The sequence below is a fragment of the Lacerta agilis genome, chromosome 4 (assembly GCF_009819535.1).
Source record: "Lacerta agilis isolate rLacAgi1 chromosome 4, rLacAgi1.pri, whole genome shotgun sequence".
Taxonomy (NCBI): domain Eukaryota; kingdom Metazoa; phylum Chordata; class Lepidosauria; order Squamata; family Lacertidae; genus Lacerta; species Lacerta agilis.
The window spans coordinates 4,185,393-4,473,750 of NC_046315.1; the positions used below are offsets into that span (position 1 = coordinate 4,185,393).

Genomic DNA, 288,358 nt, shown 5'->3' on the forward strand with positions numbered 1-288,358 from the left:
CCTTAGGAGCAGAGGAAGAGGGGAAGGGGTCTCAGAGGGTCCTTGCCTGCCAGCTCCCTTAGGATGTCACGTTCAAAGAGTTTCGTGGGGTGCGTGCAGGGTGGTTTGTAAGCTTTGCCCGTTGGGATCGTGCAGACCACACAGAGCCCTGTAAAACGTCACTCTTTTATTTTCCAAGACCTCCCTTATCACTAGGTACCCGTGTTCTGGCTCTGTTTGTTCATTCAACCCACACACACAATCCGAAGCTGTGAATAAAACAGAGAGCCAGCATAGTGTAGTGGTTAAGAGCGGTAGACTCGTAATCCGGGGAACCGGGTTCGCGTCTCCGCTCCTCCACATGCACCTGCTGGGTGACCTTGGGCTAGTCACACTTCTCTGAAGTCTCTCAGCCCCACTCACCTCACAGAGTGTTTGTTGTGGGGGAGGGAGAGAAAGGAGAATGTGAGCCGCTTTGAGACTCCTTCGGGGAGTGATAAAGCGGGATATCAAAACCAGACTCCTCCTCCTCCTCTTCTTCTTCTTTCCCCCCGTTTTTTCGTCATTGAGGCAGGAATAAACCACCCTCTCCGTACTGTGTTTAGAGCAGCACTTCAGCCTTGAGAAATCTGGTCTGCCAGACTCGGTGAGGAGGGAGGGCGGAAACTTGATGCGTTTGGCACGCTGGGCAGCCAGTGTGGGGTAGTGGTTAGAGTGCCGGACAAGGACACGGGAGACACGGTTTCAAATCCTAACACAGCTATGAAGTTCCCTGGGTGGCGCTGGGCCAGTTGCTGCCTCTCAGCCTAATCTACCTCGCAGGGTTGTTATTCTGAGGACTAAATGGGGAGCGGTATGTACGCCCCCTTGACCTCCTGGGAGGAAAAGGTGGGAGGCATTAAAACGCAATAACAACAGCAACAAATTGGACTCCTAAAGGTAAACAGACCCCTGACCGTTAGGTCCAGTCGCGGACGACTGGGGTTGCGGCACTCATCTTGCGTTAATGGCCGAGGGAGCCGGCGTACAGCTTCCGGGTCATGTGGCCAGCATGACTGAGCCCTTTCTGGCAAAACCAGAGCAGCGCACAGAAACGCCGTTTACCTTCCCGCCGGAGCGGTACCTATTTATCTACTTGCACTTTTGACGTGCTTTCGAAGTGCTAGGTGGGCAGGAGCTGGGACCGAGCAACGGGAGCTCACCCCGTCATTGCGGGGATTCGAACCGCCGACCTTCTGGTCAGCAAGCCCTAGGCTCTGCGGTTTAACCCACAGCGCCACCCGCGTCCCGTGACTCTAGAGGGTGGCAATTGATGAGGAGATGTCACGTCGCAACAGAACAGACACCCATCAACTCAAGGTGCCAATCCAGGGCAGAAGACGTTTGCCGAGATGGATGTTTGAATTTGGGGCGCTCTGCCACAAATAACCATGAAGGGGGCAGTAGGAGAACTCAATGGAGGGAATGGGGTTTGGGGTGATAACACTGTGCTCCTATTGTTTCCTGTGGTGTGTGTGTGTACATGTAACCTGCAAGAAGTTTTGTTTTTTCCAAAACGCTGGCATCCTTTAGCTTTCAGAATCTATCCTTCCATGGACTGAGGTAAGCTTAGGAAAACATATAGCAAAAGGGAAGTGTGGACTTTGTAGCCAGTTGCTTTTCAGAAGTTTTGGACTACAAACTCCATCATTCAGCGCTGCCATACTGTGGATGATGGGGATTGTAGTCACAAATACCTGTAGTTTCGGTTTGCAGCTTTTATTTCACCCCGCCGCTCCGCATTGCTGTTTCCCATAGTTACTTTTCTCTCTTTTTTCCAGTGCTGACAATGCATGCAACAAAATATTTGATAGAAAGTTGAGGCAGGGGCGAAACATCTGGAAGACGGCAGGCCAGGGAGAGGTTGCGTTAACAAAATATATCCCCAGTGTCTTGTCGTGGGCATTTCTGGCAAAAACAACTCCGGTTCAAGCAAGAGAGACACAAAGGAAGCCAGGAACCCTTCGAGAGCGCTTTGTATTTTTCTAAGATTAATAAACTAGAATAATTTATTTGACAAAAACACAGAAAACGTCACGGATACAGTGGAGGGAGCCAAGGTGTTTTCCTAACCTCCCCTTAAAGAACAGTACAAAGGAACCACGTTACAAAACGGACCACGGTGCCGCCTGGTTTGCTTAGCTAGAGTTGGCAAAGGGCTCCCTCCTTCGCCCCGGATGCGTCCAGCCTTCCTCCCCTCTCTCCCTGGGAAGGGGCCGCCGTAACTGTGCTCTGCTTGCCTCTCAAACCCTCAAACGCGTGCTTATTACCGGGGCCCCGAGGCTAGAGATGTGAAGGCCCGGAAAAAAATCAGAGAAAAGAACGGGGTTTTCCCCATTTTTTTTGCTGAAGCCTCCCCCCCCCCTGCCGCCGAAAAATGGGAAAATTTGTTTCAGTCCGAGCAAACCTGCAGTTTTTAAAAGTCCATAATAACTGTGATAACGACAGACACGACAGAGTAGATGCAGAAGCAGAAACTGATACTGATCATTACAGCCCAGAAAATGATTCTGATTAAATTTCATGCCCATTTAATGAAATTTAGTCCCACTTCCTCCTTCAGTTCTTTTTATGAGAATGTTTTTTAAAAAAAATACTGTGGGGAGGAAATATGAATAATTGTTACTTCTGGACTTTTAAAAATTGTTTTGTGGAGTTGTTGTTTTTTGTTCCACATAAACTAGTAAACAGTTCAGGAGATTGTTGCTCCATTTGTTACAAATACAAATAAATATTATTTTAAAAGTAAATTCTGCTTGTAATAATTGTTGGGATACACTCTAATTTTAATATGCTAGTTGTGATCATTTTATGCCCATTAAAATTGTCCGTAGTTATATTTTATGTTTCTAAAGTAACAGAATTACTTTCAATCTGGAAAAGAAAAAAGAAGTGCTAATGTAGCATTTTTTTCAATTTTTCCGAAAACTTTTTTTCTGGGGGGGGGGGGGACGGGGACAGGGGTGGGTGGGTTTTCTTCTCGAGCTTCAAAATTTCCGGAAATTTTACATCTCTAACCGAGACCGATAACAGTTCTAGCAAATATGGAAGTTGCAAAAAGTCAACACAGGGAAATACAACCGCGGATGGGAACGAACACAAAAAACCGGGCAGGTGCGATTGTTGTTGCCTCTCCTGCTTTTGTAGAAGGCTTGGGAAGGGGAACCCAGATCTCATCTAGTCCAACCCCCTTGCTATGCAGGAATATTTATTGGGGGCATTTAATAGAGTGCTTTCCGCGAGAAGAGAAGAAAAAGCAGTTTTGTGAAAACTCCCCCTCTTCTTGAGATTGCCTCTCTTGCCTAAGCCGGACCCTAAAGGGAATTCCTTTAACCGGCAGCTTGATTAGATTTCAGTCCTTTGCCCGTGCAATAGGGGAAATATAGAGGACTTTATTCACTTTTTCTTTTACTGCTCTTTATATGCCTCAAGAAATGGAGGCAGTGAGAGATTTCACTTTCTTGGGCTCCATGATCACTGCAGATGGTGACAGCAGTCACGAAATTAGAAGACGCCTGCTTCTTGGGAGGAAAGCAATGACAAACCTAGACAGCATCTTAAAAAGCAAAGACATCACCCTGCCGACAAAGGTCGGTATAGTTAAAGCCATGGTTTTCCCAGTAGTGATGTATGGAAGTGAGAGCTGGACCATAAAGAAGGCTGATCGCCGAAGAATTGATGCTTTTGAATTATGGTGCTGGAGGAGACTCATGAGAGTCCCATGGACTGCAAGAAAATCAAACCTATCAATTCTTAAGGAAATCAGCCCTGAGTGCTCACTAGAAGGACAGATCCTGAAGTTGAGGCTCCAGTACTTTGGCCACCTCATGAGAAGAGAAGACTCCCTGGAAAAGACCCTGATGTTGGGAAAGATGGAGGGCACAAGGAGAAGGGGACGACAGAGGATGAGATGGTTGGACAGTGTTCTCGAAGCTACTAACATGAGTTTGGCCAAACTGCGGGAGGCAGTGAAGGATAGGCGTGCCTGGCGTGCTCTGGTCCATGGGGTCACGAAGAGTCGGACACGACTGAACGACTGAACAACAATATGACTCAATAAGACCTATTAATTCCCCCGTCCATCGTCATGGAAGACGACTGCATGAAATACTTATTGGTGGACGCCAACCCCATGGTTACCCGCGGTGTGGCCATCTATATTTTGCAGGCCCTGAAACTCAGGGCCACCTTGATAGGTTAACTTCCTTTAGCTCTGGACCTTTGTAAACATTCTGAAATACCCATAGCTACATGATTTATTACTGCTTTTACCATATCTTGTTTTATCTACCGTGGTTTTATATCTGTTGTTTTGCAAATGTATCAACATATTTTTGTATAATTGCGGCAGGTTTCTGCTTGGATTCGTTTCTATGCGCGATGGCCAAATGGCTAACGCCATAAACTCTTGTTAGGTTTAGATTTCAGTCCGCATTTCAGGGGCACGATTCTGCCTATCAAACTGTTTCTAAAAGCGCGGAAGCAGGAAGCATCTGATTTCCCCCCTCTTGGTCAGCAGGCAACCTCACAGAGCATTCAGCACCCGGGTGGTTCACCGGAGCAAGACGGTTTGAGCATACTGAATTCTAATAATTCTGTGCTGCATCAATAGGAGTATAGCGTCTAGATCAAGGGAAGTAATAGTACCACTGTATTCCGCTCTGGTCAGACCTCACCTGGAATACTGTGTCCAGTTCTGGGCACCACAGTTCAAGAAGGATACTGACAAGCTGGAACGTGTCCAGAGGAGGGCAACCAAAATGGTCCAAGGCCTGGAAACGATGCCTTATGAGGAACGGCTTAGGGAGCTGGGTATGTTTAGCCTGGAGAAGAGAAGGTTAAGGGGGGGGGGATACGAGTCTGCCGATAAACTCCATCACTGAGTTTATCACAGCCGCTCCTTGGACCTGGGAAAGCTCAGTGGGTGCAGGATAAGACTCTTGAACTCAGGGCCCCACATTGAGCAAAAGATTCCTGCATTGCAGGGGGTCTGGACTAGATCAGGGGTGGCCAACTTCCAAGAGACTGTGATCTACTCACAGAGTTAAAAACTGGCAGTGATCTACCCCCTTTTGGGGGGTTCACATAAAAGTTGTTGAGCTTCTTTAGGGAAGAGGAAAGCGATGCTGAGTTTTTTTTAGGGAGGAAAGCCCTATTTTTGGTGGTTCGGGTCATTTTAGGGGTGCAGGGCAAAGATGGCGAGATTTTTTTTAGGGAGCCAAAGTTTTTTAGCTTCTTTGGGGGGAGCCACTGATCTACTGGTGATCTACCACAAACGTCCAGTGATTTACCTGTTGGTCATGCCTGGACTAGATGACCGCCAGGGTCCCTTCCAGCTCTACAGTTCAATGATTCTTTGTGCATGGGGGAAAGGGCAAAGATGCACTCATGGACCAGCTAAACCAGCTTTCTTCTCCCTCTTCTGTGGGAAAGCTCAGTGGGTGCAGCGTGATGTGAGACTCTTGAACTCGGGGCCCCACATTGGGCAAAAGATTCCTGCACTGCAGGGGGGTTGGACTAGATGACCCGCAGGGTCCCTTCCAACTCTACAATTCGATTATTCTAAGCATCTCAAAAAAGGCCCCCAGGGCAAGAGATGGAAAACCTGGGAAGACAGCACAGCCCTCGACTGGATCCGACCCAAAGACCACGGCAGCCAGCTCTAGGCGCGTTGCCTCCTGGCTTAACAGCCGCCGACAGGCCTCCAAAATCGCCTTGGGAACTGTCAGGGCGAGAGGGTCCCGTTGCCGCATCTTGTGGCAGGGGGTTCCGCAGGTGAACGGAGCGAGGTGTGAAGCAGCAGGGCCCTCGAGCCGGTGGGGTGGGGACCCTGGGATGGAGCCCCGAGGGAGGGGAGCTTTGCTTCTCACACACACACCCCCCCCAGCAGAAAGCAGAGCACAGTTACCAAGCATGAGACTCTTGATCTCAAGGTCATGGGTTCGAGCCCCACGTCGGGCAAAAAGATTCCTGCATTGCAGGGGGTTGGACTAGATGACCCTCCGGGTCCCTCCTGATTCTATGATTCTTTCCATGGGTTCTGCTTCAAGCGGTGCTTGGGAGCAGGGTTTGTCCCTTTTCCGGTGGGTTGGGGACCCTGGGATGGAGCCCCGAGGGAGGGGACCTTTGCTTCTCACACACACACACACCCCCAGCAGAAAGCAGAGCACAGTTACCAAGCAAGGCCGCTGCTCCTTCCTGGGCAAACGACGACAACGACAGAAAACACACACACACAGGGCCCCCCCTCCAGCGTGGCTCACAGGTGGGTGGCCATTCGCCCTTCCTTGGAGGCCGCCAGAAAAATCTGTGTCTCGCAGAGCGGGTGGAAAAAGAACCCGGGGCTCTTGCAAGCCCCCCGACAGGCTCCTGGTCAGTGTTTTAAAAAACAAAGGATCTCGCCCCCACCCCCAGGAAAAAAAGTAACCTTTATACAAAAGATAAGAAGCCTAGTGCTCAGGTGTCAGGACTTGGAAGCGGAGAGAGAGAGACCCACGGGGGAGGAGATCCAGTTTATCTGTCGTTCAGCTGCGGGGAGCTCATCCCCTCGTCGTCCTCCTCCTTCTCGTCTTTCACCCCCTTCAGCCTCTGGCGGGCGAAGTCCTCGAAAACGATGTCATCGTCACTAGCGGGAGAGAGAAAGGGAGAAGGGGAATGGGCCAAGAGATGCAAAAAGATGGGGAGACACGGGAATCGGACCGGGCAGTTCCCTCTGGGGCGGCAGCTGAAGCGCAGAAACGTGGAGGTGGAAGCGATGCCCCGGCGATATCACTAGGCAAGAAGTGAAAACGGGCATATCCACTGCGCTCAGAAGTGGGGAGAATGGCAGCTCAGGACAGGGCCTTCTCTGGGGGTGGCCCCTAATAATTTTTTTTCCTCCTTTGCATTCTCTTTCATTCTGTGCTTTTGGCTTTAAACAGTTCACAAGTTGCCGGGCATTGTTGACATTTTTACGTCACATTAGAGACATATTTTGTAGAAACCAACGTGCAGTAAAAATAACGATAATCCTAATGAATTGCAAGCAAGCTGTCGGCAACAACAGATTTCCTCCAAAAAAGGCTAAATCAAGATGAACGGGGGGGGGGGAGAAATACAGGTGTTTGGTTGACAATATATCAAGTGCACTGCAGAGTGACCCATGAGTGCAGGAGGAGACCCCATCCCATAATAACACCCACCTGGAGGCACCCAGAGAGAGACTGGGAAATGTGACATTAAATTGTGGCCTTTCTCTCCTCCTTTCCCATTGAGAAACTTCCTTGGTTTCCTTATGAAACTTTCAGCAAACGTTTGTGCACCCCAATGAGAATTTGGCTGGGCTATTCTAGGATGTCTCCTGAAAATGGGGTCGGGGGGCAGATTATCTGCCCAAACCCCCAAATTTCTGTACTACCGGAAACCTGAGCGAGCGAAGTCGAGCTGCAAAATCTAACCGATGCTTCGCCTCTAATCAAACAGGTGCTGCATGTTTGGGGTTTGTTCCCGAAACCTGCAAAGCCTGTTTGACCAAAGGTGAAAAACAGAGGGGTGAAAGCGACTACGGTGTGTGGCCTGTGGCACCAGGCGCGGAGTTTCTCTCAGGCCGCTTTCCGCTCAGAAACAGCAAGCCTGGGCACAGCCCAAGAATCGTAGAGCTGGAAGGGGCTCCCCCCAGGTCATCTAGCCCAACCCCGTTGCAGTGCAGGAGTCACCCTGCCCAAGGGAACACAGACGCAACCGCTGAGCAAAGGCAGAGATGAGGAGAGCTCTTACTGTGTTTTTCCTGGTCCGTTGGGATCATGCAAAGGAGGGGAGGGGAAGAGAAGGGGGAAAAAATGCAGATTTAATGTTACATGCAAGAGGATTAAAAGGAAGCAGCCGCAGACCTTTCCATGGAGGATGGCAAGTTAGTTGGTTAGCGAGTGGCATGCGGAGGAATTGAGGTGACTGCCTATCGAGCTACATGCAGATGATGGAGAGACATGCAAAGGATGCGGGATTCCCCATGTGGATGTTCCCGCCTCCCCATCGTCCTCCCCCCACAGTGAGTCCGGCTTACTTCGTATCAAGCTCTATGAGATTTGTGTCAATCGGAGCTTCGTTTTCTGGAACTGAACAGACGGAATCGGGGCAAACGGTTAGTTTTCTCGAGCGCCGGGAGTCGGCCATTATTTTCCCATCATCCTCATAATTTTTTTTTTTTTTAAATTAAAAATTAAAACAAATCCTTCCAGTAGCACCTTAGAGACCAGCTAAGTTTGTTCTTGGTATGAGCTTTCGTGTGCATGCACACTGTATCTGTGCATGTATTGTGTGCATGTATCTAAAGAAGTGTGCATACACACGAAAGCACATACCAAGAACTTACCATATTTTTCGCTCCATAGGGCGCACCGGACCATAGGGCGCACCTTGTTTTTAGAGGAGGAAACAAGGGGAAAAAATATTTTTCTGGTTTTCCTCCTCTAAAAGCCCTGTTTTTTTGAGGATCAGCTAAAAGTTTTGCAGCTTTTTTTTTGCAAATGGAAAAGCCCTGTTTTTTGAGGATCAACTAAAAAATTTGCAGCTTTTTTGCAAAGGGAAAAACCCTGTTTTTTGAGGATCAGCTAAAAGTTTTGCAGTTTTTTTGCAAAGGGGGAAAAGCAAAGCTCCTTTTGCAAAGGGGGAAAAGCAAAGAGGAAAAGCCCCGGTTTTATGGGGTTCAACTCACATTTCTGCAGCATCTAAAGGAAAGGGAGCCTTTTCTACAGTTTCCAGACAGATAATCTAATCAGCCAGTCCCATGTCGCTGGGGAAACAAACAACCTCCCTCTGCAGCACATTCAACAAAGGAGGGCGGGGCTGAAAGGGAGCCGGGACTCTTATCTCTCTCCCGATCTCTTGCTGATCAGCTGCTGAGGGGGTGCTTTCAACACCCCCTTTTCTCTTTGTAAAATAAAAAGCATGATCCTCTTTTGGCCCCTGAGAAATTCAGCTCCAGGGACCACCATTTGCTCTGTAAGACACACAGATATCCCCCCTTAATTTTTAGGAGGGAAAAAGTGCGTCTTATGGAGCAAAAAATACGGTAGTTGGTCTATAAGGTGCTACTGGAAGGAATTTTTTTATTTTATTTTTTACTTTGTTCTGACTATGGCAGACCAACACGGCTACCTACCTGTAACTATAATTATTATTTATTATAATTTATGTACCGCCCTATATCCGAAGATCTCGGGGCGTTTCACATAAAAGGATCACAGTGCATGCCATATTTGTAACAAAGTCTGCCTTCAGGGATCCCACTGTGAACTGATGTGAGTAAACTTCTTTTATTGACTTTAAATAAGATTGCCGTGTCTTTATTCTTTTGAGAGGGATTAAAGGAACGCGGGTGGTGCTGTGGTCTAAACCACTGAGCCTCCTGGGCGGTTCGAATCCCTGCGATGGGGTGAGCTCCAGTTGCTCGGTCCCAGCTGCTGCCAACCTAGCAGTTCGAAAGCACACCCCAAAGTGCATGTAGATAAATAGATATGGCATTTCTGTGCGCTGCTCTGGTTTCAGTGTTCCGTTGCGCCAGAAGCGGCTCAGTCATGCTGGCCACCTGACCTGGGAAAACTGTCTGCGGACAAATGCCGGCTCCCTTGGCCTGTAAAGTGAGATGAGCGCCGCAACCCCAGAGTCGTCCGTGACTGGACTTAGCAGCCAGGGGTCCTTTACCTTAACCTTTTTAAAGGGAACTTACCAGGAACGCACAATTTGATCTTAGACACATCGATTTGTATAATAGTGAGAGGCTCACACGAGCCTGCAACCAGCTCTCTGCTGTGCATGTAAGAAAGGCCTGTAAAGTGAGATGAGCGCCGCAACCCCAGAGTTGTCCGTGACTGGACTTAACAGCCAGGGGTCCTTTACCTTAACCTTTTTAAAGGGAACTTACCAGGAACGCACAATTTGATCTTAGACAGATTGATTTGTATAGTAGTGAGAGGCTCACACGAGCCTGCAACCAGCTCTCTGCTGTGCATGTAAGAAAGGCCTGTAAAGTGAGATGAGCGCCGCAACCCCAGAGTTGTCCGTGACTGGACTTAACAGCCAGGGGTCCTTTACCTTAACCTTTTTAAAGGGAACTTACCAGGAACGCACAATTTGATCTTAGACAGATTGATTTGTATAGTAGTGAGAGGCTCACACAAGCCTGCAACCAGCTCTCTGCTGTGCATGTAAGAAAGGCCTGTAAAGTGAGATGAGCGCCGCAACCCCAGAGTCGTCCGTGACCGGACTTAACAGCCAGGGGTCCTTTACCTTAACCTTTTTAAAGGGAACTTACCAGGAACGCACAATTCGATCTTAGACAGATCGATTTGTATAATAGTGAGAGGCTCACACGAGCCTGCAACCAGCTCTCTGCTGTGCATGTAAGAAAGGGGAATGTGACTCTGCTACATAAAGGAAGGAAGGATATTAATAAACAATATATCCTCTCCTGCCACCCTGAACATTCCCACACCAACGAACCCCCCCTCCCACCAAGCAGAGCCCCCTTGCGGAGTGGGGTGGGGGCAGACACTCAACTCACCGTCCCGTTGCAGAGGCTCCTCCTTGGGCTTGGGGTGCATGAGGGTGAATGGCAGCTCCACAGCCACGTCGCTGGAAAGACAGACAAGAGATTCAGCCACCCCAAGGAGCGCCCCAAAACAGCCCGAGTTAGCTTGCTCAGGCTCCAGGGAAGCCTACTGCAGCCTGCCTGCAGCGCCCCCGAGATGTTTGAGACCATGACTGAATGGCTGTGAGAGGCTTGAACAAGGAGGGGGGAGCACTTGGCTGGGATTCGGGGGGGGGGGGTTGGGTTGCAGTTCCAAAAGTCAATACAGTGGCACCTTGGTTCTCAAACGCCTTGGTACTCAAACAACTTGGAACCCAAACACTGCAAACCAATGTTTGCGAACCTTTTTCGGAAGCCAAACGTGCTCCGTTTTGAGTGCTACGCTTCCGTTTCGGGTGTTACGCTTCCAATTTGGGTGCCAAACTTCCTTTTTGAGTGTTGCGCTGAGGTCTGTCTGTTTTTGCTATTTATTCTGGGTTTATGCGGCTTTTTCATTTTGTTTTTGCGACTGTGTGGAACCCAGTTCAGCTACTGATTGATTGGTTGATTGTGTGACTGCAGTACATTGATCACAGCTTTCGTTTTATGGATCAACGGTCTCGTTAGAGAGTAAAATCCATGTTAAATTGCTGCTTACGGGGTTGTTTTTAAAAGTCTGGAACGGGTTAATCTGTTTTGCATTACTTTCTATGGGAAAGCGCGCCTTGGTTTTGGAACGCTTTGGTTTTGGAACAGACTTCCGGAACGGATTAAGTTTCAGAACCAAGGTCCCACTGTAACTTGATCGTTTGGTATGGCGGCACCTGCACTTTGGAACTCCCTGCCTGTTGATGTTAGGAAGGCAAATTCGCGGTGCCCTTTTCAGCACCTGCTAAAAGCATTTCTGTTTGGACCAGCCTACCCAGATGTCTAGAACATTGAGCTTGAATGTGTTTTTCATCTATTGCTAACTTTTTGAAAGTCTTAAACTATTGCTGTCAATTTTTTTCTTTTACATGACTTTTCTCGCTGCGTCGTGTGAAGAAGTACTTTCTTTTATCCATCCTGAACCATCGAATTCTGAACCATACTGAATCATAGAATTGTAGAGTTGTAAGGGTCCCCCAATGGTCATCTTGTCTGACCCCCTGCAACACAGGGATATGCAGCTGTCCCATGCAGGGATCGAACCTGCAACCATGGCAATATCAGCACCATGCTCTAACCATCTGAGCTAAGCCTATCCGGACACATGGACACCACAGGCTTCTTATTTCTTTTTAGCTAGAGTTGATTTTTGAAATCACCTTTCAAAGGTTTTAAACACCGGTTTGTAACTGTGTGCGGGGTTATAACCCATGATTTAAATGTTTTATTCTGTGCTTTTGCCTTGAAGTCTTCTTACGGTCGAGGGATATGTTGTTGTTGTTTAGTCGTTCAGTCGTGTCCGACTCTTCGTGACCCCATGGACCAGAGCACGCCAGGCACGCCTATCCTTCGCTGCCTCTCGCAGTTTGGTCAGACTCATGTTGGTAGCTTCGAGAACACTGTCCAACCATCTCGTCCTCTGTCGTCCCCTTCTCCTTGTGCCCTCCATCTTTCCCAACATCAGGGTCTTTTCCGGGGAGTCTTCTCTTCTCATGAGGTGGCCAAAGTACTGGAGCCTCAACTTCAGGATCTGTCCTTCTAGTGAGTACTCAGGGCTGATTTCTTTGAGAATGGATAGGTTTGATCTTCTTGCAGTCCATGGGACTCTCAAGAGTCTCCTCCAGCACCAGAATTCAAAAGCATCAATTCTTCGGCGATCAGCCTTCTTGATGGTCCAGCTCTCACTTCCGTACATTACTACTGGGAAAACCATAGCTTTAACTATACGGACCTTTGTCGGTAAGGTGATGTCTCTGCTTTTTAAGATGCTGTCTAGGTTTGTCATTGCTTTCCTCCCAAGAAGCAGGCGTCTTCTAATTTCGTGACTGCTGTCACCATCTGCAGTGATCATGGAGCCCAAGAAAGTGAAATCTCTCACTGCCTCCATTTCTTCCCCTTCTGTTCCGCCAGGAGGTGATGGGACCAGTGGCCACGATCTTAGTTTTTTTGATGTTGAGCTTCAGACCATATTTTGCGCTCTCCTCTTTCACCCTCATTAAACGGTTCTTTAATTCCTCCTCACTTTCTGCCATCAAGGTTGTGTCACCAGCATATCTGAGGATGATATATCGAGGTATATATCAAAGTTGTTAATAAATAAATGATGCAATTGGTCCCGTCCAACTCTACAACTTCCATGATTCTGCAAATTCAGTTCCAATGGACTCCAAATGTAAAGTTACTGCCCAGGACAGGAAAATAATGGGCTGGCTCTTCTCCACCAGCAGGAGGCGGCATTGAGCTAAATCTCTCTTGCTGCATAGATCTGAGATCAAGATGCACCCAGCTGATCAGAGGGAGCTGCTTTGCTGATGCGTCTTCTTGAGACCGGGCAGCACTTCCTGAACTCGCTTCAGCGTCTCAGTTTGTTCTGGAGGAAAAGCAAGAGGTTTGGAGCGTTTGCACCCGGAGCGCTTCTGGATGGGGGGAGAAGACGCGGAAACTCATGGGCGTCCAACGAAGCTGAATGCTGGAAGATTGGGGACGGGTAAATGAAAGCGCTTCTGCACACAGATGATCTGCGGAACTCCCTGCCACAGGAAGCAGCGGTAGCTGGCAACCTAGATAGCTTTAAAAGAGGATCGGACCATTTCACGGAGGGGGGAAGGGGCTAGAAACCAATGCTTCCGAATACCATTTGCTGGAAACAGCAGGAGGGGAGTTTGATCCTGGGTTTGAATCTCGCTTACGGGTTTCCCAATGAAGCATCTGGCTGGCCCCCGGGAGAGCAGGATGGGCCACTGGCCTGATCCAGCGAGCCCTTTTTGTGTCCTGCTCAGTTCTGAAAGAGCTCAATGAATTTCCCTATTCCCCTTTATGTATCTATAGAGAGTCGTGCTGGATCAGACCCAGACCCCATCCTGTTTCCAATGGTGGATAACATTATTATTATTATTATTATTAATACCCCGTCCATCTGGCCGGGTTGCCCCAGCTACTCTGGTTGGCTTCCAACACATAAATCCTTCTGGAAGCCCACCAATGGCCTTGGTTGGAGATGGAAGAGAATTTTAAGCCGATTACAAGAAAGGAACCTTGGGAATAACTTTCTGGTGGGGAGGGCTGTTTGACCACGGAATGGACTCCCTTGGAAGATAGTGGGGTCTCCTTCCCTGGAGGTTTTTTTCCGGGGGGGGGGGGCTGGATGCCCATCTGCCATGGATGCTTTAGTTGTGATTCCTCCACCGAAGGGGGGTGGTCTACATGGCCCCTGGGGGTGCCTCCCAACTCTATGATTCTACGAGCTAGAGGACTGCATTACGAGCTTTGTTGTTGTTGTTCAGTCGATCAGTCGTGTCTGCCTCTTCGTGACCCCATGGACCAGAGCACGCCAGGCACGCCTATCCTTCACTGCCTCTCGCAGTTTGGCCAAACTCATGCTAGTCACTTCGAGAACACTGTCCAACCATCTCATCCTGTCGTCCCCTTCTCCTTGTGCCCTCCATCTTTCCCAACATCAGGGTCTTTTCCAGGGAGTCTTCTCTTCTCATGAGGTGGCCAAAGTACTGGAGCCTCAACTTCAGGATCTGTCCTTCTAGTGAGCACTCAGGGCTGATTTCCTTAAGAATGCATCGGTTTGATCTTCTTGCAGTCCATGGGACTCTCAAGAGTCTCCTCCAGCACCATAATTCAAGAGCATCAATTCTTCGGCGATCAGCCATTACGAGCTAGCATACAGCAACAGTGCAGCTGCAGGATTTGCAGAGATGCCTCCAGCAGAGCCACGCGGTGTGAGGTTTTTCCCCCGACAACGCAACCGACTCCCCTGAGAAGTGGTGGACTCTCCTTCCTTGGCGGTTTCTAAGTGCTCAGATGGCCACCTGTCACGTAGGGGCTACCAGATTCCTCCACTGAAGAGGGTTGGATTAGAGCAGGGGTCAGCAAACTAAGGCCTGCGGGCCGGATCAGGCCCAACTGCCTTCAGGATCCGGCCCATGGACTGTCCATGGATCGGCGTGGGGATTGTGTTTGTTCGGGCTGCGCCATTTCCCCCCTGCGCCATTCTATTCCCTCTCCTCTCCCTCTCACACACTGCAGCAGCGCCTCCTCCCTGCCTCCTCCCGGCTTCTCCCCGCCCTGCCTAGAGGAGGAAGGGGGCTGGGCTGAGCTGGCTGAGTGCCATTTTAAGCAACCCCTTTCGGGAGCCAGCCCTTTCACACCGCCGCCGCCCTGGTGCTCCTGTGGGCCAGAGAGCGGAGCGGATGAGCTTGCTCTGCCTACCCACGAGAAGCTGACGAGCAATTCAACGAAACCGTAGTCGTTATCCGGAGAAAAGGTTCAGAGTTGGACATCGGAATTGGACATTTGCTGATTATACAAAGCTTCACAGCTTGTTCTCCGCCGAGAAAAGTATGGCATCATGATTCATTTAAGACAAAATAAAATAAAAAATTCCTTCCAGTAGCACCTTAGAGACCAACTAAGTTTGTTCTGGGTATACCGAGAACAAACTTAGTTGGTCTCCAATACCGAGAACAGACATAGTTGGTCTCCAATACCGGGAACAGCCTGAGTTGGTCTCCAATACCGGGAACAGATTGAGTTGATCTCCCATACCGGGAACAGACTGAGTTGGTCTCCCATACCGGGAACAGACTGAGTTGGTCTCCCATACCGAGAACAGACTGAGTTGGTCTCCCATACCGGGAACAGACTGAGTTGGTCTCCCATACCGGGAACAGACTGAGTTGGTCTCCCATACCAGGAACAGACTGAGTTGGTCTCCAGTACCGGGAACAGACATAGTTGGTCTCCCATACCGGGAACAGACTGAGTTGGTCTCCCATACTGGGAACAGACATAGTTGGTCTCCCATACCGGGAACAGACTGAGTTGGTCTCCCATACCGGGAACAGACTGAGTTGGTCTCCCATACCGAGAACAGACTGAGTCGGTCTCCCATACCGGGAACAGACTGAGTCGGTCTCCCATACCGGGAACAGACTGAGTTGGTCTCCCATACCGGGAACAGACTGAGTTGGTCTCCAGTACCGGGAACAGACTGACTTGGTCTCCCATACCGGGAACAGACTGAGTCGGTCTCCCATACCGGGAACAGACTGAGTTGGTCTCCAATACTGAGAGCAAACTTAGTTGGTCTCTAAGGTGCTACTGGAAGGAATTTTTCATTTCATTTCATTTTGTTTTGACTATGGCAGACCAACACGGCTACCTACCTGTAACTGATTCATTTAAGGACTTTCAGAGACTTCAGGTTGTGAGTTTTGATGTTTTGAATCATTCCATAAAGCTTTTCATATTGCATTTGTTTCTGGTCATCGTGTCGCTTTTGATATTGCTTACCCACGAGAAGCAGCGGTGGCGGCGGCAGCCCCAGGGAAGGTAAGCGCAGCAGCGGGGGCTGGCGAGGACTACTCGCCCCCCCTCACCTCTTCTTCCAGCTCCCCACCCCCCGCCACAAGGTCTGGAGGACAGTGGACCGGCCGGCGGCTAAATTTTTTTGCCGGCCCCTGGAATAGAGAACCAGGATCTGGTGGGCACCGGGGGGGGGGAGGCTGGTCTGATGTGGCAGCTTGGGGGGGGGGATCCAAGTGCAAAAAGAAAACTTCTGATGGAGGAAGAGAAATGACGGAGATGGCACAGAAAGGAGAAAGAGATGGCGAGCGGAAGATGAGAAAAGGGGGGGGGGTTCCTGCTGCAGCGTTAGGACCAAGCATGCTGGGGTGGGGGTGGGGGTGGGCCCACGGGCAGCCGCAGCAGGCAGAGTCCGAGGGCGTTACCTGGAGGCAAGGTCTCCCAGCAGGCTGGTGTTATCAAAGGAGATGGAGAGAATTAGTTAGAGGTTGCAACAATCACAGTGGCACAGTCGGCGGGACTGGAATTTGCGTGCAAGCTCGACAACCCCGTGGAGGAGAGGAGGGCCACGCCGTTTCGGAGCCTCCGATTTGCGGAGATCTCCTGGTGCTGCCACCAAGATAGAGGGGGGGGTGTCACGGGGCGGGGCATGACGCAAGGGGAGGGTTATCCGACTGGCTTGGCGGCTCATGGGCCGGGCAGGAGCACATGGGAGCATGCGGAATTGCCCGGTCGGAATTCCCTGGTCCACCACGCAGCCGTTATTTAGATGCACACCCCTCAAGTTCAACGGGGCGTCCCTAGGTGGCTGTCTCTAGGGCTGCTGCCGGTGATTGTGGACTCCAGGGAAGAGGGACCTGGGGGAGCGATTCAGAGTGGATCGAAGGCATTATGACACTTTGCGGAACTGAGCAGCACTCACCCTCCCCGAGAGACCACCAGCTTCACTTTCACTTTGTAGGAAACAATGATGCCCAGGACCTCCTTGTTGGCGCCGTCTCTCAACCTGCAGGAGTGAGAGTGTGCAAAAGAGCGTGGAGCCAAAGCGATCGTGTGCCGTGTTCGAAACCCCTGTGTGAGCTCTGTACAACGTTCCTCCGGGGAAGCCTTTTCTAACGAGCGGTTCCCAGTGCCGGATTACCAAATAGGCAGAGCAGGCAAGCGACCTGTGGGCCCCGCACCTTTTAGGGGCCCCACGACGACAGGGCCGAAATAATATTGGATGTGATCTTGAAAGAAAATGGCAATCAAGCTTTCTTAGTTCAATTTGCAAGAGGGGAAAGGGCTCTTGTGTTCGGATCCTGCTTGCGGGTTTCCTGTAATGGGCACCTGACCATCTACTGTGAGAACAGGATGCCGGGCTAGATGGGCCACTGGCCTGATCCAGCACGCTCTTCCTCTTAACTGCTTAGCTCTGGGTGCTACATGAAAATGGAAAACACCAAATTCCACCCAGGGGCGAACGAAGGGGTTGTGACACCCGGGGCGGGGCATCACTACGTAGGGCGCATGTGCGGCGTTGCTACGTATGACGCATGCGGCGTACGTAGCGCCGGCGCACATGCGCTGTACATAGCGGTTTGCCGGCTACGCCGCTCCAGTGCCATACGGACAGTGCCGGGATCCCTCCGTCGCCACTACAGCCGCGAACAGAGGATCCTGTACATGTGGCTTTAGCGGCGACAGAGGGATCCCACCGCCGTTCGTGCGGCTCTCGAGCGGCACCGACGGCAAACCGCTATGTACAGCGCATGTGTGGCGTCGTTATGTACGGCGCATGTGTGCAATGCCGCACATGCGCTGTACATAGCGGTTTGCTGCAGCCGCGAACGGAGGATCCTCCGCATGCGGCGGCGTGATGGCTGCTTGTGTTGCTGCGAGCCCCCACAGGGTGCCTTCTTGTCACCCCCCGACATGGTGCCCAGGGTGAACCAGTAGCATAGCAAGAGAGGGGCGATGGGGGTGGGGCAACCCGGATTCCAGGGGAGGGGGGTGACACTCGGCGGCTCCTCCCCCGGCACCCCGTCCGTGCTTCTTTACGGACGGCCGGGACAGCCCCACGAGCCACTGCTCATTGGCTTGTGGGGCTGCCCCGTCCATAAAGCAGCACGCCCGGGGCAGCCCTATAAGCCGCTGCTCCGTTTGCCGGCTCGACGCAGGAGCAGCAGCGCCACCCTGGATGCACTAAGCATGCCCGGAAATGCGCAGTGCATCTGAGTCGGTGCTGCTGCTCCCGTGGCGGCAGAGCGAGCCGGCGAGCGAACGGTGGGTCGTGGGGCTGCCCCATCCATAAAGCTGCAGCGGCGGCCCGGATGCACTACGCATGCCCGGAAATCCCGGGTATGCGCAGTGTGTCCGACGTGCGCTGTGACGCCGCACCCCCAGGGGGGTGCCTCCGCACTGCCGCCCCGGGTGGCGAAGAGGCTTCTTCCACCCCTGGGGTGAACTGCCCCCCTGCCCCCATCGTGACGCCACTGACTCCACCCCCAGTATGCTCAGCGAGGGAACCCGGCTGCCTCCTCCTCCTCCTCCTCCTCCCCCAACTGCTGGTAGGTAGAAGAAAGCCTCACAGTGTGCTAGAGGCCAGGTTGGTGTCTTCGTGCTTGAGCTTCCCGTCCAAGGCGAGGCCGCGCTTCTCCCGGTTGTTGGCGAGGAACGGGGTCAACGTGTAGACTTTGCAGAAGGTCGAGCTTGGAGCCACCACGTCGCTGGAGACGGGGATGAGAGCACAGATCGGTGAAAGAGAGCAAGGCACATCGGGCTCAGACCCTCGACTGCACATCGCCGCGGCTGCCTGGCACCCACCTTTTTCCAGCAGGAAGCCCAGTCACAGTAGGAGGGAACTGCAACCAATTGTTGCAGCGTGCAGTGCCGTCTCCCAAATATCCCACTCCCTTTCGCTTCTCTTTCCTCAACCGTGAAGTAATCTGTTTCTCCCCCAAACGGTCAGTCGGCATTCTGCTACCACTGTGTGGTTAATTCGCCACTTGGCTGTGTTTTTTGGGGGGCGGGGCGAGAAGGGGGTCTCACTTCCAGGGTTTTTCCTAAAGTGTTTTTTTTTGGGGGGGGGGTGAGTTCTTTGATATTTCTACAAACCTCAGAGCCCTGAAATCTTGTACCTGGATGGTGTCGTTTGGCTATATAAGTCCTGCCACTCGGAGACCGAGTTTATATTAGCGCTGCAACAAAGCGTTGCAGTGTGAAGCGCTCCCTTTCAGGGCGGTCCTGCACTCAATCCTTCTTCCCAGGGGATTTTGGGAATTGTGGCTCTGTGAGGAGGACAGAGGCCCTCCAACAAGTCCCTGCACCCCCGGCCAACTGTAGCCCCCAGGATTCCTTGTGGGAAACCATGATGATTTAAAACCGTACAGTTATGCTTTGAATGCATGATGCAGATGTGGTCATTTAACTTTTTCCAAATTCCTAAATACTCAGAGGAGGCGGCATTACATCAACCCCCCCCCGCCCCCATTTCTCTCAGGCTCCAGGCCAACCTTCCCCAAGCTGGTGCCCTCGAGACGCTGCTAAATCACAACCCCTATCATTCCTGGACATGTTGGCTGGGTCTTCTTCAGACTGTAAGCCCCTTGCTACACGCTGCCCACATGGGCGGAGAGAGCCAAGCAACGACACTCACTCTGCTTCCTCCACTGCGACGGGGCATTTGTACTGGGCTGTGTTGAAGAGGCAGATGTCTGCGTATTGGCGAACTGCAAACGGAAGGAAGGAAGGAAGGAAGGAAAGAAAGAAAGAAAGAGGACATTAGCTCAGTGGTGGTTCCAAAAGTGGATGGCACCACTCTAGAGTAAATTGGAGTTCTTCTTATTAAATGCAACAAGAAAGAAACACACCAAGAACTCTGGCCAATACAGTGGTACCCCGCAAGACGAATGCCTCGCACAACGAAAAACTCGCAAAACGAAAGGGTTTTGCGAGTTTTTAGTTGACTCGCGAGACGAATTCGTCTATGGCTCTTTTTCGCAAGACGAATTCGTCTGGCGAGGTACCACTGTAAGCACCGGAGCCTCGCCCCGCCGTGTTTTAAAGCTGCAGGGAGTGCTGCTGTTCGCTCCTTGCAGCTTTAAAACACGGCGCGACGCGGATCCGGTGCGCGGGGGGGGGGGGCGGAGTGGGAACGCGCCGCCATTTTGGATGGCCGTGCGCGATCCGACGCCGCCTCTTCCCACCGGAGCCTCATCGCGCCACGTTTTAAAGCTGCAAGGAGCGAACAGCAGTGCTGCTGTTCGCTCCCTGTAGCTTTAAAACGCGGCGCGGCGAGGCTCCGGTGAAGGTTGGAAGGGGCCCCCGGACTTTTTTCCCCATAGGAACGCATTAATTAAATTTTAATGCGTTCCTATGGGAAACGGTGCCTCGCAAGACGAAATTTCCGCAAGACGAAAAGTCTTGCGGAACGAATTAATTTCGTCTTGCGAGGCACCACTGTATAAGTTTCAATAGTGCGAGTGGTCCCTACTCGCAAATCATTAGTAAATTATAACAAAAACTAATCCATTCAAATACATATATTCAGACAGAGATCACAAACTCAAACAGATACAGGTAGGTAGCCGCGTTGGTCTGCCATAGTCAAAACAAAATAAATTAAAAAATTCCTTCCAGTAGCACCTTAGAGACCAACTAAGTTTGTTCTTGGTATGAGCTTTCGTGTGCATGCACACTTCTTCAGAAACTCAAACAGAGATTACAAACTCAAACACACAGGGATATGTGCAACACAATAATCCGTTACAGTATTGGAAATGAGAGTCTTTGAATAGAGGCAAGTTTTGTTACAATTTACTATTGATTTGCGAGTAGGGACTACTCCCACTATTGAAACTTTTATTGGCCAGAGTTCTTGGCGTGTTTCTTTCTTGGTGCACCACTCTAAGAGTAGACAACTCAGTCTGATGAACGGGGTATACTGTTTGGACAAGCAAGAAAACTTCATTCATTCATTCATTCATTCATTCATTTAACTGTAAAAGTTGAGACGAAACAGCGAAGAGATAGACGGAAGTCAACAATTTTATAAGGGCCCCAATCCGGTACGAAGGATTTTTCTAAACAGAATATTTCAAGCATTGGTTTGAACTTCCTAAATAATGTTTGTATTTGAATAATGCTTTTGCTCTTTGGTTCCTACTAGATTTTGTAAAAAATAAATAAATATTGGTTTGCTCTTTATTTGTTTTGGTTTTTGTTTTGAATTTCTCTCCCCCCCCTTAGATCTTTACATATTTCTATCGCGTATTTTGTGATATCTATTTCCATCTTAGAATATGTAATCGAGGATCAATTATTCTTTTTATTCATTTTTTGGGTAAATTTTGAAAATGCAATAAAGTTATAAAACAACAACAACAGATGAATGGGGTATCGTCACCATCATCTAGGGGGTGTTCGAATCCCCACTCAGCCATGAAGTTCACTGGGAGACTTGGGCAAGTTGCCATCTCTAATAATAATAATAATAATAATAATAATAATAATAATAATAATAATAATAATTTATTTATTTATACCCCACCCTCCCCAGCCAGAACAGGGCTCAGGACGGCTAACACCAATAAAATTAAAATAAAACGTAAAAGAAAGAAGAAACAGTTAATTAAAATACGGGTTAAAATGCAATTTAAAATTTAAAATGCAGCCTCATTTTAGTAGTAAATCAAAACCGCAAGGGGAGGGAAACATAAGGGCCAGACTGAGTCCAACCCAAAGGCCAGGCGGAACAGCTCCGTCTTGCAGGCCCTGCGGAAAGATGTCAAATCCCTCAGGGCCCTGGTCTCTTGTGACAAGAGCGTTCCACCAAGTCGGGGCCAGCGCTGAAAAGGCCCTGGCCCTAGTTGAGACCAATCTAACCACCTTGCAGTTCAGGACCTCCAAACTGTTGTTATTTGTGGACATTTAAGGTCCTCTGCAGGTAGGGTTGCCAGGTCTGCTTCCAAAAAATAGCGGACAAGCGGGGGGTGGGGTGGGTTAAATTAAATTAAATTATGTATTTGACCACAGAGTCTAGGGCTAGCTGATCAGAAGGTCGGCGGTTCGAATCCCTGCCACGGGGTGAGCTCCCGTTGCTCGGTCCCAGGGACCGCTCCGGCGGGAAGGTAAACGGCGTTTCCGTGCGCTGCTCTGGTTCACTAGAAGCGGCTTTGTCATGTTGGCCACATGACCCAGAAGCTGTCTGCGGACAAACGCCGGCTCCCTCGGCCTATAGAGCGAGATGAGCGCCGCAACCCCAGAGTCGGACACGACTGGACCTGATGGTCAGGGGTCCCTTTACCTTTAATGTATTTTCTTACAAACATTTTAACACGTATTAAAATACCATTTCACCATAAAGCTTTTGAATTAAAAAATGTCCACTATTTTGTGGGGGGGGGGAATAGTGAACATAACGTGAAAAAAGTGGACTGTCCACTCAAATCATAGAATCCTAGAATCCTAGAGTTGGAAGAGACCCCAAGGGCCATCCAGTCCAACCCCCTGCCAAGCAGGAAACACCATCAAAGCATTCCTGACAGATGGCTGTCAAGCCTCCGCTTAAAGACCTCCAAAGAAGGAGACTCCACCACACTCCTTGGCAGCAAATTCCACTGTCCAACAGCTCTCACTGTCAGGAAGTTCTTCCTAATGTTTAGGTGAAATCTTCTTTCTTGTAGTTTGAATCCATTGCCCCGTGTCCGCTTCTCTGGAGCAGCAGAAAACAACCTTTCTCCCTCCTCTATATGACATCCTAGTATATATTTGAACATGGCTATCATATCCCCCCTTATACCTTATAATTTAATAATTATACCTTATAATTTATTATTATTATTATTATTATTATTATTATTATTATTATTATTATTATTACCCCACCCACTTTGGGAGGCTCCCAACAGAATATTAAAAACACAATAAAACATCAAACTTTAAAAGCTTCCCTAAACCGGGCTGCATTCAAATGTCTTCTAAAAGTCAGATAGTTGCTTATTTCCTTGACATCTGGTGGGAGGGCGTTCCATAGGGTGGGCGCCACCACCGAGAAGGCCCCCTGCCTGGTTCCCTGTAACCTCACTTCTCGCAGGGAGGGAACCGCCAGAAGGCCCTCGGAGCTGGACCTCAGTGTCCGGGCTGAACGATGGGGGTGGAGACACTCCTTCAGGTCTACTGGGCCTTTGAGGCCGTTTAGGGCTTCAAAGGTCAGCACCAACAGTTTGAATTGTGCTCGGAAACGTACTGGGTCTTTCAGGACCGGTGTTATATGGTCTTGGCAGCCGCTCCCAGTCACCAGTCTAGTTGTTTATTTCCTTGACATCTGGTGGGAGGGAGTTCCACAGGGCAGGCACCACCACCGAGAAGGCCCTGTAACCTCACTTCTCGCAGGTAGGCAACCGCCAGAAGGCCCTTGGAGCGGGACCTCAGTTGTTTATTTCCTTGACACCTGGTGGGAAGGAGTTCCACAGGGCAGGCACCACCACCAAGAGGGCCCTGTAACCTCACTTCTCGCAGGTAGGCAACCGCCAGAAGGCCCTTGGAGCGGGACCTCAGTTGTTTATTTCCTTGACACCTGGTGGGAGGGAGTTCCACAGGGCGGGCACCACCACCGAGAGGGCCCTGTAACCTCACTTCTCGCAGGTAGGCAACCGCCAGAAGGCCCTCAGAACGGGACCTCAGTTGTTTATTTCTTTGACACCTGGTGGGAGGGAGTTCCACAGGGCAGGCACCACCACCGAGAAGGCCCTGTAACCTCACTTCTCGCAGGTAGGGAACCGCCAGAAGGCCCTCAGAACAGGACCTCAGTTGTTTATTTCCTTGACACCTGGTGGGAGGGAGTTCCACAGGGCGGGCACCACCACCGAGAAGGCCCTGTAACCTCACTTCTCGCAGGTAGGCAACCGCCAGAAGGCCCTCGGAGCGGGACCTCAGCGTCTGGGCTGAACGACGGGGGTGGAGACGCTCCTTCAGGTCTACTGGGACTGGAACTGAGTCCCGGGGGGGGGGGAGCCCCAAAAACTCAAGCCACCTTTCCTTTTCCAGGGTGCTACTTTGACCCACCCACAAGCTAAGTGATGCCCGAGAGGCATCCAGGCTCACCTGAGATTTTGATCTTCTTCACCGTCTTGTTGGTGTTGTTTGTGACGTGAACGTTGACGCTGATGGGCTCCCCGTGATAGTAAATCTACAGAGATCACAAGCGACAAGTCCTCATGGAGGAGCTTTTAGGAAAGGGCGCCCGCAATCTGACAATCCCGGCAGATGCATCTATTGCAATTCACTCTTGGAAATAATCGCGTGGGGGGGGGGTGTTATTTTTTTTAAAAAAACACATTTATAAACCGCCTCACAGCCAGAAGTTAATCAAGTTTGCTTTACTCATTCGTTTCATTTCATAAAATTTATATACCGTTGGATTGCAAAAAAGCGTAGACAGACAGCCATCCAACCTCCTGATTAAAAACCTCTCTCATTTTAGAAATCTGCTAATTTATAAAAAAATTAACTTATATTAAAAAAATATTTGTATTCTTCTGTGTCACAAAAAATAGATCAAACAGCTATTAAACATAAAACCACACGTTATAAACAATTAGAAAGTTATAGAAATTCATCAGTTAAGCCCTGTGAATGATGTATTCTTTTTAAAAGAGAAATCGCTTTAATTTTTTTAAAAATTATATTTTTGCATTTTCGAAGCGAAATAAAAACGTAATCATAAAATCCCCTTTGACTCCCCCCCCCCATATTCTGGATCTTAATATAATGTAAAATTAATACCGTTCCAGAGGGCTGAAGCGGCAACACTAAAAGCCCCGTTTTGTGTACAAACTAAGCGCAGCTCCGAGGCACACAGTTCTCCATCAGCAGTGCCCCACCTGAGAAGCGCAATTGCGGGGCCAGGATCTATGGGGCGAGGCCGTCCCTGAGAGTCCCCTGTACAAGCAGGCAGCCCTGCGCTGAACTTACGTATAAGCTGAAAAAGCTCTAGCTTAGGGCCCCACTCTCTTGGGGGCCCCAAAAAAATTAAAAGGAAAAAAACTGGATATACATTTCCAAAATAGAAGATAAAAAACAAATAGAATAAAACCTACATCCAGCAACAGTGTTTTGTGTTGTGTAGGCTCCTAGGATGTAACTCATGGGCCCCGCCTGCTGGCCTGCTCCCTAAAATATCACTGCTTTGCTCCTTTCTATATAATGGGTGCCGACATTCTGCTATTTATCATTATTAGTAGTTTGCATCATATATTTACACCTATTCTTATTTCACGTTATAGCAAGTTTCTAGAGACTAGGCTATGAGTCTTTGTAAATTGTGTTTCGCAAGTAACTTTTGTTATTTTGCCAATGTGTTTGCATTATTAAGTTTGTTATGAATCAAAAATCATTTTAAGTTAAGAGCTTAATGATTTCACTATTAATATACTTCTTCTTGATTGTATTTCGGTTCAACAATTACTTTGATAAAATACATACTTTGCTATGTGCAAATGGCTTGACATACCTATTAGGTCCATAAATTACCATATTAAATTACTTAATTGGTGCCGGGTCGCTGTACGTAACCCAAAGTGCACGTAACCCGAAAAATTCGGTTTGCGCATGCACAAACCGGAAAAACCGCTTCTGTGCACACCGTGAAAACATGTCTGCGCATGTGCACACTGTGAAAACATGTCTGCGCATGTGCGCTTCGGGTTGCGCTTCTGGGTTAACGGAGTTCGTAACCCGAAAAGTACGCAACCCGAAGCGTACGTAACCCGCGGTACGACTGTATATTCAACACGCACAAAAAACAGCGGCCATATGTTGTTGGCAAAGGACAGCTGGACATATAAAGGGCCCCCTTACCTTCAGGAGCTTAGGGCCTTATCAAACCTAAATCCGGCCCTGGGCGAGGCTGTCCCCGAGAGTCCACCCGAAACAAGCAGGCAGCCTCAGAGTGGAGTCAGGATTTGGCCCAAACCACAACCCAATCCCGGAAGGGAAGACAGCAAGAGCCGCCCGGTGGATTCTAGAAAACGGGCACAAAAGGAGGGCCCTGCGAGATACCTCTTTGTCCAGCGAAGCTTCTAAGTGCAGGGGCTTGTCTGACATGAGGAACTGCCGGGTGGTCTCGGCCATCGGCTGCGGCCCCGGCCGCTCCGGCGCATACTGGACTTTGCGGATCACCAAGCGCACTGAGTTCCTGAAGGGGCACGGGAGAGCGGGCATCGAGGGGTTAGGGTGGCATCTGCGCCGCAGAACGGAACAGCTTCGCTACGGCTTAAATGCTACAACCGCCCACCCCAGGCCAGAAGGAACTGCGAGCTGTACTTTTGTCCCCGCGTGATTTTTACTTCCCCTTGATGGATCGCTGCTTTGTCGTGGCGAAGGGGCGTGAATAACTCCAAGAAGCTGTGAGCTATGCAGTGCAGGGCCACCCAAGACGGACAGGTCATAGCTGAGAGTTTAGACCAGGGGTCGGCATGCTTTACCGGTCATGGGCCGGATCAATCCCATGGAGACAGTCCGTGGTCCGGAGTGGCGCAGGGCAATGCCAGAAATTGCTTATGCGCATGCACAGACGACGAAAATCGCGCCTGCGCAGAACAAATTTGGGGCGTCTGGACATAGAATCCTAGAGTTGGAAGAGACCCCAAGGGCCATCCAGTCTAGCCCCCTGCCAAGCAGGAAACACCATGAAAGCATTCCTGACAGATGGCTGTCAAGCCTCTGCTTAAAGACCTCCAAAGAAGGAGACTCCACCACACTCCTGAGCCAGTGTGGTGTAGTGGTTAAGAGCGGTAGACTCGTAATCTGGGGAACCGGGTTCGCGTCTCCGCTCCTCCACATGCAGCTGCTGGGTGGCCTTGGGCTAGTCACACTTCTTTGAAGTCTCTCAGCCCCACTCACCTCACAGAGTGTTTGTTGTGGGGGAGGAAGGGAAAGGAGAATGTTAGCCGCTTTGAGACTCCTTCGGGTAGTGAAAAGCGGGATATCAAATCCAAACTACTCCAAATCCAAACTACTCCTTGGCAGCAAATTCAGCTACTGATTGATTGTGTGATAAATGGATAAAAGCCCCCCATCCAAACAATGACTATCATCAGTGCAGGGAAGAAAAATAAATAAATTTAATTTTTATCATCTACATTACTGTGTTACTGATTTTATAGTACGGTACATTGATTATTGCTTTCATTTTATGGATCAATGGTCTCGTTAGATAGTAAAAATCCATGTTAAATTGCTGTTTTAGGGGTTGTTTTTAAAAGTCTGGAACAGATTAATCCATTTAGCATGGCTTTTTCTCGGAAAGCGTGGCTTGGTTTTGGAACGCTCTGGTTTTGGAACGGCCTTCTGGAACGGAATAAGTTTGAGAAACAAGGTCCCACTGTAATTGGTGACGACTTTGTAAAACCTGGGGAGCCACAGCAACCCACCTTTTGTGGATCTTCTCCTCCAGACTCTCCGCACAGAAAGCTTTGACTTCATAGTCAACACCGCAAGCCTAGGAGGGAAGAGAAGGAAGCAGAAGCAGCGTCAAGAAAGGTGGCAGACAGACTCTTTGTGACCCCATGGACCTGCATTAAAGGGGGTTGGACTAGATGACCCTTGGGTCCCTTTCCAATGTTATGATTCTATGATTTGTTAGATTGCTGTTTATTCATTTTACCTTGTTTGTCACCTGAAGGCTATTTCTGCACAGGCAAATCATAAATCTAGCAAACATTTGTTATTGTTTAGTCATGTCTGCCTCTTCCACTGTGGCGTAGTGGTTAAGAGTGGTAGACTCGTAATCTGGTGAGCCGGGTTCGCGTCTCCGCTCCTCCACATGCAGCTGCTGGATGACCTTGGGCTAGTCACAATTCTCTGAATTCTCTCAGTCCCACTCACCTCACAGAGGAAGGGAAAGGAGAATGTTAGCCGCTTTGAGACTCCTTTGGGTAGTGAAAAGCAGGATATCAAATCCAAACTCTTTGTAACCCCATGGACCAGAGCACGCCAGGCACGCCTGTCTTCCACTGCCTCTCGCAGTTTGGCCAAACTCATGCCAGTCGCTTCGAGAACACTGTCCCACCATCCCATCCTCTGCCATCCCCTTCTCCTTGTGCCCTCCATCTTTCCCAACATCAGGGTCTTTTCCAGGGAGTCTTCTCTTCTCATGAGGTGGCCAAAGTATTGGAGCCTCAGCTTCAGGATCTGTCCTTCTAGTGAGCACTCAGGGCTGATTTCTTTGAGAATGGATAGGTTTGATCTTCTTGCAGTCCATGGGACTCTCAAGAGTCTCCTCCAGCACCATAATTCAAAAGCATCAATTCTTCGGCGATCAGTCTTATTTATGGTCCAGCTCTCACTTCCATACATCACTACTGGGAAAACCATAGCTTTAACTATACGGACCTTTGTCGGCAGGGTGATGTCTCTGCTTTTTAAGATGCTGGCTAGGTTTGTCATTGCTTTTCTTTGGAACAAAAGCAAGAACAGATTAAGCCAAAGAATCATTGAGACATAGAGTTGGAAGGGAACCCAAGGGGCATCTAGTCCAACCCCCCACCCCGCAATGCAGAAATAGCAACTAAAGCATCCTTGGCAGATGGCCAGGATTCGGGCCACACAAAATAAAAGGGCAGAAGCTTCACAAGGAAGGTGCCAGGCAAGCCTCAGTGGGGAGTGAGTTCCATAATTTGGGGGCCACCACAGAGAAAGCCCTCTCCCAGGCCACCTTTTGCCACACTTCTGAGGGCTGTGGAGAAATCAAGAGGACCATCTCTGCTCATCCTCACTTTGGAAATCCCTGCTTATTGATGTACTCTTTTCAGTGCCTGCCCAAAAAATTCTTTTTTTAGAGAAGACTACCCAGATGCTTTTGAATACTGGTGCTGGAGGAGACTCTTGAGAGTCCCCTGGACTGCAAAAAAGATCAAACTGATCCATTCTGAAGGAAATCAGCCCTGAGTGCTCACTGGAAGGACAGATCCTGAAGCTGAGGCTCCAAGACTTTGGCCACCTCATGAGAAGAGAAGACTCCCTGGAAAAGACCCTGATGTTGGGAAAGATGGAGGGCACAAGGAGAAGGGGACGACAGAGGATGAGATGGCTGGACAGTGTTCTCGAAGCGACTAGCATGCGTTTGGCCAAACTGCGAGAGGCAGTGAAGGATAGGGGTGCCTGGCGTGCTCTGGTCCATGGGGTCACGAAGAGTCGGACACGACTGAACGACTGAACAACAACATCAACCCAGATGCTGAGACATCTGGTGTGAATTTCAATTTGCTTCGGTATTTTAAATTCTGCTTTTTTTTAAAAAAAAGTGTGGTTTTAAATTCTTCTCGGTTTTACCACTTCATCTTTTCGTAAACTACTTTGAGGTTTGTGCCTGCAACCAAGCGGTGTATAAGTCGTATGAAACAAACAAATAATTAATCCTAAACCAGTTGGAAGTTCTGCTTCCCCTTATCCTGACCTGTTGGCCTTAGGAAAAGGCCTCAAAATGGAAAAATGCCTGGATGGTCCTTGGAGCCAACACACTATTATTATTATTATTATTAATCATTATTATTATTCCACCCTTTCTCCAAAGTTCACAGGGCAGTGTACAACATTAAAAACATACACAGCGTAATTAAATCATAGTAACACGCCCCCCTCCACATTTAATAGGTCATAGATTATTTTTAATGGCCGAAAGCCTGGGTAAAGGGGAATATTTTCACCCGGCGCCTAAAGACATGTAATGATGAACTGTACAACCCTTAAGTGGACTGAAGAACATTGCATGGCATTGAAATTAATGGCCAGCAGACGGCGCTGTTGTCAACTGTGGTCTTCTTAAAGGAACACACCAAAAGAAACACAAGCCTGCTGTCGAGAGCTCCCGAAATGACGCATTAAGGCAGCTTCCCCCAGTCTGGGGCACTGGACTACAACTCCCATGATCCCTGTTTGCCGAGCAGGTTTGCTGAGGCTGATGGGAGCTGAAGCCCAACACACCCGGAGGGCGCCAGGTTGGGGAAAAGGAGGGGCCTGTGCCTTCCACGCAGGAACATTACGGCGTCTTGAAACTGCCCCAATTTATCAGGGCTGTTGTCGGTACCCTTCCCCCCCCAAAAAATCCCTTTATTTCATTTTTAAATTTTTTACCTTTCCTGTGTCTTCGGGTCCCGGCTGCAACGTCACGGAGCAGGGAAGGTTGGGAAGGATCTGGAATGGGAAAAATCTATGCCAAAGTCTGCGCTGGTATTAACGTTTCATTATGGGCCCATCTAGCCAAGCAGCCCGTTCTCACCAGGTGGCTCAATGCGAAACCCACATGCAGGATTCGAACTCAAGAGCCCTCTCCGCTTCTATGGTTTCCAGCCATTGGCATTCAGAAGCATTGCTGCCTCCGATCGTCGAGGCAAAGCAGAGCCACCCTGGCTAGTAGCCATCAAAATATAGCGCTGTCCTCCTCCATGAATTTGTCCAATCCTAAAGTCCCCTAGGTGTCTGGCCATCGCTGCTTCCAGTGGCAGAGAGTTCCACAGTTTAACTCTACATACGTATTTTATTTATATGCTGCCTTTCTATATAGTTCCACGCATGCTGCTTACGTCATAGAAAAATACATCATTGCTGCATAGCATAAGTAGTCAAAAACAATAAATGACCCAGCTCTGAAACGTGAGAAACCATGGATCAGGGCTAAAATCCGGGGGGATGCTTTTCACTGCCTCCAGTGTCAGAGAGTTCCATAGGCTAACCATGCACCGCGTGCAGGAGGGCGCCCTTTTCACAGAATCCTAGAACTGTCAAGTTGGAAGGGGTCCCGAGGGTCATCTAGCCAAACCCCCTTTTACCGTCCTCCCCGGCGGGAAGTGTGGCCCTTGGGTGGCCAGAAATTTTCTCACATTTGCAATTTTCGGGACGAGGAAGGGGAGAAACCGGATGCTTTTTAATATCTATATGAAGCCGCTGGGAGAGATCATCAGGGGGTTTGGGCTGGGTGTTCTTCAGTATGCGGATGAAACCCAGCTCTACCTCTCTTTCAAATCAGAACCAGTGAAGGTCCTGTGTGAGTGCCTGGAGGCGGTTGGAGGATGGATGGCGGCTAACAGATTGAGGTTGAATCCTGACAAGACAGAAGTACTGTTTTGGGGGGACAGGAGGAGGGCAGGTGTGGGGGACTCCCTGGTCCTGAATGGGGTAACTGTGCCCCTGAAGGACCAGGTGCGCAGCCTGGGGGTCATTTTGGACTCACAGCTGTCCATGGAGGCGCAGGTCAATTCTGTGTCCAGGGCAGCTGTCTCCCAGCTCCATCTGGTACGCAGGATGAGACCCTACCTGCCTGCGGACTGTCTTGCCAGAGTGGTGCATGCTCTGGTTATCTCCCGCTTGGACTACTGCAATGCGCTCTATGTGGGGCTACCTTTGAAGGTGACCCGGAAACTGCAATTAATCCAGAATGCGGCAGCTAGACTGGTGACTGGGAGCGGCCGCCGGGACCACATAACACCGGTCCTGAGAGATCTGCATTGGCTCCCAGTACGTTTCCGAGCACAATTCAAAGTGTTGGTGCTGACCTTGAAAGCCCTAAACGGCCTCGGTCCTGTATACCTGAAGGAGCGTCTCCACCCCCATCATTCAGCCCGGACACTGAGGTCCAACGCCGAGGGCCTTCTGGCGGTTCCCTCACTGCGAGAAGCAAAGCTACAGGGAACCAGGCAGAGGGCCTTCTCGGTGGTGGCGCCCGCCCTGTGGAACGCCCTCCCATCAGGTGTCAGAGAGATAGACAACTACCAGACATTTAGAGGACATCTGAAGGCAGCCCTGTTTAGGGAAGATTTTAATGTGTGACTTTGTATTGTATTTTGGTATTTGTTGGAGGCCGCCCAGTATTATTATTATTATTATTATTATTATTATTATTTAGCCCAACCCTCTTTTACCCGTCCTCCCCGGCGGGAAGTGTGGCCCTTGGGTGGCCAGAAATATTCTCACGTGGGCAATTTTCGGGACGAGGAAGGGGAGAAACCGGATCACCTGCGGCGAAGCCGGAGCAGCTGCCCAACCATGGGATTTTTTTTGTCGGCGAGGTGCAAACGTCGCCTGGGGTGGGGCGATTGGTGAGGTAGGGCCGGGGGGGGGGGGGAGAGAGCTAAAGGTAGGGGGGAGAAAGAAGGATTCGTACCTCGAAGGTAAAAGGGTAGGCCTGCTCACCGAGCTTCTTAATCAGCCGTTCCTGCAGCCGCGTCAGAGGCTTCTTCTCATCGGTGACCGGGGGGAAGGCCTGGATGTTGGCGACAAAGAGGTCCTTCCGGAAAGTCAGGCCCAGGACGTCCAGATCCTCGCGGCCGTAGCGGAAGGCGCACGTGAGGGTCACGAAAACTGCAAGCGGGGCAGAGAGGACAGCGTGTGGCGCAGAGGACCATATGGAGGGCCGGAAAGTGGCCCCTGTTTCCCACCTGCGCCCAGGGGTTGCGTCGGACTCTTCGCCTTTCGGCGCCGCCCTCCGAACCCCAAGGCGGCTTTCGAGCAACGCAGCGCAACCGCAGAATTGCGAAACGGGGCAGCTGAGCTCTTGGAGCCATCGGGCATCGCCAAGGGGCAGCGTGGTGTAGCGGTTAGAGTGCCGGGGTTCGAATTCCCGTTTGGCCACGGAGCACGCTGGGTGTGACCTTGGGCGCCGCCTCTCAGCCTGCCCTACACCGCAGGGTTGTTGCGAGGATGGGAGGAGGAGGAGGATCATGTGCACAAGAAATGAACAGGAAAGCCCTTGCAAGTACAAGACAGCTTTCCGGGGGCCGCATGCTAGGTGTGAGCAAAGCCAGAGGCAAAAGTCAGGTGGCGTAGTGGTTAAAGGTCTGGACTAGGACCTGGGAGACCAGGGTTCAACTCCCAGCTTGGCCATGATGCTCACGAGGTGATCTTGCGCCAGTCACTCGGCCTAACCTACCTCGCAGGGCTGTTGTGAGGAGGAGAACCACGCACAGCACACTGAGCTCCTTGGAGGAAAATTTGGCAATAAGTAAATAATAAAAAGGGCAACTGGTGCAAAACTTACCTTTGCAGGATAGGCTACATTCCAGGTGCAGGTCAGAGTTTTCTACCCCTCCCCTCACCCGCCTTTCCATAGAGACAAGCAAAGAAGCATCACAAGGGACCATTCAAACCAGTCAAAAGCCTTTTCGGAGGGTGTAGGGCAGGGAACGCGAGGGGTGTGGCCCGAGGAGAGAAGGCGTGGCCTGGGGAGGGGTCCTGACCTGGGGAGGCTCCCAAGGGCCAGACAGAGAGGTCTGGAGGGCCGCACCCAGCCCCAAAGCCAGAGGTACCCCCCCTCAACACACACACAAACACCGGAGTTACCTTTCCTTTCCTTTAAGTATTCTGGATCCACCAGCACGACGCCATCTGCAAAAGGAACGAAAGGCAGGTATGAGGGCAATGCAACGCTGATACTTCTGCTAGTATAGCTTCCCAGTTCTGTCCACGGAAACATGGCAGGCGACACGTCTTGGCTGGACGCAGAGGAACAGTGAGAATACTGAGCTGGGGAACCCCCAAGGGAATAAGGCTCAGAACCCCGGATGTGGGGATGGAAAGGGCTGGGCAATATCCTATATATCCTTCTTATATAAGATAGGATATAAGAAGTAGATAGAAATATGTTATGTTTATTTTTTTATTAGGATTAAGATTAGATTAAAATGATGATTATTGTTCATAAAGATTAGGATTAGATGAGAATGACGATTTTATAATGTTATAAAATTACTAAAGATGATTAGAAATGAACGCAGAAGAGAGGATGTGAGGAGGTCCCAAAACAATGTTAGGAATAACCATAAGGATAGTTAAATAAGTAGAATCATAGAATCATAGAATCCTAGAGTTGGAAGAGACCCCAAGGGCCATCCAGTCCAACCCCCTGCCAAGCAGGAAACACCATCAAAGCATTCCTGACAGATGGCTGTCAAGCCTCCGCTTCAAGACCTCCAAAGAAGGAGACTCCACCACACTCCTTGGCAGCAAATTCCACTGTCCAACAGCTCTTACTGTCAGGAAGTTCTTCCTAATGTTTAGGTGGAATCTTCTTTCTTGTAGTTTGAATCCATTGCCCCGTGTCCGCTTCTCTGGAGCAGCAGAAAACAACCTTTCACCCTCCTCCATATGACATCCTTTGATATATTTGAACATGGCTATCATATCCCCCCTTAACCTTCTCTACTCCAGGCTAAACATACCCAGCTCCCTAAGTGTTTGTTTGTTAAGATTTTTGTATTTTTTGTGTTTTGATTTTTATGTTGTTGTTTTTTGTAGTTTTGTAGTATTTTGTAGTGTTTTGTTGTATTTTGTATTTTGTGTGTGTTTTATTGTTAAAATTTAATAAACTCTTATTTAAAAAAAAAGGAAAGGGCTGGGCAATATCTGGTTTCAAGTGCATACAAAAACATCTTGTTTGGGATTCAGGTAGGAAGCTGTGTTAGTCTGACTTCTGTTTCAGTGTATCTGAAGAAGTGTGCATGCACACGAAAGCTTATACCAGGAACAAACGTAGTTGGTCTCTAAGGTGCTACCGGAAAGAATTTTTTATTTTCTTTTGTTTCGACTATGGCAGACCAACACGGCTACCCACCTGTAACTGGAACTAATTTTACAATCATTTTCACATTTCAAAACTTCCTTCCCCCTCTTTCTGCGGTTCCTTAAATTAATTTTTAATATCTTCTGCATATCCAATCTGACTTAATTTGCTCATTTATTCATCTTCTTTCGATATAAACTCTTATGAGACTGCAGGTTGTTACAGTAGCCCTGCCAATGTTCTTATGTGCTCACAATTTATCTACTGGACATTTTTTTTAATTTTTGATCATGTTTTGGGTTCGGGGTGGGGTCAGTCTGGATGCTGCTGCCAATGTTTGGGGTCCTGTGCCCGGGGAATTTTGGAATCTAACAGAGGATGTTGCTGTGCTGCTCAGACATGTTTATTTGCAGGATAATGGCCTTCGCTGGCCACTAAGCCAGTATCCTCAACAGCATCCCCAAAGAATAAGCTGGGTTGCAAGAGCTGCCACTAGGCGAGAGTAACCTTCAGGTGAATGGGTGGGCCCTTCCTCCAGCGCCCTCCCCTATCTGCTGGGTAGGAGAACGAGAGTGTTGTGCTTGAGCTGAGCTGGAAGCAGGCTAGCAGCTGGAGACACCGAGACCTGCTTGCTCTGGGCTGGATCCACAACTGCGGCAAATGGAGAAGCAAGATCTGTTGGGGTGTCGATGCTCTGAGCCCCTGTGCCTTATGCTCAGGTTTATATAGGTGCAAATAAAACCAGATATCTTAAAGGCACCAGAGTCTCTGCTGACCTCCCAAGGAACCTGGGTAAGCGCCTGGAACCTTTCGCCGCTCAGAGATTGGGTGGATTGTGGCAGTAACTAAAGTAAGGGTTACTGTAGTGTTCATGCAGGATAAAATAAGGAATAATACATTGTCTAAAGACATTGTGCGGAGAGCGGGACATTCCGATACCCCTGAGGTTGTGATTGAGTGCAAAGCTCCCTGCTGGTCTGGTGGCAAAATATGATTTTCTTATGAATCCTACATGACCTGAATCTGGCTGTATTAATTGGCTGTGTCTTAAGCCTCCATCATTGGGAAGCACAGAGTCACGTCTCTTCTTTCAATTAAGTTTGCTGTTTAATTTACAACCACATAGCAAAGGATGTGTTCTTTGATAACCCCTGAGAACCCCGGAACATATGTTTCCTTTGATGTTAGTTCCTGGAGGCCTGAGCAAATGTCCTAATGGCAGGGATCTGCCAAGAAGATTTCTCTCTTATCTGTATCCTGTTTCTTTCTATCTACCTCATCTTTGGAATGCTGATTAGGATTGTAGCCTAGGAAGTAGGGTTAGATCAAACCGGTTTCTGCTAAGTTCAAAGATTCTTTGTTCTCCACATGGCCACATGGCCTTGGGGAGGTGACGCTGGACGCTGTTTTCATTGGATGATTTGAATTTGGAAGGCGGGTTTTTGTGTTCAATAAAAGTTCCTGGATGAGAGCAAGGGGAACTTCTTTTCTTTCCCCCATTCTCTCATACAGGTTGTTGCTGGTCAACTTCCTTTGTCTGTCCTTCTTTGAACTCATGCATCGTGGTTTAAATCATAAACACCACAGGTTACCAGACGTGCCTGTTGCCCGGAGACTGTCCCCGGTTTGCGGATAAGTCCCCGGACAAATTCCATCCCCGGAATGTCCCCAGATTTCATCTAATGTCCCCGGGAAACGCAGCAGCGGCAGTCTCAGCAGCCCGGAGAAGTTGGCTCTGGAGCTGCTTGGAAGTCCCCATATGATGATGGTGCAGGGGCTGTAAGATGCAGCTTCCGGGGCTGCCTCCACCTTCCCTGACCCCAGCAAGGAAGCTGTGAAGGGAGGGTTCATGCTGCCTATCAAGGAGCCCTCTGCAAGCAGGAATGGGATTGGGGCTGCTCCGATGGGAAGGGAGGCATTGCACTGCCTGAGAGATCCCTGCCCCCTCCTGCTTGCACGTAGGTATGTTTAGCCTGGAGAAGAGAAGGTTAAGGGGGGATAGGATAGCCATGTTCAAATATATCAAAGGATGTCATGTAGAGGAGGGAGAAAGGTTGTTTTTCTGCTGCTCCAGAGAAGCGGACACGGGGCAATGGATTCAAACTACAAGAAAGAAGATTCCACCTAAACATTAGGAAGAACTTCCTGACAGTAAGAGCTGTTCGGCAGTGGAATTTGCTGCCAGGGAGTTGGACTGGATGGCCCTTGTGGTCTCTTCCAACTCTATGATTCTATCATTCTAAGTAGGAATGAGATTGGGCAGGGGCATAGCAAGGGGGGGCGAGGGGGGCGGGCTGCCCCGTGTTCCATAATGGAGGGGGTGACAAATTATCAAGGAACAATTTTTTGTGGGGGAAAAAAATTTTGAAATATTTTTTTTGAATTTTTTTGGGGGGAAATACCTGCTCCGAAGGTCTTATCTTACTATACTAGGGATTATATAGCTATATATGAAATTTCATGCATATCGGTTAACATCTTGACCCTCCTCCACCAAAATAGCTGTTCACTTGGCTGTTTTCCTATGCCGTGAAGGCTGAATTTTCAGTTCAGTGGAGCACTGACTGTTCCCAACCCTAACCCTGTGGAAAGCCATCGAATTAGACTTTAATTTGATTTTGAGATGTTTTTAGGAGGTAATTTAATTATTGTTTGATTTTATACCAATGTTATGTATCTGATGTTAGCCACCCTGAGTCCGACTTTGGCCGGGGAGGGCGGGATATAAATAAAAGTTTATTATTATTATTATTACTTGTTATTATTCCTTTGTAAGAAAATATGAAATAACGTAAAACATTTTTTGCGGGGGGGGGAATCAATGGGGGGGGGTTGGCAAGAAATTTTCCACACTGGGTACCACCTGACCTTCCCATGCCTTGGGGGGGGGTGTGACAATTTATTTATTTTTGCCCCCGGGTACCAATTTACCTTGCTACGCCCCTGGGATTGGGGCTGCTCCGAAAGGCAGCGTGGAGCCTCCCTTCCCAGCTGAGGGATCCCTGTCCCCTCCTGCTTGCACGCAAGTAGGAATGGGATCGGGGCTGCTCTGATGGGGAGGGAGGCCTCGCTGCCGCCGCCGCTCTCGGCCCTCCGCCTTCCATGCACCGCTTCCCCACCGCCACCGAAGAACGAACTACTCAGGCTCATGCACAAAGGAGGTGGAAGCCTCAGAGAAAGGGGAAACGTGGCGGTTGAGGTCAAGGCAGCGGCCGCTCCTCTGCCACCGCCATCGCTGCAGCATCAACGTCCTGAACGTGTGCGGCATTTATTTATAGTGTCCCTGGATTCATTGGAAAAAAATAATCTGGTAACCTTAGTACTAACTAAAGCTGCCCTTAAAGCTGCCTGTTTAGGGAAGCTTTTGATATTTAATGCTGTATTGTTTTAACCGACAAAAGTCCGTATAGTTAAAGCTATGGTTTTCCCAGTAGTAATGTACGGAAGTGAGAGCTGGACCATAAAGAAGGCTGATCGCCGAAGAATTGATGCTTTTGAATTCTGGTGCTGGAAGAGACTCTTGAGAGTCCCATGGACTGCAAGAAGATCAAACCTATCCATTCTCAAGGAAATCGGCCCTGAGTGCTCACTAGAAGGACAGATCCTGAATTTGAGGCTCCAGTACTTTGTCCACCTCACGAGAAGAGAAGACTCCCTAGAAAAGACCCTGATGTTGGGAAAGATGGAGGGCACAAGGAGAAGGGGACGACAGAGGATGAGGTGGTTGGACAGTGTTCTCGAAGCTACTAACATGAGTTTGGCCAAACAGCGGGAGGCAGTGAAGGATAGGCGTGCCTGGCGTGCTCTGGTCCATGGGGTCACGAAGAGTCGGACACGACTGAACGACTGAACAACAACAACAAATTGTTTTAACACTCGATTGGGAGCTGCCCAGAGTGGCTGGGGAAACTCAGCCAGATGGGCGGGGTAGAAATAAATTATTATTATTATTATTATTATTATTATTATTATTATTATTATTATTATTAATGCAATGGTATCAGGATTTGCCCCATATATGGAAACCTCAGAGTTCTGAAGCACAGATGAGATGAAGAAGTTTGAGCCTTTCCCCCCTTCTAAATGCTGGAGCCAATTCAATTCTTTGGATGGGGAAGATAGCTCAGTTGGTTACAGCGTGGCGCTGATAACGCCAAGGTTGCAGGTTCGATCCCCGTATGGGACAGCTGCCAAATCCTGCATTGCATGGGGTCGGACTGGATGATCCTCGGGACCCCTTCCAACTCTACGGTTCTAGGAAGACAGGACAAGAACTGAGAGCCGCAGGGGGACGTTGAATTGGCAGGATCAGCTCCCGTCGGAGCAAAGGAAGTGTGCTGCAGGGATGAGTCAGGCTTTTGCAGATTTCCAGGGTGGAGAAATTAGCAGACAGGAAAAGGGCTTTGCTGCCGGTTCAATGTGCCACCGGAGGAAGGGCGGTAATTAAATTCTGGGTGGTGGCGTGGGGGGGGGCAGAGAACAAAGCAAAACACCCAACATCCGTAACAGGAATCCTCCGGATCAGAGGTGATGGAGCCTCAATGCAGCCCGCTGGCCTTAATAAATAACCCGAGGAAGCAGAAAGCCAACACACAAAAACCCAGAGCGAGAAACTGTTGGCATTGTTGCAGCACGCACAACAGGGCTACGGACTTCAGTAAGGGCTGTGGCACTTTTGGAGCTAATTGGTGCCAATCTGCTTTAAAATCTGGATCTGTCTGAATTGGCACGGCAGGGGAAAATGAGCATTGTGTGGCATCACCTCGCCTCCTACCTAGAGGCTTATATTTGGATGATCAACAAGGCAAGCTAAAATTTCCTGCAAGGGTACCGGGATTCTCCACTGAGACAAACAAACACAAGGATCCGGTTCAGCTAAACATGTGAGGCAACCGCCGTTCCATCCGGTTGCGTAGGAGAGGTGGGAACCCAGACCAACGGATTCAAATGACGAGAAAGGAGATTGTGACTAAACACCAGGAAGAACGTTTCTGACAGTAAGAGCTGTTCAACGGTGGAGCAGTCTCCCTCCAGAGGTTGTGGATTCTCCTTCCTTGGAGGTTTTTAAGCAGAGGTTGGATGGTCACCTATCAGGAATCATAGAATCCTAGAGTTGGAAGAGACCCCAAGGGCCATCCAGTCCAACCCCCTGCCAAGCAGGAAACACCATCAAAGCATTCCTGACAGATGGCTTAAAGACCTCCAAAGAAGGAGACTCCACCACACTCCTTGGCAGCAAATTCCACTGTCCAACAGCTCTCACTGTCAGGAAGTTCTTCCTAATGTTTTGGTGGAATCTTCTTTCTTGTAGTTTGAATCCATTGCTCCATGTCCGCTTCTCTGGAGCAGCAGAAAACAACCTTTCTCCCTCCTCTACATGACATCCTTTTATATATTTGAACATGGCTATCATATCATCCCTTAACCTTCTCTTCTCCAGGCTAAACATACCCAGCTCCCTAAGCCGTTCCTCATAAGGCATTGTTTCCAGGCCTTGGACCATTTTGGTTGCCCTCCTCTGGACACGTTCCAGCTTGTCAGTATCCTTCTTGAACTCTGGTGCCCAGAACACAGACACACTTTTTGTTCTTAATTGGGCTGAAGCGTGGGCATTATTCTGTGTACCGTATTTTTCGCTCCATAAGACACACCTTTTTCCTCCTAAAAAGTAAGGGGAAATACCTGTGCGTCTTATGGAGCGAATGGTGGTCCCTGGAGCTGAATTGCCCAGGGGCCAAAAGAGGATCATGCTTTTTATTTTACAAAGAGAAAAGGGGGTGTTGAAAGGACCCCGCTCAGCAGCTGATCAGCAAGAGATCGGGAGAGAGATAAGAGTCCTGGCTCCCTTTCGGCCCTGCCCTCTTGTCCAGGCCTCCATTGTTGAATGTGCTGCAGAGGGAGGTTGTTTGTTTCCCCTGTGACATGGGACTGGCTGATTAGATTATCTGTCTGGAAACTGTAGAAAAGGCTCCCTTTCCTTTAGAAGCTGCAGAAATGTGAGTTGAACCCCATAAAAACAGGGCTTTTTATCTTTGCTTTTCCCCCTTTGCAAAAAAGCTGCAAAACTTTTAGCTGATCCTCAAAAAAACAGGGCTTTTCCCTTTGCAAAAAAGCTGCAAAACTTTTAGCTGATCCTCAAAAAAACAGGGCTTTTTACGTAAATTAAACTCTAGTTTAGAAAAGCCTCTCTTTTTTAACTCCTGGTGCCTGCTTTCGCCAAGTCACTTTTTCTGTTGCGTTTAATCTTTAACTCTGCTGGAAGCGTACTTCAATGGGCCACTGTTAACTGGGGTGTAAGTTCTTCCTTTGCACCTTTTTGTTCAGTACCCGGTTATTTCCATTCAATAGGACCATCTCCTGGGGCCACTGGACGGATGTCTCAGGAGAGCAAAGCCCGAGGGCATGCCTCTCTGTGGCACGCCAGCGGGTGCCAAACCCAGCCCAGAGCTCACTTACCCACTGGATCGACGACATCTATGTGGTCGACGAAGTCCCTCTTGCCCAGGTAGACGGTGAGCTGCGGAGAGGAGACACAAAGGCACAAGGCAGACTGTCAGAACCCAGCTGATTCGACAATAAGGTTTTCTCACTGTGTTATCAACCGATGCGCGCATGCACACACAGCCACACAAGCTCCACCGGCCACTTAAAATGTGAGCAGGGGAGGTGGGCTGCAAGGGGCGCGGCGGCAGGATCGCATCTAGTGAAAACACGAGACGGGGCCTTTTCCGCGGTGGCTCCCCGCATGTGGGATGCTCTCCCCAGGGAGGCTCGCCTGGCACCTTTCAAAACATCCCCCTTCAACCAGGCCTTCAGCCGTTAAAACACATAGGGCCTTTTAGGTAATGAAAATTACCTTTAGTAAGAAACCAGAGGCATTTCTTTTGAGCATGACCAATGAAGAGATACCCAGTCAGGATAGAGTATTTTTTATGTATGCCACAACAGCTGCTAGAATTTTATTGGCAAGAAATTGGAAAGGTGAAGAGATCCCGACAGTGGAAGAATGGCAGATGAAGTTAATGGACTTTATGGAGCTCGCCGAACTGACCGCGAGAATCCGAGACCAGAGGGAGGAGAAGGTGTTGCAGGATTGGAAGAAATTCAAGGATTATTTATTTAAATGTGTAAAATTGAATATCTGAGCAGATTTAGTTAGAAGAATCGGCTTTAGTTTGTTAATGTTAGATAAAATTGTTTAGAAGAAGCTTTGTTGTGAATGATTTAACTGTTTAAGAGTATCTTAAGATATTGAGTTTAAGTGATGATTTATACTTGATTAAGTAAATCTAAAGAGTTATAAGAGATATGGTAAATGTTAATGGAAAAAGATATAAAGTTACCCAAAATATACATGATTTTGAATGCAGTGGAGGGAACGGGGGAAGTCCCCTAATAGAGAAGATAGAAACAAGAAAGGTACAAAGATAAGTGTATGTTAAGGTATGTATATGTTTTTCTCATGTTTATTGTTACTGTTATTATTGTTGATTTTGTTTATTGTTTATTTTGTATTGTGTTTTTATTGTGTTTATGTAGTGTTTTTTCTTTGTTTTATTGGAAAAAAAATAAAAAACTTTATAAAAAAAATAAAATAAAACACATATGGCCTTTTAACCTTCATCCATATGTGGTGGCTGTGCCCTAAAGTGAAAGACTTCTGGGAAAAGATATAAAATGAAATGAAAAGAGTGTTGAAAAACACATTTAAGAAGAAACCAGAGGCCTTTTTACTGGGCATCCTAGGTCAAGATATTGCAAAAAGTGAGAGGAATTGGTTTTTGTATGCCATGACAGCAGCCAGAATTTTGATAGCGAAGAACTGGAAGACAGAAGAATTATCAACAATTGATGAATGGCAGATGAAAATGATGGACTACATGGAACTCGCAGAAATGACCGGGAAAATCCGCGACCAGAGAGACGACACGGTGGATAAAGTGTGGGGAAAATTTAAACTGTATTTAAAAGATCATTGTAAGATTGAAAATTGGATATATTTTGAGAATAAGATAGGCTGTAGAGGGGAAATCAGAAGTTTTTGATATAAGATGATAATTTTTGATAAGATAAGAGATAGAAATAATTAATTAGATGAGGAAATAAGAGATAAAAGATAAGAGATATTAATGGTTAAGTAGTTGTAAGAAAATAGATTAGAATTAGTAAGATTAGGAAGTTACGAAAAAGGTGTTCACAAGGGACACAGAAGGAGGGGATAGGAAAATTGAATTATTTTTGTTAGAAGTAATAAGTTGTAATTTTTTGTTGTGTTTTTGTTAATGTTTGTTGTTATTGTTTGTTGTTTGCTTTTTTGTTATGTGAAAAAATTTAATAAATATTATTTTTAAAAAAAACACACACAGGGCCTTTTAAAGTGGGGTATGTGTGATTTTTAATATTATTTGTTTTTAATGTTGTAAACTGCTTTGTGGTCTCATGACGAAAGGCGGTATATAACTTTAATAAATAAATAAGTAAGTAAATAATCCCACAGGCAGCGATGCTTCTCAGTCCCAGTTGCTGGAAACTGCTGGAGAAGAGAGTTGCTCTTTGGCTCGGATCCTGCTTTGCGGGTTTCCCATAGTGGGCATCCGGTCAGCCACTGTGAGAAGAGGATGCTGGACTAAATGGGCCACTGGCCTGATCCAACAGGCTCTTACTTTCTTGTAAAACACCATACGCAGCAATTGCACACAACAGCAACCATTGCTACCACTTCGAAGGAGCATAGCAACCTGTCCCATACCAACCACTGAGCCAGCGTCATCCCTGAACTGAAATTTCAGCCTTCACGACATAGGAAAACAGCCAAGTGAACAGCTATTTTGGTGGGGGAGGGTCAATATATTAACCAATATGCATGAAATTTCATATATAGCTGTATAATCCCTAGTATAGTAAGGTAAGACCTTTGGAGCAAGCATTTTCAAAAGAAAAAATGTTTTTTATGAACCGCCCTAGTAGGGCAGTAATTGTTCCTTGATAATTTGTCATCCCTCCACTATGGAACATGGGGCGAACCGCCCCCTACGCCCCCCCCTTGCTACACGGCCTCGGTCCTGTATACCTGAAGGAGCGTCTCCACCCCCATCGTTCAGCCTGGACACTGAGATCCAGCTCCGAGGGCCTTCTGGCGGTTCCCTCCCTGCGAGAAGTGAGGTTACAGGGAACCAGGCAGAGGGCCTTCTCGGTAGTGGCTCCCGCCCTGTGGAACGCCCTCCCACCAGAGATCAAGGAGATAAATAACTGTCTGACATTCAGAAAATACCTGAAGGCAGCCCTCAAAAATTATGAAAGCAATATCACGATATGGACTTCAAACCCGCTTCTGACGATATATCGATATATCACCCAGGTCCCACCGGGGATTGAACATGGGATAAGGTTACCAGACGTCCCCGTTCCCCGGGGACAGTCCCCGGATTTACAAATCAGTCCTCCGACAAAATCCATCCATTTAGCAGGAAGTTGAAAGGCGTCCCCGGATTCATTGGAAAAAATCTGGTAACCTTAACCTGGGACCTTCTGCATGCGGAAAAAACTATTCCACCGTTTACCCAAATCTCCAGTTCTCACCTGGAGATGCCTCGGGTTGGATTCGGGGTCTCTTGTTGTATGCCCAGCCTGTGCTGTGCCGCTGACATTTGCTGGCAAGTTACTCCCAGAGTAAGGAGGGCTTTGCTAATAAAAGGGCAGGAGTGACCTCTGCTGTCTATAAGCTCTTCCTTGATCAACTTTGAATTAAAACGACAAAAACAGCAGCTTAGAAGCAAGGAGGGCAGTCTAACAAAGGGAACCTAAGCTGAGCTGTTCTTCGCACAGACTTGCTGCCGACAGATGGCTCCGAGAGGAGCTTACCGGAGAATTTGGATGCGCTTACCTACTGCTGCGCTGGACCATGTCTAGTTTACAGAGGCTGATCCATCTTAACGCAGCATTTAGAGAGAAAAAAGATTTACAAGGCTTGTGGCGGAAAACCAGGCAAGCTTTATTCATTTCCCGCTTTATAGCCGTCCGGCCCTAATCGCTCAGTAACCCGCCAGCAGCCAAAAGGGGCCTGTGTGCTCTTAGATCCTTAAGACTGCAGAACAGGAAGGGACCCAAAGGGTCATCCATCTCAACCCCATGGGATGACAGGAATCGGCAACGGAGGGGAAAGGTTTCCTGTAAACTTGGCAAAGATCAGCCTTCCTCAACCCGCTGCCCTCCAGGGCTCCAAAGCAGCTTTATCTGGGTTTTGCAAGCCTTTGTGGCCACCAAAAGACTTACGCTCCATGCCTGGAAGGATAAACACTGTTTATTACTCGGCGGTCTGAAGACTTTCAATGCCTACGGTTGAACACTCTTTCCAGAAACCTCAACTTCGCTCAGAGCCAGGGGACTGGTGGTCATGAGTGGTCAGAGGGAGCAGACAGGAAGGAGGAGGTGTCGGAAGCTGAAGAGGCAACAAGGTTTAGTGAGCTGGGAGAGTCTCTGGCAGAGAGCAGTCCAGAATCAGAGGCAGAATGGGGAAGCTGGAGAAGAGGGGGGCAGAGAGGCTGCAAGGAATCCGGCAGGTGAGGAAGTCAGGCTTCCCCCCACTCTTGCTGCGACCAGCTCCCATCCCTGCTGGTTTCCCAGAACCAGCAGAGGTATGAAGAGGGAGGAGCAGAGAGAGAAAGGATGGCAGAGACCTCACTGCCTCCTGCAGGAGAGAATTACGCAGTTCCAAATATGTGTAGACGTGTTCTAATCCAGTGGCATCAACCTCACGAAGCCTGGGCGATACGCGGTTTTCAGCATCGTGATATATCGCCAGCTAAGCATTGCGATATATTGATCTATCGCAACGTCTGAAACTCCCATCAGTCGCCGTTATTTTTTCTAAAAAAAATTGCCAGCAAAGCTGCTTGCTCAGACGCCCCTGGGATTATTTGGGCACTGGACTGCAGGTCATGGGTCACCTGCGTAGATCACTGGCACCTGTGCTGTAAGGTAAAGGTAAAGGGACCCCTTATCATTAGGTCCAGTCGTGTCTGACTCTGGGGTTGCGGCGCTCATCTCGCTTTACTGGCCGAGGGAGCCGGCGTACAGCTTCTGGGTCATGTGGCCAGCATGACTAAGCCGCTTCTGGCGAACCAGAGCAGCGCACGGAAACGCCGTTTACCTTCCCGCCGGAGCGGCACCTATTTATCTACTTGCACTTTGTGCTTTTGAACTGCTAGGTTGGCAGGAGCACGGACCGAGCAACGGGAGCTCACCCTGTCGCAGGGATTCGAACCGCCGACCTTCTGATCAGCAAGCCCTAGGCTCTGTTGTTTAACCCACAGCGTCATCCGCGTCCCATACCTGTGCTGTAGGGGCTTTTAAATTAATAAAGAAATAAAGAAATAATAACAAGCATTTGGCTCTGGAGAAGAGAAGGTTAAGGGGTGATATGATAGCCATGTTCCAATATATCAAAGGATGTCATCTAGAGGAGGGAGAAAGGTTGTTTTCTGCTGCTCCAGAGAAGCGGACATGGGGCAATGGATTCAAACTACAAGAAAGAAGATTCCACCTAAACATTAGGAAGAACTTCCTGACAGTAAGAGCTGTTCGACAGTGGAATTTGCTGCCAAGGAGTGTGGTGGAGTCTCCTTCTTTGGAGGTCTTGAAGCGGAGGCTTGACAGCCATCTGTCAGGAATGCTTTGATGGTGTTTCCTGCTTGGCAGGGGGTTGGACTGGATGGCCCTTGGGGTCTCTTCCAACTCTAGGATTCTAGGATTCTATGATTCTATGCTCCTACAAACCACTGTCTTAAAACTCTGGAGAGTTGCTGCCAGCCAGGGATGACGCTGGCTCAATGGTTGGTACGGGACAGATTGCTATGCTCCATTGAAGTGGTAGCAATGGTTGCTGTTGTGTGCAATTGCTGCGTATGCATCTGATGGTGGTGATTAAAATAATAATAATTGGTTCAGCAGTTTAGAAAGTTCAATGCCTTTTAACTCGATCACCCTTGCAACAGGCCCCCATGCTATATTTCGGTATCAAAGCAGTCAGCTAATATTAGAGCCCAGCGGTTATATTGCAAGAGTGATAAAACGTAAGGTGGATTACACGGAGCCAAGGGTTCCAGACCTGTCAAGTGTCACGCGCAGGAAATGTGTCACTCGCCGAGACTCTATCTTCTTAAACTGACAGTAACGGGTAGCATCACACCGCCCCCTGCGAGGTAGGCCAGTATCAGTACCTTCTGCAAGGGGGGGGGAGAGATGCTTGGAGGAAGATGCACAGGTGGTGAAATTGAGCGGAGGAGGAGGGATGTCCGGAATAGAGGCGTTACCAGTGGTGACAGTAGCACTGCCCTTGGCGAATGGTCATCAAATTGCAGAGCTGGAAGGGACCCCTAAGGGTCCTCTAGTCCAGCCCCCTGCAATGCAGGAATCTCAGCTCAAGCATCCAGGACAGGTGACCATCCAACCTCTGCTTCGAAACCTCCAAGGAAGGAGAGGCCACCACCTCCCAACGGTGACTGTTCCACTGCCGAACAGCTCTCAGTGTCAGAAAGCCCTTCCTGATGTCGAGCCGAAATCTCCTTTCTTGCAACTTGAAGCCATGAGTTCGAGTCCTACCCTCCAGAGCGGGAGGAAAGGAGCTGGCTCCATCTTCCGTGTGTTAGCCATTCAGATATCTGAAGATGGCTCTCCTATCCCACTCTTTCCCAGGCTAAACATGCCCAGCTCCTTCAACCGTTCCTCATCAGGCTTGGTTCCCGGAAACCCGATCACCCTCTGCAACATAGCCAGCGTGTGTAAGCAGCTGACCCTGCCACATCTCTCTCAGCTATTAAAGCTGCAGCCGTGACTCCTGCATTGCAGGGGGTTGGGATGGATGACCTCTGGGGGTACCCTTCCAATCCGACGATTCTACAATCAGCCATCGAGACGGGTTCTTTGCATTGCGCCTGCTCCCCTTATTCCCCCAGACTCTGTCTCCATCTCCCCCCGTAAAATAAAACAACAACTCTCCGGGCTTCGGCACCAGCCGTACGACACACAATAGCCTTGCTTGTGCCAAGCCACAGGAATCCCAGGCGCAGCCGATTAGCTCCCTGACCCTGCAGTTCATCCAATTAGGTTATTGAATAAGCCTCCATCTCAATCACATTTCGAGGGCTCGGGCTCGGGAGGTGGTTGCATGACTCACCGTCGCCGGCAGCCGACATCTGGGAAGAAAACAACTCCGGATCCACAAGGCCCCCCGGCGGCAGATGGGTCCTCGCGAAGGACACCAGAGACGGAACAAAATCTCTTTGAAGGCTGAGCTCCAGCCGTGAATGCGGCTCAACAGCAACCTTGGACCCAGCTCCGCCAAGAAGGTCTGTCTGCTCCTGGAGAGGCCTGGGTCTCCGGAGGTCAGCCCAGGTGGGCAGGCACCCACTTCTCTGTTCCAGGAGAGGCGCCCATGTGGGAATGGAAAAGTCAGCGTCACTCAGCCGAGCCTACCTCGCAGGGTGGTTGTGAGGGTGTCGCTATTTTGCAGGGCGGATTCGAGTGCATACCAAAACATCATGTTTTGGGTTGGGGTGGGGGCAGATCCTGAAGTTGAGGCTCCAGTACTTTGGCCACCTCATGAGAAGAGAAGACTCCTTGGAAAAGACCCCGATGTTGGGAAAGATGGAGGGCACAAGGAGAAGGGGACGACAGAGGATGAGGTGGTTGGACAGTGTTCTCGAAGCGACTGGCATGAGTTTGGCCAAACTGTGGGAGGCAGTGGAAGACAGGAGTGCCTGGTGTGCTCTGCTCCATGGGGTCACAAAGAGTTGGACACGACTGAACAAGAACAAAGGGGTCAGTCTGGATGATGCCCTGAGTCCCTTCCAGTGTTTGGGGTCCTGTGCCCAAGGAAGGCTGGAATCTAATGGAGGATGTTGCTCTGCTGGTCAGACATGTTTATTTGTAGGTCTTCTTCTTTCGCGATACCTCGTAGCCGAGTAAGATTGTCTTCCATAAACAGGGTTTAACAGTGAGTCCATAAGTGACTGTTGAGGCCAATTCTGGATCCACACATAGAATCCTAGAATCCTAGAGTTGGAAGAGACCACCAGGGCCATCCAGTCCAACCCCCTGCCAAGCAGGAAACACCATCAAAGCATTCCTGGCAGATGGCTGTCAAGCCTCTGCTTAAAGACCTCCAAAGAAGGAGACTCCACCACACTCCTTGGCAGCAAATTCCACTGTCCAACAGCTCTTACTGTCAGGAAGTTCTTCCTAATGTTTAGGTGGAATCTTCTTTCTTGTAGTTTGAATCCATTGCCCCGTGTCCGCTTCTTGGAGCAGCAGAAAACAACCTTTCTCACTCCTCTATATGACATCCTTTGATATATTTGAACATGGCAGGAGGCCTCATTAGGGAAAGCCCACCTCGGTTTAAGAACTGTGAAATACTGGCTCCATTTCTAAGCACTCTGTATTGGGAGCTGAAGTTAGCAAGGAAAATACAAGAAAATAAAATAGAAGGATTACACAAGAGTACCAAAGTAGTAAACTAGAAGAGATAGACTGACAACCTGGGATGAAGACAAGTGGAAGCCGTAAGGGAAGGGGAAGTAACAGATAGTAGAAATAGACAAGTAGGGACAGAAGAAAGGAAGAAAGAAGCATTACTAAAGGTTAATAGAATTGATTTATATGAAATTTGGAATTGGATGTTATGTTTTGCTTTGTATTATTTACAACTGAACTATTGGGAATATAGGAAGGCATTAATTGAATGCATTTTGTGGTTTTTTTATGAAGAATTTAACATGTAATCTTTTAACATTGCTATTCTTTGGTTATTGTTTTTTTTTATTCAATGTTCTTTTTTCTTTTGTATAGATGTAATAAAGTAATTTTTTTTAAAAAAGTAAATTTTGGTTTAAGAACGGACTTCCGTAACGGATTAATTTCGTAAACCGAGGTACCACTGTATTCTAAAGACACCACAGTCTCATCTGGCCTTCCTTCCAAGGAAACTGAAGCCAGGGAGCCTTGGACTCTCTCACCGCTCAGACACTGCGGTGTCGTGCAACAGCTAGCTTAACGCAACTGAAGTGGATCGAAGTGCTCTAAAGCGCGGCACAACAAATCTGCTTCAAAAAGCAAAACAGCCGGACGTTTTGCGGTTTGGAAAAGCCAGAGGCCAACCAATGACTCATGGGGAGATGTGTAAACATGCCACAAGCAAATCAAGATGGAGGGCAGCGGGGGGGGGGCACGCTCAGAGTTGTATAAGCACCCCACAAACAAATCGCAGCAAATGTCAACACCAGATGTAACGCAACATCCTGGAAAGTTCTGTGCCGGCAAATGAGGATGGATGCTCTCTATATAGGTCATCCAGAGAGCCCATCCAAAACTGCCTTTTCCTTGCCTGGAAGGGAGCTGGGGACCCAGGCATCCTGACACCTTCCCACTGCTGTTACACCCCATTACCACCCCCTGAGGCTGGATGCCCAAATTCCAGCCTGTACCTCTTGGTTCCATGCAGAAGAACTATTGTTTATCTGTGGGAATGTTCAGGGATGCAGGAGAGGATATCCTATTCCAACTTGTCAAAACAAAACAAAATAAAAAATTCCTTCCAGTAGCACCTTAGAGACCAACTAAGTTTGTTCTTGGTATGAGCTTTCGTGTGCATGCAAACCTCGTCAGGTACACTGAAACAGAAGTCACCAGACCCTTACATATAGTGAGGGAGTGGGGAGGGGTATGACTCAGAAGGGTGGTGGGAATGCGTGATTCAGTGTATCTGAAGAAGTGTGCATGCACACGAAAGCTCATACCAAGAACAAACTTAGTTGGTCTCTAAGGTGCTACTGGAAGGATTTTTTAAATTTTTATTTTGTTTTGACTATGGCAGACCAACACGGCTACCTACCTGTAACTGGAACTATTCCAACTTGTGTTTACAAGTTCAATAATATCAGCAGAGTTTACATTCCCCTTTTAAACACACACAGCGGATACGTTTGCTCAGGTTCGCTAAAACCCCTATAATAATATTGTCCTGGTATTTCCCCCTAAATCCCTCCTAAAAGATAAGACACGACCGACACAGTGTTCTTATAAAAGTGTAAGAAGTTTACTTACACATCTGTTCACAACAGGATCCCAGAAGGCAGACATTAGCTTAGTAAAAGTTACATGCTTGCTGGAGACTATTCCAAAGGGGAGATAGCTCCCTTTGTCCTCTCTTGGCTGCATCTTTAGCTAAGCAGATGTTGCTTCCATGAAGAGCGAGGTCAAAAGAGAGAGAGATGGCGGATAGCCTGTGCTTTCGTTTTACCTGCACAGGTGATGCCACACCCACCTCCTGTCACATGCAGAGGAAGTCTGTCCCAGCCCAGGAGAAACAGACACCCCCTTTCTATTCTCCACTCTAGGGATGTTGTACAGTACTTGACTGCTCCTGTGTTTCACATCCCATATTATCAAAAGAAAATATCCACAGAGCTCAAAGCTCTCTGAAACAATGTCCTCCTCACCACCAACACCTCGTCCTTGTGATGCTCCTGACATTAGAAATATGAGACCCGGGGCGGGCCACACCCCCCCTTCCTATGCCCCTGCCCACACTGACTGACAGCAGCTCTCCGGGGTCTTTCCCACCCTACCTGGGAGGACAGAACCTGGCAGCCTCTGAATGCTGCTCTACCACTGAGGTACGGTCCCATCCAATACTCAGAATCCCTTTTGAGAAAGCTCCGGGCATTTGCCCGTTTTATTCCTCTCGTTCTGAATTTGCCGAAACAGAGTTCCCTAGTTTGCAAAAGGTGTGGGTTTCAGCCCCGCTAGTCACCCACCCACAGCAAGCAAGAGTCCTGCTTCGGAGAAACTCGCGTCCCATGGAAAAGGGGGAGGGGGGGGATAGCATTCAAAACGCGACAGAGAAATTTTGGAGTCAAAACACACACACACACAGAGAAACCTCTTTCCCCCTTTTTCTTCCTAATGTCTCAACAAATTAAACTGATTTGCAAAAACGTTACTTGGAAAAAAATACGAGAGAGAGAGAGACATTGCACATATTTTTTGTGAATCAAGAAAAATCTTTAATAAAAAACACAATTAAAAAAAAAAAAAACCTCAGAGGCGAGTCCCCCAGCCGAGTCTTTCGTTCCCATTGCCCAAACTGAATAATGAAAACGTTAAAAGCCAACTCTCCCAGCATTGTGCAGTCAGTATAATGCAAGTCCTCCAGGCCTGGGGACTGTCTCCCCGCCCTCAGCCAATCCGATCCGGCATCCTTCCTCCCCTCTTATAAGAGCACCGAGTGATGAGCATCAGGGTCAGGCTGAGGCGGCACAGGTGAGCTCGCTGGCTTGCAGGAAGGTATTGTTGCCTTGGATGAAAAGCACTTAGCCTGCTGGCAAGGCGAAGGACGGCCCAAATGGTGAATGCTGGCATCATTATTATTATTATTATTATTATTATTATTATTATTATTATTATTATTTAAACCCATTAGTTGCTTTTTTTCTTGCCACAGCGAAGCAAAGAGTCTTAGAATCACAGAACTGTAGAGCTCCAAGGGACCCCTAAGGGTCATCCAGTCCAACCCCCCTGCAATGCAGAGATCGCAGCTAAAGCACTCATGACAGGTGGTGTGCTGGCCCCCAGGGGTTTGTCCGTGAAGCAAGGTCTAGTCCAATCCTAAGTCCAGGAGTCCAACGGGGTCAGTCCGGCAGGGAGCAGGGCAGCAGCAGGAACAGGGTTACAATCAGAAGCGTGTTAGCAACTGTGTTGCTCACGCGACTTGGGGCTGCGGCTGGCTGGCTTTTATCTGCCACCTGCCATCGGTTTGATCTTCTTGCAGTCCGTGGGACTCTCAAGAGTCTCCTCCAGCACTCCTCCCTCGCTTCCGTAAAGAAGACTGATCGCTGAAGAATTGATGCTTTTGAATTATGGTGCTGGAGGAGAGCCAAAGAAAAGCAACGACAAACCTAGACAGCATCTTAAAAAGCAGAGACATCACCTTGCCGACAAAGGTCCGTATAGTTAAAGCTCTGGTTTTCCCAGTAGTGATGTATGGAAGTGAGAGCTGGACCATAAAGAAGGCTGATCGCCGTAGAATTGATGCTTTTGAATTATGGTGCTGGAGGAGAGCCAAAGAAAAGCAATGACAAACCTAGACAGCATCTTAAAAAGCAGAGACATCACCTTGCCGACAAAGGTCCGTATAGTTAAAGCTATGGTTTTCCCAGTAGTGATGTATGGAAGTGAGAGCTGGACCATCAAGAAGGCTGATCGCCGAAGAATTGATGCTTTTGAATTATGGTGCTGGAGGAGACTCTTGAGAGTCCCATGGACTGCAAGAAGATCAAACCTATCCATTCTTAAAGAAATCAGCCCTGAGTGCTCACTGGAAGGACAGATCCTGAAGTTGAGGCTCCAGTACTTTGGCCACCTCATGAGAAGAGAAGACTCCCTGGAAAAGACCCTGATGTTGGGAAAGATGGAGGGCAGAAGGAGAAGGGGACGACAGAGGATGAGATGGTTGGACAGTGTTCTCGAAGCTACCAATATGAGTCTGGCCAAACTGCGGGAGGCAGTGGAAGACAGGAGTGACTGGCGTGCTCTGGTCCATGGGGTCACGAAGAGTCGGACACGACTAAACGACTAAACAAATACACAAGGCAGTTTGTAAGACGGAGAAACAGCAAAATATTATTCCTGCATTGCAGGGGGTTGAACCAGATGGGCAACTCTATGATTCTGCGATTCTATGAAATATACAACACAGATGGCACACCCCATAAGAATCCGATCCAATGCAGATAAGTCATAATAAAACTTGTATCAAATAAATAAATATTCAACAATCCATCTGGAATATGCAAAGCCTTACACCTGCTGTGTCTTGCCTTGCCTTGATGATGGGATGCACTCATTGATGCCTTGAAGCTTTTATTCCGAGTCTGAGTCCTGCATCCAGAGGGAGGGAGGATGCAAGTTCCCCATTCCCAGAAATAAATAATGAGAACAAAATCCCATTTCCCCACTCCGTCTTTTTCTCTCCCACTTCCCCAAACGAAAGAAACCCAGAGAATCGGTGAAGCAGTTCGGCTTACCTTCCCATTGGGACTGGCTTTCTTGAACACCCTGAAAAACAAGAGGGGAAGGAAAAGGTGAGTGAGAGAGACACAGGAACTAATGTGCAAAGCATAGAATCGTAGAGCTGGAAGGGACCCCAAGGGTCATCTAGTCCAACCCCCTACAATGCAGGAATCTCAACTATAGCAGCCATGGTGGATGGCCATCCAACCTCTGCTTGAAAACCTCCAGTGAAGGAGAGTCCACCCCGTTCCACTGTCAAACAGCTCTCACCATTCTTCTTGTTTAATTGGAATCCCTTTGCCTGTAACTTGAAGCCATGGGTTCGAGTCCTACCCTCCAGAGCAGAAGAAAACAAACTTGTTCCCTCTTCCATGTGACAGCCCTTGTGATATTTGAAGATGGCTCTCAGTCTCCTCTCAGTCTATCTTCTATGTTTAGCCTGGAGAAGAGAAGGTTAAGGGGTGATATGATAGCCATGTTCAAATATATTAAAGGATGTCATATAGAGGAGGGAGAAAGGTTGTTTTCTGCTGCTCCAGAGAAGCGGACACGGGGCAATGGATTCAAACTACAAGAAAGAAGATTCCACCTAAACATTAGCAAGAACTTCCTGACAGTGAGAGCTGTTGGACAGTGGGATTTGCTGCGTGTGGTGGAGTCTCCTTCTTTGGAGGTCTTGAAGCGGAGGCTTGACAGCCATCTGTCAGGAATGCTTTGATGGTGTTTCCTGCTTGGCAGGGGGTTGGACTGGGTGGCCCTTGGGGTCTCTTCCAACACTAGGATTCTAGGATTCTATTCTTTCTCGGGTTAAACATACCCAGCTCCTTCAACCATTCCTCATAAGGTTTGGATTCCGGCCCCTTGATAACCTTAGCTGCGCTCCTCTGCACATCTTGCAGCTTATCCACATACTTCCTAAATTGGGGTGCCCCGATTTGGACACAGTATTCCAGGTGTGGTCTGACCAACGCAGAATAGAACCAGCCCTGAGTGCTCACTGGAAGGACAGATCCTGAAGCTGAGGCTCCAATACTTTGGCCACCTCATGAGAAGAGAAGACTCCCTGGAAAAGACCCTGATGTTGGGAAAGATGGAGGGCACAAGGAGAAGGGGACGACAGAGGATGAGATGGTTGGACAGTGTTCTCGAAGCTGCTAACATGAGTTTGGCCAAACTGCGAGAGGCAGTGAAGGATAGGCGTGCCTGGCGTGCTCTGGTCCATGGGGTCACGAAGAGTCGGACACGACTGAACGACTGAACAACAACAACAACATACTGTATATAAAAAAGTTCAAGAGCCGTATAAATTTTCTGAAATAAATAGCTGATCAACTTTCTATTAACATATCTGAGTAGGCAGCCCATGTTGCCATTACGGCAGCAATTCTGAGAAAGGTTTGCATGGATGATAAGTGGAGCTCATTTTTATTGGACAGAAGAACGCCTGGTTTGAATAATCATTTCAACTTTTGCAGTGTGTTTTCTCTTGTTTTTGTGTATCTTGCTTTGCAGCCGCTTCAGCTACACAAATAAAGAAAAACGAATACTACAGAATCCCCTGACCTGCCACAGCCTCTCCATTCGGCTCAATGGAGGGACCCAATCCACCTCTCGCTTTGAGAGAAGTCGACCGGGACTGTGGCATGCGCACCGTCCCAGAGAGCTACAAACTGATTTCTTAAGTTGCACATTTAAAAAACAACAACGCCTGGCCCTACTTTGACTCCAATACAGATACAGAGAATCACTGTGTGATTTCTGCATCGCAGGGGGTTGGACTAGATGACCGCTGGGGGTCCCCTCCCAACTCTTCGATTCTATGACATCCCTGGCTGCAGTAATGAGAGTGGTAACGAGAGATTCAAACTGAGATTTCCATCGTTAAGCGACAAGCTTTGCCGAGCAGGCAAACGAACAAGCATCCCGCGCTGGTGGCAATCTGGTTTGTCCTCGTTACCGCTGCGCGGTAAATGACTGCCGGGGATTTCCCTCTGGAGTTTTCCACTCCTCCGTTGCCATCAGCAAATGCAAACCTCCTGCACAAGCCAGCCTCCGCCGCTGCCACCCACCCGCCCCGCTCAACCTAGTGCCTCCCAGGTGATTCAGTACCAAAGGGTGCTCATGAATGGCTCCTCTTCATCCTGGAGAGAAGTGACTGGTGGGGTGCCACATGGTTCTGTTTTGGGCCCAGTCTTATTCAACATCTTCATCAATGACTTGGATGATGGGCTTGAGGGTAACCTGATCAAGTTTGCAGATGACACCAAATTAGGAGGGGTGGCTAAGACCCCAGAGGACAGGATCACACTTCAGGATGACCTTAACAGATTAGACAACTGGGCCAAAGCAAACAAGATGAATTTTAACAGGGAGAAATGTAAAGTACTACACTTGGGCAAAAAAAATGAAAGACACAAATACAGGATGGGTGACACCTGGCTTGAGAGCAGTACATGGGAAAAGGATCTAGGAGTCTTGGTAGACCATCAACTTGACATGAGTCAACAGTGTGATGCAGCAGCTAAAAAAGCCAATGCAATTCTGGGCTGCATCAATAGGAGTATAGCATCTAGATCAAGGGAAGTAATAGTACCACTGTATTCCGCTGTGGTCAGACCTCACCTGGAGTACTGTGTCCAGTTCTGGGCACCACAGTTCAAGAAGGATACTGACAAGCTGGAACGTGTCCAGAGGAGGGCAACCAAAATGGTCCAAGGCCTGGAAACAATGCCTTATGAGGAACGGCTTAGGGAGCTGGGTATGTTTAGCCTGGAGAAGAGAAGGCTAAGGGGGGATATGATAGCCATGTTCAAATATATAAAAGGATGTCATAGAGAGGAGGGAGAAAGGTTGTTTTCTGCTGCTCCAGAGAAGCGGACACGGGGCAACGGATTCAAACTACAAGAAAGAAGATTCCACCTAAACATTAGGAAGAACCTCCTGACAGTGAGAGCTGTTCGGCAGTGGAATTTGCTGCCAAGGAGTGTGGTGGAGTCTCCTTCTTTGGAGGTCTTTAAGCAGAGGCTTGACAGCCATCTGTCAGGAATGCTTTGATGGTGTTTCCTGCTTGGCAGGGGGCTGGACTGGATGGCCCTTGGGGTCTCTTCCAACTCTATGATTCTATGATTCTATGATAACAGGAAGAAGAGAGCCAGTGTGGTGTAGTGGTTAAGAGTGGTAGACTCGTAATCTGGGGAACCGGGTTCGCGTCTCCGCTCCTCCACATGCAGCTGCTGGGTGACCTTGGGCTAGTCACACTTCTCTGAAGTCTCTCAGCCCCACTCACGTCACAGAGGAAGGGAAAGGAAAATGTGAGCCGCTTTGAGACTCCTTCGGGTAGTGATAAAGCGGGATATCAAATCCAAACTCTTCTTCTTCTCTTCTTCTTCGTTCAGCGCACAGACTATGGAACTCCCTGCCACAGGAAGTAGCGACGGCCACCAACATGGATGTTTTTGACAGAGGAGGAGACAAATCCATGGAAGAGAAGAGGGCTTTCAGGGGCTACTAGCCAGGATGGCTACGCTCCATCTCCACAGTAATAGGGAGAAACACTTCTAAATACCAGTTGCTGGAAACCGCAGGAAGGGAGAGTTGCTCTCGTGCCCTTGTGGGCATCTGGGCGGCCACTGTGAGGATGCCGGACTAGACTGGCCACTGGCCTGATCCAGCAGGCTGTTCTTTATGTTCCTCTTTGAACTCCCTTTCCTTTCAGCTCAGACCTGCCTCTGGAACAGTGGAGGCGGTCCGCCCCGGGTTCCAGGGGAGGGGGGGTGACACTTGGGCCAGCCCCGCTTCACCAACAGGCCCCAAGCAAGCCACGGAGCGAAGCTGCTCCGCCCCGCAGCCCGTCCGGGGTCCGTCCGCCGGCACCGCTATGGGGCTGCCCCGCGCGATCGGGGCGGGGAAGCCCCAGGAGCCGGGGCTAGCTCAGCAGGTCGCCACTGGAACAGCAGCGCCGGCGGGATGGACTGCGCATGCCCGGATTTCCGGGCATGCGCCGTCTGTCCTGGCGCATGCATCGTGACATCATGACGCATGCATCAGGTCGCCCCGCCCCCAGGGGCTGCCTCGGCACAGCAACGCTGCCTGATTTTATCCGCACTATCGGAATGAATTTCAGGAAGCAAATTGCTTTTTCTGTGCAGCCTGAGCGGGAGCAGTGAACAAAGCGGTAGTTCATTGTTGTAGCTCTTCTCAACTTACCCCACCCTGCTGCCCTGCTCACCGTTGTGAAGAGTACCGTATTTTTGGCTCCATAAGACGCACTTTTTTCCTCCTAAAAAGTAAGGGGAAATGTCTGTGCGTCTTATGGAGCGAATGGTGGTCCCTGGAGCTGAATTGCCCAGGGGCCAAAAGCAGATAGTGCTTTTTATTTTACAAAGAGAAAAGGGGGTGTTGAAAGGATCCTGCTCAGCAGCTGATCAGCAAGAGATCGGGAGAGAAATTAAGAGTCCTGGCTCCCTTTTGGCCCTGCCCCCTTTTGGCCCTGCCTCCATTGTTGAATGTGCTGCAGAGGGAGGTTGTTTGTTCCCCCAGCGACATGTGATTGGCTGATTAGATTATCTGTCTGGAAACTGTAGAAAAGGCTCCCTTTCCTTTCCTAAAGAAGCTGCAGAAATGTGAGTTGAACCCCATAAAAATGGGGCTTTTCCTCTTTGCTTTTCCCCCTTGCAAAAGAAGCTTTGCTTTTCCCCCTTTGCAAAAAGCTGCACAAATCTGAGCTGATCCTCAAAAAACAGGGCTTTTCCCTTTGCAAAAAAAGCTGCACAAATCTGAACTGATCCTCAAAAAACTACAACAACAACAACAGGGCTTTTAGAGGAAGAAAACCAGAAAAATATATTTTTTTCTTGTTTCCTCCTCTAAAAACGAGCTGAGCAAAAAATACGGTATTCTTGTGTTATGAATGGTCATTAAGAAAAAAAGGTCAGAATAGGCCAATATATACGTGGGCTGTCCCTGGATCAAGAGACTTTTCTTCTTTCACTTTTCAAAGCTCTTAACTGGTCATCTGAACAAGCCCGATATTTAACTGAGAATCTATCGCGGTCAGCCCATCATTTGAAAAATAAGACTTCAGAGCCGCCTTACTCCATAATGGTAACTCGTTATTCCGTTTTGCTGACCGCAACCTTGGTTTCAGAAGCCACTTGCCACCCGGCTTATATAGCTGAGTTTCTAACACTGCCCTGGAAACTCTGAACTACAATTCCCATCAGTTCTAGTGGGTTTACAGTGCACTGTGCTGACTGCTCCCTAGGGCATCAGCCCCTGCCAACCTGGTGCCCGCCAGAGGTTTTGTAGTCCAAAACATCTGGAGGACGCCAGGATGGAAAAGGAAGCGAAGACACAGCAAGGGACTGAAGAAACTGACCACACCAGAAAATTCTGACCCCCCCACCCCGACCAACCATTATTCATCGATCATTTTAATCTGCAGCTTGCCTTATCCCGAAGATGCACGCGAGCATTTTATATTTTTGTTGCTGTTTATTTATTTAGGACATGCATAAACCTTCATTTCCGTCCGTGCCCTGCGGGGTGATTTGCAACATAAAATAACAGCACAAATATATATATATATATATATATATATATATATATATATATATATATATATATATATATAATATTTTCTCGCTCTTGTTTACCCCCCAGCTTCCCTTTCCTCTTCCGTCCGGCCTGCGCCCAAACATTTAGAAGTAACCGTTTCACATTTTAAAACACGCACTTGAACGCAACGTTTGGGGAAACCGTTTGCAAGCTAATGCAAAAGCAGGACGGAAAACGTCAGGCGAACGCCTCATCACAAATGATCGAGGGGGTGGAGAAGTTTGCAAAATTATGCCTTGCGTGAAGAAAGCGGATAGAGAAATGTATCTCCCCCCGCCCTCGCATTACGCTGGAACTCACGAGCATCTAAATGAAGCTGAATGTTGGAAGATTTGGGACAGAGAGAAGGAAGGGGTTCCTTTACGCAGCACATAGTTAAACTGTGGAACTCCCCCCCACTGGAGGCAGGGATGGCCACCCACCTGGATGGCTTCACTCCCTCACTATATTTAAGGGTCTGGTGACTTCCGTTTCAGTGCTGTCAAGTATCCCGTTTTCCCCGGGATTCTCTCTTATTTCAAGCAGTTTCCCGCTGCTCTCCCTTATTTTTTATTTCCCTTAAATTTCCCGTTTTTAATGGAAGCAGCTCCTCCCCTGCTGGCCAGGGACTGGGTGGGAAGACCTCGCCTACTTGGAGAGAAAAGCCTCAGCCCTCAAAGCAAGTGGGAGCCGTTTCCCGTGCTTACAGGGGGGTGTATTCCTCCCCCTGCATCAGCCCCTATCCGTTGCCGCCGAGCCCCTCAGCCGGCCAATAGGGTTAGCTGGCGGGCGGAGCCTGGCTGCCTTTGAGCAGCTGCTGCTTCCTGTCCTGTTTTGATGGGATCAGACAAGAAGACGATGGGGCTCCATTGCGCGGAGCACATGGCTGCCCTCCTCTTTGCTCCGCTCCGAGCCCGAGCCCGCTTGGAGTTTACATTGCTGCTCCGCCCACTTTTGCTTCTGGCTCCGCCCACCACTGACATGTGACTGTCCCTGGGATAGGTGAGACTGCTGATCCCTTGTTTTCAAATCCAAAACTTGACAGCTATGCTTCCGTTTCAGTGTATCTGAAGAAGTGTGCATGCACACGAAAGCTCGTACCAAGAACAAACACAGTTGGTCTCTAAGGTGCTACTGGAAGGAATTTTCTATTTTATTTTGTTTTGTGTTCCTCTGTTATGTTGCACCCAAGCAAGGAGCTTACATCAGCAGAGAAGAGATGGAAATGCGATCAACTCCTGGACCAGGAGATCATTTTACCAAGAACGGCAGGTGCATTTCTAGAGAATGCTTTTATCGACTATTTAAAACACTTCTGCCCTGGAGGATAAGACGATTGGTGGCTCCTAGCCACAACGGCTATGCTCTCCTTTCGCTTTCGGAGGCAGCAATCTTTTTGATTTTTGATTTGCTGGAAATGGCAGGAGGGGAGAGGGGTCTACGCTCGGATCCTGCTTGCAGGCTTCCCAAATTATTTGGGAATTTGGTCGGCCACTGTGAGAACAGCATGCTGGATTAGAAGGGGCCACTGGCCTGATTCAGGTGCAGGCCTCTGCTTACGACTGTATCCAGCCTTTCAATCAATCAATCAATCAAAACCCACCAAGGCGGCAAACGCCTCCACGTGTCCAAAGTTCAAACCAATCCATTTGCAACTCACACAATTTGAAATGCACACACAATGACCGCTCCCCACCAGTGGCGGAGGAATGCTCCACGCTACGCTGGCACAACAGCCGCCTTTTCGCTCTGTGGCTCAAAAGGGTGCCGCAGAAGCGGCGGTCCGACGACGGAGTGCGCCTGCGTGAAATGGCGCACAGGCGCACTCTGCCGCTGGGCCGTGCGCTGCTGCTCCCGGGGTGACGGAGGGAGCGGCGGTGCGTGGGAATGGCGGGAGGGGCCGCCGCTTGTCACCCCACCCTCCCCTGTCACCCGGGGCGTAACGCCCCTACCGCCCCCCCCTAGCGACGCCCCTGCTCCCCACCTCAAACGGGGGGCGACGTTTGCATGGTACGCGGGCAGCCCCCTGGAATTCCTGGCCGACACCTGGTAGTTCGGCTGGCTGCGCCCTCCCCCAGAAGGGATACTTGGGTGTCTCCGCCTACCCAGTTAACTCTCCAATCCCGCCTGGGGGGAGGCGTTGCCAAGGGATTGGCCAGGTAAGGGGAGGGAATTCCCAGCCCACACAATAGAGAGTGTAGCTTCCTGAGAAGCAGCAGCGGCTCCAGAGCTTCTCCCACCTTCCACTCCCTAAATTAACTCTTAATTTTGCAGGTTAACCTCTCCTCCACAGGTACGCAGGCGCTGCTATGTCAAGGCCGCTGTTGAAGGGCCGGAAAGGACTTTCCCTGCATTGGCAGGTTTCGCCTTTCCAGTAGCAATTCGTCACAACTTTGGCGGTTTCAGGCCTTGGGCGGAATCCTTTAGTCATCTTCCTAAAGGGGGGGGGCGTGGGGCAGTGACTCCGCACCCCCAGTATGGCAGCGATAACAGGGTTCCTCGTTAAAGGGGTATTTGGGGGAGGCATTGTCCATATGCTGAGAGGTTGTCATTGCTCTCCCCCGCCAGTGGCGGCAAACCGGGGGGGGGGGCTCTCTGCTTGAACATAGGTTCTCCAGAGCTAACCCAATCCCCACACATTCTGGATAACCCTGCAGTTTCCCAGATCCCCGGCTGGGGGGCTGGGAAGGATCATAGAATCCTAGAATCCTAGAGTTGGAAGAGACCCCAAGGGCCATCCAGTCCAACCCTCTGCCAAGCAGGAAACACCATCAAAGCATTCCTGACAGATGGCTGTCAAGCCTCCGCTTCAAGACCTCCAAAGAAGGAGACTCCACCACACTCCTTGGCAGCAAATTCCACTGTCCAACAGCTCTTACTGTCAGGAAGTTCTTACTAATGTTCAGGTGGAATCTTCTTTCTTGCAGTTTGAATCCATTGCCCCGTGTCCGCTTCTCTGGAGCAGCAGAAAACAACCTTTCTCCCTCCTCTAGATGACATCCTTTGATATATTTGAACATGGCTATCATATCCCCCCTTAACCTTCTCTTCTCCAGGCTAAACATACCCAGCTCCCTAAGCCGTTCCTCATAAGGCATCGTTTCCAGGCCTTGGACCATTTTGGTTGCCCTCCTCTGGACCCGTTCCAGCTTGTCAGTATCCTTCTTGAACTGTGGTGCCCAGAACTGGACACAGTATTCCAGGTGAGGTCTGACCAGAGCAGAATATAGTGGTACTATTACTTCCCTTGATCTAGATGCTATACTCCTCTTGATGCAGCCCAGAATTGCATTGGCTTTTTTAGCTGCTGCATCACACTGTTGACTCATGTCAAGTTTATGGTCTACCAAGACTCCTAGATCCTTTTCGCATGTACTGCTCTCAAGCCAGGTGTCACCCATCCTGTATTTGTGCCTTTCATTTTTTTTGCCCAAGTGTAGTACTTTACATTTCTCCCTGTTAAAATTCATGTTGTCTGATAAACGCCCAATGCCTGAGCCAAGGTCTCCCTACATCTGAATCTTAATAAAGTTGTGGCAAATTTTAATCCCATAGCACGTTGTCTTGTGTCATTATTCGGCTCGGGGGTCGCCTGGGGGTTGGGGGACTCCGCCTGTCCACGCAAAAAAAAAAAAACCCAACAACAACCAGAAAAGGAGACTAACAGTAGCATTATGCAGTGGTATCTTGGTTCTCAAACGCCTTGGTACTCAAACAACTTGGAACCCAAACACTGCAAACCCGGAAGTAAGTGTTCCGGTTTGCGAACTTTTTTCGGAAGCCGAATTTGCTCCGTTTTGAGTGTTACGCTGAGATCTGTCTCTTTTTGCTATTTAATTTGCGTTTTTGTGTCTCTTTTTGTGTGCGTGACTGCAATACATTGTTGATTGCTTTCATTTTATGGATCAACGGTCTCTTTGGGAGAGTAAAATCCATGTTAAATTGCTGCTTATGGGGTTGTTTTTAAAAGTCTGGAACGGATTAATCCATTCTGCATTACTTTCTATGGGAAAGCGCGCCTTGGTTTTGGAACGGACTTCCGGAACGGATTAAATTTGAGAACCAAGTTACCACTGTATATACAAGACCAAACAAACAATATTCACCACAATATAGCTCAGTTGGTACAGCATGAGACTCTTAATCTCAGGATGGTGGGTTCGAGTCCCAAATCGGGCAAAAGATTCCTGCATTGCAAGGGGTTGGACTAGATGACCCTTGGGGTCCTTTCCAACTCTACACTTCTATGATTCTATTATTTTAAACACCACGGGAGATTAAAATCAGCTTCACCTTTCGCCTTAGCCCCAGTAAATTAGGCGGCAAGCAAGCCTCCCTGGGGAAAGCGCTCCTTAATTGGGGGTGCCACCACCGAGAAGGCCATGCTCCCCCGGTTGCTACCAGCCTGAGCCTGAAGGCGGAGGAGCCCACGGTGGGTCTGAGATGGGGGTCTTAATGAACAGTCCCGCTCATGTGAGATTTCATAAGCATTACCTCACAGGTGTGCATTTCCTAGTGCCTGTGCAATCCCAAAGATGAACATAGGTAAATTGCATTTCTGCTCTAAGGCAGCCTTTCCCAACCCAGTGCCCTCCAGATGTTGCCAGACTATAACTCACACACACACACACCCCAGCCAGCACAGCTGCTGGAAGTTGAAGTCCAGCAAGATGTGGGTGGGGACATCATGTTGGGAAAGTCTCCCTTAGGAAAAACACACACAGTTTGTTCTTTTCTTATGGAGGAGGAGGTGTTTTCTGTCCAATAAATCCCCCCTTTCTCTCTCCTCCCCCCCTTTCTCTTGCACTCTAGCTCAGAAAACTGGAGCGAAAATGCATTTTGAAGAAGAAGAAGAAGAAGAAGAAGAAGAAGAAGAAGAAGAAGAAGAGTTTGGATTTGATATCCCGCTTTTCACTACCCGAAGGAGTCTCAAAGTGGCTAACATTCTCCTTTCCCTTCCTCCCCCTAATTCTGTGAGGTGAGTGGAGCTGAGAGACTTCAGAGAAGTGTGACTAGCCCAAGGTCACCCAGCAGCTGCATGTGGAGGAGCGGAGACGCGAACCCGGTTCCCCAGATTACGAGTCTACTGCTCTTAACCACTACACCACACTGGCTCACTTTTGAAAAAGCAAAAGGACTCTCATGGAGGAAGGGTGTTGTTTTTGAAAACCCCCCCCTCCCGCATTTGAAGAGCTTGCTGGATAGCTCATCCACCCAAGTGAACAAGGATTTTACCAAAACGGAAAAGTACTGCTTTTTTAAAAAAGAAGAAGAGGAAGAAGAAGAAGAAGAAGAAGAGAAAGCTCTTTTCTAAGTTTCCAAAACTGCACAGCACGAGAGAGAGAGAGAGAGAGAGGACCACCCTGAGTGCCACCCAGCAGTGATGTCACAGGCACTGTCCAATAGCACCCTCACCTCCCCAATGAGGTAAGTAGCCCAATGACATCGTTAGGTACTTAAGACTTTGGGTGCCTCTCAAGGTGATACTGAGGACAGATCCTGAAGTTGAGGCTCCAGTACTTTGGCCACCTCATGAGAAGAGAAGACTCCCTAGAAAAGACCCTGATGTTGGGAAAGATGGAGGGCACAAGGAGAAGGGGACGACAGAGGATGAGATGGTTGGACAGTGTTCTCGAAGCGACTGGCTTGAGTTTGGCCAAACTGCGAGAGGCAGTGAAGGATAGGTGTGCCTGGCATGCTCTGGTCCATGGGGTCACGAAGAGTCGGACACGACTGAACGACTGAACAACAACAACAAGGTGATACTACCCTCCCCTACAAAAACAAAACAAAAACCCAACCTTCTTCATTCCCCGGGGCACAGCTGTGCGAGACGGGAAACAAACTGCAATTGATGCATCACAGCAAGTAAGAAAAAGAAGCCGCTGTTCTGGGAAAAATGAATCTGCTGAACCGGCACCGTGCCTCCCTTCTCGGGGAATGATTTTCTTTGACCACCGGGCTCTGGCTGCGGCATCCTCTGACCTCGTCCCCGCGCAATCCCTTACCGCTTCGTCAAGTCTTCTGCAGGCTTGTTAGCTGAATCTCCCTGTGCCCCCTTCATCTGGGCTCTCCGGCTTGCCAAGGGAGCAGCCAGCCGGCAGCAGTCACGACAGGGGGAGGGGGGGAGAGAGAAAGCTGTTTCTTGACTGGGTCTCAAGGGTGCCTCCCCAGATCCACGGAAAGCTCTCGGCTGGGACGCCAAGGGCGAGGTATACGGGAAGGGAGCGCCGCAGCGGGCCGGGATGCAAGCGAGCAGCCGTTTCTCAGCCTTCAAAGCTTTCTCTCGAGGCGGAGACGGTGCAAAGGAAATCCCACTATTATGCACAGCAAGCCAGCTGCTTCCAGAGAAACGCGAAAACAAACCACCCGGCCGCAGCCCAAGAGGCAGCCGGATGTTTCAGAAGCGAGAGAGGGCATTTCCATGTCTCTGCAGCCTCAGAGGGAAGCGGGGAATCTGCCTCCCGCAGAGTCAGGTCGCTGGTCCGCCAAGCTCCACACTGTCTACCCTGACTGGCAGCAGCAGCTCTGGGTTTCCTCCCAGCCCTACCTGGGACCTCCTGCATCGGAAACAGAGGCTTTGCCACTGAGCCACGGCCCTCCTCTCTGCCAGTTCTCTGGCTCAGATGCACGCCTCCTCCTCTCGCCCTGCCATCTTTTTAGCACCTTCTGTACCAGGCTCATAGAATCACAGAGTTGGAAGGGACCCCTAAGGGTCATCTAGTCCAACCCCCTGCAACGCAGGAGTCTCAGCTAGAGCATCCCAGACAGGTGGCCACCCAACCTCTGCTTAAAAGCCTCCAAGGAAGGAGAGTCTTCAACCTCTGGCAGGAGACCGTTCCACCAGGTCACTGGTCCATCAAGCTCCACACTGTCTACCCTGACTGGCAGCAGCTCTGGGTTTCCTCCCAGCCCTCCCAGTGGATACGCCCCGTGTTCCAGCCTGGAGGGGGGTGACACTCGGTGCCCCCCCCCACAACTCCCAAGCTGAGCCCCGCCACCCGGTAAAAAAGCCTCGCTCAGCGGCTCACAAGATCGCCGCGGGAGCAGCAGCGCCAGCACAGATGGACTGCGCATGTGCGGCATCCTCCACATGCGCCGTTCGACCTGGCGCATGCGCACTGCGGAGCGACACCCCTCCCCCGGGCGGCCAAACAGCTCCGTTCGCTACTGCGTTCCACCGCTGAACAGCTCTTACTGTCAGAAAGCTCTTCCTGGTGTTTATTCCGAATCTCTTTTCTTGCAACTTGAAGCCATTGGTGGCAGCCCTTGAGATGTCTGAAGGCAGCGATTGTGTCTTCTTACTATCATATCATAGAATCCTAGAATCCTAGAGTTGGAAGAGACCCCAAGGGCCATCCAGTCCAGCCCCCTGCCAAGCAGGAAACACCATCAAAGCATTCCTGACAGATGGCTGTCAAGCCTCCGCTTAAAGACCTCCAAAGAAGGAGACTCCACCACACTCCTTGGCAGCAAATTCCACTGTCCAACAGCTCTTACTGCCAGGAAGTTATTCCTAATGTTTAGGTGGAATCTTCTTTCTTGTAGTTTGAATCCACTGCCCTGTGTCCGCTTCTCTGGAGCAGCAGAAAACAACCTTTCTCCCTCCTCTAGATGACATCCTTTGATATATTTGAACATGGCTATCCTATCACCCCTTAACCTTCTCTTCTCCAGGCTAAACATACCCAGCTCCCTAAGCCGTTCCTCATAAGGCATCGTTTCCAGGCCTTGGATCATTTTGGTTGCCCTCTTCTGGACTGACCCTGCCACCCTCTGCTCTACCACTGAGCCATGCAGTTGGAAAATAGAGCTTCCTGATTATTTGCAATAAAGCACCGCTCCCCCCCCCCATTGGCATCATTTGTCCCCAGCAAAATTGCTCGCATGGAATGGATGGTTATTCCTGGCAGGGTGTCGTGTTTTAGTTATGGTCCCATGAATTTTTCATTGCCCTGGTCCCTCTCTCTCTTGCACGGCGCTCCCCCCCTCCCCAAATAAGAATCAGAGCGACTTTAGTAAATCATTAGCGCAACCTCCCAAGGAAATCAAAGACGCTAATGAGGCTGGGTGCCCATCAAGGCGAGGGGACTCCCTCTCCCCATCTGGAAGCCCCCCCCCAACAGAGACAGCCACACACACCCCATACCTGGCCGAAACGGGGAGATGGATGAATTGGGGGAGGAGAAGAGGCAGGGAGGGGGGATCCCCCCCCCAAGTACCTGCTGAGACTCCTCCCAGGGAGAGATGTCAAAGCCCTGTAGTTGCCATGGCAGCCGCAGCTGTTTCCCTACCAGGGAGCTCATTAAGGGAACCTCTTCGCCATGCAAATTAGCAGCGGAGACAAAGGCATCCGAGGGCAAGGATGGGGGATGGGGGAGAGACCCGGTTCCGTTTTGGCAGAGGGGCCAATTTGGGGAAAGGGTGTGGATCCAGTGCGTGGCATTTGGAGACTCACAGAATTGCAGAGTCGGAATGGTTATCTAGTCCAAACCCTTGCAAGGCAGGCAACTTTTGCCCAACGAGGGGATCGAACCCACGACCCAGACGGGAGATCAGAACATCCAAACTTAAGAAAAGCCAGCTGGATCAGGGCCAGGGAGGCTCGTCTTGCCCAGCATCCTGTTCTCAGAGTGGCCAACCAGGTGCCCATTACAGGGAACCCCTGCAAGCAGGATTCGAGCCCAACAACCCTCTCCTACTGTCAAACAGCTCTTATGGCCAGAAAGTTCTTCCTGGCGTTTAATCGGAATTTCCGTTCTTGTCACTTGATTCCATTGGTTTGGGTCATACCCTCCAGATCAGGAGAAAATGTGGGGTGTGAAACACAGGAGCAGTCAAGTACAACATCCCTAGAGTGGATATCGAAGGGGATGTCCGGTCCAGCCAGTCGGAACGTCCTGTTTCTCCTGGGCTGGGACAGACTTCCTCTGCATGTGACAGGAGGTGGGTGTGGCCTCACCTGTGCAGGTAAAACAAAAGCACAGGGGCTGGACGCCATCTTCCTCTTTTGACTTCGCTCTTCAAGCAAGCAACATCTGCTTAGCCAAAGATGCTCTCCAGCCAAGAGAGGACAAAAGGAGCTATCTCCTCTATAGAATAGTCTCCAACAAGTATGTTACTTTTTCTAAGATAAAGTCTGCCTTCTGGGATCCTATTGTGAACAGGATGTCTGTAAGTAAAGTTTTTATACCTTTATAGAAGACTGCGTCGTGTCTTATCTTTTAAGGGGGAATAAGGGGGAAATACCAGGACAGTATTATTTTAGAGGTTTTAGCGAACCTCAGCAACACATCCGCTGTGTGTGTGTTTAAAAAGGGGAACGTAAACTCTGATGATATTGTTGAACTTGTTAACACAACTCTCTCTATATTGGACAAACAGGCTCTATATTGGACATGAGGCTCTATATTGGACAAACAGGCCAAACCCTACGCCAAAGGATAAATGGACATAAATCTGATATCAGGAATCACAAGACAGAGAAACCAGTAGGAGAACACTTCAATCTCCCAGGACATTCTATAAAAAATCTCAAAGTAGCTGTCTTAATACAAAGAAATTTCAGAAATAGACTGGAAAGAGAAGTGGCTGAATTGCAACTAATCACCAAACTTAAAACCATGGAGAAACCTGGTCTGAACAAAGACATTGGATTCTTATCTCATTATACATAACAAAGCTATCTTTAGCCATCTCACCCCTTGCCTTTCCCTGCAAGACTAATTGCAGTCGTTAACAGTCGTCAACAGGTTTTCCACACCTATCAGCTGATCACCCATGCCCACCACCCTTTTGAGTAATACCCCTCCCCACTCCCTCACTATATTTAAGGATCTGGTGACTTCTGTTTCAGTGTATCTGAAGAAGTGTGCATGCACACGAAAGCTCAGACCAAGAACAAACTCAGTTGGTCTCTAAGGTGCTACTGGAAAGAATTTTTTATTTTGTTAACACAAGTTGGAATAGGATATAATAAACAATATATCCTCTCCTGCATCCCTGAACATTCCCACAGAAAAAACAACTTGTTCCATCTATGTGGCAAGCCTATAGATATTTGGAGATGGCTCTCCTATCTCCTCTCAGTCTCCTCTTTTCCAGGCTAAACATAAACAGCTCCTTCAACCACTCCTCACAAGGCTTGGTTTCCAGATCCTCGATCCTCTTGGTCTCCCTCCTCTGGCCACCTTCCAGCTTCTCAACATCCTTCTTAAACTGTGGTGTCCAGAACTGGACACAGTATTCCAGCTGTGGTCTGACCAAGGCAGAATACAGTGGGACTATGACTCCAGATTGATGTGGATGCAGCCGAGAATAGCATTAGCTTTCTTTGCTGCTGCATCACCCTGTTAAGGCGGCCAATAAGCCAGGTAATATTCCTGGGAATATAGCCTTTGTGCAGGCATTGCCCCTCTGCGCTCCCCTCTCTCGTCTTGTAGAAACTCATCTTTTAACACGCTGTCCATTTTCCAACAGCAGGACTTCAAAGCCTTCGCAGCCTGTGGGGCGGCTGGTCTGTGCATCCTTATCTCTGCTCCTTAAATCATTTCTCCACCTTCGCTAAAGCCTTGTTAATATCCACCAGAGGATGAACAGGCGCAGCTATAGTCTTAAGCAGCTCGTTACAAACCAGAAATCTATAAAAGAAGGTTGCAGATGCTTCACGGAGCCGCTTTTCACAGAACTAACAGCCAGACATCCATCATCGCTGAAGCACCAGAGTTTGTAAAAGAAGAGGCACCAGGTCAGAAGCTGAAAGTCCTTCACTTTCAATCCAATAGTTGGGAAGGGTATCTGGCTCCCCGGTGAAGGGGGGGTGGGAAGTCCTGCTGAACCACCCTGTGAAGATTTGCCTACCCATGGGCTAGAGACAATGTGAGGATCAGCACCTTGGAGAGGGGCCATGGTATAAGTTTCAGGACCATGGTTAGCACCACTACTGCTGAGGCAGGACATGCAAGTTGTCTCAGCGATGTCCTGGGCCAAGTGGCAGATCTTTAGTGCCTGGGCTACAGATTCATTGACAAGAGGCTCCACCCTCTGAATGCTACATGTGGCCCTGGGCTCCTTCTGGGCTCCAAGGTCTCAAGCTGATCCTTCAAGGAGTGCAGGGTCTGGTCATAAGAATCATAGAACATAAGAGCCTGCTCTGGATGATGATGATGATGATGATGATGATGATGATGATAACAATAATAATAATGATTTATTTATACCCTACCTATCTGGCTGGGTCTCCCCGGTCACTCTGGGTGGCTTCCAACAAAATATTAAAAACATTAAAAGCTTCCCTAAACAGGGCTGCCTTCAGATGTCTTCTAAAAGTCTGGTAGTTGTTTTTCTCTTTGACATCTGGTGGGAGGGCGTTCCACAGGGCAGGCGCCACCACCGAGAAGGCCCTCTGCCTGGTTCCCTGTAACTTGGCTTCTCGCAGGGAGGGAACCGCCAGAAGGCCCTCCGCACTGGACCTCAGTGTCCAGGCAGAACGATGGGGGTGAAGACGCTCCTTCAGGTATACAGGACCAAGGCCATTAAGAGCCAATGGATCAGGCCAATGGTCCATCTAGGCCAGCCATCCTGTTCTCCCAGTGGCCAAACAGGTGCCCTCATGGTAAACCCTCAAGCAGGATTCGAGCACAAGAGCAACTCTCCCCTCCTGTGGCTTTGAGCAACTGGGATTCAGAAGCATGGCTAACTCTAAAATATGCTGTGCATGAAGATGGCAGGCCAAGAACGTACAGAGTGGCTTTAAAAGATTGGACAAATTTATGGAGAGGTCTATCAATGGCTGCTAGCTAGGAAGGCAACGTTCTTCCCTCTGCAGGAAATCAGAGAAGGGGAGAGGGCTCTTGTGCTTGTGGGCTGTCCACAATGGGCATCTGGGTATCTACTGCGAGGACAGAATGCTGGGCTGGACAGGCCACTGGTCCGATCCAAAAGGCTTTTCTTATGTTCATATTTCCTAGTCCGTTTTACCGTATTTTTCGCTCCATAAGACACACTTTTTTCCTCCTAAAAAGTAAGGGGAAATATCTGTGCGTCTTATGGAGCGAATGGTGGTCCCTGGAGCTGAATTGCCCAGGGGCCAAAAGAGGATCATGCTTTTTATTTTACAAAGAGAAAAGGGGGTGTTGAAAGGACCCCGCTCAGCAGCTGATCAGCAAGAGATCGGGAGAGAGATAAGAGTCGCGGCTCCCTTTCAGCCCCGCCCTCCATTGTTGAATGTGCTGCAGAGGGAGGTTGTTTGTTTCCCCAGCGACATGTGACTGGCTGATTAGATTATCTGTCTGGAAAGTGTAGAAAAGGCTCCCTTTCCTTTAGAAGCTGCAGAAATGTGAGTTGAACCCGATAAAAACAGAGCTTTTCCTCTTTGCTTTTCCCCCTTTGCAAAAAAACTGCAAAACTTTTAGCTGATCCTCAAAAAACAGGGCTTTTTCCTTTGCAAAAAAGCTGCAAAACCTTTAGTTGATCCTCAAAAAAACCAGGGCTTTTCTCTTTGCAAAAAAAAAGCTGCAAAACTTTTAGCTGATCCTCAAAAAAGCAGGGCTTTTCCCTTTGCAAAAAAAGTTGCAAAACATTTAGCTGATCCTCAAAAAAACAGGGCTTTTAGAGGAAAACCAGAAAAAAAATTTTTTCTTGTTTCCTCCTCTAAAAACGAGGTGCACCCTATTTCCGGTGCGCCCCATGGAGTGAAAAATACGGTATCTTCTGAATCTGTGCCTCTGTGACCTACATCCTTCATCTTTCCGGTTCTGCTGAGGCAAAGGTGAAATGTTCTGGGAGGCCTACAGACGCCATCTTGGCAGTCAAGATAACCCCAAACTAATTGCCCGTTGTTGCACAAGTGAGCTCATACATGCTTATGTATCCACTTGCTTTGATGTATGCTAATTGGCACGCTTTGATGCTGCGCTTATCGGTAGGCCTTGGGATGTTGGGCTCCAGGCCCAGAGAGGGGAGATGTTTTGGATATCTGCCACCTATGGCCTCACCGGCCAGCTGGGAGGGGAGGTACTGGGCAAACTGACGCATGCTGCTTTGTGCATAAATGCATGTTAGCTTGGTTGCGGACATCTCATAGAATCATAGAATCATAGAGTTGGAAGAGACCCCAAGGGCCATCCAGTCCAACCCCCTGCCAAGCAGGTAACACCACCAAAGCATTCCTGACACATGGCTGTCAAGCCTCCGCTTAAAGACCTCCAAAGAAGGAGACTCCACCACACTCCTTGGCAGCAAATTCCACTGTCGAACAGCTCTCACTGTCAGGAAGTTCTTCCTCATGTTTAGGTGGAATCTTCTTTCTTGTAGTTTGAATCCATTGCCCCGTGTCCGCTTCTCTGGAGCAGCAGAAAACAACCTTTCTCCCTCCTCTAGATGACATCCTTTGATATATTTGAACATGGCTATCATATCCCCCCTTAACCTTCTCTTCTCCAGGCTAAACATACCCAGCTCCCTAAGCCGTTCCTCATAAGGCATCGTTTCCAGGCCTTGGACCATTTTGGTTGCCCTCTTCTGGACACGTTCCAGCTTGTCAGTATCCTTCTTGAACTGTGGTGCCCAGAACTGGACACAGTATTCCAGGTGAGGTCTGACCAGAGCGGAATACAGTGGTACTATTACTTCCCTTGATCTAGACGCTATACTCCTATTGATGCAGCCCAAAATTGCATTGGCTTTTTTAGCTGCTGCATCACACTGTTGACTCATGTCAAGTTTGTGGTCTACCAAGACTCCTAGATCCTTTTCACATGTACTGCTCTCAAGCCAGGTGTCACACATCTCCTTGCTGCGGTGTCCGTCCCATGTCTGCAAAGGCTGGGAGACCCAGCAGGCCGATTTGCTGTAAGTCTACACCTTCTTTTAATAAAGCTCTGCAACCGATCATTCTGGAGTTATGGACATTCTTCTTTGGTATTCCTGAACCCAACCCCTGCCATGAGCCCTCCTTTGGGCCGCTGGATCTAGGATTGAGCAATGTCCGGTTTTCACCAGCTAAACATTGCGATGTACTGAGATAACACGATGCCTGAAATAAGGATGTAACTATGTAGAGGCGAACGGGGTAATTTCCTGGCAACTTCTACTACTTAGGGGTTTAAAGCTGATGCATTTTACTTAGATTTAACATATTATTACAACTGTTATTTTATAGTCCTGTACACAGCAACAGGGGGCAGAAGGAATCGTGAGAGAAGGAATGGAAGAGTCTCCCTCGGGAGGTTGTGGACTCTCCTTCCTTGGAGGTTTTTAAGCAGAGGTTGGGCGGCCATCGGTCTTGGGTGCTTTAGCTGAGATTCCGGCATTGCAGGGGGTTGGACTAGATGACCCTTGGGGTCCCTTCCAACTCCACGATTCTATGTTGCTAAGCGATGACCAGTTTGACAGTTTTCCCCACACAGCAATATTTTTACATCACAAACACATACAAATTGTGATTCGGGTTCTGTCCTGGGCCCGTTGTTGTTCAACGTCTTTATCAATGACTTGGATGAAGAGTTTGGATTTGGATTTGATATCCCGCTTTATCACTACCCGAAGGAGTCTCAAAGCGGCTCACATTCTCCTTTCCCCTCCTCCCCCACAACAAACACTCTGTGAGGCGAGTGGGGCTGAGAGACTTCAGAGAAGTGTGACTAGCCCAAGGTCACCCAGCAGCTGCATGTGGAGGAGCGGAGACGCGAACCCGGTTCACCAGATTACAAGTCTACCGTTCTTAACCACTACACCACACTGGCTCTCACTGGATGAAGGAATTGAGAGGACGCTCATTAAATTTGCAGGTGACACCAAGCTGGGAAGGGTTGCTAATGTCACAGAAGACAGAATCAGAATTCGAAATGGCCTTAACAGATTGGAGAACCGGGCGCAAGCTAACAAACTGAATTTCAAGAGGGACAAAGTTAAAGTTCTGGACTTGGGCAAAAAAGTACCAGCTGCACAAATATAGGATGGGGGGGGCACCTGCCTTACTAGCAGTACATGTGAAAAGGACCTAGGGGTATTGGTGGACCACAAGCTGAACATGAGTCCACAGTGTGATGCAGCAGCAAAAAAGGCTAATGCAATTCTAGGCTGCATCAACAGTCCAGTGTCCAGGTCAAGGGAAGGAATGGTCTAACTCTATTCTGCCTTGGTCAGATCACACCTGGAATACTTCTGGGCACCACAATTTATTTATTTATTTTTTGTAAATAATTTTTATTGGTTTTTCCTCTGAATTTTAACAAAGATTATAGCAGAAATTTTTTAGAAACAAATAATACAAAAACTTATATTACGAAAGATTTATACCATTCTAATCTTTTACATTTAGAATTACGTTCCCTTCCCTTCTTTCTTCTTATGTCTTTAAATCATACATCTATGTTTTACACATCAACTGTTTTTCCACCAATTTAATTTTCTTTTTCTTTTCGGATTTCAATTGGTTTTACAATCCCATTTCAAAATTATATATCTTTCCTTATTTCTTAAGTGTTCTCTTATATAAAATAACTACATGCCATGTGTTTTATGTCATCCTTTACGTCTTACACGCCTTATCCAGATATTCCATAAACTTTCCCCATTCTTTTCTAAACGTTTCTTCCCCCTGTTGTCTGACTCTCATTGTAATTTTTGCAATTTCCATATATTCTGTGATTTTCTGTTGCCATTGCTGCACAGTTGGTATTGTTTTTTGTTTCCAGACCTGCGCTAGCAGAAGTCTCGACCCTGTGGTAGCATATAAGAAAAACTTTTGGTCACATTTCTTTATCTCTGCCCCTACCATTCCTAAAAGGAATGCCTCCGGTATTTTCTTAAAAGTATATTTAAATATTTTTTTAAGCTCGTATATATTTTCCCAATACTGTTTTACTAAATCACATGACCACCACAACTGAATAAACTCCCCGTCTTTCACCTCACATTTCCAACACCTTCTACTTCCTTGGGCACCACAATTTAAGAAGGATGTTGACAAGCTGGAATGTGGACACAGGAGGGTGACCAAGATTATCAAGGGTCTGGAAACCAGGCCCGATGAGGAGTGCTTGAAGGAGCTGGGTATGTTTAGCCTGGAATAGAGGAGACTTAAGAGGAGATATGATAGCCATCTTCAAATATCTCAAGAACAAGGAGCAAGCTTGTTTTCTGCTGCTCTGGAGGGTAGGACTCGAACCCGTGGCTTCAAGTTACAAGAAAGGAGATTCCAACTAAACATTAGAAAGAACTTTCTGACGCTAAGAGCTGTTCGGCAGTGAAACAGACTCCCCTGGGAGGTGGTGGACTCTCCTGCCTTGGAGGGTTTTAAGCAGGAGTTGGATGGTCACCTGTCATGGATGCTTTAGCTGAGATTCCGGCATCGCAAGGGGGTTGGACTGGATGACCCTTGGGGGTCCCTTCCAACTCTGCAGTTCCATGATATATCGCCACGTCTGATATTATGAAACCAATATCGTGATGCGGACTTCAGACCGGTTTTGGATAATGCATCTACACATCGGCCACAACCCTATAGAACTGTGCGCTGCTTTGTGATTTTAATAACAATTCACACCTCTGTGACGTTTTCTTGTTCAGTGACTCGTGGCTCCAGGACAAGGCAAAGGCTGCAAACTCTCAGAAGTCACAAGTCTCCAAAAACTGATGAGGTCAGCTCAAAAGCTGCAAGTTTCATTCAAACAGGCCCCCGCCCCCCAGGACCCTGCTTTCAAAAAAAAATGCCCCGCCCCAACTTCAGAAAACAGGAACCAACATGGACGTATCAGGCTGAAAACATCGCCAGAGAAAATCCCCCCTCCCCTTCGAAATAAACATTGTGGGGGCAATTTGGGTCTCAGGCTAAGCGAGTTGTTAGAAACGCATCATAAATTGCGGAACAGCGAATAAGATTCTCCATGTGGCTTGTACCGAGCTTCCTGAATTTTTTTTCCTGGGGGGGACGGGGACCTGTGCAAACAGACCGAAGTAGTTTATGGACTCCTGCGGCAGGTCGAGCTTGGCTGCTCCCCGGTTGCGGCTGAGAGCCCTGCGGTTTCCCTCTGTTTGTTTGGCGCTCGAGAGGAAATTAGCAAGGCTGCTTTCGAGGCTTGTTGACATCAGAGCCTTAATTAATTAGACAAATTGTGGTGTCAAGAGAGGATGGGAAGGATGGAGCACACCTTCGGAGCACCTGCCGAGACTTCTCTGCCCAAAGTCCGGGGGGGGGGGAGGAATCGGCTGAGGCTCAGGCATGGCCGCCCAGCACATGAATCCCAACTAACCACAGATCTGGGCCTTAGGGATGCAGTTGCAGCGACAGTGGGGAGCCTCTCCACCCCAGCTTAACATTGTCAGAAACTCAATGTCCTTCTGAACATTGTCAGAAACTCAGATACAGTGGTACCTTGGTTTTCGAACAGAATGCGTTCCAGGAGCCTGTTTGACTCCTGGAACTGTTTGAAAACCAAAGCGCAGCTTCCGATTGGCTGCAGGAGTGCCCTACAGCCAATCGGAAGCTGTGCCGGACGTTAGGCTTCCAAAAATCGTTTGAGAGCCAGAACATTCGCTTCTGGGTTTCAATCATTCAGGAGCCGATTTGTTCGGGAACCAAGGCGTCCAGCTTCCAAGGTACGACTGTACATAAGCTACCGTATTTTCCGCTCCATAGGGCGCACCGGACCATAGGACGCACCTCGTTTTTAGAGGAGGACACAAGAAAAAATATATATATTCCTGGTTTTCCTCTTCTAAAAGCCCTGTTTTTTTGAGGATCAGCTAAAAGTTTTGCAGCTTTTTTGCAAAGGGAAAAGCCCTGTTTTTTGAGGATCAGCTAAAAGTTTTGCAGCTTTTTTGCAAAGGGGGAAAAGCAAAGAGGAAAAGCCCCGTTTTTATGGGGTTCAACTCACATTTCTGCAGCTTCTAAAGGAAAGGGAGCCTTTTCTACAGTTTCCAGACAGATAATCTAATCAGCCAGTCACATGTCGCTGGGGAAACAAACAACCTCCCTCTGCAGCACATTCAACAAAGGAGGGCGGGGCTGAAAGGGAGCCGGGACTCTTATCTCTCTCCCCATCTCTTGCTGACCAGCTGCTGAGCGGGGTCCTTTCAACACCCCCTTTTCTCTTTGTAAAATAAAAAGCATGATCCTCTTTTGGCCCCTGGGCAATTCAGCTCCAGGGACCACCATTCGCTCCATAAGACGCACAGATATTTCCCCTTACTTTTCAGGAGGAAAAAAGTGCGTCTTATGGAGCGAAAAATACGGTGATCGCCAAAAAGCCCCTGAAACCTAGGGTGCGGCTGCCACATCAGAATGCCTAGGTGCCTTTTTTGACAATGGGAAACGGTTCATTTCATTCCTATTCCGCTTCATACTTCAGAAGAGAAGACCTCAAAGCGGTTTGAATCAAACAATCCAGAATGAAACAAATTCAAGCTTCGGGATCCTTCTCTAAGTGACGTTTGGCTTTCCCCCGTATTTATTTTCTTACCTAATTTATAGAGCGGCAGAGCAAGCCAATTGGCCGCCTGGGGGGGGGGGTGTGTGCCCTGCACCCAGAGGTGGGACCAGCCGGGGCAGGACGCTCCATGGGGCCTGCGAGGAGTCTGCCTGCCTCCTCCCACTCAGCCGCCGCACAACTGGGGGGGGGGAGGCAGTGGGCGGACCATTTGGCACAGCGCGGAGCCTGCGGGCGCCCAAGTCACCGCGTCACTCCCAGCAGAGACGCGTGGCTTGGGCACACTGCAGGCCCCGTGGTGAGTGCCGGCCGGCATTTAGTCACCCCCCTCAGTGGCGACACCCGGGGCGACCCGACCCCACCGCACCCCGTCTTCCTCCACGCCTGGGCCCAGTCTGCCCCTAACAGGTATGTATCTCATGGCACTGCCCCATGTGGCTGGCACCTTGTGTCTCTGCATATGCAGGCTGGCAAGGAGCCTCTGAAGAGCTTTGGCACATCCTGGGTTCCTGCGGCTTCTCCGACAGCCTGCTTTCCTTATCTCTGTGTGTTTCTCTTACCTCCTTTCTTGCTTGGGGCTGTGACGCAAGCCTTCAGCGGATGATAATGAGCAGTCTGGATTGATGCTCCTGCAGGCCTCTCGACGTGCCCCCTCCCTCCTCCTTCTGTCATCCGCCCCTCCCGTCCTTATGCAAATGAGGCACATCAAACACAGCACCCCGAACCTCGGGCAGCCAAAATCTCTTTAAAGCCAGCAAATCTGATAAGGAAGTCTCAAGCATCAGATTATTGCATTACAGGGAGAGTGGAGCAAGCTGGGGCATGTTAATGCGCGCAGGGAGAGATGAAAGCATTGGTGGCAGAAGCTCTCCGAGCGCAAACCACTCAGCCCGGCGCATGAAACGTGCAACATGCGTCTGCGCGCGCACAAAACGGAGCGTGCGGGAAACCGCTGCCCAGGTCTGAAGCTCCAACGCCGCCGGACGGACCAGGTGAACTCGGGTCGGCCGGCTTGCTTTGTACGCCAGGTGAATCGATCCCCGTTCACAACAGTTGTGCTATCTTTTTTCTGCTCTGCTCATTGAGCACTTAAATAAACCTGTGGGGGAAAGAGTGCTTGCGCAGTGACCGGATATCGACAGCGTGAACAAACACTCTTTTCTGCCGATGCACAAGAAGCAAATTCTCTCCTCACCTTCCCGAACGGATGGCGTTCCTTTCAGTCTCCTTCCCCAACTTTTTTATTTTATTTTGGGAAACTGCCCTGAGATCTTCTGAAGGGCAGTATGTAAATCGAATAAATAAAAATTAGAAAAATAGAAAAACCTGGGGCACTATGCTGTTTTTTAGCTGTTTTTTAAGTTGTTTTAATCATTGTCTTATATTCGTTGTTAGCCGCCCTGAGTCCGGTTTTTGGATTGGGAAGGGGGGGGTAGAAAAAATTATTATTATTATTATTATTATTATTATTATTCTCAAGCGTACACCTTTTTTCTGGAAGAAAAGCACCGGTCATAGTGCAAAACATGGAGGGAACCAGGTTGGGGAGGTCCGAAATGCAGTTTAGCAAAATCATGTGAATGTTTCATCAGAAATCGCCTTCAGATCTTTGCTCCATTTAGCTGCCCAAGGGCTCAGGAAATTTAGGCGAGAGCCTTTCAGGGTTTAAGCATTACAGAATGCCCAAGTTAAGACAAAATAGGAAACAAAATAGGAAATCTGAAGAAGCGTGCATGCACACGAAAGCTCATACCAAGAACAAACTCAGTTGGTCTCTAAGGTGCTACTGGAAAGAATTTCCTATTTTGTTTCCTATTTTGTTTCGACTATGGCAGACCAACACGGCTACCCACCTGTAACCCAAGTTAAGAGTTACACATTTTTCCAAATCTGCTTGCACAAGAACGAGGTGCCTCTGGGGGGCTAAAAAGGTAAAGGGTAAAGGGACCCCTGACCATCAGGTCCAGTCGTGTCCGACTCTGGGGTTGCGGCGCTCATCTCGCTCTATAGGCAGAGGGAGCCGGCGTTTGTCCACAGACAGCTTCCGGGTCATGTGGCCAACATGACTAAGCCGCTTCTGGCGAACCAGGGCAGCGCACGGAAACGCCGTTTACCTTCCCGCTGGAGCAGTCCCTATTTATCTGCTCGCACTTTGACATGCTTTCGAACTGCTAGGTGGGCAGGAGCTGGGACCGAGCAACGGGAGCTCACCCCGTGGCAGGGATTCGAACCGCCGACCTTCTGATCAGCTAGCCCTAGACTCTGTGGTTTAACCCACAGCGCCACCTGGGTCCCTTCTCTGGGGGGCTATAGAAACCTAAAAAGAGTCTGCTGGATCAGGCCATTGGCCCATCTAGTCCAGCATCCTGTTCTCACAGGGGACAACCAGATCAAAGGTAAAGGTAAAGGACCCCTGGACGGTTAAGTACAGTCAAAGGCGACTATGGGGTTGCGGCGCTCATCTCGCTTTCAGGCCGAGGGAGCCGGCATTTGTCCACAGACAGCTTTCCAGGTCATGTGGCCAGCAGGACTAAACCGCTTCTGGAGCAACGGGACACCGTGACGGAAACCAGACCGCAAGGAAACACCGTTTACCTTCCTGCCGCAGCGGTACCTATTTATCTGCTTGCACTGGTGTGCTTTCGAACTGCTAGGTTGACAGGAGCTGGGACAGAGCAACGGGAGCTCACTCCGTCGCGGGGATTCGAACCGCCGACCTTCTGATCGGCAAGCCCAAGAGGCTCGGTGGTTTAGACCACAGCGCCACCCGCGTCCCAGATACCCATTATGGGAAACCCACAAGCAGAATTCGAGCGCAACAGCAACTTCCCTGCACATCTGCACAAACTCTGCACACATATGTGATTATACGCTGCATATGGATTTAGCAAGCATTATACCGAATCCGACCACGGGTCCATCTGGCTCAGGACGGTCTATATTAAGTGGGACCAATTCTTCAGCATTTCAGGCAGACAATTGTACCTGGAGTTGCTAGAGGTTGAACCTGCCGGCAAAGCAGATGACCTCCCACTTAGTTTTACTGCTTCTCCTGCTTAGCAGGCAGGGATGCTGCTGGCGCTGTGGTCTAAACCACTGAGCCTCTTGGGCTTGCCGATCGGAAGGTCGGCGGTTCGAATCCCCACGACGGGGTGAGCTCCCGTTGTTCGGTCCCAGCTCCTGCCCACCTAGCAGCTCGAAAGCACAGCAAGGTGCAAGTAGATAAATAGGTACCGTTCTGGCGGGAAGGTAAACGGCGTTTCCGTGCGCTGCTCTGGTTCGCCAGAAGCGGCTCTGTCATGCTGGCCACATGACCCGGAAGCTGTACGCCGGCTCCCTCGGCCAGTAAAGTGAGATGAGCGCCGCAACCCCAGAGTCGTCTGCGACTGGAGCTAATGGTCAGGGGTCCCTTTACCTTTACCTTACAGCACAGGTGCCAGTGATCTACGCAGGTGACCCGTGACCCGCAGTCCGCAGTCCAAATAATCCCAGGGGCGTCTGAGCAAGCAGCTCTGCTGGCATTTTTAAAAAATAATTAACGGTGACTGATGGGAGTTATAGTACAAAAATGTCTGGAGGGCGCCAGGGTAGTGAAGCCTGGCTGAAACAACCAGGAACTTGGGTGGAATATACTCGGAGTCAAGTGTGAATTTCATGCTCTTTATTCAGCTCATAGTTGTGAGGAATGCAGTTCCCCCAAAACGTTTGCTTTATATACACTATTTACACAATGGGCCCCACGTGATTGGCTAATTCCGGGATACTCCTGTATGCCAATCGGAGTGCGGATTCACTTCCACCTGGAGCTGGATTGGGTGGCTCCTGCGGACCAATCAGACTGCTGCAATCTCAATCCTATTGTTCTGGGACCAATCAGACTGCTGCAATCTCAATCCTATTGTTCTGGGACCAATCAGACTGCTGCATTTTGGATCCTATTCAACTCAGTACGTAACATTGGGACTCCAGCTGATTGTGAACTACATCTCCCATCATCTCTGGCCACTGCTCCTGCTTGCTAGGGATGATGGGAGTTGTAGTCCCAAAACAGCTGGAGCCCCAACTTTGGAAACCCCTGTATGATACCCAGGTGTCAGTTGCACAATCCATTTCCCCCCCCCCCTGGGCACAGAATTGTATTCCAAATAATCGCCACCCACACTCAGGCATTGAGTGTATTAAGGGGAACGCTAAACAGCCACGCTGTGACCCAACGCCACTTTTTAGCCCTTGGCCCACCAACTGAGGCCGGCAGTATATCAAATCCAATTCAGGGCAGATGGCAGCTTACGCAGAGAACCATAAACGGAGGAAGGAAACGGCCCCACGTTCAATCCATTATTGATTAGCCATTATTCTTCCCCAGGCTTTTTATTTTTATTGATTCAATAAGCCGAGAAGTTTGGCACTGCAGCAGCAGCTTTTGGCTTCCGTCTGTAGCCACTGGAAGTCAGGGATGGAAGCCGGCCAAAAGAGATTAATAAAATAAAACCTTGCTTTTTAAAATAAAAAATAAAAAATGCTCAAATCCAGGAGTGACATTAATCGGAAGGAGGGAGGCACTTGCAACCCACAGGATCAGAGCTCTTTCTTGCTCTTTCCCTTCCCTGACTGTGACACTTTCAGACACATAAGTGTTGGAAGGGACACCGAGGGTCATCTAGTCCAACCCCCTTTGCAATGCAGGAATCACAGCCATTGGCCTGATCCAGGCTGCCTCTCGAGTCCGCAAGACCATCCCTTGCAGAGCAGAACCGCTAGGCCAGGGATGGAGACATTATTTTTAAGCCCTGGGGCCACTTTGTCTCCTGAGCAACCTTCTGGGAAGAACCACGTGTCATGGGGTGAATGTGGCCAAAGGGGGGAAGTGGGTGGGCCATAAATTCTACCTTTTTACAGTAGGTGTCATGGACTGGGAAGAAGACTTAGAGCCCGGGGAGCGGTGGTGGGACGGTGATGAGTGGTCAGAGGGAGAAGGAGGAGAAGACTGGGAGGAGGAGGCGTCGGAAGCTGAAGAAGCAACAGGGCTTAGTGAGCGGGGGGAGTCTGGGGCAGAGGGCAATCCAGACTCAGAAATGGAGGTTGGTGAAGAGTGGGGCCCAGAGGCAGAGATGAGGCAGACTAGTGAAGAAGCTGTGGTGTCTCCCTCTCTCGCTGCAACCAGCTCCCCTCTCCCCTGATTTCCCAGAACCAGAAAAGGTATGAAGAGGGAGGAGCAGAGAGAGAGGGGGGATGGGATGGCAGAACCTCAGATTGCTTGGAAAGGACCCAAGCGAGGAGGAGACGACTTAAGAGGTCCGTCAGAAGGCAAGGACCTTCAGTCCCCAAAACTGCCTCATCGGGGCAAGATCTACCAGCAAGAGTAGCTGCGCTCACTAGGCCTGGCCTCCTGAGTTGACTTTGTTTACTTGAATAAAGAGCCAACTTCAGCGACGCCGCGTGGTTTATTGCTGACCCACTCGTGACTCCCGCTCCTGACACCAGGCAAGCGAGAGGCACTGTCCAGAGTCCACAGATTTATCTGGGGGTGAAGCTGGGTAAGGGAGGGGTGCAGCCGGAGGTCCCCCACCCCGGCGCTAGACAACAGCAGAGCAAACCTCAAGGCAGCACAGGGCTATTTCTCCTTCCCTCCCTCCCTATCTCCATCCTTCCTCCGGCGGTAATTAATTTTCTCCTCCACAGCCTAAAACAAAAGAGGAAAATCAGGCGGCGATGAAAGGGAGAGGAACAGCAAAACAGATTAATTCCCTAATAGGCAGAGGAGCTATTCGGCAGAAACATTTAGCGCATACTTTCATCGGGGGGGGGGGCAGTAATTGCCAGCACAATGCCTGCTTCCTCAAAGAGATTGAGGACATCGCAAAGAGCGGTAGCGCCACCAGCGCCATCGAGGGGCACGCTCCAGTCGCTCTGGCGGCGCCAAATTGTCTCGGAGCAGCTCTGCTTTGCAGGAGGCCCTAGAGCTTTCATGCGCAGGAAGGTGGAAGGAGGGAGGGAGAGGGAGGGAGGCAGATCAGGAGAGGGAAACCGGGTGTGGGAGAAATCCACCAGCAGTCTCTTGCACCGAAGGCGAAAACTGAGGCCCTCTAGATGTTACAAAATGACCTGAACAGATTAGAGAACTGGGCCAAAGCAAACAAGGTGAATTTTAACAGGGAGAAATGTAAAGTACTACGCTTGGGGGGGAAAAAATGAAAGGCACAAATACAGGATGGGTGACACCTGGCTTGAGAGCAGTACATGTGAAAAGGATCTAGGAGTCTTGGTAGACCACAAACTTGACATGAGTCAACAGTGTGATGCAGCAGCTTAAAAAGCCAATGCAATTCTGGGCTGCATCAATAGGAGTATAGCGTCTAGATCAAGGGAAGTAATAGTACCACTGTATTCCGCTCTGGTCAGACCTCACCTGGGATACTGTGTCCAGTTCTGGGCACCACAGTTCAAGAAGGATACTGACAAGCTGGAACGTGTCCAGAGGAGGGCAACCAAAATGGTCAAAGGCCTGGAAACAATGCCTTATGAGGAACGGCTTAGGGAGCTGGGTATGTTTAGCCTGGAGAAGAGAAGGTTAAGGGGGGATATGACAGCCATGTTCAAATATATAAAAGGATGTCATATAGAGGAGGGTGAAAGGTTGTTTCCTGCTGCTCCAGAGAAGCGGACACAGAGCAGTGGATTCAAATTACAAGAAAGAAGATTCCACCTAAACATTAGGAAGAACTTCCTGAAAGTAAGAGCTGTTCGGCAGTGGAATTTGCTGCCAAGGAGTGTGGTGGAGTCTCCTTCTTTGGAGGTCTTGAAGCAGAGGCTTGACAGCCATCTGTCAGGAATGCTTTGATGGTGTTTCCTGCTTGGCAGGGGGTTGGACTGGATGGCCCTTGTCTTCTTGTCTGATCCCATCAAAACAGGACAGGAAGCTGCTCAAAGGCAGCCAGCAGCTGCTCAAAGGCAGCCAGGCTCCGCCCGCCAGCTAACCCTATTGGCCGGCTGAGGGGCTTGGCGGCAACGGATAGGGGCCGATTCAGGGGGAGGAATACACCCCCCTGTAAGCACGGGAAACGGCTCCCACTTGCTTTGAGGGCTGAGGCTTTTCTCTCCAAGTAAGTGAGGTCTTCCCACCCAGTCCCTGGCCAGCAGGGGAGGAGCTGCTTCCATTAAAAACGGGAAATTTAAGGGAAATAAAAAATAAGGGAGAGCAGCGGGAAACTGCTTAAAATAAGGGAGAATCCCGGGGGAAACGGGATACTTGACAGAAGAAGCAGGTTTGTCATTGCTTTTCTCCCAAGAAGCAGGCGTCTTCTAATTTCGTGACTGCTGTCACCATCTGCAGTGATCATGGAGCCCAAGAAAGTGAAATCTCTCACTGCCTCCATTTCTTCCCCTTCTATTTGCCAGGAGGTGGTGGGATCAGTGGCCATGATCTTAGTTTTTTTGATGTTGAGCTTCAGACCATATTTTGCGCTTTCCTCTTTCACCGCATGACTAGCAGCCATCAATAGCCATCCAAGTTGGTGGCCGTACCCACACAGAAAGACACACCCACGGCATGCCGGACCAAGGTGCAGATTTAGCAGAAAAGAGGATTTGCACCGAAAAGAGGATTCCCGCCTGCTCTCAGCGACTCTGCTACAGCAGCTCAACGTTATACATAGCTGTCAACCTTTCCCCCCTTTTTTTGCGGGAAATTCCCTTATTATAGCGCTGGGAAACAACAGGGAGGTTTGACAGCTACGCATATGACTGGTGGCAGGAGAAGGAAGGGTTGCGGCTCGCAGGGTAAGGCAGGGCTGGGGAACCTCAGACCCAGTGGGGGGGGGGTCAAATGTGGCCCTCCATACCTTCACACTTGGCCCTTTCCACTCTCCCCAGGGCACGGCAGCCTCGCTTCTCACCCTACCTGAGCACATGGCCCTTCAGAGGTTGGTCTGAAGGGAATCCGGCCCCGAGTGGAACAAGTCCCCACCCCCAGGGTAAAAGGTAGGTGGGGACCCAGGTGCCCGAGGGCCAGGAAGAAATGTCTTCTCCATGCCGCCCGGCCCTGTGTGCCAAACAGGGCCCCTCGTGCTTCACTACTCATCTCTTTCCGGGTTATCGATCCGCTAAGTGCTTGCAGCTCCTCCGAGACTCAGGGAGGATTAACTCTGGAGCAAGGAAACTCAGCAAGCAAGGCTCCCCACAGTAGTTTTCCAACTGAGTCATGTGGGAGAGAAAGCGCTCTCTTCCACCCCTGGGCGTCTCCTCCAAAAGGGAAAATAAAAAAACACCCGTAAATCCAGCAGGTTCAGGTATGGTAGGGGCTCTCTTTCGCTCTCCTGTCGCCATGGAAATGGGGGGGGGGCTGCAAGCAGAGCAGGGGCCGCTCCTGCCGCAGGCCTTCCTGCGCAAAGTGGCGTTTCTCTCCCCTGCGGCGGAAAAGCCGCACCTGTTGAACGCCCGCCTGGCATCCCGCGTCTCTTGTCAAAAGCACGTCGGTTTTGCCGGGCGGGCGGAGGAAGCCTCTTGCCAGGACCGCTCTTTGCAAGGATGTCTGGCCTCGAGAGGCAGCGGTGGTGTAGTGGTTAGAGCGTCGGGCTGGGACCCCGTAGAGCCGGGTTCGAATCCCCCACCCAGCCTAACCTGCCTCACAGGGTTGTTGTGAAGATGAAACGGGCGGTGGGACGAAAACTCTGCATTCCATTTTGAGCTCCTTCATTGGGGGGGAGATGGGATATAAATGCAGTAGCGTAAATCTCAGAAGGTGCCATTTGAGCCCAATCCGAACGCAGCCAAATCAGGGTGTTAAAGCTGCCTGCTGACTAAGGGAAGGAAACAACTTGGCGCGCTTCTGCGCTGAAATCAGTAAGCGAAGCTTTTTCACAGCACGGAGGGGAGTGCTGTGGGCTGCTCGTGCCAGCAAGCCAAGCCGCGGTTTATGGGCAGAGGAGGAGGAGGAAAGCACGGCTATATCCGCCCTGCCCTGTCCTTTGAGGACTGGCTCATGTGTGTCAAGAGACAGGGTGGTATAGTGGTTAGAGTGCTGCTGAACTAGGACCTGGGAGACCCAGGTTCAAATCCCCCACTCAGCCATTATGAAGCTCCCTGGGCGACCCCGAGAACCAGTCCTAACCTGCCTCTCTGCCTACCCTACCTCGCAGGGTTGTTGCGAGGGATTAAATGAGGGCCGGCAGAACCACCGCGCTCGCTGCCCTGGAACGAAGAAGTTGGGCTACAAATGCAACGAATAAATGAAACCGGTCTCCGAAGAACGAGTATATTTCCTGTGGATATTACGCTGGGTCTTTGAAATTAATTTCCTGTGGCTTTGATAAGCCAGATCGCGTTTCTTGGGAGAGGAAGGCAACTCGTCCTAGAGCTTGGCTGTTGCCGCTGTCGTTTCTCTTGCGGGTTAATTAAGGAAGACCATTTGCAAATCTCTGAGAGTGCAAACACATTTTCCAAGCCCCAAATTCCCCAGGCATGAAAGGCTGCCCAGCTCAACCGAGGCCCTTCCCCGAACGTGCAGCAGCTTTCAAACTACAAAGGAACTGTTTGGTTCCCACTCTCAACGCATACGCAAGTCCTTAACCGGTTACTGACCGAATCGATGCCACAGGCAGGGCCGTCTCATCCATAGGGGCTAGTGGCGCACCGCGCCGGAGCACCGGCCCCCCAGGGGCACCCCCGCGAGCCCGCCGGCATACCGGGCACCTCCTCCCCAACCCGCACCCGCCCCCACGGGCGGGCTGGTGGCCGGGCGCTCGCGCACCTCCCGGGCGGGCTGCGAGCCGACCGCCCTCGCCTCCCGTCCCGGGAGCACTGGAAGGGCGCACAGAGCCCTGCGCCGCTCCAGCGCCACGCCCCTCATCCCCCACTTGCCCACCCCCCTCCCGAGGGGCAGCAAGCGCAGCAGGGAGGTGGCGGAGAGGCGGCACGCCGGGGGCGCTGGAGGCATCGCCGCGCCACGGCGGCCGATCTCCCTAAGACGGCCCTGGCCACAGGCTTCCCCCCACCCAAATGAAAAGCACTGGGCTGGCAATGCTTCCCCAGTTGGATTTCTGCCTGCCACGCAGCTGATTAAAAAGTGGAAGGAGCTCTCCAAGAAAGGCTGGCATGGGGGAAACAGCTGGCAAATCTAGACGGTATCACCCCTTGAGGTCTACAGTCAAACCTCGGGTTGCGTTCGCTTTGGGTTGCGAACTCGGCAAACCCGGAAGTGTTTAGTTCCGGGTTTCACTGCGCGCGCATGCGCAAAAGCATTCCGCGGGATCTGCGCATGCGCAGAAATGTTCTGCGCAGTTCGCGCATGCGCGTCATTGCCACTCGGGTTACGGACTTTCCGGGGTGCAAAGAACACCCCGGAACGGATCAGGTACGTAAGCCGAGGTACCACTGTACTTGTTAAGAGATAGTGGGCGGGGGATCTTTTCTCTATCCATTTTCACCACGAGATGCAAAATTTTATACACGTTTATCATGTCGCCTCTTCCTCACCTTTCCTCTAAACTAAAAATAATAATAATAAAAAAAATCCCAGCTGTCATTCTGCCTTGCATACAGAGTAAACCAGCTGCTTCTGAGTCACTGCAAATCCATTGCACGCGAAAGCTGAAAATCAAGGGCCAGGCCAGGTCTGCAGCAGTACAAAAAAAAGGTAAGCTTCTCCTGATGTTAGGATCCCTGCAGCCCCAGATGCTTGAGACAAAGAAGTTTAGGGTCATAGAATCGTGGACTTGAAAGGGAACCCCAGGGGTCATCTAGGCCAACCCCCCGCAATGCAGGAATCTCAAAAGTTTTTCTCCGTCTCTCATAACGCTGGAATTCACGAACACCCAAGAAAGATTCAGGGTGGATAAAAGAAAGTCACAGGTGAAACTCGAAAAATTAGAATATCTTGGAAAGGTTCGTTTCTTTCAGTAATTCAACTTAAAAGGTGAAACTAATATATGAGATAGACTCATGACATGCAAAGCGAGATATATCAAGCCTTTATTTGTTATCATTGTGATGATTATGGCGTACAGCTGGTGAGAACCCCTAATTAACAATTTCAACTTTGGGGTTTTCATCAGCTGTGCGCCATAATCATTACAATTATAACAAACGAAGGCTTGACATATCTCGCTTTGCATGTCATGAGTCCATCTCATATATGAAACTCCAGTAGCTAATGAAAACAATTGCTTACATAAATGGACTTTTCCACAATATTCCGATTTTTCGAGTTTCACCTGTACTTCTTCATGCAGCGCATAGTTAAACTATGGAACTCTCTGCCGCAGGAGGAAGTGATGGCCACCAACCCGGATGGTTTTAAAAGAGGATTGGACAAATTTATTGAGAAGAGGGCTGTCCACAACTACTAGGAGGGGGGGTCCTATAATCTACGCCACCATAACGGCAGCATTAAAAATTAAGCTAGCCAAAATCAACCAGCAGATCTGATAAACGGCGGGGGTGGGGGTGTAGAGGAGGAACCAAAGAATCACGTGCAAACTCTACACACCTAAAATGCAGCACAGCGAAAAGGCGCCCATAATATAGATATTAAAGTGCATAAACTGGGGCTTGATGACAAGATAAAACTTTCCAGAGCCGCCACATCAACAAATAATCAGCTTCGGAATGTCTTGACATTTAACATTCAAAACAAGAGGACGTCAGTTCAAAACAGAGGGCAGCGCTCCTCCCCAGAGGAAGCCAAGCCAAGCTGCGCATAAGCTGGAATGTGGGGCCGGCAAGAGGTCTGCCTCCGTTGATATCCCTCTGCGCGCTCAAAAGCACATTGGGGCCTCTATCTGAGACAGGGCAGCCGTGTGTCCTACCTTACAGAGGACAGGCCTCTTATCAGCTGAACATTCAGGAAAGATAAAAGAGCACTTTTTAAGACAGCGCATAGTTAAAATAATAATAATAATAATAATAATAATAATAATAATAATAATAATAATAATTATTATTATTATTATTATTATTATTATTATTATTTGTACCCCGCCCATCTGGCTGGATTTCCCCAGCCACTCTGGGCGGCTTCCAACAGAAATCAAATACAAAAAAAATCACAGGTCAAAAACTTCCCTAAGCAGGGCTGTCTTCAGGTTTTTTCTGAATGTCAGGTAGTTGTTTATTTCCTTGACCTATGACGGGAGGGCGTTCCACAGGGCGGGTGCCACTACTGAGAAGGCCCTCTGCCTGGTTCCCTGTAGCTTTGCTTCTTGCAGCGAGGGAACTGCCAGAAGGCCATCGGAGCTGGACCTCATTGTCCGGGCTGAACGATGGGGGTGGAGACGCTCCTTCAGGTATGCAGGACCGAGGCCGTTTAGGGCTTTCAAGGCCAGCACCAACACTTTGAATTGTGCTCGGAAACGTACTGGGAGCCAATGTAGATCTCTCAGGGCCGGTGTAATGTGGTCCCGGCGGCCACTCCCAGTCACCAGTCTAGCTGCCGCATTCTGGATTAATTGCAGTTTCCGGGTCACCTTCATAGGTAGCCCCACGTAGAGTGCATTGCAGTAGTCCAAGCGGGAGATAACCAGAGCATGCACCACTTTGGTGAGACAGTCTGTGGAACTCTCTCCCGCAGGACGTGGTGACAGCAGCCAGCTTGGATGGGATTAAAATAAGATTGGGCATATTTCAAGGAGGAGAGGGCTATTGGCTCACCAGCAGGACATTAGTGAATTTCACATCTTCCTGTGGCACCCGTAACCGCAAGTCTTCCGCCGTCGTTTGCAGGCAGGAAAACCAAATGCCCCCACTTGGCACAGGCATTTTTCCTTCCTTGAAATTGCTTTGGGTAATCATCTCAGGAGGGGAAAAGGAATGGGGGGACACCTTGCACACTGAGGTCCTAAGCTTTTAAAATCCTTCCCCAGGCTAACGATTCCGGGCACGATCTCCGTAGACCTTTCTTTGCCGCGTACTGGGCTGGGGTCTTGTTCTCTCGCACACATTTCGAGACTACAGGTGCTGTTAGATCTCCTGACAAAGCCCGGCTCGTTTGACACCTACCCCCCTCGGAGAAAACCTCGCTTCCATTTCATCTCCATTAATGATACAGGGGTAGAACAAGCGGCAGCTCCCTTCCCCAGGGTCTCCTTCTACCAGGAGAGCTTTTGTGTTATTACGAAGCCTGGTTTTCAACAGGAAAAACGCAGAGGTGTTGGAGCACTTCTTTCTGTGACCCCCAGCTCCTTCGAACCAAGATGATCAAGGGCCGGAAAGGCAAGCCTTGGGAAGAACGGCTGAGGGAGTAGCTTCTGAATGAATGCCAGTCCAGCAGTTGCGCCTGAATTCTGCTGGTGGGTTTGTGTTGCATGTATTTGTTGTTGTTGTTGTTGTTGTTGTTGTTGTTGTTTAGTCAATTAGTCGTGTCCGACTCTTCGAGACGCCATGGACCAGAGCACGCCAGGCACCCCTGTCTTCCACTGCCTCCCGCAGTTTGGCCAAACTCATGCCAGTTGCTTCGAGAACACTGTCCATCCATCTTGTCCTCTGCTGTCCCCTTCTCCTTGTGCCCTCCATCTTTCCCAACATCAGGGTCTTTTCCAGGGAGTCTTCTCTTCTCATGAGGTGGGCAAAGTACTGGAGCCTCAACTTCAGGATCTGTCCTTCCAGTGAGCACTCAGGGCTGATTTCCTTCAGAATGGAGAGGTTTGATCTTCTTGCAGTCCATGGGACTCTCAAGAGTCTCCTCCAGCACCAGAATTCAAAAGCATCACTTCTTCGGCGATCAGATTAGACAACTGGGCCAAAGCAAACAAGATGAATTTTAACAGGGAGATATGTAAAGTACTACGCTTGGGCAAAAAAAAATGAAAGGCACAAATACAGGATGGGAGACACCTGGCTTGAGAGCAGTACATGTGAAAAGGATCTAGGAGTCTTGGTAGACCATCAACCTGACATGAGTCAACAGTGTGATGCAGCAGCTAAAAAAGCCAATGCAATTCTGGGCTGCATCAATAGGAGTATAGCGTCTAGATCAAGGGAAGTAATAGTACCACTGTATTCCGCTCTGGTCAGACCTCACCTGGAATACTGTGTCCAGTTCTGGGCACCACAGTTCAAGAAGGATACTGACAAGCTGGAACGGGTCCAAAGGTGGGCAACCAAAATGGCCAAAGGCCTGGAAACGATGCCTTAGGAGGAACGGCTTAGGGGAGCTGGGTATGTTTAGCCTGGAGAAGAGAAGGTTAAGGGGGGATATGATAGCCATGTTCAAATATATCAAAGGATGTCATCTAGAGGAGGGTGAAAGGTTGCTTTCTGCTGCTCCAGAGAAGCGGACACGGGGCAATGGATTCAAACTACAAGAAAGAAGATTCCACCTGAACATTAGGAAGAACTTCCTGACAGTAAGAGCTGTTCGGCAGTGGAATTTGCTGCCCAGGAGTGTGGTGGAGTCTCCTTCTTTGGAGGTCTTGAAGCGGAGGATTGACAGCCATCTGTCAGGAATGCTTTGATGGTATTTCCTGCTTGGCAGGGGGTTGGACTGGATGGCCCTGGGGGTCTCTTCCAACTCTAGGATTCTAGGATTCTATGAGACCGACGGATGCCAAGAACGACTGGGCTCTCTGGTTTCCCACCCGGCGACTCCGTGAGAACAGGATGCTGGAGGAGGTGGTCCCATCGGGCCTGATCCCACGGGGCTCTTTGCGTTTCCTTACGTCCGGCGCCATCAGGGCTGCTGGTGGATCCCGGGTGCTGCGCCTCTTGAGTCCTTCAGCTCCTTTCCGGAGGTGCTTGATGCTGCAAACCGCAAAACCCCCAGGTATCCACCCTCCTCCGCAGGCCGAGGTTGCTCAGAGCGTGCCCTGCAAGGCAGCCTGCCAAGGGAAACCAACTTCCTAGAAACACCAGGAACGGAGCCAGGGGAACTGGCAAGAGTTGGGACCAGCCGGGATGTAAACAGAGGGAAACGAGCGCCACAATACGATCCAGATGCTCAGCTGCAGGCAAAAGGGTGTGTGTTTGTGTTTTTTTGCGTGTGTGCGTGCGTGCGCCCAGAGACATTCTCGGAAAATAATAAAGGTAGCTAAGCTGTGGGTGGGCTTGTTTTCCTCACTCTTCCACCAACCCAGAAGACCGTAAGATGTGCGCAAGGAGTCAAGGCAGCTTACAGATAAAAGAAGAGCAGCTAAAAACTTTGGAAAAACCTACTATCTCTTTAAAAAAAAAAACCCACAAAATATCTACCGTATTTTTCAATGGGAAATGGGAGTGCCGGATCACCTCATTTGTCTCCTGAGAAATCTCTATGTGGGACAAGAAGCTACAGTTAGAACTGGATATGGAACAACTGATTGGTTCAAAATTGGGAAAGGAGGCTGTATATTGTCTCCCTGCTTATTTAACTTATATGCAGAATACATCATGCGAAAGGCTGGACTGGATGAATCCCCAACTGGAATTAAGATTGCCGGAAAAAATATCAACAACCTCAAATATGCTGATGATACTACCTTGATGGCAGAAAGTGAGGAAGAATTGAAGAACCTTTTAATGAGGGTGAAAGAAGAGAGCGCAAAATATGGTCTGAAGCTCAACATCAAAAAAACTAAGATCATGGCCACTGGTCCCATCACCTCCTGGCAAATAGAAGGGGAAGAAATGGAGGCAGTGAGAGATTTCACTTTCTTGGGTTCCATGATCACTGCAGATGGTGACAGCAGTCACGAAATTAGAAGACGCCTGCTTCTTGGGAGAAAAGCAATGACAAACCTAGACAGCATCTTAAAAAGCAAAGACATCACCTTGCCGACAAAAGTCCGTATAGTTAAAGCTATGGTTTTCCCAGTAGTAATGTACGGAAGTGAGAGCTGGACCATAAAGAAGGCTGATCGCCGTAGAATTGATGCTTTTGAATTATGGTGCTGGAGGAGACTCTTGAGAGTCCCGTGGACTGCAAGAAGATCAAACCTATCCATTCTCAAAGAAATCAGCCCTGAGTGCTCACTAGAAGGACAGATCCTGAAGTTGAGGCTCCAGTACTTTGGCCACCTCATGAGAAGAGAAGAATCCCTAGAAAAGACCCTGATGTTGGGAAAGATGGAGGGCACAAGGAGAAGGGGACGACAGAGGATGAGATGGTTGGACAGTGTTCTTGAAGCTACTAACATGAGTTTGGCCAAACTGCGAGAGGCAGTGAAGGATAGGCGTGCCTGGCGTACTCTGGTCCATGGGGTCACGAAGAGTCGGACACGACTGAACGACTGAACAACAACAATTTTTCACTCCATAGGGCGCACCTCATTTTTAGAGGAGGAAATGAGAAAAAAATTTTTTTTCTGGTTTTCCTCCTCTAAAAGCCCTGTTTTTTTGAGGATCAGCTAAAAGTTTTGCAGCTTATTTTGCAAAGGGAAAAGCCCTGTTTTTTTTGAGGATCAGCTAAAAGTTTTGCAGCTTTTTTGCAAAGGGAAAAGCCCTGTGTTTTTTGAGGATCAACTAAAAGTTTTGCAGCTGTTTTTTGCAAAGGGAAAAGCCCTGGTTTTTTGAGGATCAGCTAAAAGTTTTGCAGCTTTTTTTGCAAAGGGAAAAGCCCTGTGTGTTTTTTGAGGATCAGCCAAACGTTTTGCAGCTTTTTTTTTGCAATTTCCTCTTTGTAAAATAAAAAGCACGATCCTCTTTTGGACCCTGGGCAATTCAGCTCCAGGGACCACCATTCGCTCCATAAGACACACAGATATTCCCCCTTACTTTTTAGGAGGGAAAAAGTGCGTCTTATGGAGCGAAAAATACGGTATTTAAAATGCAGAGGACCCCCCCCAAAAAACAGCACAGTGCCAGCCCTTTCATTAAAAGCGGGGGGGGTCCCCCAAAGTCAGCTGGGAGGAGAAAGGTCTTCACCTGCCAGAGGAAGGGCGCTGAGGAGGGAGCCAGTCTTGCTTCTCCAGGAAGGGAGTCCCAAAGTCTGGGAGCAGCCGCCCAGAAGTCCCCCTCCCTGCATCCCCATCAAGCAGGCCTGTGAGGGTGGCAGGAGCAAGAGAAGGGCCTTCGCTGAAGATCTACGCCAGCATCCTGCTGCTCACAGTGGCCAACCAGATGCACTCTGGCAAGTCTGCAAGCCGCGCTTGAGCATAAGCAGCTGCTGTTCGCTCAGAAGAAATTTCTGGCAGTAAAAGCTGTTTGATAATGGAATGGAGGATGGGCAATGGATTTGGGGCACAATATTGAATATGATGCATGGACAAAATTATGGAATGAGACTTTGAAATTCACCGCATGTGTATCATTGAAAGAGAATATTTACAAGATGATGTATAGATGGTACCGTATTTTTCGCCCCATAAGACGCACTTTTTTCCTCCTAAAAAGTAAGGGGAAATACCTGTGCGTCTTATGGAGCGAATGGTGGTCCCTGGAGCTGAATTGCCCAGGGGCCAAAAGCAGATTGTGTTTTTTATTTTACAAAGAGAAAAGGGAGTGTTGAAAGGACCCCTCTCAGCAGCTGATCAGCAAGAGATCGGGAGAGAGATAAGAGTCCCGGCTCCCTTTCAGCCCCGCCCTCCATTGTTGAATGTGCTGCAGAGGGAGGCTGTTTGTTTCCCCAGGACATGTGACTGGCTGATTAGATTATCTGTCTGGAAACAGTAGAAATGGCTCCCTTTCCTTCAGAAGCTGCAGAAATGTGAGTTGAACCCCATAAAAAATGGGGCTTTTCCTCTTTGCTTTTCCCCCTTTGCAAAAAAAGCTGCAAAACCTTTAGCTGATCTTCAAAAAAAGGCCTTTTGCCTTTGCAAAAAAGCTGCAAAACTTTTAGCTGATCCTCAAAAAAGCCAGGGCTTTTCCCTTTGCAAAAAAGCTGCAAAACTTTTAGCTGATCCTCAAAAAAACAAAAAAACCAGGGCTTTTAGAGGAGGAAAACCAGAAAAATATTTTTTTTCTTGTTTCCTCCTCTAAAAATGAGGTGCGCCCTATGGTCCGGTGCGTCCTATGGAGCGAAAAATACGGTGCTTGGCTCCAGTAAAATTGTCAAAAATGTATAGAATGCATGATAAGTTGTGTTGGAAATGTAGACAAGAAGAAGGTAATTTTTATCACATGTGGTGGACTTGTAATAAGGTCAAGGGGTTTTGGGAGTCTATTTACAATGAACTTAAGAAGATCTTTAAATATACTTTCCCCACAAAACCTGAAGCCTTTTTGTTACGATTGATGGGAGAAGAAATTGATAAGAAGGACATAAGATTGTTCATGTAGGCGACAACGGCAGCGAGAATATTGCTTGCCGAAAAGTGGAAATTACAGGAGTTACCAACGATTGATGAGTGGCAGACAAAGATGGTGGAATATGCTGAATTGGCAAAACTGACCGGCAGGGTCAGAAACCAGGAGGACTCGAGGTTTCAAAGAGATTGGAGTAAATTTGTGGAGTATTTAAGATCGAACAGAGGAAGTTTAAAGACACTTGTAGGATTGGAATAAACCTTTGACATAGTTTAATATGGATGTAATGTGAACTGCGCAACAAGAATGGACTAGAAAACCTGCTGACGTGGGGGGGGGAGTAACAGCTCGGCAGAGCACTGATTAAATGTATTGTATACTTGATGTTGAATTGGCTGTAATTTGGTATATTTGGAAAATAATAAAAATTTATTTTTTTAAAAAAAGATAATGGAATGGAGGAGTCTGCAGGCAGGGGCGTAGCAAGGTAAATCGGTACCCGGGGGCAAAAAACATTTTGTCACACCCCCCCCCCCCAGGCATGGGAAGGTCAGGTGGTACCCGGTGCGGAAAATTTCTTGTCAAACCCCCCCCCCCATTGATTCCCCGCCCCGCAAAAATGCTTTTACGTTATTTCATATTTTCTTACAAAGGAATAATAACAAGTAATAATTAAAAAAAACCTTTTATTTATATCCCGCCCTCCCCGGCCGAAGTCAGGCTCAGGGTGGCTAGCATCAGATACATAACATTGGTATAAAATCAAACAATAATTAAATGACCTCCTAAAAACGTCTCAAAATCAAACTAAAGTCTAATTAGATGGCTTTCCACAGGGTGAGGGTTGGGAACAGTAAAGTGTACTCCGGACTGAAATTTCAGCCTTCACGACATAGGAAAACAGCCAAGTGAACAGCTATTTTGGTGGAGGAGGGTCAAGATATTAACCGATATGCATGAAATTTCATATATAGCTATATAATCTCTAGTACAGTAAGATAAGACCTTCGGAGCAGGCATTTTAAAAAAAAATCAAAAAATAATTTCCTTGATAATTTGTCACCCCCTCCATTATGGAACATAGGGCGGCCCGCCCCCCCTCGCCCCCCCCCTGCTACGCCCCTGTCTGCAGGATCAGGCCAATGGCTCATCTAGCCCAGCATCCTGTTCCCACAATGGCCGGGCAGATGCTGCAATGGGAAACCTGGAAGCAGGATCCGAGCCCAAGAGCGACTCTCCCCTTCTGTGGTTTCCAGCAACTGGCATTCAGAATCATCGCTGCCCTCTCCTCCTCCTCCATGAATTGATCTAATCCTCTTTTAAAACTCATCTAGGATGGCCATAACTCAGGCCCTCCAGATGTTTGGGACTACGACTCCCATCATCCCTAGCTAACAGGACCAGTGGTCAGGGACGATGGGAGTTGTAGTCCCAAAACATCTGGAAGGCCAGAGTTTGCCTATGCCTGCCCAAACTGCTTTGGGAGGATTCTTCCCCCTACTGCTCTTTATCCTTTATCCTTTTGCTTTGATTTTCATAGTTTTCTACAGTCTCTATAATTAATTTCCCTCTGAGGAAACAGACTCCTATCCAGCGAAACGAGAAAAGAGCCGGCATCTCGTTAGGGTTTTTGTTATGAGGGTTTTCATTTGAGTTGTACACATACTTGTCTAATTCCACTTAGTTGTTTAGGGGCACTCACCCCAATTTTTTTGGAGTTGGGTTTAGTTAAGTTTGGTTTATATCTTTACAACATCTCCATCTCGTTTCAGGGATTGTCATGGCTGAGTATTTTATACTTTTTTCCTTGGTTATCATATCCCGTGACTGTCTTTCTGTCAAACTGCTTCCTGGGGCATAGAGTTCCACAGGTCAGCTAAGTTCTGCGTGAATAAGTGTTTTCTTTTATCTATTCCAAATCTCTCAATGTTCAGCTTTGTGGCACATCTCATTCTGGCATGAGCGAGGGGGTGGGGGGTGGAGGATCTTTGCTGTTTCCAATTTCTCTGTGCCGTGCAGAATTTTATAAATTTGCAAAGCAGTATTGCGAAATGTACCGGTTGTCTAAATCAGGGGTCCGCAAACTTTTCCAGCAGGGGGCCGGTCCACTGTCCATTAGACCTTGTGGGGGGCCGGACTATATTTTGAAAAAAAATAAGAACGAATTCCTATGCCCCACAAATAACGCAGAGATGCGTTTTTAATAAAAGCACACATTCTACTCATGTAAAAACACCAGGCAGGCCCCACAAATAACCCAGAGATGCATTTGAAATAAAAGGACACATTCTACTCATGTAAAAACACGCTGATTCCCGGAGCATCCGCGGGCCGGATTTAGAAGGCGATTGGGCCTCATCCGGCCCCCAAGCCTTAGTTTGGGGACCCCTGGTCTAAACGCACGTATTGATGGCGAGAATGTGTCTTCACTTTGATCGCCAAATTTTGCCTCTCTCTGCTCTCCTCGGCCCCAGTGGTGCCATCGACCTCCCCCCCCCTCCCCGCCCCGCAAGCAGAGGACGCACCATGGGGGAGGGGTGTTATGCAACCCAGGACCCTATAAACTTCCATGGCGCCAATGTGATGACTTCAAATGGGCAAAAGTGCAGCATTCCACATGCAGAAAACTCAAGGGAGTAGGGAGTCAGGGCAAAAGAAGAAAGTACCTGTATTTGTAGGTTGGCGTCATGTCACGACTGCAAAGCAAGGCAGAAAGACAAGAGTGGTTGGTCAAAGCCAAAGCAGCTGGACAAGACTTTCTGGAAGCACAGCTTAGCCCTCCTGGCTAGCGGCCCTCAAGAGGCCTCTCCTCCTCCGTGAATCTCTTTTAAAATCCATCAAGGTCGGTGGCCATCACTGCCTCCAGTGGCAGGGAGTTCCACTGCTTAATTTTGAAGGCACACCAGCCGCCTGCCTGGCAACAGTATTTTTCAGCTATCTGAAGAAGTGTGCATGCACACGAGAGCTCATACCAAGAACAAACTTAGCTGGTCTCTAAGGTGCTACTGGAAGGAATTTTTTATTTTATTTTGTTTGGAATATTTCTAGTTGCAGGTAGGTAGCCGTGTTGGTCTGCCATAGTCATAGTTTCAGTGTATCTGAAGAAGTATGCATGCACACGAAAGCTCATACCAAGAACAAACTTAGTTGGTCTCTAAGGTGCTACTGGAAGGATTTTTTAATTTTGTTCTGTGTGTGTGTGTGTGTGTGTGTTAAACAGAAATTGGTTCTTGCAAAAAAGCAGGCAGGAAATAAATGAGAGGGGAAAGATGGCAGGCGCAGGAGAGAGCGTCTCCTCTGCTTTCCCAGAGGAAGGACAGGAGACAACCCAACACCTTGGAGATCAGCATGTCAGAAGCACGAAATCCTTTGCAAGCCTTTTACAGGCGGCTGGATGTTGCCCCATCCGCCTGGCACCAGCAAATGTAGACAGGATGGCACAGGGCACTGAGAAAAAAAGGCGAGGGGGGGGGGAGGAAGCAGCTCAGGGAAGGCAGGGGGAGGGGTGGAAACACTGAACTGTAGAGCTGGAAGGGACCCAAAGGGTCATCTAGTCCAACCCCCCCGGGACGAGGGGGAGTATTTGGCTTGCAAAGCGCTGGGTGGGTGGCCAGGAAGGAAAGTCAACACAGCGCACAGGCAGCTGTGGAAAAGGCAAATCCCACACTAGGGAGCTGAAAACAGAACTGCTGCCAATATTGTTATGTTGTTATGCAAATCTATGGCGAAACCCCGTGTAGGTCACCTCATCTCAAGAAGGATGGTGGAAGGAGTTGGGAAAGGCTTCAGAAATGGGCATCCAGAAGGATCAAGGAGAGGGAGTGACAGAACCCCCCACTGCTATGAGGAAAAGTTGCAGCATTTGGGACTTACTAGTTTAGAGAAACTTATTTAACTTATATGCAGAATTCATCATGCAAAAGGCTGGACAGGATGAATCCGAAACTGGAATTAAGATTGCTGGAAGAAATATCAACAACCTCAGATGTGCTGGTGACACAACCTTGATGGCAAAAAGTGAGGAGGAGAGCGCAAAATATGGTCAACATCAAAAAAAACTAAGATCATGGCCACTGGTCCCATCACCTCCTGGCAAATAGAAGGGGAAGAAATGGAGGCAGTGAGAGATTTTACTTTCATGGGTTCCATGATCACTGCAGATGGTGACAGCAGTCACGAAATTAGAAGACACCTGCTTCTTGGGAGAAAAGCAATGACAAACCTAGACAGCATCTTAAAAAGCAGAGACATCACCTTGCCGACAAAGGTCCGTATAGTTAAAGCGATGGTTTTCCCAGTAGTGGTGTATGGAAGTGAGAGCTGGACCATAAAGAAGACTGATCACCGAAGAATTGATGCTTTTGAATTATGGTGCTGGAGGAGACTTGAGAGTCCCATGGACTGCAAGAAGATCAAAGCTATCCATTCTCAAAGAAATCAGCCCTGAGTGCTCACTAGAAGGACAGATCCTGAAGTTGAGGCTCCAGTACTTTGGCCACCTCATGAGAAGAGAAGAATCCCTAGAAAAGACCCTGATGTTGGGAAAGATGGAGGGCACAAGGAGAAGGGGACGACAGAGGACGAGATGGTTGGACAGTGTTCTCGAAGCTACTAACATGAGTTTGGCCAAACTGCGAGAGGCAGTGAAAGATAGGCGTGCCTGGCGTGCTCTGGTCCATGGGGTCACGAAGAGTCGGACACGACTGAATGACTGAACAACAACAACAACAAAGTTTAGAGATAAGGCGAGGAAAGGGCAATATGAAATCCTCAGATCCCAAACGCCTCCGTTTTGGAACATTTCGGCTCCCAAATGATAAAAACCCGGAAGCAAATGCTCCGGTTTTTGAACGTTTTCCAGAATCCGAATGTCCGACGCAGCTTCTGTTTGAGTGCAGGAAGCTCCTGTCAGCCGGTCAGAAGCCACTCCTCGGTTGTCGAACATTTCGGAAGCCGAACGGGCATCCGGAACGGACTAAGTTCGAGAACCGAGGTTTGACTGTAGCGGCAAACAGGCTATAAAGGGGCGAGGCAGAAATGAAAATAAAATCCCCACGTTTTCCCCATGGGGTGCTCCAAATGCCTGTTTTCAAGGAATCATAGAATCATAGAATCTAGTTTAGCTCTCAGGAAGCCTGTGGTATTCCTCTTGGGCTCACCCCAGGTGTGTAGCGCAGTCAAGAAAACAGAGCTGCAAAAGAATATCCGCCCCCCCCCCTTCCAATGTCCTTGACATGAGCACCAAAATACCCCACCCCAACTTTGGACAGACCCTGTTTTCCAAGCCCTGATCGCCGGCCTAATGAAACCAGTGACAGATGAACATCGATCTGCCATCAGAACGATCCCAGGGAGCTTCGCAGAGAGAGAGAAACAGCTTGTTTCGAGGAAAGCACACGCTCCGCTCATGCCACAGAACAGAGCATGCACAAATGCGGGGGGCAAGAAGGTGGCGTGCAGTGGCAGAAGACCAACAGAACCTGAGCCCAAGAGCAACTCTCCCCTCCTTCAATTTCCAAGAACTTGGTTTCAGAAGGATTGCTGCCTCCGACTGGGGAGGGAAATGCAGAGCCCTCTCCTCCATCGTGAATGTGTCCCATCTTCTTTTAAAGCCATCCAAGATGGTGGCCAGCCCTGCGTCATGTGGCAGGGAGTTCCATAGCTCAACTCTGTGCAGCATGAAGAAGCCCTTCCTTTTCTCTGTCCCGATTCCTGCAACGCTTCCTTCAAGGTAAAGGGACCCCTGACCATTAGGGCCAGTCACGGACAACTCTGGGGTTGCGGCGCTCATCTTGCTTTATTGTATTTTAATATTTGTTGGAAGCCACCCAGAGTGGCTGGGGAGACCCAGCCAGATGAGCGGGGTACAAATAATAAATAATAATAATAATTATTATTATTATTATTATTGTTAGCCGAGGGAGCCGGCGTACAGCTTCCGGGTCATGCGGCCAGTCGTGTCCAACTTTGGGCTTGCGGCGCTCATCTCGCTCTATAGGCCGAGGGAGCCGGTGTTTGTCCGCAGACAGCTTCCGGGTCATGTGGCCAGCATGACAAAGCCGCTTCTGGCGAACCAGAGCAGCGCACGGAAACGCCGTTTACCTTCCCACCGGAGCGGTCCCTATTTATCTACTTGCACTGTGTGCTTTCAAACTGCTAGGTGGGCAGGAGCTGGGACCGAGCAACGGGAGCTCACCCCGTCGCGGGGATTCGAACCGCCGACCTTGTGATAGGCAAGCCCTAGGCTCTGTGGTTTAGACCACAGCACCACCCGCGTCCCTCCACTTTTCCTTAGACGCCCACAAATTCAGGTGTTGTGCCACACGTAATTTTATAAACTTCTAGCACTTTCTCGTCTTTCCTCTAAACCTGGGGTGGCCAATTCCCAAGAGACTGCAATCTACTCACAGAGTTAAAAACTGGCAGTGATCTACCCCTTTTTTGGGGGGGGTTCACGTCAAAGTCGTTGATCTATTTTTAGGAAGGAGGAAGGCCCATTTTGGGGGAGGGGTTCGGGTCAAGGTTGTTGAGTTTTTTCAGGGAGGAGGTAAAACGTTGAGCTTTTTTAAGGGGAGCCACAGTTGTTCAGCTTCTTTGGGGGGAGCCAATGATCTACCAGTGATCTACCGCAGACATCCAGTGATCTACCAGTGGATTACGATCTACCTGTTGGAAATGCTGCGACCATTCTTCATACGGGAGTCGCTCCCATCCTCTTAACCTTGCACACGTGAGAGAAAGCGGGCCGGGGGGGGGGGAGACTGGGGAAAGTGAGAAGGTGGCTGTGCAGGGATGGGCGGCAGCAAGGAGCTTAATCTGCTTTATTTGTAATCCACTTTGAAGTAAACCAGCATTAATACATTCCCTGGGAACAAACAGCCCTGTTTGGCCAACTCTATTTTAATCCTTCTCGGGATTTTTGAGGCAAAAAACAAAGCGATAACTTGGGCCTTGCCCCCAATTTCCCAAGTCCGTGTTCTTAGGTTAGCGATTTTCAAGCTTCCTTCTACCTCCGCATTTGCTGGGAATCACATGCATTATAATTATTGTATTTATCTATTTATAACCTGCCGTTTTTCCCCCTGACCGGGCTTACACAAACTAAAACAACACGGATGAAATGCAAAATAGCTAAAAGCGTATGAAAGGTTGTCATTAAAAGAAAACTGAACTTGGCATCATTTCCAGGCCTAAACATTAGGAAGAACTTCCTGACAGAGAGAGCTGACACCCCTCCAAACCCACTACTGTCCCATAAGCTCCCTTGCAGTGGGTGGGTGCAGCAGCTCTTGGGAGTTGGTGGGTGCAGCAGTTCAGGGTCTCATTTCCCACTCTGGCTGCTACCTGAGGATCCTGGCTTCTGTTTTTGGAGCAAGCCAACCTCACCCTCCCCACGATCCCTGTCTTGGTCTTTTCTCCGCGCCTGAACCGCCGTTCATAATCTTCAGAGATAGCATTAACAGAATCCAAGCGTGAGTACGGCTCATCCACGGAGACACCATTATTTGTGGCTTAAAGCCCGGGAAGCGGCTTTAATAGAGCCGAGAGATCAAAAGGCTCCTTTTGTCCCAACGCCGGCCGTCTGCGTGTGTTGCTCTTTTGCCGTCAAACCAGCAGCCAAAACTCCAGGACTAGACAAAAACCCACATTTCTGCAAGCGCACACCACAAGGGCGATAAATGATGCATGGGCCATTTGATTTGTGGGCAAAAAATGCCGCCTCACAGCAGCAGAGAGAGCAGCCACTGGTTCGAGGAAGTGGCACCTGGGTTTGGTGTGGGAATCTCTGTGTGTGTGTGTGCGCAATGGCTTTCCAGATGTTAACTTTGCCTTTCTGGCAGCTGAAGGAAGGTAAGGCAGCAAACCGGCCTTCTGAGCAACAGCAGGATTTGGCCAAGCAGAAGGACGGAAGTGGGTGTCTGTAACATGCAATAACAACAACAACAACAACAACAACAACAACAACAATAATTTTGCACATCATTTGGGAAGACAGGCCAACTAATGCCAGTGTACTGGAAGAAATAGTAGAAAAAAGCAGGATTTGGCCAAGCAGAAAGACAGAAGTGGGTGTCTGAAACATGTAATAATAATAATAATAATAATAATAATAATAATAATAGTTATTATTTTACACATCATTTGGGAAGACAGGCAAACTAATGCCAGCGTACTGGAAGAAGCAAAGATCACCAGTGTCAAAGCAATGATTCTTCAACAGCTTTCCATGGAGGCGCAGGTTAATTCTGTGTCCAGGGCGGCTGTCTACCAGCTCCATCTGGTACGCAGGATGAGACCCTCCCTGCCCGCAGACTGTCTTGTCAGAGTGCTGCATGCTCTGGTTATCTCCCGCTTGGACTACTGCAATGCGCTCTACGTGGGGCTACCTTTGAAGGTGACCCGGAAACTGCAATTAATCCAAAATGCGGCAGCTAGACTGGGGACTGGGAGCGGCCGCCGGGACCACATAACACCGGTCTTGAAAGACCTACATTGGCTCCCAGTACGTTTCCGAGCACAATTCAAAGTGTTGGTGCTGACTTTTAAAGCCCTAAATGGCCTCGGTCCTGTATACCTGAAGTAGCGTCTCCACCCCCATCATTCAGCCCGGACACTGAGATCCAGCGCCGAGGGCCTTCTGGCGGTTCCCTCACTGCGAGAAGCAAAACTACAGGGAACAAGACAGAGGGCCTTCTCGGTAGTGGCACCCGCCCTGTGGAACGCCCTCCCATCAGAGGTCAAGGAGATAAATAACTACCTGACATTCAGAAAATACCTGAAGGCAGCCCTGTTTAGGGAAGTTTTTTAACCTGTGATATTTTAATGTTTTTTAATATCTGTTGGAGGCCGCCCAGAGTGTCTGGGAGGACCCAGCCAGATGGGCGGGGTACAAATAATATATTATTATTATTATTATTATTATTATTATTATTATTATTATTAACATCAGCTTTGTTGGACTGGTCATGTTGTGCGGATGCCTGGTTATCGTCTTCCAAAGCAACTACTCTATTCCGAACTTAAAAATGGAAAGCGTAATGCAGTATAAACACACCAACAATTGGGAAACACTGGCCTGCGAGCGCTCCAATTGGAGAACAGCCTTTACCAAAGCTGTCATGGGCTTGGAAGACACTCGAACTCAGGACGCAAGGGAGAAACGTGCCAAGAGGAAGGAACGCTTGGCAAATCCATACCGTGATCAACTCCTGTCCGGGAACCAATGTCCCCACTGCGGAAGGACGTGTGGATCCAGAATTGGCTTTATGGACTCACTGTTAAAACCGTGTTTATGGAAGACAACCTTACTCGGCTACGAGGGATCGCCCAATAAGAAGATTCTTGTTTCTTGGTGGCTTTCAAAGATGGTGAAACAAATTGTGCTCGGATCCCGCTGGCAGGTTTCCCACCGGCCCCCGGTTTCCCACTGCACATGGATGGATGCTGGACAGGCCTCGTCCCTTGTTGCTCTCCCTACCACCGGTGACTGTGAAGCCTCGACAACCTTTTCCTGGGACCTGCCATCTTCCTTTCCGGGAGCAAATGCGTTCCGGGAGCAAAATTAGCAGCGATCCTTCTAATTACGTTTCCAGCAATAAGTGGATTAAGGAGGTGACAGGCAGTCCAGAGGAAACAGATGGAGTCTCTGTGAGATGGCGCAAGTCTTTCGAGGTGGCAGAAGGCTGCTTGTGAGCACAGCTGCTGCTGCTTCAGCCTCCTTCCCAGGAGAGTCAAGACTCCTGGATGCTCGTCTGGTCTTCCCTGGTGCAGGGCTTCTCTGAATGCTAATAAGAAAGGGCTGCTGGGGATGGGCTGCGGAGGCCAGCTTTACAGCCTCCCCCCACCCCCCGGGCAATGGCCTTTGTTGGGGGGAAATCTCCTCTTAAAGCATAGTCAACTGCTGTTTGGTTTTGTAGTCTTCATAGAATCCTAGAATCCTAGAGTTGGAAGAGACCCCAAGGGTCATCCAGTCCAACCCCCTGCTAAGCAGGAAACACCATCAAAGTATTCCTGACGGATGGCTGTCAAGCCTCCGCTTAAAGACCTCCAAAGAAGGAGACTCCACCACACTCCTTGGCAGCAAATTCCACTGTCCAACAGCTCTTACTGTCAGGAAGTTCTTCCTAATGTTTAGGTGGAATCTTCTTTCTTGTAGTTTGAATCCATTGCCCCGTGTCCGCTTCTCTGGAGCAGCAGAAAACAACCTTTCTCCCTCCTCTAGATGACATCCTTTGATATATTTGAACATGGCTATCATGTCACCCCTTAACCTTCTCTTCTCCAGGCTAAACATACCCAGCTCCCTAAGCCGTTCCTCATAAGGCATCGTTTCCAGGCCTTGGACCATTTTGGTTGCCCTCCTCTGGACACCTTCCAGCTTGTCAGTATCCTTCTTGAACTGTGGTGCCCAGAACTGGACACAGTATTCCAGGTGAGGTCTGACCAGAGCGGAATACAGTGGTACTATTACCTCCCTTGATCTAGATGCTATACTCCTATTGATGCAGCCCAGAATTGCATTGGCTTTTTTAGCTGCTGCATCACACTGTTGACTCATGTCAAGTTTATGGTCTACCAAGACTCCTAGATCCTTTTCGCATATTGTGAGGGATAGAAGTATTGCTCGGGGGGAGCGGGGGAAGAGCAGAGATGAAACTGCAGAGAGGAGAGAAGATTGTGATTCAGCCAGTAAGGGGGAGGGGCTGAGATATCGAGAGCAAATACCTATAATAAGTACAGATACTTCCAGCTGTCCCAGCCCTCATCAGCAAACGTCTCCGGAAGAGGGAGAAAGTTCACAAACTGTCAGTAGCAGACAACGGGGGGAGCAGAGGGGGAGACGTAACCGTCGACGTCATCTTAGGGGGACGAGAGGCTTCCTGTGTTGGCGAAGGCGGGAAGATTCCAGTCCGGAAAACTGATAGCAAGGGAGTAGACATGATTTCAACACTCTGTAACTCTTAATGCTTAATAAACAGCTTTTAAGCTCACCGCTGGAGCTGGCCGTTACTCATGAGCAACATGTGAAGCCGTGACACATATACTGCTCTCAAGCCAGGTGTCACCCATCCTGTATTTGTGCCTTTCATTTTTTTTTTGCCCACGTGTAGTACTTTGCATTTCTCCCTGTTAAAATTCATCTTGTTTGCTCTGGCCCAGTTCTCTAATCTGTTAAGGTCATTTTGAAGTGTGGCCCTGTCCTCTGGGGTATTAGCCACCCCTCCCAATTTGGTGTCATCTGCAAACTTGATCAGGATGCCCTCAAGCCCATCATCCAAGTCATTGATGAAGTTGTTGAATAAGACTGGGCCCAAGACAGAACCCTGTGGCGCCCCACTAGTCACTTCTCTCCAGGATGAAGAGGAGCCATTCATGAGCACCCTTTGGGTTCCGTCAGCCAGCCAGTTACAAATCCACTGAATGGTAGCATTGTCTAGTCCACATTTTACCAGCTTCTTTACAAGAATATCATGGGGCACCTTGTCAAAGGCCTTGCTGAAATCAAGATAGGCTACATCAACAGCGTTCCCTTCATCTACCAGGCTTGTAATTCTGTCAAAAAATGAGATCAGATTGGTCTGACATGACTTATTTTTCAGAAACCCATGCTGACTTTTAGTGATCACAGCGTTCCTTTCTAGGTGCTCACAGACCGTTTGCTTAATGATCTGCTCTAGAATCTTTCCTGGTATTGATGTCAGGCTGACTGGGCGGTAATTGTTTGGGTCTTCTCTTTTCCCCTTTTTGAAAATAGGGACAACATTTGCCCTCCTCCAGTCTGCTGGAGACCAGGGGTCAGCAACGTTTTTCAGCCGTGGGCCGGTCCACCGTCCCACAGACCATGTGGTGGGCTGGACTATATTCTGAAAGGGGGGGGGGAGAGAACGAATTCCTACGCCCCACAAATAACCCAGAGATTCATTTTAAATAAAAGGACACATTCTAGTCATGTAAAAACACCAGGCAGGCCCCACAAATAACCCAGAGATTCATTTTAAATAAAAGGACACATTCTCCCGTTGCTCAGTCCCAGCTCCTGCCAGCCTAGCAGTTTGAAAGCACGTCAAAGTGCAAGTAGATAAATAGGTACCGCTCCGGTGGGAAGGTAAACGGCGTTTCTGTACGCTGCTCTGGTTCACCAGAAGCGGCTTAGTCATGCTGGCCACATGACTCGGAAGCTGTACGCCGGCTCCCTCGGCCAGTAAAGCGAGATGAGTGCCAAAATCTTTTGCCCAACATGGGGCTCGAACCCATGACCATGAGATTGAGAGCCTCCTGCTCTCCCCACTGAGCCATCCCAGCTGTTGCACTCAGGTCCTGCACTTCTGGGCTTCCCACCGACATCTGGTCAGTCACCATGAGAGCAGGACGCTAGGTGGGCCACTGGCCCGATACAGTAGCCAGCCCTTCTTACGCTCTTAGTAATTCAGGTGATCCTTCCAGTTTCACAAACCACGGTTTACAGGGCCAGGAGCGCTCTTCCATCCCTAAACCATGTTGCGGTTTAGAGTGGCGCTCCAGGTTTGCGTTCAGCCATTACGGTACGTCTGAGCCGGGAGCTGTCTTGAGACAGGTCATCGTGTTTGCTTCAAGGTCAGCGTGTGACAGGACGGGAGGAAGGGTGAGAGGTGAGAAAAGCCCGTAAAATAACAACAACAACAAAACAAACCCACGGTTTACAAATCCTAGAAGAAGCGTACCACCTGGGCCGTTATTTGCAATCAACAGCTGCTTCTGAAATTTCCCAGTGCCTCTCAAACACAAATGGACTTCCTTGGGGAAAAGCTATTCAATGTATACATTGCAAAATCAATATTCCAGCCGAATATGAGCTCTGCCAGCTCACTGCATAGAAAGAAAGCCACTTGGGAGCTGCAAAGGCCATTCAAGTACCACGGCGAAAAGCAAGATTCTCTCTCCTCTCGCAACGTCCGGGAAATCTGGGAAACAGGCTCTCCGATTTTGCTTGCCTTAAGATCATTGGATGTAGAGTTGGAAGGGGCCCCCAAGGGTCATTTAGTCCAACCCCCCCCCAAATGCAGGAATCGCGACTTATTATTATTGTTATTAATATTCATTTCATTTCTCTAACGCTTTATATTTTAAAGGGGGGGGTCTCAAAGTGGTTTATAACACATTCAAACATCAAATGAAACAATCCAGAGTCACGCTTCCAGGAAAATATTTCAGATCCGTCTCTAAGGCAGTGTTTTTCAACCACTGTTCCGTGGCACACTAGTGTGCCGCGGGATGTTGCCTGGTGTGCCGTGGGGAAAAATTGTGTTTATTTGATTCCTATTCAAGAGAATTACTTTATATATAGTCAATATAGGCACAGAGTTAAATTTTTTAACATTTTCTAATGGTGGTGTGCCTCGTGATTTTTTTCATAAAACAAGTGTGCCCTTGCCCAAAAAAGGCTAAAAAACACTGCTCTAAGGGACATTTTGCTTTCCCCATATTAATTACCTACTTCCCCATGGTGGAAGGACTCTAGGGAGACAGTGGGGTGTAGTGGTTAGCGTGCCGGACCAGGATCTGGGAGATCAGGGTTCAAATCTTCTGTTACTTAAGAAAGCTGGAGGGTCCAGCCAGGTGGAGGTGCCAGTCACCCACCTGGCACCCAGAGCTCTCCGCGCGGCTGTAATTGGACCCACGCCAGTCGCAAAACGCGCTTGGGAAATTTCAAACACTGAATGTGAGAACAGGAGGCTGCACCAGATGGGCCACTGGCCTGATCCAACATCTGGCTCTTAGGAGCTTCTCAAAACACTCATTTAACTGGACTTGAGCTCTTCGCTGAGCCTCTCCCATCCTGGCCGGATTCAGCACCCGCTTCAAACAGGTGGCCCCCTAAGCCCCACCAATCCCTTACATCAAACCAGACATTAAGAGTGTTGCAATTAGTTGTGTAATAGGCAGCGGTGGTGGTTTAGAGGCACAGCTAGGAGGAGCAGGATGCAACCCTCCACCCGCCCGGAGCCGGCTTTTAATAAACCGGAGAGCGCTTCCCGCCCGACCTCTCGCAAATGGCCTGGGAACGAGCGCAATTGCTAAGAAGCCCTGGCCGGCTGTATAAACAGTTTGATCGCAACTTCCGAGAGACTCGGCCAAGGCCCGGAACGCGCTCCTCAAGATGGCAGGCCTCCTCTTCCGAGCACAATGCGGGGAAGGGAACATGCCTTTGCCAACCACATAGAGGCGTTTGTTTGTTTGTTTGTTTGTTTGTTGCAATCAAGCAGTGAATAAATTTCATTAAAGAAATATACGGGCATAGCTGAGAGAGCAAAGCACCGCGAAGGGTGTTGCAAGAAGCGTTCAAAATCCACCAGGCACATTTCGAAGCTACTAACATGAGTTTGGCCAAACTGCGAGAGGCAGTGAAGGATAGGCGTGCCTGGCGTGCTCTGGTCCATGGGGTCACGAAGAGTCGGACACGACTGAACGACTGAACAACAACAACAACAACAATTGGTCACTTAGGGACGCGGGTGGCGCTGTGGTCTAAACCACAGAGCCTAGGGCTTGCCGATCAGAAGGTCGGTGGTTCGAATCCCTGTGACGGGGTGAGCTCCCGTTGCTCAGTCTCTGCTCCTGCCAACCTAGCAGTTCAAAAGCACGCCAAAAAATGCAAGTAGGTAAGTAGGTACCGCTCCGGCGGGAAGGTAAACGGCATTTCCGTGCGCTGCTCTGGTTCGCCAGAAAGCGGCTTTGTCATGCTGGCCATAGAATCATAGAATCCTAGAATCCTAGAGTTGGAAGAGACCCCAAGGGCCATCCAGTCCAACCCCCTGCCAAGCAGGAAACACCATCAAAGCATTCCTGACAGATGGCTGTCAAGCCTCCGCTTAAAGACCTTCAAAGAAGGAGACTCCACCACACTCCTTGGTAGCAAATTCTACTGCCGAACAGCTCTCACTGTCAGGAAGTTCTTCCTAATGTTTAGGTGGAATCTTCTTTCTTGTAGTTTGAATCCATTGCCCCTGTCCGCTTCTCTGGAGCAGCAGAAAACAACCTTTCTCCCTCCTCTAGATGACATCCTTTGATATATTTGAACATGACTATCACATCCCCCCTTAACCTTCTCTTCTCCAGGCTAAACATACCCAGCTCCCTAAGCCGTTCCTCATAAGGCATCGTTTCCAGGCCTTGGACCATTTTGGTTGCCCTCCTCTGGACACCTTCCAGCTTGTCAGTATCCTTCTTGAACTGTGGTGCCCAGAACTGGACACAGTATTCCAGGTGAGGTCTGACCAGAGCGGAATACAGTGGTACTATTACTTCCCTTGATCTAGACGCTATACTCCTATTGATGCAGCCCAGAATTGCATTGGCTTTTTTAGCTGCTGCATCACACTGTTGACTCATGTCAAGTTTATGGTCTACCAAGACTCCTAGATCCTTTTCACATGTACTGCTCTCATGTACATCTGTCACATGACCCAGAAGCTGTACGCCGGCTCCCTCGGCCAGTAAAGCGAGATGAGCGCCGCAACCCCAGAGTCGTCCACGACTGGACCCAACAGTCAGGGTTCCCTTTACCTGTATTGGCCACTTGCAACCAAGAGAAGATGCCTGGGCACCAGGATGGTCCCTGATGTCTCCACCATCTGAAGATGCATGCCTGGGGATCCTCGGATCAGGGCTGTTTTGACACACGAGCAACACACCCTGTAGAATTCTTCTATTTTTTATCTGCACAATCTGAATGAATTTCAGGAACCAAACAGCCGTATTGAAAAAATACAGTGGTACCTCGGTTTGCAAACTTAATCCGTTCCGGAAGTCCGTTCTTAAACCGAAACCGTTCTTAAACCGAGGCGCGCTTTCCCTAATGAGGTCTCCCCCCACCGGTCGGTGCCCTTCCACCGTTCGACTTCCGTTCTCAGACCGAGGTAAAGTTTGCAAACCGGGACGCTACTTCCGGTTTTGCGGAGTTTGTAAACCGAATAGTTCGTAAACAGGGCTGTTCTTAAACCGAGGTGCCACTGTAAGACTTCTGAACCATCTGGCCCGAAAATGGCAACCAGGCATTCTGTTTTGGCGCCTAGCTAAAACACCGGAGTTTCTAACACTGGTTCCAAGGCCCAGGTAGAAAGTCCAGGAAGGATAGCCAAATTTGGGGCCCTGGACCCCAGCTTCCCAGACCCTGGAATATGCAACTGAACTAAATACCCACTTAAAAAAATTTAAATTAGAATTTCTAGAGTCCAAAAAGAACGATGGGGAATAAAAGCAGGACATTAAAAAAAAAAGCCACAGTAAGAGCTGCTTTAGAAGATGGTGGACTTTCATTTGCTAGAGAGTTTTACGCAGACGCTGGGTTGCGACGGATCCAGCACGCTGGAGCCGTGAGCTCCCTGAGTCGGCAGCCGGGGTAAGTGGCGTATGGAGTCACTTTGCCGCTTGGAGTCACAACGCATGCGTGCCAATGAGCACGGTCCGTCCGGGCTTCCACACATGCGCAGTCTGTCCGGGTTGCCAGGTGTGAGCTGCCACACGGAAGGGGTGCCGGGTGGTGGCTTGGGGTCGCGGGGTGGCGGCGGCGCCGAGTGCCACCCCCTCCAGGGTGGAACCCGGGGCGCTCCGCCCCTAACGCCCCCTCCTTGCTCCGCCCCTGGCCGGGGCTGGACTAGATGACCTGTTGGGGTCCCTTCCCAATTTTAAAGTGCCAGTTCAAAACAGCACACAGCTTGTTCTGCAGGCCTGAGCACAAGGCCAAAGGGTGGGAGGCGTCAAGGCCCTGCAAAACCAAATCTCTCCCCGCACGAGCGACACAGATGCAGGATGAATTATGCATGGGCTAGGAAAATATATATGCGAGCAAACCACTTTGCTTGGCGCAGCGTTTGGGTCCCCTGGCGCAGACCCTCAGCTTTACGATTCGGCTGGTGCCTTGCAAAGGCAGGCAGGCAGGCAGGGCACATAACATTTTGCATTTCTAGATCTGACCTGGCAACGCGAGGCGGGAACGTGATGAGCAGAGGGTGTTAAGGAAAGGAGGTGCACCAGACCCCCGGGAGCGAAAGGCCCGTCCTGATTTATGCCGTGAACAGAGGCAGCTCTGCAAAGCAGCCAACGCTCCCTCGGGGACAAACGAAGCGGGCCGAGTCCTGCACAATCCGACCGGCGAGAGAGAAACGCCAGGAGTCTCGGCAGATAAGGAAGCAAGTAGTTTCTGAGCATAAATGCAGGGGGGAAAGGCCGGTGTAGCCCAAGAGCGGGACACGCTAACCCAGCAAATCCTCGGAGCTGTCAACGCCCTGATCGGAACGTTTTTCTGCTCAGAAACGTCTCGGGTAAATAGCAACCCTCGAGGCTCAGAAGAAGGTTTTTAATGTCAAAGTGCTTTTTCTCCAGGGTCCAAGAGAAAGAAAGAAAGAAAGAAAGAAAGAAAGAAAGAAAGAAAGGGTGGTGTGGAGCCAAGGGCAATGTCAGCCAGGAAACCTAAATATTCAGCAGATTCATTTGTTTTTTGGGGGGAGGGGGGGAGCAGATGGTGTCGCAGAGAAAACGAGAAACAGCAAAACAGGGTGACGCCTGCCAGTTCTCGGATTAGTCAGCAACCAAAACGCTGGGAGCTTTTGAGTGACTTTCAGCTCTTCACGATGCAGCACAAAGAGTGACAAAAACATTATTATTATTACTATTATTATTATTATTATTATTATTATTATTATTATTATTTTATTTTATTATTTTATTGGGGGGCTGGTGCTATTTTCAGGTAGGATTCAGTCACATACAGTGGTCCCTTGGTTCTCAAGCTCAATCCGTTCCGGAAATTCCGTTCCAAAACCAAAGCATTCCAAAACCAAGGCGCGCTTTCCCATAGAAAAGGAATGCAAAACGGATTAATCCGTTCCAGGCGTTTAAAGACAACCCCTAAAACGGCCATTTAACATGAATTTTACTATCTAACGAGACCACTGACCCATTAAATGAAAGTGATAACCAGAGGATGTCGAGAAAAAGGATGTGACGGTGTTTTTGTACGCAACTACAGGTGCTAGAACAAGTCTGGAAACAGCAACGGACCCCAACTATAGAAGAAAATGGCGGCAAAAAATGGTGGGATATATGGAAATAGCAAAACTGACAGCTAGAATTCGGCAATCAGGAAGCGAAGCATTTGAAAAAGAATGGGGGAAATTCTTGTCATATTTGAATAGGATGTGTGGAATATGAATTGTGAAACAAAATTCATGGCTTAACATATAATTCATTATTGGAAGTTTAAAACATATAATGCAAAAAAGAAAATACGTAGATTACAGATTAAGGAAATAATTTAGAATGTAAGATAAAAACAATAAAGAAGTGTAAAACCGCGAGAATTAATTAAGAGGAAGAATAAAACAGAGGAAGAAGGGGGAAGCAGGGGGGAATGAAGGGAGAGGGTAGGGTGGGTTGGTTTGTATTGTAAGAAGGCTGGGGCATATAAAATTTAAGGTGAAGTATAAAATGTAATGTAATCCAACGTAATGTAACGTAAATGTAATGTATAAGATATAAAAAAATTATGAATAAAAAAATTAAAAATAAATAAATGAAAGTAATAACCAATGTACTGTACTATAAAATAAATAAGACAGTTTTCTGGATGATAAAAATTTAAATTAAATGATAGTCATTGCTTGGAATGGGGGGCTTTCACCCATTTCCTCCGTCGCACAATCAATCAATCAATCAGTAGCTGAACTGGGTTCCACACAGTCACAAAAACAAATTAATTGAAAAAGCTTCAAAAACAAAAACGCCCCCCCCCCCAAAAGTGCCAAACTTAATCCGTTCCGGAAGTCTGTTTGACTTCCGAAATGTTTGAAAACCAAGCCGCAGCTTCTGATTGGTGCAGGCGCCCCGGAAACAATAGCCGACAGCCGCGTCGGATGTTCAGCTTCCAAAAATCATTCGAAAACTAGGACACTTACTTCCGGGTTTTTGGAGTTTGAGAAGCAAGGTACTGGCAAATTCAGGTTGTTCAACTGAAGTCCATTTGGCCCTATTGCATAGCAAACCCGCTTCCCCAAAAACTCGAACTCCTTGCAGTAAGTAAAGCAATGGGAAACACCACTTTAAAAGGTGCAATAACAACTGTTTGGTGCAACAGCGTCTAACCTCCCTGCAAACATATAAGAATAAACAGCGGACATTGTCTAACCTCCTGAAACCTTAGCAAAAACAGATCAGGATAAATGCTCAAAAAATTAGTCATCGATATGGTTTTTTTTTATTTTTTAAAAAAAGTCTCACTAGGGAAGTTTAAAAAATGAATTTTCTTCTAAAAACAAAAACAAAAAAACTTTTAACCAAGGAAACAGGAACTTTTCCAGCAAAAGCGCCACAGAAACGAAAGGGAGACGCACAGGAACATGATTTCTTTATTTCCGAAAATTTATATACATCTTGATTGTAAAAAAAAAAAAAAAAAAAACTCAAAGCGGTTTACAACCAACATTTGTCGGGTTTACAAAAAGAGTAAAACAATACAATTATTAGTTCAAATTTTTTTTGAAACATTCAAAAAGTGAATGTTTAGGTCAGGGGTCCCCAAACTAAGGTCCGCGGGCCAGATAAGGCCCGGGGGACTTGTTTATCTGGTCCGCGGCGCCCCCCGCCCCCCGCTCTTGCCGGCGCTGCGCTGTGTGGCTGCCCACTTCCTGGTCAGAGGAGCACCAGAAATAGCTTGAGCACATGCGCAAGCGTTATTTCCGGTGCACATCCGGGTCGGAGGAGGCCCGTACAGATGCGCACAAGCTATTTCTGGTGCTCCTCCGACCAGGGTGGATTTGATGTAATCAAACCTGATTTAAATCATGATTTAAATCACTAGTCAGTAAGGCTCAGGGTGGATTTAAATAAAAGAAAAAATCAGATTTTTTTTAAAAAAAATAAATCGGATTTTTTTTTTTTATCTAGATAGGATTTTTTCGGACTTTTTAATATTTAAATCCACCCTGAGCCTTACTGACTAGTGATTTAAATTGTGATTTAAATCCTGATTTAAATCAGTTTGATTTAAATCAAATCCACCCTGCCTCCGACCAGAAAGTGCGCCGGAAATAGCATGTGCGCACGCATATGGGTGTGCACTCCCCCGACCTCCAGCCCGTCGCGCAATCGGCACTGGAGACACCGGCCCGAGGCACGGTAAGTTTGCTGACCCCTGGTTTAGGTTAACTACAATAACAATCATGTAAAGTTTTGTTTGTTTGTTTGTTTGTTTGTTTACCTGGGTGTTTAATTATGTTTAATTATTGTTTGCACTTCCCATTTTACCTTGTGCACTTACAATTTCATACTTACTTTACAATAAAGAATATTTAAAAATTCAAAAACTTAAAAGCAACAGTAACCTAAAAAACCACATCAGCATTCCAGATATCTGGGTAGCCATGTCTAAACAGAAATGACTCCACGTCCTTGCACCTTCTCCCATTATTTTCAGCGTGTGGAAGAACTTCCCACTCAACATTTTAAAGCACAAACTATTAGGACGGCCCATTGTTAGTAGATATTAGTGACACGGTGGCAGATTGCGCACAGGGGTCTGCCTTTCTTTCAATGTTAGCCTTCAAAGGGCCTTCAGAAATGTTTGGAGTCTCTGGTTCGGTCTTACAAACAAGCAGCAAAAGAGCAAATTGCTTTTCCCAGAAAGCTGCAGCTTCCTTCTCGGAAACAAGCCAAACTCCCAGCAAAGCCAATTCCCCCAGGCATTCTGGGTTTGCAAGGATCCAGCCTAAGGGAAGCTTTTGAAAAGTTCACCCCGGTCCCAAACAGCAGGGTCATCTCTGCAACGCTCTGAGCTGCCTTCCTCTTCACATTCCCTGGACGGCAGCCAACTCTTGGGACGGTTGCACTGGGCCAGGGGTCATCATAGAAACCTAGAGTTGGAAGAGACCCCAAGGGCCATCCAGTCCAACCCCCTGCCAACCAGGAAACACCATCAAAGCATTCCTGACAGATGGCTGTCAAGCCTCCGCTTAAAGACCTCCAAAGAAGGAGACTCCACCACACTCCTTGGCAGCAAATTCCACTGTCCAACAGCTCTCACTGTCAGGAAGTTCTTCCTAATGTTCAGGTGGAATCTTCTTTCTTGTAGTTTGAATCCATTGCCCCGTGTCCGCTTCTCTGGAGCAGCAGAAAACAACCTTTCTCCCTCCTCTAGATGACATCCTTTGATATATTTGAACATGGCTATCAGATCACCCCTTAACCTTCTCTTCTCCAGGCTAAACATACCCAGCTCCCTAAGCCGTTCCTCATATGGCATCGTTTCCAGGCCTTTGACCATTTCGGTTGCCCTCCTCTGGACACGTTCCAGCTTGTCAGTATCCTTCTTGAACTGTGGTGCCCAGAACTGGACACAGTATTCCAGGTGAGGTCTGACCAGAGCAGAATATAATGGTACTATTACCTCGCCTGGGCCGCTTCACTCCAGTGGAGATCCCTCCGTGGGCTGGATTCTGGCGCATGCGCAGACGCGATTTCCGGCGCCGCAGAAGCGAGTGTTTGGCTCAAAGCAGTTGCTTAGGCTCCACATAGAAGCTCCCCTTCGCCGTCCAACAATTGCACTACCATTCTGGCTGCCTTGTCAAGGAGCCCTGCTGGGAAAGAGCCAGGAGCCACCAAGCCCTAAAGTCAGGTATCTCGATGGCTTGCTTGCCTTTGGGTTTCCCAGCCCCCTGCCCTCAATATTGACATTACGAAGAATTGTCCGTGCCATCATTAAAAAACAAAAAAAACACGCCCAGAATAAGCCACTAGATGTGTGGACTTCCCCTGGATCGAGGGACTTTTCTTCTTTAAGTTCTCAAAGTTTTTAACCTAGGTTGTCACCTGAACGAGCCAGATGTTTAACTGTGAATCAATCTTGTCCCAAAATAGCAATTAGGCATTCTGTTTTGGCGACTGTTGTTGTTGTTCAGTCGTTCAGTCGTGTCCGACTCTTCGTGACCCCATGGACCAGAGCACGCCAGGCACGCCTATCCTCCACTGCCTCTCGCAGTTTGGCCAAACTCATGTTCGTAGCTTCGAGAACACTGTCCAACCATCTCATCCTCTGTCGTCCCCTTCTCCTTGTGCCCTCCATCTTTCCCAACATCAGGGTCTTTTCTAGGGAGTCTTCTCTTCTCGTGAGGTGGCCAAAGTACTGGAGCCTCAACTTCAGGATCTGTCAGTACTTTGGCCACCTCATGAGAAGAGAAGACTCCGTGGAAAAGACCCTGATGTTGGGAAAGATGGAGGGCACAAGGAGAAGGGGATGACAGAGGATGAGATGGTTGGACAGTGTTCTCGAAGTGACTGGCATGAGTTTGGCCAAACTGCGAGAGGCAGTGGAGGATAGGCGTGCCTGGCGTGCTCTGGTCCATGGGGTCACGAAGAGTCGGACACGACTGAACGACTGAACAACAACAGCTTCTACATCTGAGTTTCTAACACTGCTTGCCTGAAGTCACAAAGACGACACCTCTCAACCCTGCCTCACAGCAAGCTGGATTACTCAGAGGCTTTGAAAACAGGAGGAGAAATGCCTTGGCAAACGGGAAAAAGTAAAGAACGTGTAAAATTTTGCATGCCAGCAATGAGATGCTCCTACACACACACACAGGTAGTGTGCAGCTCAGAGTTAGTTAACTGAGGAAGTGCATTGGGGGAAATCAATTCGCTCCGCTCTCCTCTCTGAAGAAGAGAGCTTTCGACATTTCTGAACTTTCCTAGCGAAGCTGAACATCATGTTTTGTTCCCAGCATGCAAGTGGATTATGGGAAGCAGGCAGCAATCTTCCCCCTCCCTCTCTGTGCAGAAAGAGAACCTTTACCTCTGAAGACCTGTCTAAAATTTGACGCAAATGCTGAGAAGCTTAGAAGTGGACTTGGCACAGTCGGCCTGCAAATATATTGCGCAGCTCCAGGGAGGGAGCGTCCAGCTCAGCGCCTGCCTTGCATGCAGAAGGTACCGGGTTCAATTCCCGGTGTGTCCAGGTAGGGCTGGCAAAAAGTTATTGCCTGTAACCCTGGAGAGCCACTGCCAGTCAGAGTAGATAAAACTGAGCCAGTAAAAAGCAGCTCCTTATGTTCTTATATATTTTTAAGCAGCGGTTGTGGTTCAAGACAGCTGGAGGGCACCAGGTTGGGGAAGACTGCATGGCAGGAAATCTAGATAGCTATGCGTAAACAGGGGGGGGGGGAATGGATACCTGTTCTGTCGTGGTCACAAGAACAGCTCCGTTAACGAAGTAAGCAATGCAGAAGGAAGGATTTTGGAGAAAATCTCTTTAAAGGGGAACAGGCACACGCGGTCACATTTTTTTTTTTTTAGGATTATTGTTAACATTTATCTACATATTGCCATCAATGCACAGGGCTGTGTGCACAATTCAAATAATAAATTCTGCCACCTCCTTTCCATAGCTCTGGATTATTATTCGGTTTCGGCATTTCATGTCTCGTGCTACTTATTAACTTCAGTAACCGTTTTGGGATCTGTTTCTCCCATGCGTACAGCTGACATGGAGAAATGAATAAATGCTTAAGCCAAGAAAGAACTTAGCATATGAAGTTGAAAGTGTGCAAATGTACCAAATCTTTGAGAAAGAATATTTTGATGAAGAAGAAGACTAGATGTTCTAGTTTAGATGAGATGTAACATGTAAATTTGTATGTATGAATATACAGTAAATCCTGGGAAAGAATTTACTGAAGAATTTACAAAATTGTCCATGGGCGAAACAGGGGACAAACGCCGGCACCCTGTCTAATTGTTGTGCGTCACATCGTCAATATTCCATCTGATTGGACTTGCTTTCATCTATTAACATCTGTGCGTATCATCTGACTGGACCTATTTTCATCAATATCTACAGGAGCCTGGCTAAAGACATTTAAAGACTGAAATTGTCCTGTTGTACTAACTTGAATGAGTTTTCTGTTTGTGGCTTCTTTGTTTGACTTTTTGCATTGCTATCTCTTTGGTTGGACTACCAATATAGAATTCAGAACGTGGAATGGTTTGGTAGATTTGTGTGCGCCGTTTTTGTGCTGCTTATTGTATACTTCCAGCCATTGTCACATGCAACCTGCATGATATGCTATCCACACAATGAAAATATTTGGGTGGGGAGGGGGAGAAATCCTGCCCCAAAGGGCATTCAATCCGAAACAACAAATACAAAAACGATGTGATCTTTTTTTAAAAAAAAGCCATAGATTGAAACGCAATCTTCACAAACCATTACCTGCAGGCGCGGTGAAACAGCTGCACCTTATTTTGTGACCTCGTCTTAACGCATCAGGAGAGGTCCCTAAGTTGTGTACTCAAGACAACGCAAGTCAGGCATTGAGCCTCTCGACCATCCTTTCATACCACTCATACTTTGAGCTGAAAAGGCAACACTATTCATGCCAGCGATGGTTACATGCACAAGCGGCCTTGCATAATTCCATGGGCGTACCCAGGGGCGTACCCAGGGGGGCAGCTGCCCCCCCGAAGCAATAATAATAATAAAATTAAATGGTTATCGGCAGCCTAAAAGGGAAAAAAGCTCTCCTCCTAAATAAGCTCAACTACTGGTCTTTCTCCCCCTCCCAAAATCTCAATAACAATTGAGCTCTTGCGCTGACACTGTGTGTGTGTGTATGCTGCGCCGGCTGATCGGCTGACCGTTGCAAGGGAGCTTTGGAAACTGAGTCCTCTTGCATGGTGAGTACCGTATTTTTCGCTCCATAAGACGCACTTTTTCCCTCCTGAAAAGTAAGGGGAAATATCTGTGCATCCTATGGAGCGAATGGTGGTCCCTGGAGCTGAATTGCCCAGGGGCCAAAAGAGGATCATGCTTTTTATTTTACAAAGAGAAAAGGGGGTGTTGAAAGGACCCCGCTCAGCAGCTGATCAGCAAGAGATCGGGAGAGAGATAAGAGTCCTGGCTCCCTTTCAGCCCCGCCCTCCTTTGTTGAAAGTGCTGCAGAGGGAGGTTGTTTGTTTCCCCAGACATGTGACTGGCTGATTAGATTATCTTTCTGGAAACTGTAGAAAAGGCTCCCTTTCCTTCAGAAGCTGCAGAAATGTGAGTTAAACCCCATAAAAATGGGGCTTTTCCTCTTTGCTTTTCCCCCTTTGCAAAAGGAGCTTTGCTTTTCCCCCTTTGCAAAACTTTTAGCTGATCCTCAAAAAAACAGGGCTTTTAGAAGAGGAAAACCAGAAAAATATGTTTCCTCCTCTAAGAACAAGGTGCGCCCTATGGAGCGAAAAATATGGTAGTTCCTTTGCGAGGGCTGAGGATCCTGGGAAACTGAGTTTTTCAGCCATTTGGGGCTTTCTGTTGGGGGGGGGGATTTTCAGTTTTTTGAAGCTGTTTTTGTTTGCTGTTTACATAATGTGGTCAGTAATCAAATAATCCAGGATTTAGTGTGCTCTTGCTAAAGTTTCTACTCCTTAGAAAATTAATTAAAAGGAATAAATATATTTTTAAAAAATAATCATTGTGCATTTTATGTTATCAAAGAGGGTAGTTGAGCCATTGGTGCTTCAGCTTGTCCCAGGTTCCTTTTGTGGGGCAGGTTCCAGCCTCCATTGGGGGTGGCATTGTTTTGCAGCAAGGTTTGAGTTCTAGGTGGTTTGCCTGTGCAGTTGCCGGGGAATACAGCTTTTGTTTTAAGTTCAGTTCTGAGGTTTGCTACTGCATTTACTTTTAGCCTTTTCTTCTCCAGGCTAAACATACCCAGCTCCCTAAGCCGTTCCTCATAAGGCATTGTTTCCAGGCCTTGGACCATTTTGGTTGCCCTCCTCTGGACACGTTCCAGCTTGTCAGTATCCTTCTTGAACTGGGGTGCCCAGAACTGGACACAGTATTCCAGGTGAGGTCTGACCAGAGCGGAATACAGTGGTACTATTACCTCCCTTGATCTAGATGTTATACTCCTATTGATGCAGCCCAGAATTGCATTGGCTTTTTTAGCTGCTGCATCACACTGTTGACTCATGTCAAGTTTGTGGTCTACCAAGACTCCTAGATCCTTTTCACATGTACTGCTCTCAAGCCAGGTGTCACCCATCCTGTATTTGTGCTTTTTAATGTTCCATTACAGGCATAGGCAAAGTCGGCCCCTCCAGGTGTTTTGGGACAACAGCTCCCATGATCCCTAGCTAACAGGCCCAGTGGTCAGGGATGATGGGAGTTGTAGTCCCAAAACATCTGGAGGGCCGAGTTTGCCTATGCCTGTTCTATTATGTTTTTATATGTGTTGGAAGCCACCCAGAGAGGCTGGGGCAATGCAGTTACAGAGGCACAGTATAAATAATAAAATTATGATGTTGATGATGATCACTATTGGCGGGGGAAGAGGTCACAATGAACCCAGATTCGCAGCCGCAAAAGCTTATTCGGCCGACGACTCTCATCCTCACCTGCCCTGCCATGGTAGTTTGCCACTGCCAGACACTCTGGTTATGCTCAGGAACTAACGAGCTCGTTAGGCACTCGCCTGGCATGCTCCATCGCTAAGGATCACTCTATTTAGTCGCCGGTAATTGAGTGGTGTTTGTTTGATCTCCGTTTCGAAGATTTATGGTTTTTTTTATTTCTTTCCATGTGGCAAGAGCAGAATATTAAAGCAATTTCATCGATTTCCTTTGAACAACGCGCTGAATGGAGGAGGAAACCCAACCCGCTCAACATTTTAGCGCAATGCTCGGGCCACGTTGCAGCAGCTGGCATTGCTGGCAGTGCAAAGGGCCAAAAGGAGGAGGAAGGAGCATGTGAGGGCAGTAGCTCGGGGGAAGGAGATCTCGGGTTCAAATCCTGACCCTGCAGCCTCTCCTTCTGTTCTTAGGCCCAGCTCCTCCATGGCGACCCTCCTTTTTCTTGCAGCAACCCACACTCACCAGTGCTTGAGAAAGACTCAACAGGGTCGCCCCTTTCAAGGAGGAGAGAGAGAGAGAGAGAGCTTTTCCACAAGTGTCAGTGTGGTGTAGTGGTTAAGAGTGGTAGACTCGTTATCTGGGGAACCGGGTTCGCGTCTCCGCTCCTCCACATGCAGCTGCTGGGTGACCTTGGGCTAGTCACACTTCTCTGAAGTCTCTCAGCCCCACTCACCTCACAGAGTGTTTGTTGTGGGGGAGGAAGGGAAAGGAGAATGTTAGCCGCTTTGAGACTCCTTCGGGTAGTGAAAAGCGGGATATCAAATCCAAACTCCTCCTCCTCCTCCTCAGCTTACAACACTTGAAGAAGTGTGCATGCACACGAAAGCTCATACCAAGAACAAACTCAGTTGGTCTCTAAGGTGCTACTGGAAAGAATTTCCTATTTTGTTTCGACTATGGCAGACCAGCACGGCTACCCACCTGTAGCTTACAACAGAATAGTGTTTGGCCTGAATATCATACAGAAATAAAAAGAGAATGCTAGATCAAGCCAATGGCCTAATCCGGGATCCTGTTCTCATAGTGGCCAACAAGATACCCATTTTTGTTGTTGTTGTCATTCAGTCGTTCACTCGTGTCCGACTCTTCGTGACCCCATGGACCAGAGCACGCCAGGCACCCCTATCCTCCACTGCCTCTCGCAGTTTGGCCAAACTCATGCCAGTAGCTTCAAGAACACTGTCCAGCCATCTCATCCTCTGTCGTCCCCTTCTCCTTGTGCCCTCCATCTTTCCCAACATCAGGGTCTTTTCCAGGGAGTCTTCTCTTCTCACGAGGTGGCCAAAGTACTGGAGCCTCAACTTCAGGATCTGTGCATCTAATCGACTCTTGGCCCAGTATACCTGAAGGAGCGTGTCCACACCCATCGTTCTGCCCGGACACTGAGGGCCTTCTGGTGGTTCCCTCACTGTGATAAGTGAGACTACAGGGAACCAGGCAGAGGGCCTTCTCGGTGGTGGCGCCCGCCCTGTGGAACGCCCTCCCACCAGACGTCAAGGGAATAAACAACTATCTGACTTTTAGAAGACATCTGAAGGCAGCCCTGTTTAGGGAAGTTTCTAATGTTTGATGTTTTATCAAGTTTTTAAGATTCTGTTGGGAGCTGCCCAGAGTGGCTGGGGAAACCCAGCCAGATGTGCAGGTTATAAATATATTATTATTATTATTATTATTATTATTATTATTATTATTATTAGAAACCAGCAAGCAAGATCCAAACACGAGAGCAATTTTCCCCTGCTGTGGTTTCCAGAAACTGGAATTATATGAAGAAGAGGGTCCAGAGGAGGGCAACCAAAATGGTCAAAGGCCTGGAAACAATGCCTTATGAGGAACGGCTTAGGGAGCTGGGTATGTTTAGCCTGGAGAAGAGAAGGTTGAGGGGTGATATGATAGCCATGTTCAAATATATAAAAGGATGTCATCTAGAGGAGGGTGAAAGGTTGTTTTCTGCTGCTCCAGAGAAGTGGACACGGAGCAATGGATTCAAACTACAAGAAAGAAGATTCCACCTAAACATTAGGAAGAACTTCCTGACAGTGAGAGCTGTTGGACAGTGGAATTTGCTGCCAAGGAGTGTGGTGGAGTCTCCTTCTTTGGAGGTCTTTAAGCGGAGGCTTGACAGCCATCTGTCAGGAATGCTTTGATGGTGTTTCCTGCATGGCAGGGGGTTGGACTGGATGGCCCTTGGGGTCTCTTCCAACTCTATGATTCTATCATTCTGTGAAGTTTGCATGCACACGAAAGCTCATACCAAGAACAAACTTAGTTGGTCTCTAAGGTGCTACTGGAAGGATTTTTTTATGTTTTTTTAATTTTGTTTTGACTATGGCAGACCAACACGGCTACCTACCTGTACCTGTCCATGGAGGCAGAGCATAGCCATTCTGGCTAGTAGCCACTGACAGCCCCCTTTTTCTCTTTCAAAGTCTTCCAAGTTGTTGGCCGCCGCTGCTTCCTGCAGAAGCGAGTTCCACAGTTTAACTGTGAGCTGCGTGAAGAAGGGGCAGGGGCTCGATCCAGCAGCCAGGCTCTCCATAACTTCTTCTGGTTCTCAGGGTTCGCCATGCTGCTCCGCTCTGCCGGGAAACGTAGGGAACACACAGCCTGTGTGGCAACAGAATGCGCAGGCCGCGCGACCTCCCTCGGCCCCCCTCATGTTTGGGGAACGCTGCTAGGGAGCCGGAAGACAAACATGGCTCAGCGGCGGAGAGATCAAGGCGGAGTGTTTACAAAGGCCGTAAGTAATGAGAAAGAGCCCTGGGCGGCCACAGCAGAGCAGCATGTGTGTTGACGGCTGCGCTGCAAAGGGATGTTGGCAACGCCTTCGAGAGGCTCTCGAGTCTTCCAGTTGCACAGGGAACAGCCCTCCCCGGCAAAGCCAACACTCGGTGGGTTTAATTTTGGAGAGGCTTAATTTTTGTGTTACTGGTATTATATTTTTGAATTGTTATTGCCAAGCCTGGTTATGAGTTAGGTGGAGGTGGTTCAATTTTACTGCACAGTTACTGAGATGTTTTAAAACAAAATAAAAAATTCTTTCCAGTAGCACCATAGAGACCAATATTTACAGTCCTCTCATGGACTGTAAATATTAATATGGCCGTGAGGAAGGTGCAGGGGAGGTTGTATTTCCTGAGAATGCTCAGGGGATTGAATCTATCTCAGCACCTACTCCTGTCCTATTATCACAGTACCATTGAGAGTGTCTTAACCTATAGTATACTATTGTGGTATGGGAGCAGCTCTGTAACGGATAAAAAAGCTTTACAGAGAATAATTAAAATTGCCCAGAATGTTATTGGGCTCCAACTACCAACCCTGGACGAGATCTTCACGTCTCGCTGTTTGAAGAAGTCACACAACATCCTGAGAGATCCCACCCATCCTGCTCACAACCTTTTTGAACTGTTGCCTTCGGGCAGAAGATACAGGATAATGAAAACTCGAACCACACGCCTTCTGAATAGTTTCTATCCAAGAGCTTTGATTGCACTTAATAATGATCTCAGGGTCAGTAGTAAGTAATAGTAAGCAGTGAGTAGTAAGGAATGAGACAGGCTTTTAGGTTATGCTATGCTTTTAATAGGTTATGTTATACTCTGGATTATGTTATGTTTTAATAGATTATGTTTTAATAAGGATGAGAGTGTTGGAGATATGTGCAAATGTGTATGGTAAATCCTGTCTTTGGGTGTTTGATTTTCGTTGTTGTGTATACTGTGTATATACGGACAATGACAATAAATAAATCTATCTATCTATCTAACTAAGTTTGTTCTTGGTATGAGCTTTCGTATGCATGCACACTTCTTCAGATTTAGTTACAGGTACACTTCTTCAGATTTTAGTTACAGGTAAGTAGCCGTGTTGGGCTCCATGATGACTGCAGATGGTGACAGCAGTCACGAAATTAGAAGATGCCTGCTTCTTGGGAGGAAAGCAATGACAAACCTAGACAGCATCTTAAAAAGCAAAGACATCACCTTGCCGACAAAGGTCCGTATAGTTAAAGCTATGGTTTTCCCAGTAGTAATGTACAGAAGTGAGAGCTGGACCATCAAGAAGGCTGATCGCCGAAGAATTGATGCTTTTGAATTATGGTGCTGGAGGAGACTCTTGAGAGTCCCATGGACTGCAAGAAGATCAAACCTATCCATTCTTAAAGAAATCAGCCCTGAGTGCTCACTGGAGGGACAGATCCTGAAGTTGAGACTCCGGTACTTTGGCCACCTCATGAGAAGAGAAGACTCCCTGGAAAAGACCCTGATGTTGGGAAAGATGGAGGGCACAAGGAGAAGGGGACGACAGAGGATGAGATGGTTGGACAGTGTTCTCGAAGCGACTAGCATGAGTTTGGCAAAACTGCGTGAGGCAGTGGAGGATAGGCGTGCCTGGCGTGCTCTGGTTCATGGGGTCACGAAGAGTCGGACATGACTGAACGACTGAACAACAGCCGTGTTGGACTGCCATAGTCAAAACAAAACAAAATAAAAAATTCCTTCCAGTAGCACCTTAGAGACCAACTAAGTTTGTTCTTGGTATGAGCTTTCGTGTGCATGCACACTTCTTCAGATACACTGAATCCCCCATTCCCACCACCCTTCTGAGTCATACCCCTCCCCACTCCCTCACTATATGTAAGGGTCTGGTGACTTCTGTTTCAGTGTATCTGAAGAAGTGTGCATGCACACGAAAGCTCATACCAAGAACAAACTCAGTTGGTCTCTAAGGTGCTACTGGAAGGAATTTCTTATTTCATTTTGTTTTGAGATGTTTTAATTTATTGCTGATGGCTAGGGCTGGGCGATATCTGGTTTTCAACACTGCGATATACAGTATCACCAGCTAAACGTTGCAGAATTTCAGACATCATGGTATATCGGTACAGTGGTACCTCGGGTTACGGACGCTTCAGGTTACATACTCCGCTAACCCAGAAACAATGCTTCAGGTTAAGAACTTTGCTTCAGGATAAGAACAGAAGTTGTGCTCTGCCGGCAGCGGGAGGCCCCATTAGCTAAAGTGGTACCTCAGGTTAAGAACAGTTTCAGGTTAAGAACGGACCTCTGTATAAGGATGGAGCTACACAGAGGTACTGGCTAGCTGGAAAGGTTTTCCCATATTATGATTTTTGCACAGCACCCATACACACACACACACATCATGATTCATGATACGTTGCCAGGACAAAAATTACGAAACCGACATCGCGATACGGACTTTAAACCTGTTTTGCATGACATATCGCCCAGCCCTACTGATGACTACTTTTGTTATATTTTTGCAATTATGCAAATCTTTTCTCCGTTGTGAGCAGCCTCGAGCCTGCTTTAACTATGGAATGGCAACATACAAATAAATGACGCTGGCGATGAAAGCTGAAGTTCCCTGAGCTGGTTTTTCACAAGGGCTTGTTTCATATTCACCGGTTCCTCGCAAATCCCAGGCTCCTGGCTTGAAGCAGTTTTAGGATTTGTTATAGTAAGATCAGACACTACAAGAGGCAAATATAAAGGCCTCTGATCTTAGAATCCTAGAATCCTAGAGTTGGAAGAGACCCCAAGGGCCATCCAGTCCAACCCCCTGCCAAGCAGGAAACACCATCAAAGCATTCCTGACAGATGGCTGTCAAGCCTCCGCTTCAAGACCTCCAAAGAAGGAGACTCCACCACACTCCTTGGCAGCAAATTCCATTGCCAAACAGCTCTCACTGTCAGGAAGTTCTTCTTAATGTTTAGGTGGAATCTTCTTTCTTGTAGTTTGAATCCATTGCCCCGTGTCCGCTTCTCTGGAACAGCAGAAAACAACCTTTCACCCTCCTCTATATGACATCCTTTTCTATATTTGAACATGGCTATCATATCACCCCTTAACCTTCTCTTCTCCAGGCTAAACATACCCAGCTCCCTAAGCCGTTCCTCATAAGGCATCGTTTCCAGGCCTTTGAACATTTTGGTTGCCCTCCTTTGGACACGTTCCAGCTTGTCAGTATCCTTCTTGAACTGTGGTGCCCAGAACTGGACACAGTATTCCAGGTGAGGTCTGACCAGAGCGGAATACAGTGGTACTATTACTTCCCTTGATCTAGATGCTATACTCCTATTGATGCAGCCCAGAATTGCATTGGCTTTTTTAGCTGCTGCATCACACTGTTGACTCATGTCAAGTTTGTGGTCTACCAAGACTCCTAGATCCTTTTCACATGTACTGCTCTCAAGCCAGGTGTCACCCATCCTGTATTTGTGCCTTTCACTTTTTTTGCCCAAGTGTAGTACTTTGCATTTCTCCCTGTTAAAATTTCTCCCTGTTAAAATTACACTTCTCCCTGTTGAAATTCATCTTGTTTGCTTTCGCCCAGTTCTCTAATCTGTCAAGGTCATTTTGAATTGTGATCCTGTCCTCAGGGGTATTAGCCACCCCTCCCAATTTGGTGTCATCTGCAAACTTGATCAGGATGCCCTCAAACTTGATCAGGATGCAAACTTGATCAGGATGCTGAAGGTTTTAGAAGCAGGAGGAGCTAGACAGGAGGAAGATGGCTGGAGACGACATCGTGTGTTGATGGAACCCCCCTCGGTCTATGAATTCTGCCAGGTGAATCACATAACTGATATGGAGCATCTATCGGTATTTCTCTTGCGCGCTCTCTCTCTCTCTCTCTCTCTCTCACACACACACACAATGCAATTCAGCACAATCTGGTCCAACTGCAAAAGCAACCCCAAAACAATCAATATCTGGACTAGACAGACTTTTGGTCCGATCCAGCAAAGTTTTTCTCATGGTGTTAGGGTGCCAACCAAGCAGTCTGTGTACCCCGGAATCAACGCTGGGTTGCAACACCGGCACGACAGGCTACAGTCAAGGACCCCGATGCTGGAAGACACAGGACCCGGCAAAAGGATAAGCGCCACGGAATTTGGTACCATCAGTTAAGAGCAGGGGTAGGCAACCTAAGGCCCGTGGGCCGCATCTGGCCCAATCGCCTTCTCAATCCGGCCCACGGACGGTCCGGGAATCAGCATGTTTTTACATGAGTAAAACGTGTCCTTTTATTTAAAAATGCATCTCTGGGTTATTTGTGGGGCGTGGGAATTCGTTCATTTCCCCCCCCCCCAAAAAAAATATAGTCCGCCCCCCCACATGGTCTGAGGGACGGTGGACCGGCCCACGGCTGAAAAAGGTTGCTGACCCCTGGTTAAGAGCATCAGAAGAGCATGCCGGATCAGGCCCATCGAGTCCAGCATCCTGTTTTCCCAGTAGCCCAGGGAGGAACTTCCTCCTAGTGATGCCTCTCACAAACATCGGCATCCTCCTCTCAACAATTGAAAACGCCCTCGTTTATTCCAGTGGGGTAGGAGAGCTGAAAATAATGCTTTGGTTTTAGATAGTACCTGAGTAGGTGACTCTAAAAAGCCCCAGACAGAAATGTTTGTGGCCCTCTAGCAGCTATGGTGGCTCACTGACCAGAAGTAAAGTCTTTAGCGTTAACTCTGGAAGAGAGGCGTGGAAAATGTTTCTGGCTGTATATCCACAACAATTTATTTTGATACTACCTATACTATACTATACTATACTATACTATACTATACTATACTATAGTTAAAGCTATGGTTTTCCCAGTAGTGATGTATGGAAGTGAGAGCTGGACCATCAAGAAGGCTGATCGCCGAAGAATTGATGCTTTTGAATTATGGTGCTGGAGGAGACTCTTGAGAGTCCCATGGACTGCAAGAAGATCAAACATATCCATTCTCAAAGAAATCAGCCCTGAGTGCTCACTAGAAGGACAGATCCTGAAGCTGAGGCTCCAGTACTTTGGCCACCTCATGAGAAGAGAAGACTCCTTGGAAAAGACCCTGATGTTGGGAAAGATGGAGGGCACAAGGAGAAGGGGACGACAGAGGATGAGATGGTTGGACAGTGCTCTCGAAGCGACTGGCATGAGTTTGGCCAAACTGCGAGAGGCAGTGAAGGATAGGCGTGCCTGGCGTGCTCTGGTCCATGGGGTCACGAAGAGTCAGACACGACTGAACAACAACAACAATACTATACTACTGCGCTGAAATATTTAATTGGTTCTTTGATTGTCCTTGAATCTTCCCGCTACACTTGCCATCCTCCCCTGCCACACCCTTTGAGGACCACTGCTCTAACCACTACGCCACACAGCCTCTCATATATCCAAGGCAAGGAGGGGGAGAGAAAGGGGAGCGGCTGGGGAGTCAAATTGGATTGAGTGTTTATACTGTATTTTGAATCGGGTTCGGTATTTCAACGTTTACATGAAAGCGTCCAGAGAATCTGGTCAGCCATCGACCAAGTGCCATGAAGATTAAAAACAATACCATATTGACCCGGATATGAGCCGCACCCGAATATAAGCCACACCTTTAAAATTCAAGGAGGGGGGAGAGAAAAGACAATACCCGAATATAAGCCGCTCCCTTAAAATTCCACAGGCGCTCACACCCGTTCCGTTTTACCGCATGTCTGTTTCAGCAGCGATATCGCAAAAGAGCCAATTTTTGTCAGGTTGCGGATTTAAGCCGCACTTGTAACTTTTCACGGTCGGAAATTTGGAAAAAAAGAAAAAGCGAGGCTTATATTCGGGACAATTCGCCGGTTATCCATTTTGTCCTCTTCCAAAGAAGAAAAACTGCAAGCAATGAGGCAGGAACCCCCAAACTCGGCCCTCCAAATGTTTTGAGACTACAATTCCCATCATCCCTGACCACTGGTCCTGTTAGCTAGGGGTGATGGGAGTTGTAGTCCCAAAACATCTGGAGGGCCGAGTTCGAGGGCTGCCTGCACCAAGGAGATAAATGAGCAGGGGCCTCTTAGCCATAGAGACTAGTGGCGCGGGGAACTACGGCGCCACGTTCTGGAGGGCGCCAGGGAAGAGGCGGAGGCTAGGCGCAGCCGCCCTCGCCCGCCTCCGCCATGCCGCGCCGCAGAGGGAAACGTGGGGGTGGGGATGGGGGGGGAGCTGGAGGGATCCTTGCACCACGGCGCCAGATAAGCCCTGTAAATGAGCTGTCCCTGGAAACTGAGGATGCACCAGGCTAGGAAGCAGCCGAGTCAGACTGGTGTGCCTAGCTCATTATTGTCCGCACTGACCGGCAGCTCTGTCTCTCCAGGGTTCCAGACAGAGAGTGTCCGAAAGGAAAAGAAGACGACAGAGCCATTCGGCTCATGTCCTTCTTTACTCTCTAGCGAACTAAGCAGGAATTAGTTCGGAGCAGACATGGTAAATCCATACACAAACAACATCTCTCTTTACAAATCCCGAATATGCCGCGTGAACATGGCCACCGTTTTATTTACTAGGGTTTGGGGGGAAAGGGGCCCCCACAATGAACCTGTCGGCAAAGGCAACTATCATTTTAAGCGGCTCTCCTCCCCGCCACGGCCCCGGTGCCGAACAACGCGTAATCTGTCACCAGCTCAGCCGTTACGCAAGGAAGAGGTGCAGCACGCCAGAGGCACTCGAGAATGTGCTGGAGAAACGGCTGCATTTATACACACACACACACACGGACGGACGGACGGACGCCAGAAAGAGCCTTGCTAAACGTCTTGTCCAGCACTCAGGCCCCAAACGCAGGCAGGCAGCCGGCGTGCATCTGATAAGCGGCAACCCCCCCGCCCTACGTTGCATCTCATAGAATCACAGAACTGGAGAGTTGGGTGGGACCCCCAAAGGCCATCTAGCCCAACCCGCTGCAATTCAGCCGAAGAATCCCTGGGAGATGGGTGTCCAACCTCAGCTTAAAAACCTCCACCGTTCCACCGCCAAACAGCTCTTCGCATCAGAAAGTTCTTCCTGATGTTTACTCGGAATCTCCTTTCTCGTAACTTGAAGCCATGGGTTCGAGTCCTACCCTCCGGAGCAGAAGAAAAACAAGCTTGCTCCCTCTTCCATGTGACAGATTTTTTTAAAAAATATATATTTTTATTAAATATTTTCTTGATTTACAAAGGTAATGCAATGTCTCTCTCGTATTTTTCCATATACCGTAACATTTTTACAAGTCGGTTGTTTTGTTGTTGTTGTTGAGACATTAGGAAGAGAGGTGGGTGGGATGGGGAGATGGGTGGGGTAGGGTGACGATGTTTCTGTTTTACTTAATATGTGTAGGGTTTGGTGTCAGCGTTGTGACAGATATTTGAAGATGGCTCTCCTACCTCTTCTCAGTCTCCTCTTTCCCAGGCTAAACAGACCCAGGTCCTTCAACTGTTCCTCATCAGGCTTGGTTTCCAGACCCTGGATCATCTTCGTCGCCCACCTTCCTTCTTAAACTGAGGTCCCCAAAAGTGGTCACGGGACTCCAGGTGGGCTCTGACCACGGCAGAATAGAGTGGGACTAGTACTTCCCTGCCCCCAACTCCCAGCGGTACACTACCCCTGAACATGGAGGTTCTGTTTTACTAACATGACCAAGGTCCGCAAAAATAAAAACGTAAATGATTGAGAGGGACATAAAAGCCATCATCAGCCTTCAACCTGCCTGACCCTGTTGGGCCAATGCAGCCCCAATTAGTTACGACGTCATTTCGCCCCTTGGGGGGGGGGGAACTAACTGGCAGCCAACAAGTCATGGAAGGTTTCCGGGCGAGGCCTTAATACCACCAGCAGGTCGTGGGCAATTTAAAAAATAAAGAAAAATTATTAGCTTTTCAACAGAAAATCTGAATCCCGGTTAAAGGAATAAAGGCTGGCATATCTGTGCCAGTGATGTTGTGCGGCTGCTGTGAATAACCCATGAGTAGCATTGATCCCGCCACAGACTCCTGACCTTACGGCAGACAAGCCACAGCTCAACCTTAGAGCGTCTGTCTTGCAAGCCAAAGGGGGCAGGTTTGATCTCTAGGCAGGGCTGAGGATGCTCAGGAGAGACATTGCTGCCAGTCAGTGCTGGCAATACTAAGCTAGGCTGGACAAGGGTCTGACTCAACAGAAGGCAGCTACTTCCTATGTTCTGAATACCGGCCTGGAGGACCCCCTCCAACCTTCTTTTCTGGCTCTCCCGAGAATTTGTGTTGTTGTTTAAATTTGCTTAAAAGCAGGAATTCCCCACCTCTTTGGTGCTACTCATCCGAGGCTGCAAAGCAGATACACACTCACTCAGGAATAACCTACGCCAAAACCAGCGCGATTTACTTTGGAATACACCTGCAGAGCTGTCTGCAACTTTCACACCATTCCCGAGCTGTCTCTCAACGCCCCCCCCCCACCCGCTTTTCAAACAGGCGCCACCCGCGCCACCGCTTCACACGTTACATTTTGCGCGCGTGTATCGAGTGCCAACGCAGCCGCCAAACACGTGCAGCACACACTGCATCAACGTGACCGGATCCGTCGTGCAGCAGCAGCGCACGGGTGCCTCCGGGAACCGCGCTCCGCGGTGGGAAATCACCGCGTCTTGCTGCTGGGTCCACCACGTCGCCCATATGGAGGCGCCTTTCTCGGTCCGAATCTCCCGCGGCAGGACCAACGGCTGACGCTCGTCAGAACGCGCCCGAGACGCGCGTCCCAAGCGCGGCTGCCCCGTACCCGCCGCATCTCTCTCCCTCCCTCCAGGCGCGGCCCTGCCCAGGAAAGACCCCCCAGCCGAGCCAGCCAACCTCCCTCTCCGCGCACTCACCGGGTGCCTTTGTCGCCCATGGCCTCCGCTGGCTGCTCTCCTGCCGGGCGCGGGGAAAGCGAGAGACGGGGGCGCGCTCCTTCGTCGTCCGGCGGCGGGCGATCGGGCTCGGCTTCTCCCGGCCTGCGCAGCCCGGGCACGGTAGGGACGGAGCTCCGCCCGGCGGCGGCGGATGCTGCGCGTCGGGAACCACCAGCTGCAGCCAGAGCGCAGCGCAGGGACGGAGCGAGCGAGGAAGCCAGCGGCGCTCGCCTCGCAGCAGGAGTCCGCGCGGGGGCGGAGAAGGGAGCTGCCTAAGCTTAGAGACGCCCTGACATGCCTCCCCCGCGCCGCCGCCGCCGCCGCCGCGTAGGGACCGGCCGCTCGCGAGCAGGAGGAGGAGGAAGAGGAGGAGGAGGCGCCACCAAGCCCAAGCAGCAGCCCAGGCGCGCGCCCCGGATTCCCCTCCTCCGTGCGCGCGTCACGAGCGGCAGGCAGACCGCCGAGCCGGCGAAAAAAAAAAAAAAACCCACAACCCCAAGGATGGCTCGCCCCCCCCCCGCCCTGCTCGCCTGATCTCGACACGCGGCGCGCCTTCGGGACGCGTTCACACGATTCCCCGGCGCGGAAAAGGGCGGGCGCGTGGAGCGAGGCTTGTGGAAAGGCTGGCAGGCTGCTCGGATTTTCGCTTTTGAGGAAGGAAGGTGGGGCGGGGGTGGGGAGATGCGTAGTAGGATTGTAGAGCTGAGAGGGACCCGAGAGAGTAGGGTTGCCGACTGGGTTCTGGCAAAATGAAGGACTGGGAGGGGTGGTTGGGGGGGGCGGAGGTATATATTCCCTTCTATTTGGTGCTGGCGACTTCAAAGCAATCCATTACAGCTGCCTAACCCTCAGGAATTTGTCACACACATGCCGGCACACACACACACACACACACACACACACACGTGAATGTGTAAATCTGTCTATGCTTGGCAACCCAGAGTTTAAATGCTGTACGTGGCCTTTCGCACACCCTCTCAAACACATACATTTGGAGAGGACCCCTAACTTGGGGGAGAGAGAGAGAGAGAGGGCCTGAAACAGTGCTGTCAAGTATCCCGTTTTCCCCGGGATTCTCCCTTATTTTAAGCAGTTTCCCGCTGCTCTCCCTTATTTTTTATTTCCCTTAAATTTCCCATTTTTAATGGAAGCAGCTCCTCCCCTGCTGACCAGGGACTGGGTGGGAAGACCTCGCCTACTTGGAGAGAAAAGCCTCAGCCCTCAAAGCAAGTGGGAGCCGTTTCCCGTGCTTACAGGGGGGTGTATTCCTCCCCCTGCATCGGCCCCTATCCGTTGCCGTCGAGCCCCTCAGCCGGCCAATCGGGTTAGCTGGTGGGCGGAGCCTGGCTGCCTTTGAGCAGCTGCTGCTTCCTGTCCTGTTTTGATGGGATCAGACAAGAAGACGATGGGGCTCCATTGCGCGGAGCACATGGCTGCCCTCCTCTTTGCTGGCTGCCCTCCTCTTTGCTCCGCTCCGAGCCCGAGCCCGATTGGAGTTTACATTAATGATCCGCCCACTTTTGCTTCTGGCTCCGCCCACCACTGACATGTGACTGTCATAGGTGAGACTGCTGATCCCCTATTTTCAAATCCGAAACTTGACAGCTATGGCCTGAAATAAAGGACAAAACTCTTATCAATACAGGACCTAGCATTTGAAATATGGGACAATCTTGTATTAAAAAGAACAGGTGGCAACCCTCCCCGGGGGTCATCTAAATCCAACCTGCTGCAATGCAGGGATCTCTCGCCCAAGGTGGGGCTTGAACCCACAACCCTGAGAGTAAGAGACTCGGCTGGTAATGGTTGGCACCTGTCTGTTCATGCCTCAGGATTCGAGGTGCCTGCTGCGGCTGCCCCTCTGATATTGTCTGAAATCCAGACACCTGGCCAGGAACTTCCCCAGTGGAGTCTGCGAGGAACACTTTCATTCCGGAAATGAAGCTTCCTTCTTTTTGCACTTTCACAAAAACCAAGCAATGAGGATGCGATCGAAGACCCTGAACGAACACAGGGCAGGCCAGACTCCAGCCCTTTCACAAGCGCAAAAAACCACCCGAAAGTGCATAACTCAAGCCAGTGAGCCCAGCTGCAAATAACATGTCGTGGGGGTTTTAGAAAGAGTGTGCGTGTGCTTACGAATATGCAGGATAGGAACAAAGGGTGCAGCCACATACCTCCGCCCTGGAAACTCCCTGCCCATTGATATTAAGGCAGGGCCCTTCACCGTATTGTTTTTGGCACCTGCTAAAAATATTTTCTGTTCAGGCTGCCTTACCCAGGCATGGAATTTTGACATGTATTTTATTTTTTTAAGCTGCCAGGTTTGATGATTAAGCAGTATATAAACCCAATTAAATAAAATGAATAGGAAACTGCGGTATGAGATCATAGGGTCCATTCAGCTCAGCAATGCCTGCTCTGACCGGCAGTGGCTCTCTAGGGTTTCCCCCTAGCTCTTCTTAGAGATTCAGAGTTTGAACCTGAGACCTTCTGCATGCAAAGCAGATGCAAATATTGCTAAGGAATTACACGTTCGGAATTCTAAACCCACTCGGAAGCCGCTGGTGTGGGGCAGGTGATATTATATCAGGGGGTGGGGGAGCTTTTTCATCCCCCCCCCCAGGGCCGCATTCCTTAATGGGCGGCCTTGTGGGGGCCACATGCCAGAGGTGGGCGGGGCCAGAGCCAAAAGAGGGTGGAGCAAGGGATCTGACCCCTTATCTTTGCACAGCAGGCTACACCCCAGCTGCATGATGTATTGCGTTTGCTTGCAAAAATATGTTGATTAGGCAAAACTGCATACAGAAACCTGTATATTAAGAGAAAAATACACACGTTTGGGTTATTCTCTTTTTTAATTGCAAACTGATCCAGAAATGCGCTGAACTATGGGAAAATGAGAAACGGAATTGACCGATTCGAGCTGGCAGGAAATGCAGTGTTTGGACGCTTGAGTCATGACGCTTTGCCCATCTAACCCAGTCTTGCACGCTCTGGCTGGCAGCAGATCCAAAGCCTAGGGCAAGCACTCTTTCCTTGCCCTACTGCCCAAGATCCGATTTTCATTTAGAGACGATGGGACTTGACGTGGGGCCTTCTGCACTCAAAGCATGTGTTCTGCGTAGACACGGGCCTAGGACCTTGTGGTCTCTCGTGGAGAGAGTCAGGCCAGCCAGCCCAAGACTGCCTTTCTTGATGGAGGCAGCTCTCCCAGGCCTGCAGCAGAGACGCCATGCGCTTTGAACAGAGATGCCACGGCCTTCTACCAGCTTCTAGTTGCAGCTCTGTTGACCAGCCTAGTTCTGTTCCATGTCAATTTTTGCATGTGCTCAGTCTTTATTCTGTCCCATTGCCTGTGGATTTAAAAAACAAAAAAAGCTACATGCTTTCTCAGCTCCCTTAAAAAAATATATATGAAAAACTGCATTTCAAAATTTGGAAAAATGTGTAGTCTGTTACAGTACTCTGTTTGTCTGCAGTTACCTTCCCTTAGGACAAAGTGCTCCATCATCTGTCGCTCCGTCTATCATCATCCAATATAAAAGCCATGCGGTTGCTCTCCAACTCTCACAGGCTTCTCCCCCCTGTCTTGTGGCAGGGAGTTCCAAAGGCATCAGTTTCTTCAAGGAGTGTTTTCCCCAAGCATACGAGCCTGGGATTGGCCCAGGTGGCCCGAGAAGTGAATCAATGGTTCCCAGCCAGCTGGGAAGCTGGACGTCAGAACTGCCTCGGGGGATAGGACCTGGGTTCACCTGGCATGCCATCGCAGCTGCCACTAATCACAGAATTGCAGGGTAGGAAGGGACCACTAAAGGTCATCGAGCCCAACCTCTGCATCTAACTTCCTGGAACAGCTGCTTATAGTTGAAAGGAAGACACACAAGGCAGGTGTGGCTGTTCTCAGACATTTACACCTGCCTCTGGCTTGCTGGCTCCGATCTCGAACTGTATCCCATTTCCAAAAGCGGCTGTCCGGATGCAAAGCAGGACGTTGGTCACCTTCCTCACTTCCTCGTCCTCAGCACCTACAATTCAGAGGTACACTGCCTCTGGAGATGGATGCTCGTTTGCTTGTTTTATTGCTAACCATATTTATTTCCTGCCCGGCAACAAAGTTCTCCTGGCAGCTTGCAACAAACTTTTTAAGCACAGTGGTCCCTTGGTTCTCAAACGCCTTGGAACTCAAACAACTTGGAACCCAAACACTGCAAACCCGGAAGTGTTCTGGTTTGCGAACTTCTTTCAGAAGCCGAACGGGCTCCGTTTTGAGTGCCACACTTCCCTTTTGAGTGTCACGCTGAGGTCTGTCTGTTTTTGCTATTACCGTATTTTTCGCTCCATAGGGCGAACCAGACCATAGGGCGCACCTCATTTTTAGAGGAGGAAACAAGAAAAAAAAATATTTTTCTGGTTTTCCTCCTCTAAAAGCCCTGTATTTTTGAGGATCAGCTAAAAGTTTTGCAGCTTTTTTTGCAAAGGGAAAAGCCCTGGTTTTTTGAGGATCAACTAAAAGTTTTGCAGCTTTTTTGCAAAGGGAAAAGCCCTGGTTTTTTGAGGATCAGCTAAAAGTTTTGCAGCTTTTTTGCAAAGGGAGAAAAGCAAAGCTCCTTTTGCAAAGGGGGAAAAGCAAAGAGGAAAAGCCCCATTTTTATGGGGTTCAACTCACATTTCTGCAGCTTCTAAAGGAAAGGGAGCCTTTTCTACAGTTTCCAGACAGATAATCTTATCAGCTGGGGAAACAAAGAACCTCCCTCTGCAGCACATTCAACAAAGGAGGGCGGGGCTGAAAGGGAGCCAGGACTCTTATCTCTCTCCCGATCTCTTGCTGATCAGCTGCTGAGCGGGGTCCTTTCAACACCCCCTTTTCTCTTTGTAAAATAAAAAGCATGATCCGCTTTTGGCCCCTGGGCAATTCAGCTCCAGGGACCACCATTCGCTCCATAAGACTTATTTTTAGGAGGAAAAAAGTACGTCTTATGGGGTGAAAAATACGGTATGTGTTTTTGTTTCTGCGGCTCTTTTTGTTTTGTTTTTGTGACTATGAGGATCCCAGTTCAGATACTGATTGATTGTGTGACTGCAGTACAATGTTGATTGCTTTCATTTTATGGATGAACAGACTTCTCGTTAGATAAGTCAAATCCATGTTAAATTGCTGTTTTAGGGGTTGTTTTTAAAAGTCTGGGACGGATTAATCCATTTTGCATCACTTTCTATGGGAAATAGCGTCTTGGTTTTGGAACGATTTGGTTTTTGAATGGACTTCCAGAACGGATTAAATTTGAGAACCAAGGTACCACTGTATAGCTATTATTTCCAGCAACGATGAGGTTCCACTGATTCCTCTCGAATTTGTCCAGTTCTCTTGCGAAGCCGTCTCAGCTACCAAAAGTCTGCAGGCAAAAGCTTCCCTTTTGCAGACCCTCCGTAATGTCCGGAGCCTCTTCTCTTGGACCTGAAGGTGTCATGTGCCAGGCCCACCTTTCCCTTGCCTGTCTTGGCTACTTGAAGACACAGGTCTTCGCTTGGATAGCGAGCTCACATACTTATGACGTCCCTGGACATTCTCTTCAGCCCATAGACCACCAACAGCAGCAGCAGCAGACACAGGGAGGCTCAGAGAGAGACAGGAGCCTGGCATCATCCTCATCTCCACGTGGCCACAGAGCTCAGCTCCAGAGGACCACCTTCCTGCCTCGGTCCACACTCCCAATATAGGCTCCAGAGGGGCTCCAAGCCACAGCGTTCACAGGTGAGCTGCAGGCACAAGGAAGGAAAACAGGGAGGCACCACGATGACAGATCACATCCACTCCTTGGACCGTATTAAGAGTGGCGCTGTGGGTTAAACCACAGAGCCTATGGCTTGCTGATCAGAAGGTCGGCGGTTCAAATCCCCGCAATGACGGGGTGAGCTCCCGTTGCTCGGTCCCAGCTCCTGCCAACCTAGCAGTTCGAAAACACCTCAAAGTGCAAGTAGATATATAGGTACCGCTCCGGCGGGAAGGTAAACGGCGTTTCCGTGTGCTGCTCTGGTTCGCCAGAAGCGGCTTAGTCATGCTGGCCACATGACCCGGAAGCTGTACGCCGGCTCCCTCGGCCAGTAACGCGAGATGAGCGCCGCAACCCCAGAGTCGGACACAACTGGACCTAATGGTCAGGGGTCCCTTTACCCTTTACCTTTGTTGTTGTTGTTGTTATTTGTTGTTGCTGTTATTATTATTATTTGAATTTATATACCGCTCTATACCAAAAATGTCCACAAATTCTAGGTAAAAAAAAGGTAAAGGACCCCTGGACGGTTAAGTCCAGTAAAGGCGACTATCAGTTGCGGCGCTCATCTCGCTTTCAGGCCAAGGGAGCCAGCATTTGTCCACAGACAGCTTTCCGGATCCTGTGGCCAGCAGGACTAAACAGCCTCTGGCACAACAAAACACTGTGATGGAAACCAGAGCACACGGAAACGCCGTTTACCTTCCCACCACAGTGGTACCTATCTATCTACTTGCACTGGCATGCTTTTGAACTGCTAGGTTGGCAGGAGCTGGGACAGAGCAACAGGAGCTCACCCCATTGCAGGGATTCAAACAGCCGACCTTCCGATCGGCCAGCCCTAGGCTCTGTGGTTTAGACCACAGCGCCACCCGTGTACCTATACCTGGGGGTCTCAGGGCAGTTCACAGAATAAAATCAAGATATAAAACCACAAAATACATAATAATAATAAAAACAACAAACCAATAGCCCCCCACCAAAAAGAAAAACCACATTTCAAAAGGGTATAGAATGTCAATCAGATCAACCAAAGGCCTGGTTAAAAAGGAACGTTTTTGCCTGGTGCATAAAGGTGTATAATGAAGGTGCCAGGTGAACTTCCCTGGGACCAGGTTACCTATGAGAATGCCTCCCCCCGCATGTGGCGACTCAAACACTTCAACCGGCGGAACAGGCACTGCTACAGGTGCTGCCAAACACCCGTTCTGCCGTGTGGCCATGGAACTCCCTGCCTCTTGATGTCAGCCAGGCGCCTTTGCTGTACAGGTGAAACTCAAAAAGTTAAAATTTTGTGGAAAAGTTCATTTATGTAAGCAATTGTTTTCATTAGCTACTGGAGTGTAATATATGAGATAGACTCATGACATGCAAAGCGAGATATGTATGTCAAGCCTTTGCTTGTTATAATTGTGATGATTATGGCGTACAGCTGATGAGAACCCCAAATTAACAATTTCAACTTTGGGGTTCTCATCAGCTGTACGCCACAACTGTAACAAATAAAGGCTTGACATATCTCGCTTTGCATGTCATGAGTCTATCTCATATATTAGTTTCACCTTTTAAGTTGAATTATTGAAAGAAACGAACCTTTCCACGATATTCTAATTTTTCGAGTTTCACCTGTAGATGATTCTCAGATGATCCCTTCCAACTTTGTGATTCTGTGACCTTTCAAGCTCTTAGCCTTGCTTGGATAATTTGACTGGCACAGGTTCAACCAGCCTGCCTCCTACAGCACAGCCGGAATCGCGCAAGTTAAATGCACGTAAGCGGAGATTGTACTGTACTTTCGGTAGACGACACAGTTCATAGAATCATAGAATCATGGAGTTGGAAGAGACCCCAAGGGCCATCCAGTCCAACCCCCTGCCAAGCAGGAAACACCATCAAAGCATTCCTGACAGATGGCTGTCAAGCCTCAGCTTCAAGACCTCCAAAGAAGGAGACTCCACCACACTCCTTGGCAGCAAATTCCACTGTCCAACAGCTCTTACTGTCAGGAAGTTCTTCCTAATGTTTAGGTGGAATCTTCTTTCTTGTAGTTTGAATCCATTGCCCCGTGTCCGCTTCCCTGGAGCAGCAGAAAACAACCTTTCACCCTCCTCTACATCAGTGTTTTTCAACCACTGTTCCGCGGCACACTAGTGTGCCGCGAGATGTTGCCTGGTGTTCCGAAGGGATCTTTGCGCGCATTCCCCCCCCCCCCGCCCCTCTCCGAACTGATTCTCGGTGCAGGGCTGTAAATTCCTCCTGTCAAGCCACAGATGCAGCAGCAGCAGCGAAACCTTGCCGCTCTCGCCGGGCTGCGCCGCTGCGCCCTGGCTTGCAGCCTTCGTGACATGCGGCAGCTCGTACTGCCACTGCGACTGTTTCACCCCGGACTGCTTCGGATCCGGTGCGGGGTTTCCCGCTCTGCGCGCTGCTCTGGGGCGCCGCAGGGTGAGGCCGCCGGCGGAGCGCCTGTCCTGCAAGTCCCAGCCTCGACGGCCCGCCCGCCGGAGGTCACCTTGTGTCCCAGGAGGGGAAGGGAGAGAGGTGGAAACTGCGTCCGTCCCGCCTATGCCCCAGCCAAGACGGGCGACGAAGCCTCGGGGAGGACGGACGCCTCTCCCTCCTCCCCGCGGTTCCGAAGTGGTGCAGCACTGCGGGGAAGGACCCTCGGGACTTGGGGGGGGACACACCCCAGCTCTTGGGACCTTTGGCGGCGGGGAAAGACCCTCGACGAAAAGGTCCCAAGAGCTGCCCGCAGTAGCGAAGGTTGAGTTGCCTTCTCGGGCGTTGGGTCCAACCAACGACGGTGACACGAAGTCGACGGCAGCCGCTTCTCCACGTCGCCAGCCCCGATCTTTCGGGCATGCGAGGCATGTGCGCGCCCTCGCCCCCCGCCTCCGCCCGCGTGATTTCGCTAGCCTGGGGGTGGGTGAGTAATCGAGTGGAGCTGAGGCGCCCCCGAACTCGCGTCTTCTCCTTTCGCAAATGCGCCGCTTCGCTTGCCGAGAGTCGCGGCGGCGCTTGGGGCATTTCTGCTCTTTGCGCGCGGAGACTGCGCTGGAGAACTGTCGGGGTCCTTGCACCCTGGGAGACTCTGAGGGAAGGGGTCCCTTGGTAGAAATCCACTCAGGGGTAATTCCTCACCTATGAATATGGGCTTTGGGCGAGCTGCAGTCACAGAATGGTAGAGTTGGAAGGGACTCCCAGGGGTCATCAATAAAGTATTTTATAATTTTTCATATTTCTGTTTACTTACTATTTCATAATAAAGTAATTATAAAATACTTTCTTTGTGTTTATTTGATTCCTATTCAAGAGAATTACTTTATATATAGTCAATATAGGCACAGAGTTAATTTTTTTAAACATTTTCTAATGGTGGTGTGCCTCGTGATTTTTTTCATGAAACAAGTGTGCCTTTGCCCAAAAAAGGTTGAAAAACACTGCTCTACATGACATCCTTTTATATATTTGAACATGGCTACGCTATCCCCCCTTAACCTTCTCTTCTCCAGGCTAAACATACCCAGCTCCCTAAGCCGTTCCTCCTAAGGCATCGTTTCCAGGCCTTTCTTTCCAGTTCTGTACTCTCGTTAAAGGTAAGTGTGTTGGGGGGATGACAGCCTGAGAAAAAAGGGTGAGGCTCTTTTTTTAAGAAAAAAATAATCTGGATTTTGGTGTGCTGCAAGCCCTAGAAGGTTCTCACCTGTGCACTCCAGGCAGGCTGGTCTCTAGCTTCCCCGTCTCCATGTTCCATAGGTAGAGAGCGCCGTCTGCGGAGCCAACCAGGGCATAGCTTTTATCGGGGCTGGAGAAAGAGGGAAGGAACGCCTGTCAATCAGCGGGATGAAGGAGAAGAGGGATACCAGGTTCAGGGGCCGAAATTAGGTTTGATGAGGCCCTAAGCTACTGAAGGTAATGGGGCTGAGTCACTTCCTCCTGGAGGCGGATTGGGTGGCTCCTGCAGACCAATCAGGTTGCTGACCAGCTGTCCTTTGTCAACAACAAATTGTCACTGTTTTTTGTGTTGAATATAATAATAATAATAATAATAATAATATTTATTATTTGTACCCCGCCCATCTGGCTGGATTTCCCCAGCCACTCTGGGCGGCTTCCAACAGAAATCAAATACAAAAATATCAAACATTAAAAACTCCCCCAAAAAGGGCTGCCTTCAGGTTTTTTCTGAATGTCAGGTAGTTGTTTATTTCCCTGACCTGTGATGGGAGGGCGTTCCACAGGGCGGGCGCCACTACCGAGAAGGCCCTCTGCCTGGTTCCCTGTAGTTTTGCTTCTCGCAGTGAGGGAACCGACAGAAGGCCCTCGGCGCTGGATCTCAGTGTCCGGGCTGAATGATGGGGGTGGAGACGCTCCTTCAGGTATACAGGACCGAGGCCGTTTAGGGCTTTAAAGGTCAGCACCAACACTTTGAATTGTGCTCGGAAACGTGTTGAATATATGCTATATGGTAATTTATGGACCTCATAGGTATCTCAAGCCGTTTGCGCATGTTCCCATGCAACCAGTCCATGCAGAATGTAGGCACCCTATATATAGAAAGGAGCAAACCAGTGATATTTTAGGGAGCAGGCCAGCAAGCGGGGCCCATGACTTACATCATAGGAGCCTACACAACACAAAACACTGTTGCTGTGTGTAGGTTTTATTTTATTTGTTTTTTATCTTATATTTTGGAAATGTACATCCAGTGTTTTTTTTTCCTTTAGCTTTTTGGGGGGGTCCCCAAGAGAGTGGGGCCCAAAGCCAGAGCTTGTTTTCGCTGATACGTAAATCCGGCACTGGTTGTAGTGAAAATCTTCTGAAAGTTACCAGGCTGGCTGGGGAAAGCTGGATGATCTCCTTACCTGTTGACTCCAAAAATGCCAGAGACTCACCTGAAAACTGCTTTGGTCCCATCGGAACCGCACTTGAATCCCTCAGCCCTATGGAAACAAAAAGGTGGCCGTGAACCCTCGCCAACTCCGTGCAAACAGAAAGGGAGACATCTCATCCAGTTTCACATGTTTCAATGACTTACATACTGTTCAGATTTTCCTGTGATACCCAATAACTTAAGGATCTTAAAAATCCATCCCTGTTAGGAACAGAAATGAGAAACCTGCCTCTGGGTTCAATTCGGAAACAGGCCGAGGAGTTTCCTCAAACCAAGGAGAAGCCAGAAATTCTTTTCCGGCTTCAACTGCAACCTGAGCTAAAGAATATTTTGGGTGATTCTAGCCTCTTCTTTTAAAATTGGGAAAGGAGTACGACAAGGCTGTATATTGTCTCCCTGCTTATTTAACTTATATGCAGAATTCATCATGCAAAAGGCTGGACTGGATGAATCCCAAAACGGAATAAAGATTGCCGGAAAACTAAGATCATGGCCACTGGTCCCATCACCTCCTGAAGGGGAAGAAATGGATTCAGCTCTGGTAAATGTATGGATGCAGCCCTCATCACATTCCACCTCAAAAGAGGCCTATGTAGGTGGGTCACAATGTTCCCATTTTACAGATGGAAACTGAGGCTGGAATCGAGGTCTTGGGCATCTGGCAAAGTCAAGCCTAATGTAAGGTTACCAGATTTTTGTCAATGAATCCGGGGACACTTTTCAAATTCCATGGATTTTGTATGGGGACTGATTTGTAAATCCAGGGACTGTCCCCGGGACATCTGGTAACCTTAGACTAATGGGTTCTGTACTGGAAGAAGCAAAGATCACCAGTGTCGAAGCAATGATTCTTCAACATCAACTTCGTTGGACTGGTCATGTCGTGCGGATGCCCGATCCTCGTCTTCCAAAGCAACTACTCTGTTCCGAATTTAAAAATGGAAAGCGTAATGCTGGTGGTCAACGAAAGAGGTTCAAAGCAGGCATCCCCAAACTTCGGCCCTCCAGATGTTTTGGACTACAATTCCCATCATCCCTGACCACTGGTCCTGTTAGCTAGGGAATCATGGGAGTCGTAGGCCAAAACATCTGGAGGGCCGCAGTTTGGGGATGCCTGGTTTAAAGACTCTCTCAAGGCAAATCTAAAAAAAATGTAGTATAGACACCAACAATTGAGAAACACTGGCCTGCGAGCGCTCCAATTGGAGAACAGCCTTTACCAAAGCTGACACAGGCTTGGAAGACACTCGAACTCAGGACACAAGGGAGAAAAGTGCTAGGAGGAAGGCACGCTTGGCAAATCCACACCGTGATCAACTTCCCACATGTCCCCACCAGGGCCATCTTAGGCAGATCGGCCAATCCCTCCGGCGCCCCTGATGTGCCACCTCTCCGCCTCTGGGGCCACCTCCCTCCCGCGCTAGCCGCCCCTCGGGAGGGGGGGTGGGCGAGCGGGGGATGAGGGGCGTGGCGCTGGAGCGGCGCAGGGCTCTGCACGCCCTTCCAGCGCTCCAGCTGGGGCTCCCTGCGCGGGATGGGAGGCGAGGGCGGCCGGCTCGCAGCCCGCCCGGGAGCGGCATGGGTGGCAGCAGCTGCGCAGGTGGTGCACGAGCACCCGCCCGCCTGTGGGGGCGGGGGCGGGTTGGGGAGGGGGCGCACGGTATACCGGCGGGCTCGCGGGGGCGCCCCTGGGGGGCGCAGCGCCAGTAGCCCCTATGGATAAGACGGCCCTGGTCCCCACTGTGGAAGGACATGTGGGTCCAGAATTGGCCTCCACAGTCACTTGCGGACTCTTTGTTAAAACCGTATTCATGGAAGACAATCTTACTCGGCTGCGAGGGATCGCCAAAGAGAGAGAGCCCTCCCATGACCAAGCCTGGCCTCCTGTTGATTTGGCTGGGTGCTGCCCAGGTGCCGCTGCCCCCCCCCCCCCGGGTCCCTGGCTCCTAACCTGAAGACCTGCCGGATGTTGTGCATTCGAAGGTCGATGACTTTGAGGGCGTTGTCCCTGGAGCAGCTCAGTAGATGCATCTGATCGGGACTGATGCTCAAGGAAGTCACCTTGCCTTCCACAGGGATCACCTGTGTGCAGCGGGGATCTCTGGAGGAAGAAGGTGGCAGGGTGCATTGTGCAGTTACTATGTCGCCATTAAACATCTTGCTGAAATATGAGAGCCCCACCTGGAGCGGCATTCTGCCGGTTTCCAGAGGTGTACCTATTGGTGCAAGTGTTGTTGTTGTTCAGTCGTGTCCGACTCTTCGTGACCCCATGGACCAGAGCATGCCAGGCACGCCTATCCTTCACTGCCTCTCGCAGTTTGGCCAAACTCATGTTAGTAGCTTCGAGAACACTGTCCAACCATCTCATCCTCTGTCATCCCCTTCTCCTTGTGCCCCTCTGTCGTCCCCTTCTCCTTGCTGTGTTGTTTTTCACAGGGTTGTTTTATTGCATACTGTATTTTAAATTACAGATACTTAGAAGCAATTGCATGAAAGCATTAAAATATATCTGTGCGTTTTTTAATTGCAGGTTTTTACTTTAACATTTGCGGAACTGGTTTTTTATAAACCGCTTAAACACCTATTTTGTCATCAAGTGGTATCTAAATGAATGAATGAATTCAGGAATGATGCATAATAATGATTTTTTAAAAAAAAAAAAACACCAGGCAGTTTATTTAACACGGAGGATTACATAGTACAAACATATTAAGAGCCAGACAGCTGCAAGCAATTAGTGAACTTAATTTGCATGTCATTAACATAATCTGCATACGGGTAGGTAGCCGTGTTGGTCTGCTGTAGTCGAAACAAAATAATTTTCCTTTCTTCCAGTAGCACCTTAGAGACCAACTAAGTTTGTACTTGGTAGGAGCTTTGGTGTGCATGCACACTTCTTCAGATAATTTGCATAGTAATTCTGGGCATCCCAAAGCTGGTAGACATGAGGAATCTGCTTTCCTCCCTCCCAGCACCCTGGGTTTTGCGCTGAGACATGTTGGAGGGTTCTTGTGGCACCATTCACGGAACAAAAACTACTGCAGAGATATCCACATCTTCAAAAGTAGAGAGTCCATAGCTTGGCTTTTGGAAAACGGGGGATCTGCAGTACTCAGCTAATTGGGAGTCACTGAATTACAGTCTCCAGGAAGCATATCCCTTTGCGGCAATGAAATTCAGTCCTCTAGCAGCTCCATGAGACAGTGAGAGATTTTACTTTCTTGGGCTCCTTGATCACTGCAGATGGTGACAGCAGTCATGAAATTAAAAGACGCCTGCTTCTTGGGAAGAAAGCAATGACAAACCTAGACAGCATCTTAAAAAGCAGAGACATCACCTTGCCGACAAGGTCCGTATAGTTAAAGCTATGGTTTTCCCAGTAGTAATGTACGGAAGTGAGAGCTGGACCATAAAGAAGGCCGATCGCCGAAGAATTGATGCTTTTGAATTCTGGTGCTGGAGGAGACTCTTGAGAGTCCCATGGACTGCAAGAAGATCAAACCTATCCATTTTGAAGGAAATCAGCCCTGAGTGCTCACTGGAAGGACAGATCCTGAAGTTGAGGCTCCAATACTTTGGCCACCTCATGAGAAGAGAAGACTCCCTGGAAAAGACCCTGATGTTGGGAAAGATGGAGGGCACAAGGAGAAGGGGGCGACAGAGGATGAGATGGTTGGACAGTGTTCTCGAAGTGACTGGCATGAGTTTGGCCAAACTGCGAGAGGCAGTGAAGGATAGGCGTGCCTGGCGTGCTCTGGTCCATGGGGTCACGAAGAGGCGGACACGACTGAACGACTGAACAACAACAAGCATCTCCCTGGCTCAGAGGCCGCCACACAGAGACCTTTTCTTTTCAGTTACAGCTCATACCAAAAACAAACTTAGTTGGTCTCTAAGGTGCTAATGGAAGGAATTTTTTTTTATTTTTTTGTCTTTTCTTTTCAGTTAAGGATCTCTCCTCTTTGAGAATGGCACTCTGAGCACATAGGGATGCAGGCAAAACAGCAGGACATCCATTAGCATCTTGACCTTCCAGATCCACAGAACAACAACTCCTTAACAAAGGAGAGGCGGTTGGGGGGGGGGGTCACTCTCAGTACAAGCCCGTCAAAGGACAGCAGCTATAAATAGAGAAGGTGAGGCATGGAAATAGCAGCAGCAGTAGAAGCTTGTTGCTTGTCTGTTAAGAGGCTGGTGGGGAAGGGAAGAGATTTTGCAGCCCGCAGAGACTTGTAGAGTTGGAAGGGAACCCCCGGTGGTCATCTAGTCCAACCCCCTGCAATACAGGAATTCCAAGTTAGGGGTACTGCTTAGGGAGGGGTCAGATTTTAATTTCAGAGGTTTTGATTTTGCTGTTACCGCTAGTAGTGTTTTTATATCTTATTATGACTTAGGTGGGGATTGTTTAATTTTTGATTTTATTCATTACTGATAACTACTTTGCACAAGGAGAAGGGGACGACAGAGGATGAGATGGTTGGACAGTGTTCTCGAAGTGACTGGCATGAGTTTGGCCAAATTGCGGGAGGCAGTGAAGGATAGGGGTGCCTGGCGTGCTCTGGTCCATAGGGTCACGAAGAGTCGGACACGACTGAACAACTGAACAACAACACTTTGCTTATAGTTTTGTAATTATGCTCATGCTTCCTTGTTGTAAGCTGCCCAGAGCATAGTTTTAACTATGGAAATGCAGCGGACAAATAAACGACGATGGTGAAAAACAGTAACAGCACCAAGCCACCCATCGGCCCAGCCAAGAACAAAGACAGCAGCAACAATAAATAAGAGGCAGGGTGTGAACAGAGGGAGGCGCTGTGGTCTAAACCACTGAGCCTCTTGGACTTGTCAATCAGAAGGTCAACGGTTCGAATCCCCGAGGTGGAGTGAGCTTCCGTTGCTCTGTCCCAGCTCCTGTCAACCTAGCAGTTCGAAAGCACACCAGTGCAAGTAGATAAATAGGTACCACTGTGGAGGGAATCATAGAGTTGGAAGAGACCCCAAGGGCCACCCAGTCCAACCCCCTGCCAAGCAGGAAACACCATCAAAGCATTCCTGACAGATGGCTGTCAAGCCTCCGCTTCAAGACCTCCAAAGAAGGAGACTCCACCACACTCCTGGGCAGCAAATCCCACTGTCCAACAGCTCTCACTGTCAGGAAGTTCTTCCTAATGTTTAGGTGGAATCTTCATTCTTGTAGTTTGAATCCATTGCTCCGTGTCTGCTTCTCTGGAGCAGCAGAAAACAACCCTTCTCCCTCCTCTATATGACATCCTTCTATATATTTGAACATGGCTATCATATCCCCCCTTAACCTTCTCTTCTCCAGGCTAAACATACCCAGCTCCCTAAGCCGTTCCTCATAAGGCATCGTTTCCAGGCCTTTGACCATTTTGGTTGCCCTCCTCTGGACACGTTCCAGCTTGTCAGTATCCTTCTTGAACTGTGGTGCCCAGAACTGGACACAGTATTCCAGGTGAGGTCTGACCAGAGCGGAATACAGTGGTACTATTACTTCCCTTGATCTAGATGCTATACTCCTCTTGATGCAGCCCAGAATTCCCAGATGTGGGAAGGTAAACAGCGTTTCCGTGCGCTGCTCTGGTTTCCGTCACGGTGTTCCGTTGTGCCACATGACCCAGAAAGCTGTCTGTGGACAAACGGCGGCTCCCTTGGCCTGAAAACAAGATGAGCACCACAACCCCATAGTCTCCTTTGACTGTACTTAACCATCCAGCAGCTCATCTTCCAGCGTCATAACTTTTATATGCCTGTTGTCTTTGTCCATGGAGTTTTCTTGGCAGGGATACTGGAGTGGCTTGCCGGTTCCTTCTCCAGGTGGATCACATTTAGTTTAAACTCTCCGCTATGACCTGTCCATCTCGGGTGGCCCTGCATGGCAAAGCTCATAGCTTCCCTGAGTTATTCAAGCCCCTTCGCCACGACAAGGCAGTGGTCCATGAAGGAGAATAATGGTGCTGGAGAAACATGGAAACGGAGAGGGGGACTCAGTCCCCATCAGAGCAGATGGGGGGGGGGAAAGCCCAGCAGCCCTCATTCCGACAAGCCGGAAGAAAGAGCAGGAAGATGGAGCCTAGATCTTCATTGGGAAGACATTGGACAAGATGTAGAAACCCAGCAGCGCTACGGGCACCAAATAACACCAGTTCTGCATTTATAGGAAATCAGTCTTTCGGTATGACACTCTGGGACTCCCTGCCTATTGGCATCACCGTTCTCTTTTTGGCAATTGCTTAAAACATTTTTAAAACATAGTGGAAGTCACTGCATAGACTATTTGTATGGAATTGCATAGATTATTTGTATGGAACTGCAGCAATGCAGGGAGGAATATAGGAAAGATAAAAAAAAAAGTTGGATAATGTGTAACTAGAATTAATTACTGCTTTTGGTTTCCTTTGTTTGTATCTCTCTTGCATTAGAAGAAGTTACCTACGTGACTATACACTTAGTCTTACTTTTTCTTTTTCTTCTTTTTTCCTTCCCCCTTTTCTACTTTTTGTGGTTTTAATTTTTGTTGTTTTTGTTTTTTGTTTGTTTGTTTGTTTTTTACCTTTTGTGATTGTTGCTATTCTTTTGTATTTGCATCTGTGAAAGGTTTTTAAACTCGTTGTGAAATTGTTGAATCTAAATCTAAATAATGTTGATATTATTATTTTTTTAAAAAACATTTTTGACCCACCCAGACATGTAGACTGCTTGCTTTTACCAAGCATTTATTGATTTATTCTCTTTGTCAACCATTTTGATGTATTTTTTTTTAAAAAGCAATCAGCTAGTGTGCAGGTTTTTACAAAGTAAAAATATATATAATGAAAAAAATATTGGTGCCACAACTGAAAAGGCCCCGGAAAAGGACAAGGCCAACCCTGGTTGCATCCTCATCTGGCTGCCTGGTGGCCTCACCTGCTGTCCCAGAAACGGATGGTCTTGTCATGATGTCCACTGATGATGAAGGTGTCGCAACACACAATATCATTGCAATAGGAGAAGACGCCAATGGTTCTGTAGCCTGCCAGAAAAGCCATAGAGAGTTGTGTCAGGGCGGAGAAAGAATAATATAGAATCATAGAGTTGGAAGACACAGTATTCCAGGTGAGGTCTGACCAGAGCGGAATACAGTGGTACTATTACTTCCCTTGATCTAGACGCTATACTCCTATTGATGCAGCCCAGAATTGCATTGGCTTTTTTAGCTGCTGCATCACACTGTTGACTCATGTCAAGTTGATGGTCTACCAAGACTCCTAGATCCTTTTCACATGTAAAGAGATAGCAGGGATGTTATATAAATTGATGATAAGCGACAAAGGAAGAATGGTAAGGATAATCCAGATTAAATGGGAGAAGGAAGGTATGATCCATCAAAAAAGGGTCCAAGAACTGATGAAGAATATAAATAATATAATAAATAGAAAAATATAAAGAGTTAAGTAGAATTTTTTTTATTAAAGTGATATAGAACTCCAGCACAAATGGCGTATATGGCGAAAGGGTTTAGTCCCAAATGCTGGCATTGTGGTCAGGAAAAAGGATTATATGCCCACATGTGGTGGGAATGCAATCTGGTCAAGGAATACTGGCAAAAGATTATAAAGATAATTTCTGGATTATTTCAAATGAACATAGAAGTTAATCGGGATTTGCTCTTTTCCGGAATACTGGGAAATAATGAAGTAAGAAGTAATATGCAAGAGCTGTATAAGATCATGATTCTAGCCGGAATGGCAGTTATTGCACTGGGGTGGAAAGAAAAGGCTAAATGGAACTTGGAAAAATGGAACGATTATGGTATGTTTTCGAATATGCACAAGCAGAAATATTTGCACAGATTGGGGCAGAGGGTAGATGGGGGGGGGAAATGTCAAAGAATCACAAAAATGGGCATTTTACAGGAATTGGATAGAAAGGGCAGAAGCCAACCCAAACATACAAGCTAGAATGAATAGACTGTGTACATGGGAAAAGTTTCGAAGAAGGAAGGCCTGACCGGGGGGGGGGGGGGAGAGGGTTGGAGGGGGGGAGAGATGGTAAACCGGATGACACTTTGAACTGATTTTGTTATGGAATCTCCCCCCCCCCCACAAGAAACCATATATATTAATGTTATGTAGTTATGCATTGTAGTATCAATGAATTTTGTTTTGTATTCTTTGTTTCCTAGTATATAATAATGTTAGGTTACCAAGCAAATTTAATTAAAGTTATTGGGGGGGAAATTAATATGAAAAAAACAAAAAGACAGTCGAGTCAGGGTAAGGAGATGGGCCTCTTGATAGGGCTCGCCCCCCTGTAACTACACAGCCGTGAGGCCCGTCTAGTGTGCTGCTGGATCAGGGCCCTGCATCCTAGAGTGGCTGGGGAGACCCAGCCAGATGGGCGAGGTACAAATAATAAATTATTATTATTATCATCATCATCATCATCATCATCATCATCATCTCCACAGGAAGAATTGGCCGTCACTTACACGCCCCTTTGGTCAAATCCCACTCCTTCACCGTCCTGTCCCGGCTGCCCGTCACAGCTTGGTGCCGGGTGGCTCTGAACCTTGCAGCTGTCACTTTGTCTGTGTGCCCCGTCAGAACCTCCTAGTCAAGAGAAGAGTTGGAGGCGTCAAGGGATTTGTTGCTTTTCAGTGCTCCTCCTATTACACACGAAAAATGGAAGCTCTGAGAACGTAAGAACCTAAGGGGAGCCTCCTGGATCAAGCCAATGGTCCACCTAGTCCTGTGACCAACCAGAGGCCCATTACGTATCTGAAGTGTATCTGAAGAAGTGTGCATGCACACGAAAGCTCATACCAAGAACAAACTTAGTTGGTCCCTAAGGTGCTACTGGAAGGATTATTTTTTTTTGACCATTACAGAAGGACAGCCTCTTTCCATATGAACCTACCCAGACCCTGAGATCATCTTCTGAGGGGCTCCTTTGTGTGCCTCCTCCTCGAGAGGTCCGGAGGGTGGCAACACGAGGACGGGGCCTTCTCTGCAGTGGCTCCCCATAAAAACGTTCCTTTTCAACCAGGCATTTGATTGACCTGATATGCCCTTTTAAAATGTGGTTCTTTTTTTTTAAGGGGGGTTGTTATTAGGTTGCTATTTTTATTTTGATTGTAGATACAGGTGAAACTCGAAATATCAGAATATCGTGGGGAAGTCCATTTATGTAAGCAATTGTCTTCATTAGCTACTGGAGTTTAATATATGAGATAGACTCATGACATGCAAAGCGAGATATGCCAAGCCTTTGCTTGTTATAATTGTGATGATTATGGAGTACAGCTGATGAAAACCCCAAAGTTGAGATTGTTAATTTGGGGTTCTCATCAGCTGTACGCCATAACCATCACAGTTATAACAAATAAAGGATTGACATACCTCGCTTTGCATGTCATATATTAGTTTCACCTTTTAAGTTGAATTACTGAAAGAAATGAACCTTTCCACGATATTCTAATTTTTCGAGTTTTACCTGTATATTGTGGTTTTATATTTTGATTTTGTTCTGTGAACCGCCCTGAGACCTCTGGTATATAAATTAAATAAAAACACAAGCAGGATTCGAACACAAGGCCCCTCTCCCCTCCCGTGGTTTCCAGCAACTGGGATTCAGAATCCCTGCCGCTTCCAGGTGTGAAAGGCAGAGCCTAGCCCTCCTGGCTAGTGGCCATCGAGAGCCCTCTCCTCCACCCATGAATTTGTCTAATCCTCTTTTCCAGCCATCCATGTTGGTGGCCATCACCGCCTCCTGTGGCAGGGAGTTCCATGGTTTAACCGTGCACTGCGTTAAGTACTGTCTTTCCCCCCCCCCCAACATTCAGCTTCACTGGGTGCCCATGAGTTCTAGCGATACGAGGAAGTGAGGAAAACCTTTCTCCATCTTTTTTCTCGAGGCCAGGCACAATTTTGTAAACTTCTATCCTGTCACATGTTAGGGCTGGCGTCCCCACCCCCCTTGCTGCTTTCCCCATGAAAAACCGATCTCCGCAGCTGAATTGGAGCAAATGGCAATTCAGCTTTGCCATAGACTGCCATTTGCTCCGATTCCACAATAAAGAGTGGGCTCAGATTCCTTCCTCGGCCCTGAAGCCTGGCTTAATAGTTTCCCATCGCACAAACGCACTCCTCTGCCGCAAGCAAAAGGATCTCACCTTGAAATGGCAGTCGTCAACCTTCCATAGCTGAGCAGCATTGTTGTATGTACCGGCCAAGACGTGAAATCCCTGCTGGGGACAGAGAGAAAGAGAGTTTGGAGAGGAATCAGACCAGCCACCTCTGTTCTGCCCTGGCTGTGGGACTTGGCTTGGCACTGGGAATGTTTCAAGATCTATAAGGCGGGCAAGGGGAGCTGAACCGAAACGACTCACAAAAAAGTTTCCCCTGTTGTTCAGTCATTCAGTCGTGTCCGACTCTTCGTGACCCCATGGACCAGAGCACGCCAGGCACCCATATCCTCCACTGCCTCCCGCAGTTTGGCCAAACTCAAGCCAGTCACTTCGAGAACACTGTCCAACCACCTCGTCCTCTGTCGTCCCCTTCTCCTTGTGCCCTCTATCTTTCCCAACATCAGGGTCTTTTCTAGGGAGTCTTCTCTTCTCATGAGGTGGCCAAAGTACTGGAGCCTCAACTTCAGGATCTGTCCTTCTAGTGAGCACTCAGGGCTGATTTCCTTCAGAATGGATAGGTTTGATCTTCTTGCAGTCCATGGGACTCTCAAGAGTCTCCTCCTGCACCATAATTCAAAAGCATCAATTCTTCGGCGATCAGCCTTCTTTATGGTCCAGCTCTCACTTCCGTACATCACTACTGGGAAAACCATAGCTTTAACTACACGCACCTTTGTCGGCAAGGTGATGTCTCTGCTTTTTAAGACGCTGTCTAGGTTTGTCATTGCTTTCCTCCCAAGAAGCAGGCGTCTTCTAATTTTGTGACTGCTGTCACCATCTGCAGTGATCATGGAGCCCAAGAAAGTAAAATCTCTCACTGCCTCCATTTCTTCCCCTTCTATTTGCCAGGAGGTGATGGGACCAGTGGCCATGATCTTAGTTTTTTGATGTTGAGCTTCAGACCATATTTTGCGCTCTCCTCTTTCACCCTCATTAAGAGGTTCTTTAATTCCTCCTCACTTTCTGCCATCAAGGTAGTATCATCAGCGTATCTGAGGTTGTTGATATTTCTTCCGGCAATCTAGTAGTCCGCTATTAAAAGTGGCGATGGACAGAATTGCACAGCCTCATTAATATTTTTTTTTTAACAAGTCTGTTTCAGTCCCTTTCCTTTGACGAGATATTTAACACCATAAAATAGAAAAATAAACTGCTGGCTAAAAACTCTGCAGAAGTGTGTGGGTCTCTGTATATATTCAGCTGCCCCCCACTATCATGGTAGCTGCCAGTGAGCAGCAAACATTTTGAATTCCCCAAAATTCAGAAAGCACCTTGGAACAACAGGGACTTTTGGGGGGGAAACAAAATGGCAATCGCCACTGTTTTTTATTTTTATTTTGTTCTGCGAACCTTCCTGAGACCTCCGGGTATAGGGCAGTATATAAATTCTAATAATAATAATAATAATAATAATAATAATAATATCAAATTGCAATGGATTCTATAAGTTAAACTGGGTAATGAGGCCCTTCTGCATGTCTGTCCCCCTGAAGCTTTTGCCATTCCATGGAAATTGATATTTCCCCACGTTCTTGGAGTACGAGAGAGGCCGACTTCTCTCCATCTGCTTAGTCCACCCTTCCTGCTCTCATGTCGGACCGCGTTTCAGGGGGCTGGACTAGATGACCCTCGAGGTCCCCCTCCAACTCTATGATTCTACGAGCAGAACACATTGTGGGGAGCAGAGCCCCCGTTTGGAGGAAGGCCGCCCAAAGGGCTTCCTTCTGTAGTTCTCCCTGCTTCTTTCCAACCACCTAGCATTTCGCTTGACTTTTGGGGCGGCCATTCGTCCCGCTAATGAACTCGGAAAAGTTCGTCCTTCAGTCCCTTTGGCCAGGTGGCTGCAGCTGTGGGGAGCCCCACATCCTCCCTGCCTTTGGTTCGTATCGTAGGAGGAGGAGACATCTCTTTTGGGGGGGGATGATGATTGCCAGGGGCGTAGCAAGGGGGGGCGGTCCACCCCATGTTCCATAATGGAGGGGGTGACAAATTATCAAGGAACAATTCCTGCCCTACTAGGGCAGTTCATTTTTTTAAAAAACTTTTTTTAAATGCCTTCTCCAAAGGTCTTATCTTACTATGCTTGGCAGAGGGTTGGACTGGATGGCCCTTGGGGTCTCTTCCAACTCTAGGATTCTATACTAGGGATTATATAGCTATATATGAAATTTCATGCATATCTGTTAATATCTTGACCCTCCTCCACCAAAATAGCTGTTCACTTGGCTGTTTTCCTATGTCGTGAGGGCTGGAATTTAAGTTCAGAATACACTTTACTGTTCCCAACCCTAACCCTGTGGAAAGCCATCTAATTAGACTTTAATTTGATACTGAGATGTTTTTAGGAGGTAATTTAATTATTGTTTGATTTTATACCAATGTTATGTATCTGATGTTAGCCACCCTGAGCCCGACTTCGGCCGGGGAGGGCGGGATATAAATAAAAGTTTTATTATTATTATTACTTGTTGTTATTCCTTTGTAAGAAAATCTGAAATAATGTAAAACCATTTTTTTTGCACGGTGGGGGGAAATCAATGGGGGGGGTGGTGACAAGAAATTTTCTGCACCGGGTACCACCTGACCTTCCTACGCCTCTGGGGAGGTGACAAAAAAAAATTGCCCCCCCCCCGGGAACCAATTTCCCTTGCTACGCCCCTGATGATTGCAAAGGACCGCGTTGGCATGGCAACAGCCTCCGCAGGAAGCCCCGTGCTGCCCCCTGGTGGACATGGGCAAGAAACGCCCCTTTCCAAAGAGCCCTCACTGGAAACTGTCTCACATCAGGAGTTCAGCCCTTCCATAATATTTGGGCACTGCCTGCTCCGAATACCAGGGGCTCCTTTCCTTCTCCTGTTACCCAATCTGTCAAAATGGCAATGCTAACGGAGTGCGGCTCGATCCCTGTAAGTCGGAGGTACAGTTGGCAGGCAGTTCATAGGATCGTAGAATCACAGGTTTGTAGAGTTGGAAGGAACCATGGTGGTCTTTTCATCCAACCCCCTGCAACGCAGGAATCTTTTGTCAAACGTGGGGATCCAATCCACGACCCTGAGGTTAAGAGCCTCACGATTCACCATGTTGTTGTTCAGTCGTTCAGTCGTGTCCGACTCTTCGTGACCCCATGGACCAGAGCACGCCAGGCACACCTATCCTTCACTGCCTCTCGCAGTTTGGCCAAACTCATGTTAGTAGCTTCAAGAACACTGTCCAACCATCTCATCCTCTGTCGTCCCCTTCTCCTTGTGCCCTCCATCTTTCCCAACATCAGGGTCTTTTCCGGGGAGTCTTCTCTTCTCATGAGGTGGCCAAAGTACTGGAGCCTCAGCTTCAGGATCTGTCCTTCCAGTGAGCACTCAGGGCTGATTTCTTTGAGAATGGATAGGTTTGATCTTCTTGCAGTCCATGGGACTCTCAAGAGTCTCCTCCAGCACCATAACTCAAAAGCATCAATTCTACGGCGATCAGCCTTCTTTATGGTCCAGCTCTCACTTCCGTACATCACTACTGGGAAAACCAGAGCTTTAACTAGACGGACCTTTGTCGGCAAGGTGATGTCTCTGCTTTTTAAGATGCTGTCTAGGTTTGTCATTGTGTGACTGACAGGATAAGGTAAAGGTAAAGGGACTCCTGACCATTAGGTCCAGTCGTGTCCGACTCTGGGGTTGTGGAGCTCATCTCGCTCTATAGGCCGAGGGAGCCGGTGTTTGTCCGCAGACAGCTTCCAGGTCATGTGGCCAGCATAACAAGCCACTTCTGGTGAACTGGAGCAGTGCACGGAAACACCGTTTACCTTCCCGCCGGAGTGGTACCATTTATCTACTTGCACTTTGAAGTGCTTTCGAACTGCTAGGTTGGCAGGAGCTGGGACCGAGCAACGGGAGCTCACCCCGTTGCAGGGATTCGAACCGCCGACCTTCTGATCAGCAAGCCCTAGGCTCTGTGGTTTAACCCACAGCACCACCTGGGTCCCTGACAGACAGGTTGGCCGTCTTCAAGTATCTCAAGGACTGTCACATGGAAGAGAGAACAAGCTTGTTTTCTCCTGCTCTAGAGGGTAGGACACTCACCGATGGGTCAAACTCAACGCTGGTGATCCCTCCGTTCGCCCCTTCCAGTGTCTTCACTTTCTCCATTCGCCCTGCAGGCAGGCAAAACAGAACAGGCAAGGTGATCCAGAGCGGCAATGGTTAGAACCCACACTTCCCCCGAATATTTACAAAAAGAACCAGGAAACTCTGCAAGAAGCAGACAGTGCACTTTCCAGAGAGAGAGAGAGAGAGAGAGAGAGATCCCACCCCACCCGGGATCTGAGATCTTTCCCCCTTGTTCCACGACTCTGCCTTGCGAAAATCTTATCTCGCCTGCAGAACTGAAGCTCAGCTAAGCAAAATCACTCGCACACCTGGCAAGATCCAATTCAACAGGTAATATCGGATTCTACTTCCATGCAATGGCAAGACTGTTCGTTTTGTTTTGTTTCTTAAAGGAATGAACGAGCCTCAAGAAAAGATTGATGCAGAAGCCAAACCCAGAGCCAAGAAATCTCTTATAAAGGCAGAGGCATATCGAGGAAAGGTTCATTTCTTTCAGTAATTCAACTTAAAAGGTGAAACTAATATATGAGAGAGAGTCGTGACATGCAAAGCGAGATAGGTCAAGCCTTTATTTGTTACAGTTGTGATGATTATGGCGTACGGCTGATGAAAACTCCAAATTAACAATTTCAGCTTTGGGGTTTTCATCAGCTGCACGCCATAATCATCACAATTATAACAAACAAAGGCTTGACATATCTCGCTTTGCATGTCATGAGTCTATCTCATATAGGCCTATTAAACTCCAGTAGCTAATAAAAACAATTGCTTACATAAATGGACTTTTCCACGATATTCTAATTTTTCGAGTTTCAGCTGTATATATGGTTTACAAAGGTAGTGCAATGTCTCACTCATATTTTTCCCATGTAACATTTTTACAAGTCATTTTCGTTTGCTGAGACATTAGGAAGAGAAGGGGGAGAGAGGTGGGCGGGATGGGGAGATGGGTGGGGTGGGGTGACGATATTTCTATTTTACTTAATATATGTAGGGTTTGGTGTCAGCGTTGTTTGTGCATGTTCTCTGTTGTTCACTTGTGCTCCTTTGGTGGTGAGAGAGGTCGGGGTTGGCGTAGGGTGTGATTGTTCATTTGTAGTTGGCTATGGTGATCTTTGGTTTCCTGTGTGAGTGGGGTGGGTGGGTGTTTTGGGTCAGGTTAGCCATATTGATTTGTATGCTGCCGGTAGATTTTTGTCATTGTCTTGTTGGGCTGTGTGCGTGATGAAGGGGGACCATACCGGGGTGAAGGCGTCTTCTTCTGTTTGTCCCCGTGTCAGTTTGTTTGAGTCGGACAGTTGCCAGCCCTAGGAGGCAGCTGGCAGAGATCTCTAATACTTTTACACAGGGGGAAAAATTACTGTATATTCTGGCGTATAAGGCTACTTTTTAATCCAGGAAAATATTCTCAAAAGTCGGGGGTCGTCTTATACGCCGGGTGGAGAATCTGCGGTCGAGTACATCTCAAAATCTATATTTTAACTGGAAAAGTTGGGGGTCGTTTTATACGCCGGAAAATACGGTAAATAGTGTGCAATAGGTAAAATGGTAAAGTTAAAGGACCCCTGGACGGTTAAGCACAGTCAAAGGCGACTCTGGGGTTGCGGCGCTCATCTCGCTTTCAGGCCGAGGGAGCCGGCGTTTGTCCGCAGGCAGCTTTCCAGGTCATGTGGCCAGCAGGATTAAACCGCTTCTGGCGCAACGGGACACAGTGATAAAAGCCGGAGTGCACAGAAATGCCATTTATCTTCCTACCTATTTATCTACTTGCATCGGCGCGCTTTCGAACTGCTAGGTTGGCAGGAGCTGCCTGGGACAGAGAGGTAGGAGCTCACTCTGCTGCGCGGATTCGAACCGCCGACCTTCTGATCGGCAAGCCTGAGAGGCGCGGTGGCTGAGACCCCAGCGCCACCCGCCGTGTGCAATCGTCAACTAATGTCCCGCTGCGCATCCGCTCACCTCCTGCCACATCCCAGAGCCTGATCAGCTTGTCGGCCCCGCCAGTGGCCAGGACGGATGAATTGGGACTGAACCTGGCAGCGTTGATTTCGGAGGCATGGCCTTCCTGGAGAAAGGGGAAAGGACAAAACAAGGAGACCAGGCAAGGGTGCGATGGAAGTCCAACAAGTTCCTCTTCTGGAGTAGATATGGGAACTCTGTTGGTGGCGACAATTGCAACCCAAACCCTTTCTGTCAGGGCCAGACGCACAAATTATCAAGAAGAATTATTAAAAAGAGCTGGATCCGGCCAATGGCCCATCTAGTCCAGCATCCTAGAATCATAGAATCCTAGAGTTGGAAGAGACCACAAGGGCCATCCAGTCCAACCCCCTGCCAAGCAGGAAACACCACCAAAGCATTCCTGACAGATGGGTCATTTTGAAGTGTGACCCTGTCCTCTGGGGTATTAGCCACCCCTCCCAATTTGGTGTCATCTGCAAACTTCATCAGGATGCCCTCAAGCCCATCATCCAAGTCATTGATGAAGATGTTGAATAAGACTGGGCCCAAGACAGAACCCTGTGGCACCCCACTAGTCACTTCTCTCCAGGAGGAAGAGGAGCCATTGATGAGCACCCTTTGGGTTCGGTCAGTCAGCCAGTTACAAATCCACTGAATGGTCTAGCCCACATTTTACCAGCTTCTTTACAAGAATATCATGGGGCACCTTGTCAAAGGCCTTGCTGAAATCAAGATAGGCTACATCCACAGCATTCCCTTCATCTACCAGGCTTGTAATTCTGTCAAAAAATGAGATCAGATTGGTCTGACGTGACTTATTTTTCAGAAACCCATGCTGACTTTTAGTGATCACAGCGTTCCTTTCTAGGTGCTCACAGACCGTTTGCTTAATGATCTGCTCTAGAATTTTTCCTGGTATTGATGTCAGGCTGACTGGGCGGTAATTGTTTGGGTCTTCTCTTTCCCCCTGTTTTCACGGTGGCCACCCAGGTGCCCCCATGGGAAGCCCACCGGCAGGATTCGAACACAAGAGTCCTCTCCCCACCCACGATTCCCAGCAACTGGCATCCAGACAGCGCTGTCTCCGACACTGGTAGAACCAGGGTGGTGTACTTAGCGGTTAGAGTGTTGGACTAGAACCTGGGAGACCAGGGTTCAAATCCCTGCTAAGCCATGAAGCTCACTGAAGCGCACTCTCAATCTAACCGACCTCACAGGGTTGTTGTGAGGACAGAATGGGCAAGGAGAACTTTGCACACCACCTTGGAGGAAAAGGTGGGGTGCAGAGGCAAAAATAAATAACAGCAATAGTTATTTTCCCCAGTTCATCCATAAAAATGCAGCGAATGGCTAGAAGACACACACAAATTTGCAACACACGAGTGTATAAACGTAGACTTGCCATGGACAAATTTAATGATGTTTGGGATTAATTACTATATTAGGCTAAAACAAAATAAACATTTAAAAAATTCCTTCCAACAGCACCTTAGAGACCAAGTAAGTTTGTTCTTGGTATGAGCTTTGGTGTGCATGTGTTTCAGTGTATCTGAAGAAGTGTGCATGGACACGAAAGCTCATAGCAAGAACAAACTTAGTTGGTCTCTAAGGTGCTGTTGGAAGGAATTTTTTCTTTTATTTTGTTTTGACTATGGCAGACCAACATGGCTACCTACCTGTAACTGGAATCATGTAATGTTTATAAGTTCTGCTTTTGTCTTGTGTTATATATGGGTGTTTTTTCTTTCTTTCTTTCTCCTCTTCCTTTTTCTCACCCCCCCCTTTTCCCAAGTCTTATTTTACCTTGTGCACTTACAATTATATGCACATTAAAGGTAAAGGTAAAGGTAAAGGGACCCCTGACCATTAGGTCCAGTCGTGTCCGACTCTGGGGTTGCGGCGCTCATCTCGCATTACTGGCTGAGGGAGCCGGCGTACAGCTTCCGGGCCATGTGGCCAGCATGACTAAGCCGCTTCTGGAGAACCAGAGCAGTGCACGGAAACGCCGTTTACCTTCCTGGTGGAGCGGTACCTATTTATCTACTTGCACTTTGACATGCTTTTGAACTGCTAGGTGGGCAGCAGCTGAGACCGAGCAACGGGAGCTCACCCCATCACAGGGATTCGAACCACCGACCTTCCAATCAGCAAGCCCTAGGCTCTGTGGTTTAACCCACAGCGCCACCTGCGTCCCTATATGCACATTGCTACTGCTACTACTACTACTACTACTACTACTAATAATAATAATACTAATAATTTATTATTTATACCCCACCCATCTGGCTGGGTTTCCCCAGCCACTCTGGGCAGCTTCCAACAGAATGTTAAAATGCAATAATCTATTAAACATTAAAAGCTTCCCTAAGCATGGCTGCTTTCAGATGTCTCCTAAAAGTCTGGTAGTTGGTTTCCTCTTTGACCTCTGATGGGAGGGTGTTCCACAGGGCAGGTGCCACTACCGAGAAGGCCCTCTGCCTGGTTCCCTGTAGCTTTGCTTCTCGCAGTGAGGGAACCGCCAGAAGGCCCTCGGAGCTGGATCTCAGTGTCCGGGCTGAACGATGGGGATGGAGACGCTCCTTCAGGTCTACAGGACCGAGGCCGTTTAGGGCTTTAAAAGTCAGCACCAACACTTTGAATTGTGCTCGGAAATGTACTGGGAGCCAATGTAGGCCTTTCAAGACCGGTGTTATGTGGTCCCGGCTCACTAGTCTAGCTGCTGCATTCTGGATTAATTGCAGTTTCCGGGTCACCTTCAAAGGTAGCCCCACATAGAGCGCATTGCAGTAGTCCAAGCGGGAGATAACCAGAACATGCACTACTCTGGCAAGACAGACTGCGGGCAGGTAGGGTCTCAGCCTGCATACCAGATGGAGCTGGGAGACAGCCGCCCTGGACACAGAATTAACCTGCATCTCCATGGACAGCTGTGAGTCCAAAATGACTCCCAGGCTGCACACCTGGTCCTTTGGGGGCACAGTTGCCCCATTCAGGACCAGGGAGTCCCCCACACTTTTTAAACATCCAGCCGGCTCTTCTCATGCAGCAGCCAGGCGACAGGAGGTGGCACCTGGTGCTTGGGGATTTCAAATTTACCTGTTCGTCCCTCACTCTTGACGGAAGGCAGGCGGCCGCACAGGAGGGGATGTAATAGGACCGTTCCTCCGACGGGCTGCTGAAGGAGCTGCCACGTTTCATCCTGAAACTAACAAGAGCAGGTGAAAGGTGTGCTCCGTCTTGGATGCAGACATTATCTCCTAGCATTTCTTGCTCTCCCCCTCCCTCCAACTTCCCCACCATAATAAATAATAACAACAATAATAGATATGGAGCAACTAACTTACTCAAACAAACCTTTGAAAACACCCACGTATCTGGTGAGGGTCATGGAAGTAGCAGAAGCAGATCTAAAACAAGGAACCAAGTGGGGAAAGGTGATGAACGCAGAAATTATTATTATTATATTATTACTATTATTATTATTATTATTACTACTACCAGTGCTTTTTTCTAAAAAAAATGTTTAGGGGTACTCTCATTTTGACTCCAGAAAACCACCATTTTCTAATTCCAATTGGGAAAGATAAATACAGTAAAAGGACAGAAGTACAAAGATTCACAAAATGTTTAGGGGTATTCGTGCCCCTGCATCCCCCCAGAAAAAAAGCACTGACTGCTACTATCATTTCCACTACTAAATTTATTAGCTGCACTTTTCCAGCAGGTCCCCAGGGTGCTTTACAACCATTTAAAAATTCAGAATTAAAAACATTTGAAACATTATTAGGCTACACGAACCATTTCCACCCCAGCTGGCTGTAATAAGCACCACAATTTTTAAGAACCTGTGCTTTCGTATTTGTTTTTCTTTTCCCTCCCCATCCCGTTTTCCTTTTGTGTCGTGTATTTTGGGGACTGTCTGGCTGCTGACCTTTGGAAGTCGCTCTGGGCAATGGGAAAATGTGAGGCAGGGGTGAGCCAGCCAATGATGGAAGCTGAGGATGCGCGGCTACGAAGGTCTGTTCTGCGCATAATGCTAAGCCGTGATTTGCTCAACAAGCCGCAAGTTAACCACCAATTGTTCCACGGATGATCAAACAAACCACGCCGTGTTTCTCCAAAGTATAGCTTGTTTTGCACATGGCCTTGGGTCTTTGCAACCTGACGATCGTCTGGCATAAGCATCTAGTTCTGTATTGTTGGCACAGTATAACAGCAGGGGCGAACAGTTTTTTTTAAAAAAATTAAGTCGGATTTTTAAAATAAAATGCTTTCGGAGGAAACATCTTTCTAAAGATAGTTTTCTATTTAGGTTACATTATAGTCCAAAGGCTATTTATCAGGAAATAAGGATTTGTTTTAGAATCTGAGAGTTGGAAGAGACCCCAAGGGCCATCCAGTCCAACCCCCTGCCAAGCAGGAAACACCATCAAAGCATTCCTGACAGATGGCTATCAAGCCTCTGCTTCAAGACCTCCAAAGAAGGAGACTCCAACACACTCCTTGGCAGCAAATTCCAAGTTTTAAGTTTTTCATGTGTGCTAAAACTCAGTCTGTTTTTTTTAAAAAAGAAGTTTAACCACATCAGTTAACAAACATGGATACATATGCTCTAATGTTATCGCTGTACTTAAATAAATTGTTTTTAAGGAAATAATTATTTTTCTCCTTCCAATAAAGCACAGCAGTTGTCCAAATATAAACTTATTAACCCTCACAATAATTTCATAATTATCCGTCTATGTATTTCTAAGCATAAAACCAAATTAGCAATTAACTGTAAAAACTACTCTGAAAATTTATTACTCCAAAAATGAAACTTTCATCTGGTTGTAAATATTAAGATTATACCAGCAAGAATGAGCCTTTCTGAAAGAAAGAAAAAATGATTTAAATCAAGACTTACTGACTAGTGATTTAAATCAAGTCTTACTGACTAGTGATTTCAATCATGATTTCAGTCGTGATCGCCTGTTTTCCAAAAGGCAAGATGTGGACTCTTTTGAAGATGTGGGTATCTCTGCGGTAGTTTTTGTTCCGTGAATAGTGCCACAAAAACCCTCCAACATGTCTCAGCGCAAATCCCAGGGCGCTGGGAGGGAGGAAAGCAGATTCCTCATGTCTACCAGCTTTGGGATGCCCAGAATTACTATGCAAATTATCTGAAGAAGTGTGCATGCACACCAAAGCTCCTACCAAGTACAAACTTAGTTGGTCTCTAAGGTGCTACTGGAAGAAAGGAAAATTATTTTGTTTCGACTACAGCAGACCAACACGGCTACCTACCCGTATGCAGATTATGTTAATGACATGCAAATTAAGTTCACTAATTGCTTGCAGCTGTCTGGCTCTTAATATGTTTGTACTATGTAATCCTCCGTGTTAAATAAACTGCCTGGTGTTTTTTTTTTTTTTAAATCATTATTATGCATCATTCCTGTTTTCCAAAAGGCAAGATGTGGACTCTTTTGAAGATGTGGGTATCTCTGCGGTAGTTTTTGTTCCGTGAATAGTGCCACAAAAACCCTCCAACATGTCTCAGCGCAAATCCCAGGGCGCTGGGAGGGGGGAAAGCACATTCCTTATCAGGCGCGGAGGAAGCCTCCTGGCTACCCGGGGCGGTGAACGGAGGCACCCCCTGGGGGCGGGGCGTCGCGACGTTGCGTCATGATATCATGACGCAACGTCAGGACCGAGTGCGCATGCGCAAAATCTGGCCCATGCGCTCTCCGCCGCCGGGCCCCCGCTGCTGCTTCCACAGCGACCTTGCGAGCCCGCCGATCGCTCAGTGGCATGCAGGGTCGCTGCGGCAGCTTTGGGGGTGCCCCGAATTACTATGCAAATTATCTGAAGAAGTGTGCATGCACACGAAAGCTCATACCAGTAACAAACTTACTTGGTCTCTAAGGTGCTACTGGAAGGAATTTTTTATTTTGTTTTGTTTTGACTATGGCAGACCAACACGGCTGTTGTTGTTGTTCAGTCGTTCAGTCGTGTCCGACTCTTCGTGACCCCATGGACCAGAGCACGCCAGGCACCCCTATCCTCCACTGCCTCTCGCAGTTTGGCCAAACTCATGCCAGTCGCTTCGAGAACACTGTCCAACCATCTCATCCTCTGTCGCCCCCTTCTCCTTGTGCCCTCCATCTTTCCCAACACCAGGGTCTTTTCTAGGGACTCTTCTCTTCTCATGAGGTGGACACGACTGAACAACAACCATGAGCACTACAGTTAATGCCTCACCGAAAGGGCCTTTTCAACATCTTCTCGCCAGACTCCTCCTGGGCATCTCTGCGTGGCATCTTTTGCTCATCAGCCTTCCCATCTTCTGGCTCTCTGACGAACAGGAAAAGTGCAGAAAATTAGGGAGCACAAGATCAAGATCTTCTACAATATTTTAATGTATTTCTTGCATTTATAGATCACCTTCTTTCTCCAAGGGCCTCAAGGAGGAGCACACGGTTCTCCCTATTTAATTCAACAGCAGTGACAACCCTGTCTGAAGAAGTGTGCAAGCACACGAAAGCTCATACCAGGAACAAACTCAGTTGGTCTCTAAGGTGCTACTGGAAAGAATTTTCGATTTTGTTTTAACCCTGTAAGGTTTCAGTGTATCTGAAGAAGTGTGCATGCACACAAAAGCTCATACCAAAAACAAACTTAGTTGGTCTCTAAGGTGCTACTGGAAGGAATTTTTTTATTTTTTATTTTGTTTTGACTATGGCAGACCAGCACAGCTACCTACCTGTACCTGTAAGGTAGGTTAGGCTGAGAGGCAGCAACTGACCCAAGCCACCCGGTGGCAGAGTGGTGATTTGAACCTGGGTCTCTCAGATCCTAGTCTGACACTGTTATTATTATTATTATTATTATTAGAAAGGTTAAAAACTGTGTCGGTGAATTCAGGAAGTGTATCCACTGGTCGATAGCCAAGTTCCAAATCTGGAAATATAATGACATTTGCATTGCATTTATAAATATAAATATACATACAGTGGAACCTAGGGTTGCGGACATAACCCGTGATGGAGGCACGTCCGCAACCCACAGCGCTCGTAACCTGCAGCGCCGCGTCTGCACATGCATGAGCAGCAAAACCCGCAAGTAACCCTTTCCGGTACTTCCGGGTTTCCCATGGTCCGCAACCTGAAAACACGTAACCCAAAGCGTTTGTAGCCCTAGGTACCCCTGTACCGTACTTTTCCGTGTATAAGACTAGGGTTTCTTTATTATTTAAAAATTCTGTTAAGAAAAATGGGGTAGTCTTATACATGGGGTATTCCCCCCCCCATTTTTTTCTTTTTTTTTTTTTAATAAGAATTTATTGGTATTTTCATAACAAACATACACCCACACCCACACCTACATATATAAATCAAATACAAACACAAATACAATTCTTCTTGTTTATACACTTAAGAAAATATCCTAGTTCCAAATCTTGACAATTGACTTCCCCCACCCTCTCTCCTTCGGTTTTATATCCATATTCTGCTTTAATAACTTCCTTTCTCTAAAAATTTTATTCACTTAATAAAATTCAAACCTTAAACAACAATCTTAATAACAATTCTTTGGATCTTAACAAATTAATCTTATATTAAATCTAAACTATTCTTCTTCCCTTGAACTGCTGCTAATATCAAAAAGTTTCAAAATATCCCTTTTCTTATTAAAGATTAAAATAAAACTTAATGTCTTAACCCTCCGATTTCAGATTACCATAACAAAGCATTTATATTTTATACTTAATATAGTTCACCCTATCCCCCCTCTGTCCCATGTCCTTCTCCATCTTTCACCGGAACCGCTCCTCAGATTGTCCTCTTTTCTTATACATCCACAGGACCAGACACAAAACCAGACACCTTCCCCAACCATCCTTGCATCGAGCATCAGGATACACTGTTCGTCTCTCGGCTTCTCCCATTCAATGCTGCATTCTTCTATTTGTAGATATCTTAATTTCTTGACCATCGCTCCCGAGCTCACACCTCGGGGGCTGGATATAATATTCCTTGCCGTCCTCGGACTGCCACCACCGAGGAACGCTTCTTTTTCCGGGGATCGCCATGCCAGCTCGCTCAATTTTTCAATCAGCTCCATCAGCTCTTTGCCCAAATTTTCTTCCATAGTATCGAGTGTCTGGAAGGTCTCCTCTGTGGGAAATAAATTTTCCTTCAAATCCCCACTCAAAACCTTCAATTTCCGATTAATCAGTTCCAGTTTCAGTATAATAATCCTTTCTTCATCAGTTAGTTCAAAGTCCAAAACAGTTTCAAGAACAAAGCCCAACATGGTGAGGACGGGCATAGGTATCAGATTTCAGTTTCTATTTCAGTGTTGTTCATCATATAGCAGTAATTTTCCACTTCGATTCAGAGTCTTCGCAGCCATTTTTCTCTGAAACCGGAGCGCAAAGACCAAAACTTTCAACCGGGATATTTTCCATCCTCTTCCTCCCCCAAGGGAGATCTATAAAGTCTCATTCCTCAAAAAGTCTTAACAATATATCCATCCGATAGCAACAGTATCACAATCTGTTATTTTTCTCGCCTCCGAAGGGAGACAGGCAGACTCCTTTATCTAAAGCCTCCAGGGTCGTTAAGTCGTTAAGTCTTTAAACTCAGCAGTAAATCCAATCAAGTACTTACGACCTCCAGCTTCTTTTTCTTTCATCTCTCAGGGAGAACGTCTCGCTCACCACGGCCAGTTCTCGCCGCTTTTCCGCCCGGTTGGGGCATTTCCCCTAATGGCCCGGCTCCGCATTCCCTTCACCCCCACTCCCCCTTTACAGGAGGAGCGAGGGAAGGGTGCGTAGCCTAGCGGGCCCGCCGGGGAGCCCGAGGCACGGGACGCTCTTCCCGGCCTCACCGGAGCCCCGCGTAGCGGTGGCGGGGCTCCAACCCCCGGGCTAGACTGGGTGGCCTCGCAGCCGAGGCAACCCAGCAACCGCCCGCGATGGCGACCTCGCCGGAAGTCCCCATTTTTTTCATTTGGAGTCCCCAAATGGGGGCATGTTATACAAAGAAAAATATGGTTCATATATGGGTGTGTGTGTGTGTGTACGCACAAAGGACCGGCACTAGGGCTTCTTGCGCCCTAGACAAACCACCTTCTGCCCCCCCCAAAGCCTGCTTTAGCGGGAGGTGGGACAGGCAAGCAGCAGTTTCTCCACTGTAGCGGAGAATCTGCTGCTTGCCCGTCCCACCACCTGCCCCGCAAGCACCCGGCCGACTGTGGGGGCGGGGGGAGGCTGCCGGCGGGGCTCCCTCCGCTTGCTGCGCTCGAAGACGGGGCTGGACGGGTGGCTCGCAGCTCGCCCGGGAGCAGCATGGGCCGCAGCGGCTGTGCCGCCGGCACGCGAGCGCCCGTCCGTGGGGGCGGTTTGGGGAGGGGGCGCTCGGTATGCCGGCGGGCTCACGGGGGTGCCCCTGGGGGGCCGGCGCCCTGGCGCGCCGCGTCACCAGCCCCAATGGGCGAGATGGGGCTAGCTAGCCCGCCCCGCCCAAGCCTGGCCAGCGCCCCCTCCATTTTGGCGCCCTAGGCAATTGCCTAGTTCGCCTAAATGGACGCGCCGGCCCTGCGCGCGCACACACACATATGTATGTATGTAAGCATAAGATAGCTTGCAAATCAATGTCTATGTTCCAGATCTGCACACGTAATCTGGGAGGTGCAGATCAAGCCAGAGCAGATTCCCCACGACTTCCTAATGACAGGAAAAGATCTCTTCGTCCCAGAGGCCACCCGGAGGGACACTGACAAACCGGCTGTCTTGCGGAGACAGCGAAGTGCCATTTAGCAGCCTCGGATCATTTTAGGTCTGGGCAGAATGGTGTTGCGCACAGCATGAGGAGCATGAGGCCAATATTGCGCATTTCAGCAGCAGTCTTGCTGTCTCCCTTCCCCCCCTGGGTATTCAATTAGCCAGCAGCCCTGGGGACACAACGATCAACGTACCAATTAACTCAGGCTTTTTGCAGCTCCCTCTGCATTGTCACCAGGAGAATCTGGTTTATATACAAACATTTTGGTGGCCAGCCTGACAATTTGTTTTAGCTCAACCAAGAGGAGAGGGGGGCAGGGAAGATGAGGCTAGATAGATGATAGATAGATAGATAGAGAGGTAGGTAGGTAGGTAGGTAGGTAGATAGATAGATAGATAGATAGATAGATATAGATGATGATAGATAGATATAGATAGATGGTAGATAGATAGATAGATAGATAAATAGATAGAGAGAGAGAGAGAGAGAGAGAGAGAGAGAGAGAGAGAGAGAGATAGAAAGATAGATAGAGAGAGAGATAGATAGAGAGAGAGAGAGATAGAGAGAGAGATAGAGAGATAGAGAGATAGAGAGATAGAGAGATAGAGAGATAGATAGAGAGATAGAGAGATAGAGAGATAGAGAGATAGATAGAGAGATAGAGTGATAGATAGAGAGATAGAGAGAGAGAGATAGAGATAGATAGATAGATAGATAGATAGATAGATAGATAGATAGATATAGATGATGATAGATAGATATAGATAGATAGATGGTAGATAGATAGATAGATAGATAGATAGATAGATAGATAGATAGATAGATAGATGATATAGAGCAGGGGTCAGCAACCTTTTCCAGCCATGGGCTGGTCTACAGTCCCTCACACCATGTGGTGGGCTGGACTATATTTTGGGGGAGGAAATGAACAAATTCCTATGCCCCACAAATAACCCAGAGATGCATCTTAAAAAAAAAACACATTCTACTCATGTCAAAACACCAGGCAGGCCCCACAAATAACCCAGAGATGCATCTTAAATAAAAACACACATTCTACTCATGTCAAAACACCAGGCAGGCCCCACAAATAACCCAGAGATGCACTTTAAATAAAAGCACACATTCTACTCATGTAAAAACATGCTGATTGAGCCGACCCACAGGCCTTAGGTTGCCTACCCCTGATATAGAAATATATATAGATATATATTCCGCCTTTCAACCAGGCAGAGGGCCTTCTTGGTGGTGGCATCCACCTTGTGGAACAGCCTCCCATCAGATGTCAAGGACATAAACAACTGACTTTTTACGTTTTAGAAGACATCTGAAGGCCCCCCTGTTTAGGGATGTTTTTCATGTTTGATGTTTTGTTGATTATTATTAATATTCTGTTGGGAGTCGCCCAAAGTGGCTGGGGAAACCCAGCCAGATGGGCAGGGTCTAAATAATAAAATAAATTCATCATTATTATCCTTATGCTTATTATCCGAAGATCTTTGAGGACCCGCAAGCATGACTTACACCTTAATGCCAACCGGGGTCCTTACTGCCTTCTTCAGCTCCTTGGCCAGCCGGTCTTGCTTTGCCCTGCAAGGAGAGGAAGGGCATCAGGGGGTGTGCAAAACATTCTCCTTCCATCTGTCCCGCTTGCAAGATTTTCCAGGTCCTCTGGGGAGACAGGGCTGTGCTCCTGTCAAGGATGGGGTGAGGTCACGGGTTGTGTACTGAGCTTGGATCCTAGAACAATAGGCAGGTAGGATCCTAGAAGTCAGCAACCTGATTGGTCTGCAGGAGCCGCCCAATCCGGCTCCAGGAGGAAGTGACTCAGCCCCATTACCTTCAGTAGCTTAGGGCCTCAACAAACCTAAATTCGTCCCTGGAACCAGGTATCCCTCTTCTCCTTCATCCAGGGGCATAGCAAGGGGGGCGGGGGGCAGGACGCCCCGGGTTCCATAATGGAGGGGGTGACAAATTATCAAGGAAGAATTTTTTTTGGGAAAAAAATTCTTTTTTTTGAATATATTTTTTTTTGAAAATGCCTGCTCCAAAGGTCTTATCTTACTATACTAGGGATTATATAGCTACGGTATATATGAAATTTCATGCATATTGGTTAATATCTTGACCCTCCTCCACCAAAATAGCTGTTTACTTGGCTGTTTTCCTATGTCATGAAGGCTGAATTTTCAGTTCAGTGGAGCACTGACTGTTCTCAACCCTAACCCTGTGGAAAGCCATCTAATTAGACTTTGATTTGATTTTGAGATGTTTTTAGGAGGTAATTTAATTATTGTTTGATTTTATACCAATGTTATGTATCTGATGTTAGCCACCCTGAGCCCGACTTCGGCCGGGGAGGGCGGGATATAAATAAAAGTTTATTATTATTATTACTTGTTATTATTGCTTTGTAAGAAAATATGAAATAACGTAAAACCATTTTTGCGGGGGGGGGGGAATCAATGGGGCGGGGTGACAAGAAATTTTCCGCACCGGGTACCACCTGACCTTCCGACGCCTCTGGGGGGGAGGGTGACAAAAATTTTTTTGCCCCCAGCTACCAATTTACCTAGCTACGCCCCTGCCTTCATCCCTCATCAAACCTAAATTGGGCCCTGTTCATGCTGTGAGCCCCTTCCTCCTGTGCTCAGGTTGTAAAGTAAAAGGTAAAGGGACCCCTGACCATTAGGTCCAGCCGTGTCCGACTCTGGGGTTGCGGCGCTCATCTCGCATTACTGGCCGAGGGAGCCGGCGTACAGCTTCCGGGTCATGTAGCCAGCATGACTAAGCGGCTTCTGGCGAACCAGGGCAGCGCACGGAAACGCCGTTTACCTTCCCGCCGGAGCGGTACCTATTTATCTACTTGCACTTTGACGCGCTTTCGAACTGCTAGGTGGGCAGGAGCTGGGACCGAGCAACGGGAGCTCACCCCGTTGCAGGGATTCGAACCGCCGACATTCTGATTGGCAAGCCCTAGGCTCAGTGGTTTAACTCACAGCGTTGTACATATGTACAAATAAAGCCATATTCAGTTGAACCTTGGTTTTCGAACGGCTTAGTTCTCGAACCTTTTGGCTCCCGAATGCTGCAAACCCAGAAGTGACTGTTCCGGTTTGTGAACTATTTATGAAAGCCGAACATCTGACGGGGCTTCCTACAGCCGACTGGAAGCCACGCTTTGGTTTCGGAACATTTTGGAAGTCCAATGGACTCCCGGAACGGATTCCGTTCGACTTCCCAGGTACAAGTGTATCCTAAAGACTCCGCCGTCTTCATTCCAAGGAAACCAAACTTGGGGAAAGTACCTGAGTTAAACCCTGGAGTTTCTCACTGCTCAAAGACCGGGGTAACTGCATTTCAACCCCCTGATGAAAATTGGGACGTGTCTGTTTTGGTGCCGAGAGAGTCAGCATGTGACATCTCCCCAGTCTTACCCCGTTTTTGGCACAAAGGTTATTGCCGCAAACAGCCAGCAGGGGGCACTTCAGCCCACAGTTTCCCCCGTTCCAGACTCTCCGGATCTGAACTGCTGCTGCCCACACCAGGGCTAGATTTAGGTGTGATGAGGCCATGAGCTACTGAAAGTAAGGGGGCCCTTTATATGTCCAGCTGTCCTTTCTCAACAATGAATTGTCGCTATTTTCAGTGTTGAATATATGCTAGATGGTAATTTATGGACCTCATAGGTATCTCAAGCCATTTGCACATGTTGCCATATAACCAGTCCATGCAGAATGTAGGCACCCTATATATAGAAAGGAGCAAACCAGTGATATTTGAGGGAGCAGGCTAGCAGGTGGGGCCCATGGCTTACATCATAGGAGCCTACACAACACAAAACACTGGCTGTATGTACCATATTTTTTGCTCCATAGGGCACACCGGACCATAGGGCACACCTCGTTTTTAGAGGAGGAAACAAGAAAAAAAATTTTCTGGTTTTCCTCCTCTAAAAGCCCTGTTTTTTTGAGGTTCAACTAAAGGTTTTGCAGCTTTTTTGCAAAGGGAAAAGCCCTAGTTTTTTTTGAGGGTCAGCTAAAAGTTTTGCAGCCTTTTTTGCAAATGGAAAAGCCCTGGTTTTTTGAAGATCAGCTAAAAGTTTTGCAGCTTTTTTGCAAATGGAAAAACCTTGTTTTTGGGGGGATCAGCTAAATGTTTTGCAGCTTTTTTGCAAAGTGGGAAAGCAAAGAGGAAAAGCCCTGTTTTTATGGGGTTCAACTCACATTTCTGCAGCTTCTAAAGGAAAGGGAGCCTTTTCTACAGTTTCCAGACAGATAATCTAATCAGCCAGTCACATGTAGCTGGGGAAACAAATAACCTCCCTCTGCAGCACATTCAACAAAGGAGGGCGGGGCTGAAAGGGAGCCGAGACTCTTATCTCTCTCCCGATCTCTTGCTGATCAGCTGCTGGGCGGGGTCCTTTCAACACCCCCTTTTCTCTTTGTAAAATAAAAAGCACTATCTGCTTTTGGCCCCTGGGCAATTCGGCTCCAGGGACCACTATTTGCTCCATAAGATGCACAGATATTTCCCCTTACTTTTTAGGAGGGAAAAAGTGCATCTTTTGGAGAGAAAAATACGGCAGGTTTCATTTGTTTTTTTGTTACGTATTGAAGTTCTCACCCTGGGCCACTTGGGGTGGTGTGTATATAGTTTCGCTCTGCCCGCCATGACTGCAGTTCTCACTGAGGTCCACAACATGCAAATGAAGGATTGAGAGTAACGTTCACAGATTGGGTAGCTAGAGAGAGAGTTGTTACTGTTGCATGTTACTGAGTACTATATAAACAGGCTGGCTGAACCCTTCAGCTCAGTTCTGTTCCAGCCTGAAAATAAAGAGAGCTGCTTGGAGAATCACTGTGTCGTCTGCTATGTCCACCCACTATTTAATATTTTTCATCTTATATTTTGGAAATGTACATCCAGGTTTTTTCCCCTTTAGATTTTTGGAGGCTTCCAAGAGAGTGGGGCCCTAAGCTTGTTTAGCTTATATGTAAATCCGGCACTTGTATAAGCTTGTTTAGCTTATACGTATATCCGTAAATCCGGGAAGAAATGGAGGCAGAGAGAGATTTTACTTTCCTGGGCTCCATGATCACTGCAGATGGTGACAGCAGTCACGAAATTAAAAGATGCCTGCTTCTTGGGAGAAAAGCAATGACAAACCTAGACAGCATCTTAAAAAGCAGAGACATCACCTTTCCAACAAAGGTCCATATAGTTAAAGCTATGGTTTTCCCAGTAGTAATGTACGGAAGTGAGAGCTGGACCATAAAGAAGGCTGATCGCCGAAGAATTGATGCTTTTGAATGATGGTGCTGGAGGAGACTCTTGAGAGTCCCATGGACTGCAAGAAGATCAAACTTATCCATCCTTAAAGAAATCAGCCCTGAGTGCTCACTGGAAGGACAGATCCTGAAGTTGAGGCTCCAGTACTCTGGCCACCTCATGAGAAGAGAAGACTCCCTGGAAAAGACCCTGATGTTGAGAAAGATGGAGGGCACAAGGAGAAGGGGACGACAGAGGATGAGATGGTTGGACAGTGTTCTCGAAGAGACTGGCATGAGTTTGGCCAAACTGCAGGAGGCAGTGAAGGATAGGGGTGCCTGGCGTGCTCTGGTCCATGGGGTCACGAAGAGTCGGACACGACTGAACGACTGAACAACAACAACAGCAAATCCAGCACTGGCCCCCGCGCCCTGACCGCCCTCCCCGTCGCCCACCTCTCGAGGGCCTTGTTCCTGTGTTCGGCAGCCTCCGCTTTCTTCTGCATGAGGCACGTAAGCAGCTCCAGGCCTCTCTCGACCGCCTGGCGGAAGTCCGCGTCCTGCTGCCGGTAGCGCTGGTGCAGAGAGCCGTAGTCGTCCTTCATGGCCGCGGTCCTGCGGCTCAGCTCCTCCACCTGCTCCCGCAGCAGGCGGTGCTCGGCCTCCAGCTCAGAGACCTGTCCGCTCAGGCCGGCTAGCCTGGAGAAGACCAAAGCAAAGGGTGATTGCAAAACACCGGGAGAACCTGCTGGATGAGGCCAGTGGCCCCTCCAGTCCAGCATCCGGTTCTCACAGGGGCCAACCATTATGGGAAACCCGCAAGCAGGATTCGAACACAAGGCCCCTCTCCCCTCCTGTGGTTTCCAGCAACTGAGATTCAGAAGCATCGCTGCCATCAACTGGAGGAAGGTAAGAGGGTTTTGTTTTGTTTTTGGAGCAGGAATTTGGGGAGGGGGACTGAGTCTCCTTACCTTTTCAAAATTAAATCATTACTGTGTTTTGTCTATGTGAACCATGACTGAACCGAAAAACCACCTACATCTGTAATCAATAAAGTTGTGGCCATTTCTAATCCTGATCATTGCCTGCTGGAGTTTATTAATCACACCTTACATTTAGTTACAGGTGGGTAGCCGTGTTGGTCTGCCATAGTCGAAATAAAATAGAAAATTATTTCCAGTAGCACCTTAGAGACCAACTGAGTTTGTTCTTGGTATGAGCTTTCGTGTGCATGCACACTTCTTCAGATACACTGAAACAGAAGTCACCAGATCCTTAAATATAGTGAGGCTGAATTGCAACTAATCACCAAACTTAAAACCATGGAGAAACCTGGTCTGAAGAAAGACATTGGATTCTTATCTCATGATACATAACAAAGCTATCTTTAGCCATCTCACCCCTTGCCTTTCCCTGCAAGACTAATTGCAGCCGTTCAGAGTCGTCAACAGGTTTCCCACACCTATCAGCCTATCACCCATTCCCACCACCCTTCTGAGTCATACCCCTCCCCACTCCCTCACTATATTTAAGGGTCTGGTGACTTCTGTTTCAGTGTATCTGAAGAAGTGTGCATGCACACGAAAGCTCATACCAAGAACAAACTCAGTTGGTCTCTAAGGTGCTACCGGAAAGAATTTTCTATTTTGTTTTACATTTAGCCACTGCCCCAGGGGGGGGGGGTTGGCACTGCATCGGGGAACACGATAAACAAACAAACAAACACCTCCCCCCCCCCGAACAAAACACTGTGTGAAGGGTAAAGCATACCCATTATGGCTAGAAGATATTGATACCCCCTCCTCCTCTAATCCACCAATACAGGTTGGTGGCCCTCGCTGCCTCCTGTGGCAGGGAGTTCCACAGTTTAACTATGCGCTGCATGAAGAAGGGCTTCCTCTTATGTGTCCTGAATCTTTGAACGACACCCGGAGGGCACCAAGTTGGATTGGTAACACGCTGCTGCAGCACAAGTTAAGCTCCCCGACACAAGACTGATCTCAGGTAACTCGCGTCGGAGCCAACTTCTGTCTAACTATCTATATAACTATTACATTTTATTTAAAATCCCTCCCCCAGAACTATGATACATAAAATTAATTATCACCTCCTTCCCAAAAGATAGGCGCTTCTCCTCCATCCCTCTGTGGCTTCTCTGTCTCTCCTTGTCCTGCTGCATTTTATCCTTAACAACCCTTTAAAAGATAAAGGGACCCCTGACCATTAGGTCCAGTCGTGTCCGACTCTGGGGTTGGGGCGATCATCTCGCTTTAACTGGCCGAGGGAGCCGGCGTACAGCTTCCGGGTCATGTGGCCAGCAGGAATAAGCCGCTTCTTGCAAACCAGAGTAGCGCACGGAAACACCATTTACCTTCCCGCCGGAGTGGTACCTATTTATCTACTTGTACTTTTTGGCATGCTTTTGAACTGCTAGGTGGGCAGGAGCTGGGACCGAGCAACGGGAGCTCACCCCGTCACAGGGATTCGAACCGCCGACCTTCTGATCGGCAAGCCCTAGGCTCTGTGGTTTAACCCACAGCGCCACCCGCGTCCCAACGACCCTTTAAATTACACTAAATATCTGAATTATTTTCCGCTGCTATTCAGAATTCAAATTGTATGGATCTCACCCGCCCCAATAAAATATTTGAGGGGGGCAGGCCCCCCAAAGTTGATGGGCGGCATTGCCATTCAAATGGTCTGTGTGCGCCACATCTTGTGAACAATTATACAGGGTGGGGCTTACCTGCCCCCCCTCCAAATATTTATTTCAAGTTGGCACCCCTGGTAAATCGCAGTCATCACCCAGCCTTGTATACCTGGCTCCTAAGGGATTATGTCCGCCCTGGACCTGAAGGGTAGAACTTCTCCCACCGATGCCCCCCACTGAAAAAGAGAGAGAATCGAGAAGAGGCATTGCGCTATAGAAGCAGCCGGACGGAGGAACGTTACCTGCCCCTCTGCTCCTCCAGTTCGGCATCTTTCGCTTTGAGCTGCAAGTTCCATTCATAGATGCTGTAGGCAAGCTGAAAAAGAAGAGAGAGGGGATCCCCTGCTCAGTTGGCCTGCCAGCTTATCCTTCAATGAAAGACTGGATCATGACCCTTGTGGTCTCTTGTGGTCTCTTCCAACTCTATGATTCTATGACTTGGAGCAGGGGGCTGGTCTACTGTCCCCCAGACCTTGTGGGGGGCCGGAGTACCGTATTTTTCGTTCCATAAGACACACTTTTTTCCTCCTGAAAAGTAAGGGGAAATAGTGTGGTGTAGTGGTTAAGAGTGGTAGACTCGTAATCTGAGGAACCGGGTTCGCGTCTCCGCTCCTCCACATGCAGCTGCTGGGTGACCTTGGGCTAGTCACACTTCTCTGAAGTCTCTCAGCCCCACTCACCTCACAGAGTGTTTGTTGTGGGGGGAGGAAGGGAAAGGAGAATGTGAGCCGCTTTGAGACTCCTTCGGGTAGTGAAAAGCGGGATATCAAATCCAAACTCTTCTTCTTCATCATCATCTGTGCGTCTTATGGAGCGAATGGTGGTCCCTGGAGCCGAATTGCCCATGGGGCCAAAAGCAGATAGTGCTTTTTATTTTACAAAGAGAAAAGGGGGTGTTGAAAGGACCCCGCTCAGCAGCTGATCAGCAAAAGATCGGGAGAGAGATAAGAGTCCCGGCTCCCTTTCAGCCCCGCCCTCTTGCCCATGCTTCCATTGTTGAATGTGCCACAGAGGGATGTTGTTTGTTTCCCCAGCGACATGTGACTGGCTGATTAGATTATCTGTCCGGAAACTGTAGAAAAGTCTCCCTTTCCTTTAGAAGCTGCAGAAATGTGAGTTGAACCCCATAAAAATGGGGCTTTTCCTCTTTGCTTTTCCCCCTTTGCAAAAAAGCTGCAAAACTTTTAGTTGATCCTCAAAAAAACAGGGCTTTTCTCTTTGCAAAAAAGCTGCAAAACTTTTAGTTGATCCTCAAAAAAACAGGGCTTTTCCCTTTGCAAAAAAGCTGCAAAACGTTTAGCTGATCCTAAAAGAAAACAGGGTTTTTAGAGGAGGAAAACCAGAAAAAATATTTTTTTTTCTAGTTTCCTCCTCTAAAAATGAGGTGCGCCCTATGGTCCGGTGTGCCCTATGGAGCGAAAAATGCGGTATATTTTTTTTTGGGGGGGGGGAATTGAACGAATTCCTATGACCCACAAATAACCCAGAGATGCATTTTAAATAAAAACACATTCTACTCATAACAAAATAAAGTAAAAAATTCCTTCCAGTAGCACATTAGAGACCAACTATGTTTGTTCTTGCATATGCTATAATGTTATTGTTTTAGTTAAATAAATTGTTTAAACTGTTACTAATGATTATATTGCTCCTTCCAATAAAGTACAGCAGAAAAGTTGTCCAAATGTAAACAGTTAACTTATTAAACCTCACAATAATTTCATAATTATCTGTCTATGTATTTCTAAGTGTATAACCAAATGAGTAATTTTTGATGTAACTGCAAAAACTACTCTGAAAATTTATTATTCCAAAAATGAAACCTTCATCTGGTTGTAAATATTAAGATTATACCAGCAAGAATGAGTCTTTCTGGGGGGGGAAATGATTTAAATCAAGTCTTACTGACTAGTGATTTAAATCGATTTGATTTAAATCGAATCCACCCCACTCTGGACCAATGAATAATTCTGCCTAGCCCTTTCTGTCCCATTTCCCTGGCCTCTCCTGTTCCTTGGATGTGGGAGAGGTGTGTCGCCCAGATCCGAAGGCCCAATCCTGTGCCAGCTTACCTGCCCATTGATGCTTTCCACCTCCGCCAAATGTCTCTCATGAATCCCCTTCAGGCTCTCCGTCGTTTCTGCAGAGCCCAAGACTGCCCCCAAGAAACAGTCAGGGGTCTCCTGGGTGGGTCTGCAAAAACACAAGCAAATTCAGGTGAGAAAATCAGAGTAGCCACCGGTCATCAACAGCCCTCTGGGAATCCGCCCTATCCTCTTTAAAAAGGCATCCAGGTTGGTTGCCATCACGGCCTCCTGTGGCAGTCAGTTCCACAGTTTAACCACGCACCGCATGAAGAAGCCCGCAAGCAGGGCTGAAAGCAACAAACCATCCCCATCAGGGTGGATATGATTTAAATCAAACTGATTTGAATCACAATTTAAATCACTAGTCAGTAAAGCTCAGGGTGGATTTAAATTTTTTTAAAAAATCCGATTTCAATCAAAAAAATCTGATTTCAATTTTAAAAAAAATCTGATTTAAATCCACCCTGAGCCTTACTGACTAGTAATTTAAATCGTGGTTTAAATCGTGATTTAAATCAGTTTGATTTAAATCAGTCCCATCCTGATCCCCATCATATTCCCTGGCAATAATAATAATAATAATAATAATAATAATAATAATAATAATTTATTTGTACCCGCCCATCTGGCTGGGTCCCCCCAGCCACTCTGAGTGGCCTCCAACAGATATTAAAATACATTTAAAATCACAGGTTACAAACTTCCCTAAACAGGGCTGCCTTCAGGTATTTTCTGAATGTCAGATAGTTGTTTGTCTCTTTGACCTCTGGTGGGAGGGAGTTCCACAGGGAGGGAGCCACCACCGAGAAGGCCCTCTGCCTTTGTTCCCTGTAACCCCTGCTTCTCGCAGTGAGGGAACCGCCAGAAGGCCCTCAGAGCTGGATCTCAGTGTCCGGGCAGAACGATGGGGGTGGAGACTCTCTTTCAGGTATACAGGACCGAGGCCGTTTAGGGCTTTCAAGGTCAGCACCAACACTTTGAATTGTGCTCGGAAACGTACTGGGAGCCAATGTAGCTCCTTCAGGACCGGTGTTATATGGTCCTGGTGGCCACTCCCAGTCACCAGTCTAGCTGCCACATTCTGGATTAATTGCAGTTTCCGGGTCACCTTCAAAGGTAGCCCCACATAGAGCGCATTGCAGTAGTCCAAGAGGGAAATAACTAGATAGCAAGGCTACCAGGCCCGCACTCCACGAATTAATCTGCGCAACCACAGTCTGTGTGAACCCCACAGTTCTTGCAGTCAAGGGAATTAATATTGGGGCATGGAAAATCAACTTCTGGAGAATGCCTTTTTGTGTCTAATTCAAAGCCGCTAACCAGTGAATTCCGTGCATCCGCTACGTGCCGTTTGAAGACAGGCTTCCCTTTGTTTGTGCAAAATCTGTTGCCAATCAATTTAATTGACTCAGTTCCAGCGTTGTAAAAGAGAGAGATTTCTATTAATCCACTTTTCTCCACACACACACAAACACATTGGGTGTGGGTGTCCTGGGTGAACAAAAAACCTCGGACACCCAGATTTCCTTTTAAAAAGGGAAAGTTTCTAGCAGTGGTTAGGCCTGAGGATGGAGGAAAATGTACAAGCACTATACTTCTTCTGTGTGTGAGAAACCTGCATGCTCCCCCTTTCTGGTTGGACACTGTGAGGCAAGGATGCTGGACTAGATGGGCCACTGGCCAGATCCAGAAAACTCATAATATAATACTAATAATTAATTATTTAAACCTCGCCCATCTAGCTGAGTTTCCCCAGCATAGCTGTCAACTCCCCCCCCCCTTTTAAGGGAAATTGCCTTATTCCAAATAGGATTCCTCAGTGAGACAGTGAGAGCTGTTGGACAGTGGAATTTGCTGCCAAGGAGTGTGGTGGAGTCTCCTTCTTTGGAGGTCTTTAATCGGAGGCTTCACAGCCATCTGTCAGGAATGCTTTGATGGTGTTTCCTGCTTGGCAGGGGGTTGGACTGGATGGCCCTTGGGGTCTCTTCCAACTCTAGGATTCTATGATTCCTCGCAAGAAAAGGGAAAAGTTGGCAACTATGTTCCCCAGCCACTCTGGGCAGCTCCCAACCAAATATTAAAAGCACAATAAGACATCAAACATACCATCTCAGGACTATTTAATTGCTCATCTTCCAACATTGTGTATGCCATCAAATGCCAACAGTGCCCTTCAGCTCTCTATATTGGACAAACAGGCCAAACCCTACGCCAAAGGATAAATGGACACAAATCTGATATCAGGAATCACAAGACAGAGAAACCAGTAGGAGAACACTTCAATCTCCCAGTATATTCTATAAAAGATCTCAAAGTAGCTGTCTTAATACAAAGGAATTTGAGAAATAGACTGGAAAGAGAAGTTGCTGAATTGCAACTCATTACCAAACTTAAGTTAAAGCTATGGTTTTCCCAGTAGTGATGTACAAAATTGAGAGCTGGACCATCAAGAAGGCTGATCGCCGAAGAATTGATGCTTTTGAATTATGGTGCTGGAGGAGACTCTTGAGAGTCCCATGGACTGCAAAAAGATCAAACTTATCCGTCCTTAAAGAAATCAGCCCTGAGTGATCACTGGAAGGGCAGATCCTGAAGTTGAGGCTGCAGTACTTTGGCCACTTCATGAGAAGAGAAGACTCCCTGGAAAAGACCCTGATGTTGGGAAAGATGGAGGGCACAAGGAGAAGGGGACGACAGAGGATGAGATGGTTGGACAGTGTTCTCGAAGCTACTAACATGAGTTTGGCCAAACTGCGAGAGGCAGTGAAGGATAGGCGTGCCTGGCGTGCTCTGATCCATGGGGTCACGAAGAGTCGGACACGACTGAACGACTGAACAACAACAAAATCTGCAGCCAGCAGAATTTGAACGCACACCCTCCCAAGGCGACCCTGGTACTGCCAAGGTCCCTGACTCAGCACAGTTTCAGCCAAGAGTGCCCTTTATTTAACTTCTGCCCAGGAGGGAGGCAGAGCTGAATTAGCCTTGCAAAACCTGCGCTTATGGGGAAAAAGCTCCCATTGTAAATGTGCCAAGGCACAGCCGCTGCTATTCTGAGTTACTTTGCGGTTGCCTGTGTGTTTACTTCCACAACCAAGTAAAATTCCTGCACAGTCATCATGAGGGGGGAAGGAGAAGAGGCCCGTGAGCCGGCCAACCATCAGCCAGCGCAGGTGTCTGGAAGGCTTACACAGGAAGCAAGAAAAAGGAAATTCTCGCATCAACAAAAAAAGAGCAGAACAGAAACAGGAAACTCCTGGCTCCTACCCACAAAGCCGGGACTGCCCGGTGGCTAAACTACATATTGACAGTAGCACCTTAGAGACCAACTAAGTTTGTTATTGGTATGAGTTTTTGTGTACCAATAACAAACTCAGTTGGCCTCTACAGGACCTACAGGAGTCCTGGTAGACCACAAACTTGACATGAGTCAACAGTGTGATGCAGCAGCTAAAAAGGCCAATGCAATTCTGGGCTGCATCAATAGGAGTATAGCATCTAGATCAAGGGAAGTAATAGTACCATTGTATTCTGCTCTGGTCAGACCTCACCTGGAATACTGTATCCAGTTCTGGGCACCCCAGTTCAAGAAGGATACTGACAAGCTGGAACGTGTCCAGAGGAGGGCAACCAAAATGGTCAAAGGCCTGGAAACGATGCCTTATGAGGAACGGCTTAGGGAGCTGGGTATGTTTAGCCTGGAGAAGAGAAGGTTGAGGGGGGATATGATAGCCATGTTCAAATATATAAAAGGATGTCATCTAGAGGAGGGAGAAAGGTTGTTTTCTGCTGCTCCAGAGAAGCGGACACAGAGCAATGGAGTCAAACTACAAGAAGGAAGATTCCACCTAAACATGAGGAAGAACTTCCTGACAGTAAGAGCTGTTGGACAGTGGAATTTGCTGCCAAGGAGTGTGGTGGAGTCTCCTTCTTTGGAGGTCTTTAAGCGGAGGCTTGACAGCCATCCGTCAGGAATGCATTGATGGTGTTTCCTGCTTGGCAGCGGGTTGGACTGGATGGCCCTTGGGGTCTCTTCCAACTCTAGGATTGTAGGATTCTAGGATTCTACAGGGGCGTAACTAGGTAAATTGGTACCCGGGGGCAAAAAAAAATTGTCCCCCCCCCAGAGGTGTAAGAAGGTCAGGTGGTACCCGGTGCAGAAAATTTCTTGTCACTCCCCCCCCCATTGATCCCCCCCCCCGCAAAAATGGTTTTACGTTATTTCATATTTTCTTACAAAGGAATAATAACAAGTAATAATAATAATAATAATAAACTTTTATTTATATCCCGCCCTCCCCGGCCAAAGTCGGACTCAGGGTGGCTAACATCAGATACATAACATTGGTATAAAACCAAACAATAATTAAATTACCTCCTAAAAACATCTCAAAATCAAATTAAAGTCTAATTAGATGGCTTTCCACAGGGCGAGGGTTGGGAACAGTAAGTGCTCCACGGAACTGGAATTTCAGCCTTCACGACATAGGAAAATAGCCAAGTGAACAGCTATTTTGGTGGAGGAGGGTCAAGATATTAACCGATATGCATGAAATTTCATATACAGCTATATAATCCCTGGTATAGTAAGATAAGACCTTCGGAGCAGGCATTTTCAAAAAATAAAAGCTTTTTATGAACCGCCCTAGTAGGGCAGTAATTGTTCCTTGATCATTTGTCACCCCTCCATTATGGAACATGGGGCAGCCCACCCACCTACGCCCCCCTTGCTACGCCCCTGGGTCTCTAAGGTGCTACTGGAAGGAATTTTTTTATTTTTTATTTTGTTTCGACTACGGCAGACCAACACGGCTACCTACCTGTAACAGGAACTATGGAAGGCACCACATTGAGCCGCGTGAAATGGAAGTCCATCATTCTCACCAAGAAACTTGCACAGGTACATACTGACATCATCTTTCTGACCAAATGCAAGAACCTGGACATTATACCTAAAAGTCTGTGATGTATGTAAGGCAACCCAGGCATGTGACCTCATATGGCAGGTGTGTGTATATGCCTCAAAGATATATGTTATGACCTTGGTTTTAATATGTGTGTTTATTATTGTAATTTTGACTTTTCCTTAACTTCAGTGTAAGAAGGAGATGTGATGTATGTTTCTTTAAGTGTGGAATCTCATTGTGTACACCTGAATCCTATTAGCTGGGATACAGGTATTTTAGTTGTAATCTGTTCCCCTCCCATTCATTCATTTAGTTGTTTTCCTCCCTCCTCGGGAGGGATGTCGTCGCTGTGTATGATTCTTTAATAAATAATGGCTGCAGTTTAGTAAGGACTGTTTTGGCAGCGTTGTTTCCTCATTGCCGAGGTCCAGGGTTTTCTCAGAGACATCACAGGGTCTTAGAATTAAGAGCCCTCTACAATCCACTTATCTGACTGAATGTGCAAGGAAACAATGCCACACTTTCTCCAAGAAGCTGCTCAAACATCTGCAAACATCTGTACTCTAAACAGAGGCTAATAAAGGAGGAACTCTCTGTACTGGACAACTCTATTGGGAATCACCCAGCTTGGCAACAGTTCCACAAGGAAAAGCAAACCATTCACTGTATTTTTCGCTCCATAAGACGCACCTGAACATAAGACGCACCTAGTTTTTAGAGGAGGAAAGGGGGGAAAGCCCTGTTTTTTTGAGGATCAGCTGAAAGTGGGGCAGCTTTTTTGCAAAGGGAAAAGCCCTGCTTTTTTGAGGATCAGCTGAAAGAGGTGCGGCTTTTTTGCAAAGGGAAAAGCCCTGTTTTTTTGAGGATCAGCTGAAAGTGGTGCAGCTTTTGTTTGCAAAGGGGAAAGCCCTGCTTTTTTGAGGATCAGCTGAAAGTGGTGCAGCTTTTTTTGCAAAGAGGAAAAGTTCTGCAGCTTCTAGTCCTATAGCCATTTCTACAGTTTCCAGACAGATAATCTAATCAGCCAGTCACATGTTGCTGGGGAAACAAACAGCCTCCCTCTACATTCAACAATGGAGAGGGGGCGGGGCTGGAAAGGGAGCCTTATCTCTCTCCCGATCACTTGCTGAACAGCTGTTCAGCGGCTTCCTTTCAACACCCCCTTCTCTCTTTGCAAAAAAAAAAAAAAGAGCACAATCTGCTTTTGGCCCCTAGGCAATTCTGCTCCAGGGACCATGCATTCGCTCCATAAGACGCACAGACATTTCCACTTACTTTTTAGGAGAAAAAAAAGTGCATCCTATGGAGTGAAAAATATGGTACCACTCTCAACTGGAGTTACTGAAAAAACAGGGGGAAAACGGTATCTGAAGAAGTGTGCATGCACACGAAAGCTCATATCAATAACAAACTTAGTTGGTCTCTCAGGTGCTACTGGAAGGATTTTTTTTTAAAAAAAAAAATATTTTGTTTCAGCATACGGCAGACCAACACGGCTACCTACCTGTAACTACATATTGACACAAAGACAGAGGGAGAGCTGAGGTTTTGATACCTGGGAGGGAATCCACGCAAGTTATCCAGAGATTTAGCTTGCAGCTTTGCAGTGAGGTTTTCCAGGTTGGATTTTTCCAAGAGCTTGTTATCTGCAAGAAAATAAAGAAGATGGATGCTATGAAAGGGAAGACCAAGATAATAAGATCCCTAGAGAATTCATGGCAACACATCTACCACTAGGCAGCGATGTGGGGCGGAAGACTTTCCCATCGTATTTTTTTCTGCCAGAAATATTCTACTTTTAGAAATGCATTGTTTCACGTGCTGGGTTTACGTATAAGCTAAACAAGCTATCGCTTGGGGCCCCACTCTCTTGGGGACCCCCAAAAAATGTAAACGAAAAAAACACCACTGGATGTACATTTCCAAAATATAAGATAAAAAACAAATAAAATAAAACCTACATACAGCAACAGTGTTTTGTGTTGTGTAGGCTCCTATGATGTAAGCAATGGGCCCCGCCTGCTAAATAAAGGGCCCCATCACCTTCAGTAGCTGTAAGGGTGTTCAGTGGTTGCTCATGAGAAATCAGCCAAACGCAGAACTTCTAAAAACTAAGTTCTTTATTGTGCAGGTATTTACAGTGGAGCAAAAGTACGAACGTCCATCTCATCCCTCTGCAGAGTCCGGGAATGAACCCTTCCGGTTCTTTGTCCAGCAAAAGAGGCGCGGGATCCTGAACCCCCGCCTCCCCCTTCCACGTCTTTCCTGTCTGCGAACTCGGGGCGCGGGAAACTGTCCCTGCTCCCCGCTTCCCCCTTGGTGCTCAGGCTCTGCGATCTCTTCACAGCCCCTGCGCCGACTTCCTGCCTCTAACTCCCCCTCCTCACTGGAGGAATGGTCGCTTCCTGCAGAGGAGGGGGATGACAAACTGGCGAACAAAGGGGGTGGTTCCCTGTACTGCAAGCGCTCCCGGGATACTACCTGTCGTGGGGAGGGGGGTTTCTGACAGTAGCTTAGGGCTTCATCAAACCTAAATCCGGCCCTGATTGCTTCATAAATTAACAGGTTGCATGGTGAATAGAACACAGGTCAAAAAGAGGAGTCAAATCTAAATCAAATTGATGATTAACTTTTTCCAGATGCCTATTTCTAGGAAGCAAATATAATTGTGTGCACAGCTCTTCAGGAAGTGCAAAATTGGTGCGTTAACAGTTTTCAATCCTCTCCCCCCCCCCCGAAATCTAACATAGGAAAACGCTTCAAGTAGCTGCAAGAATTCTAATTTTTAAAAGCCAAGCAAAATTTTGAATTTGTTCAAACATAACACTGAAACCCCACCAAAGCTGCAATCCTATATCCATCTACCAGCACGTAAGCCGATTTATCTCAATGGAACTTACTCCTGAGGAGACATATTTGCAAGTGCGCTTTATTGATCGCCCTTACCCCCACCCGCAATCTAATATTTTAGTGCAACTCCTTTTCCAAATGGGAAACGTTTTTCACCACTGTATTTCAAATCAATATACAGAATTATCAAGACATGACTCTCCTTTACTGAAGTCTCATTAACACACTTCATCAGATCTATGCTGATATAGGGCAATAGAAAATCCATATATAGAGAGATATATCTTCATGCCTGTCCATGGAGTTTTCTTGGCAGGGATACTGGAGTGGCTTGCCAGTTCCTTCTCCAGGTGGATCACATTTAGTCTAAACTCTCCGCTATGACCTGTCCATCTTGGGTGGCCCTGCATGGCACAGCTCATAGCTTCCCTGAGTTATTCAAGCCCCTTCGCCACGATAAGTCAGTGATCTATGAAGGATGACAAACCTAGACAGCATCTTAAAAAGCAGAGACATCACCTTGCCGACAAAGGTCCGTCTAGTTAAAGCTATGGTTTTCCCAGTAGTGATGTATGGAAGTGAGAGCTGGACCATAAAGAAAGCCGATCGCCGAAGAATTGATGCTTTTGAATTATGGTGCTGGAGGAGACTCTTGAGAGTCCCATGGACTGCAAGAAGATCAAACCTATCCATTCTCAAGGAAATCAGCCCTGAGTGCTCACTAGAAGGACAGATCCTGAAGCTGAGGCTCCAGTACTTTGGCCACCTCATAAGAGAAGACTCACTGGAAAAGATCCTGATGTTGGGAGAGATGGAGGGCACAAGGAGAAGGGGACGACAGAGGATGAGATGGTTGGACAGTGTTCTCGAAGCTACTAGCATGAGTTTGGCCAAACTGCGGGAGGCAGCGAAGGATAGGGGTGCCTGGCGTGCTCTGGTCCATGGGGTCACGAAGAGTCGGACACGACTGAATGACTGAACAACAACAAATCTTCATGCCAGCTCAGCTTTTAACAGCCATGGTTGCTCTTAAGTTCTTAGTATCAAAGAATTATAGGTACTGTAGGTACCCCAAGGGTCATCTAGTCCAACCCTCTGCAATGCAGCTTCTTATTTCATACAATGCAAAATTACTTACTTTGCCGGCCCAAAGCAAGAGGCTATTTATTGTTGAACAGGCCAAAACAACAACAAACAAACAACAACAACAACAACAACGGGAGATGTAAGGAGCCAAAACAATGAGCTAAGGATGGAATCAAAGCTGCAACCCGTAATAACTGGAGACAGTATTTCACTTTCCAATTGTGCATTACTACAATTGCCATGACACGTGTGCCTTTTTTTCTGCAATAAGGACTTTTTATTCTCCCAGACTTAACAACGGCCATATTTGTCTGCTGCCTTTGAAAATTTCTTCCACCAACTTCTCTCCCCTTGCTATTAAAGCTGGTTTTATGCTGCTGCGATTATTCTGTTTTCTACGTGGCCTTCCCTCCTGCTGTTGTTTTGTGTAGCTTATAACTGGTTTTATTGTCGGAAAACATCGGCCTGCATTTTGTCATTTCATAAGCCGTAAAAAAGGGCGCAGAGGACGAGAAGGAACACAAAGTCACTCGCTGAATAAAAGAACCTCTCCCCAGTCTAGCAGAGGACTGAATCCTGCCGATTCGGACAGGTTGCTATGGTTACGAAGCCGCACAGAGCACTGAATGCTTGCACGTAGCACGAATGGGGGAAACTTCCTTGCAGCAAAAAATACGACAAGTGACATTAGCTGTATCTGGACTAGTGCAAGTTTTAGAGGTGGAGGAAGAATTTAGCAGAGGTTGCACAGCCACCTGTCAGGGATCCTTTACCCGCGATTCCTGCATTGCAAGGGGTTGGGCTAGATGACCTTTGGGGATCCCTTCCCGCGCTACAGTTCTAGGATTCTAACAACGTTCTTTTGCTGCAGTGCAGAGTCATCTTATTGCAGCATGGAATCATAGAATCCTAGAGTTGGAAGAGACCCCAAGGGCCATCCAGTCCAACCCCCTGCTAAGCAGGAAACACCATTCAAGCATTCCTGACAGATGGCCGTCAAGCCTCCGCTTAAAGACCTCCAAAGAAGGAGACTCCACCACACTCCTTGGCAGCAAATTCCACTGTCCAACAGCTCTTACTGTCAGGAAGTTCTTCCTAATGTTTAGGTGGAATCTTCTTTCTTGTAGTTTGAATCCATTGCCCCGTGTCCGCTTCTCTGGAGCAGCAGAAAACAACCTTTCACCCTCCTCTACATGACATCCTTTGATATATTTGAACATGGCTATCATATCACCCCTTAACCTTCTCTTCTCCAGGCTAAACATACCCAGCTCCCTAAGCCGTTCCTCATAAGGCATCGTTTCCAGGCCTTGGACCATTTTGGTTGCCCTCCTCTGCACACGTTCCAGCTTGTCAGTATCCTTCTTGAACTGGGGTGCCCAGAACTGGACACAGTATTCCAGGTGAGGTCTGACCAGAGTGGAATACAGTGGTACTATTACTTCCCTTGATCTAGATGCTATACTCCTCTTGATGCAGCCCAGAATTGCATTGGCTTTTTTAGCTGCTGCATCACACTGTTGACTCATGTCAAGTTTATGGTCTACCAAAACTCCTAGATCCTTTTCACATGTACTGCTCTCAAGCCAGGTGTCACCCATCCTGTATTTGTGCCTTTCATTTTTTTTTTTGCCCAAGTGTAGTACTTTACATTTCTCCCTGTTAAAATTCATCTTGTTTGCTTTGGCCGAGTTCTCTAATCTGTTAAGGTCATTTTGAAGTGTGATCCTGTCCTCTGGGGTATTAGCCACCCCTCCCAATTTGGTGTCATCTGCAAACATGATCAGGATGCCCTCAAGCCCATCATCCAAGTCATTGATGAAGATGTTGAATAAGACTGGGCCCAAGACAGAACCCTGTGGCACCCCACTAGTCACTTCTCTCCAGGATGAAGAGGAGCCATTGATGAGCACCCTTTGGGTTCGGTCAGCCAGCCAGTTACAAATCCACTGAATGGTAGCATTGTCTAGCCCGCATTTTACCAGCTTCTTTACAAGAATATAATGGTACTTTTATAGGAGAAAACAAAGCATACATACCTAAATCAACATTCCCCCAATCCGCTCCCAGGAGACCCTTAAATGGGTAGCAAGGACACACAAACAGACTCACGGCACCCTCACCCTGGGTCCGTGACGAGGCATGCCTGCCTTTTATAGGGAGCTTGATCTTAATTAGCAACATCTGTGGTCAAACATCCAAGCTCTCTTTCCTTAAAGAAACATCCACACAGAAGCTAAGTTTGGGGCGCGGCTCGGATATGGGGAGAACTCCAGGACATGCCACTGTATCTCCTCGTGACAATATCTTCCGGGTTGTTTCCCATTCAGGACCTGGGAGCAGTGGCAGAGCCGCATGCTCCGGCACCGGGGGCGGAGGACAGGCGGGGGTGTGGCTGGCGTGTGTCCCGTGGGTGTGGCACACTGCCCGGGGGGGCGTGGTGCCTGGCGCAGGGTGGTGTGCGGCGCGTGTGCGCCTGGGGGGCGGCCACAATGGCACCCCCCTCCCGGGATGGTGTAGTGGAAACTCGCGGAAGATCTTTGTAATCACGAGGAGTCAGGTTACATGTCCTATTCCCTTTTCCTCCTCTAATTAGCAAAGTAAGGTTGCTTGTGAGGAGGATGCAATTAGTCGAGAACACCTTCAGCTGCCAATGACCTTGGCCAAGCCACACTCAGGTGCCTGATTCCCTGACCATTCGGGAATGGTGCATGATGGCCAGGTGAAAACAATCAAACTTAAGTCAGCTATATAAGCAAGGGAATGGAGGGGACAGATTGGGGCTTCGCCACAGACTAGGTCTTGGGTGCTGTGGGGTTTCTGGTGTGAGGGATCTCTCCCGCTGCTCTCTTGAAGCCCCGGGCGGCAGAAGAGGAGGAGATTTGTGTTTGGGCGTTGGTCAGGTACGCTACGTTTGTCTGATTGTATCTAGAAAATTAAAGCATACTTTTTTTGTGTTCTTCTTCCATCTGTGTGTTTTATTGGATCCAGATTCAAAAAAAAGAGAACCCTGCCCCTTGGCAGAACATTTGGCGCTGTGAGCAGGATCTGGAGACAATGCCCTGGTGGAAGAAGAAAAGCCCTAGGCAGGAGGATGGCCAGAGCCATATCCCTGGTTGGCCCAGCACTAGTGCTTGGGCACCAGTGGCTCAAATTTTGAACCAGTTGACCCCACCAGTGTCATGGGATGCTGAGATGGCTGGGTTTGGAGGTGCTACCCCTATGGCTGTGTCTAAGTGTTTGCAGCTAATGGGGATAGAGAAAGGTGCGGGGCAGAAGACAGTGGGGGGGCTTGGATGGGTCCTACTCACTGCGCTCCGGAGTGTTTGGGAGCAATTAGAAGCCTCTCAGAGGAAGGTACAGCAGCAATTAGAGGACATCGCTGCTTTAAAGGACCAGCAGGCAATTCTTAAGGAGGTGCTAGAAAGCGCTCGGGGGAGGGAAGAACTGGCTAAGGAGCGGGCTGCCACTATGGCTATTCGCTTCGCTAAAATGAAACACCCAAAGCGGGTAAGAAAGAAGTGTATCCCTAACCCTCGGAAGGTTAGAGCCCTCATTGCTTCCCGGGAATGGGACCCCAAGACATGGAGTGGGGACATTTGGGATTCTAGTGATGAGGAGTCAGAATGGACAGAGGGAGAAGATGAGGGGAATGAAGAGGAATGGGTTGCTGAGGCACGTCCTCTAGTGACCAACAAGAGTAAGGGACCGCCAGGTAACCCACAAGCGGCCCAGGCCACCCGGATAGTACGGGATTACACTCAGCAGGAGTTGGCGGAAATGGCAAAGACAAACAGGCAAAAACCCGGGGAGGGGTTGAGCCAATGGCTGGTTAGGTTGTGGGACCAGGGAACTACCAGTCTTTACTTGACGGGGGAGGAGTTGGTAAAATTGGGGACCCTATCTCGTGATACATTGGTTAATCAGTTTTTGCGCATGCCTAATTTGGGTGCAACAGGTTCCCTATTTCAGTGGTGTGTAGAGGCTGTATACGCCAGATACCCCGCCCCAATGGATTGGGAAGAACAGCCAGGCCCCTGGCAAACCATTGAGGAAGCCATAGAACAGCTGCGTGGCATGGCTTTGCAGGCTGGGATCTATCAGCAAGGGTTCCAGGGACCAGAGAGTCAGCGTCTCACTGCCGGCATGAGGGCGCGGCTGTTAAAGGGCGCACCTTCACATATGCGTGGCCCATTGTTAGCGCTGCTGGGCCCCGCCCAAGGGAGACCTGTTGGTGAAGTTGCTCTCTTGATAGGACAATTAGGGGAGGCAGAGAGAGAAAATGTCGCTAAACCCCGCGCCCGAATAGCACAGGAGAAGGGAAAGTCAGGGACTGATAAGAAGTCCTTCACCAGGACAGATAAAACATCCTCCACCCCTAAGGTGACGAGGAAGCAGATGTTTTTGGAATTATTGGAAGCAGGGGTTCGCAAGGAAGATATAGATGGCATTCCCACTGCAGAAATGTACAACTTGTGGAAGCAAAAATGTGCAGGGAAAATTAAAAAGGAGGGGACTGGCCCCCGGGTCAGGGGCACGGTTACGCCGACTGCCCCACCCCCGGAGTCACTGTACCCCTCTTTGTCAGAACATAGGTGGGAAATACCCCAACCTACTGGATAGGGGTGTGGCAGGGCTCCAGCGGTGAGGCCAATAAAGACGGCTATCCCTGGGGACCCGCGCCCACACATTCCCTTAACCATTCATTGGTCCAAAGCAAATGTGCAGCGAGTGTTAGCTCTCATGGATACTGGAGCTGAGGTCACTCTGATATATGGTAATCCAGCAAAACATAAGGGAGAGATTGTATATATTAACGCGTATGGGGATGGGGAAGAACTCACCACCCGAGTAAGACTGCGTGTGGCTTTGGGGGATTCGCTCCCCTTTTGGGCAAGAGTCTACATATCCCATGTACCAGAGTACATCATTGGGATAGACCTGTTGCAAGGTCGGGAGTTTTATACCCCGCTAGGAAGATACGTTTTTGGGGTCAGAGCAATCACAGTAGGTAGGGCCAAGTGGACCCCACTCAAGATACCACCACCTGCCAAGCCTGTAAATGTTAAACAATATCGGCTTCCAGGTGGCCATGAAGAAATATCTCGTACAATCCAAGGGCTCCTTGAGGTGGGGATATTAAGGCCGGCTGCATCTCCCTTTAACGCCCCCGTGTGGCCAGTGAAAAAGCCTGACGGTACATGGAGGATGACGGTAGATTATCGTCAACTGAACAAACATGCCCCGCCCCTGGCCGTAGCTGTACCTGATATGGTAACTTTGTTAGAACATATTGAGAAGAACGCCGGGGTGTGGCATGCGGTAATTGACTTAGCAAATGCCTTCTTCTCTATCCCAATTGATGCAGAATCGCAAGATCAGTTTGCTTTTACATGGGAGGGAAGACAGTATACTTTCCAAGTCTTACCGCAAGGGTATCTGCATAGTCCCACCTTATGTCATGGGCTAGTGGCTAGGGACCTGCAGCAGATTACACTGAGCCTAGCCCTGTTTTTAGCCCACTACATTGATGATGTCTTTATCTCGGGACCCACGGAAGAAGATGTGCAGCAAGGGTTAATAACAGTGATTGACCATATGCGGTCCCGAGGGTGGGAGATCAACCCCAAGAAAATTCAGGGCCCTGCTCAGCAGGTACAATTCCTAGGGGTGGTGTGGGCTGGACCAGTGAGGCATATCCCTGAAAAAGTTCTGAATGTAATCGCTACCCTCCAGGCTCCTACGTCCAAAACCGAAGCCCAGCGGCTGGTAGGACTGATGGGGTACTGGAGACAGCATATACCACATCTAGCCCAGATACTAAGACCCGTGTATAACGTGACACGAAAGAAGGCTCAGTTTGAATGGGGGGAGCTGCAGGAGAAAGCTCTGTCTGATGCCAAAGCGGCCGTGGCAGCTGCTATGCCTTTAGGTCCTTACCTTAAAGGGCAACCATTTGAGTTACAAGTCTCTGCAAATAAGGAAGTTGCAGTCTGGAGCTTGTGGCAGAAAAGCCTGCAGGGGAAGCGCGTCCCCCTAGGATTTTGGTCTCGTAAATTGCCCACGGTTCAGTACACCCCTTTTGAAAAGCAGCTTTTAGCATGCTATTGGGCCTTGGTTGAAACTGCTAGGCTAACTGGATCCGACCCTGTTGTATTACGACCAGCCATTCCTATCATGGCTTGGGTGAATGATGATTCTACCAGTCCCAGGGTAGGGAGAGCTCAACAATCTTCCCTTATAAAGTGGAAGTGGTATATTGCAGAAAGAGCTAGACCTGGTTCTCATGGGGTGAGCGCACTGCAGGAGCAAGTGTTGGCTGTGACTCCTACAGGGGAAGAAATCCAAGAAATTCCTAGCTTAGAACTTAAAGATCCCCCAGCACAGGAAGCTCCCCCGTATGAGCAGGTTACTCATGACGAAGTCTGGTTCACCGATGGCTCCGCCCGTTACCAGGGAAATGAGCGAGTCTGGCGTGCCGCCGCTTTAAATCCTCGAAAACAAATTACTCTGACCAGAGGAGGAAAAGGGAAGTCCAGCCAATATGCTGAGTTAATGGCTGTATTAATGGTCATGGAACATGCAATTGAGCAAGGAGGGGATGTTGTATATATCTATACTGATTCTTGGGCTGTGTTTAAAGGGCTGACTGTATGGTTTCCAAAGTGGAAACAGGATGGCTTTTGCATCCACAACCGACCATTGTGGGGGCAGGACCTCTGGATAAAACTGGATCAAATGCTCTCAAAAGTACAAATGCACATTGGACATGTAGATGGACATACAACAGGGACACCTGTTGCCCTGTACAATCAGGCTGCTGATCGGTTAGCAAGAGTACGGACAGCTACTCCAGAAGACGAAGACGAAGAGTTATTGGTATTAGCACGCTGGGCGCATGTCAAGGCAGGGCATCTGGGGGCCAAAGCCACCAAAGAATGGGCCATCAAGAGAGGCATTCCATGTTCAGTGAGTGCCGCTGCCACAGTGGTTGCTAATTGTCAAGTGTGCTCCCAGGTGAGACAGATGCCTCTGTCTAAGACACCCATGGGAAAATTACATCGGGGAAGTGGTCCTGGGCAAATATGGCAGATTGATTATATAGGACCCTTACCCAAATGTGGACGTTGGCAGTATGCATTAACCATGGTAGACACCTTTTCAGGGTATCTTTTGACTTACCCCTGCGCACGAGCGAACCAGCAGAACACCATAAAGGGGTTGGAGATGTTAATACGGAGGTATGGAGCGCCCCTTCAGGTACAGAGTGACAATGGGAGTCATTTTGCAGGGGGAGAGGTAAAAGATTGGGCAAATGAATGGAATATCCAGTGGATATATCATATTCCTCACCACCCACAGGCTTCTGGGTTGGTAGAACGGCTAAATGGGTTACTAAAGCAAAAGCTTAAACAGTTGACCCCCACCCATACCCTGAAGGGGTGGGGTAAAGTTCTAGATCAGGCGGAATTTGAACTAAATAGCCGTCCACTATGCGCTGGCCAAACACCATTGCAACGAATGATAAGTTTGCCAGCGCCAGCACCAGTGGAGTACCTAAAGGTCTGGAAACTCCAACCTTATGGCCAGCCACCCCTCCGAGCGACGCCCGATAGTGCTGGGGCTGACCTCATAACCCCTAAGGATGTGGTGGTACCAGCCGGAGGGCAGGTACTAGTACCCTTGGGGATTGGGGTCACCGTTCCCCATGGAACCTATGGGCGCATCACACCTCGATCCAGCCTAGCCTTAAAAGGCTTGCAGGTTTTAGGAGGGGTGGTGGACGCCGACTACCAAGGAGAAGTAAAGGTGCTCCTCCATAATGTCAGCACTCAAGATGCATCTCTGCTAACAGGACGACGAATAGCGCAACTCATTTGCGAGCGTATCAGTGTACCCGATATTCAGGAAGCACCAGGTCCACCTCCATCTACTGTCAGGAGGAGAGGAGAGTTTGGATCTACAGATACCACTCTCACCTCTGGACAGAAGGTATGGGTGGTATACCCCGATCAGCCAAACAGACCTGGAGAGATTGTTAGTAAGGGACCTGGGGCTACCTACTGGGTGCTTTTGGCAAATGCTACTGCACCCATATGTTTAGATGCAGCCAAGCTGAAGCGGCGAGAATAATGACTCTCCTATTTCTTTGTAATACGCCATAATAATTTTCTTATTATATGCTTCTAGGACACCATGAATTGGTGGTGGTGGGTAATAGTCTGCCTCTGTGCGCACATCTATGATCAATCGAATCCTCCTGAGTTGAACACGACTACGCTGCTGCTGTGTGAACAACCAGCTCTGTCTCAAAGGCGATGGCTCCCCGGCATCCATGGCAGATGTATGAATGTGACTGGACAGGGGACATGGATGATGTCTGGCAAACGACTGTACTTCTCCATCCCATGGACGTATGATAATTTTACGCTGTCATGGTCCATCACATGGAATGTCACTTTCCAATATTTTAATGGCCAACGATGGATAACGCAGGGGAGTTGGCAGGATATCACTAGGTGGAAAGATTCCAGAGAGGGCAGATTGAGGGGGGATCATATAGATAGTCATGAGTATAGTTTTTTCTTTGTAAATTTGATTAGAGGAATGATGTTAAAAATTAGACATGAGGGAGCAGAGTTAGTGCAAGTGATGCGAGATATTAGGGATCTCACTGTGCATCATTGGTGGGACATATTCTCCGGATGGAGTCCCACCATGACCAATATTTTAAACCTGGCCTTGCATCCGGTTATCATTGTTTTGGTGATTATATGTATTTCCATGATCTTCACTTGTTTTTTGTTTGTTAAAATTAAGCAGCTGTATGCAAAGGTGCAACCTATGTGGGCTATACTCAATCAAATGACACCGAGGATGAAAAGGAAATAGGATATGTTAAGGGGTGGAGTGTAGTGGAAACTCGCGGAAGATCTTTGTAATCACGAGGAGTCAGGTTACATGTCCTATTCCCTTTTCCTCCTCTAATTAGCAAAGTAAGGTTGCTTGTGAGGAGGATGCAATTAGTCGAGAACACCTTCAGCTGCCAATGACCTTGGCCAAGCCACACTCAGGTGCCTGATTCCCTGACCATTCGGGAATGGTGCATGATGGCCAGGTGAAAACAATCAAACTTAAGTCAGCTATATAAGCAAGGGAATGGAGGGGACAGATTGGGGCTTCGCCACAGACTAGGTCTTGGGTGCTGTGGGGTTTCTGGTGTGAGGGATCTCTCCCGCTGCTCTCTTGAAGCCCCGGGCGGCAGAAGAGGAGGAGATTTGTGTTTGGGCGTTGGTCAGGTACGCTACGTTTGTCTGATTGTATCTAGAAAATTAAAGCATACTTTTTTGTGTTCTTCTTCCATCTGTGTGTTTTATTGGATCCAGATTCAAAAAAAAGAGAACCCTGCCCCTTGGCAGAACAGATGGTACCCGGAGAGAACCGCTCCCCCCGCCCCCTTCCTCCGCCAGTGCCTGGGAGAGCAGAGTTCGAATCCCCACTCAGCCATGGAGCCCAGTGGGTGACCTTGGTCTATGCACCATCTCTCGACACACCTAGTCTCCCTCACAGGGTTGTTGTGAGGCTCAAAGACCAGGCGGGGAAGCCTTCACACCATCTTGAGCTCCTTAGAGGAAAGGTAGTGTGAGGTTTGAAGCTTACAGGGTTAATAAGCTCAACAGGTCCGCCCTGCCCCACAGGGAATACGTTTCACACGTCCGGGACATTATTGCTGTAAACGGAAGCCTGTGTGAAATGTGACACTTTTGATTTTCTGCCTGTACATTCTGACTTTCGGTTTTGACCGGAGACCGGACAAGCTGTGTTCTGTCTCCCCAGGAATGTTCTGTGATTTATGCATGTAAATAAAGCTTCTAGATTAGGAACAAGCTTGAATCCGCGGACTTTATATTGCTGGCAAGAATCTTTGCTGCACAAAGAAGAAAACCTGCTCTGCTGATTTAACCGCTGTTTGCTGGTAAGCACAGACGGAAACCTGCTGGACTCCATTGTTTTGCTTCGACTTCTTGAGGTTTCCCAGCCCCAAATGCTCAGAGGTAGGGGGCAGATGTATCAATAACAGCAACACTGGTCATACTCAGAGTATACCAACTGGAATCAATGGACGGAAACAGTGAAGAAGAAGAAGAGGAAGAGTTTGGATTTGATATCCCGCTTTTTCACTACCGAAGGAGTCTCAACGCGGCTCACATTCTCCTTTCCCTTCCTCCCCCACAACAAACACTCTGTGAGGTGAGTGGGGCTGAGAGACTTCAGAGAAGTGTGACTAGCCCAAGGTCACCCAGCAGCTGCATGTGGAGGAGCGGAGACGCGAACCCGGTTCCCCAGATTACGAGTCTACCACTTTTAACCACTACACCACACTGGCTCCACTACACCACAGTGGTTTAGATCGGGATGCAGAAGCTGCTTCTCGACTCCAACTCACGTCAAGCCCCAAATACCTGTGAGACCAGCTCTTTCCCTACAGACCCTCTCGGCTGTTAAGGAGGCAGTGGCGGCCCCTAACCTGAAAGGATTTTAAAGAGGTTGGGACAAGTTCACAGGCTATCAAAGGCTACTAGGTTATGCTGAGAGGCACTGACAGGGCTCCCTAGGTCACCCAGTGAGCTTCACATCCACAAGTGGGGATTTGAACCCAGGTCTCCCAGGTCTTAGTCTGACACCCTAACCGCTAGACCACCCCAGCTCCTATCCATACCTGGTAAGCAGCCAGGGCCGTTTTAGAGGGATCGGCCACCGTGGCGCGGCGATCCCTCGGCGCCCCTGGCGTACCGCCTCTCCGCCCGCCTCCCTCCTGTGCTGGCCGCCCCCTCAGGAGGGGGGGGCGAGCAGGGGATGAGGGGTGTGGTGCTGGAGTGGAACGGGGCTTTGCGCGCCCTTCCCAGCGCTCCAGCTGGGGCTCCGGAGGGCGGCCGGTTTGCAGCCCACCCGCCGGCACACGAGCGCCCGCCCGCCCGCCCGTGTGGGCGGGTGTGGGTTGGGGAGGGGGCAGCCGGTATGCCGGCGGGCTCGTGGGGTGCCCCTGGGGGGCCCGGCGCCCTGGCGCGCCGCGCCTCCCAGCCCCTATGGCGAGATGGCCCTGTCAGGAGCAGGTCTTGCTGAGCTCAATGGGACTTTCTGAACTCTCAGGTGCACGCATACAAGATTGCAACCTCCTTGCACAATCTTTGCAACGTCTTTACGAAAACAGAAACTGAGCAGTGCCGGCTTTTGAAACTGCACCGGTTCCTCCAAGGAACGGCGGCTGTTCCTACTTCCCGGGAGGCTGGCTTACGTTGCACTACATCGTTTCCCTACTGCTCTTTCGAACGTTGCGACATTCTGCAGAAAAGATGCTAAAACGATTTCCCCTTCCGCATTTTGGTGTGTGTGGTCTCACCCCAAAATGGAACCTGCACGCCCGTTTGTCTGCGGTTCGCCAGAATTTGTCATGCCTCCCTGTGTCCATCTGCCTTGGTGGCGCTGCAGCACATTGAGAGGGGCTGGTGATGGCCGGCATCTGGCTGCCAGAGCCCTGGGGGTTCAAATTCACAGAATCATAGAATCCTAGAGTTGGAAGAGATCCCAAGGGCCATCCAGTCCAACCCCCTGCTAAGCAGGAAACACCATCAAAGCATTCCTGACAGATGGCTGTCAAGCCTCCGCTTCAAGACCTCCAAAGAAGGAGACTCCACCACACTCCTTGGCAGCAAATCCCACTGTCCAACACCTCTTAATTCCCGGCAATGAAGATCATAGGGTGACCACGGGTCCATCACTCTCTCTTACAAGGTGCTTGCGAAACCCTCATATACTGCACTGAGCTCCTCAGAGAAAGGATGAGGAACATATTGGCATCTGTCTGCCTCAAGAGGCAATGGAGTATGCCTCTAGGGGTGAAGTCAAACCACAGTGACCTCCCAGGAGATCCTGGGCTGCCTCGCTGATGTGGTCCAAAGAGCAAGACGTTTGGCACCAGCTTGGCTGCAGGAGTTGCTAGAAGGAGGCATACAAGGCACCATCCAACTGCCTTAGGGACTCCGCTCCAGATTTGTGTAGGGTTTACCCCTTAGCCTTTTCTTCTCCCACTAGGCAACAGAGGTTTAGGATCAGAGTTTTCCTTCTCCTAGGTGGGCTCTCCTCCCATGTGGACGAGCCCCACCCGCCCCTCACTTCCCTCTACAGCAGGCGTCGGCAAAGGTTTACCTCGCCTGGGCCGGTTCACTCCAGCGGAGATCCCTCCGTGGGCTGGATTGCGTGCACAGCCGCGATTTTCTTTTTTTTTTCTTTTTTCTTTTATTAACTTTATTGTATTAATACGGAAGAAAAAAAACCAATAAAATATAAACGTCCACTCCAAAAAAAAGAAATTAAAATTAAAAGTACCAAATTAAATTATTCCTTAGATAAAACCTCACTATATATACAAATAGCACAAACCATACATCTGCGATGAAAATAATATAAAACCCACATAATAACATCCTATTCAATATTCAATAATCATATATATCAGTTTCTACTAACCTTTAGCAATACCTCTTTATTGCTTCTTCTGTCCATTCTTATCTATTCCTTTTCTATGTTATCTCCTCCTCATTCAAAGCTTCCACTTGTCATCGTCCCAGGGCATCAATCTAACACTTCTTTTTTACTACTCTGATATTCTTTATAATCCCTCTATTCTTTTTCCTTCTATTTTTCCTTTTTCACTTTTGTTCACAATACAGAATGCCTAGAAATGGAGCCATTTCACAGTGGGGCATTGCTTTTTAAGGTATTCTCCAAATTTTCCCCAGTCTTGTTGGAATTTTTGGTCGCTACTTCCTCTAATTTTATCAGTTAGTTTAGCCAGATCAATATAATTAAATAATTTTTCTTGCCATTCTTTAATTCCTGGCATTTCTTTCTTTTTCCAATATTGGGCTATCAAAGTTCTGGCCGCAGCAGTAGCATAATGGAAAAGTTTTTCATCTTGCTTGTTTATTTCTCCATCTAAAATTCCCAATAGGAACAATTCCGGGTTTTTCTTTATATTATATTTCATCATTTTTTAAATGACTTTCTTACACATGTGGTGGCATTGCGGGGTGATTCAAAAATTTTGGACCCAGGTTTTAGAAGAAATTTAAAAAAACACAGCCGCGATTTACAGCGGGTGCGTAGACACGATTTCCAGGTGCGATTTTCAGCATCTGAGCATGCGCAGACAGGATTTCCAGCACCATGGAAGTGAGTCCCCGCGCACAGGGGCGAACGGTGCATCTCGGGTGCCCAGGGCAGCAAAAAGGAGGCAACCCCAGGGGCGGAACATCGCCCTGCAGCACGCTCCTCCCCTCCGCTGCTGCATCCACCCAGCAGCACAAAGGGAGAGCGCGCGCAGGCCGGCCGAGTGAGGCTACTCTGCCCCGTGGCCCATCCGGGCCCGTCGGCGGGGTGGGGTGGGGCCAGCCCAAGTGTCACCCCCTCCCCTGGAACCCGGGCCGGCCCGCCCCTCCACCCCCTTGCTCTGCCCCTGCCCACGCCACGTTGCACCAGTTTAGCGCAGCGCACGGGGACTTTCCTAGTGGGCGGCTCGGTTCGGGGGCGGCTCGTGGGCATGTTAAATTACCCCATGGGCCATTTGTGGCCCATGGGCCTTAGGTTGCCTATCCCTGCTCTACAGCATGTGGAGAAGCCGCTTTCTTGACCGTTGGACCCACTCTTAGTCTTGTCCGCTCCATGTTCAAAAGCCATGTTCAAAAGCCATGTTCAAATATATAAAGGATGCCATATAGAGGAGGGAGAAAGGTTGTTTTCTGCTGCTCCAGAGAAGCGGACATGGAGCAATGGATTCAAACTACAAGAAAGAAGATTCCACCTAAACATTAGGAAGAACTTCCTGACAGTAAGAGCTGTTGGACAGTGGAATTTGCTGCCAAGGAGTGTGGTGGAGTCTCCTTCTTTGGAGGTCTTTAAGCGGAGGAGGCTTGACAGCCATCTGTCAGGAATGCTTTGATGGTGTTTCCTGCTTGGCAGGGGGTTGGACTGGATGGCCCTTGGGGTCTCTTCCAACTCTAGGATTCTAGGATTCTATGATTCTATGATCCACCGGAGCCTGTCTCCGCATGCAGGGGAGGGCCCTCACTTCCTCCATTTCAGGGTATTAGGTGACTATCAGGGTCCCTTCCAACTCTACAGCTCTATGATTCTATGCCCACCACCACAGATTTAAGACCTCCTTTCCCTGGACCATCTTTATTTATCCAACTTGTTCCTCATCCCCGTCGATAGGTCTCAAATCCTCAGGCTCCGGCAGATGCTCCAAGATATGAAGCACAGGACTTTGATCAAAGAATCCAGGCAACTGTATTTCCCAGGGTTCGTTGCGTGAAGTCAGATGCATAGACAGACTCATTTGAAGAGACCACTGCATGCAAAATGCATTGCCAGCATCTTGAGGAAGGGCTGGGAACGGACCCTGTTTGTACAGACGTTGCCAGCCTGTGTAAACGAAAAGGAAAAGGACCCCTGGATGGTTAAGTCTAGTCAAAGGTGACTCTGGGGTTGTGGCACTCATCTCGCTTGAGGCCGAGGGAGCCGGCGTTTGTGGCCAGCATGTGGCCAGCATGAGTAAACCGCTTCTGGTGCAACGGAACACCGTGATGGAAACCAGAGCAGCGCACGGAAACGCCGTTTACCTTCCCACCACAGCAGAACCTATTTATCTACTTGCGCTGGTGTGCTTTCGAACTGCTAGTCTCAGGGATTGCCCGGCTCCTCGCGAGGAGAGGGAGAGGGGAGGACCTACTCGGGAGGAGAGCCGGGGCAAGGGTATTCCTTGGGAGGAGCGAGGGGAGAGAGGTCCTCCTCTCGAGGAGGAGAGGGACAGGAGGACTACTCGAGGGGAAGGGCTGGTTGGAGGTCCTGCTCACGAGGAGGAATGGGAGAGCAGGTCTTCGCAAGAGGAGGGCTCTCTACGTTACAGGGAACCCAAGCCGCTTCTGTCGACGGACTCCTCCTCCTCTAGCAGTTCCCCTGAGCTCTCTCCAAGGGAGGAGGAGGTTTCAGGGGCTTGGAGACTCTGGGCAAAGACCCAGCACCGCCAGCCAGAGAGGATCTGAGGAAGAGCTGCCGCTTCCAGCGCCAGGACAGCGGGGGGTCAGGAGGCACCACAGACGTTGTTTTAGGGTGCCGAGACTTTGGTGCTGGGCGGGAAACTGGAGAGGGGCACTTCCGGATTCTGCAAGTGACTGAGCGGTCATGTTTTGAACAAGCTCCACACTGTAAATAGCAATGTACAATAAATAGCCTTAGCTACTGAAGGCTCTGTCGTTACTCGTGAGCAACACTTGGGAAGATCCTGACAGCTAGGTTGGCAAAAGCAACGGGAGCTCACCCCGTCACGGGGATTCGAACCACCGACCTTCCGATCGTGTAAGAAAATATACAGCTAGATGGATCAAGGGACTGGCTGGGTAGCTCCCGATGTTTCTGGGCCGACTGTCCAAGACCAAAACGAAAGCATAGCTATTAGGAAAAGCCATGCTTGGCTTGAGCCCGCTCAGAGGAAGAGGGGCGTTCCCCAACATTTCCAAGAGTTGTTTGCCGTTGTTCTGCCTTTTCAAAGAATGTCCTTTTACACAGATTATTATTATTATTAAAAGGAATGTTCCCTTCATTGGTCTACTAATCCGCAAACAGTACAAATTAGCAATGCTTTTAGCAGGCAGGAAAACAAAGATGATCTCATTGCCCTTTTCGTAAGCGGGGGAGGGGGTGATTTTGATGGAGCTACAGCAGGCATTTCCTGCCTTAGTTTAATTGCAACCATCAATATTTTAAATGATGCAGGATAGCTCAGGAGAAATCATGCTAAGCCTGTGAAGAGAGATAGCAAGATGCCTTTCAGGCAGGACTGAGTTCTTCAGCTTGTAGAAGAAACACAAACTTGACATGAGTCAACAGTGTGATGCAGCAGCTAAAAAAGCCAATGCAATTCTGGGCTGCATCAAGAGGAGTATAGCGTCTAGATCAAGGGAAGTAATAGTACCACTGTATTCCGCTCTGGTCAGACCTCACCTGGAATACTGTGTCCAGTTCTGGGCACCACAGGTCAAGAAGGATACTGACAAGCTGGAACGTGTCCAGAAGAGGGCAACCAAAATGGTCAAAGGCCTGGAAACGATGCCTTATGAGGAACGGCTTAGGGAGCTGGGTATGTTTAGCCTGGAGAAGAGAAGGGGGAGGGAGGAAGGTTGTTTTCTGCTGCTCCAGAGAAGCGGACATGGGGCAATGGATTCAAACTACAAGAAAGAAGATTCCGCCTAAACATTAGGAAGAACTTCCTGACAGTGAGAGCTGTTCAACAGTGGAATTTGCTACCAAGGAGTGTGGTGGAGTCTCCTTCTTTGGAGGTCTTGAAGCGGAGGCTTGACAGCCATCTGTCAGGAATGCTTGGATGGTGTTTCCTGCTTGGCAGGGGGTTGGACTGGATGGCCCTTGGGGTCTCTTCCAACTCTAGGATTCTATGATTCTAAGATGAGACGGAGCAGACCCTTCCCAGGGAGCGAATATTGCAAAATATTGCTTCAGACACGGGCAGGTACTTTTGTCGAGGATCTTTGCACATGGGCAGGATCACATGGGTGGAGGGGAGGGTCCTTCCAGCTAGCAGGACATACACCCATTTGTGGTCACAGAGCAGCGAGGCCAAACGAATGCCAACTGCTCACTTCTCCTTTCTCTAGCGATGTCGAAACCAGGGGATAAAAGCGTTTTTAAATCACACCGGGAAATGAATTAATGGGCCATTCCCCTTGTGACAACTCTTCTTTGTTAGCCAGAGTCTCTATTTACTTTGGCGAATGTTATTTCTTAATCGCACAAGAGAGAAAGTGAAGATTGGATCAGTGCACTAATTGAAGAAGTGATAAGGTAATTGATGGGGTTTTCCACTCGCGTCATCTTTTATATAGCTGTAGATAAAACAAAGAGACCTTTGAATATGTGGATTACCCGGAACCAGAATCAAGGCCTGGATAGAAACCAAGAGATCTTAATCACAGGCTTCCTGCAGTTTTTGCTTTGCTAATTAGCAAACATGTAGGGCTGAGAAACAGCGGCCTGGTGGGAATATTCAGCAACCCATCCCTCAACAAAAACTCCTTGACTTGCATGAATGAATTAAGTGGATGCTAGTCAAATTTTACTTTCTTGGGCTCCATGATCACTGCAGATGGTGACAGCAGTCACGAAATTAGAAGACGCCTGCTTCTTGGGAGGAAAGCAATGACAAACCTAGACAGCATCTTAAAAAGCAGAGACATCACCTTGCCGACAAAGGTCCGTATAGTTAAAGCTATGGTTTTCCCAGTAGTGATGTATGGAAGTGAGACCTGAACCATAAAGAAGACTGATCGCCGAAGAATTGATGCTTTTGAATTATGGTGCTGGAGGAGACTCTTGAGAGCCCCATGGACTGCAAGAAGATCAAACTAATCCATCCTTAAAGAAATCAGCCCTGAGTGCTCACTGGAAGGGCAGATCCTGAAGTTGAGGATCCAGTACTTTGGCCACCTCATGAGAAGAGAAGACTCCCTGGAAAAGACCCTGATGTTGGGAAAGATGGAGGGCACAAGGAGAAGGGGACGACAGAGGATGAGATGGTTGGACAGTGTTCTCGAAGCGACTGGCATGAGTCTGGCCAAACTGCGGGAGGCAGTGGAGGATATGGGTGCCTGGCGTGCTCTGGTCCATGGGGTCACGAAGAGTCGGCCACGACTGAACGACTGAACAACAAAGTCAAATTTGCAGACGACACAAAAACTGGGAGTGGTAGATAATCAGGTGACAGCATTAGGGTTCAAGATGCTCTTAACAGGTTGAAGAGCTGGACCCAAACCAAGAAAATGAATGTCAGTAGGGACAAATGTCAGGTTCTGTACTTAGGCAGGAAGAACCAGATGCACAAACAATGGGGGCCCACACCTTGCTTGCCAGTAGTACATGTGGAAAGGATCAAGGGGTCTTAGTAGACTACAAGCTTAACTCAAGCCAACAGTGTGATGCAGCAGCAAAAGAAGAAATGCCATTCTAGGCTGAATCAACAAAAGTCAAGGGTCCAGATCAAGGGAAGTGATAGTCCAACTCTACAGAGCCTAGGGCTTGCTGATCAGAAGGTCGGCGGTTCGAATCCCCGCGACGGGGTGAGCTCCCGTTGCTCGGTCCCAGCTCCTGCCCACCTAGCAGTTCGAAAGCACATCAAAAGTGCAAGTAGATAAATAGGTACCACTCCAGCGGGAAGGTAAACGCCGTTTCCTTGCACTGCCGTGGTTCGCCAGAAGCGGCTTAGTCCTGCTGGCCACATCACCCGGAAGCTGTATGCTGGCTCCCTCGGCCAGTAATGCAAGATGAGCGCCACAACCCCAGAGTCGGATACGACTGGACCTAATGGTCAGGGGTCGCTTTACCTTTACCTATTCGGATCACACCTGGAGTCCCGTGTCCAATTCTGGGCACCACAATTTAAGATGGTTGTTTACGGGCAAAAGATGTGGGTCATAATATTATGATGGATGACTGGGAGAGATTGTGGCAGAAAGGTATCAATTTTACTGCATGCAATAGTTTAAGAGAAAATGTAATGAAAATGATATATAGATGGTATCTGACACCAGTTAAGATAGCTAGAATGAATTCCAAAATGTCGGATGTGTGTTGGAAATGTAAATCGTCGAAAGGTACCTTTTATCATATGTGGTGGTCGTGTTCAGGGGTAAAGGCCTTCTGGGACAAGATTTATAATGAGCTTAAAAAGGTAATGAAAATTACCTTTTGTAAGAAACCAGAGGCATTTCTTTTGAGCATGACCAACGAAGAGATACCCAGTCAGGATAGAGTGTTTTTTATGTATGCCACGACAGCGGCTAGAATCTTATTGGCAAGAGCCTGGAAGGGCGAAGAGATACCAACAATTGAAGAATGGCAGATGAAGTTGATGGAGTTTATGGAACTCGCAGACCTGACCGCCAGAATCCGAGACCAGAGGGAGGAGAAGGTGTCGCAAGATTGGAAGAAATTTAAGGACTATTTAGTTAAGCACGTGAAATTGAATGTCTGAATATTTGAGCAGAAATATATATAAGAATCGGCTTTAGAAGTATAAGGTTAGTTATAATGGTTATAAAAGAAATTTTGATGTGATGGATTTATTGGTATAAGAAAGTGTTAAGATATAGAATATAAGTTAAGAAATATATTGGTTTAGATAAATTTAAAGAACATTAGGATATTGAGTATAAGATAATGGAAAAAAGAAAGGAAGCTACCTTAAAAAGTATATATGTTTTTGAAGACAGAGGAGGGACCAGGGGAAGTCCCCTTAAGAAGTATAAATAAGTAGAGTAACAAAGATAAGAATTTGATAAGGTTTGTATAAGTTCTCTTTTTTCTTTGGTATGTTAATGTTGTGTTTTTTATCGTTGAATTGTTTATTATGTTTTTCTATGTTTATGTTTATGTATGTTTAATGTTGTTTCTTTTTTGTTATATGATAAAATAATAAAATCTCTTAAAAAAAAAAATAAGATGGTTGTTTACAAGCTGGAAGGTGTGCAGAGGAGGGTGACCAAGAATGATCAAGGGTCTAGAAACCAAGCCTGATGAGGAACGGTTGAAGGAGCTGGGTATGTTTAGCCTGGAAAAAAGGAGACTGAGAGGAGATATATCTAAAGAGCTGTCACATGAAAGATGGAGCCATCTTGTTTTCTCCTGCTCTGGATGGTAGGAGTCAAATTAGTGGAATCAAATGGCAAGAAAGGAGATTCTGACTAAACATTCAGAAGAGCTGTTCACAGTGGAACAGACCTGCAACACGAAAGAATCTTTCCCAGGTGCTGGTGACTTGCAGGGGCGTAGCAGGGGGGGGGCCTAGGGGGGGCGGGCCGCCCCATGTTCCATAATGGAGAGGGTGACAAATTATCAAGGAACAATTACTGCCCTACTAGGGCGGTTCATAAAAAAAACATTTTTTTAAAAAAAATGCCTGCTCCAAAGGTCTTATCTTACTATACTAGGAATTATATAGCTATATATGAAATTTCATGCATATCGGTTAATATCTTGACCCTCCTCCACCAAAACAGCTGTTTACTTGGCTGTTTTCCTATGTTGTGACGGAGCACTTACTGTTCCCAACCCTAACCCTGTGGAAAACCATCTAATTAGACTTTGATTTGATTTTGAGATGTTTTTAGGAGGTAATTTAATTATTGTTTGATTTTATACCAATGTTGTGTATCTGATGTTAGCCACCCTGAGCCCGACTTTGGCTGGGGAGGGCGGGATATAAATAAAAGTTTATTATTATTATTATTACTTGTTATTATTCCTTTGTAAGAAAATATGAAATAACGTAAAACCATTTTTGCAGGGGGGGGTCATTGGGGGGTGAGAAGAAATTTTCCGCACCGGGTACCACCTGACCTTCCTATGCCTCTGGTGACTTGGTCTTACAAACAAACTCTTCCCATGTATAAATCGCCAACAAGCTAGTCCTCAGGGCTCTGCAACCGCCCCCCCCCCCCATCCTCAATAGAGGAACCGAAAAGAGTCACACTAGGATGAATCAGGAGCACAAACTTAGCTACTCCCACAGAGCCAGCGGCAAACAACATCCTTTAGCCTAAGGTTACCAAACATCCCCGTTTCCAAGAGACAGTCCCTGGATTTACAAATCAGTCCCCATACAGAATCCATTGAAGTTGAAAAGTGTCCCCGGATTCATTGAAAAAAATCTGGTAACCTTACTTTAGCCATGAGGCCACCCGCTCTCTGAACTGTGCAGATCCTCATTTCTCTGGCAATTATTTATCCAGCAGCCGTGACTAGGGGACACTTCCATCAGTGAAAGCAAACAGCAGGCTAAAAAGGAGAGATTGAAATCCCTTCTTTGCCGTTCACCTTCCCAATTTCTTTTTCCTAACGACTGATGAGAGGGACAAAGTGAGTGCAAGCGTTGCACTCGGACAGGATTCAAATAGTCGTTCAGCCAAGCACCTAGTTCTCATTGAGGTGGCAAACTTGTCTCCGGGCTGTACCATTTCAGACTGTGAGGGAAGAGCATACTTTGTGGAATGTTCCTACATTTAAAAAAAAAACACCTTGCAGACGGAAAGCTAGCATGCAAGCAGAGGTGCCAAGTTGAATAACATATTGGGTGGGTAGGGGGACAGATAAGCCCTGCCCCGCATAATCAATCACATATTAGGTTAGAGTCTGAGGGTGGGTTGCTGCAATGGACCAGCCTCTGGGGGAGCCATATGATTTCTGCAAACAAAGTAGCTGTGTGTGTGTGTGTGTGTGCCATGACTCTGCTGGCCGCAACAAGGCACCAACTTAAAACCAAAATGCCTGTTTAGTTCTGGGAAATCTTCTGGGTTTTGTTTGGTTTCCTCAAAAAACAAAACAAAACTATATTGATTTTTAAAAATAAAATTAAAAAGCTACCAAGCACACAGTATTGTCTTCCAGGACAAATGCACGCACAGATGTTAAAGTCTTGCAGGCACTCATGTTCCCAAAACAAACTTGGAAAATCTTTTTACATAAAGCTCGCATCCAGAGGGTAACCACTTCAATCTAGTGTCAAGGTAATTTCTCCTTAGCAGCAGCTGTGACTGAGACGGACAGCAAATCACTGTGCTGCTATTAAAAAGGGGGTACTGTACTGTGCTTCTTGTTAATAAAGGAGATCCTATGGAGTCAAACCCAACTTTCTTTGTTATGACACTTCCCAATGGGGAATTAAACATTCCAGTGCCACAAATCACATGGTCATTGTCAATCCAGGCAGCAAGCAGGTGTCAATCTGGAGGGAAAGGGGAGATGGAGGGGTCCAAAAATTGGACAAGGATTCAGGAGTTGCATCCTCTGCAATATGATGAGGAATCCTAGGATCCTGGGGGGGGGGGGGTGGTCCTTTTGGATCTTGCTAAAAATAAAAACTGAAAGATATTCCCTGTTACAAGGGATGAGGAAGTGGGGAAGAGAAGCACGCAGAAGACAGCAAGTATAGAAATGTTTTCTTTTAATTCCACCCTCTCTCCTTTTCCTTATTCCTCCCATCCTTTTAAACACCTCAATTGGTGGCGTTGTCTTCCCGTATGGCTGCAATAAAAACGTTGCCTTGTTAAGAAGAGCGCAGAAAATGTGACGTTTACCTTTCTGGGTGGTGGTTGTGGCTCACGGCGCTTTGAACAAAACACACGCACACACAAAAAAAATATTAAAAAAATATATGCCGGAAGCAAAATAACTCTGCATTATTAAGGGTTTGGGCAGCAAATGTCCGTCTGTGCAAGCGGCGCTGCTCCCTCTCCCTGCTGCCTTTTCTCGGACTAACTTTCTCTGCACTCTGCACATGCTCGCGCGCCTCCCGGGGCTTGGTCCCTAAGCACGGGAGCCGGCTGGGCACCTGCGGAGATCAGCGGCGCAAACCTGCACGCCCACACCTCGGGACCCCTGGCTCCCTCCGCAGCCGCCGCTCCCCGGAAGCGCAGGGGGAGTGGCTGGCAAGAGTGCCTCTGGGCACGTGCAGAAGGCCCCGCCGGCCCTGCCCTCCCTCCGGGCCCCGGCTGCGCCCCGCCGACTCACAGGCCTGCACCAGGTCGAGGAAGCGCGCCTTCTGCGCCCGATCCCGCTGCTGCAGCTGCCGGACGATGTGGCGCTTCCAGCAGCGGCGACACAGCCGGGCGCTGCCGCCGCCGCTCTCGGCCATGGCGCCCCGCCGCAGTCCCGGATGACAAAAGGCGACGCGCGGCCAAAGGGGGAGGGAACTCCCAGTGACGTCGACGCCTGGAGGAGGGGCCAGAGCGGGGGAATCCCCCCGGAGTCGCCGCCCCGAGGAAGAGTCGGCGAGGCTTAGAGCGCTGGAAGTGGAGGATTTACGTATAAACTAAACAAGCTATAGCTTAGGGCCCCACTCTCTTGGAGGCCCCCCAAAATTAAAGGAAGAAAAACTAGGTGTACATTTCCAAAATATAAGATAAACAGAACTTCCTCTTAATTGTATTTCAGTTCAACAATTACTTTGATAAAATACGTATTTTGTTATGTGCAAATGGCTTTAGAGACCTATTAGGTCCATAAATTACCATATACCGGTAGCATATATTCAACACAAAAAACAGAGAACATTTGTTGTTGACAAAGGACAGCTGGACATATAAAGGGCCCCATTATCTACAGTATCTTAGGGCCTCATCAAACCTAAATCCGGCCCTGAAGACATCGCAGAAAGCAGAATGAGGAAAGCATTCAGAGGGAGACCGTTCCCCTGTCAATCAGCTCTGCCAGAAAGCTTTTTCTGTACTTTTAGTCAGAATTTACATTTGGTAACTTGAAGCCATTGGTTCGAGTCCTACGAGACTCAGCTAGATTGGTAAAGAAAAAGCGTTTTATAGGCGTTGTATATGCGATACAGGGACACGGGTGGCGCTGTGGGTTAAACCACTGAGCCTAGGGCTTGTCAATCGTTGGCAGTTCGAATCCCTCTGCGACAGGGTGAGCTCCCGTTGTTCGGTCCCTGCTCCTGCCCACCTAGCAGTTCGAAAGCACATCAAAGTGCAAGTAGATAAATAGGTACCACTCAGACGGGAAGGTAAACGGCATTTCTGTGCACTGCTCTGGGTCACCAGAAGCGGCTTAGTCATGCTGGCCACATGACCCGGAAGCCGGCTCCCTCGGCCAGTAAAGCGAGATGAGCGCTGCAACCCCAGAGTCTTTTTATATGCAATATAACCCTTTTTATATGCAATATAACACTGTGGCACCAGATAGCGCTTTGGAGTCCTGCCTTTCCCTACCGGATTTCACTGTATGAGTTTGCAAGGCGTTTAACTGAATTGCTTCTTTGACGTGTCTACATCCAGCCCTACCCTCTAGAGCAGGAGAAAACAAGCTTGTTCTCTCTTCCATGTGACAGTCCTTGAGATATTTGAAGACAGCTATCCTGTCAGTCATGCAATGTCAAACCTAGACAGCAATCACAAACCTAGACAACGTCTAAAAAGCAGAGACATCACCTTGCCGACAAAGCTCCGTATAGTTAAAGCTATGGTTTCCCCAGTAGTAATGTACGGAAGTGAGAGCTGGACCATAAAGAAGGCTGATCGCCGAAGAATTGATGCTTTTGAATTATGGTGCTGGAGGAGACTCTTGAGAGTCCCATGGACTGCAAGAAGATCAAACCGATCCATTCTGAAGGAAATCAGCCCTGAGTGCTCACTGGAAGGACAGATCCTGAAGTTGAGACTCCAGTACTCTGGCCACCTCATGAGAAGTGAAGACTCCCTAGAAAAGACCCTGATGTTAGGAAAGATGGAGGGCACAAGGAGAAGGGGATGACAGAGGACGAGATGGCTGGACAGTGTTCTCGAAGCTACCAATATGAGTCTGACCAAACTGTGTGAGGCAGTGGAACACAAGAGTGCCTGGCGTGCTCTGGTCCATGGGGTCACGAAGAGGCAGACACGACTGAATGACTAAACAACAACATCCTGTCAGTCCCCTTTTTTCGAGGCTAAACATACCCAGTTCCTTCAACCGTTCCTCCTAAGGCTTGGTTTCCAATATTTTCCTCACACAGAGATCATGCTGGTGAGAGTTGACCTGCTGATTTTCTTTTTGTCACATGACTGGGATACATACAAGATTCCTGCAAAGGGGGGGGGGAGGAGAGAAGGCAGCCCAGCTTATTTCCCACTCCTGCCTTACAATCCTAGAACTGTAGAGTTCGAAGGGACTCCAACAGTCATCCAATTTAGTTGTCTCATAAGCTCTCCAGGGAGAGATTGTGTCATTTCTTGATGTTCTGTACAGAATACCAGTGATAGTAAGAGATGTGGCATTTTTGAAGGAAATTGGGGGCTCATTACATACAGCCACGCCTCCATGTTTTCATCTCTGAAAAATGCTCTCAGATGGTCAATATAAGGCAACTGTGACACCTGGTGGCCGGATAGATGAATGCACTTGGAGTATTTCCCCACGCTAGTAACATACTGTACTACAGTATTTTAAAACCAGGAGATTGAAACATTGGAGCAGATGCATTGCCCGTGCCTTTTCTTCAGAAGTAAGGAAAACACTGGACGGCTTTAAAGCAGTGGCCAAACTTGCCCTCCAGATGTTTTGGGACTACAACTCCCATCATCCCTAGTTAACAGGACCAGTGCTCAGGGATGATGGGAATTGTAGTCCCAAAACAGCTGGAGGGCAAGTTTGGCCATCACTGCTTTAAAGGATCACATACATTTTTCCTGTGGCATTAAAAGTCGGTGGCTTAGAACCTGCTTCTTTAGATGTTTGTGGAAGTAAATCAGACATCTTCAGCCAGATTTGGAAGGGTGGGGTGGGGTGGGGTGGGGGTTATTTTGAAACAAATCCCTTGGAACAGAAGAATGCAACATGTTGTTTTCTCCAAGTCACTGTGGCAGCTCATGCCTGACATACAGTGGTACCTCAGGTTAAGAACTTAATTCGTTCTGGAGGTCCGTTCTTAACCTGAAGTACCACTTTAGTTAATAGGGCCTCCGGCTGCCGCGCAATTTTTGTTCTCATCCTGAAGCAAAGGTCTTAACACGAGGTACTATTTCTGGGTTAGCGGAGTTTGTAACCTGAAGCGTCTGTAACCTGAAGCATCTGTAACCCGAGGTGCCACTGTACACACATGCAGAACAAACCACATAAATGGCACATAATGTGCAATGTTCAAAAGAGGGAGCTCATTTTATTTGAAGTGTGGGAAGGCAAAAAAACAAAGATTCAACAACAGAAAAGCTTCAAGCAGACCAAACAACACTGAGGAAATTGATGAGACACAATACATCTCTCTTGGGAGCACCTGTTATTTTCTTCTGTCTAGCAGCACACTCTAGTTTCAGTTGTTATGTCAAAGCCCGACTCTTGGCTTTTCAGTGACATGCTACATTCTGACCCGAGGCTTGCTTGTGATCCCTAAAAGATAAGAAACAAGGGTTAGTATATCCCATTTGGCTCACAAAATGTCTCAGCTGGGACAGTGATGAGGTAAATTTATAGGGCATTTTCCAGAGAAGGTGGGTGGAGAATTTCTTCCACTTTTACAGAACTCTCACAAAGGTTGTAAAAAGTTTGGGGTGTGAGGGTACTCACTATTAGACATGTGATGGTGAGGGGATGTGAGGGGACTCACTAATAACTGGCTGTTATTGAGTTAAAAATCTCTTTTAAGGATGGTGCAAGAATGTTACTAGTCCCTGCAACATTGTACAAACATCTTTTGTTGTTTGTTTCCTATTTGAAGGAGCAGTTGACTGCTGCTGAGTTCAGAGCCTTTCCTAGTTTAACTATTTTTCAATCATAAAGAAAGCATAAATCTGCAAGATAAGGTACAGGAAGCCCAGTGAAGCCACACTTTATGGTACCTGGCTCAGGACTTTTTTTTATTATTCCAAAGATTAAAGTCTGGCAAAGGTAAGTGGAACAGATATAGAATGTTTAAAAGAGAACAGATTTGACCTTAAGATCTATGTTTTGCAGGACAATGTTCTAAAGGAAATATTTGAAATTTTGGTGGATCATCGACATTCACAGACTTCCTCCTCTGTGGTCAGTAATAAGAATCTGGATTTGTAGGTCTTTTGGACTAGCACCTCCCAGAAAAGAGCTTTCGGTAACTTACTGTATCTCCTGATCCTATTCTTTTCCAGATCACTCTAGCAAACCTATTGATGAAAACCACAGAGAAGTTAGTAGCCCTTCAATATGGTTCCAGTGTTGCAGCAAAACAATGAACAGCTGTCTTTTCTTGTCTTGAGATATAACCACACAGTTATATCACAGTCAGCCTTATCCTGAAGGAAACATTTACTTACCAAGCCCCCAATTGCATTCTCTTAAGTGTGGCAACAAAACCCAGAGCAAGGAGAAGCAACCCAGCCAGGGTGCCCGTCACAGTGACAAGACTGGTAGCCACTGCAGGCAAAAATGAGAAAGAACAAAGTATTTTATATGTTCAGACCTGCAAGCAGTCACGACTTCCAGCTTTTGTAGGGCTGGGGGATCTGTAGCTGAAGCACAGGCAAGAATGTCCTTTAGTGACTGGATCTGGCAAATCCCCTTGAAAGCAAAGAGCCAAAGTACCAAACCCAATGGATACTTACTCACATTACTCGGAGGCGGCCCACTGTCAATGCTCCCACCGAACCCTCTGCCAGAGCAGAAGGGAGGGGCCCATCCATAAGAACAATGGCAGTTTCTCTTGCTGTTGCACACCTGGAAAACATAAAGGGTGTTGTTATGGACTGAGTTGAATAGGATCCAGAATGCAGCAGTCTGATTGGTCATAGAACAATAGGATTCAGAATGCAGCAGTCTGATTGGTCCTAGAACAATAGGATCCAGAATGCAGCAGTCTGATTGGTCCTAGAACAATACGATTCAGAATGCAGCAGCCTGATTGGTCCTAGAACAATACGATTCAGAATGCAGCAGTCTGATTGGTCCTAGAATAGGATCCAGAATGCAGCAGCCTGATTGGTCCTAGAACAATACGATTCATAATGCAGCAGTCTGATTGGTCCTAGAACAATAGGACCCAGAATGCAGCAGTCTGATTGGTCCACAGGAGCCACCCAATCTAGCTCCAGGTGGAAGTGAATCCACAACCTGATTGGCATACAGGAGTATCCCGGAATTAGGCAATTATGTGGGGCCCAATGTTTAAATAATGTATATAATGCAGATGTTTTGGAGGTGTCAGGCAGCAAGTGGCACATATAACGTTTCCTGCTTGGCAGGGGGTTGGACTGGATGGCCCTTGTGGTCTCTTCCAACTCTATGATTCTATGATAACCTACTTGGCCAATACTGCATTCAAACAAGAACTTCCACAAGGATGGAAAGTGCAGGTTTGCCACTGGGAAAGGCAGCAGATGTAAAACAAACAAACAAACAAACAAACAAAAAAGCCTGTTGTAAAAGGAATGTTCTTGTCAACGTGTTTTTGTTTTGCAAATCATCATCATTTTTAATTTGTATACAGGTACCGTCTTTCTATCTTACAATGCTCAAGGCGGTTTACAAGCTGAAGAAACAAAAAATGTACATCTTATAACAATTTAATACAATACAAAATGTGATAATAAAACAAAACTTTAAAATAAGCAACCTACATCAAAAAGTAACATTCAACAATCATTAGAACAGTATAAAATAACAATAATATCAACATATAAAAGTTAAACAGAAATCCACTCAACAATTGCAATAAATAATTTCTAAACTATAATCAATAAAACAACAGGAAGCCACATACAATACAAATTGAGAAGCAGAGACTAGAGGATGGAGCTAGGCAGGTGGAAGGAGGCCTTGCCCCTCACACTTCTTCCTCCAAATGCTTCATAGGAAGTTGCTACAGGCTCCCCCTTGCTGTCCTGGGTTCCAGAATGCAACAACCCCTCTACCACCAACAACTCTGCCTGCAACAGTACTGAAAACAACTCCTTTGTTACCCTCATCACAACGCAATAGGCTTTAAAATGGGCTCTAACCCATAGTCTGGTGCCTTTCCCCACCATCACTCTAGCCACCTACCTAAGCACTTCACAGCAAGGAGCCCATGTTCTGCATCACAACGCAATAGTCAAACACTGAGGTTATCTCCTCTTTCCACAGATAAATTGGGGGTTCAACATTAACCTGAGCAGGTCTCAAGGGATGGCATATTTTCTTCTTTTTTACTACTTACCCCTCTGTTGCTACATTTTGAAAAATCACAGTCATAATTCAAAACGGCCCGGTCAACACAAGATCTGTTCATGCATATCTGGAAAGGGATGTATGATATGTTAATTTTATATAGTGCACTGGCAGCCAAAAACCTTTGATTCTGACAGTTTGGAAGCCAAGACTCCTGGTAAATACTCCTAGGCCGTGCATAAGCAGACCTTCAAACGGGAGGTGTGGGTTCTCCTGCTGTGCTTCCCCTAGTATTTCCTTCAGTAATGACACAGATAAAGGCTCCAGATCCAGCATCGCCCCACAACCTTGTTTCAGGTGGCCTATCCACTTTTGTGGATTTCTTTTTTTTAAAGCTCCTTGCATGGCCAACTGCTTGAACATTTGTTCTGTGCTTTATTTTTTATTATTGCTTTTAGACCGTTCATTTTCATATTTTGATAACTGCTCTGAGAAGCAGAGAGGAAGCTGCCTGATTGACCTAAGGACCAGCCAGTCAGCAAAGTGGTCTGAAGACTAAAATGAACGGTAGCCAATCAGCGCAGAAGGACAGGTTTTCCCTGTCCTAAGTCTGGCAGAGAAGAATGTATACATGCCTAAAACGTGGGGACTTGCACTTCCATAGTGGGCTCACTGCTCAAATTGTGCATGCTGCTCTGTACACGCTCTTAACTAAGTGTTATTAAGTAGATACTGCTGCTGCCAAAGGCCAACCAAATGACTTGCCACATCAATCAATTAATAAATAAAAATTGGGAAACCATATTCGGAGAAGACTGTACTCCCTAGCAAAGCAAATTGCCAAGCAAGGGATCCAGCCAAAGTTACCTTGTCAGTTCCACAGGTTGTTCCGTCTCTCACTGCTCCAAGATCATAAACATGCTGGCCAAGATGAAGTTCAAAACCCCAGCAGATTGTACCTTCCACTGGAGTCTGAACTACACTTTGTCCTGTTAACATTTTGGGAATTTTATTAACATGAGTGCACTGGAGCCTTCCACAAAGAACATCTCTGAAAGAAAAGCGAGGAAGGAAACATGTTTGGGCAGATCCATACCAGACATTTAAAGCACAATGAATGCACATTTAAAGTATGTGACTTCCCCAAAAGAATTAGGGGAACCTTTGTTTCCGCTTCACAGAGCTACAGTTCCCAGGACCCTTAATGAAAGTTTGCAGAATTCTTTGGGGGAAGTCATGTGTTTTAAATGTGCATTGTGTTGTTCCGGCGGCTGACGCCATTATGGGTGGTCGTGGGATGCTTCGGCTGCGAAGCACCCAGTTCATTCCGGGGGTTAGGAGCCCTGCAGCCGCATAGCGGGGCTCCGGTTGGGGTGCGGGAAGAGCGTCCCGCACCCTGGGCTCCCCGGCTGTGCCCGTTGTGGCTCCGAACCCTTCCCCCGCACCCCCTGTAAAGGGGGAGTGGGGGTGAAGGGACGACGGAGCCGGGCTATAGGGGACATGCCCCAACCGGGATGGAAATGCGGCGGCAAAGCCTGTGATGAGCGTCTAAGTTCTACCTGTCATTAAGGAGCTGATAAGAACCCAGAGGCTGTGAGTAATTGATTGTTTTCCTGGAACGCTCTGGGGGAAAGAAGAAAGGCAGCCCGCCTCCCTCCCTTCGGCTGGTGAAAGAAATTAACTCTTTAAGTGACTGCTGCCACAACAATCAATAGAAAGTATTTGGAATTTGAAAACTGAGTCTGTTGAGATCTCCCTTCGGGGGTTAATTGGGGAAAAAATATCTCCGCTTGAAGTTTTGGTCTTTATACTCCGGCTTCGGAGAAATGGCGGCGACTTGGTTTGTCATGGGAAAAATTTGAAACAAAGGAAGGAAGAGACAGGAACTGAAATCTGACACTCACCCTCTCTCTTAAAATGCTGGACTTCGCGCTCACACTGGCATCGAACTCAGATTTAAAGGATGAGGAAAAGCTCACTGTCTTGCAGATGGAATTGCTTAATCGGAAACTACAAGTCTTGAGTGGAATTATTCATAAAAAAGATCTACTTTCCACAGAGGAGGCTTTTCAAAAGTTCTACACAATGGAATCATGCCTTGGCAAAGAGCTGGGAGGGGCGTTTGAAAGATGGTCTGAGATGGCTGGGCAAATCCGGGAAAAGCAACCGGAAATGGGAAAACTTACAATATCCAGACTCCGAGGTGGCAGCTCGGGGGCAAGGGACATGGAATTAGAATTTTTACAAGAAGAAGAAGCAAAAGAAACGGAGGAGCCCAGAATGCAGATGAGAAACGCCCTGAGGCTCGATGCGGGGTTTGCTGTGGATGCTGCCTGGATCTGTGGACACTTGGAGGAAGACAATGGGAGATTTGGCGCTGGAGAAAGACAGAAAAAGACAATGGATAGAGGGGGAGTGGGTTGAAGTATTAAATGTATAATCTAAATGGTCTGCCATGGTATCCGAAGTCGGAGTGTGAAGTCTGTTAATGATATGTTTATTTTAAATAAGTAAGGAGATATTGAATTTTAAGTTAAAAGCAGCATGATAAAGGACAGAAGAAATAAGTTTAGCTATAAGAATATTTGGTTATGATTTAAGGTATAATGCAAAGATTGAGATAAGTATGTTTTCTTTTTTTAAGTAAAGTTAAATTTTTTACAGAGAAAAGTTGTTAAGGAAATAGTATATTGAATTAAAACCGAAGGTGAAAAGGCGGGGGAAGTCAAACGTCAAGATTCAGAACTAGATTTTTTTTTTTTTGTAAGGTTATAAATAAGAAGAAGAATCCTGACTTTATGTGTATTTGTATTTGTTTTTGTATTTGTAGGTGTGGGGTTGGGTTTGTGTTATATTATGAAAATGCTAATAAATTCTGTTTAAAAAAAATTAAAAAAAATAAATGTGCATTGTGTTGGAGCAGAATAAAAAAATAAAGGTAGAAAGGAAGAATTCCTGGATGCTAAGATTCAAGTTGGAGGTAAATACTTTTGGTGAGAGAACCCCAGCAGAGATTCAAAATCAGAAAATATGCAGCAAAGTATAGTGTGGAAATATAGGCTGTTAGACCAGGGGTCAGCAACCTAAGGCCCATGGGCCAGAAGCGGCTCACGGAGTTCATTTGACCAGCCTGTGAGCCTACCCCAAACGGAGGTGCCCGCTCACGCACTGCGCTAAACCAGTGCGGCGCGGGGACTCGCTTTGGTGGCACGTGCAGATGCCGGAAATCACAGGCGCACACACAATCCAGCCCACGGAGGGATCTCTGCAGGACCAATCCGGCCCAGGCAAGATAAACCTTGCCTACCCCTGTGTAGACCTTTAAAAAATGCCCTTCCGAGTCCATCCCGAAGTTTCCCACTCCCCCTAGCATAGAAAAAGACCACACATTTGGCAAGTTAAAAATGATTTACTTACAAACTGTTCCAAGGTCAGGTTCATGTGCTTTTCCATGGAGAAGTCAGAAAAGTTGCACAGGCAGTAAAACGTGGCTTAGTTACTTGGTGAATGTTCCTAAATTATTGGTATGGAAACTCTAAAGTGACTTGTAAGAGTCATGAGTTCTGACTCCCTCTCACACTGAGCTTCTCAGGTAGATTGGCAGAAAACAATATGTCTGATTACCTAGTTCCTGCCAAGGTAAGCTAAGCCTGGCAGGACAGTTTACTCTATGGTCTTAACCCCTTCATGCATTAATTCAACATAAGCATGTTGGTGATGTGAGGCTTGTTATCCCACACACTGGATGTGTTTTAAAAGCATATCTCCTCCATTCTCAGTGTCAGCTGCTCTGGCCACCCAAGAATCCAGATGAGGTAGTTTACAATAAGGAGGAGATAACAGCTCACTGAAGAGGCAAAAGGCTGTGAGGGAAAATACACACACTTAAGGGCTCATCCACACTCAACTTTTCTCCACATTTCAAGGCACAGGCCTGGGCTTTCCAGGTCTGTGTCCAAGCACTTTTTTGACCCAGCGTTCTCCCTGTGAAAACCCACTCTTTACCACTGAATTGATGGAAACAGTAATCCGTGGAAAACTCAAATTGCTGTCTGTTCCAATTCAGCATTAAAGAGCGGGTTTTCTTGGGGAAATTGGCAGGACCAAAAAAGTGGCAGGAAAGCGCAGGAGAAAGGGTAAGCATGGATGAGCCCAAAAATAACAGGAGAGGGGCATACCAAAGGGACCATTTTCATAATTCCACTGCTTTCAGAAACCTGGCAGTAGGGTTGCAAGAGGGTTACAGCCGCTGTGCTGTAACATTCCCTCTCCACACAGGTGCATGTGGCACCTTCATTATACAGTTTTTGCCATACACTGATGATGAGCATCTTCACCATGGCCTTTGACACTTGGGAGATACACACACACACACATTTGGGCCCATCCTATTGTGACTGCAATTCGTCTTGAACGATTTTTAATGTTATGGGAAATGGAATGAATAATCTAAGAAAATAAGATACCTGCCCACAGGTATAACCTACTCTTCATAACATTTCCTGTATTTTAGTCCATCCTTGCCACAGTTGCCAGCCTGGTCGCCTCGCATATTCACTTTCTTGAAACAACTCAGTGGGGCCTGTTTTGCACCTGCAGAGAGGGAAAGAGGAAGCAGTGAAAAAAATGAGGACTGGCAAGAACTAAATTAAGGCATATAAAAGAGGCTACCTAAGTGTTTAATGTTAAGATCTTGCCACAAATGTTATTTGGAGCAGAAGTGTGTGTGTTTAACAGTTTTGAGGCTCCAGAATCTGTCCAAACAAAATTTCTGAGAACTGTTCTCAGCCTTCCAAAATGTGTGCCTGTCAGGGAACTGTCCCCGGCACAGCGCAAGGTGGTGGAAGGGCTCTAGGGATGCTACAGAGAGCCCCAGCCCCACCTGACCAGCAGCACCTCCTCTGGCAGCAGCGGAAGCAGCGAGGCTTCCAGTGGGGAGGGGCATGGGACTCAGGGGATGGAGGGTCGAGGCTCTGAGGATGATGGAAAGACCCAGCACCCCCCTAGCCCAAGGGGCGAGGGAGGAGGCATGCAATTTCCGTCGCCCCAAAGGCGTTGATGGGTGAAACGAAAGGATGGAAGGCGGGGTTCAATGTGCTCCCATCTGCAGTACTGAAGGATAGATATAACTGTGAATGCTTATGCCCCTGTGAAGCAGAGAAAATAGAAATTGTATGACATGATTTATTGTACTGTTCTTTCTATCAACTTTCAATGTTCATCTTAACCGTTATTTAAATGTTTCCTGCAAACCTGCACATGAGCGTGTAACAAATCATCTGGAGTTTCTGCACCAGAAATCTGTGAATTTGGCTGAGCTGGAAATTCAGTATCCATAAAGTTGGCTCACTGAATCTCCTCACCAACACTTGTTAGCAAGCTGGACTGAAAATTCTCAAGAAATGATTCTATTGTAATTTTTTGGAAAACAAAACTTTTTTGAGTTCCTTCTCAACTGTTGAAGACTTTCCATTCTTCCCTGAAGAATATTCAGCAAAACCCACACCTCCACATTTCAGCATTTGTTAATAGGGTGGGTTGTTTTTGTTTTTTTTTAAAAAAAGATAACTGTGGATTCAGTTTCAGTGTTATTTAATACTATTTTAATATTGTTGAAGGAATCAATGGGCTTGGCCCCCCGCTCCTTCAAATCAACCTGTTAGACCACCACTTCTTTCAGCCACCAATATTAACCAACAACAAAGTTGCATTAATCATTAAGTGGCCTGCAATTTCTCAATGGAGGCTTTTAAAAGTATGTTTCTGTTCCACCCACCACCAAATGGTTAGAGAATTTCAACTCTCTCCTCATTATACCAACAAATAGCATGGATAAATTTGGGACAACCCTAGAGTCTGATATCCACTAAGGGAAGGCTAAAGAGAAAAACCACTCAGCACACACAACGTAGCAGAAGATTCCCGAAGCCCTCTTCCCACATGGCACTCATGTTAAGGAATAAAGCAGATTTTCCCTTTTCTTCCCAAAGCGAAGGTTAATCTTGCCTTGGCCAAAAAGAGATGTGCAGTGTTTGTGGAGGTCAATGCAATTCCCCATAAAACAGCTGTTACTGTTGCTACAAGGCATTCCATCTTGTTTATGGACGTCTGGCGGGCAAACAGGAGAGCTCCCATTGCAGTACTCCGGAAGGTCACACTCGGAAACAGCTCCTCTGCACACTGTTCCCTCTTCTAACAACTGTTGGAAACAACAATTGAAGCTTCTCATTCTGACTCTTCAACAGAGGCATGTCATGTTTCCCCCACAGAAACTGAAATTACTTGTGGAGCTAAATTACACAAATTAAAGTCCCAATGTTGGTTGGATTGACAATGGCAAAGCAACTCAGGCAGGGGTGGGGGAATAAAATTCTTTCTTTATCTGCCATTTCTCTGGTATAACACTGGCTTCCCCAAGCAGCTCCCCAAATGAGGTTTAAAACTCATGCATGTCCTTGGAAGTGCATTGAAAATATATGCGCCTGCAGTGTGCATGGGTGGACAACTTACAGAGGAATTTAAAGTACAGGAAATTGCAGGTGGGGAAAATGTCAAGTGCTTCCTTCCGTCATAAATGTCATTTTCTATCTGCCTTGGTGAGTCTGAGCGCAAAGCACCATGTAAGTGAACCCCCAGGTCTCATTTTTAGTGCTTTTCTTGAGCTCAGTGAAGCTCCTGAAATGCCTCAAATAGGCAAAACTGGACTCCCAAGATTTCCTCTTTCACCATAGAATAAAAACATACTCCCATGTCCCCTGGTGCTGAAGCACAGGGTTCTTAGAATTATAGAATCGTAGAATCCTAGAGTTGGAAGAGACCCCAAGGGCCATCCAGTCCAACCCCCTGCCAAGCAGGAAACACCATCAAAGCATTCCTGACAGATGGCTGTCAAGCCTCCGCTTCAAGACCTCCAAAGAAGGAGACTCCACCACACTCCTTGGCAGCAAATTCCACTGTCCCACAGCTCTTACTGTCAGGAAGTTCTTCCTAATGTTTAGGTGGAATCTTCTTTCTTGTAGTTTGAATCCATTGCCCCGTGTCCGCTTCTCTGGAGCAGCAGAAAACAACCTTTCTCCCTCTTCTATAATAATGTCAATAATGTACAGCTTCTGGTGGTTTGGCTGCTGTTGCAAGCCCATTCTGCAATCTGCTGGAAGCCCAAGTATCAAGGGGAATTATGCTGTGTGCAAAATTCTGTGGGAACCCCAGCCAAAGACCATCTTATTAAATCAGACAAAGCTGAAGTGAATTCTTGCTTTAGCTATAAATTGCTCTTGGAGCTCATGGGGCACAGTGGATAGGGACGTGAGAATTCAAGGCCTAACAGCCATTCATTCACTAGGTGGCCTGGGGCAATTCACCATTGCTTTCTACTCTCCAGGATCATTGTGTGGGCAAATAAGATGACAGCTAGGAAGTACTCTATGTATTCAAAGTACAGTACAGGCTAAATGTGGGGGGGGGGCAGGCGTTTAGGAGTTTTCTAAAATGACTGAATTTTTTCCTTGAAAGGGATAAAATTTCAGACAAATGGAGGCAATGACAGGGGAGCAGAGTCCTCTCATAAATTCTGTGGGACAGGGGACCAATTGAGGAAAGGCAAAATTCTCCATCCTGGTATGGGGCTCCTCACAGTGGCCACAGGTGAGAGCCACCATTTTCTTTCCCCCTCCTCTAATTCCTGAGAATGACACTAGGAGAAGCTGCTGCTAGACTGCTCGCTCGCTCACGAGTAGCCTAACCAGTCATCAGCCAGGATGGCTGGATGTTGACTATAAGCATAGCTGTCAACTTTCCCCTTTTCTTGCGAGGAATCCTATTCGGAAGAAGGGAATTTCCCTTAAAAAAAGGAAAAAGTTGACAGCTATGGCTATGGGTGTCGGTGAAAAGAGGCTGCAAGACTCTAGGCTCCTGATGATTGATGGCTATATGATTCAGAAAGAGTAAGGGAAAAGAAAGACCTAAGAAGGTAAAGGCCGGCTCTTGAGGGGGGATATAGTAACTGGTGGTAAGTGGCAGGCTGCTTCATCTATCCTCTCCCCTCCTCTCAAGCAGGGCTTTTCTGGTCTGAGGGGAGTATGGAGCATGGAGTTGCAGCCAGCTCTTGAATAGGAACTGGGATACAGCACAAGATGTTGGCATAGCATTCCTCTGACAAGGCTTTGGGGATAAAAGAAAAAAGGCCACACCCAGTACTGGCTGGGGATGGGAATGGGTGGGCATAAATGCCTTCATCCCAAAGCCATAAGAACAATGCTATATGATGATGTAGCATTGCTCTGACAGGGGTAAACATATATATAGTGCTCCACTTTGGGCAGAAATATGCGTTGGGCTGGCCCAGGGGTGGGTGCGGGAGGGGAGTTCAGGGCATCCCTAGTTATTGCATTTATTTGAAATCTGCTGTTTTTATACTACCTTACATCTCTCACAGCAAAGACCATAAAGACATTCGATGCCTGGTGATAATTTACAGTCCTTTTGGCAACAGCCATTCCTTTGGCATTCCTGCAAAAGAAGGAATTATCTCTCAATACTGTACTTTAAATGCAGTCTTTTAGACTATCTATGACATTGGGTGTATTCATTTATGACATTTGCCAAGCTGCCTTGACCACCAGATGTCCTCCACCCTCAGTCTAAACTTAAACTGCAGATTTCTTTTGTGGCAAGGGCTTGTCTTTTTTATTTTATTTTTGCTTATATGAGGTCAAGAAACTGGGGGGTTGTGGACAAAAGCAATTTTATCTGACTTCCTAGCAGGCGTACCATATTTTAATGAAGAGATTGTAAAATGTTTAGTCACCATTGCACTTGTAAGGAAAAGGAAAATCTTGGCATTATAACATTATTTAATCCACAACTTACACTGGGCCCTTGGAATTCTGGAAAGCTGCTATCCGTTAATGAATTGATGATCCCTGATTCACCCTCTTCCTATAAAAAATGAAAGAGTTGTGGTATGGCTCATAGTATCTACTTTCAAATATCAGAGCAACACATATTGGTTCCCGAATGCTTCATGGTATAGAAACAAGACACCACAGATACCTTTCTTGATCTAAACATGGAATGAAGGAGTAAAGGTAAAGGTAAAGGGATCCCTGACCGCTAGGTCCAGTCGCGGACGACTCTGGGGTTGCAGTGCTCATCTCGCTCTATAGGCCGAGGGGGCCGGCATTTGTCCGCAGACAGCTTCCGGGTCATGTGGCCAGCATGACTAAGCCGCTTCTGGCGAACCAGAGCAGCGCACAGAAACGCCGTTTACCTTCCCGCCGGAGCGGTACCTATTTATCTACTTGCACTTGGACGTGCTTTCGAACTGCTAGGTGGGCAGGAGCTGGGACCGAGTAACGGGAGCTCACCCCGTCGAGGGGATTTGAACTGCCGACCTTCTGATCGGCATGCCCTAGGCTCTGTGGTTTAACCCACAGCGCCACCCGCGTCCCTGAATGAAGGAGTAGGCAGTGCAATTAACCAACTTTAGAAAGGTCACAAAACCAGGAAGGATTACAGATATTTAAAAGGATCAGCCATAAACTAGAGGGCTGACATATCACAAGTGACACTACAAAATTCAAGAAAGGCTATACTGAAGAATCTATAAGAGCTAAGAGATGAAGTGGAAGAAATAGTGGGGAGAGCAGTATGTGACTAAGTGGGTCAGAGGTGCAATAAATGTATCGTTGAGTTTACACTTCTTTTATTTATTGAATTTGTATACCACCCTTCATCCATAGATCTCAGGGCAGTTCACAACATAAAAATACAATAAAAACAACACAAAATATGTATATAATATAAAAGCAAAAATTAAACACACACACACTAACCAATACCCCCCTTTCCACCCCTTCCCACAAACACATTTAAAAGGGGTATAAGATGTTGATCAGCCAAAGGCCTGGTTAAAGAGGAACATTTTTGCGTGGTGCCTAAAGATGTATAATGAAGGCACCAGATGAACCTCCTTGGGGGGAGCATTCCCAAGTGGGGAGCCACTGCAGAAAAGGCCTGTTCTCATGTTGCTACCCTCCAGACCTCTCTCAAAGGAGGCACATGAAGAAGGGACTCAGAGGATGATCTGGGAGTTCGAGTCTGCTCACATGGGGAGAGGTAGTCCTTGAGGTTTTGCGGTATATTATATATTGTCTCCCTGCTTATTTAACTTATATGCAGAATTCATCATGCGAAAGGCTGGACTGGATGAATCCCAAGCTGGAATTGAGATTGCCGGAAGAAATATCAACAACCTCAGATATGCTGATGACACAACCTTGATGGCAGAAAGTGGGGAGGAATTCAAGAACCTCTTAATGAGGTTGAAAGATGAGAGCGCAAAATATGGTCTGAAGCTCAACATTGAGAGCCAGTTTGGTGTAGTGGTTAAGAGCAGTAGACTCGTTATCTGGGGAACCGGGTTCGCGTCTCCGCTCCTCCACATGCAGCTGCTGGGTGACCTTGGGCTAGTCACACTTCTCTGAAGTCTCTCAGCCCCACTCACCTCACAGAGTGTTTGTTGTGGGGGAGGAAGGGAAAGGAGAATGTTAGCCGCTTTGAGACTCCTTCGGGTAGTGAAAAGCGGGATATCAAATCCAAACTCTTCATCAAAAAAACTAAGATCATGGCCACTGCTCCCATCACCTCCTGGCAAATAGAAGGGGAAGAAATGGAGGCAGTGAGAGATTTTACTTTCTTGGGCTCCATGATCACTGCAGATGGTGACAGCAGTCACAAAATTAAAAGGCGCCTGCTTCTTGGGAGGAAAGCAATGACAAACCTAGACAGCGTCTTAAAAAGCAGAGACATCACCTTGCCGACAAAGGTCCGTGTAGTTAAAGCTATGGTTTTCCCAGTAGTGATGTACGGAAGTGAGAGCTGGACCATAAAGAAGGCTGATCGCCGAAGAATTGATGCTTTTAAATTATGGTGCTGGAGGAGACTCTTGAGAGTCCCATAGACTGCAAAAAGATCAAACTTATCCATCCTTAAAGAAATCAGCCCTGAGTGCTCACTGGAAGGACAGATCCTGAAGTTGAGGCTCCAGTACTTTGGCCACCTCATGAGAGGAGAAGACTCCCTAGAAAAGACCCTGATGTTGGGAAAGATGGAGGGCACAAGGAGAAGGGGACGGCAGAGGATGAGATGGTTGGACAGTGTTCTCAAAGCTACTAACATAAGTTTGGCCAAACTGCGAGAGGCAGTGGAAGACAGGAGTGCCTGGCGTGCTCTGGTCCATGGGGTCACAAAGAGTCGGACATGACTAAACGACTAAACAACAACAGCAACAACAGTCCTTGAAGTTTTGCTGTCCTTAGCTGTTTAAAGCTTTATAGGTCAAAACCAGCACTTTGAATTTGGGCTGGAAACTAATTGGCAGCCAGTGCAGTTGGGCCAGGATTAAGTACATTGTGGAGTACTGGAATATCCAAGTTCCAGTACTGATGACACCCCACCACAGCTGGAATGGCTCTCTTAACCAGGGTTACCTGGTAGCAACAGGGAGTCCCAACATCAACCTTGTCAAGTTGTTTTAACATTTTTTTTCAAAAAGCCATTCACAATACATGAGTTAACATAGTAGAAAACATTCAATGAAGCATTATGAGCAACAAGAAATGACATAATTTGAATAATATTTTACTAAAAACTTACAGACATAAGTTTAGACCGTGAGTCATCAGCAAACAAATATTGGTTCTCTGATCTTTGCATCCACTGTCTAAAAAACTAAAAGGGAGTTACAAAATACTTTACTTCATTTACTCTTTTATACTGCTGCCTGGCTTCTACCACTGAATCAATTTAAATAAATCTAAATATTGCAAAACCTCTGAAACATGTATTGGCTGACTAAATCACTTTCTTTCAAATATATTAACGTAACCTTTACAAGATATAGAAACTATCATTCATTGTAAAGCCATTACTACAATTTTCATTAACTGCGTGAAGCAACTTCTGAGGCAAGTGGAATGCTTTTAATCTTCCAAGCAATGTCATTAAAGGCAAGGCTAATATATTTAAAATAAAGTGATTCCGCCCCCCCAGACAATGCATGTCTCCTCTCCTGTGAAGATGTTGGCTGCTGATGTAAGTCCAGCTCTGTATCTGTTATGTTAACTGAAATATACTCGGAGTCCAGTGTGAATTTCATGCTCTTTATTCAGCTCATAGTAGTGAGGAATGCAGTTCCCCCAAAATGTTTGCTTTATATACACTATTTACACAATGGGCCCCACGTGATTGGCTAATTCCGGGATACTCCTGTATGCCAATCGGAGTGCGGATTCACTTCCACCTGGAGCTGGATTGGGTGGCTCCTGCGGACCAATCAGGCTGCTGCAATCTCAATCCTATTGTTCTGGGACCAGTCAGACTGCTGCAATCTCAATCCTATTGTTCTAGGACCAATCAGACTGCTGCAGTTTGGATCCTATTCAACTCAGTACATAACACTAACATTGGCAGAGTCACAAAGCAGCCCCCAAGTTTCTTCACAGCTTCCAGGGGTCTGTCCTGTAGAACTTCTTGGCAATGGCTTAGACACTCAACATGTTGACTGCTTTCTTACTGCTAAGGGAATTTTCGCGTATGAGGCTTCCATGACGAACAAATCCCATTATGAAACTTTGGAGACTGCTAGTATGGTCCACAGAACATCTGATCTTTATGTGGGAACATGTTAATAAAGCTGAGAACTTCAATGTCCAGCTGGGACAAAACATCTTTTTGTAATCACATGCTTCAAAAGGCAGCCAAACTTCCTTGTACTTGCTTTCATACAGGGCAAAACTGAATGGCCTATCTATGTGGTGTTAGCCAGCTGGCATTCCTCAACACACAACCAAAGACCCTACAACTACTGGGAGACCCAAAGTCATATAGCAAAATTTGACATAGGAAATAGTGTAATTCTACTAATATTTTATCCACTCACCTGAGACTGTATCTTGGCTCCTGAAAGTTTTGTAATTGGCTGCAGAAATAAATTCAGGATCCCTGCCTCTTCTAGTTCCTGATAAAAGAAGACAAATATACTGAATGCTATAGTGTAGCAGCTCTTTCACGGTTGTTGTTGTCTTGAGAGATTTGCAAAACAGAACTTTGTGGGGATGATGGCCGTTCTCTGTACCTGTGCTTTTCAAACCTTCCGCCTCTCAGGGACAGGGTGCCACTGCAATGAGTTTCTCCAGGGCTGAAGCAAAATTCCAAGTATGTTGGTACTTGGCCAATAAAATTATTCCTATTCCTATTCCTATTCCAGACTAGCAGTTTTAGTGAAGTAATTTGGTCCTGGAAAGTAAATGATCTAGGCGGCATTCCTATATGCATTTCCTTGGGGAATAAGTCTCATTTAACATAACAAGACTTATATCTGAGTAGATAGTACAGTATAAGGCTATGCTTGTCTAAATAAGCCCTGTTAAGTTTGGTGGGACTTATTTAAGTATGATACAACTGTAGCATTGATTTGCTAAGAATACATAACAGAAGATTTCGGAGCAGACTGAAAAGTTAGAATCAGTCATTGTCCTCCACAGCAATTCAACAGCTGGGAAAATATATACACCCACACTTTATTAATTCTTCTGTGCACATCTTTCAGAGCAGTCTTAATTCCTAACCTCATCATGGCCGCAGTCACACTCTTCGTCATCCTCAATGACACCATTTCCACACTTCTTTCTGCTAATTAGGCTGCTAGGTATGTCAATAAGACATTCTTTTCCTGGTTTTCTTATTGCATCATAATATACCTTCCTGCTACAGTTACTCAGCCTGGAACATGTTCTGTAACAGAGAGGAAATTATTATCCAGTATGATGAAATGATTTATTAAATATATTTACTATATTAATTTGTATCTTGCCTTTCTGGGTACAAATTCTTCTAAGGTGCTGTACAACAATAGATAGAAACAAAAATGAATAGTTAAATTATTTCAAATCCTCAAAACATTGAAACACACTAGGAGAAAATGTATAAAACCACTTATTCCTTAATGCAGGTTACAGCCAGATGCTTAGGCTAAGGAAGCCAGGAAATAACTACTCTATGAGGAATGCCATCTCATACCGGCTTCCTTTGTTCTAATGGCTCATTGCCCCACACAGGAGGCTAATCTGACTTAATTAGCTATTAACATACACTGATTCCAGGTGATTTGGAAGTATCTAGTACACATCTTATGGGGCACAGGTGGCGCTGTGGGTTAAACCACAGGGCCTAGGGCTTGCCGATCGGAAGGTCAGCGGTTCAAATCCCCGTGTCGGGGTGAGCTCCCGTTGCTTGGTCCCAGCTCCTGCCCACCTAGCAGTTCGAAAACACATCAAAAGTGCAAGTAGATAAATAGGTACTGCTCCGGTGGGAAGGTAAATGGTGTTTCCGTGCGCTGCTCTGGTTTGCCAGAAGTGGCTTTGTCATGCTGGCCACATGACCCAAAAGCTGTACGCTGGCTCCCTCAGCCAGTAACGCGAGATGAGCGCCACAACCCCAGAGTCGGACATGACTGGACCCAATGGTCAGGGGTCCCTTTACCTTTACCTTAGTACACATCTTAATACACAAGGTATAATCTTATATCACCTCACACAGGAGACTAGCTTAGCTTTTGACACCCCAAGCCTTAATTAAATTCTGTCATCTACTGGACCCAGGAATTTAGGGTGTCTAGAACCCATAAACTCATAACAATACTTTGTTAAAAAAATTAATTTTTTATTTCACCTATCTGATAATGAACAACAATTCCTATCTTGCTTATCTTCTCCAAAGAAAACTGTGTACTGTAGAAGGTTCTTCCAGTGGGAAATCTACCAATAAACTGTTCTGTTCTCCACAAAATTATTGGGAATGACGTACTCTAGCACAGCTCCCATTTATTTCAAGAGGGATTACAAGATAACTTTCAGGTGGATCTGCCTGCAAGTTACATGAAGCACATAATTAGCAACTTCATCATCATGCTTGTTTTTCCCTTCACTAAATAGCAGGAGCTGAGGGAAAGGGCAATTAAGATCAGGGTTGCAGCAGGGGAACGAAAGCCAAGCACACAACACTAATGGGATACTTAATGTAATCTGTAGTTTGACTCTAAGAAGGACAACTGAGCAGAAATGTCTTTAGTGGCAAGAAATGAACTGAGCAAAAATATAACGTGACCAGCTTTTCTTTCCAAACCCAGACAAAAACACTAGGAAGGAAGGAAGAAATCAATTAAGGACTACTCACGGATTGCCGGTTGCTGCCATTATACACCTGCCAGGGTTGGTGCAATTACAGTCACAGCCCTGAGCTTGGTTTAAGGGTGTGTCATCATGGCCAAAGCCAAGAGAATGACCCAACACATGCGCAATTGTTTCAGCATCAACTTTAGGATTTCTGTACGTCTGCATACAATGAGGAAAAGGAAAGAAGGGACTGAGGTAATCAGAATATCAAACACTTTCATTAAATACACACTTCATTTACATCCTTTGAGTATGAAACAAAATTTAAAAAAATTCCTTCCAGTACCACCTTAGAGACCGACTAAGTTTGTTATTGCTATGAGCTTTCGTGTGCATGCACACTTCTTCAGATACCTGTAACTAATCCTTTGAGTATATTTCATCTGCTTAAAAAAATATATAAATTGGGTACTACCCTACAACTATATTTTTTGGAAGATGATTTCAGCATTTGTGCTATTGAAAGGAAGTAATTTTCTCTCCCCCCCCCCATGTTATGCCTTTATACATTTTGAGACCTGGATTCATTTTGTCTTTGCCACTTTCCTCTTTTTCAACAGCCCACTCCACCCCCAGTCCCAAACTGAGTATTTCACATGGAGGCCTGAAGAAGAGCAGCTGCTTCCTCCACTCCCTCAGCAGGGATTGGCCATGAGACGTAAGACCAAAAGCCCCTGCTGACCTGCCTGTCCCATTTTCACCCCACTTCCTAAACCAACAACCATCAGATTTCATCCTCCTTCGCATCAACACCCCCTCAAGTCTTACAGAGAAGACACAGTTACAGGTAGGTAGCCGTGTTGGTCTGCCATAGTCAAAACAAAACAAAATAAATTCCTTCCAGTAGCACCTTAGAGACCAACTATTAAGTTTGTTCTTGGTATGACAAAGCTATCTTTAGCCATCTCACCTCTTTCAGTCGTTAACAGCCGTCAACAGGTTTTCCACACCTATCAGCCGATCACCCATTCCCACCACCCTTCTGAGTCAAACCCCTCCCCACTCTCTCACTATATATAAGGGTCTGGTGACTTCTGTTTCAGTGTATCTGAAGAAGTGTGCATGCACATGAAAGCTCATACCAAGAACAAACTTAGTTGGTCTCCAAGGTGCTACTGGAAGGAATTTTTTATTTTATTTTGTTTAGAGAAGACACACATTCAGTCATCCACCACCTCCTGTGCACCTTTCCAAACTACACAGCAGTCCCCAATGATTCCGCCCTTGGTACCAGCACAGGCCTAACCCCAAGCTAAGGCCTGAGCCCAGGCTGCTCCCTTCCCAGACACTCACCCACCCCACCCAACCCATGCTCAAGGTCTGATGCCAGACATGGTCCTATCCTCCCGGTCAATCACTCTTTTTCCTCCCCATCACTTTCACTCAGATGGAGCTAGTCGGGACCTTTCCCATGGCACTGCAGCCTCATCACTTGACTAGCAGCCCCTGTGCTTGCCCATGCAGGCCACCTCCATTTTCCTAACTATGGCACTGGGCCAGGTTAGATCCAGCTGCTAATGATGGATGGACATTGAAGGCTGTAACCAAGTGCCTACTCAGCATAAGTCCAGTAAAGATGTTCTCAATGGGGATGCACTCACCCTGAAGGATCAGGTGCACTGCTTGGGGTTAATTAATCTTTGCCACTGGATGTACAACTGGTCATATGGCCAGTATGTTTCAGCTGGTGGCCCAGCTGCAGCTCTGTCTGGATGGGAATAAACTCGCTTCAGTGATCTGTGTGCAGCTAACCTCATGGCTGGGTTACTGCTATGTGTTGTAGCTATGATGGCTCTGCTCTGCTTCCAGTCAAGGGCAGTATGCTTCTGAGTAATAGTTGGAAACTGCAGGAGGGCAAGGTTCTGCTGTACTCAGGTCCACTGGCCTGATCCAGCTGCCTATTCTTAGATTGTTATGAGACATTTGTGTAAAGCAACTAATAAGTTAATTAAATAATAGTATTATATTTGTACAAGGGGTGAATGGTGATAGAACTATCATTCTTGCCTCAATCTACAGTCCAAATATCCTTTCCCCGACAGCTGTGTTATTTACATTTAAAAAAAAAAAAACTGCAGCAAATTTCTTGAGGTCACAGGTAGCTTGGCCCAAATGGAATGCAATGGAATGGAAAGGAAGGTCTGGAGAACTAGTGGCTAAACCCCTATTTACCTTCCTCCCTCTGGCAGCCTACTAACGTTAGGAATATATTACAAAGACAAAAATAAAGATATTGATAATCACCTACATGAATAGCAGACACTGAAACTAGAGTGTAAAGACAAAACCGGTCCCCCCAAGAAAGTCCAGCAGGAAACCCTTTAGCCCTACAACGTAACAGAAGATATTACTGCACATGTTATAGTTATAAAACACTGCAAAAGTTACAGAGCACCTATATTGCCCAAGTTTATGAGCAGAACATTTTAATCTTCTTTTAATCTACAGATTTAATGTGAGCTTCCTCCCTGTGTATCTTTTGTAAGAAGCCGTGGTATGAATGAACAATAATAATCAAGAATAAATAAGCTAAGACCAATGACAAGGGAAGGGTCCTTGCTAGGGATCCTACTATAAACGGATACAGATGCTAAGGAATTTTTTAATGTTTTGTTTCATTACTTGTGTATTTGCCACTCTGGGCTTCTTTAGGATAATGATAATAATGATAATGATGACGATGATGTGACAATGTAATAATAATCTGGCCTTTTCATACTGTTGAAAAAGAAGGCAGACAATTTCAAGAAAGAAACTGTAGAGTCTTACGTAATTATTCCTGAATGATCAAAATGCACATTTTGTTGAAGCTCAGTGATGGCATATTGGTGAAATGCAGCTAAAGTCACACTAATATTCTCAGTACCAATTGTTATGTAGTCTCTTTCTGTCCACAACTCCAATCCTACCAAATAAAGGTGAAGACCCAATGGCAAGTATATCTGAAAACAGAAAACACCAAATTGTGCGGTTATAACGCATAGTATTGTTGCCAAAGTGCCTCCATTTTGGCCCACTGCCTCCAGCTTTCCCTTTCATAGTTGTTATGGTGTCAAGAGGCAACAGCAATGTTGCCTGGTTGTCAGGAACAGTGCTCATCCCTCACGGCTATGATTAATCAAAGAAACCTAGAATTGTGGAGTTGAAAGGGAACTGTTGAGAAAGAACTCTTACGCAAGTTACAAGAAAGGAGATTCCGACTAAACATTAGGAAGAACTTTCTGACAGGAAGAAGAAGAAGAAGAAGAAGAAGAAGAAGAAGAAGAAGAAGTAGTTTGGATTTGATATCCCACTTTATCACTACCCGAAGGATTCTCCTTTCCCTTCCTCCCCCACAACAAACACTCTGTGAGGTGAGTGGGGCTGAGAGACTTCAGAGAAGTGTGACTAGCCCAAGGTCACCCAGCAGCTGCATGTGGAGGAGTGGAGACACAAACCCGGTTCACCAGATTATGAGTCTATCACTCTTAACCACTACACCACACTGGCTCTTGTAGCTTGACAGTGGAACAGACTCCCTCAGGAGGAGGTGGACTCTCCTTCATTGGAGGTTTTTAAGCAGAGGCTGGATCTCCATCTGCCAGTGCATGCCCAACTACACTCAGTTTTCTCTTATATAATGAAACTGAAGAGAACATTATCACTTCCTCCCAAGGTTCCCAGTACTTCCACTTTGTCCAGCAGTTCCTTCTTGTTGGAGAGGAACAGGTCCATGAGAGATTATCTCCTTGTTGCTTCTTCCACCTTCTGGGAAATGAAATTATCAGCAAGGAAATGGAGGAATTTGTTGGACCTTACATTCTTGACAGAGTCTGAGTTCCAACATATATTGGGGTACTTGAAGTCTCCCATGACTACAATATCTCTCCTTTTTTAAATGTTTGGTAACCTGCTCTAGGAAGGCATCATCTAAGTCTTTAGTCTGGCTTGTGTTCTACAGCAGACACCCACAGTAATGTCACTATTTCTCTCTCCTACAATTTTTACCTATGTACTGCCTTCTATGCTCCAAGTCATGAATTGCTTCTCACATGTACACTTTTACATATTTATCTACTTGCACTTGATGTGCTTTCAAACTGCTAGGTTGGCTGGAGCAGGGACCGAGCAACAGGAGCTCACCCCATCGCGGGGATTCGAACCGCCAACCTTCTGATCGGCAAGTCCTAGGCTCTGTGGTTTAACCCACAGCGCCACCCGTGTCCTCAATTTTTACATCGATGCAAATGTCATAGCACTTGTACGCTACAGAACAATGTCTTGTTTGCATTTGGGTGTCAGGGAAATGGGACATTAGGGTTTGAACTAAATGACCCTTTGGGTCCCTTCCAACTCTACATTTCTATGAAGGCATCACTCTGCCACTTTTCGATGAAGTATACCAAAACCTTATACACAGCCTTTATTACAATTTTCAGAAACCATCCCTGGCACTTTCCACCCATCTGAATCCAATGGAACTTCTTTTACAGCAGACAATTTTTAATATACTTTTGCTTTCCTAAAGTTATAATTGTTTTTGGACTCCTGTATTTGATGTATTATTAAGAGCAATCTGCTTGATTGACTCTTGGAACCTCTAGCTGGGTGTACACCCTGCATTCTGCCCACTGAAAATCCTACTGCGGTTTGGGGGTGCCTGCTCTCCCAGTCATGGACATAGCCTTGGGGGCAGATGACCCCCTAGATCAAGTAAAACAATAAAAATATTTAACTAACTGACCAATCACATTGGTTCTGCTGCCCCCAACAAAGTCCTAACCCCTCCTGGTTATACCTATGTTCCCAGTTGCTCCCAAGCATACTCACCATACTTCTTTATTTGTTTCAACAGATTAGGGACAGGTAACAACCCCCTTTATCTCTTTGTCTCTCTCCCCTCACTTTTCTTCTTTGTCTTCCAGCACATTCTCTCTCTCTGTCTGTCTCATTCACTCCTTCAAAGATAGCTTTCCCAATTTATATTTCTAACAATGGTTCAGAGATTGATGCTTTTTAGTATTTTCCCCTTGTCTTCAAATTCCCTTTTGGGGTTAAGTTCTGTAGTCTTGTATCTTTTTTTCCTTTTTCTTTGTTAAACCCTTCTCTTCCAAAAAAAACAAACAACTTATAGTGGTACATAGAATCCTAGAGTTGGAAGAGACCCCAAGGGCCATCCAGTCCAACCCCCTGCCAAGCAGGAAACTCCATTGTCGGAATACGTTTCATGGATCCGCCATGGATTCATATTTATTTAGTTATTTAATGAGGTTTTCAAGATCTACTTTTGGTATAACTGCGCGCAAAAGCGAAAGTGAAAGCATGAATGAATAGTGTGGTTCACTTACGAGATTAATCCGCCTTTATTTTATAGTTCCGGTCATGTTCAAAGTTGTTAATGAGCGTTAAACTTGCTTCCCGCCTTTTTGGAGGGCAGCAACAGTGATTTTATTGGTTGAGGCATTGATGATGATGTCACGTTTGTTCCCTAATAAAAGGCAGAGGCACCCCCGCTTAGGCACGTTCAGTTTTGGGTTAGGCACGTTCGTGCATTCTTTCCGTTTTGCTTTAGTTGGGTTTTAGTTGAAGTCAAGTTTAGTTTAAGGGATTAGGAGCGGGCTGGACGGGTTGGATGGGTTTTCTTTTAGTTAGAGTTAGATCGCGGAAGATCATTCGGTTTAGCCTTAGTTAGGTTTTCTTTAGGTTTAGCCTAGGGCTAGAATTGCGGAAGATATTTCGGTTTTAGTTTTATTTAGCTAGCCTCGCGGAAGATTGGGCGCGCAGGGACTTTAAGCTTAGGAGAACTTAGCTTAGGGGACGAGCCTACGCGGGTTCTGCCGAAGCCACTAAAGATACAACCGGTGTCTGTCTTCCTTTGGGGTAAAAGGGGGGAGTAAAAGGTTTAAAGTAAAACTTTAATTTCTTTAAGTTGGTCCGTCTATTCAGAGTCAGGGTATATATTTTATTTCACGAGGCAACTTTTCATTAAGAAGGCAATTAGGAACTCACACACCTTCGGAGTCGTCAATTGGCTTACTCAACCTCCTTCAGATTGTGAGACTTGGCCGGCGACCGTGCTCAAAAGCACGCGGAACGCTGGCCGCTTTCCCCGCAACTGGTACCTCGTGCATAACCAGTCCAAGGCCGTGCACGAGGAGCTCCAGCACCCAAACCCCGACAAGTGGTGCCCCGTGTGAGGCAAAGCGTAGTCGAAAATCGCTTCCACGAAGACTCCGGTTAAAGGCAACATATCGGAAGTGGCTCGGAAACAGACGTTGAGAGGTGAGGTATAATGGCCCGGTTTATCCAGGATTTCGCTGCAGTAGTGCGAATCCACCGCTTGCCCAAAAATAGAGTAAAATTTTGCCCCAAGGGGTCCCCGGGTAGAGCGGCAAGGAGTTTAGTGTAAGCCTACGGGCAGGGTAAGGGTCTTCCCTAAAGCCTACGGGTGGGAAGGGTTTCTGGCAAAAGCCTACGGGTGCCAGGGTTTTTCGGTCAAAGCCTACGGGTAGGGCCGGTGTCTCCCGAAAAAGCCTACGGGTGGGGGTGGAGGTTTTCTGGCTAAAGCCTACGGGTGCCAGGTTTTTCGGTTAAAGCCTACGGGTAGAACCGGTGTCCCCTAGTAGAAGCCTACGGGTGGGGGAGGAAAAGTTTTTGGAAAAAGTGTTAAAAATGGGCTCCTCACTCTCAACTGCTCAAGTTAAATTTTGTGAAGATTTATTGTACCTCTTGAAAAGAAATGGTCACCCTGTCTCTGAATCAGAAGTAGAGCTTTTAGTTAAAACTATTGGGGAAGTTTGCCCTTGGGTCCCTAAGGAGGGAACGAAAGATCTAGCTTCATGGGAAAGGATCGGGTTAGAATTTATGGCCAACCCGAAAATCGGAATTCCTGTACAATTGGTATGGAGCAAAGTAAGAAACTGTTTTCAACAAATCGCTCCAAGAAATGTTTTGCTTAATGGAACAGTGAATTTAGGAAATGCTACTCTTAATAGTGCCCCTGTGCTGCCGCTTGCGGTTGTGCCATTTTCGGCCCCCTCGCAGCAGCCAGTTCAGGCCCCGTTGTCGTACACGCACTCGCCCTTGTCCAATTTGTCATTGCCAGATTCATTGCCGCCTGTGCCGGTGCAGCAGACGCCGTCGGCCTTTCAAGCCCCGCCGCGGACTGCCCCACCGCCAGTCGCTCAGCAGTCATCGCAGGCCTTTTACCAGCCAGCGATCTCAAGTCAGCAGCAGCCGCGGACCTCGCTCCAAGCAACGGTCCCGCTTCCTCCATCGCAAGCCGCGCTTTTGCCAGCGATCCAGCAGCAGCAGCAGCAAGCAGCTTTTTTGCCAGCAAACCCTGCTGCCCTGCAGGCCGCGCTCAAGCCAGCAGCTCCAGTTTTGCAGCAAGCTGATTTCCAATCAACAGCAATCCAAGCTTCAATGCAAGCAGCACAACAGCAATTTACCAACCCTTCAGCACCTCCAATGCCAATGCAGATTCCAAGACAAGAACAAAGCCAAACAATGATGATCCAGATGCCAGGACTTGCAGTACAGAGCCAACAACCTTATGCTCCAACTTCAAGTCAGCCATCTTGTCTTCATCCAACTTCAAGTCAGCCATCTTGTCTTCATCTAACTTCAAGTCAGCCATCTTGTCTTCATAGTCAGCCATCTTCAAGGCATCCAGATGTCAAAGACTCTTTAGCACCATCTAGTGGCTCATCATTTGGAAAGCATCAAGAAGATTTAAACTCACTGATGCCACCTACAGATCCAACAGCAATGCAACCCATCTGCAGAACTCAAGCTTTGGAAGCAGCTTTGGGACAAATAGATTTTAGTGCTGATCCAATGCACATCTTTCCAGTGATTCGTGCCAATGGAGGACAACCTGCAAGATATCAAGCCATCCCTTTTGAAACACTACGTGAACTGCGAAAGGCCATACGCAAAAATGGACTTCAAGCTCCTTACACTAGAAGTTTACTTGAAGGACTGTCCACTAGTAGACTTCTGCCATCTGATTGGAAGTTGATACTTCGCACCTTCCTGTCGCCTACAGACGCTCTTCTGTGCCTGCAAGAGTGGAAAGAAGTAGCAGCCAGACGTGCAACACCACTCGCCACAGAAGATATGCTCACAGGATCAGGACATTACTCCAATCTCAATCAACAGCTAGCCATACCTGATGCTGCACTCGTCACCATAGCAGACATCGTAGTCAAAGCTTGGCGCAGATTACCCAATCGCACAGATGCCAGCTCAGTATCAGGATTCGCTGCAGTTAGGCAAGGTCCAAAAGAGCCTTATGGGGACTTCGTGGATCGCCTGATTGTTGCAGTGGAACGCCAGATAGAAGATCGTCATGCCAGAAACATGCTGACAAAACAACTTGCCTTTGAAAATGCTAACGATGACTGCAAGAATGCCCTAACAGCAGTTGCAGCTCGTCCAGATGCCACATTGACTGAGATGCTACGCGTCTGTCAGAATGTTGGTACCCACTCCTACAAAGCGCAACTCTTGGCAGCTGCGGTACAGATGCCACGTCAAGACAGCTCTACGCCAGTCAAGAAGTGCTATGGGTGTGGGGGCGATGGGCATTTCAGGTCGCAGTGCACGGCAACACCAAGGCCTTCTGCCAAGCCGCCAGAGAGATGTCCCATCTGTCAAAAAGGATTTCATTGGGCGAATGATTGTCGTTTGAATCCACAAAATACATCACCTACCTCATCTCCAGTTCAGGGAAACGGTTCTGCGGGCCGCGCCCCGGCCCCGGTAAAACAATAGGGTGCAAGTTCAAGAACATCATGAAGGTCAACCATCCCAGAAAGATGAACAACGCTACTCCTTATCCAGGTCATCAGGAAAAGAGAGTGATCCAGAGAGATGTCTACTCTTCAGATGTCCAGAGAAAAGATGTGACCTCATCAGACATTCAGGTTCCAGAGGTTTCATCGTCTGCCTTACCTATTCAAAGGGTTCCAGTAGAGAACATAGCATTCAGTTCACCTTCTGCTAATAGCCTTTCAGTTCCTACTGATGTCACCCCCGCTTCACAGCAAGCAATCACAGTCAAGTCTCTGATCGCAGAATTGCCTTCAACGTTGAGAAGACATCCTACTGAGGTCAACCTTGCAGCACCTGAGCTTTACTCACCTTTAAGTCAAGGTCAACCTATCGTTAAAGGACATTTGCCCTTGATGAAACAGCAATATCCAGGTAGCAGCCCAGCTGATGATCACTTTCCATGTGGCCAAAGAATACAAGTGAGTGAGCCAGCTCCATCTTGTGGAAGCTTAAACATCACTCCGGTTAGCAATGTCCACACCTTTGTGTCACCTCCAGCTTTTAAGCTCAGCCCGCCACAACCAAACAATTATCAGGAACAACAACTTCGACTGCCTTGTGTCAAAGAAGAGGTTCCATCCTGTCAGCTTGATGCACGACTGACTGAATGCCAGCAGGTTCAACAGCATCAGCAACTCTTGCCAACGGAAGAACCTCAAGTTTGCCAACTCAATGCCAAGCAGCTTCAAAGTTGCCAACTTCAGCAGTGCAAAAAACCCGAAGCCAAAAAGATGTCTTCAGACACTGCCAATGAGGAACAAGAAGAATCTTCTGTCCCAGGTATACCACTCTTCTTAACAGAGGACTGTTACTTTTCAAATCCATGGTTTGCTCAGCAATTGCCAACATCTATTCGTGGTCCATTCCCAGACACTTCGATTTGCCTTATTCTGCCTAGGATGGATCGCCTCCCTGCCACAGTCACACTGACTGCAGGCCTAGTTCGAATTACAGATTCATCGCAGTTGCTGATTCCAGGATTCTCAACAGTTCCTTGTGTCCTAACAAAAGGTTTGGAAATTGCCAGACTCTATTTGCTTACTTCTACGCCTACAGCTCCTGTAGACTCTTTGCCTCCTCAGGCAGCAATGGCACTAATCAAGATTACAGAAGAACGCCCTCATCTCGTCTTAGAAATGGGTGGACAAAAGATCAAGGGTCTTCTTGATACAGGCGCAGATGTCACAGTGATCGCCAGAAAGGATTGGCCTGACCAGTGGGCAACGACTGTCACCCAGGAAGTCCTCGGAGTCGGAGGTTTCGAACCCGCCCACCAGAGCGTGCATCCGATTACCTTCCAGTCAGACTCAGGCTCCATGGTGCAGCTCCGTCCACTCGTTATGGATGTGCCTATCACCCTTTGGGGTAGAGACTTATTGTCTAAAGCAAGAACTGTTGTCCATACACATTTTTGATGTGGGCCTTTGCATCAGCGCCAGTACATGCTCTTCCACTCACATGGAAGGAAGGACCCCCTGTATGGGTCGACCAATGGGCACTGACGTCAGAAAAGCTCGCTGCAGCAGAGGCCCTAATCAAAGAGCTGCTACACCAGGATCGTGTGCAACCCTCTAATAGCCCTTGGAACACTCCAATCTTCGTCATCAAGAAGAAAAGTGGAAAATGGCGTTTACTTCAAGACCTGAGAAAGATCAACGAGAGAATTGTTCCAATGGGTCCCCTTCAATGTGGACTTCCTAACCCTAACCTCATTCCTAGAAACCATCAGCTCGCAATCATCGATCTCAAAGATTGTTTCTTCACTATCCCGCTAGCACCTGCAGATCAAGAAAAGTTCGCTTTCACTCTACCTGTGTTCAATAACACCAGACCAGCCTCCAGGTACTCTTGGAAGGTACTCCCTCAAGGAATGGTGAATTCGCCGACTCTCTGCCAGAACTTTGTGGATAAAGCATTACAGCCTTTCAGAGCACAATACCCAGCCTTAGAAGTTTGTCATTACATGGATGACATCTTGATCCATGGAGAAAAGGTCTCAGAGCATCATATTGAGCATCTTACGCGCATCCTGAACTCTTTTGGGCTTTGTATTGCCCCAGAAAAGGTACAGCGCACTGCTCCATTTCATTACTTGGGTCACAAACTGCTTCAGGATACAGCCCTGCCAGAGATGCCAAGCATAGTCATCCCAGAGTCCTTTACCTTGACACAACTGCAGCATCTCTTGGGACAGATAAATTGGGCTCGAAAGTCTCTAGCAGTTCCAACATCCGAACTCTCACCATTGTTTTCTGCTCTTAAGGGACATACATCTCCTTCAGATGTTATTCCGTGCACCTCTGAGATGCGTCTTGCTTTACGAGGGGTAAACACAAAACTGCACCAGATAGCTGTAGATCGTGTGCCAACAGCTAACTGCACTCTTTCATGTGCCATCTTCACTACACCAAGATTGCCTACAGCGGCTTTATATGTTCCGGATACTTCCTCAAAAGTGGCAATCGTGGAGTGGATTCATCTTTCACACACGCCTCAAAGGAATGTGTACCCCAGTATGGACGCTGTTGCTGATCTCCTTGTTAAGTGCAGAGGCCGCGCAATCCGCCTGAGTGGAAATGATCTGCTTTCTATCTACCTTCCTTTCTCTCAAGAACAAGTGCTGACTTTGATTCAGTTTTCAGATAGTTTCCAGATTGCTATTGCAGATTTTGTCGGTTCATTCTTGTATAATCCTCCTAAGGACAAAAGATTCACTTTGTTGCAGCAGGTAAACTATCACCTTTCATCCATGTTGGTGCTTCAGCCTATTCCCACTGCAAAAACTCTGTTCACAGACGGCTCCTCTTCCTATGGTGTCCTTGCATGGCGGGAGGATGGACAATAGAAGACTGTGTTTACAGAGAAACAACTTTCAGCACAAAGATCGGAACTGGCAGCAGTGATTCTCGCTTTTCAGACTTTCACTGCAGAAGCATTCAACCTCGTTGTAGATTCTCAGTATGTATATAGGCTGTTATCATCGCTTCCAGTTTCTTATCTGTCTCCGTCCATGGACGAAAATCTCTTTAATTTGTTCGCGCAGCTTCAAGAACTATTACAGAGACGTTCATTTCCTTTTTTTGCTGCACACTTGCGCTCTCATTCTAACCTTCCAGGATTCCTGGTGGAAGGAAATGCAGTAGCAGACGCTGCCCTCAGGACTCTAGCTTTCTCCTTGTTCGACAATCCTGTGACAAGCCATGAAACTTTCCACCAATCAGCAAAGGTTCTACACAAGACCTTCAACATTCCAATGTCACAGGCAAGGGACATTATTTCATGCTGCCCTTCGTGCTCCAAGTCTCCTATCTGCTTGCCATTTGATGCTGTAAATCCTCGAGGCACGGAGGCGAATCAGCTGTGGCAGATGGATGTGACACATGTCCCAGCCCTTGCTCCAATGTCTAAGTTGCATGTCACAGTGGACACTTTTTCAGGTTTCATTTGGGCTACAGCACTGAAGGGAGAAACTACGAGGCACGTCATACAACACTGCATGAGAACCTTTTCAGTTATGGGAAAACCTCAAGCTATTAAAACAGATAATGGCCCGGCCTATGCTTCTCAGGCCTTTAGTGACTTTTGTGTGCAATGGAACATTTCCCTATCCCATGGGATTCCGTTTAATTCGACGGGCCAAGCTCTCATTGAAAGGACGCACCTCACTTTCAAAACTCTGCTCCACAAACAGACCGCAGGACGTCACCTTCCAGCCTCGGAGATCCCTTTGGCAGTTGCAAAGGTGCTGTTCACCTTGAATTTTCTTCTCTTTCCACATAACAAGCCTCATTCCCCAGTGGATCTCCACTTCAAGAAAGAAGAACAGCTTCCTCGACCTTTGGTCTCTTATCGCCTCTTGCCTGACATCGAATGGCGAGGACCAGTTCCACTCATCACCTGGGGTCGTGGGTATGCTGCAGTTGCCCTTGAAGAAAAGGCTGTTTGGGTGCCTGCCAGATGTGTGCGCCCTTGGAGAGCCAAAGAGCCAGCTTGAGAATATCCAATTCACTATCTGACTGCACCAGTTTCCAATGTCAAGTGCAGCAACTTTTCAAAAGTGCTCAACAAACAGCACCAGTTGAGTTCTGGGCAGTTTGCTTTACCCTCCTACTGCCTAGGCCCTTTGTTTGCTTCTGGGCGGCCTCTGGTTCCTGGCTGCCTGGATTTGTTCCAGTTTCACTCTTTCTCACACTCACTAGCAGATCACCATGATTTGCTTGCTTAACCTTCTTTCCTCTACAGATGTTCCTGTATCCCTCGTATGCAGAACTTTATTCAGGAACTTTTCCTGTGTTCCATGAACTTTTCCTGACTTCCAGGATCGTATAAACCTGAGTAGAAGACGACCGGCAACTCATTCATCGTCTTCATCTTTCTCTCCAGTGTATTTTGCAGTTCTAAAACTGTCCTGTACTTTGTTGTATTTACAAAAATTGCATATTCAATTTTGTATGCTTCTTGAAATATCCGCCTCGCATGTTACATGTGTTTTCAATATAGCTTGATAATTAATGATATGGATGTTTATATTTACAAAGCTTTTCTGAAATGGTTTCCATTTAGAGCGTCACAATTTTGATGATATGGAAATGTTTATGTAAGGTCAAAGCATCGTCTTTGTGCAGTTCTAGTCATAGACATATTCATATATATATATGTTTCATTCCAAGAATCTTAAATCTCCACGTTGTGCTTACAAAAGTTGTAATCTAAAATGTATGTTTTGATACTTGTATACCTTATTTGAAATGCTTTCCTTTGGTCAAAGAATTGGTCATTCTCGGATTTGTTCAAAGTATATATGTCAAGTCTGGTGGCATCCTACCCTTTTGGTACCCCTATTTTCTTTTAAAGAATCCCCCTCTATATGCTACCTTTGGCAGTAAACCAGGTTCCCAGCTTTTCCCTTCGCTCTGTTTCCTGCGGTTGATGGGAGGCCCTACATAAGGGGAGGCCCTTATGTAGGTGGTTTAAATCCCATCTCGTCTTTTCTGAAAACCCTTGCATAGATGGTTTAAATCCTCATCCTGGCTGGGACACCTTTACTTAGGTGGCTTAAATCCCCTCTCTGGAATCGGACCCTAGTTCCCCGTTACCTGTGGTCGCTGTGGTAAGTCCAGATTCTACCTTCCTGAAAGTTCCCTCGATTCTGTAGCCCAGAGCCACGAACCTTTTACTTTACCTTATCCATTTTCCTCAGTTTTTCCAAATAAAAAATTAAAAAAATGGGGGAGGGGTCTGGGTAGGCCATGAAGCCCCAGCTCTAGTTATATTTTATTTTGGGTCCCGGATCGGGACCTCTCTTATGTTTGGGCAGTCGTTATCCGTTATTTTTAATTTTGGACCTGTATCAGGTCCTCTCTTGTGTTTGGGGAGTAATTTGTTGTTTTACGCTGCACGCGAAAGTATGTATGCTTATGAAGTGATTTGTTGTTTTATGCTACATGATATATATGCCTAGAAAGTTTATAGTGTATTGGATTGATCACCTTTTATGTTCGGCCAGTGGTTTGTTATTTTCATGATTTTATTGCTACATTATTGTACAAGTATTTCCTCCTATGAAAAGGTGAATGTTGATAATGTTGATAGTGTTTATATCTAAGTCTATATCATAACAAATGGTAATGCTTATGTCAGGATAAATGCTTTTGATATCTTTAACCTTCTTTTTTATATAACTAAAACAAAATTAATTTAATTTAAAACAAAAAAAGAAAGATGATATGTCGGAATACGTTTCACGGATCCGCCATGGATTCATATTTATTTAGTTATTTAATGAGGTTTTCAAGATCTACTTTTGGTATAACTGCGCGCAAAAGCGAAAGTGAAAGCATGAATGAATAGTGTGGTTCACTTACGAGATTAATCCGCCTTTATTTTATAGTTCCGGTCATGTTCAAAGTTGTTAATGAGCGTTAAACTTGCTTCCCGCCTTTTTGGAGGGCAGCAACAGTGATTTTATTGGTTGAGGCATTGATGATGATGTCACGTTTGTTCCCTAATAAAAGGCAGAGGCACCCCCGCTTAGGCACGTTCAGTTTTGGGTTAGGCACGTTCGTGCATTCTTTCCGTTTTGCTTTAGTTGGGTTTTAGTTGAAGTCAAGTTTAGTTTAAGGGATTAGGAGCGGGCTGGACGGGTTGGATGGGTTTTCTTTTAGTTAGAGTTAGATCGCGGAAGATCATTCGGTTTAGCCTTAGTTAGGTTTTCTTTAGGTTTAGCCTAGGGCTAGAATTGCGGAAGATATTTCGGTTTTAGTTTTATTTAGCTAGCCTCGCGGAAGATTGGGCGCGCAGGGACTTTAAGCTTAGGAGAACTTAGCTTAGGGGACGAGCCTACGCGGGTTCTGCCGAAGCCACTAAAGATACAACCGGTGTCTGTCTTCCTTTGGGGTAAAAGGGGGGAGTAAAAGGTTTAAAGTAAAACTTTAATTTCTTTAAGTTGGTCCGTCTATTCAGAGTCAGGGTATATATTTTATTTCACGAGGCAACTTTTCATTAAGAAGGCAATTAGGAACTCACACACCTTCGGAGTCGTCAATTGGCTTACTCAACCTCCTTCAGATTGTGAGACTTGGCCGGCGACCGTGCTCAAAAGCACGCGGAACGCTGGCCGCTTTCCCCGCAACTGGTACCTCGTGCATAACCAGTCCAAGGCCGTGCACGAGGAGCTCCAGCACCCAAACCCCGACAATCCATCAAAGCATTCCTGACAGATGGCTGTCAAGCCTCCGCTTAAAGACCTCCAAAGAAGGAGACTCCACCACACTCCTTGGCAGCAAATTCCACTGCCGAACAGCTCTTACTGTCAGAAAGTTCTTCCTAATGTTTAGGTGGAATCTTCTTTCTTGTAGTTTGAATCCATTGCCCCGTGTTTGCTTCTCTGGAGCAGCAGAAAACAACCTTTCTCCCTCCTCTAGATGACATCCTTTTATATATTTGAACATGGCTATCATATCCCCCCTTAACCTTCTCTTCTCCAGGCTAAACATACCCAGCTCCCTAAGCCGTTCCTCATAAGGCATTGTTTCCAGGCCTTGGACCATTTTGGTTGCCCTCCTCTGGACACGTTCCAGCTTGTCCGTATCCTTCTTGAACTGTGGTGCCCAGAACTGGACACAGTATTCCAGGTGAGGTCTGACCAGAGCGGAATACAGTGGTACTATTACTTCCCTTGATCTAGATGCTATACTCCTATTGATGCAGCCCAGAATTGCATTGGCTTTTTTAGCTGCTGCATCACACTGTTGACTCGTGTCAAGTTTGTGGTCTACCAAGACTCCTAGATCCTTTTCACATGTACTGCTCTCAAGCCAGGTGTCACCCATCCTGTATTTGTGCCTTTCATTTTTTCCCCCAAGTACTCAACTATCTAAATCACCCTTCTCCTTCAATAATTTGAATGCTAGTGCTGTTCTGTTTTTATTATGCTGTTGCTTTTAAAGTGTTTGTTTGCAGTATATTTTATGCTATTTTACTGCTATAAATTCTTTATTGCTTTATGTTCTATTACATTATTTGTTATGGTCTTGTTTGTAAGCTACCTTAAGGGTCCTTCACGACTGAAAATTCATGGTATGAAATAAAGTGAAAAATAATAAATAGTAAGTACCCTGCCTTCACAGGGAAGGCTGTCACCACAAGTGCCTCCCATGTGCACAAATGGAAGGGCAAAACATTATGCTTAGAATACTGGGGCACAATAATTCAAATAGGTCATTTTTCACTGAATCACTCAAGAAAATGAAATCACAACCAAAGTGATTAAAGACTCCCTGGTCAGTTATCATTCCGTTTCACATCTTCCTTTTGGAGAAAACAATGTAGTTAAAAGAGGTTAGCTCCAGTTTAAGGTGCACCTGCATTTTTTAGTTTTCTGGAAGTGTACCTGTTTGTTATTTAGACTGGATATGGCATGAGGCTGCACTTAGTATATGCATAGAAAAAACGTTATTTAAAAATACTGTAAAATATATACAATAAATTTAAGGATAAGAAAAAATTCTAGGGCACCACTAAATTGATTTAAAAAACCACAAGAATATTTGCAGGGTCGGGATGTGTTAAATTAGGGCCAAACAAGCTACTAACTGACCAATGAAGGCCAAACAACCAGTAAAAACTCTACCTGATGAACTAGCTACAAATCCAGAAGAAAATCACATTTCTGTGTGAATTAAGACCTGAATTAGAAAGATCCTAAGACCCATCTTTGCTGCCAGGGGCGTAGCTAGCTGCTCTGGCACCCCTGTTTGCTGCTACCATTTGTGTTTCAGTGGGCACACTACTCCCCAATGAAAGCTAAACCAAAATCCTGGCTATCTGAATTGTTTTATTTTGGGGTAGCAATCAGATCTCCATGAGATTCGCAGAAAATACTTTGAAAAGAAGCAGGAATTCATTGAGATAATGGGATTTCACTCCATAGTTTTCTGTTTGTCTAACTGACAAACTCAGATATAAAACCAATGGGAGAATAGTGCCTGCCCATCTTGCTTCCTATCTCATATTTTGTGTATCCCTGTGACCATTTAGAGTGATTATGTTTAACATGCCCTTCACAAAAGGTCTTATAAAATATACTCACACTGTGAACATCAGAGATCATACGAAGCATTATCAACACTAACTGGGTTTCATTGCGATGATTGAGAATAAACTAATAGATGGAGAAAATGAAAGACAAATTGTTTAACTATGACTTGGGTTCTTCAGATGCATTCAGATTCCCTCATCATCATTAATAGTCCTTTGGATAATTTTCATTAAAATATCGTATGTTGAGAGTTTCATAAACCTAAGATTCTAAATGAATACAAATACTCCATTCTATTCGAAACTACAATCGATACAAAAAAGGTGTGGGATATATGCATCTTTCAACAACTATTGAAATTAGTAATGTAATTCCCCCCCTCAAGAAACTATCCCGATTGTTCCATTTAGCTAGCCAAGGATTACTATCCTAATAACTCAAACTCTCAATATGTTTTAACTGGAAGTCTGTAGTCCTGAAAACAAACTTGAAATAAATCTGTAATATTTATGTTGATTGGTGTGGGGTTGTATGTGTCAGTGTATGTATATGTGTATGTGTATTACTATACATATGTTACTTGTAAGCCACTTTGGCATGATTTATATCTTGAAAGGCAAGATATAAACCAGGGGTTCCCAAACTAAGGCCCAGGGGCCGGATGCGGCCCAATCGCCTTCTAAATGTGGCCTGCGGACGGTCCGGGAATCAGCGTGTTTTTACATGAATAGAATGTGTGCTTTTATTCAAAATGTATCTCTGGGTTATTTGTGGGGCCTGCCTGGTGTTTTTACATGAGTAGAATGTGTGCTTTTATTTAAAGTGCATCTCTGGGTTAGTTGTGGGGCATAGGAATTTGTTCGTATTTTTTTTTTCAAAATATAGTCCGCCCCCCCACAAGGTCTGAGGGACGGTGGACCGGCCCACGGCTGAAAAAGTTTGCTGACCACTGATATAAACAATGGTAAGCCTACCATATATTTTAAGGTGGAAACGTCTGCTTGATATGCATTTGAACACCTCTTAATATAGAACAAAAAAATTGCATTAGGAGATTTTTGTCTATGTTCACATACAATTGGACAACATTTTGACTCAAGACAGTGGACATCAAACCTTTAAAAAGTGCATTGATTTTTTTGGTCTCAGAATTCCTGAGCAGCGCCAAATATGAAGCTGCTAGTAAATAAATATGGCAACATTTACCGTGCTTTTGTCAACAACAGCATAATATTCTAGATATCTGATAGGCGGGTCATATTCAAGATCACCTAGCTGAAACAAAATATACATAAAACAAAGTTTCATTGTAGAAATGTACCATGAATAATCCTTTAGAAGAAACCTAAACAGGCCTATCACCTAAAATTAACCTTACAAGAAACAACTATACCCATTATTCAGCTAGAAGCTCTTACCCCAATAATTCTATTTCTTTTTTTTCTGTAACCAAATCAATAATTGTTTTTCATCCATCCTTTACCCTAGTTAAATTTATTGTTTTAGTCATTTATAACCCAACAAGAGAAGTTATCTAGGTGGCTTACACAGAACCAAACTAAGAATCGCCCTTACAATAAAAGTACAATCGTATGCAACAACAAAAACGCAACAATAGATTGAAATGAATAGCATAATTATTTTAATTTATTACCTACCCTTAACTCAAAGGTCTCAGGGCAGGTTACAACAATTAAAAATGCAGTATTAAAAAGTTGTTTTAAACTGTTTTTAACATTGTATGTTAAATAACTTAAACTTAAGAGTGTTCGAGATCTTCCTCTTTCAAAAAGTTTCTTCTGCAGATACAATAACCAAATGTGTCCCTAACTTACACTATAGGCAAACTCGGCCCTCCAGATGTTTTGGGACTACAACTCCCATCATCCCTAGTTAACAGGACCAGTAGTCAGGGATGATGGGAACTGTAGTATCAAAACTTCTGGAGGGCCAAGTTTGCCTATGCCTGCGCTATAGTCTCCCTTCTTCTCCTTTCTCACATTCAGGGGCATCAACTATATGGGGCGGAAGGGGCTTTGTCTCCCTCAATATTTGTGGGTAGGGGGCCAAGACCCCCAGTATTGAGGGGCCCCCAAACAGATCAGTCTCCCACTTGCAAACACACCCTCCGTGCTCCCCATCCCTCATCGCCGATGGGTAAGCGCTTGTGTGCTGGCAGGGGCAAGGAACAGAGGGTCACCTTCACTCTACGTGCCCTCCAGCCCCTGCTGCTGGCAGGGCCCAACAGGGATCTCTTCAGGGGTCGCCAGTGGTTTGCATCTCCCCAGATTGTGCGCTTAGGGCAACGGCCCCCCGGCACCTCCCACCCAGTGCATGATGTTGTGCAAATGATGTCTTGTGACACCGGGCCCCCTCAATGTATGGGGCAAGTCGGTGCCCCTGCTCACACTCCACACCCTTCCTGCTCAAGACTACCATCCCTGCTCTCTTTCGAAGAGCAACATATTCCGCAACAGAGGATGTCACTAATATCTATTTCCCAATAAGCAGCAATGTGGAACAGCAGAAACTATCAAAATTGATGGTGGGAACAACGCCTTTCCATTTCCCTTCTACCCACACCAACAGTCAGGAACATATCTATCTACCTTATTAGGGAAATATCTTAGGACCCACGTACTTACGGGACCGCCTCTCCTGGTATGCCCCGCAGAGGACCTTAAAGTCCACAAATAACAATAGTTTAAGGGTCCCGGGCCCAAAAGAAGCCAGATTATTCTCCACAAGGGCCAGGGCTTTTTTAGTGTTGGCTCCAACCTGGTGGAATACTCTGTCCCACGAGAGTAGGGCCCTGTGGGACCTGACCTCCTTCCGCAGGGCCTGTAAGACAGAGTTATTCCAGCTGGCCTTTAATCTAGCCTGTTCCCCTATTCCTTTTCCCCTTCCCTTTTTTCTGAAGAAACCCCTCTGGGTCCCCACTTTAAAATTCCTCCCTGGTCTTCCTACTGGCCTAGCATGACTAACCTGGCCAGTTAGCCCTGGTGACCCCTCTGATGTTCATTTTTAATGCTGTTTTTTAGCTGTTTTTTAAGTTGTTTTAATCATTGTCTTATATTCGTTGTTAGCTGCCCTGAGCCCGGTTTTTGGATTGGGAAGGGTGGGGTAGATATAAATTATTATTATTATTATTATTACTTCCCCAAACAGGGGAGATCTTAGGCTTAGAGTATTTAAGCCACATTTGGTACATAAAATCAATTTAATGAATGGATTCATCAAAACCAAAAACTACTTACTCCCATAGCAGAAGGAATTGGGCCATCACTGTCAATTATTCTTATTTCTCCAGCTTCACTTCCTAAATATGTTCCATCTTCAATTATTCCTCTGCACGGTTCAAGGTGCTCTGGAGTCTTTCGATAAATAAGGTGTTGAAATGTGGAAGAATTCTCAATAGGTTCAATTTCATAGCATAAAGTCCCAATTTGCACATGTCCCCTGGGGGGTTGGGGCGGAAACCCAAAAGACAGACTTAGGGTCATCAAATCAGCAAATGCATTAAGCCAGGGAAAGGCAATTAATGGTACTGGATCAAATTTATCTGGCTGGCCCAATCAAATTTTAGCTTAGGTGAGTTCCCGCTATGTATAGAACAGTAGGTTTTGCCGTATGGGTTGCATTATCTAATATATTTATCATGGCTTGTATATTATCTTTGAGAGATATTTCCCTAATAAAGTCCTTTGATGTTCATTGATGTACTGCCCCATAACATATAACAGATTAAACTGTTTGCCATTATAATTACCAAAAATTTATAATCCACATTTAAGATGGAGAACATGTTAGAGATTTCAAATTGCCTACGTGCAGAAATTCAGCTGTCTATCTTCAAGCAATTACCAGTTGGCAGAAAGCCCAGATCTGCTCTTTCTCTAGAGTCTAGACCCTTAGCAACAACCTATGATTGGTCAATGAGTTCCTAAAGAGTGAGCTCTGTCTGGAGCTTGTGTGGTTAGTGGTTAGTGTGTGGTTGGTGTAGAGAAAGTGGTCAGTGTAGAGAGAGAGACAGTGAGGAAAGATTTTATGTTTTGTTTCTTTTATTTGTATAGTCTGTACATAGTAACTTATGGATACTAGTTGCTTCAATAAATGCTGTATATTGTTATCCAACTGAGTTGCTGAGTTCCTGCATTGTGCTGTCCAGTTAATTACACAACAGCCAGAAGCTTCCAGAAAAGTCTGCGGTTAACTCTGCTGTGTCCAGGAATACGTTATACTCCTGACACTAAATCTTAAGAGAACAGCCTGTGGCATTCAACTTTATGTATATTGCTATGAGGTTTCATTCCATGTACTTGGAAGATTCATAATTTGAATCATTTTATCATATAGCTCCTTAAGAATTGATGTTATTTTGCTACTTAGAATTGAAAGTGTAATATATTTAGAATTGAAGGTATAACAAGTATGTATTGGGTCCCCAAAACTGCCTGCTTCCCACAGTGCCTTATCATTGCGTTTGCATATACAAGAACTGAAAACTAAATTAAACTTAAGACAGTTGCTTTACCCAACTCTTATTGAGGGAAGTCTGCATAAAATCTAGTCTGAGAATAGCTGTAGAGGCACAGATATTCACAATTTAAGGCTCATGGTATATATATCTCTTTCAGTTCTACTCCAACATCTTTATTACCAAAGCCCAAAGCAGGTAGAGAGGAAGGCCTGAGAGTCTGAGGCGTCTTCCACATATCCACCATAATAGCAGTCATCCTGCAAAGACCAAATACACATCCTTAGGGAAAAAATCAAATGAAATTGAATAGAACAGCTTGACAAAATGATTGAACCATGATTAGCTCAGGGTTAAGAACTTTGACATCCTGCACAAATCCAGGTGATTCATCATAAAATCCATACATGAGTATTTCTGAATCACTTCTCATGAGGCATCTTGAAGCGATTTAAATTATGATATATAAAACAGTTCCATATATAAAAACAGTTAAAAACAATTACATATTAAAAAATGTAAAAGCAGCCAAATGCAGTGTGAATAAGATACTGGGTTTCAACCAGAAGTATTGATTCTCCAGACAATGAAAATAAATCTACCTGAGTTCTACATAAACTTTAAAAATTTACAGTAAAAAAAAATTCCATTTTCACATGCCCATTTTTTAAAAAATTGGGCACATGGCTCCTAATACCTTAAACTATTGGGGTCCTAATACCTTAAACTATTGGGGTGCATATGAATAAAATTTACCTGAATATATGGATAATCTGCAATCCGGTCTCCCTTCACATTATATGTATAAATAGGCATATTTGCGGTGATAAAAGATCTGAAAGTTTTAAAATAAATTAAATGGCAGAATTATAGTTTGCTAGTTGCACTCTCTGAGGCATGGTAAAGTATTGCAATGGATTAAGATGGCTACTCCTCTGAAAGTTACTTCGTACAGCGATGGGCTCAAACTTTCATTTTTATTTTCACATCTTATTCTTATATTATATCTTAATAAGAAAAAAAGAGTAGTCTTCCACATCTACAGGGAATGCCTCTTGGGACAGAAGTTGCACATTCAGCAATTTATCAACGAATGCAGCCACTTACCTCTGTTTAAGATGAACAACTCTGTATTTTTCTTCCATTTTAATAATATAAGATATATCTGTCTAAAGTTAGACGGGGGGGAGGGGAAATACAGAACAGTTAATTAATTCTCATTACCATCCTCCCTGAGAACTTACCATTAATTTATCATGTGTTCAAGCTTGGAGAGGGTGGAGCTTATGAGAAAAGCTTAATCTAACAGTTATGTACTTATTTATATAAATCAGTTGGTTGTAAACTTGATTAGATCTATTCATGTCTATCAGTGTTCTGTACTATACCTCTATGTACCACATTCTGGGAGCAAATTATGTCAAAACTAGCAATACATTTTGACAGGGAATAATATTCTACAAGCAATGAACTCCATCAGTGTGTATGCATGTATGCTGTTGGTCAGGAAAAGAGGTTTAAAGACTGTTTCAAGGCAAATTTTAAAAAATGTAGTATAAACACCAACAATTGGGAAACACTTGCCTGAGAGCGCTCCAATTGGAGAACAGCCTTTCCCAAAGGTGTCATGGGCTTTGAAGACATTCGAACTCAGGACGCAAGGGAGAAACACGCTAAGAGGAAGGCACGTTTGGAAATCCACACTGTGAGCAACTCCCGTCCGGGAACCAATGTCCCCACTGTGGAAGGACGTGTAGATCCAGAATTGGCCTCCACAGTCAGTTACGGACTGATTGTTAAAACCGTGTTCATGGAAGACAATCTTACTTGGCTATGAATGATTGCCAAAGAAGAAAGAAGATATGTATATGTGTATGAGTATAGTACAGGTGAAATTTGAAAAATTAGAATATCGTGGAAAAGTCCATTTATGTAAGCAATTGTTTTCATTAGCTACTGGAGTGTAATATATGAGATAGACTCATGACATGCAAAGCGAGATATGTCAAGCCTTTGCTTGTTATAATTGTGATAATTATGGCGTGCAGCTGATGAAAACCCCAAAATTGAGATTGTTAATTTGGCGTTCTCATCAGCTGTATGCCATAATCATCACAATTGTAACAAATAAAGGCTTGACATATCTCACTTTGCATGTCACAAGTCTATCTCATATATTAGTTTCACCTTTTAAGTCGAATTACTGAAAGAAATGAACCTTTCCATGATATTCTAATTTTTCGAGTTTCACCTGTATATAACACACACTCTAGTACAGAGCTTTCCACTGCAGTGTGTGTTCCTCCTTGAAGCTGGAAAGGGATTAGTTTAACCTCCGGTTTGCTAGTAAAACTGAATTACTGAGACCCCCAGGTATAGGCCGGTATATAAATTCAATAAATACTAATAATAATGTCTGTGTCACGATATGATCCATGTCTAAAAGTGTGTCACCAACATGAAAAGTTTTGAAAGCTCTACTCTAGTTAAGTACTAAATCACTGTCTGCATTTTAAGAAATTAAGTTTTACGAAATATCTGGAGCAACTCAAATGGTATTCAAAAGGAAAATTACTTTGCTACCCCTTGATTCCAGCCGCTTTGGCACTATTACTTCAGAGTAAATGTATCTTTGCGTTGGTTGTACAAAACCTATAAAGAAAAAGAACAGTGAAATCAACAGTTGCAATCCATGGAATATCTTCTTTCCCATTCTGATGCTTTAGAGCCAAATTTAGCTGTACTTAGATCTCTGGGAAGCAAATTTTATTTCAAAGGTTTTAATGCCACCTTTCAGTAACGGATTAAATAGTGGGTGGACATAGCAGACGACACAGTGATTCTCCAAGCAGCTCTCTTTAGTCTCGGGCTGGAACAGAACTGACCTGAAGGGCTGAGCCAGCCTGCTTATATAGTACTCAGTAACATGCAACAGTAACAACTCTCTCTCTCTCTCTCTCTCTCTCTCTCTCTCGCTACCCAATCCGTGAACGGCACTCTCAATCCTTCATTTGCATGTGGACCTGAGTGAGAACTGCAGTCACGGTGGGCAGAGTGAAACTATATACACAACACCCCTAGTGGCCTAGGGTGAGAACTTCAATACATAACATAAAGGGCAGCTTACAACAGCATAATAAAATAAAATGAGAGATAGCAATTAAAGCAAAAACATGAAAATCAACAAGTGAATAGATAAAAGTAAGCAGCCAAAAAACCCAATAAAAAACAGCCTGTGAAATTCAGCAGAACAGATAAACCTATTACGCTAGATTGTTTATTTTGTTAAAGCCAAGGCAAATAAAACTGTCTAGGCATGGCACCAGAATGACACCAGAGAGAGCAAGATGGACCTGCCCAGGGAAGATTTATCACAGATGAAACAAAATAAAAAATAAAAAAAAATTCCTTCCAGTAGCACCTTAGAGACCAACTACTGGAATGAATTTTTATTATTTTTTATTTTGTTTTGACTATGGCAGACCAACACGGCTACCTACCTGTAACTTATCCACATGCATGACTATGGATGGCAGTATAACAGAGAAGAGGATTGGGAAGGCTGGCATGGTAGGAAGCAGTCTTTCAGCCGGCAAGCCATTTAAGGCTTATCAGAAATACTTATCTAGCCCCGATTCCTGAAATGCGGGGGCATCTCATTAAGAGGAGTGGTGGAGAAAGGGGATGCGGTCTGCCCCGGGTGGCATTCCTGAGCGGGGGGTGACAAAATCCCCCCTGGGCGGATTGCCACCACGCCAATCTCCCCCATGGGCAGAACACCACCGTGCTGATAGGGACGCCCGACAGGACAGGACGCGCGGCACCCATAGGGACCGGGCGTACCACGGGGCCTCAGCTGCCCTACAGCTGGGGGGGAGGCAGCGGGCAGACAGCAGACGGGACGTGTGGTGCCCAAAGGGACAGGCCGTCCCTATCAGTGCCATACCGCATCCTTATGGGTGCCACGCCGCATCCCTATGGCCCTATGGGCAGTTTCCCTGCCCCTATGGGCATGCTGCCCCAGGTGCCCAAGAGGCGAGCTCTTTAAGAACTGGCCAAGTATCTGTTTTGAAGTTTCTAGGAAATCTTGAAAGGAAGCCCCGTGTACAAACAAATTGTAACAGCTATGCCGTCTGCACGGTTGTACTGATTCAATCCTTTTGTTCCAGCAGCCCAACTGCACAAAGGACTGCAGGGCCGGCCAGCCAAAGGTCTTCCTGGAGGGAAGGTCTCCATCTTACGCTACTACGTTCTGTTGCCGCAGGCGCTACTTTGTTCACGCCACTTTGCCTCTAGGCTGGCAGCTGGAGGGCCGGTTGGCACACATTTGGCCCAAGGCCTTCCAGTTGCCGAAGGAAATGCCACTGGCAGCTGAAACTTGCATCTTGAGAGCATCTGAGCATTTGTTGGTTGCTGAGCTGCAAAGAAGCAAGTGCCATTGCTGAGGTGCAAAGGGAAAGCCCCCCCCCCCCTGGAGAAAGGGGAGAGGAATGAGGGAAATGAAGTGTCTGGTATTTTTAATAATAATAATAATAATAATAATAATAATAATAATACCGTATTTTTCCGTGTTTAAGACGCCCCCATGTCTAAGACGCCCTCTATTTTTGGAGACTCCAAATTAAGAAAACACCCCTCAGCACTACCCATGTATAAGACAAGCCCCAGTTTTAAACCTATTTAAACCTAGTCTTATACACGGAAAAATGCAGCAATAATAATTTATTATTTATACCCTGCCCATCCGGCTGGGTTTCCCCAGCCACTTTGGGCGGCTTCCAACAAAAGTTTAAAAATACATTTAAAAAAATCATTTTAAAGGTGGGAGGGGGGATGAAAACGTTACCACCTCCAGAGTCTGAGCCTTGACACAATTACCGTATTTTCCCGTGCGTAACACGCTCCTGTGCCAGTGGCCCAAAGGGCCATAATGAATGTGATAATGTGAACCCCTATAAATCCAAATTGAGAAAATGGGGGGAGATTGTATCCGTGTATAAGACGGCCCACAATTCTGAACATAATTTTAAAATAAAAAAACCTAGTCTTATACACAGAAAAATACGGTATAGCCTTGACTGCCCCCCCCCATCCCAGCAGCAACCCATTCGTAAGAACATAAGAGGAGCCTGCAGGATCAGGCCAATTTCATTTCATTTAAATTTTCTACATTACGTACTATACACAAGGCAGTTTACAAGCTGAGGAAACCACAAAAGACCACACACCTTACAGCAATCAGATCCAATACCAAGAAAGTCATAATAAAAACCTAACTTTGAGATTAACAGCATTTATCAAATAAAGCAACTTTCAACAATCCATTGGGATATAATATAATAGCTCTCAAAATATCAGCTCTTAACAATCCACAGTTACAGTAAATGATTGCTAAACTATAACTCGCTCTTAGCAATTGCAGCCAAATGATGACTAAACTATAATCCACCGTCTAGTCCAGTGTTTTTCAACCTTTTTTGGGCAAAGGCACACTTGTTTCATGAAAAAAATCACGAGGCACACCACCATTAGAAAATGTTAAAAAATTTAACTCTGTGCCTATATTGACTATATATAAAGTAATTTCCCCACGGCACACCAGGCAACATCTCGCAGCACACTAGTGTGCCGCGGAACAGTGGTTGAAAAACACTGGTCTAGTCCACGATCCTGTTCCCACAGTGGCCAAGCAGGTGCCTCAGCGGGAAACCCGCAAGCAGGACTCGAACGCGAGACCCGTTTCCTCTCCTGCGGTTTCCTGCAAGTGGGATTCAGAAGCATCGTTGCCTCCAACCCGGGAAGCACAGCTCAGGTGTCGCGGCCGGAAGCCATCCATAGCTGCCTCCCCCTCCGCGGATTGCTCTAAACCCTTTCGAAAGCCATGCCGGTTGGTGGCCCTCACTGCCTCCTGTGGCAGGGAGTTCCACAGCCGAACTGCGTAGATAAGGAGTTTATTTCCTCTGCCCCGAATCTTCCAACATTCGGCTTCTTCCCGTCTCCACAGGGCAGCGGGTTGGGAACCTTGTGCCCGCCAGATGTTGTTGGTCAGGGATGACAGGACCTGGGGGTCCAGCCACATCTGGAGGGCCACACAGAGGTTCCTCATCCCTGCTTTGTAGGAGGCACCCTTTATGCTTAGGGTAGGGGATTTTATTTTATTTTTAATAAAAAACACACCAGGGCAAAGCAGTAGCAGCAGCAGCAGGAGGAGCATCCCTAGCACCACCTCAGAGCAAGATATTCCCAGCCTCTGTGAGGAAAACCAAGTCAAGGCCTCGAGCGGCTTCTCCTCAGCCATTTCCCGCCAAAAACATCCCCCTCCCCCCTCCTCAGAGCTCCAACTGTCACTTGGTTTCAGCACCCCAAGCTCTCCGCTGCCACTCAGCCCGGAGGCCCGCCCCCTCAAAGCCCCCATTGCACCGTTCGAAACTCTAACTGCCTCCTCAGACTCAAGAGCTCCAATAGCAAGCGGGCTCCGTTTTGAGTCCCTCCCTCCCAGGTCTTCGGTTGGCTTGTTGAGCACTCGGACACTGCCCCCTCAGAATCAATGCCAACAAACGCACCAATCCGCTCCGGTCCTGCCGAATGCCACTCCGCCCAACAACGCAGAGTGTGCCAAATAAACCCTGAGCAACAGCTGCAGCTGCTCCAAGCCCCGCCCCTTTAGAGCTCAAGCTGTCACTCGGCTCCAAACTCCGCCCCTTTCCAGGTACTTCCTGGTGTGGCGTTCCTTTTTAACAGGGCTGCCATATTTCAAAAAGTAAAAACCGCAACTTGTTAAATATCTGGACATATGGCAAGCCTACTTAATGTACAATGTTATTTATATATATATGCTGTGAGGCTTGTAAGCCACCCAAAGTAGCTGGGGGAAAACCAGCCAGTTGGGTGAGGTAATAATAATAATAATAATAATAATAATAATAATAATAATAATATCACCACCACCACTTCTGTGGTCTCCGTTATGGTGTGCGTAATGAGAAAAAAAACTTGCTCCTTTTCCCTTGGGTACCCAAGAGCCTGCAAAGAGTACTTATGTAGGTTCTCTATCAGTAGGAGAAAATAACAGAGGCCAGCCAGAGAATATTGAGAAGCAAAGCGACTAGTGAGCCTGATCTTTATTAAACTGTTGCAACAGAGTCCCCACTCGCCACACGCAGGAGGGAGGGATGAATTTTAACAGGGAGAAATGTAAAGTACTACACTTGGGCAAAAAAAGAAAGAAAGGCACAAATACAGGATGGGTGACCTGGCTTGAGAGCAGTACATGTGAAAAGGATCTAGGAGTCTAGGTAGACCACAAACTTGACATGAGTCAACAGTGTGATGCAGCAGCTAAAAAAGCCAATGCAATTCTGGGCTGCATCAATAGGAGTATAGCGTCTAGATCAAGGGAGGTAATAGTACCAATATATTCCACTCTGGTCAGACCTCACCTGGAATACTGTGTCCAGTTCTGGGCACCACAGTTCAAGAAGGATACTGACAAGCTGGAACGTGTCCAGAGGAGGGCAACCAAAATGGTCCAAGGCCTGGAAACGATGCCTTAGGAGGAACGGCTTAGGGAGCTGGGTATGTTTAGCCTGGAGAAGAGAAGGTTAAGGGGTGATATGATAGCCATGTTCAAATATATAAAAGGATGTCATATAGAGGAGGGAGAAAGGTTGTTTTCTGCTGCTCCGGAGAAGCGGACACGGGGCAATGGATTCAAACTACAAGAAGAAAGATTCCACCTAAACATTAGGAAGAACTTCCTGACAGTGAGAGCTGTTGGACAGTGGAATTTGCTGCCCAGGAGTGTGGTGGAGTCTCCTTCTTTGGAGGTCTTTAAGCGGAGGCTTGACAGCCATCTGTCAGGAATGCTTGGATGGTGTTTCCTGCTTGGCAGGGGTTGGACTGGATGGCCCTTGGGGTCTCTTCCAACTCTAGGATTCTATGATTCTAATAATAATAAGATCACCACCACCACTGCTGTGGTCTGCTTCATGATGTGCGTTATGAGAAAAAAACTTTCTCCTTTTCCCTTGGGTTCCCAAGAGCCCGTATAGAGTTCTTATGTAGGTTCTCTATCAGTAGGAGAAAATAACAGGCCGACCAGAGAATATTGAGAAGCAAAGTGGCTAGTGAGCCTCATCTAAATTAAACTGTTGCAACAGGGTCCCCACTCACCCCTCGCAGGAGGGAGGAGAGAACCCAGAACAATGGTGCGCAAGCCCTTATATAGACTTTTGAAATTGCCACCCTATAGCTCAAGTGTTCTCAAAGCTACCAACATGAGTCTGACCAAACTGCGGGAGGCAGTGGAAGACAGGAGTGCCTGGCGTGCTTTGGTCCGTGGGGTCACCAAGAGTCGGACATGACTAAACGACTTAACAACAACATAGCTCAAGACCACCCCTCAAAACATCATCATCACAGGATTGATTAGGCTAAAGATGTTGGGCATAATATAATGTTGGAGGACTGGGAGAGATTGTGGAGGGAAGGTACTAAGTTTACTGCATGTAATGTATTGAGGGAAAATGTTATGAAAATGATTTACAGATGGTATTTAACTCCAGTAACGTTAGCTAAGATATATCATGGTTTGAGTAATGAATGCTGGAAATGTAAACAAGTAGAAGGTACCTTCTATCATATGTGGTGGATGTGCCCAAAGGTAAAGAACTTCTGGGAGAAGATTTATAATGAGCTTTAAAAAGTGTTGAAAAACACATTTACCAAGAAACCAGAGGCCTTTCTGCTGGGCATGACCAACTATGAAATCCCCAACAAAGACAGAACATTTTTTATGTATGCCACAACAGCTGCTAGGATTCTGATAGCTAAAAACTGGAAAACCGAAGAATTACCAACAGTGGAAGATTGGCAGATGAAGTTGATTGAATACATGGAACTCACAGAACTGACCGCGAAACTCCGAGACCAGAAGGAAGAAACGGTGCAGGAGGATTGGAAGAAATTCAAAGATTATTTGAAACGACGTGAAAAGATAGACATTTGAAATTGGAATCAGTGGATATATAAGGCTACAGTAATGCCAGAAGTTAGGTTAAGATAGGATATAAGAAGTAGTTAGAAATATGATATGTTTGATTTTATTAGGATGAAGTTTAAATGATGATTATTGTTTATAAAGATTAAGATTTGAGGAGAAAGAAGATTTTACAATGTTATAAAGTTACTAAAGAAGATTAGAAATGAACGCAGAAGAGAGGATGTGAGGAAGTTCACAATGTTAGGAATAAGATAAGGATAGTTAAATAAGTGTTTATTTGTTAAGTTTTTTGTAGTTTTTGTAGTTTTGTAGTTTCTTTTTTGTTCTTGTATTTTGTGTGTGTCTTATTGTTAAAATTTAATAAATTCGCTTTAAAAAAAATCATCATCACAGAAAGAGGTGGTATTCAGCAGAAATTTGAGTGTGTTGCTTCTCTCCTGTCTGCCAGGATACCTGATAATGCCTTATTACAGTGGTACCCCGGGTTACGTACTTAATCCGTTCCGGGTTACAGTACTTAATCTGAAAAGGATGTAACCCGAACAATTCGTTCTGCGCATGCACAGACCAAAAAAACCCAGGAAAACCGAGAAAAACGCTTTGCGCATGCGCAAATTGCGTGCACGTCGGGTTGCGCTTCCGGGTTAGCGGAGTTCGTAACCCGAAAAGTACGCAACCTGGAGCATACATAACCCGAGGTACGACTGTATCTGATTTCCTTTTCTGGGTAGCCTGGCCATTCCTTTGAGATGGTAAATAATTAGTTCCTGAATCTCCTTCACATATTGATAGTGTGCTCGCTTGCCAGACTGTATCTGCAGGGAGGTGTCAGCCCCTACAGTCCAAAGACAATTGGAAATTTCCCCCCATTTCCTTCCTCCTTGCAGAGAGATATATTGAGGTCCATTTGGGAGAGTCAAAATGGCTTCAGGATTGCTCTCCTCTACTACCTCAGACACGTGGTTCATATACTTCTGTATGTGTTTGCCTTGCACATTTATGAACGTTTATTTTTTATATATATGAGACCCTGGAATTCCTATAACAGTGTGTGCGAAATCTTTTTGATTAAAATAAAATTGTAAAAGAATAATAACGTGAAAGTTAATTTCCTAAATATGTCAGAGGTTTTCTGGAAAAATTAAATACTGTAACACCAATATAACCGCCGCCACCAAGGAGGCTGCGTCTGTCCTGCCACCCTCCTTTGCATGGGCATGGGAAAGGAATACAGGAAGGTAAGTCATGAGAGGGTGCAAGGATTGGGTCGCTAGTATCACCCGCACTCCCCTTTTACTTTTAAAAGGGATTCCTCCACAACTTTTTATTATGCTTGTGGCAGTTCTGTGTTTGAGCATGCAGGATTGATGCCACTGTGTTTATTTATTTATTATTTAATTTAATTTATCGGCTTTCCTAGATTGTTCTCTGGATCTATGAGCCTCTCTTTTAGAAGAGATTTTGCTGGAAGCTGCAAATCACTGGCTTCATTTTCAGGCGGTCATAAGGCCCGAGTGATTTGCTTCCGCTGAGCTTCCATGCAATTATGATCTTATTATTCATGGCATTATTTATATCTTGCTGCAATAACCAACTCCCCACTCTGCATCATTTTCTTTTGAAAGGTATGGAACATACGATGTTAAACAGGCAAGCTACTGCTTATTTGTGTGTGTGTGTTGGGGAATAAAATTACTATTCCCGCTAATAATACTTTTCAGGGACTGTGACTGAAACGACTCAAATTTGCATTTTGTGGCTACGTTGAATTTTAATTTTAACCCCGACGTATTGTTTTTGCTTCCTCCCTTCTTTCTTTCTCTCTTGCTTCTATGTATGTCCTTTCTTGAATACCGGTAATTAAAAAGTTTTTAAGAAGAAGAAAATACACAGTGTACATTAAAAGCAAAATTGCAAGGATAAACAGATAAACAAATCAGATGGTAGATGAGTTCCAAAAGACACTGTTATAGCAGCCTGCTATTTAATTCCTCACAGACCACTTTATAGGCAGTGTTCCCAATCTGAATTGTCATTGAGATTAACAGGATCAGTTAGTCACCGATAATTTATGCCTGGAGCGTTTATGTGTCATTCCCAAGTGCTGCCTGCAGTGCCTAAACAGATTCCATCTTCAGCCCATGAAGGAAAAAAATATGAGGATAGGAAACTTTTTTACAGCGCTTTCCACTTCCTTATTCCTGACGGTATGAACGAACGGACTGACCAAATCGGTTGAAATAGCAAAAACCGCATTGCTCATGACATGGACATCAAAGGGCATGCAGTGGTACCTCAGGTTACAGACGCTTCAGGTTACAGACTCTGCTAACCCAGAAATAGCACTTCAAGTTAAGAACTTTGCTTCAGAATAAGAACAGAAATAGTTGTGGTTTGTTTTTTTTAAAAAAATAATATTTATTGAATTTTTTCACATAAAAAACAAACAAACAACGAACAATAACAACAAACATTAACAAAAAACACAACAAAAATTACAACTTATTACTTCTATAAAAAATAATTCAATTTTTCCTCACATCTTAATAGGACTTCCTCCTGCCACCTCCTTCTGCGTCCCATATGAATACCTTTTTTGTAACTTCCTAATTTTAACTAATTCTAATCTATTTTCTTACAACTGCTTAACCATTAATATCTCTAATCTCTTAACTCATTTTATCCTCATCTAATTAATTAAATCTATCTCTTATCCTCTCTTATCATCTTATATCATGTACTGCTAACTTCCACATTACAGCCAATCTTATTCTCAAAATATATCTAGTTTTCAATCTTACAATGATCTTTTAAATACAGTTTAAATTTTCCCCATTCTTTATCCACCGCGTCATCTCTCTGGTCACGGATTTTCCCGGTCATTTCTGCAAGCTCCATGTAGTCCGTCATTTTCATCTGCCATTCATCGATTGTTGGCAATTCTTCTGTCTTCCAGTTCTTTGCTATCAAAATTCTGGCTGCTGTTGTGGCATACAAAAACCAATTTCTATCACTTTTTGCAATGTCTTGTCCTAGGATGCCCAGTAAAAAGGCCCCTGGTTTCTTCTTAAATGTGTTTTTCAACACTCTTTTCATTTCATTATATATCTTTTCCCAGAAGTCTTTCACTTTAGGGCACAGCCACCACATATGGAAGAAGGTTCCTTCTGATTGTTTACATTTCCAGCATTTGTTGCTTTGACCATGGTATATTTTAGCTAGTTTCACAACAGAAATTGTGCTCTGGCGGCGCAGCGGCAGCAGGAGGTCCCATTAGCTAAAGTGGTGCTTCAGGTTAAGAACAGTTTCAGGTTAAGAACGGACCTCCGGAACGAATTAACTACGTAACCAGAGGTACGACTGTATTGTCTTTGTAGGAGAGGTACACCATGGCAATGGTGAGTAGTAAATACTAACCGTAATCAGGTGGGAGCAGCAGGCTGAAAAAAAGCCTTACTGCGTCCTTCTCTTCTCTGGGGTTGAGGCGCATGACAGAGATAATTATGTGACTATAGGAAATGGAGAGAAGTAAAAGGGGGACAAGTAAAAAGGGACGCGGGTGGCGCTGTGGGTTAAATCGCTGAGCCTAGGGCTTGCTGATCGGAAGGTTGGCAGTTCGAATCCCCGTGTCGGGGTGAGCTCCCGTTGCTTGGTCCCAGCTCCTGCCCACCTAGCAGTTCGAAAGCACACAGTGCAAGTAGATAAATTGGGACCACTCCAGCGGGAAGGTAAATGGCGTTTCCGTACGCTCAGTGGCGGAGCTCCATGCTCCGGCACTGGGGGCAGGAAGCAGGTGGAGGCGGGGCTGGCACGCATCCCGGGGGTGGGGCACGCTGCCCGCAGGGGCGTGGCACGCGTTCTGGGGGCGGGGTGCCGCCTGTGGGGGCGTGGCGTGCAGCACAGGTGGGGGCAGCCGAGATGGAACCCCACAGGGATCGCGCTTCCTGGGCCGATGCGCTCCCATCACCACCCCTTCCTCCGCCCCTGCGTGCGCTGCTCTGGTTTCAGCAGAAGCGGCTTAGTCATGCTGGCCACATGACGCGGAAAAATTGTCTACGGAAGCGGACAAATACCAGCTCCCTCGGCCTGTAAAGCGAGATGAGCACTGCAACCCCAGAATTGTTTGCGACTGGACTTAATTGTCAGGGGTCCCTTTACCTTTGCCTAAAAGGGGGACAAAGGAGACAATCATAGCAATAAAAAATTCCTGAAGAAGTGTACATGCACACGAAAGCTCATACCAAGAACAAACTTAGTTGGTCTCTAAGGTGCTACTGGAAGGAATTTTTTATTTTTTATTTTGTTTTGACTATGGCAGACCAACGCGGCTACCTACCAGTAACTGAATCATAGCAATAGTAAATTTTAAAAATTCTGAAATTAAGTGTAGGAATTTGGACAAGCTGCTTGGACGACAGTCAAGTGGTCACAAAAGTATTGATAAGCTTTGGGCGTTCCACTAAAGTCCAGGTGGAATTGGGACCAACAACGCAGAGAACCAGGCACTTGCTCCCAACCGGATATTTACCCTCTGTGTCATTCAGACTGTGGAATGCAAAGGGCTGCGGATAGCTTCACAGTGGCTTAAACATTAGGAAGAACTTCCTGACAGTGAGAGCTGTTCGACAGTGGAATTTGCTGCCAAGGAGTGTGGTGGAGTCTCCTTCTTTGGAGGTCTTGAAGCGGAGGCTTGACAGCCATCTGTCAGGAATGCTTTGATGGTGTTTCCTGCTTGGCAGGGGGTTGGACTGGATGGCCCTTGGGGTCTCTTCCAACTCTAGGATTCTAGGATTCTCTCTCTCTCTCTCTCTCTCTCTCTCTCTCTCTCTCTATGTGTGCTGATTTTCTCTCTCTTTTACGGCCTCAGCCACTTCCCGAGCCCCATTGCCTGTTCTTTATTTTCTGAATCTTATTTTTCTATCTCCCGCCTTTAACCTCTCTTCTATTCTTTCATCATCATCACCGGGGGTTGGGGCTGGGGGAAAGATATTAATGCTTTGTATATTTCTCTATCAACCTTAATAGAATTTATTTTGGATAATAATAATAATAATAATAATAATAATAATAATAATAATTTATTTGTACCCCGCCCATCTGGCTGGGCTTCCCCAGCCACTCTGGGCGGCTGCCAACAAAGATTAAAAATACATTAAAATCCTTGCAGCGTGTGGGGAGCAGCCGTTGTACGTTTTACAGTAAGCAATACTCTGTATATTCTGGCGTATAAGACTACTTTTTAACCCAGGAAAATCTTCTCAAAAGTCGGGGGTCGTCTTATACGCCGGGTGGAGAATCTGCGGTCGAGTATATCTCAACCTGGAAAAGTCGGGGGTTGTCTTATACGCCCAGTCGTCTTATACGCCGGAAAATACGGTAGCTACATTGCAAATGTAACAATGAATAAACCAATGCTGAATGAATAAACTTCTCTGGCCCAGGCTCCGAGGCTCCGCCCCTTTTCCCAGCTCTGGCCCCTCCCACAAGGAAACAATGGCCTGGCCTTCCTCTTGCTGACATGGCCGTCGCCCGCGGCAACCAGGGAGGCGAGGCAGCGCACCAGGCCGCAGCCTGAAGCAGGGGGGCTGGCGAGACCCTCTCCCGCCTCTCCCCTCTTGCTCCCCTTCCTCTTCCCTCTCTGGGGACCAAGCCAGGATTTGTCCAGCAAAAAAAGAGAGAGGAAACAAGCCCGGAAAAGACCCCTGCGGTTGGTTTCCCTGAGGCGTTTCCTTCGCACGTCTGCGGCTTGGACCTCCCCCCCCCCATGGCCGCCCTTCTCGAGGGGGGCAGAGCAGCTCCCCTGCTGCAATATTGCCCAGAGCTGTCAACCTTCCTTCTTTTCTTTTCTTTTTGCATTGGGAAACGGACATAGCTGTCAACTTTTCCTTTTCCTTTTTTTTTTTTTTTTTGCAATGGGAAACGGCGCTGGAATAAGGGAATTTCCCGACAAAAAAGGGGGGGGAAGTTGGTAGCTATGCATCAAGCAGCTTGAGGATCTGCACCTAGGGTTGCCAGGTCTGCTTCCAAAAAATAGCGGACAAGCGGGACGGGGGGGGGGGGTTAGGTTTAAATTAAATTAAATTATATATTTTCTTACAAACATTTTAACACGTATCAAAATACCATTTCATCATAAACCTTTTGAATATAAAAAAATTCCACTATTTTGTGGGGGGAAAAATAGTGAACATAATGTGGAAAAAGTGGACTGTCCACTCAAATAGTGGACACCCTGGCAACCCTATCTGCACCAGAGATGGGTATATGCCGGGCCTTTTGTTGACAAAGGGCGCTTCCGACCTCTGCGCACGTGCAGAGTCCCTGCCCTTTCGAGGAAGGCGGGACGGCGCGCATGCTTCTCCTGCTTTGGAAAGGCACGTTGGGCGAAGCGCCACCTGCCATGTGCAGAGGGCCTTTTGCCTCGCGAGTAAATGCCCCTTGGAGGGGTGCCATGGGGCGGCACGTCTTGAATTTTGCCCCCAGCCTGCCTAGGGTGATGGTTGCCTTCTCACAAGCACCCTGGGATTGGCATGGGACATGTCAGGACGAAAGAGTTTTGCCCACCTGACAAAATACACTGTATTCTTCCGTGTATCAAACGCCCCCATGTATAAGATGCTCCTTGTTTTGGAAACTCCAAATTGAGAAAATGTGGGCGGGGGGGAGCAGGTTGTGTCCGTCTATAAAACGACCCGCAATTTCGAACAGAAATAAAAAAACCTAGTCTTATGCACGGAAATAGGGTTGCCAGGTCTGCTTCCAAAAAATTGAAGACAAGCGGGGGTTAAATTAAATTAAATTATATATTTTCTTACAAACATTTTAACACGTATTAAAATACCATTTCATCATAAAGCTTTTGAATAAAAAAAACCCCACTATATTGTGGAAAAAATTATTGAACGTAATGTGAAAAAGTGGACTGTCCACTCAAATAGTGGACACCTGGCAACCCTACACGGAAAAGCATGGTACACGCGGTCTCTGCACACGCACCTTGCAAAACGGCGGCGACATTGTGTTGTTTAACTGTTTCCACGGATAATTTAATTGCTTTATTCGTTTATTGTAAACTACTTTGGTGCTTGCTGTTTCCTTGCAATCAGATGCATGTAAGCTCTTGTGAATACATTGTAATGGGAAGAAAATGGAGGAAATCAGAGAACGCAGCCCCACAGAATCTCTGGAATGGAAGACAATGCCCCTTTGAGGGAAAAGTCTTGAGTAATTATTATTGCGTCGTTGTGCAGCTCGCATTTATTTAGGTGGTGACTGCGAAAGAGAAAATTCCCATTTTCGGGTCACCGCTCTTTAATATTCCATAAGGTGTGGTACGCTGAATAGACTTCCCCACCACACATAATTTAAGTGATCATATAGGTCTATAGAAGGGTAGGTCTTTATTAGTAGCTTGTATGTACTGTAAAATGGAGGTTGGTTCTTTTCAAAAGCACTTAGACAGTTAAAACAGCAGCAGTTTATCAAAGGAACCCTAAGAAATCCACTATAATAATAATAATAATAATAATAATAATAATAATGTAATGAGGCTAGGCCAAAATTTCTCATTCAACTCCTAAAATTTCAAATTTCCAACATCTATAGTTCTAGAGCACAATCCACTAAAATATATGAGAAAATTAATTTTCCGCTAATGCCCCTTTACTATGGAATTCCCTTTCTCCTGCCCTGTGGGAAACAGCAGCCATCAGTTTCCCCAGATGTTTCATCTTTCCCTGACCCATAATATTAATTGGTTTTTATATGCTTCATACTGCTATTTACTGTTTTAATGTTCTATTTTTGTGTTAATTATATTCTTTACTGTTTTATGCTGTGTGCCACTTGGAGATTTTTAAAATATTACATTGTAAAGCATAGTTGAAATAAATATCATTAACAGGAAGATTGTGATCCCTAAAAATATTTTGCTTTTGTTTTCTTCTTTTCAGGGCCGTTCTGTCCCTTTTCCACATCTCAGGACAAGGAGATATGTTGAATGATGAAGGCAGAACCCATTTCTGAAATTGGGACCAGCTGTTAGTGGAGAGCACTTTGCCTTTCCACCAGCCTTCCCACCCCATTGATTCAACCCACCCCTTTTCCAGAATTCTTTTACCTGTGGACTGGAGTAATTCAGCTGAGTTGGTGTGCCGAGGAAGGACTTATGCCTTTGACGTTTGGAGTCCAAAAAGTTGCTCAAGGACACTTGCCACAAGAACATGCCTCATCATCCAAGTGTAGACATAAGTAGTGGCGACTCCTGAGGAGGAAACAGCTACCGGTAGGTGACAAACCTTCATTGAGTTATGAATGTTAGGGAGACTTTCCTATGTGGCGCTGTGGTCTAAACCACCAAGCCTCTTGGGCTTGTCGACCAGATGGTCGGCGGTTCGAATCCCCGCGACGGGGTGAGCTCCCGTTACTCGGTCCCAGCTCCTGCCCACCTAGCAGTTTGAAAGCACGTCAAAGTGCAAGTAGATAAATAGGTACTGCTCCGGCGGGAAGGTAAATAGTCTTTCCGTCCGCTGCTCTGGTTCGCCAGAAGCAGCTTAGTCATGCTGGTCACATGACTCGGAAAAACTGTCTGCGGACAAATGCTGGCTTCCTTGGCCTGAAAGCGAGATGAGCGCCGCAACCCCAGAGTCACCTTTGACTGGACTTAACCGTCCAGGGGTCCTTTACCTTTATAGAATCATAGAATCCTAGAGTTGGAAGAGACCCCAAGGGCCATCCAGTCCAACCCCCTGCCAAGCAGGAAACACCACCAAAGCATTCCTGACAGATAGCTGTCAAGCCTCTGCTTAAAGACCTCCAAAGAAGGAGACTCCGCCACACTCCTTGGCAGCAAATTTACCTTTTTTACCTTCAGCCAAAATGAACATCTGCACATTGAGATGGTGGCAGGCGTAGATCCAGTTTGGAGAACCTGTGACTAGATGTTGCTGCACTCCAACTCCCATCAGCTCCAGCCTACATGGCCAATGGTCAGGGATGATAGGAGTTGTAGTCCAACATTGTTGAGAGCCAGGGATGATTATGATGATGATGATGATGATGATAATAATAATAATAATAATACCACCTTTATTGTCAATGTACAACCTGTATACAATGAAATTAACCGAGCCTCCCTCAATCTCATTGCACTCTGTGTGCTTGTCACACAGCACACCAACCCCAAAAGTCAGTTGCACTACATTATTTTCCATTCAGCAGCCTAACAGCCCATGGGTAGAAACTGTTTTTCAGCCTTTTGGTACGACTGATTCTACTTCTGTATCTCCTGCCCAAGGGTAGAAGATTAAAGAGGTGCTGGCCAGGGTGTGAATTGTCCATCCCCCATCTCTGGTGCAGATCCCCAAATGGCTAGTGTCCTGCCTCACTCAGTTTGGGCAAGATGGTAATATTGTAGTGGAGGAGCTTCTATGACCTTGTGAGCTGGGGGGGGGGGGAAATGAAAGCCCATCATGTGCTTAAACGCCTGGTGTATAATGCTCTAGGTCTAGGAGATGTATGTTGCATGTGTGCTGGGCCACAATGTATGGGTGGCCAGTAAAATGTAATTCCCCCCCCCTTTTTGCTGAATGATACTGATAAGATGGTGACCTATAAAGCAGAGTTATTCTGAACAGATGAAGTGCAAGTTTAATGAGAATAACGAGGCATTAGACTGGATTAGGAGATGGTCAGCTTCTCCTGCTGTGCAGTAAACAAAAATCACTTAAGTTGAGTTAAGTGAGATGTACACCCAAGTAAGCATGTATAGGATTGCAGTCTGAAGGACTTTCTTCTATATAGGCATACACAAACACATACAATGTTTTCATATTTATAAGTTAACTTTCTTATTCAATTCATTTGTGAATCATTTACGATGAAACATCCTGAAGTGCTTAATAGGAAAAGACATATTCCCATCCTGGGATCTGAAAACTCCAGTTAAAAGGCCTGTTGAACAATAACCTTAACTAATTCTAATTTACTCCATATAATATGTATCTACCATTGTCATTTGCCCATTCTTCATTTTTCAGCCGCGAGAAAACTCTTAATTCTAAATTAAGGGCAATACCCAACCCAATGTTATACACACCTCTTTACACTGGCATTTGATACCTGAGATGTATATTTTCAGGACCCATTGTTAGTTTTTAAATGGTTTTTAACATTGCATTTTAAATTGTTGTGACCTCCTCTGGTACCTCACGGTGAAGGTCTACTGGTAAATGAGTAAATAAATAATCAGAGTAGACAAGTGAAATTTAATGTTGACAAAAGTGCACTGAATTCAGTGGGTTTCAGTTCAGAGTATGACTTAGCTGGCTATCATCCTAAATCAGGAGTGGAAAACAATTGACCATCCAGATGTTGCTGGACTCCAACTCCCATCAGCCCCAGCCAGCATGTCTAATGGTCAGAGACGATGTGAGTTTTAGTCCAACAACATCTGCAAGGCCAAATGCTCCCTCCCCAGCCCTGAATCTTTGCTTTATATAACTAGCATGGTTCTTTGTCATACTCTCTTAAATGTACAAATTCTGTAAGTCTGGATATCATAGCAACATACCATTTTGGTTAAATCACTCATTTTCAGAGAGCGTTATCAGTATTTTTGCTGCTATTATTAATTTGCCAATTCAAATAGAATGTTCTATTTGTATTTCAGTTTTCAGATGACCTAAGCTATGTATAATGAGTTTAGTGTTATGGAGCAGCAAACCATATTTGCTATATTTTTTACAATTTCTTTTCAATAACTTCTGACACCTACTTATGTTCCACCATACCTCCAACACCTACTGCTTACATTAGGATAAATATTTGCTAACTGCTGTGGAGTTAAACGATTTTTATCATCCTTCAAATCCCATTGATTTCAGTGGGAGTGTTAAGCACCTGCTTAAATCTCCCTCAGTGAGACCTGGCAACAGTTAATTTTAGATGGATTGTACTCATTATATCTTGGTCCCATATGCTATGGACTATATTATTAAATATATTATATTGATCTACTGTATATAAAAATGGAGCAACACGGATCATGGACACAACTCAGCAAGCATTGTTGTTGTTGTTGTTCAGTCGTTCAGTCGTGTCCGACTCTTCGTGACCCCATGGACCAGAGCACGCCAGGCACGCCTATCCTTCACTGCCTCCCGCAGTTTGGCCAAACTCATGTTAGTAGCTTCGAGAATACTGTCCAACCATCTCATCCTTTGTCGTCCCCTTCTCCTTGTGCCCTCCATCTTTCCCAACATCAGGGTCTTTTCCAGGGGAGTCTTCTCTTCTCATGAGGTGGCCAAAGTACTGGAGCCTCAACTTCAGGATCTGTCCTTCTAGTGAGCACTCAGGGCCGATTTCCTTGAGAATGGATAGGTTTGATCTTCTTGCAGTCCATGGGACTCTCAAGAGTCTCCTCCAGCACCATAATTCAAAAGCATCAATTCTTCGGCGATCAGCCTTCTTGATGGTCCAGCTCTCACTTGATGGTCCAGCTCTCACTTGTACTGCTTAAGCAAGCATTAGGCATGCTTAAGCAGTACAAAGTACTAGAATGAGACTTAGCTACTGCTAATTTCTGTTGGGATGTGATATATCGGCTTGCCATTTTAAGGCATGGTCCAGCAGAGGGACCCAAGAACTGTCAATGACTGAGCTCAGAACAAGTTTGTAATAGAAAGTGCTAGTGAAAGGCTGTTTGTTTCACATTTTAGTTAGCCCTGGGCAAGGAGGGACTCACTGAGTTAAAGGCCAGATGGTTAAATGCACCATTCTGTTGGACATGCAGGTATTTACAAATGCAAATAGCATCAGCAGGAAAAGGGGGCTGATTATGACTGGGATAAGGGTGAGGTGGAGGGGGAATTTAACATTTTCCTCCTTGCTATTTGCATTGGGAGAAACATCCCCATTGGTACCAATAGGGTACCCCCTGCCAACCCCCCTCCCCACCAATACCAGCTTCCATACCCTCCAACATTTATCCAATGAAAATAGGGACCCCCTAAGGAAAAGCGAGGGGACACGGGTGGCGCTGTGGTCTAAACCACTGAGCCTAGGGCTTGCCGATCGGAAGGTTGGTGGTTCATATCCTCACGATCGGGTGAGCTCCCGTTACTCGGTCCCAGTTCCTGTCAACCTAGCAGTTCGAAAGCACATCAGAGTGCAAGTAGATAAATAGGTACCGCTCCAGCGGGAAGGTAAATGGCGTTTCTGTGCACTGCTCTGGTTTCGGTGTTCTGTTGCGCCAGAAGCGGCTTAGTCATGCTGGCCACATGACTCGGAAAAACTGTCTGCGGACAAATGTCAGCTCCCTTGGCAGTAAAAGTGAGATGAGCGCCACAACCCCAGAGTCGTTTGCGACTGGACTTAACTGTCAGGGGTCCTTTACCTTTACCTTTAAGGAAAAGCGGGATATTTTGGGATCAAATCAGAAACCGGGACAGTTTCTGTAAATCCGTGACTGTCCCGAGAAAATAGGGACACTTGGAGGGTCTGGAATCCCCATGAGCCTAGAGGCTTGGAATTCATGCTGCAGGAAGTTTAGGATCAGAGTTGTAAGAGACCAGCATGCTCTTCTGAGATCTGGGACAGCCTCAAGGAGTATGGGCTACCTTTACACTCTGATTAAATTACAAGGGAACTGTCTTGGAAACACGGGGTGTGTTGGTCTCAGAGTTCCTGGGTTTTAGAAAGTTTGGCTGTGTCTGCTAGGGCAAAGAGAGCCCTGCTTCCCCCAGCAATTTGTGTAGGGTGGACTGAGGAGTGCTGAATGCACTGGAAAAAACTTGTGAAATGCCATGTCTCCCCGGACTACCTCCCCAAATATTATCCATCTCTTTTGTTTAGTGTTTTCATCAGAACAATGTGAATAGTACCAGAAGGCTGGTTTTAAAGCATTTAATTGCAGAATATAATTTTGAGATAATTTGCATATATATAAGGAAATAATAAAAGAGGAGATAATCCCCTTTTCATTATTTCTCAGATTTAAGACCTCCAATAAGAACAGAATCCAATCACATTTTTGACAATCAAACGAGCATTGTTACAAATGCAAAGATATAATCTACATCTATATCATGGGCAAATTGGAGAATAAGATTCTATCATGTCGCATTCCACTATCAATTAGAAATTGGCTAGCAGCAATAATTTTACTTGAGTTTTTAACAAAATAGTGCAGAATGTTTGCTTTAGAGTGTTTAAAATAGAATACTGTATATAAGCAGAACCTGCAACATGGACCACCTGATGAAATGACAAAAAGTGAGATTAAAGAAAGATCACACCTCTCCTAAAACAATGGCTGAATACTAGGGATGTAAGAAGGAAGTGATTCCCTTCTGACATATATTTGTCACAATCAGCACTGTTTTCTTTCTGCTGCAGTTCCATTTTTGTCAAATGTTATGGGCAAGATTCACATTTCATGTCCTGTCAGCAGAAGCCCCGTGCAAGGATTTCCAATTGCAGAATGGGTCTCCCCGCCCTCCACTGTATTAGGAGAGCTTTCAGCTTGGGTGAATTAGATTGGAATAGTCACTTACAGTTTCTGGAGTTCAAAGGCTTTAATCATGCAGGAGCAGAGTTATCTTGGTAGGAAATATTTACAGGATGAGTAGAGATGAAAGAGAGGGATAGCAGACATATTGTCTCAACATGTTGGGAAATAACAATAAACAAAAATCTCAGCTTTTAGTGGCAGAGTTAACTTAGACAGAGGCTACAAACAAAGGCTGGCCAGATTGCTAGACAAACAGTGCCTATATGCAGTTTAAAGTAACACATGCATTAACCAGAAGCTCAAGAGAAGGAAATGTATTTGCTTTTCTCCAACACCCTGCACCTCCCAAAATGGCTTCAGTGGAATTGGGAGAATCCCCAGAAGTGCATGCAGTGGGAGGAGAGTGGGGATCATGTCATCTGGCTAGCTGCCGTGCTTACACAGACAGAACATTTGTAATAGCACAACATTAAATTCTATACTTGTTATTCGTCTCACTGTCTGCTATTTAGTGTAAGCTGTGTCATTTACAATAATCATTGTAAAGACAATGCAAAAACAATGGGGGAAACCCTCATTTAAAAAAAATTGTTGTGGACTTAACCTCCCCCCAATATGAATGAATACCATTTGCATTAGAGCGACTGATTTCCATTCTTGACCACAGATAAACACATGAGCTGCAGCAGTTTCCTCTTCCTTTTCATTGGAATTCTCCATCAACTTTAACAACTGCGAACATCTTTATGTTGTTATAAGCCACTGTGATGGGACATGGGTGGCGCTGTGGGTTAAACCACAGAGCCTAGGGCTTGCTGATCAGAAGGTCGGCGGTTCGAATCCCCGTGACGGGGTGAGCTCCCGTTGCTCGGTCCCAGCTCATGCCCACCTAGCAGTTCGAAAGCACGTCAAAGTGCAAGTAGATAAATAGGTACAGGTCCGGCGGGAAGGTAAACGGCGTTTCCGTGCGCTGCTCTCTTTCGCCAGAAGTGGCTTAGTCATGGTGGCCACATGGCCCGGAAGCTGTACGCCGACTCCCTCAGCCAGTAACGCGAGATGAGCGCCGCAACCCCAGAGTCGGACATGCCTGGAACTAATGGTCAGGGTCAAGCCACTGTGATACATTTCTATGATACAGCAGTATATAAATATCTTTACAAATAAATGAATATAAATAAAAAACTTGATTTTTCAAGAGACCTCCACAGGCTACCCAGACCCTAGTTTGACAGAATGGAGAAGCTACACATTTTGGCCTGCATTGATTCTGTTTGCAGCAACTTGGTGGATTCCTAGTTCTTATACAACAGATACTAAAGACTAAACACATATTAGTCAATGTTTGGCGAAGACCCTCTTCAGTGTTATACTGTTCATATGGACTGTACAATGGTGGCACCAGAAAGAAATTTCTTGGGGGCCACAGAAGGGGCAGAGCATATTTCTAGGTAGGTGAGTTGTATCACATATGTTAGGATCTCTGAAAGAAAAATAGCAGTATATGTTCATGAGACGGGTTCAGCAATGGAGGGTAAGTGGGAGGAAGCAGCTTCTGGTTTGGGGAAGGCTGTTGCCCACCCCTCTGACCCCTCTGGAGCCACCCACGAGTATCTACATGAATAAATGCTTTCCATAGTGCCCATCTGACCACAATCAGCTTAAAATCAGCTTGTACTTCCAAGTCACTGCACTTTTTGGATTGGACACTTCAGCAACAACCTGCTACTGTGCACACAATCACTCCGTCCCTGGATTTTAATTATGGCACCAACACTGTTGGATAAATCCACAGCACTTGGAGACAACCAGTTTGCACAGTTGTTTCCTGCCAGGATGCCCAATTGAGGCAACTGAAACAAACATGTTTTGAAATAAATGTTCCAATTACAAAATGTTTACAGCTGTGGTTGTTTCCTTAATGTAGTAGGAGGACAGCAGGCTCTCTGGTGCCAAATTGTTCAATTAAAAATAGTTGAGAGTTGTTAATGGTCTCTCTCAAGTTTGCTGATAGTCTCAGATCTGGTGATGTAGTAAATAATGAGGACAGAGGCTGAATGCAATGCTTACAGAGGCCTAGGCACTCCTGCTCCAAAACATTTAAATGCTGCTATTGTAAAAGTAAAATACATATGGAACCTTCAGATTCAGTATGCCACTTACCATTTATTCAGAAAATGTATATACCGCTTAACAAAAAATCTGCAGCTGATTTACAGAAAAAGAATCAAAGAACAATAAGATATGAACAAAGTTCAGGATACAATTAATACATTTCGAATGCAACATTTAAAACAGCCACTGAACAAGGTAGCGCTCTCAAACATCTCCAATAGGCCTGAGTGAACAACCAAGCTTTTAGGAGACATTTGACGCATCCCACAGATGGAGCTTCCCAAATCTCTCTCTCTCTCTTTTTTAAATTTAATAATCTTTATTTGATTTCAAATCTTTACAAACAAACACACAAACAAACAAACAAACAAACACACATACCAACATACAACCATACAATAAAAGCAATGGAATTATTAAATCTCTTGTGGGACAGTAATGCAGAGGGTTGATGCTATAAACTAAAAATAACAAAGAGGTTTCCAGAAAGCAATCTGCTGCCCTAGTAAAGTCTCTTCTGGTGAATGTGAAGGCTGTTGTTGTTAATTTCTATTGATCTAGTTTATAGTAGAGGAGGTAGTCTGCTTGGTATCCTGGGTTCAAGTTGTTTGGGACTTCACGCGCTAATAACAAAACCTCAAATTTGACTCGGTTGCAAATAGCCAGCCAGTGCATATCCTTGTGCCGCGAGGTGTTGCCTGGTGTGCCGTGGGAAAAATGGAAAAATTCAAGAGAATTACTTTATATATAGTCAATATAGGCACAGAGTTAATTTTTTTAACATTTTCTAATGGTGGTGTGCCTCGTGATTTTTTTCATGAAACAAGTGTGCCTTTGCTCAAAAAAGGTTGAAAAACACTGCACTAGTGTAATATGTGAACTCAGTACTCTAGTCACAGTATTCTGCAGCAGCTGCATCTTCCAGACCAAGCACAAGGGCAGCCCCATATAGAGCACATGACAGCAATCTAAACACCAGTTGCTCGAGAGCATTGATGGGATGGTGTTATGGCTTCAAGCCCTGATTACCATATTGGCCTGAATATAAGCCTCATTCCCCCCCCCCCATTCCAACCGTGAAAAGTTAAAGTGCGGCTTAAATTTGCGACGTTACAAAAAGTGGCTTTTACAATATCACTGCTGACACAGACATACAGTAAAACGGAACGGGTGTGAGTGCCTGTGGAATTTTAAGGGAGCGGCTTATATTCAGGTATTGTCTTTTTCTCCCCCCCCCCCAAATTTTAAAGGTGCGGCTTATATTCGGGCCAATACGGTACGTGTTTCTGAGCCATCAGCTTGGCCATTGTAAGAAACAGGATGTTGGACAGGATAGCTCAGCCGCTACAGCATGACTCTTAATCTCTCTGTTGTGGGTTCGAGCCCCAAGTTGGTTAAAAACTTCCTGAATTGCAGGGGGCTGCACTAGATGACTCCCGTGGTCCCTTACAACTCTACAATTCTATGATTCTATGTGTAGGTAGGTGAACCCTCAGTTGTATTCAGCAGGGCTCTTTGTATGACACAGAGACATCTCTAAAAGTATATTTCCATAATGTAAAAGGTAAAGGTAAAGGACCCCTGGATGGTTAAGTCAAGTCAAAGGCGACTATGGGGTTGCGGTGCTCATCTCGCTTTCTGGGTCATGTGGCCAGCAGGACTAAACCGCTTCTGGTGCAACAGAACACTGTGACGGAAACCAGAGTGCACAGAAACACTGTTTACTTTCCCACTACAGCGGTACCTATTTATCTACTTGCACTAGTATGCTTTCGAACTGCTAGGTTGGCAGAAGCTGGGACAGAGCTCACCCCACAGCACGGATTCAAGCTGCCAACCTTGCAATCGGCAAGCACGGGAGGCTCTTTCCCATACATCAACCCCAACACAATTAAACTAAAAATATTAAAATTGAATAAGTCAGCTAGCGTAGCGCTATAATCCATTTCAATTTGTAGTACAGTGCAACATTAAGGGCTCGTTACAGCAGCTAACGTCCCATTAACAGAACATTGTTCGATGCAAATGTTTGTGTGGGCAGAGCATTGAAAAGCAAGGACAGCAAGCAATACATGGCTGGCTTTTTTGATATTAATGAAAATGAGCATCTGCAAGCTGCCTTGGAGGACCTTGACAGTCAGAAATGCTTTAAGTAACTTAGCCCACATTTGAGGAAGGACTCTAAAGGTTACAGTTGAAAAGGCCTCAATGCTCATCCTCATCGACGCCACCTTCTTTGGAGTCACCTTTTGGAGCAGAAAAGGAGAAGCTCTTCTCTAAAGTCGGCAGGGCTGAAAGCAGGCTCTGAGGGATTAAATCCAAGAGCGTGCGGAATTTCTCTCAGAAATGTTGCTTGCTTTTTTAAAAAAACTCTGTATCCCAGCTAGAAATATTTTTAAAATAAAATAAAAAATTCTTTCCAGTAGCACCTTAGAGACCAACTGAGTTTGTTCTTGGTACGAGCTTTCGTGTGCATGCACGCTTCTTCAGATACACCGAAACAGAAGTCACCAGATCCTTAAAAATAGTGAGGGAGTGGGGAGGGGTATTACTCAGAAGGGTGGTGGGAATGGGGGATCAGCTGATAGGTGTGGAAAGGCAAGGGGTGAGATGGCTAAAGCCTGACTCAGCTCTGTTTCATTGTTTGTTTTTCCATGAAGGATAGATCTACCATTAAGCCCTGACAGATATATTGAACCTTCCTGTATGCCTGAAAAAATAATGGTTATTAAAGAGCAAATGATGGGGAAGGGATGTTGGCTTCATGCTCTGCACATGGGCTTCCCATTGGGGCATCATCCAGTTGGCTACTGTAGAAAAGAGGATGCTGATTCAGGAGGGCTCTTGGGTTGTTAGATGCCTTGGCCCAAGCACACAGTGAAAGGCTAGGATACAATCAATGGGTGAAACTGCAATAAAACATCTGAAGAAGTGTGCATGCACACGAAAGCTCATACCGAGAACAAACTCAGTTGGTCTCTAAGGTGCTACTGGAAAGAATTTTTGATTTTGTTTTGACTATGGCAGACCAATACGGCTACCCACCTGTAACTGCAATAAAACAGTTTTGTTTTGTGTGGTTTTTTTTGGGGGGGGGAACAGTTTGCTAAAGTGTTAGGTAAATTAGCATTTAAGCAATGTATTCATTATTGCCGTGGAGTTAGAACTTGCGTGTTCGCATAGGAAAAGTAAAGTGCTCTGTATTTGTCAGTCTTTCCAAAGTTGGGTGAAATTTATGGTGTGATCATCTAATTTCAGCTGAGCTTTTATCATTAGTTCTCAGATGATTTCCAACCACTATTATAAATCAGATGGAGATTAATGAAGAGAGGAGTAATAAGAGAGCAATTTAATATGGTTGCATGAATTATACATGTATAACTTTAAACCCAGAGTTCATAAAAATTACATCAGACACCTTAATGGTTGAATTATATCTCAATTCCCAGCTTGCAACTAAAATGACTTGTGAGAGGTGCAGGTGGAAGATGGTACATGACAGAACAGAAATGTCATGCCCCTTTCTGCACTGAAAAACAGCTCTGATATGTGCAGAATGGCTTCTAGGCCACAGGGTGGGACTTCACTGCTACTTCTTCTCAGATATATTATTCTTTATAGTTTTCCCTGTAGAATGACCTGCTTTATATTGGTCTCCAGACATTTCACCCCATATTGCCATGTACTCTGGGTGCATGATAAATGGCTCTACAGAGCAGCCAACTCTCTAAAGATGCATGGTTTTAATGGAAATGTTAAGCTGTAATGGGAGGAACAGGTGATTGAGAGAATAATCACGATCTTGCCAGTCTGTAATAAGTAGCCATAATGAAGAATCACTTCTGGTGCTGTCAAGAGACCTTCTTTTCTTCTTCTCCTTTACCTAATTTATAATGCAAAACTTTCTGTTGAAAGTTCTTGTGCGTGCATAGGCAAACTCCTAGGGGCTGAGGGACTTTCACACAGACCCCGTGTTTTTGGGGGGGTGAGTGGGCCCCCTCAATGTTCAGAGGGTGTTCAGCTCTGCCCCCTGGCTCCTCGCAACGGCACACCTGTGACGTCAAGTTGTCGCATTTTGGCCCCCTCAATCATCTTGTGATGTTGGCGCCTCTATGTGCAAGGATAATGTTGTTTGCCCCAATAATATGGAAGTTATTGTGCCCCTTATCTCAGCTTCAGGAAATAATTGCTCTGTTTCAATCAATGCAGCCTGAGGGTGTAGGTAAAGTGCTTGCGTTCTCAGTCCTTGCCCATTTTGTCTACTTACATCTTGCAGGAAGGCATTGACTGTGTGTGTCCGGGAGATTATTAATGCCACTTTATGGAAGGGTGTGTTCCCAAGCGCCTTGAAAGAGGCAGTTGTGCAACTGTTCCTCAAGAAATTTTTTCTGGATCCAGTAGATTGCTCAGCCCAAAATATCCCCTCTTTGGACAAGGTGGTCTAGATGGTGGTAGCAGTTCACGTCCAAACACTCTTGAATAAAGCAGAATATCTGAGCCCATTTGCTGTAGGTTCCCTCCCTGGCATCTCTCGACTGAAGAGTTGTAAATGTGACTCCTGGTCTTTAGGTGGCAGCATTCGCGAAAATAAAAACCGAGGAGCGCACTCTCTGAGCCTGCAGTTCTTTCTCCCGCAACATTTTTTGTTTTGTTTTGTTTTTTCTCCTGGCAGAAGCACTGCTCTTCATTTCAACTCATTGTTTCCCGTTTTGATTTAGGAGGCTTCCCTTTTGTTTTTGGCGCAGTTTGTAAAGCTCACCCTCTGGTGAATTCATTATCACTTTTGTGACCTTTCCCAAAATGCTTTATCCTATATATCTCTGTCCTTCCTGGCCCATCAAATAAGGTTGCACAATCTCTCCCTAAGCAGAGTGCAGGAAGCAGCACAGAGAAATAATGAGAAAATATAGTGGATGGTCATTGAAATCTTACTTAGGCTGATGGGAAGCACTGCACCTGCAGGATTCCCAGGTGGAATGATGTGCCTGCCAGCCACATTTTAATCATTTAGTTTGGTTGGAGAACATTAATGTGAATTTTCCCCAGTCAAGTGCAAATTCTAGTGATGAACCACAGCAGATACAACCACAGCGTTGCATTCAATGTCTTTTAGTGTTTCTATTGTACTCGGCTCGTAGCCTGTGGGCGAGATTGCTTGGGAGGATTGATTTGCTATTATAACTTTGTTTTTATAGCCTCTTAAAGCATTGTTCTGCTCTGCTATTCAGTATGAGGTTTTGCAGCAAATGGCACAGACAAGTCCCACAAAACCTAACTTGTCCTAGTACATGTAACTTAGTGCCTCAGCAGCGGTTGAGACAGGCGAGCAGCTGCTTTCCTGGAAGGAAGGATTTGTTCTCTTTTTCAAACAGGACCTCCCCTTTTCTCACTTGGAACTGGGTGGAATTACAGTACCTGTTAGGATCAGCTGAGACACAAACTGGGGGCCTCCTGGTCTGTGTGTGGATGCCACTTGTCAACAGTTTATCAAATTTGCTACCCCAGTTGCCAGGAAGCATGGGAAAGTCTTGTTGCCTCTCTGTCCTGCTATGGGTTTGCCAAGGGCATCTGCCTGGCTACCGTGAGAAACAGAATACTGGACTGATCCTGCATGGCTTTGCTTAGGTTCTGTGGTGACCATTCACGGCAAGCTGCTAAATGTAGGCTGGACGATGTAGCTGTTAGGTGGATTTGTAGCTGGTTGTCTGACCAAACCCCCAAAGTGCTCATGAATGGTTCTTCCTCATCCTAGAAAAAAGTGACAAGCAGGGTGGTTAGAGGTTGTTTCTTGTGCCCGTTGTTGTTCAACGTCTTTATAAATGACTTGGATGAAGGAATTGAGTGGATGCTCATCAAATCTGTGGATGGTTAAAAAAAAAGGTACAAAGTTAAAGGACCCCTAGACGGTTAAGTCCAGTCAAAGGCGACTCTGGGGTTGCGGTGCTCATCTCACTTCAGGCCGAAGGAGCCGGTGTTTGTTCACAGACAGCTTTCTGAATCTTGTGGCCAGCATGACTAAACCGCTATTGGTGCACAGAGGACTGTGGCGAGTGCCAGGGCGCACGGAAAGAAGACAGAATTGGGATCCAAGATGACCTGAACAAATTGGAGAATTGGGCCCAAACTAACAAAATGAATTTCAATAGGGACAGAAACATCACAGCCAGACACTGGAGAGACCTGTGAGGAGTAAGCATGGGTCAATGGTATCAAATAGTATAGGAAACAGCCTTATTAGGAAAAAAATAACCAATAAAATGATTCTGACACGGAGACAAATAGAAGAAGACGCCTTCACCCTGGTATGGCTCCCCTATATCACATACACAGCCCAACAAGACAATGACAAGAATCCGCCAACAGCATATGAATCAATATGGCTAACCTGATACAAAAACACCCACCCACCCCACTCACACATGGAAACAAAGTTCACCACAACCAATCACAAACAAACAACCACACCCTAGGCCAACCCCAACCTCTCTCACCACCAAAGGAACACAAGCGAATAGAAGAGAGAACCAGCACAAGCGACGCTGACACAAAACGCCACACATACATTCATAGCTGTCAACTTTTCCCTTTTCTTGCGAGGAATCCTATTCGGACCCCCCTCCACATCTTTCCCCCTTTCCTTCCTAATGTAACACTAATGTCTCAAGAAATGAAACTGATCTGTAGAAAATGTAACTTGAAAAAAGAGACATTGCGCATGCTTTCGCAAACCAAGAAATCTTTAATAAAAAATACGTTAAAAGCTGGGGGGGGGGGGATAGGGACAAATGTAAGGTTCTGCATTTAGGCAGGAATAACCAGATGCAAAAATATAAGCTGGGTTGGGCACCTGGTATCAGTACATGTGAAAAGGATCAAGGGGGTCTTAGTAGACCACAGGCGTAACATGAATCAACAGTGTGATGCAGCAGCAAAAAAGCTACTGCTATTCTAGACTGCATCAATAGAAGTATTGTGTCCCAATCAAGGGAAGTAATAGTACCACACTATTCTGCCTTGGTCAGACCACAGCTGGAATACTGTGTCCAGTTCCGGGTGCTACAATTTAAGAAGAATATTGACAAGCTGGAACATGTGCAGAGGAGGGGGAACCAAGACAATCAATGAGGAAACGACAATCTGGAAGAGTTTGGATTTGATATCCCGCTTTATCACTACCCGAAGGAGTCTCAAAGGGGCTCACATTCTCCTTTCTCTTCCTCCCCCACAACAAACACTCTGTGAGGTGAGTGGGGCTGAGAGACTTCAGAGAAGTGTGACTAGCCCAAGGTCACCCAGCAGTTGCATGTGGAGGAGCGGAGACGCGAACCCGGTTCCCCAGATTACGAGACCACCGCTCTTAACCACTATACCACTGCTGTGTGGTACACCACTGCTGTGAACACCGCCACAAGCCTTATGAGGGACACTTGGAGCTGGGTATGTTTAGCCTGGAAAAGAGACTGAGAGGAGATATGATAGCCATCTTCAAATACCCTAAGGGCTGTTACATGGAAGATTCTACCTTTGCTCTCTTTCTAGAATGGCACAGACCATTTTAGGCAAAATTGCCTGCTTTCAGAGATGTAGCTGTATGAGGCTTTCCGTCTGATAAATAAAACTCCCAGGTACCGGTAATGTTTAGAAATGTCTTATATTCACAATGAGATCCAAATTATTCAACTCTCCAAAGTTTAGGAGCAAACTCCAGTTCCTGCTAGGATATAAAAAGCTGTTGCTGTTGTTTTTTTGCTCGTTTGCTATTTCTCCCCTGATTAGGCATTTCTAATCTTGAGAAGCTCAGAATGCCTCCTCCAGAGGCTGTGAATCAAGTGCAGAACGGCGTGTTCCAGCAGAAAGCAACAGGGCAGCCATCCACTCCTCTCCCCTGCAGACTCCTTAAGAAGGGAAGGGGAAGAATCTGCTGCTAGTAGGTGTGTTAATGCTCAGAAACAAGAAGCGAGGGAGTCAGCAGGAGTCCAGTGAAGCACTGCTAAGGAAGAAGAATTGAAAGTGTCTTGAGTGCTTTTGACCTGTAAAAGGAAGGCGAGGTGATGGGCTTGACTTTTGCAGGAACTTAAACCGTGGCTTGTTTAGATCCACTTCATTGAACCTCGGAGTTGTGCAATTCAAGATTGTCATTTTGTCTCTTTTCCAGAATCTAACCTAAGGCTATACTATATGACAAAGGTCCGTATAGTTAAAGCTATGGTTTTCCCGTTAGTAATGTACGGAAGTGAGAGCTGCACCATAAAGAAGGCTGATCGCCGAAGAATTGATGCTTTTGAATTATGGTGCTGGAGGAGACTCTTGAGAGTCCCATGGACTGCAAGAAGATCAAACCTATCCATCCTTAAAGAAATCAGCCCTGAGTGCTCACTAGAAGGACAGATCCTGAAGTTGAGGCTCCAGTACTTTGGCCACCTCATGAGAAGAGAAGACTCCCTAGAAAAGA

General features: G+C 47.1%; 3 protein-coding genes across 5 annotated transcripts; all 3 read right to left on the reverse strand.

The window, feature by feature from the left end:
- Positions 1-6,414: 6,414 nt before the first annotated feature.
- Positions 6,415-134,159, reverse strand: ARRB1 (arrestin beta 1). Of its 2 annotated transcripts, XM_033145919.1 has the most exons (16): positions 133,879-134,159; positions 53,645-53,675; positions 41,019-41,079; positions 33,344-33,388; positions 32,169-32,365; positions 30,143-30,202; positions 27,442-27,509; positions 26,069-26,204; positions 24,113-24,197; positions 19,665-19,737; positions 18,598-18,735; positions 16,950-17,033; positions 16,453-16,476; positions 10,559-10,629; positions 8,060-8,111; positions 6,415-6,643 (listed from the first exon to the last, which is right to left on the reverse strand). In XM_033145919.1, exons 1-16 carry the CDS (start codon positions 133,896-133,898, stop codon positions 6,532-6,534), a joined length of 1,257 nt encoding a protein of 418 aa, XP_033001810.1. In that variant the 5' UTR covers positions 133,899-134,159; the 3' UTR covers positions 6,415-6,531. The 2 variants fall into 2 exon arrangements, with proteins under 2 accessions (XP_033001810.1, XP_033001809.1); XM_033145918.1 differs by lacking the exon at positions 16,453-16,476 and having other exon boundaries at positions 6,416-6,643; positions 133,879-134,095.
- A 5,361-nt stretch (positions 134,160-139,520) lies between these two features.
- On the reverse strand, positions 139,521-212,260 carry ATG16L2 (autophagy related 16 like 2). 2 transcript variants are annotated; one of them, XM_033145922.1, is made up of 18 exons: positions 212,128-212,260; positions 187,112-187,202; positions 180,635-180,755; positions 178,805-178,878; positions 176,309-176,551; positions 172,107-172,172; positions 167,056-167,148; positions 164,157-164,219; positions 163,909-164,017; positions 160,810-160,915; positions 158,824-158,894; positions 154,739-154,810; positions 153,056-153,176; positions 151,492-151,597; positions 146,519-146,668; positions 144,569-144,616; positions 143,377-143,478; positions 139,521-139,659 (listed from the first exon to the last, which is right to left on the reverse strand). In XM_033145922.1, the coding sequence occupies exons 1-18, from the start codon at positions 212,249-212,251 to the stop codon at positions 139,572-139,574; spliced, it is 1,848 nt and encodes a 615-aa protein (XP_033001813.1). In that variant the 5' UTR covers positions 212,252-212,260; the 3' UTR covers positions 139,521-139,571. The 2 variants fall into 2 exon arrangements, with proteins under 2 accessions (XP_033001813.1, XP_033001812.1); XM_033145921.1 differs by lacking the exons at positions 139,521-139,659; positions 143,377-143,478 and having other exon boundaries at positions 144,544-144,616; positions 154,739-154,813.
- A 2,976-nt stretch (positions 212,261-215,236) lies between these two features.
- Positions 215,237-256,147, reverse strand: LOC117045033 (disintegrin and metalloproteinase domain-containing protein 9-like; the record flags this gene model as incomplete). The annotated part of the gene is made up of 21 exons (XM_033145820.1): positions 215,237-215,490; positions 216,197-216,239; positions 216,390-216,489; positions 216,678-216,789; positions 218,267-218,344; positions 219,085-219,268; positions 222,705-222,810; positions 224,224-224,416; positions 226,636-226,725; positions 227,086-227,154; positions 229,873-229,947; positions 231,158-231,235; positions 231,846-232,011; positions 233,452-233,609; positions 235,699-235,777; positions 236,220-236,392; positions 250,858-250,929; positions 252,013-252,081; positions 254,064-254,265; positions 255,467-255,543; positions 256,040-256,147. Coding segments are annotated over 21 exons (2,328 nt in total), but the record flags the coding sequence as incomplete, so codon positions are not given.
- Positions 256,148-288,358: the final 32,211 nt, after the last annotated feature.

What these genes read in the sequence shown, in the direction of transcription:
- ARRB1 (XM_033145919.1), bottom strand. Translation starts at nt 133,898, where the DNA reads ATGGGCGACAAAGGCACCCG. An exon ending in ATACTTAAAGGAAAGGAAAG is followed by an intron (nt 32,366 to 33,343) that starts GTAACTCCGGTG and finishes CCCCGCTTGCAG; the next exon opens with TTTTCGTGACCCTCACGTGC. An exon ending in CCTACCCTTTTACCTTCGAG is followed by an intron (nt 30,203 to 32,168) that starts GTACGAATCCTT and finishes TTCCCATTCCAG; the next exon opens with ATCCTTCCCAACCTTCCCTG.
- ATG16L2 (XM_033145922.1), bottom strand. Translation starts at nt 212,251, where the DNA reads ATGGCCGAGAGCGGCGGCGGCAGCGCCCGGCTGTGTCGCCGCTGCTGG. An exon ending in TTGACGACTGCCATTTCAAG is followed by an intron (nt 153,177 to 154,738) that starts GTGAGATCCTTT and finishes TCTCTTGACTAG; the next exon opens with GAGGTTCTGACGGGGCACAC. An exon ending in AGCCTGCCTGGAGTGCACAG is followed by an intron (nt 139,660 to 143,376) that starts GTGAGAACCTTC and finishes TTGTGCCTGCAG; the next exon opens with CTCACCTGTGAACGCTGTGG.